The following is a 280295-nucleotide window of genomic DNA, read 5'->3' on the forward strand; positions in this document are numbered from 1 at the left end:
AGACGCTCGGTGCCACGGGGTGGCCAGCGTCTGGGAAGGCCAGTGAGTACTCAGGATGGCCATGAACTCCCTCCAGCTCTCGGTGAGGTCGGGCTTCACCCCTCCGGTGTGGTGAAACCTGAATGACGGTGATCTCCCAGGACGGGTGGAGCAGCGGAACGGGGGTCAGGAGAGCACAGTGCCGGGACCAGTAGAGGTGGCTCAGAGTGGTCAACACCCCCTATGTCCCAGGGTCCTCTCGGACATGCTGGCCCTCCAGACTGGGGATGGTTCCAAAAGGGTCAGAAATTTGGAGGTAGGGATGTGGGCCCCTGGTGCATCGGAGGGTAGAGGTGGACCGGGGATGAGTTCTGAGCCCAGGGCAACCTGAGGGCTACGGATGGAACCTCCGGGAGGAGCGACACAGATTGGTGTGTGGACACACGGAAAAACGGAGCTGGCTGGGGCCACTGACACCATCCAGGACAGGGATGGGTATGGAAACTAAGGCCCAGGAAGGTGGGAGGCCAGGGCACCAGGCCTGTGAGCAGGCAGTGTCGGAGCTTGGGGGGAGGCCTCAGTTCCCGTAGCAAAATCTTTAGCGTCTTGTACCCTCTGTGTCTCACAGACGGGGCTGTTGGCAAGGGGTCCACTGCTCCCTTCTTACTGCTTTCTTGCTCTGTCTCTCAGAGGCAGGTAAACTAAAGGGAGAAAATGCATTTGGGGCATTTCAAAAACTTCTGGAGTCTCTTATCATTGGCCATTTTATCTGATCTATAATTTGGAATTCGCACATGTCATGTGCTCAGTGCCAGGCACGGCACCTTTCTGGATGCGCACCTTCCCGGCCCATCTCGGCAGGCCGTGGTCATGGAGTCCAGAGGAGGCGGGTGGCGGCCGAGTGGGCGGAGCCGGAAGCGGAGCAGCCAGGGTCCCCCGCCCGTCCTGTCTGATGCTGCGTCCATCAGACAGGGAGAGTGTGCTTACTTTTTTAGGACAATAAAAAAAAGACAAGAAAAATAAACGATTTTTTGGCTAGAGTATTTTGCAGTTTGTGAAATTTCTTGCACCGCCTATGCAGCCACTCCAGCCCTCGACCTCCCTGGGGGGTGGTGTGACCAGCCATGTTTCCCAAACGAGGAAATGGGGGGACAAGAGAATCAAGTGTCCTCCGCCCAGGCCCCCTCGGAGCCGGGACCCCAACCGAGGCTTTCTGGGTCTACCCTCGGAGCTTTTCCATCGCACTGGGCTGAACTCAGGGAATGGAAGGCAGGGAAATGCATTTTAAAGTTTAAAATCTTCCATCAGATGCTTTCAGCAAATGTTACGCGAAGGCCATTCAACACTGGATTACAGCTATTCCAAACTACCCAGTTGAGAGAAAGTGAGCATTTGAAGGCAACACATGCATTCTTGTTTTCCTTCCTCTGCTTCAGCAGGCCGGCACTCTCCGGCCTGCTGGGCGTTCTGAGGGCACAGGTGAGCATGCGCCAGCTGCTGGGGCCACTGCCACAGAGGAATGGGGGGGGGGTTCCTGTCCTCAGGACATCTGAACTCTAGAGAGGGGACAGGCCTGGGTGCAAGCAATGTCAACACGACACAGCACAGGCTGTCACAGAGCTGGTCTGAAGAGCTCTGGGAGCAGAGGGGAGAGAGACGGGAAGGCTTCCCGGAGGAAGGGGCATGTGAATTTGGGCAGCGAAGGGAAGTGAGAGTTGGTCATTGCGGGGAGAGACCAGCATGATCAGTGCAGGGGATGAAAGGGCAGGACACACTGTCAGCCAGTCCTGGCTCCGTCCAAAGTCACGGTCCCCTTGGCGATCCCATCAAGCCACAAGCATCTGGTCCGACCGGGCCAACCCCTGGTGAACATCTGGGCCTACAGAGCAAGTTGGAGGAACGTGAACCCTGCCCACGAGGGGCCCATTGTGTGTCCAGGGTTCCCGCCTCACGCACGCTGCAGTGAGCCCCAGTGTGTGCCTCTCCTGTGGACCTATCCGGTGCTTAGCACGGCCCCGGCTGAGCAGACCCTGAGTCCCCGGACTAGACGAGAACTGTGTTTGACGGCAAAGCCCTTGACCTTCACCATTTGTAAACAAGGGTGATGGCATGCTGCGTTTCCCTGACAGAGACCCCTTTCTGTGTCCCGGGGGGACTTTGGACCCCAGCACAGCGTCCCCGCTGTGAGTCACTGGCCAGAGTTTCCCCTCCCTTTCCCTAGCTGATGGCTGCTTACGACTCGCTGATCGGAGGAAAGGGGGTTCTAGAAGCTAAAGAACTTATAAATATGACACATGGACATGAACTAAAGGGGGGAAGTGGGTGGGAGAGGGTGTACAGGGTGGAGGGGAGTGAAGGGGGAAATGGGACAACTGTAATAGCATAATCAATAAAATATATTTTTTAAAAAAGAAGGATAATCCCCCTTATCTTCAGGGCACCTTAGGTTTGGAAAAGCGCCCCCCCCATCCATCACCCCACCCACTCGACTGTCACCCGAGCAGGCAAGCTGCAAGCATCGTTCATGTCCCCATTCTACAGATGAGAAAAAGGAGTCTCGGGGAGGAGGAGAAGCTCAAGGTCACACGGCAGGTACGGCATGGGGTCAGAACTCAAATCCGTGTCTCCGCGTCCCTTCTCCGCACCGTCCCATCTGTGTGATCACAGCCACATCTCCTTATGACGACACAAATCCCAGCTGAGATGCTGGGCAGCGCACATGCCCGCCGGCTACGGCATAAATTAAAGCCCAATTAAAGAACAGGGCCTTTTAACTGGGGCTGATCCCCGTCCCCAGAGGCCGGTGTGCAAAGAGAGAGCCCCAGCTGCCCCTCCTGGAAATCACCTAGAGACCCACTTACCCACAGGCAACAGCCTTGAGACCCAAATTCTTCACCTAACTTGACCTCCCTTCTCCATCATCTTCTGAGGCCCTGGCCCTGCTGGGCTGGGTCTGGGGCCAGCCCTGGGCCCCTGGCTCCCAGCCCGCAGCCCAGGACAACAGCCCGCCCCTCCGCACGGACAGCCCGGGCGCCTCTCAGCGCCGACATGTCTCTTAATGTCAAGAGCAACAGAACCCGATGGAAAGCAAACCTCCCTGGCTCAGCCAGAGAACGGAGGCACGTTCTCCAGCTCTGCAAGTGGAGTAGTGTGCCAGGGGCCAGAGTCCTGGGGGTGGCCAAGGAGACGAAGGGTGTCATCATAGCCCCTGTGGTCTTGTTTCGCTGGCAACGGCATGGGTGGGGGTCGCTGGAAACAAGGTGAGGAGAAAGGGAGGGGGCGTCCTGACAGCTAGTTTATAATGTTATTCCCATTCTCGCCCACCCCCCCCAGCCAATGGCAATAACAGCATCAACCCCAGGGACACCCCTGGGTCCCGAAATGGCAATAGTTCCCCCTTCCCTGGTCTAAACAGCCCTCCAGTTGCCGGTTTGAAGCTGACTGACAGAACCGCGGGCTGCTGTGAGCTCCGGTCCCAGTCCATGTCATAGCTGAGCTGCAGTAACCACCCCCCCACCCTCCCCTTGTTCCCAGCGGAGCCACAGCAAGATGGGTCTCTGGGTCAGCCTGAACCACAGAACCACTACCACCAGCCCGCTCACCCCTGCACCGTCTTCTTGCAAACCCAGAAGCAGGTCCAAAGGCCGGTCCAACCTGCTCGCCAGGGTCTGGACCAGCTCCCTCAGCCTCCAGCTGGGACTTCCGTGGGGACCACCTCATTAACCCCAGATCTCCCCCCTATGGCTTCAGATCCCCCCCTCTGCCCTCTCCGGCCCTGTCCAGATGTGCCCGACACCAAAGGACGGGGAGGTTGGGGGAGATCCAAGGGGATAAACCACATTTCGCGGCGGAATCCCTGTTAAGTAATAGAAAGCCATCCAACGAGCATCCACGCTTCCAGAAACGTCACCGCCACCGAGGAGTTTTGCAGCTGCCGACACGGAGCGCTCTCACCTACCTGTCTCCCACCGCAGGGCTCCCCTCCGTCACCTCCTGGGCCACCACTCCCGGGTCCCTCTTGCTCCTCTCGTCACCTTCGCCAGCCGCCAACACTCGCAGCTGCGGTGGGTGGCCCGCGGAGTCCCGGGCACCTGTGAGCTGGGTCTCAGGTCCCCTGGCGGCGAGGCTGCCTGAAGGGGGAGCGAGAGGATGCTGCCCTCGCCTCGGCCGCCGCCGTGGTGCTGATGCCGTTGCTATGGTTATGGAACTCCGCAGCTGCCCCCTCTCGGCGCAACAGCTGCCCGGCCGCGGCCTCCGGGCAGCCCCGGCCAACCCGCCCGGAGGCAGCCCAGTGGACGCGGGGACCCGGGCAGAGCCGCCGGCACCACTGCCAAAGAGGAACTGCCTGTGTCTGCGCCTGAGCCTGCCTGCGGGCTCTGCTCACCTCGGCGCCCTTGCTCGTCTCCTTCCCCCGCCGGGACGCGCCAGACCCCGGCGCAGCGCGCAGCGCGCAGCGCGCCCTCGCGGCCTGGAGAGCGCGCCCCCGCCGCCGTCGCCCGCCGCCGCCGCCCGGCCCTCAGCTCGCGCGCCGCCCGCGCTTGCGCGTGTGCCCGCAGGCCGCCCCGCGGCCAAACCCACCCGCGCGCCCGTTCGGCCTGTGCGGGGCGCCAGCGGCCCGCCCGACGCCCACGCGCCTCGCTGGCCCACGGGGCCTCGAGCATGCTCAGTCTCTGCGTGGGGGTCGGGAGCTGCCCGCCTGAATTAGGGGACTGGGCGCAGCCAAATGTAAAAGGTCCTTCCAGACCCCTGGGGACGGGGAAGCTAACCCCCACCCCGTGGCTGGGGGAAGGGTGTTCAACTTTGAAGAGGGGCCCAGGGGCAACCCAGCGGAGAAAGGAGCCTCTTGCTCTGCCCCAGCTCAGAAAGGGTGAAAGCCCCCACGGGATCTGTAGGTCCAGCACAGTTTTGAGTGTGGATCAAACCCAGTCCTGCCCCGCGCCGCCCCCACCCCCACCCCGGCCAAATCCTTCGATTCAGCACAGCAGGGCCAGAGTGTGAGGACTGGAGGGTGGCAGCGCTCATCCAGGGCCTCAGAGCCGGGGAGGGGGTTGGAACTTGACCTTGAGTACAACAGAGGGAAGTCTGGGTCAGCCTTACAGGAAGGTCCCCCAGGCTGCAGTTGGGGGCAGGATGCTACTAAGGCTGGGAGTCAGAGAGTCCTGAGGAGGTGCGCTGTAGTGGTGGGGGGCGGGGACGGCGAGGCCAGTGCGCCTGCCTGTCTGCGGGGGCCGGCCCCGCCCACAGCGCCTGCCAGGCCTTGGACAGCGCAGGTGCTGGAAGTTTGCAGAACGGCCGGTGAGTGAGTACTTCGCAGAGAAAACGATGCCCTTCTGTGCCAATGTTAGTCCTTGCACTGCGAGCGAAATCGTAGGACATTTATTTTGCTGTTAACATTGCATTTTCATGCAACCGTACATTTGAAAGTCAGTGCAAGTCCCCCAAATTTTCCTCTGCGTTGGCTAGTCCCCAGCTGCACGGAGACGCGGCCGGAGTGCAGGCTTTTTGTGTATTCGGATATGTTTCAATTGCCCAGATGAGAGGCCTCCAGGATGCACTGCTGAGTCTAGAGCAAAGGGCAGAAGAGTGTCTCTAAGAAGGCAGCCAACTCCGTGGAAGGAGGCGGGGACAGGTGTGCACATGACCTGGCTGGCATCGGCGTCAACAGGCAGTAGTGGGCTGCGTGAGAGACTCGTGGGGTGGGTGCGAGCCGTGGAGACGGGCTGGGCGGGCAGCTGGGTGTGCGAGGTCCGGGGTGGGAGTGCAACTTTTCAACGTACACTTTTAAGAAACTTTTCGATGTTTGAACCAGGACTTTATTGCACGGGTCCATATAGACAATGTGTCGCCACCCATGTCTAGAATGTTAATGAAGCTTGAGGTGACCTCTGACGAAACATGCGACCTGTTCCCCCCAGCCCCGCCAGACCTCGGTGGTGAAGCAGTATCATGACTGACCACTGTGAAGCCTCCCCCTTCGGTCCCTGCTGTGCCCGTGGCCTGGGGGTGACGAGCAAAGGGGGAAGGACAGAGACAGGGACTGAGGGCTCCAGGGTCCAGGAGCACCGATGTCAGCATGAGGGAGCCGTGTGGGTGTGATGTCTGTGTCAGGACCTGGGGGTCTGCACTACAGTGGCAGTCACCAGTCTGTGGTGGCCTGCATGGCACCCATCGGCTGTCCAGCTGGAGGGATGCCCCGTGGGCCCCGAGAGTCCTCAGGGGAGCCATGAGTCCTCCTTTGGAGCAATGCCCCACTCCAAACGGTGCATTCTGGGCCCCCCAGGGTGAGGCTCTGAACAGCCCGTGGCTGCCGGAGGTCTGGAAGGCAAAGGCCCTGCCGCTGCCCAGGGTGCGTGGGTGTGGCCCTCCACTGCCCCTGCCCTCCCAGGAAATGACCCACCAGCCATTGAATCCCCCGAGTGAGAAAGCTGTCATCATCTGAGGCTTTCTGGCCCCTCTGTGTGGGTCTCTCCCCCACCCTCCCCTCCCACTCCTCCAATCACATACCTCCTTCTGCCACTGCCACCTCGCCCATGGCGTCTGCAAAGTCACCTGTCACAGGGGCCCCACGAGAGAGGCAGGGAGTGATGCCGTGGACAGAAACAGGTGTCATCATACCTTTCTTTCTGCTTCAAGGTGAGCCGCCGGGACAGGGTTCTGGTGCCACTGGAAGGGGACACCCCATTTTAAAGAGCTGAGCAACACAGCAAAGCACGGGGTACTTCCGGCCGAGTTTAGCCCTGGCGGCTGAGCCCGCCCCCCTCCGGGGGGCCCCGTGGGTTCGGGGTGGGGATGGGGTCACAGCAGAGCGCGCCAGCGTTTTCCTGCCTCCTGGAGAAGGCAGGTTTTCAATGCTGACATCCTGTGGCAACAAGAAGCAACTGCCAGGAAGGGCTCAGCAGACTCCCGTGACCAGGAGGACCGTGGGAGCCCCCGTGGTTGCAGAACGGCTGGGAGAGGCCACATCCCCAAGAAAGAGAACATCGCTGCCTGAGGACAGAGGAACACACACCGGGCAGCTCGCCTGGCCTTGGGACCTGGCCGGGCTGCCCTCCCCCCGAGCCTCCAGTGCGGTGCCACTTGACCTGCTTGTATCTCAAGTCCCCGTTCTGCGAAACAGGGACGAAGGTAAAATACATCGTGTGGGTTTACGGTGACGTTTACGTGAGTTAAAACTTCTGTGGATTTAAGTGGGTTCACACTTAGGACCATGCCCAGAGGGGAGGGAGGACTCCCTGGGTGAGAGCTGTGGTTGTTTTTAAATGTCAGATGGAGTTGTAGCGATCGGAAAGGTGCTTGGGGTGCGTGCAGTGTTTTTATCAGTTACGCTTTCTTTCTGTCCCGGTTGCTTCTGAAGCTCCTGAGGGTAACCTCCTGACCCGCAGCAGCCAGTGATGGGCAAAAATAAAAATAAAAAGTTCCTACTAATGTCGCTGGATTTCAGAGTTTATCTGATTACATAGCACTGAGTAGCTCGATTCTGACTAAGGCGAGTAGAGACAGACCTAACCCTAACCCTAACCCACACCACCGGATAACCCCCCCAAAACCACAGCCGCACCTCACGTGGCCGCTCCGGGGGTGGTGGCTGCCCCTGTCTGACGGCCCCAGCTGAGGGCACGGACCCCCGGCTCCCAGAACCTCTCCGCACGAGGAAGAGGCAGAGCCCAGATCCCGCACAGGGTGTGCCCACGCGGCTTCCCCTCGGCCGGGTCACAACCTCGGGGGCTTCCTGGGTAAAATCCCACAGTGGCCCCGTACACGGAGGGCAGGGGAAAATCCAACAAAGAGACGCGCTGCTCCAGATCCAGGGTGGGCGGCAGGGTTAGGGAGCAGGGCAATTTGCAAGACTCGTCTTGGGCTGCTGCAAGGTGAACAGATCTCCACGCCCCCGCTCCGAAATCTTGCAGATGTAGAGAGAGGCCTCAGGAGGGCTCAGTCACATCCGCTTGAGGGGCCTCCTATGGCCAGGGTCCAGCTCACAGGCCCCTCGGTGGCCGCAGGCTCTCCAGGACCTCCTCCGACACACTCTGAGAGGCGTCCAGAAAGGTCTGCGTGACCAATGACTGATGAAATTTCGGGCACAGGATTTATGTTTACGTATCACGTGTAATGATGTCCATTACTTTGCTGCTGAAAAAGCTAGATTTACTACCGAAAAAAAAAAGGGGGGGGGGAGTTGGTAACAAATAAATCATTTGTGTCTTTTAGAATGTCAGCAACTTTGAAAAAAAAAAAGAAGACCGTGGAGTGGATTGTACGGTGACAGTAACAAATAACGGCCCTAAGTTGTAAAATAATGATACCATTTTTCAACTGGAGAAAGGTAATATGTATATAAAATTTGTCTCCATCATTTTGAGTTTGTGGATCATTAAATTAAGTGACGACAGTAGTGCTTTGGGGACAAATTCTTCTTTTATAAAGGGCAGTGCCTTGCCTGGGAGTCGGCCAGAGCGTCCTCACTTCTCCTAATTGAAGCATTGGGGACTGCACCACCGCTCCAGGCCCTGCTCCAGGCCCCCCTGCGCCCGCCCCGGCGACGTCCACAGGGAAGGAACGACCTGGACCACAGCCCATGGCCCTCTTCTCAGAGACTCACTTCCTCCTCCCAATGACAGGGTGCGGTCGCTGCGCCCCATGGGACCGGCTGGGGAAGGAAACCACCCTGGAGTGTGCAAGGGTCCCGCGTCCCCCCCAGACCCCCGCAGTCTTGTGCTGTCCCCTTGGACACAAGTCCCTCCTCCCAGCTCCCCTTCATCATTACGTGACATCCTCAGGGGGATGTAAAGGGCTCGGGGACCGGGGGCAGTTGCCCCCCAAGAGTAACAGGTGGCCACACTGGCACTTCGCCTCCAGAACCGAATCTGCCCGCACGGTGCATGGGGACCTGGGGCCGTCACCCTGACCCCGGAGCCTCGCTCCCTCTCCATGGTGGAAAGGATGGTGAGAAGAGTGAGACGTCCCTGCTGATTGTGACCGGTCCTGGGTCCCCGGGCCCGCACTCCATTCCCTGCACCCCCCGGGGCTTGCATGAAAAAGCTCAGGTTCAACACGGAATGGAGCTAAAATGCACACATTTCTCCTACTCGGTGTCAATGCGTGCTCTCTTAATTGAATGTATTTTCGATTGTTTTAAGGGTTTTCTTACGAAGTAGACCAGGCAGATAAAAGCGTATGTCACAAATGCAGAAACAGCACACACACAGAATCAACGTGCACAGTCACAGTCAGTAGTAATAATAATAACAATAACACTCACAATAATAATAATAATAATACAAAGCTGAACTGCAAGTGCCCTGTATACACAGTTTCGGGAAGAGCACGCTGCCCCAACCTTTCAGGGGCCCAGTGTGCCCTTGCTGATCGGGGTCCCCTTGGTCCCCCCGCCACCGGCTGACGTTACTCTGAATTCTGTGTCACGGAGTCCCGGGCTTGCTTACAGTTCAGCACACGCGTGCACCTCGTGAAATGCCTTCGTTCTTTTAGTGATAGCAATCCGACAGCACGCCTCCTTTGGGACCTGTGTCTCTTTTCCCACCACGTGTTTGTGAGTCAGTCACGTCAATGCAGGTAGCTGTACATTCATTCCTTTTCATTGCTGTGCAGTATTTCATTTAAGATTGAAGAGAGGAGGGGGTGGGGGCTGGGTGGGAAAGGCGCAGGGACTAGTACTAGGTAGCACCAATCGGCAGTGGCGGAGCAGCCGGAGACGCAGATGGCAGCACGGGGAACGGAGCCCATGATATCGTGACAGCCGCGGGTCGGGCCCAGGGAGCACGGGGAGCAGCGGGGGACCCCTCTGCAAAGAACCTGATTTTCCAACCACTCTGCTCTGCCTCTGAAACGAATACAGAATGATGGTGAATGTAAACTATAATTGAAAATTTTTAATAAAGTGGGACTCATTTAAGAAATTCTACTTTTGAGGTATACTCGCATGTGGGCCGTTTTATCCGTGTGTGCCTGCCTGCGCACCATTTCCAATAAAGCCACTACGAATATTCATAAACTCGTGAATATTCATGAACACAGGCCTCTCCTGGCACACCTGCGCCAGCTTCTCTCTCTGTGCAGCAGGGCGGTTGCTGACAGAGCACACACGTGCTCAGATGGACTGGGTAGTAGCCTGCGGTTTTTCAAAACGCACCATTTCACACCCACGCCAGCCGAGGGCCCGAGGCCCCCTGGCTGCCTGTCTCTGTCAAGGCCGGCAGGGCCAGACTTGGCTGCCGCCGACCCACTGACCGGAAACGCTCCCCACTCAGGGACCGTCTGAGGCCGCGCCTTTCTGATGACTCAGCACGTCCACCCTCCTGTGCGCGCTCACTGGCCGTTCTCGATTCCTGTTCCCCGAAACGCTCTCGTTGTTTTGCTGATTTTTATTATGGGATCTTTTGCCTCTTCCTTACGGGTTTGTATGCAGTCTTTACATATGGGTAGCATTCCGTAGGTTCTGTGTGTTCAAATACCTTCTCAAAACATGTGGCATTTGTTTATCCACAATTTCTGCAATGTCTTCTTTGTATTAATGCCGAGTTTGCTTAGTTTTTCTTTTTTCCTTTTCAATTATTTTTATTTTTCAATGACAGTGGACATACAATTCCCTTTGCCTTTTTAAATTTTTTATGTTCTCTAGGACACTTCTCTATCTTGAGGGCACTAAGATCCTCTCCTGCGTTGTTTTTCCTTAAGTTGCCTTCGCTTTTTGCCTGTAACTCTTCCATCCTATTCCCTGAGGGTGCTCACCGTCCCGGCCACTCTCCGCAGGGATCGCCCCGCCGGCTCTGCCGTGGACAAGGGGTCGTGCACAGAGGGGCTGGCTCCGCGCTCCCTGCTGGCTGCATTGATGCGGTTTTCCTCCTTCTTCCCAACAATATGCCACCGTGCACGCCACGCCAGGTTCATGGAAAACTTCGCCATCTAGCAGGATAGTGTCGCACACCTGGCTCCTCCTCGGGAGCGTGTCAGCAGTTCTTGACAACAGGGGACAGCAGGCGTCTGCCAGGAACGCGACCCAGATGTCCTTCTGCGTTTAAGTGTTACACTAGGCTTGGTGAGCCCGGGGAGGCTCCTTCCTGGCATCACGTTGCATCCACGGAACACCCTGGAAATAACTGACATGTTTAGGAAAAGGACGACACAGTTATTTCAGTCTTCCAGTATATTAGAATTGCATCATTTTTATCTTTGTAAAGATTTTATTTATTTATTTTTAGAGCGAGGGAAGGGGAGGGAGAAAGAGACAGAGAAAGACATCAACGTGAGAGAGAAACATCGATTGGTTGCCTCTTGTAGGAAAGGGGGGAAGGGAAGGGTGACCAGGGACTGAACCTGGAACCCCGGCACGAGCCCTGACCGGGGATTGCCCAGACGCCCCCTCGCTCGGCGGGGTGACGCCCAGCCAGCCGGGCCACACTGGTCGGGGCAAGTTCATCGTCTTTAAGTTACTTGCAAATGTTATGTTAGGTGTTGACCTAGGTACGATTTATGTATCTGTGCCCAGTTTAAACATACCCTTTTGAAAATAACATTCTCCAACTCTCGGCAGGCAGAAATGCGGCACCGTTATTTTCTGTCGTCCACATGCCTGTAATCGGCTGCTAATTCAAATGTCTCGTCTGCAGAGCCTTGGGGTTTCTCGCACAGAGAGCTGCATCACCTGAAAGTGACAGCCAGTGGAGCGCTTCCTGTACTTTGTGTTTCTTACAAACGACTTGCCCTCCGAATGCCACCGCTCTCTGGCCAAGCCCCCCTGCGGAAGAGCGAAGACAGGAAGTGCGGGCGGGACGAGCCCGGCCTTCCTGTTAGGGAGGCCGCTTTCGAGCCGCTCGCTAACGTAGCAACATTCCACTATTTTATCTGTGCGTGTTCATGGATGACCTGCTTGAGGAAGTTTCCTTTCATGCTCGTATTATTAAAGTTTTAAATAATATATCATTCTTGGAATTCTGTCGAATATCTCCCCGTCTATGGAGACGAGAGACTTTGCTCCTCACGGCGGGTCAAAGGTAAGTCGCATCAGTGCATTATGCAAAGGTGGTGTGCATTTGCATTCCTGGGATAAATGCCCGTCGGCCACAGTGTGCCTTCTTTTCGTATGCACTGTTCTCTTCAGGCTGCCAAGGTTCTACTCACAGTGGTTCCACGATGCTCATCAAAGAGCTGGGTTTGGTCTGTGATGACAAGGTCACTCGCCTCCATCCGACCTGGAGAGGACGGGCTGGGCGTGTGGAGCTGCAGGCTCCCCTCCCGGGACCAGGGGCGGGGCCACACTGGGCGCGCCTGGGAAGGGGAGGCTCGCACGAAACGTGTGTCGTGGCCCATCCTGGCTGTGACGACCTGGGATGCGGTCCCCGCCCCTGGGACACAGGCTCCCTGGACCCGCCCCTCCTTCCCTTGCACCCAGCAGGGCCCAAGCCTCAGCAGGTGGCTGCAACAGACAGGCTGGTGGGGCTGGGGGTGGGGGGGGTTGGTCCAGCGTGCTTCGGCCCCAAGAAGACGGGAGGAGGTGCCACGTCCGCGTGTGTGTGTGTGTGTGTGTGTGTGTGTGTGTTGGTCCCCACGTCGAACAGCGTGCTCTGCGGTGGGCTCAGAGAACACAGGACAGCTCAGTGGCATCTTGGACGACGGGTCATGATCGGGGAACAGGTCGCCGAAGGCTACAGGCGGCCCACCAGAGGACCGCTCACTGGGCCCAGAACAACCGAAGAGGCTTCAGTAGATGGGGCGTCCGCCGCAGCCTGGCTGTGCAGCCCGAGACAAGCCCTTCCCGCAGCTCGGCTGGGAGCCGCGAGGGTGCAGGGGGCTCCCCATAGCTGCGAACTGCTTGACCAATGCTGACCGTCATTAAGAAGGTGATTGCCCGGGACGTGCTCAGGTTCCACCTGTCAGCGCAGCAGCCACGGCGGCCAAGACACCCTGGGCCGGGCCACCAGCTCCTCAGTGCAGCCTGCACGCAGACACACAGGTGTCTGCCAGGCCCGGCTGTCTATCCCCCGCCCGCTGAGGGGCGTCTGTCCGTACCCCACCCGCCGCGCCTCCAGGCCTGCGCTGCGGTCCTGTGGCTCCTTACCTGAATGAAGTTCGTTTTAATACACCTCTCATCAGAACCACCTCCACCGACCAGAGTGAGTTCATCAGGACGAACATTTGACGTCACACCCACGTGCCCACCCACAGACACGGACGAGGCCCCCCGGCTCTTCCCTCCTGGGCAGCGTGGTGGGTCTCGAGACGAGTCCGCCCAGTCCAAACCCATTCCACAACCCTCAGTCACCTTCTCCAGCCGTCCCCCAGTTCCGATCGCCCAGCAGGTGCGAAAGAGCCTTAGCCAAGGTTTTCCGTTCCCTAGTCGACCTGCAAATTCTCGGTCAGCATTTCTTCCGCAACACAGATGCCCACCTGCCCTGCCCCCGGCAGCGGGGACTTCGGGACAACAGCTGCACGCGGAGGCTGGGCGGCCGGCCGGGAGGGCAGGCGACAGGCCATTAATCAGATCAATTACTGCAGTTATGCTCTAAGTGTGTTTCCAAATGGAGAACACTGGTCCTAGTAAATGAAAACATAGCTTTTATGAGAGTTTTATGGTGTGATCCATTTTGGTACAAAATTAATAGAAAAAAATATAGCGCCCCAAAAGGATTCAAAACCGAGATGAGCTCTGGGAGTGGGGAATGCGGATGATTTTAATTCTCTTCACTGTGTTTTGCCACATTCTCTAAATAGCTATAAGAAATCATTCTTTATGTCGTCAGGCAAAAAGAAATGTTATTTAAATTTTTAAAAATCACCTCAATTCAAATGAGCCAAAATTTTGAATTCTAGTCTTCTGTATATCTGAGCAGTCATCCATGCTCCTTCTCCCCTTCCTCCTCCCTCCCTCTCTCCTTCCTTCCTGCCATCTGTCCATCCATCCTTGCATCCATTCCTGTGTCCATCCTTCCATCTGTCTTCCTTCCTTCCTCCCTCCCTCCCTCCCTCCCTCCATCAGGGGGGAGGGGCGGGGACTGTGGTGCGGCCCTCCCTTCACAGCAGCTCTGCTTCTCACTGAGACCTAAATGCACGTCACACAAGGAACAGGGAGCCATGGTGGCTCCGTGGGGTGGCAGCAGCCCCACGAGCAGACCCAGAGCCACGGCAGGCAGGAGCGGTGGGCCCGGGGCCCGGTGGACAATGTCTGAGGTGGCTCCCGCGTCAGACCCTGTGCCGAGAATCAGCAAACTGCGGCATCTATGGAGAGATTGCCGGACGAGGGTCCCGGAAGCCGAGCTGGTGGTGACGGTGATAACCAGCCTGATCCCAGCCCCCCATCCCACCTGTGCTCCCCAGGCCCTGTGCAGCCCCTGGCTGACCCTGAGGAGGCGAGTCACCCCTGGGAACACCGTGCACCTAGCAGGCTGGGGGGCGCAGCCCCGACAAGGAGCCCCCTTCCCGCTTTTCTCCCAGGACCCCACTGACCCCACTGGCTCTGTAGCCTCCAGGCGAGGGCCCCAGCCCTGTCCTCAGTTACAGCATCTGTAAGTAGTGACTGCGACCTCCATTAGCATTGTCGGCCTTTTAGGGCCTTTTTTTTAACATGTATTTATTATCTTACAGCTCTGGATATCTTTTTTTTTAGATTTTATTTATTTATTTTTAGAGAGGGACGGGAGGGAGAAAGGGAAAGAGAAACATCAATGTGCAGTTGCTGGGGGCCGTGGCCTGCAACCCAGGCATGTACCCTGGCTGGGAATCGAACCTGCGACACTTCAGTTCGCAGCCCAAGCTCAATCCACTGAGCTACGCCAGCCAGGGCTCTTTTAGGATCTTTTAAGCAACAAAAGAACCAACAGATGTGGAAACCACTCGAGAGAGCGTCCCTTGTGGGTGACCTGTGACCTTCCTCACCCAGGCAGGCGTCGTGCCCGTGCATGTCACGTTGCAGGAGCCCGAAGCACCCCAGGAGGAACACAACTGTTTTCCCGTACGGGCTGCTTCTCCGGAGCCGCGAGGGCTCCGGGGACGGTTTGATGTCTGAATAAACACGCGCACCGTCTCCGCGGATGTGAAGGCAATTCACTAGCTTCCCACACAGAGGATCCTTCCCGCTGAAGTGGAGAAGAAGTCTTCATAACAGAGGGTTGCTTTGTGAATAGGAAAATGATGTATCTGTTGCACAATCAGCCATTCCCTCGGCACACCATCGCCTCTCCCGGGGAGAGTGTGGACGGATTGGAGGAGCCAGGAGACAGAGCGTTTCAACGCTTCTTTTCAGAAACAACGGGCCTGCTCTTCTGCTGAAGGGACAGGAACTATCCAATTCAAACCCTCCGTGACGTATTAAGCCCCTGCTGTATGCAGAGAGAGTGTTGAAGGGTTTACAAGCTTCAGGGAGATATCGCTCCCCTGGGAAGCTCCCAATTCAGGCGTAGGTATTACCGTGCAACCTGCGTTACAACCTGCAGGAGGAAGGCCGATCCCGGAACGAGAAAAGGGAAAACACACGTTTCAGGCTCCGCAGGGGACAGGGCCGCCAGTGCACGCATTCTCACTGACCTCTCAGCGCAGCGCTGCCAGGGTGTACCGCAGCTCCGTCTCCCAGGTGAGAAGCCGAGGCCCGGCCGGGCGGGCCCACCTGCCCGAGCAGCCCGTAGAGATGCAGGAAGAGACTCACCCGGGTTCCAGCGTCACCTCCTTGCCGCTGTCCTGCCGTCTCTGACCGCACGTGCGGCCAAGAAGAAATGTTCTCTCGGGGTTTCAAGTCGGAGCCGCCGCCCCCGAGGGCCAGAGTGCTGACCGTGGCCCAGGGAGCAGGCGTGGCCCACGGGGGGCAGGGCTCAGGCTGCGGCCAAGGGCGTCCACGAGGCAGAGGGCGTCCTGAACATGAGCAGATGGGGCTGGCCAGGCGCGTGTCTACACCTGACAGGGCGGGTGGGAGCAGACGGCGGGGGGCTATAGGCACCTTTTCCGCAGGGAATGCTGGGCCCCTGGGCGAAATGCTGAGCCCACGCCTGCCTGGGCCTTGTGGGGGGCAGAGCACAGTGGAGGCCCTGCAGCAGGCGGCCCCTCAGCCGGCAGCTTCCGTCTCAGGGACTCAGGGTCCAGATGGGGCCTCTCACCTCGGCGGAACAAGGAGCCGGCGTAGTTGTCTCAGCGGAAGCAGGTGGCAGGGCCAGCAGGTGGCAGGGCCCAGCAGGTGGCAGGGCCCAGCAGGTGGCTGGACGTGGGGGTGGCGTCAAGGCGAGAAGGACTGAGTCGAAGCAATGACTCCGCAGAAGCCCTGGGACCCAGCCTCCTCACCGGGGGGAGGTTGCCGGACACCACGGAGGACAGAACCCCGGGACACTTGCATTTCAGGGACACACGTCCCTTTGGCCCAAGTGTGCCTCGCATAGTGTGCGGAAAACCTTAAACTGAAAAGGCGAGTGAAATCCGGATATAACTGGGCGTCCTGTGTTTTATCTGGTGGTCCCATCGGAAGGGTCACCCCTCTAAGTGTCCCAGTGATTGCTTGAGAGAAGGGACCCTGAGCACTGGGGACCGTGAGCCCATACCCTCTGCAGCTGGCTTCGTCTGCCTGGGGGGGGTGGGCGACAGGGGAGCTGCGGGGCTCCCAAACAGAGCAGCTCGCACCCAGTTTGCCCGCTAAGGAAGGGGCCGCCCCTGCCCCGAGGGGCTGTCCCGGTCCAGGATGAATGCCAACGAGAGGCGGGATTCAAGTGAGGGACACAGATGCCACCGTGTGATCGCTCGACTGGGGTTCAGAGAGGGGCTCGGACCGCGAAGACTCCATCCAGAAAGGGAACTCCACTTCCGGCGAGCCCTGGAGTTCCCCCCTGCCCCTCACCCAGCAGACACACGCTGCCCTCCTGGGATGCGCCGGGCATGGTGACCGGCAGCTGTGCAGGTGAGGGGGGGCTGTGGCCCCCAGGAGGCCTCCTGGTGTGCCGGCTCCCAGAGGCTGGCTGTGCTGCTTACAAGTGGCCTGATCTTTCGCTGACCCTCAGCTTCCTCGCCTGGAAAATGGGGGTGATGGTGCCTCCACACAAACCAGGTTTCAGGGCCCATCTGAACGAGGTGAGCACCCAACGGTGCTCGCAGAAAGCATGTTGTCCTACCTGACCCCCGCTGTGTTTTCTGTTCATGGAGAGAGACAGACGAACTCGAAATCAGCCAGTGCCACGCAGGGCTACGGGGTTTTAGGAGGGAGGAGGGAGGAGGGGCTCTCCACAGAAGAGGGCGTCTAGCTGCGTGATGAAGAAGGAGTACGGTGTCCTCGGCAGGGGCTGGAAAAGGTTACCTGCCCAGGAGACCTACTGCAGCCACCCCTCCACCCTTAGCAATGTTCGTCAGCCCCTGAGGTGGGTTTGCGTCCTCAAAGCCCCCAGGCAGGCACAGGCCCGAGGCGGCCACCCAGAGAAATCACACCTGGGAAGGACGAGGCACACCTGGCGACTCAGCTCCGCCCCCTTGAGCTGTCTCTGAGGCCAGACCCACCCATCCCGTCACTCCACACCGGCTGTTTCTGCTCCAGCGAGTTTGGCTCTGAGCTTCGTCACGGCTAATTACGCAGCTCCCGTGCTAGGTGACATTTGGCATTCATTTCTCCAATGCTCCGTGTGACCCCCTGATAAATAAAAGATACGGTTTGGTGAAACGTATAAATCGATTCCTATTAAAATTTAAGTGACCCTTTCCTCGGGAAGCAGCGGGCGGGCTGGCTGTTGGGACCTGCATCTCGAATGAGGCATTCACATTCGAGTCTGGCTTTGAACGTGGACACTTCAGGAACTGGACAACAATAAAACAGTGAGCACCACTGTTGCCTGATACACAGGTCCTAATACATGAATCTCCTCTGAAACAGTGTTGATACTCCTGCAGACCCTCAACGAGCTCTAGATGGTGGCAAAACCCTGAGGAGACGCCCTCGCCTAACTAAGTGTTTGGAGATTCAAGCTGAGCTCACGTCACAGACGAGCAGGTGACGGCACACAGTCCATCTTCCTGCACCACTGAAACGTCTCTGAGCCAACATCAGTACGGTTGTTTTTCCTTCCAGCACACAGAGAAGGAGTCCGGTTTTCTTATTTCCTGGGCACGTTAGGAATATTTGACATGTGTGCTTTTTCCTCACTAGTTTTACCTTCGCAAACCAAGGAGAACAGAGAGTCTTTAACTTCAGAGACGTTACAGTCTGACTTATCGACAGCCTCTGCCCATAGGGAAGCACCCCCCATGCACACCGGTCACCAGAGGCCTGTCTGGGGCCCGGGCAGGGAGCGCTGGGCTTTCATTTCAGCCTCAGGCCAAGGAATGGAAGGGACAGAGGCGGATTCCCAGCGTCCGTCAGTCCGTCCGTCCTTCCCCGTGGGCACAGAAGCCTTCATCCGACTGAGCCCGAGTAAACAAGCAGGCGTGCGCACGCGCACACACACAGCAAACAGGACAGAAACAGGGTTCTCTGCCACCCCGCACCCCACAGGGGGCGGACCTCTGCTCCCCACCCGATGGCCCACTCCCCACACCGACCGCCTACCGTGCTGCCGTCTCCAGGGCAGCTGACCAGCCGGCCGGCCCCTGGCTCTACAGTGGCCTTTCTCCAGGATTTTGCAGCCCTTCCCTGCCTCCCCTCAATTGGCCCCACTTACCTGAACTCCTTCCACCAGTGTCCACACCCCTTCCCAGGAGTCAGCCTTGCACACTCCTCCTCTTGCACCAAAATGAGCTTATCCACACTCACCTCTGTGACAAAGGGAGAACACCCAGGCGATTCTGCCAACCAGCGAGGATCTGGTTCAGGGTCACCGAGGGCTCGTCTTGCTTCAAAAGCAAAACAATGAAATATCCTGCCGTACTGGGCATCCTCCGTACCAGCCAATGTCGTTGTTACAAGTGCCCAACTTAAAATCATTGAAGAAAACTTAAAAATAATAATGCAAATAATACGCAGGAAGGTATTGGCCCACGTGACCAGGAAGTCCCCCGGGGGAGCCCGGCTCAGATGAGACTCAGCCCTGACCTGGCTCCGCTTCTCCCGACCTCACCACTCTCGTTGGAGAGACTGTCCCCACATGGCTGATGGCAGAACGGTCCCCAGGAAGTCCTGCCTGAAATCAGTCACCCACATGAGCCACCAGGCCAGTCGGTGTTCTACGGGTCAGGCTGCCATAACCTCCAGGGTCATCTTTTCTACTGGACAGAAATTACTTGCGTTATTACTAGAGAAAATTGGCAAGTAGACATAAAATGTCACAGAGAAATGTCAAGTAGCAAAATGAAACAGAGGTAAATTCCCCTCCACAATTCAATAATCCTTGGAGGTGCTTGTCAAACAAGGTCCTGTGGGGACATGTCAGGGTTTGCTGTACTTTCTTGACCTTATTTTCAAGTTGGGGGTATTTTTAAAATCAAATATAATGTTGCAACAGAGAAGTCTAACATTCATGTAACAGTGAAAGGTAATGACAGAGGAAAACTCAGCAGAGAAAAAGATTGTGTACCAACCTGCTCGGGATGTTTATTAACTCCTTACTAATTAGTTCTGATACTAAAAAGAATGTTTTCAAATAATGTTCATATACTCCTGCAAAGGAGCAATTTATAGATGTTAAGTTCTGTTTCATAAGGTCAGCGAGTTTAGGGTGTGGGCGAAATGTCGCAAGGATGAATGGCCAGTGGAACCCGCCTGACAATGACAGCTCACGTAAAATAAATTCTCTACAGGAAAAATTCTACAACTGTGATTTCATAAAATAAGTCCTTATAGTGCAAAAGGTATATTCATAGATCTGAAGATCATTTTTCATTATCTTTTAAATGTTTAAATGTTATTAAATCTTGGAATTATAGAGAGAGGTCTTCATCCTATCAGAATATATGCAGAAATTTGATTTTAGTATGATGAGATGATATTGCAGTACCCAGGTGAGAAAGTGGGGTGGACCAGAGGGTGCGGTGGGGCAGAGGCGGAGGGAGCAGGCCACTGTGAGGACATGACCCCTGAGGGTGCATGTGGACACAAGGCAAGGAGGAGCCTGGGGCAGACACAGTGGGACCAGATGTAACACTGGTGACTCATGGGACCAGCTGGCCAACTGATAGGTTATTTGGGACGGCAAAGGAAATTTCACATAAAAATTCAGATTTCTGTCTTCTCTTAAAAAAGTCAGATGTTAGCGCTGGGATAGCAGTCTCCTTGGCCGCTCTCTGCTGGAGTTGACAGGGGGCCGGGTTTTCCCCTGGAAATGCCCTTTGCCTCGACATCCCCAAACCACTGACCCTCCATTGAGTCGTCCGGCCTGGCTCCGGCCCACTGCCCTGGCCCTGAGCTCTGTCTGGGTCTCACCCGGCTGTCGGATCTGATTTCAAAAATTGAAAAGCGGCTCTTATGCAAATGTAAAATGAACCTGCATCCAAGGTGTATTTAACTCATTGACATGAAACCAGCAAGAGAGTAAGGCTAATTCAAAGGAGAATTCAGGAAGCAGATAAGAAGCGCACACACACGTATACACAGTCTAACGATCTTATTTCATGTGTGTGCGGGTGTGTGGTTTGTGTATGTGTGCAAGAACAACTTATTTCAGGTGAAGGAAAGTTGTTACATTAGAGACCAACTAGTAAATGCCAATAACACTTTAAGCTCTGTGGTTACCTTTCTTGCCAGGAAGCGAGCCTTTACATTTCTTCTGGGCTGAACCCTAAACATTAGCATTCCAGGTCAGAGTCTGGACCCTAATCGATAGTGAATAGAAAGTAAGAGAAAATCCCTGGAAAACTGGTCACTCTGTGCCTATCGGACGCCGTCCCATCCTGCCATCGACAGGACACGCAGTCATTTTTCAGTGATTTCTGGTATTTAAAACAGGTTGTCGTTCTGTCTCTCAGCACTTTTACTCAACACTGTATTAGAAGACTTATCTACAACAATCATACAAGAAAAAGAAGTAAAATGCATCCAAAAGGAAAGGAGGAGGCAAAACTATCACCCTTGGCGGATGACACGATGCTGCGCACAGAAAGCCCTGAAGAGCCCACCGAAAACCTGTCAGAATTAATAAATGAATTTAGGGAAGTTGTAGGATACAAAATTAATTTGTAGAAATTGGTTGCATTTCTATATACTGGCAACAAGCCATCAGAAAAACAAATTAAGAAAAGGATCCCATTTGCACTTGCATTAAAAAGAACCAAGCACCTCGGGCTAAATCTTTGCTTGCTTCTAAGCGTTGGAAAATTGTGTGCTTCCTGCACTCCTGGTTTGGGGGAGCTTCCATCAACAAGGCTGTGTGTGGCCAGGACCCCTTCGGAAACCCGCCCGGGGGGCCGTAGCTGCTGGCTTTACAGGTGCGTTATCCCACCATTAGTCACCTTAATTTTCTGAGAAAATGCACGTAAACCCTGAACGCATGGTTCGGAGACTCAGCTCCCTGCCGTTATTTCCAATCTTGCCCCTACCTATTCCTCCCTCTTTGTCCCGTTGCAAATAATGCTTTTTGATTAAGTTGTTTCACTCTATGAATAAAAACTGGGGCCCTGGGTTTGGCTGGAATGGCATCATTTGCCAGCCAGCACCTTCAGCGTTTCTCTGAATAATGACCAGTCCAGTCTCTGCTCGGCTGGTTGTTGTCCAGTCTCCCTTTGAGAGCCACAGCGCGTCCTGGCTGTGCTTAAACGCAATGACTAGAGGGGAAAATGGACGCAATTATCCCAATAATCTGGGCAAAAAGGAAAACAATAATTGAGTGGAAAACAGGCCTGTGTCGGCAGACTTTACAAGCGAGCTGTCTTCATCACACAAACCCCTCCCGCTGAGGATTCATTTCGTGGATTCTCTCGGGTGGGCTCTCCTCAGAGATGTGACGGTGCAGAGCACTCGAATCCACGGCCATTTGCTCAGGAATGGACTGTGGGGAGAGCTTTGCCCCGTTGGGGGGGACACAGGGGAGAGCGTGGCAAGTCGGGCAGACCCAGCTGCAATCCCAGGTGCCTGCCCCTGCTGTGACACTAGAACAGAGGTCTGTGCCTCCTGTCCCTGCTCGTCAGGTGCAGAACGCCCTGCGGACGTCATCGGGAGGAGGAGATGAAGCTGTCCCTGAGAGCGTGGCACCCTGCATGCGGCGGGCACCCAGCCAAACCATCCCTATGCCCTGTCCCTTCTGCTTCCGGGAGCTTGTGTGATGGGGGAGGGGGTGCCCTCCTGGAGCTGATGGCGCTTGTCAAAGTGCAAGCGAGCGTGCCCTGCCGAGACCCGCCGGGTCAGGTTCCCGGGCGGGCAGGCCTGGGGCTGAGAGGACCCTCAGGGGACAGAGAGCCTGGGGTCCCTGACCTCAGAGCCGAGGGTTCCCCGGATAGCTGACATTGCAAAGCAGCTCATTTGTTCTCTTTGCAGGACTGTGTCTGCCAACAAGGCTACACTGGGAGTGGGATGGGAGAAATAGACTAAGTGGGCCCTGTGGTTTGAGTCAGAGGCTGAGCGGGAGTTTTGGGGGGCACTCATGTTGTGGTAGACACACTAACACCCCCCTCACAACAGACCCACACCCTGATTCCCCAAACCTGTGACTAGGGGACCAGCCGTGTCAGAAGGGACATTGACGCCGTGATCAAATGAAGGGTGGGGGGCGCCTCCAGATGAGCTGGGGGGCCCGATGCAGCCACAGGCGATCCTGCAATGAAAACACCTCTTAACCCGAGCTGGGGGGTTCTGTGAGCTGAGCGACGGAATGTCCCCGGGGGGAGCACTGGCGCACAGGGTCGGTGCAGGGGACAGGCACCGTGAGCACCAGGAGGAGGCCAGCGAGGACCCACCGCCCTTCCTTCTCTGGGGTCTTCAGAGCGGGCATGGGCGAGCCGAGACTTACCGCCAGGGCCTCTGCAGGGCCTGGAGGGGAGCGCTGGCCGCAGTGCGTGTGAGTGTGTGTGGATTGAGCTACATCCCGTGGCAAGTAAAACAAGAATGAGTGGAGTAGTTATACTGAAAACTTTCAGATTTATCTGTGTTGGATTACTCAGTGTCAGAACAGCACTAGCCCGGGGCCCGGGATACCAGCAGAGACATTAAACGTAATTTTTAAAAAAGCTCTCTTGGAACGAGTTTATATTTGAATGCCCTAAAATAGCAGCAGAATTAGAACACAGAGGACTTCTCTCCACTCCCTTTATGGTTTATTACTGTTTCTATTTTAATGCCTCGTCAGGCTTGATTTTTCCCAGGGCGTAGAACCTGCCATGGCCTGTGTCCAGGGCTGCGGTGGGGACAGAGGTCCGTGTGGAGGGCTCTGTGGTCACCTGCCGCATCACTGAGCCCGTGCCTGACAGGGAGGCGAGAACCCCAACGACTAACAGCCGAGGTTCAACGTAAAAGCTTCACACGGAGACCCGCAGTCACCTCCCCTCACGAAGCAGACGAACAAGGGTGACGACGACCACAGCGACAAGCGCAGAGCAGAGAGAGAGAGAGACGGCCCCCAACACGGAGTCAGGGCTGCCTCTCCGAGAGCCCAGCGCAGTGGCATCAGGGAGAGGTCCGTCCTGGGCTGCCCGGACTGACGCTCCGAGCCCTTCGTGGCTTCTCAGTGGTCACGGCACCTCGGAGCAGGTGCGGGGTGGCGGGGGGGGGGGGGGGGTGACGGGTGCGTGCAGTGAGGGGAGGAGCACAGGCTTTGCAGCCAGCGGCGTGGGCTCTGGTACCACGCCTGCCCCTTAGGGTCCATGCAAGCCCGCCCCAGGACCTTGGCCTCCCCCAGCCTGGGTGTCTCATCTGGAACTGGGGGAAGGCGCCTCATCGGCAGGCTGCAGAAATCAGTAGGAGTGGCCGAAAGTGTGGCTCAGTGCCCAAGGCGGGCAAGGGCAGGGCCTGGCTATGGACCGTGTGAGCAGCCAATGAGTGACCCTGGTCCTCCGCTCTGAGGGACATCCAGGATTCCCAAGGGACCCCAACACGGACTCCCGAGATCTCCGAGACTCCCATGATACACTTCCAAAGCCATTCCACCGTGTGATCTTGACATTCACTAAAGGCGCCTTTCAACAGTGAAGGTCTCTAGAGGCAGGGAGCACTCCGCTACTCCCGGAAGGTGGACACTCAGCCCGTGTCCCTACAGGCGTCTGAGCGCAGCCAGCATGACAGGCTCGCACTGTGGCAGGGCCCGCTTCGCCGGGCTCGTCCCTTTGAGTGTGCCGGGCTCATCACAGCTGTCCATGTGCATGCACTCAGCCCCTCAGAACAGAGCAAAAGGCATTAGTTATACAGGGAAAGGCTGGGGAAGCCCATGAAGGAAGGAATGGAAAATTGAAAATGACAAAGTTTAGATTCAAACCCTTGTCCTTCCAGAACTTCGGTCTGTCCGTTGTCCTACATGCAGTCGCCGCAGAAATATTTAGAAATTGTGCTTGGATAGGACCTCGGACATGGGAAAGGCCCCCAAATACATTAGTTACTATGGTGCTAAAAGAAAGCGAACCCCACCAGAACCATGGGACCCCCATGAGGTGATGCGCAGAGCGTGAATTATGCAGAGACAAACGCCGGTGATCAGAACCCTCCCTCTGCCCGGGGAGTCGGTGGCAGGGCGTGGATTGATTTTCCCGGAGGAGGAGGAAGCGCGGGTTTCAATGAGTCAACTCGAGAAAGCCGAGTTAGGGGGCCGCGGAGAAAGCCGCCACCGCCCGCAGCGTCCCGAGGTACACTGCGGGGACTTTAATGGGTTTGTGATGCGCTCCATTCCGAAGTCATACATGCTCATTTGAAAGGACTTGGAAGTGGCAGCGAAGCAGGAAGAAGAAAATGAAATTACTCACCTACCGGCCAGAGACACGCTCTGTTAATATCCTGACATTTCCCTTCCTGCTTCGATTTTCCTCTCCGTGTTGCAGGCTTTGACAGGAAGCTGCAGGATGGTTTGTAACCCGGCGGTGAGAACATGACGTGTAGGACTTAGCGTTTTAGGTTGTGCCCATCTTTTACGGATAAACGTTTTCTCTTTCTTTGCTCAGGTTTGGAGCGTAATCGTTGTCGCCTGCCAAGACCCCCGCCCCCGGTGACACACCTGTTTTATGTCATCGTCGCCATTAGGTTATTCCTACTTTTCATTGGTCTCTGTAATGATGGAGTGAATATCTTTGCGTGAAAAGGTTTTTTTTCCTTCAAAGTTTCGTCAATCCTTGGTCGTAGATCCACATGTTATCGTTTGCAAAGTTGGTTCCGTCTGCCTGCAACAGGGAACTATTTATGGAGCGTCTGGTGCGTGCCGGCCCTGCCCTGCGTCGTGAGGATTCAGCAGAACAGGACAGAGAAGGTCCCCACTCTCCTGGGGGTAGTAAGTTTTAGAAGCTTGTAGGCAGCCTCTCCTGAGCCATCCCAGGCACCGGGGTTGCGGCACTCACGGCCACCACCAGTTCAGGCACGAGGAACTTGGAGGTTCAGGTGACAGAACTTGCCTAAGGCCAAACGACACCGAAACAGAGTATTCCAGACATGGGCCCGTGCACTTCCTGCCCTCCCACCCTGCAGCCCGGACCCAGATGGAGCTGGGGGCTGGCCTCATGCCCCATGCAGGGCCAGGCGCACTGCAGTGGGTCGCCGTGTCCCCAGCTGTCCGCCCCTGGCCTGTGAGCTCATTAAGGGCCGGCACACTCTCCTGACAGCTCCACGTCCCCAGGGCTCAGCTCCCGAGATGGTATTCAACAGAAAAGCCAACGATCTTGTCCCCTTTTCTCCTTCTAGGGCCTGTTAGAGGAAAGCTGCCTCCTTCCCCCTTACTGTCAGCGAACTCCCGTCTCTGCGGCCCAGCCGTGAACCTGTTGCCAAGGGGGTCAAAGCCACCTAAGACTCTGCCGTCACCAAGGGCTAGTGCATGGGGGACAACACCCACCGTGGGCCCCCCACACTTGAGCTGCCTGCCCTGGGTGGGGTCAGCAGTGAGCACCCAGGGGTTGGGGTTGGGGGGGTCCCCATGAGACTGCAAGAGAGAGCAGGGTTCCGTGAGAACAGGGGGACACTCGCCGTCCGGCCATGGACTAGGCTTTTTCTCTGGTGCTAATGACAGCAGCCTGGTTCCAATGTGACTAATGCCTTCCATTAGCACTTGGGCACAGCCCAGCGGGGACAGGCAATCAGGGGCTTTACCGTGATTCCTTCAAAGCCAGAAATCGCATCGTCATTCCAAACTTTCCCTCGATCCTGCCCCGTAAGGCTAAGCCCAGATGGACTGAGACGGGGCTGAAAAACAGCCCACCTGTCCAGTTGCTGGGTAGCTGGAGGCCTGGGGGCGATTCCCCACCTCTCTGAGCATCACGGTATTCTTCTGGAAAATGGGGGTGCTCATAGCTGCCCGGCCGGCTTCCCAAGTTCATCGCGAAGATCAGATTTTGAAACAACACACAGCAAGGAGTGCTATGATGTATGAATGCCCTACTGTGTGCCAGACGCTGTGCAGGGCACACAGTAGGGTACTTGACTGTCCACGTCTCCTGTGGCCCTCGCTGCCATCCTGGGAGATGTAGTAGGTGGAATGCCGGCCCCCAATGTGGGCCACACCCCGCGCCCCGGCACCTGTGACCATGTTAAGATTGCCCCGCCAATGGGGGTGGAAGCTGCCGGTGGAAAGGCGGTTGCTCGGGAGCTGACCTCAGCCCGGGGGGTGACCCAGGTCGGCCACAGGCCTTCTCAAATGCGGGAGAGTCAGAGGTGCGGCCGTGGGAGCGAGGCCGGCGCGACACAGTGTCAGAAGGACCCCACGGAGGCTGCCGGCTCGGGGGATGCTGGGAGGGGCCGTGAGCCAAGGAGTGCTGGCAGGCTGTAAACGCTGGGAAGGGCAAGGGAATTAATTTTCCTCTAGAGCTTCCAGAAAAAAAAAACGCAGCGCACTGACTCCTTGACTTTAACCCCTAGAGCCCCGGGCGTGACCCCTGAGCTGCAGAAATGGACAATAATGACAAACGTGTGTTGTTTTCCGCTGCTGAATCGGAGGCGGTTTGTTAGGGAAGCCACCGAACACGGTGCACCATTATTTTTCCTTTTCTTTCTGTGCGTAAGAGACGAGGAAACGGAGAATCAGAAAAGGGGAATGTCTCACTCGTGGTCGGTCAGCTATCCCTGAACAAAAGTCCGTGCCCTTAAATCAGGCTCCAAGGGCACCGAGTGAGCGCCGGCCGCCAGTGAGCTGAGGGACGCTCTGGGGCCGTGTGAGCACGTGATCCTGGGTCCTCGCTGTAGCAGACGCCCCTCGGGAGACCCCCCAGGCAGCGGGCCTGCGGTGCGGGCTCCAGCCGGCTATGCAGGCGGACCTGCCTCCTTCCAAAACGGCCCCAGGGCACGTTTATAGACCGGCTCCCTGGGTCCGAGCCAAATTCACCAGCCCCGTCACGGGAGGGAGGTCTGTTTCATTTCTCAAGTTAATGAACAAATGGATTTCCTATTCATTATTCATTGGCTTTTGAAGTTTAATGAATAGCTCAGGGACAGCCATTAAACTTTGGTATTTATAGAAAACCAGCAGCAACCAGGCTCATTACGCAGCGAGCACTCAGGTATCGGTTTATTGTATATCATGAATTTCACGCGTTACTTTATCTGGCGTTTATCAACTCTAAATGTTTAATGAAGAAGGAGTGATGGATTCATTCGGAAGGTCCTCCCTCTTTGCTCTCCTTCGGTTTTGTTACTTTGTGACCATCCGATGACAGGTTCCCCGGCCCGCGTTGCCTTTTATCTCTGCCTGCGTTCCACCTGTTTGCTTGCTTGTTTGTTTTGTTTGCTCGTTCCCAGGAGAACTGAGCTCTCTCTTGATCTGCATCAGCTGGTTTCCATCATTCCTCTCTCTGCCGGGAAACCAATGTCTTCCCTCCTCTTCTCCCCAAAAAGGCCATGGCTCTGGGGGGTCACGGTAAGGCACACGAGTGGAAGGAAGGGCTTTCTGACACTAGTCCACTTTGTGTGGACTTCAAACCAACAACAAAACTACAAGGAGAGGAATGCCACTCCGTCTCGAACGCCCGCCCCCACGCCCCGTGTCTGTGACTAGACACATTTCAAGAGAATCAACTTAGGTACACTGGCAAATGGAAGACGTTGAGATTGCCATTACACCACAGCCTCTTGGTATATGTATCATTAGCCTAATAAGCAGTATCGTCTTCATTTACCTCTTGGTTTTAGGGAGGAAACCAAATGCGCCAGGAGGCGGAACCTGCAACATTTTACTTGTGCAGTAACGGTGACCAGCTCTCACCTGCTCGAAGCGCCCTTCCCCCGGAGACTGGTTCTCTTTAGCCTGTAGGTCAGGTTCAGGGGTTTCTTGTGTTTGTTTTTTTGTTTTGCTTTGTTTTATTTTGTTTGTCATTTCAGCTGTTGTAGCCCTCCTGCTTAAGTTCCATGACGCGCCCTGTTCTTCCGCGGCAAGAACTTCTCAGCCCCCCTGTGGGGGCCCTCAGCCAGCTGCGTCCCCGCCCCCCTGCGCCATGGGGCCTTGGCACAGCCAGGGCCGACTTCGGTTACTTTTAGGAAGGGACACGAGGCCAGCGGCCATCTCTCCTTATTCTGCATGATCTCGTCACCAGGCCAACCTCCTCCAAAGCTCTGTTGCCTGCTCCAAGGAGACCAGCGGGTCCACAAGCCCAGTGGGTGAGGGGCACTCAGCTGGAGAGCCACAGAGTCACCCCTCTTCTAGAACCCCCACATTTGTCCTCAGCTTACAGGAGAGGCTGCCTGGGGCCCCCATCTGTGGGGTTAGTTGGGGAGAAGCCCTGCGGGGCCTCCATCCTATAGCCTGCTGCACCCTTGGCAATGAGGCTCTGTGGCCTGCCCTGCCCTCCCACCCCTGGCGCGTGGGCTGGCCTCGCTGCTCGCTTTGGCCAACAGGATGAGGTGGAAGGGACGCGTTTCTTGGGAGCAAAGGTCGTAGACCGTGAGAGGTTGCCGGCTCTCTTGCTCACTCACTCCTGGAATTCTCCCCAGCCCTTAATTAATAGCTTGCCATTATTTTGATATTTATGCAAATGTTATCTTGAGAACAGGAAACCTGCTAGTTTTGTTCTTCACTGGCTACTCAGCTTCTGGCGCATCGGCCAGCCCGCAGCGGTACCCAAACGACCCGCACTGGGGAAGGGGGGCAAAGAGGGGTGTCTGAGGGGGAGGCCCCCTTGGGTGATGATGACACTTCAGAACTGAAAAGCTGGTGTGACTCTTTGTAATACAGTGAGCAGCATCAACCCCTCCCGCCATCCCTGTCAACCTCCCCACCCGAGGTCACGGGTAGAGTCAATGCCTCTGATGAAGTTCATTTGTCTGCATTTTGTGGACTTGTGTTTGCTGGAAGAGACAGAAGGAGGGAGGGGTTGAAGGTACGTGGGAATCAATATGGTAGAGAACCAAAAATGGATGCAAGGAAGACGAGCCCCAGGGGGAGGGGAGACCGAAGCAATGGACACTTTCCACAGACGTGTATGAATATGGGGGGATGTATGGACTCCCGAGGGTGTGGAAGTTCGCACCCAAGCCAGCCCGACCTGGAACTCCGCGGAGGGCCCCATCCAGTATCTGGGTCACATAAGGGAGAAAGAGACGTGATTCCTGACCTCGAGGAAGTTACACTCAGGTCACAACTGACCCCCATGGGCAGGCTGACTTGTCGCGGTCAAGAGTCTCCAAGACGGAGCCCCTCCCAAGGCTATGCTCGTCGCCAGGGGCGGCATGGGTCACAAGAACGTCACAGAATTAGAAGGCAAGGCCCGAACGTGGACCTCTCCTCTGGTCCTGCCTCCCTGAGTGCGCCCAGCCAGGGGTCCCGCTACCCCGGGGGCTCCACTGGGGGGAGGTGAGCAGACCCACCCAGGGGACCCCCTCTGCCTGGGCTGCACGCGAGGCCACCAGCGGGGCAGAGACATTATGGGGTGGAGGGTGGTCTCCTCTGCTTTGCACCCGGTGTCCCAGTCACTGCCCCCTGCACCCACCCAGGGCTGCTCCGTGGCCACCCTAGTGGGCAGACTAATCAGTATAGGAAGGACACGTGTGTCAGAGACGGAAGGGACGCGTTCAGGGAGAACCGTGCCCATCAAGAACGGTCCCTGTGGCAGCCAGCTCCCCTGACGGATGGCGGAAAGAGAGACGGGACCAGGTTGGTGAACCACGAAACTCTCCTCTCCCCTCAGACGGGAGGGACCGTGTGTGACTGCCTGCGTGACATTTGGGGGAGAAAACGGGGATAGACACTTCGGTGGTTGCTAGGCAGCCTGAAGGCTTTGAAAGATACCAGTGTCCTTAATATTAAGGATTTTAAGGCCTGATGGTCAGTCTTCCCTAATACCCTTTCTCTCCACTCAGCAGGGCTCCGGCCCCGGGGCCTTCCCCGGGCAGAGTTCTCAGCAACTGTGCACACACGATGGCGTTTAGAAAAGGTCAACGATGAACAGGCTTTTAAATTGTTTCAAGATGTGCCCCTCATTAACCCACATAAAAACCCCCGCTGGTGCCCCCGTATCCATCCAACACGAGCGCCGGCGGGGAGTGTCCAGTGAGCGCTGACTGCCAGGTGCACGGCTGGACACTTGAACTCGGGTGCGTTTATGTCACGCTCCGCCGTATCCTCTGAGACAGAAGCGCACAGGCCATTCGCAGATGAGGCAGCAAGCGGAGGCCCAGAGAAAGATGCCCCCCGGGACCCGGGCAGAGTCGGGGCTCGGGTCCCGCTGCACCTTTGCCAGAGCCGAGCCGTCTCCCTAATCTGATAAACTGGGTGTGCCAGGATACACCCCAAATTGTGGATTATTTTCTTCGTTTTCATTGCCACAATGCTTCTTCGGTTTGGTTTTGACTCTGGGCGGGGTACCATTCTCCGTGCTTTGTTGCATTACTTCCTTCGATCCTTGTCAGAGTCGGGGGAGGCAGAGACGACTGGAGCAGGTTTTACGGCTGAAGAGCCTGAGACGCTCTGGGAGGTAACGTAAGCTGTCCGGGACCATCCGGCTGGGAAGCGCCAGGATGTCAGTCGAAGGCCCCCGGGCCACCTGCTCCAGGGCCTGCCGCTCAGCCCCACCCCAGGGTCCAGACCCCAAGCCCACCCTCTTCCTGAACCCAGCCAGCCGTGCTAGGTGTCAGACACATGCAGAGACCCTCTGAGGTCGTGACTCCCGCATGTCATGCACACTACCCGCGGCTCCACCCTGCATCTTGTGTCCCCTCGCCGTCCACCAACGCAGCCTGCTGGCTCCGAGACCAGACGTGCCCGGAGCCCCTCCACGCCCACCTCCTCCACGGCTGCCCCCTGGAGAGAGCGAGTGAGCGAGCCCCGCCTTGCACCGGGGCATGACAGTGACCTTCCGGCTGGCCCCCTCCTGGCCTCGCTGGAGTCCGTTTTATTCTCGCACAACCAGACGGATCCCTTTAACTCGCCCCTCGGAACACATCACCCAGGGCTCTCGGGCCTGCTGCGTGTAGGTGGCTTCCTGTCTCCCGCGGGGGCGTTGGGAGGATGAGGTTGGGGCCAGCCCGACACGGGAGGAAGCCCCATCGGCGTCTCTCGGCCCCGCGGTGCGTGAGCAGCAGGCAGCCGCCCGTTCCATGGAAGCTGCAGACACAGAGGAGGTGCCTGGGGACGAGCCGCCGCACAGCCTCCCTAAGCGGTGGCTCTGACCAGCGGGTGCCCTGCCGGGAAGAGCCCGTGCCCAGCGTGCTTCCGAACTCTACAGCAGGGCTGGGCCGGGCCTCGGGGGAAGCCAACGCTGAGCTCCAGGCTGGTGAGGAGTGCAGGGTGCCTCTCGCATCCTGTGCGGTGAGGGCACGGCAGTGCGGCGGGCCAGACGCAAGGCTCCAACACCCACCTGGGCTGCTCCCCAGGACAGGACTCCCGCTCCAGGCTCCAGGGAGGGGTCCTTCTCCTGCTGACTCAGCCCTGCCTCGGGCTGAGGCCCCAGGCACACAGGAGAGACAGTGGGGACTGCAGGTGGCACAGAGTGATGGCAAGGGTGTGGGGAGGGAGCAGGAGCCTGGAGACAGAGGGTGAGAAGCCGGCAGAGAAACAAACAGATGGAGACAGAGGGAGAGAGGGGGGCATGGGGGGAGGGGACAGACAGACAGAGAGAGGCTCACTTCGGTCAAGACGGAGCCCCCGTGGGATCAGTGCTCTCGTGGGAGACCCCGCAGGGCCCCTCCCTCTTCTGGCGCCCGAGGACACAGGGAGAAGCCACCACCTGCAAGAGGGCCCTCCCCTGGCCCTGCTGCCCCGCCTCAGACTTCCCACCTCGGAACCGAGAGAAACACAGTCCCAGTGTTGACAAGCCCCCCCCCACCCCGCTCTGTGGCCCAGATGGACTGAGACGGACCCTCCTGCTGAGTGGAGCCCGGTGCCCCCGCCCGCACCTGAGCCGACAGGGAGCACATGGGCTGTGCCTTGATCCAGGCCACCGCCCACTCTGGGGCCCTGGCTGCCTCGCCTCACCTCCCAAACGAGGACCAAGACGGCACCCATAACTGCCCCCGGGCCGCTCCTGGGGGTGCCGGGCTGATGGCCCACAGAGTCAGGCCCCTCCTCCCCCCACCCCGCCCCCCAACTCAGCCCTAGAAGCCGCTTTCCGGCACCGTCCTGGGACTGTGGTGTGGCGCCTGCCCCCTGCTGCCGTTGTCCCCCAGGAAGGAAGCCCCACTCCTGAACCCCAAAAATGACTCCCCTGAAGCCGGCACCGTGTCCCCAGCCTGACCCCACGCAGGGGCGCGACCTCAGCCCCCACAGCACGCGGGACGTTATCTGCCGCTGCAGGTCTCCCAGCGAAGGGGCCGCCGGGAAAGGCCGGAGCCGCAGGACCGCGGCCTCCCCCACGCAGACCCAGCATGCTGAACATGAAGAGCTGTCTCCCACAGAACCCGGCTCGTCCCCCGCCTGGCAACTGGGGTGATGGGCCGGAAGGAGAAGCCGGGGGACAGAGCCCGCCCTTCCGGGGGGACCTGACTACTCACCGCTGTGCGACCTGGAGAGACGCACCTGTCACCTGTCTGGTCGCCGTGTCCTCGCCTGCAAACGCGAGGCTAACGCTACGGCCCCGAGACGCTGTGAGAGGCGGCGGCAGGACGGCTGGCAGACGCTGCCGTTTTATTGCTATCGCAGCCTCCTCCGCGCCACCCACGGATCTCACCCTCCATGGCACTAATGACCCCAAACTCGGCCTCTGTCCCGCCACCGCGGCTGCCGCCGCCCTCTGCACTGCCCAGAAACAGTGCTTGGAGTTCACGGCATTCCACCCTTCCCGGACTGTGACCTCCCTGTGTCCAGGTCACCGGCCACCCCCGCCCCTGGCGCCACGGCTGCTGGGCTTAAGCGTGTGAGAGCGCCCGTCTGGGGGTGGGCCCGTGTCCCTGCTCAGTGTGTCCCACTGCCCACACTGCAGGATGAGGAGGCTGCTCCCAGGGGCAGCTGGCCCAGCGACACCCGCCCACTCTGCATCCCTCCCTGACCTCAGGGGCACGGCGGGGTGGGGGGAGCCACCGAGACTGGCCCAAGCACCCCACCCACGTCTCCCTGGAAACAGCCCGCCCTGCCACACGGGATCTCAGTTAATTCGGCACTTGGAGGCCAGGTTGTCGGGGACGCCTCCTGGCACGCGCCCCTCCCAGAACCAGGTGGGTCCCCGGCTCCGGGTCATGAGAGGCGGAGACCCTAAGGGACGGCTCCTCAGGAGGAACGGCCGTCGGAGTGGGAAACCGGTCTGACGTGGTCCGCGCAGGTGTGGCTTTGTTTCCTGTTCAGGCCCTTCACCCACGTGCTCCCCCTCCCCCCGTGGACCTGGTAGTGGCAGGGAGACGAGGAAGGAACGGCCACACGGAGCCCAGGAGGAGGACACAGATTTATTGAGCGCCTGCCGGCGCCGGTGTGTCGCAGACACACGCACACTCGGTGCCGTCCAGTGCAGGGCGGACCGGAAGCACGCGTCCCCCAGCCCCGGCCAGGGCCCGGCCGGCCGGCTGCCCGCCCCCCGGAGAGCCCGGGAGTGGCCGCGGGACCCCTTCCTGGACGATGAGAGCGGGCGGCGTCCTCAGTAAGGTGCGCACGGGTCCTACCACGGCTCGGGAGCCCAGTCAACGTGCGGGGGCTGCCCCTCCACTCCGGCCTCCCCGTCAGCGGTCCAGACCCAGGACCCCACGGGCCACAGCCCACCCAGGGGGCACCACTGCAGTTCCACCAACGCTGGGGAGATGGGTCTGCGGCCCCAGGAGGCAGGAGGCGAGGACACTCCTCGTCTCTGCAAACCCCTGCCCCCGCGTCACTGTCTCTCCTGCGGAGGGTGTCCCGGGGGCGTCTGGGCGAGACCAGAAGCAGACGCTCGCCGACTCAGTCTTTTCAAGTTTCCTTCGGAGGAAAGAGGTAAGGCCGGCCAGGGTCTGGTCGGCCTCCGTAGCACCAAGAGTCTCCTCCGCATGGGCCGCACGGCCCGAGGGGCCGCCAGGAGAGCCGAGAAGCAGGCCTCTGCCCCCCAGGGCACGCTGCCCAACTTCAGAGGTGAGGGCAAGACTCGCAAAGCATGAACGGGTGAAATAATAATAATAATTAATAATATTATTAATGATAATCTGACCGACCGCCAGCTAGCACCTGTTGGTCTTAATAACACGGAGGTCTCTCGAGAAAATAAAACAAAAAACAATAAAAGAAAAAAAAACGAAGAAAGAAAACAGGTGGCTGAAATGGGTCAAGACCTCTGACCTCCTCGGGCTCTGAGTTCAAGTTTCAGAAATCCGCCACAGTCTCCTGGCATTCTGGAATCTTCTAGGGGCCCTTCACGTTCCCCGGGCGGGCGGCGAGGCTGGCGAAGTAGGCGCACTGGGAGGGGTCGCACTGGCCGGGGGGGCCGGGCGGGCCGGGGGGGCCGGGGTGTCCCGCGGGGCCGGTCTCCCCTTGCGGGCCGGGCCCCCCGGGGAGCCCGTCTTTGGCATAGCCGGGCTGCCCGGGCTGACCTGGCCAAGGGGCGAGAGACACGGAAAGAGCGTCAGGTTTCCCCCGGAGCAGCCGCGCCCCAGGCTCACAGTGTCCACCCTGGGTGAACCGGGCACCGTGTAGCAGGAGCCCTGCGACCTTCGGGACAAGGGGTGGCCTTAACTGTCCGGACAAGGACAGCAACCGGGCGCCCCTTGAGAGGAGCAAACACAGGTGGATGGTGGCCAGGTGCGGAGCACACGCTCTGAGTTGGCGGGGGGGGGGGGGGGGGGGGAACTGGCCCTCGGTGTCCTCCCATGACCCTCGGAGAGGCCCCTGCACTGGGGGCGGGCACCAGGGCCTCGTCCTTAACCATCAGCCCCAATTCTCGTGTCCTTAGAGTTGCCTGGAGACATGCCATTACCCAGCATCCAACTTGTCCCACAATTTCTCAGCTTTGTCTGTGTGTCGAACTGCAGGCTGGGCCTGCATCAACTACTCTGCACATCGTGGTCAAAGACGATACGAACAGACTGCAAGCAGCTGACAGGTAGACCAGGTGGACCCGGAGAGCATTACGCATACACACACTTCCATGCCCCCATGCATCTAGCATTGTACTATAACATATAATCAACCTGGCTCCCTTTTTGCTTCGGCGACTGGGAAGCTCAGCGCTAAGGGCTGCAGTTCACCCTAGCAATCAGATTCCTTCTGAAGTCTTAATAATCACATTACATAATCGGAGTCCCCCATAAAATAAACTCGAAGTAGATTGTTACCTTAAAAAGGTCTTTAGACATGTCATGAATATTAAAATTCATGAGTGCTTTTGTAGTCATTATGTAAACAACCTATAGGCTTAATATTCAGAAATCACCGCACGTAATCCCATGAACGAAAATTAAATGAAACCAGACACCTCAGGGATGCGGGGTTCCATGGCACACCGTGCAATTCCTTCCACTTCCCACTCTGCACTGCGTCCCGGCACGCGGGCCGGCTACCCTGCCTCAGCCCTGAGGAAGGCCAGCCCCCAGGTCCAGGCTCTCAGAGAGCATGCCCCTGGCTCCAGGAACAGGCCAGCCCAGGGCCAGCCAGGAATGCCGGCCCCCCGCCCCTTGGCCACCACCCCCAAAAATGCACTCTGAGAAAGAGTCATGGGGTGGTAACAAGAGCAGAGAGGAAGAAAAAGGGTTCCACGTTCACGCGAATTTGGGAGAGGGCCAGCTTCAATTAAACGCATGTGGGTTTTCAGGCAAGCGTCCTCGGCACGGGTGACAAGTTCACGCGCACCAGGAGCAACTACCAGGGACACGCGCGGGTCCCGCACAGTCCGGGCTCGCTCGGTCCCGACTCGGCTTTCTCAGGACCCGTGCCTGGGACGTGACCTCACAGGCCGCGCCTCAAGGACTCCTGGGATGTGCCACGGCCGCCCAAGCAGGTCTGGAGGCCGGCAGAGAAACCAACGTGTTCCCGTGTCCTTGCAGTTGAACCTGACCCCCTCTCCCACCCTTCCCTAGGGCTGGTGGCAATGTGAGCGGGCTCTGGACACCATGCCTACCTGGGATTCCGGGGGGGCCCATCTCGCCTCGGAGGCCGACACCTGGTGAACCTGGGTCACCTTTGGCTCCTCGCTCACCTGGGAGAAAAACCACGATAAGGTCAGAGACAGGACCCCCGCCACCGTCACCCCGAGCAGGAGGTGCAGCACCCGCATTGCGCTGCAGCCTCCATTCAGAACCGCCCTTGCTCACATGCACCCACACCTGGGCCCCTGACTCCCGTTCACACACTCACATGCAAGCACACACACACTCACCCAGAAACATACACACGTGCCCTCTGAAATAACCGGACACTCCCTCCTAAACGCACGCTCAAACACACACACATTGACACGGAGACTCCAGCACATAACTGCCGATTACACGCCCATCCGCACATTCATACAGGTGACTGTGTACATACGCTCGTACACACACACACACACAGACGCCCGCACACTCGCCTGCAGACGCACGTGCTCACACACGCCCGCTAAGGTGGGTCTCCGCGCTATTCCCAAAGCCAGGACTGCCCCCCTGAGGAGGGGTGGGCGGCAGACCAACAGAGTGCCCTGCGCCCCATGGCACACGGCACACGGCACACACCCAGCACTCGCTCTGCTCTCGAGAGGCTGGAAACCTCCTCGGACAGACGAAGCAGTGCAAAGACGCGCTCACGGGACAGGACGGCTAAGCGCCACTGCAGGGGTCAAAGCTGACAGATGTGCGGGGGGTGTGGGGGGAGAGGGCCCACCCAGCCTCGAGGGTGCCCGAGGTGACACTGAGTTAAACTGTGCAGATCCGACGGCCCTGCCTCGGTCTCTCTCTCCGTCGCTCGCCTTCCCAGGAGGTTTCCCTAGCGCCTCCTGCCGACAGCGTGCTTTCTCCTGTGACCCCGAGCAAGCCCTTGCTGGTTCCTGGACACGGGGGAGCCTGCTTTGCTGCTGCTTCCACTGCCCTCGGCCCGTCTCTGGTCTTTCTTTGCCTCACGCTCCCTCAGGAACGACTCCTTCGTGCATTTTGTGTTGTGAGTCACGAGAGGTGGGATTTGGACACGAAGGTAACAAAGCCTTTTCTTTTCAGGAGGAGAAACATTGCAGGGAATGAGTGAGTGAACGAATGAATGAATGAGGAAATGGGCCGTGGAGGGGGGCAGATGCTGGCGCACCCACTGCCCTAGCCCAGGTCACGCGGTGGCAGCTGATACGGCACCACCACGCAGGCTGTCCCCACTCCATTTTCCTGCACCAGGGAGGAGGAGCCAGTGATCAGGGTGGCGGGCGAGGCCCCAGGTCCCTCCTGCAGCTCCCGGAGCTGTGAGCCTGCCGGCACTGGGAGCACCCTCGCCTCTGGGCTGAGCGGGTGCAGTGAGGTGCTATGTCTGGGAGCCGGGCGGTCCGCCACCCGCAGACGGGGCAGGCTGCAGCTCCAGCCGCCTGAGCCTGCCGTGAAGCTGGCACCAGTGCCGTTTGTCTGGACGTCACGCGTCTCGTGCCTCAGTCAGCGCTACGCTCAGGGGGGCCTCTGGTGGGGCTCCCTGAGACCTGAGCCGGGGGACGCAGTGGGGACAAGGGAGCGGACGGACGCCGATGCAACCCTCCGGCAGAAGCACAATCTCACAACCCTGTCGAGCCCGAAAGCCGCTTATGCACACGGAACTAGCCCTCGGTGCCAGCGTTCTGGCTGCCACCAAGCTGCAGGGGGAGGACAGAGTAAACCGTCCCCCCCCCCCCAGGCCCTCCTCAGCCCCCGGGGGACAGCAGCGCAGGTCTCCTCCCGCCCTCACTCACCTTTGGGGCCTGCTGGTCCAGCCGGTCCTTCCAGACCGCCCTGCCCCGGCCGCCCCGGCTCCCCTGTGGGACCAGCCTGGCCCGGAAGCCCGTCTTTCCCAGGGGGCCCCGGGGGCCCGGGGCGGCCCTGAGACGCCTTCACGTGGGCCGGGGGCACCTGCGCCAGGAGGTAGGCGAGTCTGACTGTGGAGGAGGGGGAGACAGAGGACATGTCAGGAGGCGGGGTGAGGGACACAGGCCGGGACGGTGCCTCCCTGCAGAGCCTGGGGTCTCGGGCGCCGTAGCCAGCGAAGCATGGTGTCCTGAAACCACACCGAGGGCCGCCGCCTGGCACGTGAGCACGCCCCCTGCTGGCCCGGCTGACCCGGGGCGGGAGCGGCCGGTGCTGCCACGGCCCCTGGGGCCAGGCTGCTGCCATGTGGCCTTGAACAAGCCACCTGACCTCTCTCAGCCCTCGCCGCCTTGTCTGCAGCCCGGGGGCAGGGAGGTCACCCGCTCCCGGAGGGTCGGCGGGAGGAGGCTGGAGTGGGATGAGGCACGAAAACCGGGCCCAGCACGTGGCGACCAGGGTCGAGGCTCGAGCCACAGCCTCGGCGGAAATGTCGTTGGTCCAGTAGCTGCCAGTTGGGGCCACTGAGGCAGGGGCGAGCTCCCAGCGGCCTGTGTGGGCTTCAGCTTCCGCATCTACGAAGGCTGGGCTGGACGGGGGGTCGTGAATGGCTGTGACCGAGGCCAGACACTCACCTTCCAGCTGCTTCCCGAGCTCCTCCTGGATGAGCCGCCGCAGCGTGTCCAGGGAGGCTGGCTCGCCCTGGGGGGAAGGGGGTGGGGTTATCCCTGTCCCAGGAATTCCCACTGCTACCCAGAGCCCTGGCGTTCGGAAAACCGAGAGGGCCTCCTCGTCACGCGTGCAGCACCATCCCATTCTCAATGCGGCCTGGACTCGGGGCTCCCCGGGGCCCATCCATCCCTCCTGTGCCTTCCTGCACAGGCCGCTCCCCAGCCCTGGGCCCAGGGGTCTGGCCCCGAGTGTCCCCGGGCAAAGGCCTGGTGGCCTCCAGGACCAGCTCACAGCCCGCCGCCCGCATGCATTCGTGACAATTCTCTCTGACCGGCGGGCCACTTGTCCTCCCTGGCACCCAGGGTCTGCTGTCCCTGCCCCCATTTCCGCGGCCCCACAGAGGCGTCCCCTGCAGCCCTGGAGCGCGGCTCACAGGAGCTGAGTGTGTGAGTCGGAGGAGCGCCGTGCGGCCTCGAGGCCCCGGCGGCGACGTGTGACTCTCCCAAGACTCTAAGAGAACGGTGCCCATGCCCATCGGGCAGGCTCCTCCTTTGTCGTCTGAGTCCCTCGGGACTCAGTGCTTGCCTCTCTGGGCAGTGTGTGCCTCCGTGAGGAGGGTGTGTAACTCCAGAGATCTGTCCCTGGGGTGAAAAACGGTCAAAGGACAAAGAAGCTGCCCTACACAGGCCTTTCCTTTTCCCTCAGGAAAAGTGAGACCCCCCCCCCCCCCGGGCAGACAGAGGCGGCTGCGTCTCCCCGGCCCCTCTGCACAGGGCGCTGGGGCCGCAGAGCGCTGCAGCCCGCGGAGCGGAGTCTGGGGGTCTCACTCTGAGTCAGAGCGGGGCCAGGGGGCTACACTTGCACTAACAACCTGTCAGGGGAGGGTCTCCCTGTCCCCGAGGTCAGACAGGGGCTGGGGGGCGAGGTCACCTGCCCCAGGTCTCACAGGTGACTGGACCCTGGAACCCACAGGAGGCCACGCCCCTCCCTGGCCTCCCGCAGGCCCCGAGGAGGAGCCTGGAGCGGACGCAGCCGGCGCATCCTTACCCTCAGTCCCGGGAATCCGGGCTGGCCCGGAGGCCCCGGGGGCCCAGCCGGCCCGCTGTCCCCAGGTGGTCCTTGGGGGCCCATCAGGCCCGTGTGGCCTTTGTGGCCTGGGATGCCAGGGTCCCCAGGCTGGCCATTCCCGCCGGGAGCTCCTTTGTCACCTTTGACCCCAGGGTCTCCCTGGAGGGGAAAGAAGGGTGTCAGCGAGCAGAGGACTGGGGGGCGCCATGTGTCGGCTGCAGGGGACCCCCAACCTTCTGCCTCCCGGAGCACTGGAGTGGCGACCTCAGTCCTGGCACAGAGGCGGCCGCGGTCACCCAGGGAGCCTGCAGGGACAAGACAAGTACTCGGACCCAGTCCAGGGCTCCCTCCACCTGCCTGCCGAGAGAGGCCCACCACGGAGTCTGAGTGCCCAGCTGCCAGCCCGCTTCTGGCCCGGGCTGTCCTCCGTCACGGGGGGACAGTGGCACCCTGGACAGGTAACCTCCTGCTCCTGCCTCTCAGCTCTCAGAGGTACCACAGAGTATGATGCTGCCTGGGACCCTTTGCTCCCCAGCGAGGACCCAGAGTCTGTCGTCCTGGACCACAGGTTTGGAAACCCTGGCAACCGGGGGACTCTCCGGTCTGCTGCCCCGAGTGGCTGGCCAGCAGCTCAGTCGTCTGGTGGCGGGTCTGAGAACACGGGGGTCACATGGCAGCCTCAGGGTCAGTGGGGTGCCACGGCTGGGTGGTGGCAGAGAGAGGGAGAAGTGGGGGGAAGAAGGGAAGGAGGCGGTCACTGGGAAGGGGCTGGCGACGGGCGTGCCCCCGTGGCTGGAGCAGGAAGGCACTCGGAACTGTTAGCTGGGGGACCCCATCACTGGGTGTGGGCCCAGGAGGGAGGGGAGACACAAACCAGTGGGTGAGTCTGGCCCATCCCGGGGGGCTGGGCAGGAGGAGCCTGGGAGTGCGCCCCACACAAAGCCACTCACGGGTCCGTCTGCACTGACTGTGCGGTGACGGCCCTGGGGCGGGGCACCTTCTGTGTTGCATTTGCTTTTTTTTTTAATTTGCACTGTTTAACTATGTGTCTGGATGAGTGTTTTCAACAGTAAGAAAAAGGGCAGTGAGCCCTGGCTGGTGTGGCTCAGTGGACTGAGCACCGTCCTGTGAACCAAAGGGTCGCCGGTTCCACTCCCAGTCAGGGCACGTGCCTGGGCTGTGGGCCAGGTCCCCAGTAGGGGGCGCATGAGAGGCAACCACGCATTGATGTTTCTCTACCTTTCTTTCTCCCTCCCCTCTAAAATGACATAAATAAAAAATCTTTTTTTAAAAAAGAAAAAGAGCAGTGAGTTTAAACCCATATTTAGCCAGATCCGAAGAGGTCGCTAAATGTCTCAGGTGTCACCAGGCCACCAAAAGGCTGTCATCTGTCAGGGACCCTAAACTTGGGGCTGTGAGCGTCCTGATGCTCTGCGCACCCGGGTACCCAGGCCGTCTGGGCTCTGCGGTCCGGCATCTCCTATGCACTGGGCGTCTCAATGCCACTTTGGGGCCAAGGACTTGTCCCCGATTTCACGCGTCCCCGGGAGTGCCGGGCCGGGAGCCTGGCCCTCCCTGGCGGTGGGCCACGGAACCACTTAGTGCGGGAGGCCCGTCTCAGCCTATTGATTAGGCGTCGGAGAAGGCTCGCCCTTGCGGTCTGGACTCCCTGGCTCCCGGCCGAACCCCGAGCCACCCCCGCAGCAAGGACTCCCAGAGGCACCTGTGTGACACTGGCCTGGGGGCGGGGGGACCCTCGGCCCCTTCTCAGCCACAGCCCCCTCCCCTGGCTCCACCCCCAGGAGCCCACAGCCACAGGACGGGGGAGAGAAGGGGACAGAGGTCCGTGAGGGCGTAGGAACCGCTGACATGCTGGGTCTCCTTCCCGGCTGCCTCTGGCCTCGGCGGACAGCCGCTCCTCCCCCCCCTCCATGTGGGAAACACAGAGAAATCTCTGCAGGACCCGGGGGCTGTGTCGGGGGGTGGGGAGGCGGGGGTCTGGCGGTGACGTCCAGGTGGCACAACAGTGTGACGGGGGGGTGGGGGTGGGGAGGGGTGGCCGGCCGACCACACGGAGGCCTGCGGGCACAGCAGGTGTCCCGTTCCCCTGCAGCAGGGACAGCTGCCGCAAGTGGGAGGCTGCTCCCCGCCCCCCTCCCCGCTGGCGTCGCTGCAGAAGTAAATGATTTCCCTCTGTTGTTTTTTTTTTTTTTTTTGGAGGAGTGACATGTAAAGAAAGGCTTTCTGAGCGTAACGCCAAAGCGATTCATTATGGAAAAATCTGTTCCCTTGTCGCCCCCCGTGACAAAGCTGGCTGCGGGCAGACTGGCACTGCGGGACCCGGGCCTGGCGCCACGCGGGCGCCGGCACACGGGGGAGGGGGCCGTCAGAGTCTCAGGCCGCCTGCCTTGGCTGCGACCCGCGATGCCACTTCTCCAAATAACAGCCAGTGCGGCGGGGGTGGGGCGGGGGGAGGAGAGAACCAGAAGACCACCACCAGCGTGGAGGGCCTGCTGTCCCGCAGCTCCGGGGTTCCGGGGGTCCCCGCAGGGGCAGTCGGTGGCTCTCTGGGCCGGCCTGTGCACGAAGCATCTCGGGCCGATGCCCTCGCCGCCCTGCAAAGGCCCCACGCCCACGACTGTGCTCCCACTCACCCTCTCTCCTTTGGGTCCTGCTTCTCCGGGCTTCCCGGGGACGCCCTGCAGTAAAACGCAAGGCAGGGCGGTCACCCCCCAGGGCCGTCCCACCGGCGGGGGCGCCTTCGCCTCTCCGTCCTGCCCGAGCCGAGTGCTGAGGCCAGGGCCCTCCTCCGGGGGCTCCCACTCGTCCGGACACTGCAGGCCGGGTGGGGTCCACCCCCTCCACTCTCCCACCCTCCCAAACCCCCGCCCCAGCCCATGCTCGACCCCCTGCCGAGCCCTCCTGCCCCCTTCCCGGGGCAAGCCCCTCTCCTTAGCACCCTGGGGACCCTGCACGAGTTGGTCCTCCATAGCTGTCCCTGCCCTGCCACTCTGGGTGACCCTCTCCCGTCCCACCGCCATGGGTAGCACCTGTGGCTCTCAACACAGGGGGCATGGGGTCCTTTGCCTGTAGCACACTCCCCGTCTGTTACGGACTCACGTCGGTGCCCCCGCCAGGTCACCTGTGATGGTGTGAGGAGGTGGGGAGTCTTTGGGGGCGACTGGGGGTAGGTGAGGTTGTGAGGGTGGGTCCCCCGTAATGGGATTAGGGAGAGTGGGCCTGGAGACTCAGGGGCCAGCTAGTGTCATTATGGGGGGCCGAATCCAATCCACCACCCTCTTCCCAGACCCTAGGACTCTGCAAAATCAATGTCTGTTGTCTCAGCCACCAAGTCTCTGCAATGCTGGGGCAACCAGCAAGGACACTGTCCCTGTATCTGGGAGGTGGGAACAGGGGTCACAGGGTGACCGGGCAGCAGGAGGCAGGGGCTCCCCTGGAAATGGAGTGGGGTCCGGGGAGAGCTGGGTGCCTGCTCAGAGCCTGCACTGCAGCCACAGGGCACGGGGACCCCGAGAAGGCACCTCGGAGGGCAGCCGGGGGGTCGAGGGGGCTGGTGGTGAGCAGGGGGAGCAGGGGCAGGTCAGGGAGGGAGCGGTGTGCCTGTGAGCAGGAAGCAAGGCTGGGGAGGGGCAGACGCCCCCCCCACACATGGGGCCCTCTGACCTGGCCTCAAGGAAGTCGCCGAACCCTTGTCCAGTTAAGAAAGTAGCCCAAACGGGCAGAGCGGCACAGTCTTCCTCACTCCAAGGCCGTGTGCGGGCTGTGGGGCGGCCAGGATGATCTCCCCTGACCTCACAGTCCTGGGTGTCTCCCCAGCACCCACCCACTCTCTCGCTCGCACTCCGTCACAGGTTGTGGACCTGGGCTGTGGCCCACAGAGCACAGTGACCGGGCGCAGCACTGCGGGGGTGTCCGCTCTGCTTGCCGTGGCCAAGTGGGGGGTCGGACAAGGGGCCAGGCAAGGGCTCTCGGAAACGCGTGCCCAGAGCACAGACGCTGCTGGGGAAGAACTCGACGCATTTCAGAACTAAACGGCCGGAGGGACTGGGGCTCCGACCCCGAGGTGGGGCAGGCAGGGCGGGGGCACCCTGGGCTCCGTCTGCCGTCAGCGCCCTGGGGACCGAGCTCAGGGGCCAGCTGGGAGTGACGTGCTCTCCTGCATGTTCCGGAACCAAGAGCCCCTCCGACTGCTGGGTGGAGGGGGACAGTGGAGGGCAGGGCTGGACACAAGGAAGCCAGAGTGGAGGCGCCTGCACTCGTCCCGGTGGGAGAGGGTGACCGACCGGAAGAGGGTCCCCAGGGGTGGAGACGCAGCGAGCTGGGCAGGGCTGAGCTGGGCTGGACCCAGAGGGATGGGTGAGTGAGGTGCCACATCAAGGCGGCGCCCCTGGCCTGCCCGCAGAATCTGGGGGCCCCTTGCAGATTTAAAATGTGGACTTTGTTCAGAAATCACTAAAGCACCTGTGGGGGGAGCTCGGCTATGCCCAGGGCCCCATAGGAATCCACTGTCACCCCCCGCCCACCGCCACGCCACGAAGCTGGCCCTGCCTCTCCCGCAGGATGGGGTCGCCCACGGGAGAAGATACTTGCCTCCTTGCCTGGCGCTCCCTTCTCCCCGGGCTCTCCCTGTGGGACAGAACATGGCACGGTTAGCTCGGCGGCATCGGCACATGGCCGGTGACAAAGGAGAAGTTCCAGGTGGGGCGGGGCCCCCGGGTCGGGGCTGTGGGCCCCTCACAGGGCTCCCGGGGTGCCCGCCGTAGGAACCATCCGGCAGAGGGAGGGAGGAGACCCCTCCGAGGAGGAAGCTCAGTGAGTGAACTAAGACACCAGGAAGACTCTGGGCTCTGGAGTCGGCCTTCCCAAGTTCAAGTCTTGTCTCCTCCCCATACTGGATCTGTGACTTGGACAACCTCCTTACACCACCCTTAAGCCACCTGTGCCTCAGTGTCCTCCTCTGTGAAATGGGAACAGCAGCCGCACCGGCCTCAGAGGGATGCCACGAGATTTGAATGTGTTAACGCTCATAAAGCGCTCAGAACGGACCACGGGCAGTGGAGGGCACGTCCTGAACGGGAACCCACCCCCAGAGCCCCGCACCTCGGCCCCGTCGGGGTTCCCTGCTCACCGGAGGCCCCCGGGGACCCAGGAAGCCAGGGAGTCCGGGGCTGCCGTTCTCTCCTTTGTTCCCCTTCGGGCCCTGCAGAGGGACAACCGGGTTAACCCTCCAAGGTCAGGGCCGGCTCAGGCAGACTCAGGAGGCCTGTGACCCCTCCGCTCTCTGGAGGCTGGAGACGTCAGCAAGACAGAGGACAAGGTGCTTTCCTGGGAGGGAGGGGCAGGGGGCAGGGAGAGACGTGGGGCACAGGGGGTCCCCACGGTGCTGTCACTGGCTGGGGACCCAGATGGGCAGTGTCTCTGTAAACAATGGCCTTTCCATTCAAAGGAACAGAGATAAAATGGGACAAAATACAGGGTCCGGCACAAATAACACCCCTTTTTTTGTTACAAAATCTTCCATTACAAAAGCATAAGCATGCCATTCTGTACCATCACCATAGCACACTCCAGCACACCGTGTGATGTTTTAGGTGAGACGTTCAAATTAAAGCTGCAAATCATCACACCCGTGTCACTGCCCCACCCACCGCCCTCACGCAGGCGTTGCTTCTGCCGGACCCCGAGTTCAGCACAGCGCCCTGATGCATCCGTGTGTGGCCCCAGGCGCCCTGCCGTGAGGCTCCAGGCGTCTTCCCAACAGGACGCTGAGCGCATGCCCCGGAGGCATCACTCCTTGGGAGAAGCTTTTGGGACTCTTCCAGTTCCAACCTTTCCGGGAAGCCACCGTGTGTGAGTCAGCTCTGGCGGGGCCCACTGCCAGGGGCGTGAGCGCCAGCCTCACGACCCAACCCCCACCCCCCCACCCCGCCCGCTGTGTCGCACCAGCAGCAACAAGCCCCGCAGCAGGGCTCCGGGAGGAGGCCACTGCCTTCCCCACAGAGCTAGACCCCTTCAGGGCAGCTGTCCTGGGCCCCCGGGAAGATGGGGCCCCGTGTGCCTGGGAATGATGAGTTCCCAGAGTGCAGGATCTTCAGTGCTAAAGCCAGGGAGCTTCCTGGCAAACCAGGATAGACTGGTCACCCCAACTTCCAGGGGGACAACAGTTAGGGTCTGCGTGTCGCCCAGTGAAAGTGCTGCCTGACTCACCGCCGTACCCTGAGGGTGGGGTTCTGAACGGGGCTGCCCATGTGGGCAAATTCAAGTGCAGGAGGCTGGGCTGGGCGGAGACTCCCAGCTGGGCCCCGAGTGTGCCACGCCCAGAATCCACCCAACACCCGTCTTCCCCAGCACGTCTCCCCTCTGCCAGACCCGAACCCCAAACCCCGAATCCTTATCCAGTGTCCGGGACGTCACTGACCACGCAGTGCACCCTCCTTCTCCTGTGTGTCCTTCTTCCTTGCCCTCCCTGCCCCCACTCCTACCAGCAGGAGGACCCTTCAGCCAAAGCTGTGTGGCAGCCACTCCCACGCTGGGCTGCCCGCGAACCCTGCTGTCTGACCCCACCTGCTCACCTTCTGAAGACCCCCAACACCGGCGGGGCAACCTCATGACTCATTTGTAAACAGCCTCTAACAGGTTTGTCCCTCAGGGTGCGCTGGGCTGCAGCCCACAGAGAGCCACCCGAGTGAGTGCGTTTACCTTGAACTGTAAATGAGGTCCTTCCTGCCTCCTCCCGCCTCCACAGCCCACGTCTGCCCACGGGCCCCTGTTTTCCCATCTCTGCCTCTGGGGAGGGAGACCCGAGCGAGCGAGCATCTGTGACACGGGCCCCATGCCCTGACCTGTCCCGTAGTGGGGGCGGGTACTCACGGGGTTTCCTGGGGGGCCGGGCTCCCCAGCAGATCCGGGCGGTCCACTCTTACCCTGGCGGAAGAGACAGAAGCGGTCACGCTGCAGGGCCCCTGTGCCCGGGTGTCAGGGCGCAGGATGGTGGCAGGGAGAGGCTGCCGGATGGGGGGCGGGGGGGGGCTGACCTCACACCCAGAGCGGTAACCGGCCCCCCAGGGCTCTCAGTAAGCTGCTTCGTTACCCATAGACGCTCGTGCAAGGAGCTCATAACAGGGAATTCGTAACTGAGTTGCTGTGAATCGACTGAGTCAGCCCGTGCACATGTAAAAGCCTCCCCCGCCCCGTGGTGGGCGGCCGGGCAGCACACGCAGGCAGGACTGACCACGCTGGCCCCCTCGTCCTTCCGCGCAGGTGCCACTTCGAGGAGCAGAGCAAGCGACCGGTGCTGACCCCTCTGTCCTAGCCATGCCGGCCCCCGCTGCCCGGGGGGCATGGCTGCACACCGGTCTGGGCCTGCCCCACCCAAGGGTGCCATACGTCCCCACAAAGCAGATACAGATGCTGAGACATGGGGGACGGGGTGGGGGTGTGGCCTGTCCAGGGTCCTGCCACCGCCCAACACAAAACACAAGGCCCGTTCACTCCAGACTCTGGGACCGACCCTTCCACCCCTGGATGCGCTGACTGGGGGGGGGGGGGGGGGAGTCCTGTGAACCTCTGTGATTTGGTACAGACACTTAGCCAGCAAGCTTCCTGGGAGCGCGGAAGCCAGAACACCCGACAAGGCTCTTGGCTCCACCCCCCACCCCCACCTTGAGGATCAGATGAATTCCTTTTAAGTCTGGAAGCTCAGCCTCTCCAGGCCAGGCGGGGTGGATCCTGTCCTCTGCTCCCCAGGCTCTGCCTGGCCCTTGTCCCTGCCGCCACCGGGAGCAGCCCACAGGCACAGCCAGGGCCTCGGCTCCCCCTGCGCCCAGCACGGAGCACAGAGCACAGAGCCAGACCTGCAGGGGGCGCTCTGCCAGGAGTGCTCCCGGGAACACACGGAGCCCGCTCCCCATGGGTCCTTCCACCCAAGGGCGCGGATGCCCTGCAGTCGGAGAGGCGTGCATTCAGACGTGCCAGCTGCCTGGAAACACGTTACGGGGAGAAGATGCCAACCCTGCCCGGGCCCTTCCTGCACGCCAGGCCCACGTGCAGCGGCCCGCCGCACACAGCAGAGGCAAACACCGTCGTGCACAGAAATGCGATGCCACCGCCTGAAAGGGAAGGGGCGCTTCGAACGCAGCCGACACAGCGCCCACCTCTCGCTGCCCCGGCCTCGGTGAGGACGCGGCCTGTCCGTCAGGGGTCATAGAGACGGCCTCACGAGGGCACATGTGATCGGGGGGTGCATCTGCCTCACCTCACCAGATCCCACCAGAACCACATCCTGCTGCTGTCTTCCCCCCCCCCCGCCCCCCCCCCCCCCGTGGCGCAGATGAGGAAACCGAGGCAGCAGGAAGCGCAGGGCCGGCCCGCCTGCGGGGCCGCCCCCACCCACCCCTTCCAGGGACGGCGGCGCGCCCCTCCTCCCCGCCCCTCCCTCCGCCCGCCCACCGACCCATCTGTGCGCCTCTAAAAATACGCGCCTCGGCTCATCCCTGAGCTAATTTTACCTCCCCTCCTCCTCCCCCTGGTCCTCTCTGTCTGCAGGGGGATAAGGGCCAAGACGCACTTGCTCAGGGCCGGCACAGCGGCGCGGACAGGAGGGGCAGCTCTGGGCTGCCGCCTGTCACCTGTGCGCCAGAGTCCGTCTGGCTGGGGCCGAGACCTGGCTCCCTCCTGGGCCTCAGGCCACTTCTCAGAAGCCCAGGCCTCGGGAGCCCCTCAGGATCTGTGGCTGCCAGGACCCGAGGCCACACACAGCACCCCCTCAATGGCTCTGGACTCCAAACTCTGGCCCGGTGACCGTTTCGAGGAGGAGATATCGAAAACACAGGCCCGGGAAGGTGCTGGATGAAGCTGCAGACGTGAGCTGAACAGGCCTGAGCCCAGATCCGGGCTCCGCCCACCCCTCGGCGGCTGCGTGGGCTCGGGCAAGGCCCCCGGCCTCCCCGAGCCCGAGTCTCTCCTCTGTGAGCATGGCAGCAACAGCGCCCGCCACTGCCCGGGGTGTGGGCAGGGCTCGGGCATGAGTGCTAAGCAGCGGCCGTCTGCCTGGTCGGGGAAGCCCGGGTAGCACTCCCACACCAGCTGGTGAGAATGAGGTCGCTGGAGAAAAGCTGGACCCCGCTTTATGGCATTCAAGAAAATTCTTACTCAGTGAACGCCAGCCATTGACTGTTGGTTACAGATTCTCTACGACGTCCCTCCGCGTGGATGGGGACAAGTCAGAAAACCATGAGACTGCCTTCGGGGACCCAGGCCGTTGGGGCCAAGCCCCGCCTCCTGCAGGGGGCCTGGGAGGTCCTTCCCGGCCTCCCCGGGGCCTGGCGCCAGCATCCGGCACCTCGTATACCTGTCCTGGGGCATCCACTGTTCCCAACACAACCCTCCCTCAGCCTCACCTGTGCCCCCAAAAGCACCTGCATGCATTGGGGGCCGTTGAGTGCCACTCCACAGCCCGGGAGGGGAACAGAGCCAGGGGACCACCCTCCTCCGGACCAGATGGCGTGGGGCTCCCGGGCCCTCACTGCAGGCCCTGGCCACTGTCCATTCTCTTCCCTGGATGGACTTGCTGGATTCTGACCACCTTGCCCCATTGACAGGTGAGGAAGCTGAGGCCCCGGAGAGGGGAAGGACCTCACCCAGCCCACATGAGGCGGAAGAGGGGGCAGGCGCTGAGCCCAGACAATGTAACCCCGGACCCTGGATGCAGACCCCGACGCCAGGACAGAAGGGGCGCAGGGGTGCCACTGCGGGCCTGGGGCTGTCTCGGTGCCACCACACCCCTTCCCGAGAGGCCCCTGTGGGGCGCCGACGTCACAGCCACACCTCACGCGTGTCTCAGTCTGGGTGCACGTGTGTTTGATCTACGAAGAGTCTTGGGTACCCCAAGAACCAACGTGTGCCCCTTGGGGGGTGGCACCCCTGGGAATGCATGCCCCAGGGGGCCTAGGCCCCTGCCGCGTGGGTAGATGATTCCAGGAAAGAGCCCAGGGGATGGGGGTGAGAGTGGGGGGCCACTCGGGGGCTTCAGGCAGGGACTGCTGAGTCACACTGACGCTTCTACAACACAGAGGGCCACCAGGACGAGCCGGCCACACGCCACCGTCACCACGGTCACAGGCCCTGCCCAAACAGGGTCTCCAAGCCAAACTCACCGGCAGGCCCCTCAGTCCCTGGGGGCCCTGTGGCCCTGCGGGTCCAGCGTCGCCCTGGAACAGAGACAGAGTCCAGTTATCGCGGGGTCACTGCAGGTAGACCTCGGCGGCTCGGTCCAATGTGGGCCAGAGTTCACCACGTCTCCCCTTAAAGGGGCCACACACTGTGTCCAACACGTTTCCTTGTTGACTGCCACTGCCGCCACGGCCGCCACGGCCAGCCCATCTCGTGCAGCTGAGTGAGCTCGTGAGTGAGTGAACTCACCCATCCGCTCGCCGGCTCACTCAGGGCTCCCTCCGGTCCCCCGGGGGCTACAGGAGCGCCACCCCGACTTGGGGGAGCCCCCAGGGAAGGCAAGCGCTCCTGGGCGTCTGTCTGCTCCCGTCCACTGGGCTGTCACCCGGACCTGTCCCCGCCGCAGTCCCCACAGTGGCAACAATGTCCCCCACGTGTGCAGCGCCTCCTCGGGGACAAAGCAGTGGCGGTTCACCACCGCCACCTCTCGTGGACTTCCCCGGGTGGACAGGGAAGCTCCCACAGAGAGCAGGGTCTGGGGCACTCCAGGGAAGGGATGGCAGGCAGAAAGAGTCGGACGGTGACCAGGAGGGAAGGGCGCGCTGCCCACCACCTGGCGTCCTGGGGTCCTGTCCCAGTGGCACCCTCCCCTGCCCTGCCCTGCTGGCCGGGGGGTGCCTGGCAGCCCCCCTTCTGTAAGCACAAGGGGGTGGGGTGGCCATGCCAGGATTTTCAGACTGCCCATGGGGGTCTGAGGCGCCCTTGGGGGCCCAGGCAGCTGCTCTTAGCTGCGTGCAGGGGACCCCACACAGTATCCAAGTTTAATAAAATGGATCCTGCTGCTGAGGAATGACGTGGCAATGGACGGGATTTCTTCTAAGACGCTTCCCAGGCCCCAGACTTACATCTTTTCCCGGAGACCCCTCCCGGCCGGGGGGTCCCATGGCACCAGGCTCTCCCTAGGTGGGAAAAGCAGAAACAAAATACCTGCGGTTAGAGAGGAAGGCCCGGAACTCCAGCTGCCTCAACCAGCGTCTCTGAGCATCAGAGCAGGGGGAGGACCCAGGAGCAGGCCCGCCAGAAAGCGCCCACGGAGTCCAGGCCCCCCACCAGGGTCTGCGGGGCCCCGAGGCCAGTGTGGGCCTGGTCACGTGCACCTCTCTGAGCTGCTGGGACACCAGCTGCAGGGGCGCACACACCTGCCCGAAGTTCTGCCTCCTCTCCCGCTGACCCATGTGACCTTCCTGCACCCCCCTTCCTCACCTTACCCAGGACATGGCAGGGCTCCGCCCCGGGGACATGGCTGCCTGCCACTCAGGGCATTGGGAAGAGAGGGAGGGAGCTACGGGACAGGAAAGCAGGCCGCTGAGCTCTGGGCCCGGGGAGAGTCGCCCTGTCCTCTGGCCTCGGGTGCACAGCTCAGCCCGTGACCGCACGGGACTCCAGGCTGATGTGGTCCAATCGGTTGTAAGCCAGAGTCTGCCCCCGGCCCCGGGAGAAATGCCCAGGGCCACTGGAGCAGGAGGGCAGTGCCGCTTCCGGCTTCTCTCGGGTGGCCAGGCACCGCACCGGCCTGCAGGGCCCAGCGCCCAGTGTCTGGAAGCTGGGACAACCTCCAGGGCCAGACAGCCACTTACCCGGGGTCCGGGCGCGCCAGAATCGCCCGTGTGTCCCTTGAAGCCCTAGGAGAAGGAGAACACGGTTATTCTACCGCAGAGCAGGCTGGCATGGGGCAGGGGCAGGCGCCTGGCTGGGGGTGGGGGGCTGGTCAGGGGAGGGGGTCCAGCCAGACCCTGACTCCCCCTCACCCAGACGGACAAGCTGCAAGGTGCGGGGCCCTGCTGTGTGCCCAGCACCGGCCGTGTCCCAGAAGTGTCCTTGACGCCTGCTGACCGGGGGCGAGGCCCTTCCCCCCGGCTCAGCCCGCAGCATGGGCGGGGCTGCAGGGGGTGCCCTGGCTATTAAATAAAAGCCAGGTGAGTTATTGGTTGTTTTTTGTTTTTGTTTTTGTTTTGTTTTACAGAAAAAACACACTAAGGAAAGAGAACTAGCATTTTGACCTCCTTGCCGGATAACTGAATTTTAAAAGATTTTAATTTTCATTAAAAATCATATTTCCCCAAAAAACAAATTTAAGAAATTGTGTAAACAATTTTAAAATTATGGAGTAAAGCATTTAGCAAAAAAAAAAAAACCCACAAGAAACTCAACAACCCCAAAATACATAGATTGAGTTCACTTTTATAGAAAAATGCCTTACTTACATCATTAATAGTTTGACAACTAGGTTTGGATATGTAAATGTTGTAACTCATGCACAGAAGAAAAGACCAGAAAAAATACCCTAAAATTTTAATCAAGCTTTTCCTCTGTGTGTGGTAGAATTACAAGTAATGAGATTTTCTCCTCTATCGAATTATTTTTGGTATTTTTCTAAGTATTACCATCATCATCGTTACTGTTTTGCAACAAGAAAAGGGTTACTTTTTCAGCTGGTAAAAAGCTCTCAGCTGTGAAAATGTTCAAAACTAAAGCCGACTCCTGTTTAGGTTCTCTCATCGGAGGAAGCCCATTAAAACGACAACGAATAGGACGAGGCCAAAGGAAAACGCGGGTCAGTGACCTCATCACGGTGGTGGCAATTTGGGAAGTAACTTCCACAGCCGTGGGCTCTGAAAGAACCGAATTTGTCACGTCGGAACCCCGAAGTCTCGAAGGAGAGGAACTCTGGACCCCGGGGTCGGGCAGTGGGGGTCATCTCCACGCACCGTGTCAGCCACATGGTCCATGGCTTTATTCCACCAGGGGTACACATGCATGCACACGCATACACCCATGCACACGCATGCACACATTCACCCACATACACGCATACACACATTCACCCATGCACATGCACACACACATACACCAACACACACATACACACATTCACCCACGCACATGCACACACCCACACACACGCATGCAAACACATACACCCACACACGCGCATAGGGCACTTACGGGGGGGCCTCGGGCACCCTCGGGTCCTGGCAGCCCTGGCTCTCCGGCCTTGCCCTGGGAGTAAGGAGGAAAAGAAGGGCGTGAGGTTGGCATTTCAAGGACCGTCCTGTGTATTCCCGCCTGCCTGGGCCCCCACGTCCCCACAGGCCCGCCACTGTCCCCTGTCGGCCCGTCCCCTGGCTCCATGCTCCGCTGTTACCCACACGAGTCCCCACCCTGGCCCCCGGCGGGCTACATCCCGGTCTCCCTGGGGAGGGCTGGTTACGGAGTGTCATCTCCATGGTGACGAGTCCCCGGACCCCTTTGCCTTCTCAGACGTGCTCTGGGCTGGCTGAGAAATTACGTCCACACCCTCGCTGCAAATGACTCCATTCCTGCCCACGAAACCACTCAAGGCAGCTGGTGACTACCACACCTCACAGACGGGGCCCCGAGGCTCCGAGAGGCTCGGCCGAGGTGACGAAGGGCAGGCCAGCCCGCACCCCGGCTGCATCGGACCCCGGAAGGCCGCTCCGCTCACCCCAGCAGCTCCCGCCTGACCTGGCCCTGCAGTCCCCCAGCTGCCCCCACCCCACCTTCTGGGCACTGCACAGAAGCTGCGGGGACCCCTCTGCTGCTCAGCCTCCTGCGCTGCCAGCAGCTCCGTGCTGCCCTGGGGAGAACCGGCCACGCACAGAAGCCAGGGAGCGACGGGCACTAACGTCCAAACAAAGTGGTCAGAGGGGCTGGGGCGCGGAGGGGCGGGACTGTGGGTGAGCCGCCAGGTCTGCCGGGGGCTGCGCAGTGGCCTGGCCCCGCCCTCCGAGTAGCTGGGGGTGCGCCCGTTTCCCCAGAGTGGCCCCTCCCTGGCACAGCGGGTAACCACGAGGGTCAGAGGGGGCCCACTGGTGCAGGGAGGAGGGAGAAAGAAGCCCAGCTGGACTCGGAGAAAACCTTGCAGAGAGAAGGAGGGTGGGCATCAAGCTCGGCTCCCAGGCCGGTTTTCGGTCGGTGTCGTTCGTCTAAGCCCAGCCGCGTGATCTCAGGGTGGCCTTTCCCTTCGTGGATCTGCCCCTCAGGTGCACACTCAGGACAGTCCTGCCTCTCAGGTGTCTGTGACCATCCGTGGGAAGAGGGGCCCGGCCTGGCCCCTAGTCAGGCAGAGCGGCCACCCTATTTCTGGCCCAAGTTAGCAGCAGAAAAATGCAGCCAGCCAGCCACCGTGGAGGGTTCTCCACACGCCAGGTGCAGGTGAACGCTCGTGTGATCACATCACCGACTCCTCGTCGTAGCGGGTGAGGGAGGGGGGCCGCTCTCCCTCCGACACAGAGAGGGCGGCTGATCTGCTCCTGGTCGGCCGGCCGGCAGGGGCGCTGAGCCAGGCCTCTTGGCTCCGGGGCCTCTGTACCTCATTCTGAATTATAATTATTGTTCCAGTGACTCCTCATGGAGGTGACGCAGCAGGCAAGTCAAAAGGCTGCCACCTAACCGTCTGTCTGTGCATCCACCCATCCAGTTGTCCATCCGTGTATCCATCCATCCATCCACTGTCTACCTATCCATCCGTGTCCCCAAAGTATAGAAACTGAGTAAGTCAAACTACAGAGGGACCACCTGCCGCCTCTATCTGCCGCCCGGCCCCGCCCTTGCTCACACGGGAGGGCGCCTGTCCTCTGTCGGACACACGGCTCCTGCCGGACGGAAGGCCATGCACAGACGGCCCCTGTGTGCAGACTGTGAGGTGTGTAAGCCCAGGGCATGGAACCGAGGCTCCGGGAGAACCCCCGCCCCCGTCAGGACAGGCTGCAGCGCACTGCTGGGCAGTGCGGGCTCCCACGCCCCGGCCGGGGTGTGCACCGGCTGCAGGCCTGTCTCACGGGTCCTCTCGGGCGCCCAGCAGGGCAGAGCCGGCTGCCCGCTGGACAGATTCACCCCCTGGCCTGCAGTCAGGGGCTTTCCCTTCCTCGTTTCCCTTCCTCCCGCCCTCTGTGCTCCCTGGGGTCGCCCCCAGCATGCCGCCAGCCTTCAAACCCTCATCTGCAGTCTGCTCTTAGGGGGTCCCTGAGGTCCCCTGTTCCTGGGCCCAGGCCCTCGCAAGCAGCTCGGAGTGACAAACGTCAGGACGGCCACAGGCTGATGTCCCAGAATGAACTGATCAGTGAACCCAGGAGTGAGAGTCCCTGATTCCCACCCGCCCGGGGCCAGGAGACCAGCCTGCAGCCCCGTGCTCCAGCTCACCCAGAGCAGGCCCGGTCCTAGACCGGTCTGTGCCCCGTGCCTGGCGCGGGCCTTTCTGGAAAAGGCCTTCCATGGAGAGACCCCGCGGACCAACAGCCTCAGGGATGCTGTGCCATCGCACCAGCCCCTCAGGACAGCACACCGCGCTGTGGTTCGCTCCCAGCTCTCTGCACTCCTGAACCCCAGGGCCCCCACTCCCCCGTCACTCGGATCGAGGCTGCCTGGGGCAGTTAAAAACATGCAGAGGAGGGGCAGACGGGGCCAGGGCCCAGGCTGTGATTCTGTCTGGTTCCCGTGGCTCCGGGCCTACCACCTCCTGCCCCGGGACCCAGCATCCTCAGCTGCACAGTGGGGACAGCAGCATCTACCCAGCAGGCTCGCTGGCACAGAAAACACCTCCCCTGGTGCCCGGGGCCGAGCAGCCCCCCGGTGTGGCACGGCTGTTCCCGAGGGGGTGCCACCCTGGCCCAGGAATGGTAGGAATTCAGAGTCTCTCACCGGCTCTCCGGGGGGACCGGGCTTCCCGTCTCGGCCCTCCTTGCCTTCCGCTCCCTGCAAGAGAACCTCGAATGCGTGACGTGTCCGAAGGCCCCACGGGGGAGGGGAGGCCCCACGGGGGAGGGGAGGATACACAAGGCTCCAGTGGCCTGCAGAAGCAGTTCACCCAGCAGAACAAGGTGGGTGCCCTGGTTCCTCCCCAACCCCCAGGTTCCGGCTCGGGTGCCAGCCTGCAGCATCTGGCATGGAATGAAAAAGCAGGGCATTGCAGTGGTTCCTTTATCATCGCTGTCGGTCTAGAAAAGACAGCTCAGGACACGTCCGTGAGGTTGGACGTGGGGTGACAGGGCCTCGTATCTGGGGCCTGGGTTGACCGAGGTGGTAGGAGGGGAGAGGCGGGTGCTGAGGAAGATGAGGAGGAGGCTGCACGGCACACAGGACAGCCCTCTGCACAGGCCCTGGAGCCCACGAGGGGCTGGGAAGGCCCAAGGCCCCCGCTGCTCCCCAGGGGCGACGAGAGGGCTTCCTGGGCAAGCAGAAATGCACTCGCAAAGGCCCTGTGGCACGAGAGGGGGAGATGCCAGGTGTCCTGGGAGCCAGAAGTGAGCCAGTGAGGCTGGAATGTGAGAATGCACCTTGGGGGCAGGCCGAGGTCTGTGGCCAGTGGGGCCCCGGATGCAGGCCCAGGCCAGGCCGGAGCCTTGCATGAGGCCTCGCTCTCAGCAGGGGCCCCCGGCCTCTCTGGACCAGCCTTCTCTTCTCGCTGACACGGAGGAGGGCCCCGCCGCAGGGGGAGGCTGTGGAGGTGACCAGCCCCAGGCAACGCTGGGGGACAGTGACCTCGCAGCTTGTGTGGAGACCCTCAGACGTGACGGAACTGGGATGGGAGAACCACACTTCTGGGGACCGTCACCCAGGAATCAGAAAGGCTCTCTGCGTGCAAGTCAGGCCATCACAGATCTGACAACCAGCCGCAAGGGGTGCGAGGCGACAGGAGCATGGCAGTGCGCACAGGACGGGGCGTTCACTGGACAGAGTGGGGGGAGAACTTCCGACCACGTGACAGCCGTGTGGAAAACAGAAAATGTGCACGGTGTCACAGTTGTCACCTCAACCACGTGTGCACACGCATGCACGTTCTGGCCGTCTCCCTGTGTGGGTGTGCGGGGGCTCTCTATGCACACAGACATATGTGCACATGCACACATGTGTGTGTGGAGAGAGGTCAAGATGCTATTTAAAGGTGAACAACAAATGCACACATAAAAGAACAATGCTGAGATGCCCTGCACCAAAAAGTTAATTCTCTATACTGGCTCTTTTTCCCCTCATCCCCTACAGCACACACACCGCCCCACACCCCCAGGGGCCATGCCTGCCGCCCTGATGGTGACAGGCACTGTAGCCTGCTGATCTGCGCGGCAGCAGAGAACCCAGATTCCCCCCACCTTTGGTGGCACTTACGGGGACTCCGGGGAACCCAGGCGGGCCTGCGGGGCCGGGAGGACCTTCTTTCCCCTAAAAGATCCAAGACACAAAAACGCCGTTACACCTCCCGGGGAGGCTTTCTGCGAGGATGTGATGTCACACGGGAGGGAGGGGTCTCTGGGGAGAAAGGGAGGGGGCTCTGCCCCGACCTCCTGCCTTTCTGGGTGTCACCCCCCCCCCCGGCAGCGAGTGCCCCGGGCAGACAGGGGAGTGGGCCTGGGCTCTCTGTGGCCCTGGTACCCGCGCTCGGGAACTCACAACTGGGAGCCTGCCGGGGCAAAGGACACTGGGGCTGCGGAGCTCACAGACCGGGGTCCAGACCAAACTCTGCCCTTTTCCCCCGAAACTGCCCAAGACCCCGGTCCCTGCCACAGAGCACTGAGCACAGCGCCACTCGGGCTGACACGGAACCACAGCAACAACAACACAGAAACAGCTTGGGGCGAATGTTCGACCGTCGCTCCGGGCTTTGTGATGCTGACAGTGGGGTTCCCGGATCCTCAAACCCATTCCCTTAGAAAGCAGCAAACAGCAGGTGGGCGGGTGTCCTCTTTACAGCGCCGGCGAAGGGCTCCGTGGGGCCAGAACCAAAGCTGGGGCCGGCCTCATGTCACAAGATCGGCAAACGATTTATATTGTTTAACTCGACCTATACCGGGAGGGTTTTACGGCCGTGTGCCTTTTTAACTACGCCCTGTCTTGCTTTTTTTTATTGCTGTTTCTGAACTAACAACACGCATTGTTTGCCCCTTTGCCCCTAGGAAAACGTTCAAATATTTTCTGGTTTGAGGCTCACGGGGAAATATCAGGACCTCGGACAGCTCCCGGCACAGCCCTAAGTTGCCGCTGAGATGGCAACAGAATCGGTGTCTTAGGCAGTGTGGTTTCCTTCCTACAGGCGGAGGGACTTGTCCCTGGGCCTCACGCACAGCCCTCCCTGGGTGACCAGTGTGCCCCTTTGCACGGGTGCGGGGGGGGGTGGCGGGGGGGGGGGCGGCTGCGGCCGCCTGCGGACCAGTGAGCTGCCGCTGGCAGTGCGTGTGCCGTTCACTCACCTGGGACTTCGGGGGTGGAGGGGGGGGCTGTCTCAAACGGCCCGGCCAGACCGTGGTTGTGCAAAGAACCGTGGTGGCTGTTTTCTGTCATGTGGACAGCCCTCCGGCCCCACCCCCGGCCACCCCGCCCCGTGGGTCAGCGTGGAGGGAGTGGTGATTTGACGCAAGACCATCAGCGTGGATATTACTTTGTGTGACCTTGGACAAGTGACCTAACCCCCTCTGGCTTTTAACTCCTCATCTGCCTAGGGGGAGGACTTCTCCTCCTAAGCTCCTGGATGGCTCCTAAGGTGCCCTTGGCACCAGCGTCCAGAGAGACCAGGGCCTTGGCCTGCCTGCGGGCCAGACTTGGACCTTGACCCTGAGCACTCGGAGACGGGGTTTGTGCCTGGCGCTGACCCTCCCTCAGCATGTGACCCTGAGCTGGCGGTTTTGCTTCCATGGGTCCCCACTTTCCTTGTTTATAAAGTGGAGACAGTGATTCTGGACCACCCCGACATGCAGGGCCGTTGGCCGAGGTAAGGGACACCCATCTGCCGTGCTGTCCTCTAGGTGACGGAGCAGGCAGGGGCCGCTGCCCTGGTGCCCGCCACCCTGAGGTTGGCCCTTCACTTAGGGCACGGAAACCAGCAAGGGAGGGCCACGCAGCTCCGGGCCGCGCCTCTGATCTTGGTTTCCGAGCTACACGGCCTGGGTTCCGGGGCAGCTTCAGCAGTGGTGGCGTCACCGCCCTGGCTCATGGCCCCCCCTTTCCACCCTACGCCGGCCTCCGGAACAGCTGGAGACCGGCAGCTGCCTCCCAGCTGGCAGGCTTCCCCAAGAGAGCCGGGGGCGGGCTCAGGATGGGCGTGCTCCCAGCCTCCCCCCTGCAGACATGGGGCTGGGCCTGACGCCTGTCCGTGCCGGCTGGAGCTGCGTGCTGCTGTCCCAGATTCCCAGGCCGTTTCCCCAAGCCTCTGACCCAAACCTCCAACCGCCCCCCTACAGTGGCTGGCTGGTAGACCCTGGGGACATGAGAGCCACGGAGGTGGGAGGGCCAGGGCCTGGTGGGAACAGCGAACACAGACGGAGGGCAGACCCCATCCGCCGAGGAACTTACCGGGGGGCCTTCGATGCCTGGTGGTCCAGCAGCCCCCGCGACTCCATCCGCTCCCTGCAGACGACGAGGCCGAGAGTGAGGCTGGTGCACACCCAGAGGCCCCGGGCCGTTCTCGTGCACGAGCTGCACGCAGCCCCCCATCCCGAGCCCTCCCCGGGGGGCTGGGCCTGGCTCCCAGACACAAGGACGCTGGGAAGACAGCAGCCACACTTCAGGAAGGGACGCAGCTGTGCCAGCCCGTCGTCCCCAAGACGACAGCAGACGGTCTCACTCCACAGGGGACATTTTCAATGCTCTCAGGGGACATTTCCAGAAGGAAGGCAAGAAACAAGCAATTGGATTCATCTTCAGGGAGAGAAGGAGGCATCCCTCGAGTCAGCTCAGGTGGAGGGGTGCACAGACGGACGGAAAACCAGGAGCGATGCAGTGCACAGGGAGGCGGTGGGGGGCAGGCCCCACACGCCTCTGCCTCAGGGCTCTCGCACATGCTATTCCGGCAGAGTTCACGCCCCGCCCCCTCTGCGTCTCACCTCGGGTCTCAGCTTCCCAGGGGGCCCTGTCTGCCCACCACACCCGAAACGGCAGGCCTCTGCCTCCTCACCACCTGTTTTCCTCCGCAGGCCTGGCCACCCTCTGACATCCTAGTGCCTATTGACTTATCTATTGGGGGAATTACAGCTGTGTCTTGTAGGTGGTGAACAGGAAATATTTCTTAAATAAACACACGGTTTAGGGGCGAAGCGGGCTGGGGGATAAAGGCGAAGGCTCTTCAGACTAATCCACACGTCACGTCTTCCCGGCTTGGGCCCAGTGGAGCGAGGTCTCCGAGCTTCCGTGCCTCGTCCGGGAAAGGGCGGAGAGGGGCGTCTCCCACGCCGCCAGGCCGTGAGGATGCAGGAGGCAGCGCTCACGCTGTCCTCAGCCCGGAAACGAGGGTGTCGTTAGGAGCGCCCCACCCAGAGCCACAGTTCCCCGGGCAGGGGTGGGGCGGGGGGCACACCCCGGCTCTCCCGTGACGAGCTGCTCAGTCCCAGGCAGCTGGTTTCGCTCCTCTGCCTCTCAGGCCCGTGTAAAGCGGAGACAAAGATGCCCCGCTCCCTCTGAGCCACGGACAGAACGCAGTCGGTGCCTGTGTCTCAGGGCCCGCACCAGGGCGCACGCCCGGGGCTCCCCACTGCAGGGTCCCGTCGCCGCCGTGCTGAGGACAGAGTGGTCTTGGGTGCGTGGCTGCTGGCCAGCGAGAGGCCAGGAAGGCTGCAGACCAGACCAGCCACGGGACAGCGAGCACGGTCTCACGGGGCGTCGTTGACACTGTCCCAGAGGTCCCGGTTCACGTGACTCACACATGTGCACTGAGTGCCGGCGTTGTGCCAGGTTCTGGAAGAGTTTTAGGGCCACACAGACGGCCACCCCATGGCCTGGGGCCACGGGGGACTGGGCACGGCTCTGGACGATGTGGCTGAGGCCCCGTGTCCAACAGTCCCGGGACAGGGCACAGCCTGACTTGGCCGCGTCTGCCCCCCTGGGGAAGGGCCCAGCCCGTGTTCACGACACGAGGGGTGCCGCTAGTGTTGACAGCCAACCGCCCGCGGTCCAGGCCGCCCTGCGCCCGGGCTGCTGCCGGGGTGGGGACTGCACACCTAGTCCAAGCCTCGCCGGGTGGGGAGCTGCGGCTGCCAACCTGGACCCTGCCACAGTAATCGGCCAAGAGCGTCCTGGACCCCGGGGCCGAGCTGAAGTGGGACTGAGCCCCACCGATGACGCAGAGGAAGAATGTTCATGCCCACCAGGAGGTGAGCTGCAGGGAGGCTGGTCTGCTCGGCGTCCGGATCCCAGGGCACCGGGGACGGGGCGACGAGTTAAATGATAGCAAACTGATGGACCCCCACGAGGCCGCCCGGGAAAGTACAGGCGGCGGCGCTGGGGCAGTTAGGGACTGAGGCGAGGCCCGGGCGGGGACAGTGAGCTGAGCGGCGAAGGTTTCGGGGAGGCGCCCAGGACACTCAGAAAGCTGTCCCACTCAGAAAGCTGGGCGACTCACCTGTCATGAGTTTGCTGTAAAGATGCCCTATCAGACTCATTTATTTTAAAAAAATACATTTAAAACAACTGGATTTAGCCCTAGGTGGTGTAGCTCAGTGGATTGAGCGTGGGCTGTGAACCAAAGTGTCGCAGGTTCGATTCCCAGTCAGGGTACATGCCTGGGTTGCAGGCCACGGCCCCCAGCAACCGCACATTGATGTTTCTCTCTCTCTCTCTTTCTCCCTCCCTTCCCTCTCTAAATAAATAAATAAAATCTTTTAAAAAATGTACTCATAAAAAAACAACTGGATTTATCCTAAGAATTACCACATAGGTAGAACGAGGGTCAACTGGAAGTTGTGGAAAACAAGACAAATCACGCTTAATCTCTCACATGTTTTAACTTCGGGCCCCGAACCCAACCTCTCGTTCACTGTCCACGGCGACAGGTGGGTCCCGATGGGAAGCGGGTCCCCTTTGAGTGGCCTTTCACCCACTTTCGGGAAGGTCTGGGGGACCAGGGCTCCTGGGGACCGCACGGGACTCCCTGGGGACCGGTCCTGGGCTGGGTCAGGAAACTGAGTCCCACCGCCTGTTACCATGGCTACGGTTGGTAACCACCACGGCAGACCTGGGGCAGAGGAGCAGTGAGACTAATCACGCACATGGAAAGCCTAGGCTGCAGGGAGACGGTTTGCTAAGAGGGGCACCCGCCGGTGTCAGAGCCGAGGGTGCTACGGAAGCAGGAGCCTGACGGGGTGGGCCGGCGCACTGTAAGTGCCAGTCGTTATCGTTACTATAACAACAGGTGCCTCGGAATCACCGGGGCGATCGGCTGAAAATAGTGATGATGAACGGCAGTAGCACGTAGTTACTGCAACTGTTGTTGATGGTAGCGAATCCAGGGAAGCCTGGGCTCATGTGATGTGGCACGGCTCCCAGAGCCCCTCGCCGCCGCGGGCCAGGTTCCCACGGGGGGTGGGCGGCCGGCTGCGTCTGCATCCCTTACTCAAGACCCAGCCCTAAGCCCTGGCCTGCGTAGCTCAGTGGATTGAGCTCAGGCTGCGAACCAAAGTGTCGCAGGTTCGATTCCCAGTCAGGGCACATGCCTGGGTTGCAGGGCACAACCCCCAGCAACCGCACATTGATGTTTCTCTCTCTCTCTCTTTCTCCCTCCCTTCCCTCTCTAAAAGTAAATAAATAAAATCTAAAAAAAAAAAAAAAGACCCAGCCCTGAAACTGTCTCAGGCCTCCCACCTCCCGGCTGGATAAAAACCAACCAACCAATCAAGCCTCCCCCTTGCCCACGGCCCCCAGTGCCAACAGCATTCGGATTCCACTGTCCCTCCATGCCCCCCAGGGCCCCTGCTCTTGCCCCCCGAGGGCCCCTGGGACTTGTAAGGTGTCAGCTTATTCCTTAACACAGGAGGTCCATCCAGCACAGCCCCATCTCCACTGAGAATGGGAGTGTGTTCAAACACAAGGTCAAAAGCAGAGAGGATGACAGAGGATGACTTACGGGTGGTCCAGGGTTCCCTGGGGGCCCCATGAAGCCTGGAACGCCGGGGTGACCCTAGGAGACACAGAGGCAGACCTTTAAAGGGGCTCGTGGACGGCTGGGTGCGCCTGCCGCAGGTCAGGCGGCGGCCCAGAGCCTGACCCTGCCTCCAGGGACACGGTGGATGGAGACCCGGGCGGGCGAGCAGGAGCCCCGTTTCTGTGCCCCGCTGGGGCTTCGGTGGGCCGGCAAAGGAGCCGACCGCAGTCACAGAAGCACGCCCATCCTGAAAGGGGACCTGCTTCCAATCGGCGTGAAGAAAGGCGTGCGGGGGAGGGCATGAGGACGCGGGGGAGGGCGTGAGGACACGGGCAAGGAGAGTGGCCCTGACAGATGAAACCGCTGCGCCAGGCGACAGGCTCAGGGCAAGGAGTGCCCGTCACGCAGGCTCGCCAGCAGACAGAGACACACGCAGGAGACACAACGTGAGCCCACGGGGGACTGGCTAGGCTGACAGAAGTATGATCCCCACACCGTGACAATGACACGGTTATTTTAAGAGAGAGGTTCATGTCCCCACGTGGGGAGGGCTCCGGGTGTATCACAGAGAGCGCTAGACAAGTCCCAGTGTAAAGAGCACTGAAAGGGCATTTAACCTCATACAGCAGTTCCCACGAGCCAGCGAACCACCCTGCAATAGAGGACTCCCCTCGCCTCCACCCCCGCCCCGGCCACCGGAGACACCAGCTGGGACGCTCGCGATGGGTCCACCGCCTCCGGCCACCCGTCCTCACGAGACCAACCCAACCACATGCTGGTTTCCAGGGTCATGGTCCGGGGGGGGGGGGGGGTTTCAGCTGAGCCCGCCCGTCACTCGGACCTCGAACCCAGCTGGGCCTCTCTGCCTCGCCCCCTCACGGGGTGAACGCCCTGCAGGGTCAGATCCTCGAACCCCCACCCTGTGTCTCCGAGCCCGTGTGGCACCCGGCACGGAGCTGGTGCACCATGAGCACAGGCTGAGGGGTGCAGCGAACAGCGAGACATGTAGGGAGAGGGCAGGTGGGAGAGAGGAAAGGAAACACCGGCACAAGGAGTCAGCAGCCAAGCAGAGCACAGGGTGGTCAGCGCAAGCGGCAGAGAGGCCGTCCAGGGAGCTGACACAGCTGGGACGGCAGCAGCAGCAGCAGCTGGTGGCTCTGCATACAGGTGAGGGGACTTGCAACGTTCAGACCCGCGGGAAGAGCAGCACGCCATCGCTGGCGCCCCCCTGTGGCGCCTTTGGAGAAGCGGTCCAGCTGGGCTGGGTGCGCGGAGCCCAGCAGGGGCATCTGCCAGGCACTACAACAGCCCCGTGCGTCACGGGATGGGGATGTGAGAAACACCTGGGGCGTCGCAGGAAAGAAAGGGACGCCTTGTGATAAGTGGCCGCCATTCCCGTGGACAAGGAGCCCTGAAAGCAAGAGTCCAAAAGAATTGTTGTTAAAAAGGCAGGCTCCCCAGATCACTGGGGAGGAGGAAGGTGACAGTCAGCCAGAGGATTCAGGTGGGAGCCAGGAAAATGAGGTTTACAAAAAGCCCTCCCTGCGCACACACAGGAGACAAGGGACAACGTCAGAAACGGCGGAAAGGTGCCGAGGACAGACAGCAGCTCTCCTCCAGGCGCGTGACCCACTACGAAGCCCTTACCTGCTCGCCCTTCTGCCCAGCCTCTCCGGTGGCTCCACGCTCCCCTCTGCTCCCCTGGGGAGGACAAGGGAAGCCAGTCAGGGGGCGCTCTGCTGGGGGGGCGGGCGCCCATTCACCTGCCCGTGCACTGCTGCACCCCCTCCCCCGCTCTCCACCGATCTCGTATCGAGTTCACCCCATGGCCTGGCCGGGGTGTCAGCAGACAGAGACCCTGTCTGGTTGAAGGCCTGCTGGTGGGATGGTGTGGCTGGGCTGCAGGCTTCCGGTGGGGGCGGTGGAAACGGGGCTGGTGGGGGGGGCAGGCAGAGCCCACTTCACGGACAGCCATGTGTGTCAACCCTTGAACACGACTCGAGGGCCCCGGAGACCGTCGGAAGGCCGTGCGGTGGCCCTGGACATCAGAAGGGCCCCACTGGCCACAGTGCGGGGCGGCTGGAGGGCCAGCTAGGAGGAAAGTGGGACACTGTGGGTGTGGCAAGGGACGGGGCAGGTCAGTGCGGTGTCCGTGGGCATCACCATGCCAGGGGGGCACGGTGAGGAGGGGTGAGGAGCCGTGGGGGTGGTGGACGGGCAGCACCAGGCCGTGGGCCCAGGAGGGAGACGGTCTCTGGACATGTGCCCCTTGCCCCCTCCCTCAGTGCCCGTGGGACCTCGAGCTGGTCATCTGAACTCTAAGCTGTCGTTTTTACCTACAACATAGAGAGAAGATGAGGACAGTCTAGCCCATGGGGTGTTAGGGGAACGAGATCAGATAGAACATGGGCAACACTCCGTGTGCAGCTCAGCGCCCTCGGAGCTCAGCAAATGCTGGGTCAAAAGGTCATTTTACGTCATTCTGCATGTGAGCCATGGCGCTGTCATTTAGTAATTACGTGTCATGGGCAAGGCACTTCACCTGTCTCCTTCTGAAGTGAGGATAGTAGTAACAGCATCTTTGTCAGGAAGTTGTGAAGATCGAATGACCTAAGGTCTACACTGTGCTTAAGCTAGCGATGAATTCATTGTTAGCCCTCGATAAACATTAGCTATCAATTCTTCTCCTCATTACCACCACCATTACCACCATCATCATCACCACCATCATCACCATCTCCATCACCACCACCATCATCACCACCACTATCATCAGCAACATCATTATAATCACCATCATCATCACCATTGTCACCATCATCATCACCACCATCATCACCACCATCATCACCAGCACCATCATCATCACCACCACCACCACCATCATCACCATCACCATCACCACCAGCACCATCACCATCACCACCACCACCACCATCATCATCATCATTATTGTGGGTATAAGAACATCCATAACATGCAACCTGCCAGGAACATTTTTTGCAGACTAACTCTAAAAGTAACATTCAAAAGTTCCAATCTCTCTTAACTCTCACCTGTTTTGGCTCTGCACTCAACTGTGCTAAAAATGTGTTTCAGTAAAATGCTATTTAAGAAAAACAACACTTCAGTTCCTCTGAAAGGATGCATTATGCAGGGGATTAAGTCTTTGGCGGAGAGTCAGGCCTGGCTCTGGCCCCAGGCCTGTCAGCTCGCATCTTTGCCTCCTTGAGGAGACCACGGCTCCCTCCTCTCTCTTAGCCTGTTCATCCGGCCGGTAAAGGCGGGAGGGAGGGAGGGCCACCTACGAGGGCCCTGCCCGGGCCCGAGCCCCTGGTTCTCTCCCTGGAGCATCAGGCCGAGCTTCCTTCCGTCCACGCTGCCCCACGTCGGCCGGCAGCTCATCAGCGATGAGCCACCCGAGGACACCACCCCGCAGGCTTCCCTGGCATGCTGGGAGAGGTCGGTGAGCTGGTGCCCACCAAGTGCCACCGCCATCGTGCAGAGCAGGAAAGCAGGCTCCGAGGGGAGAGTGTTTGTCCTGACATGTTTGCATGCCATCACTTTTCAGCGGTTTTCACATCTATGAGGCCAGCACGCCGCCCTCAGGCTGCACCGCGGTCCCCACAAAAAGAACTGATGTTGAATGCCACGCTGGTTCTCTGACATTTGGGACAATCGCCTTCAAAAGTAAATGGTTTCCCTTCAAATCCCAGCCTTCATTCAGTCCGGGCATGGGGGGGTTCCACTCCTCATCGCTCAACAATGGAAACACCAGCAGCTCAAGGGCCTCTCACCCTTCTCCCCTGCAGCAGGCATCGGAGCCAGCTCAGCCGCCCCCAGCCCCCTCGCTGTCCGCCGGAAGAGAGGGCCGGCGCTCACCGAGCCCCCGCTCTGCCGGCACTCTCCGAATGAGACCCCATGTCACGCCCCGCGCTGTGGACAGCCTGGGCTGATGCAGAAAAACATGTAATGTGTCTACGTTATTGCATTGAGCCAGGAAGACTGCTCCACCGGGTAGGGTCACTGACAGAGTGTGCAGATAGGACACCTGAGGCCGCCTGTCACCATTCCCGTCACCTCAAACAGCAGCAGCTACGAGGACCGCTCAGGGCTCTGAGTATCCCACATGCCTCTGGGCCCGGACCAGTCCTCATGTTCGGTGACTGTTCCTTCCGTCCTCTTTGAGAGGTAGAGCAGGTGAGAGATGGGAGGTTCGGAGAAGCCCAATAAACTTCCCGAATCCTGTCACTGATAAGCAGATTTCACTCAGCTAGTGAGGGCAGAGCCAGGCTGGAGAACTGATTGGCCTCCAAGGACCAGGCGGTCCCCTCCGCCCTGGGTGGCCCCCAGCCCCAACCTGACCAATCTGAGAGTCGCCGGCCAGTAGGTCTCTGCTCTCCAGCACAGTGTCGGGCCCTGGCAGCCAGGGCCCGTGCCTGACCCGTCTCTGTCTGCACCTCCTGGCTTGGAAGGGGGCCGTTAAGGGGACACTTGGTGAGAATCTTTCAGGACTGAGGCAGCTATGGGTGAAGAGAGACATCCGGTCTTGGAGAGGGCACGCAGGTCACAGCTCCGGGTCACCTCCAGGCATGATGGGATTCCAGGGCCCCTCTGGCAGCTCTGAGAGCAGCACAGGACGGGTTAGCTCTGCCTCCCAGAACCATCCAGAACGTGCACAGAGCCAGGGACTTCTGCTCATACAGTGCCTCTGATCCTCACCATCCCCTCCCCCCGCTGGTGGGTGTGTGGGTGAGCAGGGAACCACATGCTTTCCGTGGGGGATAAAATAACCAGCATTTCCTTCCCCGGGAGAGGTTTGCACATCTGACTCCGAGGAAATCCATGTTCCCAGGGCCGCTGCTCTGATGACCACCTTGCTCCTCCCTCCTCCCCCACCTGAACCACAGTCCTGACAGCTGTCCCTGTCTCTGGACCTCGGCCCGCACTCCGGAGGCCTGGAGGCCTCTGTGACCGACCGCGGCATCAACCTCCCCAGACCCCACCAGCAGCGAGAGCTGCTGCGAATCCTTGAGGCAGGTCCTGGGGAGGCTGGCCCACCGCCGCATGCGGAGTCACCACTGCAGGCAAGCACGCGCAGCCAGCTGTGACCAGGGCACACCCAGGGCCTCCGGCTGCGGAAGAGCATGAGCAACGGTCCCAAGTGCTTCGCCACCAGCAGTGTCTCGGTTCACAGATCCGTGTTCAGGTCCGCACATCTCGCAGAGCTTTGCCTGACACGTGAAGCTCAACAGAGGACAGAACCCACCCCCCGCCCCGTGCTCCCATCTGCCGCCTGGAGGGGCGCGTGGGGTGGGCGAAGAGGGCAGAGGCTGGCTCAGGCCGGAAGTTGCGGAGCAAGGCAGGCCTGTGAGTCCTCAGACTGGCCACTCCACCTCTCCGGGACTCGTCTTCCCGACCAAGGGTGGTGCTGCCCCGGGCCAGCACCGCAGGTGGGATTAGACAGGAGGAGGGGCCCTGGGAGCTGTCCTTGGTGCTGACGCCCAGGCCCCAGGGCGGGTGTGACCGGGTCACACTGGGGATCCCAAGACGCACTGGCAGGGGCTCCCCTGGGCTCCGCCTCCTACAGGTTTGGTGACACGGGCATTGTCACCCTGCTGAGCCTCAGTTTCCCCCTCTGTGAAGTGGGTCAGTGTCTCTACCTCCTGGGACCTTGTTGAACATGGTGGCCGACCACGTTACAATGCAGTCAGCCAGGTCTGTGGCTATAACTGCCCCGGGGCTCCCCGTGTGGGGTGGACCTCAAGCCCCAAGGACACCTCAAGGTCGCCATGAAGTCTCAAGTAGAGAAGTTAGGGCCCTGCCATTCTGAGGCTGCACGGATTCACTTTTGCTCTGTTGCTGGATGGCAGCTTCCTTTGCTTTCTCCATGTGTGTGAAGGAACAAACCCTCTCTCGAACCGAATTATGGAAGAACAAAGGCACCGCCATTGTCCCCAGACAACGGCACTTCGAGCCGTCTTGGGCTGGTGGAGAAAGGGACTCCCGCTCACCGGGAAAACCCCTGAGCCAGGTAACTCATCAGCATTTGTTTCTCTGAGTCACGGCCATTCCTCGGCAGAGGCCACACCCAGCGGCCAGCGAACTGACAGTAAAGGTCACACAGGGATTGGCCGGAGTGACCGGGGGCAGAACTCCCCCCCCGAGAGAAGCTATGCCCCAGTGGGGACCCCAGAAAGGCAGGGCAACCCCCAGGAGAGAGAGCAGACGCTGCTGCACTTTGCTGGCGTCTCTCCACCAACTCGGCCCCAGGCCAAAGCTCCCGTGCCGTCCCGTCCCCACTGAGGCAGGCACTGTGGCTCCTGGAGCGGCAGTCTTGGGCACGCTGAAACCCGAGGGGGCTCCCCCACGCCCACGGGTGACGGCCGCCAGGCATCTCCACCTGCTAGCCAGGGCCTGGGAGACCTGGATGCGTTCCATAACAATGCCCCGCCACTCCGGTGTTTTTGCTTGCTGCCTGCCTGCCTTTCAACAGTGCACGTGACAGCCCCCACCCCGGTCCCCGGGGCTGAGCCTGGGGTGACGAGAGCAGGGCACTGGCCTTGGGCGGAGAGGCTAAGGGGCTGGGGACACCTCAGCACCCCAGATACAGGATATGCCAAGGTTGTGTTTTTAAATGTCAGACTTAATGCAAAATAACTCAAAACGAAGAAAATATCAACATATGACTCAACAGGCCCCCATGGGGCTGCAGTTAGGGGGGCAGGGGGTGTGAGAGGCAAGTCGCCCAAGCGTAGGGTTGGGCTCCACCTTTAAGTTCTCATCTTCCGTTTCTGGTGAACCTATTGCATTAATTTGAACTTTTAAAACTATGGCACCGAGTCTAATCACTCTTGGCTCCTGAGGTGCTGGCTTCCTCCCACACTTCCGCCCAGGTCTTCACCCCACACCTGGCCGTGCATGCAGCTGTGACCCCCAGGCTCAGGGGGCAGCACCCGGGGGCTGGCTGAGGTCTGCAATGTTGCCAGTGGGGTCACCGCTCTTATGGCCCCTCGTGTACCCCGAGGAAGCGGAGGGCGCAGAGGTGAGGCCTGTCCCGGGTCAGGGAGGGGACCCCAGCCCCGCAGGGCTGACTCCTGAGCTCCTTCTCCAAATGCAAACCTGTGTTGCATCTCCCGCCACACGAGGCCGAGGCCCACCGCGTCCCAGGCAGGCAGGCTGCAGGAGGAGCCACGGGGGCACTCTGGGATGTGGGGGTGGCTGCGTGCGGGGCTCCCAGCAGCAGAGGCCACAGGGACCAGGGGGCGCTCCGGGGAGCCCCAGTGCTGGGGGAGGGGTGGGAGGGAGGGAGTTTGGCCTCCACTCCTCCCTGCCCCCACGCCAGCACTCACAGAGCTAACAGGAGCGCCAATGGCCCGGACGCTCACTCTGGCGGCCGCAGCTTCCCACACTGTCCCTGTGAAACCACAGAGCATCCTGTGGCTCTGGACGGGCGCCTGGTCATTCACGGGGCAGTTAGTGACACTCCCCACGTGGCGTGGCTCCTTCCTAGCAGCAACCACCACTTCCTCTTGGCCATTCCTTCGTCCAGCTCTCACCTGGCTCTAAGGGGCTTTCTCTCTCATCAGTGAGAGCGAGCATTGAGTGAGGCCCAGAGAGGGCAAGGGTTGTGCCTAAAGCCACACAGCTCCGGAGGCTCCTGACTTAACCGGTGAGTGCGTACCACACATTCCGGTGCCGTAGCTCATCACACACTTGCACCCTCCGGGGTGCCTGTCCGTGAGCAACCCGACACAGGCCGCAATAGCCCCGCTGCCGAAGGTCACCGAGACTGCCGGTGCCAAGGTGAGACCTTGAACGTGGGCTCTGATCTGAACGCCGTCATTCCTCTACACTGGACACCCGTCCTCCTCACACTTAGATCAACCAGCGGGATGAGCAGAGCAGACGCGCGGCCCTCAAGAAGGCCCACTGACCTGTGCCCCCGCGGTTCCTGGGGGCCCTGGGGGGCCTTGGGGCCCAGCATCTCCCTGTGGCGGGGGAAAGAGAGAGAGAAAACGAGGATGAGTGCCTGGAGCCCGTTCTCGGAGTCACCAGCAGGTGTCGCCCTGACACGCCTGCTCGCCAACCTCCCACTGGGATCCCCCCACCCCTCCCCGCCCCACCTCACCCCACCCCACCCCACCCCAGGGTGCCTGAGCAGAGGGTGTCGGCAATGCACCACCCACAGGCACAGTTAGCAGGACAGCCAGTCACCAGACGGCCCGAGGACCCCTGCCTCCTCCCGGAGGACGATGAAAACTCCGTCTCCCTCTCCTCCTCACCTTTTTCCCTTCCGTGCCGTCTCTCCCTGGCCGTCCCGGGAGACCTTTGTCCCCTTTAAAGCCCGGCAGACCCGGGAGGCCCGGGGGGCCCGGGGGGCAGTCACGGCACACGTCCTGCGGGGGAGGCGACAATGCACACGGTTACTGGTGAAGCGGAGGCGGCCGCAGCCCCGCCCCCTGCAGACCGAGGCGGCCAGCCAGTGACCCTCCCCCCACCCCCGCTGTGGCCTGACCGCACTCCTCTCTGCCTTAACCTCAACTTGGACGGCAGCACCGATACGCGTGAGTTGCTGCCTCGTGTTTCCCTACTTCCGGCCAGCCAGACCGCTGGGAGGCCAGCCCAGGACAATGACCTCAGAGTGACCCTTAGACAGACATCTGTGAGCACCAGAAAACCTGGGGGCACAGATTTAACGCGAATCTGTAGCATTCGGAGTCGCAGGCTCTGCCCCCGAGGTTTCGGACAAAACAGCGTCGGAAGCTGAGGCCTCACCCGCGGGTGTGCTGGCGTGGTTTCCAGAGAAGCGGAGGAAGGGGGGCAAGGCCCCCGGGACCCTCTGGCCGGGCCCTCGGCCCACCCGGACCATGCCCGGCAACGTTCCCTGTCCAGGCGGGCGCTGAGTGACGGTGCCCGGGCATCGCTGGGGCAGTGGAGTGCTGCCCCTCGAGTGAATGTCAGGCCCGGAACATGTTTTCCAGCTCATCTGCGTTGTCGCCGGACCCTCAGGCTTGGGGCACAGCACGTGCCCAGCAATGCCCGCTGGCTGGCTGGCCGGCCCCTCTGCAGCCTGCGGCCCATCTCAGAGTTGCCCTCTCTCCACCCTGCCCGCCCCACCTCCCCTCCCCTCCCCCCCCTCCTGGGACAGGGGTGAAGGGAGAAAACACAACGAGGGCACCAGGAAGAGTGTCGGACAGCTCCCAGTCCAGGCAGCCAGGTGACCGGCTCACGAATTAATTTGCTCGGTGACCCCTCCACGCCTCGTGCAAAGCGGCCACTCGGAGAGCCGGGGCCCTTCTGCTGGGGGACCCCGGGGAGGACGGGTCTTGAGGAGTTCATGGTCACACGGTGTCGGCTGACACAAAGCCGGTGCGTGTACTCCTGCACACTCTGAAGGGGTGCGGGGCTGCCTTCGATCGTGCCCGGGGAGGCGGTGCTCCCGGTGGCTGGGCCTGTATGCAGGTCTCTGACTCAGGGTGGGCGGGCTCTCCCCCACAGGAGCTGCGCTGAAGGGCCCGCCTTCTCTCCGTCTGCGTCACCTGTGCTCGGTCTTTGAAGATTCCTTGGAAGTCTCCCACTCCGAGTAGCCCTCCTCGTGGCTTCGGACCGCGGGCCCTTGTCTCGCTGTGGAAGCCGTCTGCGTGTAGCTCCCCCGCCTCGCCCCCGCGCCGACATCAAGCCCAAAGGAGCGACAGCCTCTCCGAAGACAGGGGCGGGGGAGCTGCTTGATCTCTGTGTGCCCGGCGCACAGCCAGCCCACGGCCTTCCATGGAACATCAGCTCCGTACTCGGACCCGCCGCCTGACCTTTGCTGTGCCATGTCCCTTTAGCGGCTGGTTTGGGAACTTGGGGGAGGGGCAGGTGCCCACTGTTGGGGCGTGTGAAGCAGCGCTGAGGGGCGCAAGCTGGAGGGCGCCGTTTGCAGCTGGTGAGTTCTGGTGGGGAGAGTGGTGGGGCCGGGAGGAAGCTGCCTATTCCTAGACCTCGCCCAGAGTGCTTCGAAGGGAGACACGTCCCTGAAACACTACAGTGGACATGGGGGGGAGCGGGGGACTGGAGCCAGCCTGGCGGAAGCAGGAACCCCGGCCCCTGGGATGGTGCTGGACTCGGAGGGCGCAGTGGTTTCATGGTGAAACACGGCGCAGGCTCGTGAGAGCCAGCACAAACACGGGACCGAATCGACGGATAACGATTCCTCGTCGTGTCCTTGACTGCGGAAAGGGCGCTCCCTCTCATCAATAAAATCAGGATGGACTGTGCTTCCTGCTACTTAATGTTTGATAAAATGTGTGCGTGTCCATCAAGGCGTCCCCACGTGTGCGTGCAGAGAGGCGACACGTCCCAGACCGGAGACGGCGTGTCCCTCCTGGTCCCCCCGAGCCCCGCTCTCGGGCATGAACTAGCTGTTTGCCGGCACCGCCCAAGGGTTGTTGCAGCACAGGGCGGAAGGAAGGGGCTATCACCCCAAATCCAGGGCCCGGCTTCCCCCGAGGTTCCGACGAAGGCTTCCAGCGGAGGCCGAGGGGCGTCCCCCACACTCGCCGTGGCAAGACTGTCCTCTCTGAGACGGGACATCTAGGCCCGTCCCCGTCTCGCTCCAGCCACCCCCAGCTCTCTCCGGTTTGGGGCCTGGGGCACGGGGGCATCCAGCATCCGCCAGCCTGTGTCAGCGGCCCCACTCCCCGAGTCTCGGGCAGCCACGGAGAGAGCGTACAGGTGCCGAGTCTCCACCCAAACCTGGGCTCGCTCCCCCCCGCCTCAGCCCCAGAGCCCAGCAGCTGCCCCCACCTGAACTGCCCCTGGGAGGTGGCCATCCTGGTTAAAGGTCAGTCTCTGGGCTCAGTGAGGAAGGGGGTCGACGCCCAGGGAGCCACTGACCCTCACGGGTTCCTAACGTGCCAACAAGCTCACCAGCCGCGCCAGCCTCACGGACTCACGGGCAGGCGAGTCAGGGACACGGGAGGCGGCGAGCGCAGCCCCACCCTCGAGCCCCTGCTGTGAGGACGGGGACGCCCTCTGCCTGCCCCGTCCCTACGGTAGCCAGCGGCCAGCCACGCGGGGCTGTGGCGTACTTGGACTGTGGCTAGTCCGACCTCTGGCCTGAAGTTTTATTGCGGTTTTATCTAAATTAAACTGACACCAGGCCAGCCACGGCCAGGGTGGACGGCGGGCTGAGCCCGTCACCAGGCACAGTGAGTCCTCAGCACGTGCTGCCACCGTTACAGCTGTAACAGCTGTTCAGACTGTTACAGCTGTAACAGCCACCCGACCGAGACCGCCCACCCCCCCACCACTGCCACAGCGCACGCACGTCCCTTCGTGCTCCTACCTTCACCAGGAGATTGAGGTCCTCCGGGGACAGCGCCGATGGGGGGCCCTGTCGAGGGAAACGTGAGTGAATATGGACACGCGTGCACACGCCCCACGCCACCTCAGATGGTGGGGCCTGCAGGCTGTGCCTCGTAACACACCTGTGCTCACGCCTGTGCCATGCACACAGCCCAGGCTACGCCCCAAACCTGGGATCCACAGGCAGAAGGCTGTCCCGAGGCAGGGATGGCAAAGGCCAGTCCCCGCCGAGTCTGTCTGGCATGGCCTTTCTGGTCCCCAGGGTCCTCCTGCTGGCTTCCCTTCTCCGATGGTCCCTCCTAACCCCGGCCCGCTAGCACCATGCATGTGGGTCATGCAGGTACTGGGGAAGGCGAGGGGTAGACTCGCCTCACGGTTCCCCAGGTGAGGAGAAGCAGCTGCTATCAGTCATTCACAAGCTAGTATGAATTGAAAGCAATCTCTTCAGCTCTCCCTGGTGACATGCCACATCTCCCCGAGGGGCCGGCCACACGTGGAGGATGGACAGGGAACAAACGGGGATGTGTGAGGGGTGCACCCTGCCTGGCCCTCTGTGCCCGTCCGCCAGGTGCCGGAACCCCGCCCGGACACGCCAGGGGGCTCCAGGGCCGGGGGCCGGCGGCTATGGGGGGAAGAGCACTGTCCCTGTCCCCACCCCAGACCTGCCTGTGGGGGGGGCTGAGGCTGGACCCCAGGTAGACCCACAGCTTTGACTGACTTGTCACCTGCCGAGTCCTGCAGGTGTCTCCTGAGGGCACCCCGGCACCCCGGCCCAGCTGAGGCTCTGCCTCCCGGGAACCCACCCGAGGGGGGCATCCTGGTGCAGGAATTCCGAACAGCACCCCAGGCCCCTCTCTCCACCCCCACCCCGCCCCCCGGGATGAGCACAGCTCTGTGGACATGAACTCAGCAGCCCTGCCCAGCCAAGTCCTGCCCGTTCAAAGACAGGTCTGGCCCTGCCAGCTCCCGAGGGGCTGCCTTGAAGCCCCCTCGCCCCCGGTAAGCATCATGTTCACCTGCTCCGGGCCACGTGGGGCGTCTGTGCCAGTGCTGTGACCCCCGGGGGGCCTTGGGCCATGCGTGGGCTCGGCCTGTGGGGAGCTGGAGACCGAGTCACTCAGCTCGGCCATGCCGACGCCCCACACTCCTCGGCCACCCCCGAGGAGACCCTGGGCCCCGGGGCGGGGCTGAGCTTCCTGGGGGGCCGCACCCCCCATGTTCCCTGTCATCGCACAGGCCCCTTGAGGACACACAGCTGGTGGGAGAATGCAGTCCCCAGGGTCCCGGGGAGAGGACACCCGGGGGCCCACTCCTGGTCCCTCCCACACTCGGCCCCGCCCCCACCGCTGCATTGGTTTTCCTCCGTCTCTGTTCGCTGGCACGAACCATGAGTGTTACAGCCTTTCTGAGCTCGGGGGTCCTTCCAGCAACTCGCTGGCCTGAGGCTGGTCTGGGGACCCCTGAAAGGGGACTCAACTGACTGGGGAGATCAGAGACCCCTGAGAGTGTGTTTGGTGAGTTGAAAGGTAGTGAGAACGACTCGTTCCCCGCCCCCTCTCTCTCTCCTGTGCTCTCTCTCTCGTACTCTCTCTCTCTCTCACCGAGTGGCACAGTCCTGGCTGTCCACGCCGTCAGCTGGACTCTGAGGCTCCACCCCCTTTGCACAGAGGACAGAGGGGTCCGGCTGGGTCTAGGGCTGGCGGGGGTCAGCCGAGCCCCTCTGGCCCAAACCTGACGCTCCCTCCCGCTTCCCCTGGGCCTGGCATGTGGGTGGCGGGGCGCACCCCATGGAGGAGGAGCGGGGAGGGAGTTGTATCCCTCGCGCCCAGCAGACCTTTCTCTCAGCCCGCTGGGGGTGCTCCGTGAAAGGTTCTGGGCCCTTCTGGACAGACCCGCGCCTCCCAGGGCCTTGCTGTGCCCAGCAGCCTGGACTGGGGAGGGGCAGCTGCTCCAGACGCCCGGGCCACTGGGCCCCAGGTGCCCGTCTGAGATGCAGCAGCCAGGCTTGGGAAGGGGGCCCGGGGCCTCCGGAGCCATGTGCTGGGGGGGCGGGGGGGGACTTCTGCCCAGGGGGTGCGCACTGGCTCCCGAAACCAGAGTTTCCAGGCTCAGTCCCGAGGCCTGGGACTCCCCAGTCATGGCCGCCCCATCCCGTCCTTCTTAGATAACGCCCTCCCGTGGGCTCGCCTGCCCCGTCCCTGCACGGCCGCCCTCCGGTCCCCACGCCTGCTGGCTCGCAACACTGCCCCTTCTCCACAGCACCTGCCTGAGGCCGGTTGGGGCCCCTCTGGCCCTGGCCCCCAGGTCTGGGGGGGCAGAGAGTGATAGTGCTCCACCTCGGGGAAGCCACGGGAACCCCGGGCCTTTCGCAAGTGTGGCCACCCGCACCTCCAAGGACCACACTCAGGACTGACCGCTCTTGCTCAGGCTGCCGCAGCCTCTCCCGCCCCCACGAAGGGTGGGGGGCACCTGGGTGGCGTGCAGATGACTTCGAAGTTCAGGCAGTGGGCCCGTGAGGAAGCCGCGCACCTACCACACCCGTCTGCTTACCCCCCAGACCCACGTCCTAGCCCCGTCTGGCCTGCCCTGCGCCGGAGGCTGCACCCCGGGACCCTCTCACAGGCCCACCCACCCACTGGCCTCCCTCTGAGGGGCCCCATCAGGAAGCTGGATGGGGACACGCTGCTCCCTTCCTGCCCGGGCCACGCCCCCCTGTCTGGCCTTGGCTTTGAACCCACGACCATAGCTCCTCTCAGCCCCTCCCCCACCACCGTCCCTCCTGCGTGGCTCTGAAAATGGGAGCAACGGGGGCACCAGGTCCCCGCGGGGCTGTATCTCTGGGCATCACGGCTTTATAAAAAGTCCCTTCTCCAAAGTCTCCCGAACCGTCATCAGAGTTGTCTTTCATCTTGCTGGAGCCCCGACCGACCGACCGACCGACCGCCAACATTCATGCAGAACAGAGGGAGGACGTACTGGTTTTCCGGGGGGCCCCCTCTCTCCTGGGCTTCCCGGGACGCCCTGAGAGAGGAAGAAAGAAAACATTAGCCCACGCGCTCTGCTCAGCCCGCACCCTCCCCCACCGCTGCACCTGCCGAGGGAACTCTGTAGGAGAGAACCCCCAGCCGTGGAGTCTGGCCCCAGCACACACCCCTGGTTCCCCCCCGCAGCCGGCCACGGGAGGCTCCCCGGGCGACATTCGAGCGCGGGAAATGTTGAGGACGGAGAGCTACCCTTCCTCTAACTCCCGCCCAAGACAAAGCTGAAGCAAAGCTGAAAACAGTGCACGCACAGTGTGCACACGCGTGTGCTCACAAGCATGCACACACACGCCCATCCTAAACCTCTGCCTCCCTTTCCCAGATGCGGGCGGCAGGCCCAGCTTCAAGGAGGAGGAGGCAGGCCCTTCTGTGGGGCCGGCTGAAGGAGGGCACAGGCGGTGGAGGGGCAATGAGAGAGCCCGAAAGTGTGGGGGGCAGGGACTGGAAGGGCGTCTCTCCTGCAGGGGGGCCCAAGGGGAGGAGCCAGTGGGGGGGTTGCTGCCCCTGCACAGGGAGCGCTGAGACGACAGAGAAAATAGGAGGGGCCGTGTGGGACCCCAGGAGGTTCTGAAAGCGCAACATGGCAGCGAAAGACATCAGACTGAATGACACAGAGTCACGGGCCACGATGCACAGAAGGACAATGACTTAGAACGTCAAGGTGAAGGGCGGGGCCCAGTGCTGGAGACTAGCTCCTTCGGGCCTCCCTGGAGACCTGGGGGAGGGGGGAGCTCCTGGGGGGGGTCTGTAGTCACCTGGCCAAGCCCCTACCACCTCCCTCTACTTACGTCCTGGCCCGCTGGTCCCTGGGGGCCGGGGAATCCAGGTGAGCCTCGAGGTCCCTGTGGAGAAAGGGGAGGAGACGCCCACTGCGGTGGAGGCTGAAGGCGGCCCCTCCCTTGGCCCCAGCGGCCTCTCCCTGGGCCGGCGGCCCGCAGTCACGAGGAGTCCGACCCGGCCTGCTCAGAGTGGGCTCCTGTCCCTACACTCCCGGGTGGACGTGGAAATGCACTCAGAGACCACGCCGGGAGCCTTGAGGGGAAGGGTCAGTGACACGGGGACCCAGGCCTGGGCTCCAGCCCCGGCTGGCCCTCCGTGACCTGGACGGAGAACAGGTCCCGGGGGAAGTTAACCTGGTGACAACCCAGCACAGTGCCGGCACTTGGGTGACAGCTGTGTGCACCTGTCCTCCCGACCTCCCCACGGGCTGAGGCTCCAACCGCGCCCACCCGAGACCCTGGTGAGACCCCGGTGAGACCGCACCCTCTTTCTCGCAGGGCTGTGCGGTAGGGAGTGATGAAGCCAGGATTCTGAAGGAGCACTTCTGGCAATTTGATGCATCCATTAAACCACAGCCGTCCTATGACGCAGAGACCCTCCGGGGAAGCCAGACGCAGCGCGACCCCTGTGGGCCCTGCCTGCCCACAGGTCCATGCTTCCTGGGGACAGCCCGCCCCTCAGCCCCGGCCGCTCCCACATGAAAACTGCTCCGGTCAGAGCAGAGTCCCTCCCACCGGGACCCCGCCCCTGATGGAAGCCATACCGTACCGGCGGTCCTTTGTCTCCGGGGGGTCCCACGAGGCCCTGGGGAACAACAGAGAGTGAGTGGGCGGAGCAGGGCGAGGCGTTCACCGGAGCACGCGCGGCGGCTGTTTCTGAGCCCCGTCCTTCACCGACGAGAGGAGGCGTGACCTTCCTCCCACCTCCCGGCCAGACTGTCGGGTGTCAGGGAAGGGCCACCTGTTCCCCTCCTGCGGGGACTCGGCCCGAGCGCGGGGCGGGCCCAGAGGTCCCGGGAGTCAGCGCCCCCGGGAGCACGCAGCCTCCAACCAAGGACCAGCAGGGGCCGCCCAGCACCCGGTCCTGCGGCCCTCCCACAGGGCAACCCTCTACTGCCCCCCCCCCGTCCCGGGGGTGCGTGGGGGATGAGCCCCCGTGGCCACGGCAGAAATCGCCCATTAACCCCTCCCCCTCCTCAGTGCTGATTCCGGAGGGCACCTCCCACGCGCCCTCCTCGCCCTGGACCTCAGTCCGCGGGGACGCCCATGCAGGGCGCTGGCCTGGACGGAGCGCTCAGGCGGCACACTCACAGTTCCGTGAGGGGGGAGGGGGGAGGTGTGGCCCCGGCAGGACCACGCAGCACAGGGCAGTGCTCCTGCGAAGGAGCAACCGCGTCCCCGGGGGACCCGCACCCCCTCTTCACCACCTGCGCACACCTGCCCCAAACCCCGCTCACAGGTGCCCAGGCCGTCGGGAGCCCAGGCTCGCGGCCTGAGGCAGGAATCGTGAGAACACAGTGCGGGTTCGCCCACCACGGGAGCGCTCCACGGGGGACACGGAGGAGACACACCGGGCGGCTGGTGGACGGGCTCTTGGCTGGGAGCCGCCAGTTATGTTCCGGTGGGGTCACCTAGGGCTGTGCCGCCTGGGGGTGGGGTGGGGCGGGGGCAGTGACTGTGTCCCCTCTGTTGCCATTCTTTCTGACCAAGAGCTTGGTCCCGTGAATACTCTGGGAGCACAATGGGGGGCCGGGGGCCCAGGTTACAGCTCCGCAGGGTCCCTTAGGGTCAGTTTCTGTCCTAAGGGCTGACTCCCAAAGCAGGACCCCCCAGGTGGGAAAGTCTGAACTCCTGCCTTTGTTCCCGGCACATCATTGGTTCCAGGTACCAGAGGACTGGAGAAATGGCCCCGGGCAAAAGAAAACTTTGATGTGACAAAGCAGAGGGTTGTGTTCATCGGGAATTCTGGCTGAGAGTTTCTGCCAAGACAGACGAAAACGACACATCCCCAGGGGATTCCACACGCCCTCTCCCAGGTGGGAGAGTCCAGACCCCGGGCCCTGCCGACCACTTCAAGGGAGCCCCCCTGGCGAGGGCGGGGGCAGGCGGGAGGGAGGGGTCACTGCCAGTGGGGGGTGAGGCATGCCTGGGCACTGGACAAGTCCAGAGAGACAGGAGCCCAAGACCAGTTCTGGGGTCTATGGAGACCACAGGGGGAGAAAAGGGGATTGTTTTTTGTTTCACAAGCGATACTGTGGCTATTCACACGCTGGATTCCCTTTCAGAGTCCCAGAAGGATGGGTGAAGAGTGGCATTGTTTCCATTACTCTGGCCGTGGTCTGCGTGTCTTGAAAGCAAAGCCAGGCCAAGACAGGCCACGAGCTCCGTGTGCCCTGCGGCACTGGGGTCACGTGTACCAGGGGTCAGGCGGACGGTGCGTCTGGGCGAAGGTGGTGGGTGAGGACAGCGACAGTGGGTGGTCTGGATGTGACGCGGCTCAGCAGTGGCATTCGCCAAGGATGGGGTGTTTGAGCCTCTTCTAAGGAGCAGTGGGACAGGGGCCACAGACCCCAAGTTCGTGTCTCCCCCAGAGCCGTCTATTGAGACCGAATCCTCAGGGTGTTTGGAGGTGGGGGCTGGGGGGCGAGGAGGTCCTGAGAGCAGGGTGCTCCCAATGGGGGTCGGTCAGGAGCCCCCTCCCACTCCACGGTGTGAGGACACAGCAGAGACCACCGTCTGGGGACCAGGAAGAGGGCCCCGACACTGAACCTGCCAGGCATGTGACCTTGGCCTCCAGCCCCCAGAAATGTGAGAAACAAGTGCCAGCCCTTTGCAAGAACGGACGGGGGCAACCTGACCGTCAAGGAAAAGTGGATGCAAGCGAAGGTGTGTGAATACGGGGCTGTGTCTCTGTGGAGGAGAGACCCAACAGGAGGAGACAGCCCCAACACCAGGACTGCAGACGGGCCACGACTTTGGAAGGCTATCACCCAGGTCATCGTCCAGTTACTGGGTGGGGAGGGGGCAGGGGTGCGAAGGGAAGAGTCAGAAGCAATGGTGGAAGATACAGGACACCATAATTCTAAATGTCCGCCCTCTAAGCAAAGAATTGTCTACGTGTCGACTCCAGCGGTGCCAGCTTCGAAAGGAGGGTGCTCTGTCTCTAGAGGGACGCGGGCGCAGGCTGGTGGCAGATCCCGCCAGCAGCCTTCAGCGGGGGCGGGGGTCTGCACTGGTCTCTATGACCCCTTATGACTCCAAGGTCCCACCGTCGCGAGAGCCGCCACCTGCAGGGACTGCGAGCTCACACCAGCCGACTGATGAGCATTACTCATCAGAGCACGAGTTTGGGGGCCGTATGCACACCTTTCCCGACTGCACAGCGGTGCTCACCTGTGCACTAGCTAGAGGAGGCGGGGTCATGAAGGCACTTTTGCGGGAGACACGAGAAAGCACGCTTTCTCTCCACGCCCCACCCCCACACCCCTGCCCCAGCCGACTCAGGGCCACGGGCTGCCGCTCCGTTTTTGCAACGTTTGTCCAGAGTCTCTGTCTGAAGTGAGTTTTGTTCTCCCCTCTTTGAAGCAGATGGGCCTTGGTCCCCCCCACCCAAGGCCTAGGCCCTGCTTTAGTCACAGTGGACAGGCCCGAGGACCGGGGCCCCCCGCCCCAGGCTGGCTGGGAAGGCGAGTCCCCGCAGGCGGGCCCAGGGCACACTGGGGGCCAGCAGGGACAGGCCAGGCGGCCCCCCCGGGGCAAGGAAGGGCTGGAGGAACAGGGACTCACAGGAGGGCCGGCGAGCCCGACGCCCGGGTCGCCGCGGCTGCCGGGAGAGCCAGGGATCCCAGGTGCACCTCGGTCCCCCTGGAAAGAGAAAAATAACATCGACGGTTCAGCTCCCCGAGGGCGGAGCCCAGGTTCCAGGGAATTGGGCTCCTCTCGCTGCCCCGACAGTGCCCTCCAGCGGGCCTCTCCCAGCCCCTGGACGACTCGCCCATGCAGCCCACTGTCCCACCCAGGCCAACAGGCCTGGCCTCAGCCACCAAGGGCCATCCTGCACCTTCCAGGCCGACTAACCTCACCCATGGCTCCAAATGCAGTTATGACACTGTGACCCCCACCACGTGACCACAGCGCCCAAGTTTCCCGGCTTCCTCCAGGGCTCACCGTGTCCCCACTCTGCCCACGCCCAAGACGGGACCCCGCACCCCTGCTCAGCTCAGTTCCCGTGTCACCAGTGAATTCGTTCATCAGGTCAGCCATGACCTCCCAGGAACCCGTCTGCTGTGGGTCCCGCCCCCCGGGGGTGGGAGGGGCGAGGTTCATCCGATAGGACCTTTGGCCTCAAGCTCAGTGGTTAATGGAGTGTGGGTCTCAGTTCCGACGTCAACACTCATTCATTGTCACTGTAAGGGTGTGACGAGTCCCTCGAGCGGCAGCTGCTTTATCACGGGAGCGGCCGCGTCAGCAGCTGTCCCGAGCAGTAGGGGAAGCTACACCTGTGGAGGGCCCAGCCCGACACCCGGCCCAGCACCCAGCCGCGGCGGGAGTCAGACCCTGCGCTGGAGGACGTGACCCGCCTCTCGGAACACGGAGGTGCGTGGAGGGGACCACACGGGGCTCACGGTGGGATTCTCCTAACGGGAAAATCCCAACTCCCTGGAAGACGGCAAAGGCACCTGGGACACTCATTTGCTCACAAAGATAAAAGGTTTTCGGGAGGTGGAACCGTGACGTGGCCTGAAAGACGGCAGAAGGTAGTGGAATGACTCGGTGAATACGTTGTCCAATAAGGTCATTGGAGAGCGTGAAAAGTGTGTCTTAGTTCCACTTAGAAACCGAACGAACTTTTTGGTCAACCCAATACAAGGTCTGCCTCCAAGTGCACCCACAGCACCCACCACGGCATGCTGGGATTGCCACGCACCTTGCTTCCAAGAGGCCCGGGCAGTCCAGGTGGTCCGCGGAGCCCCTGGGGGAGTGAAAGACACAAGGGTGGTCACGGAACCCCGAGTGAGTGCTGCCCCACCCACCGCGCATCCGCCGGGTGCGCCCTGTGCTGCAGGGGCTGGGAAAGATGTCCCGGACTCCCCCGTGGCCTTGCCGTGCAAACCACCTGTTGTTGAGCCACAAGGCCCCTGGGTGAGAACCCTGCCTGCCTCCTACTGCCTCTGCGGGTCCTCAGGCAAACCCCTCGGTCTCGCACTTCCCTTCCCCGCCTGCGATCCTTACCCCACGGGCCCCCGCCAGTCCGGGCCCGGCCTGCTCCCGGGGCGGGGCTCCTCTGACCCCAAAGCCGAGCCTCTCCCTGGTTTACTGCGAGGCCCAGGCCGGGGGAACCACACACAAACGCCACTTCACACGTGGACCAGGAAGCCCCTTCCCTGCGTGCACCCCACGCCTGGCTCAGGCTGTGGACAGGTCCGCTCAGCTGTCTCAGGAGCATCTGATCTGGACATCAGAGCCCAGTCCGACTCTGCGTCCCCGGCAGATGGCCCCGAGCCTGACACGGGACAGCTGCCCCCTGGCCTGCAGTGCACCGGAGACCCTGGTGCCCCACCCCTCCCCCACACCCTTTCCCGACCAGCCCGATCGCACCAGCCAGGACTCACTCCCCATAGAGTCCGGCCAGGGCATCTTTTTCCCCCTTTTCCTTTTCTCCGTCTGACCTGGCTGCCCTGGGTACAGCCCCCAGCGCCCAACTCACCGGCTCTCCGTCCTTCCCTGATCCGGGAGGCCCAGGGGGCCCGGGGGCCCCGGGATCCCCGCGGGGCCCAGCTGGCCCTGGGCTCCCTGCTTCCCCAGCCGCTCCCTGGAAAGAAGCAAGGACAGTTTGCAGCACCAATGACATGCAGAAGGCCAGCCTTTCAAGGGCATGCCAGCCCGAAGGGGGAGGATGCACTTCCCCCACCCCCAGTTCATAGGCTGAAGTCCAGCTGAGAAATGGGGTCTAATTCATCAAGTTAGGGCGAGGTTGTAGTGGAGTAGTCGGCCGTAACCCACTATGCACTGGCGTCCTCCTGAGAGGGGGACATCGGGACACACACATGCATGGAGGAAGACACTGTGAGGACACAGGCACAAGGAGAGGAGAGAGGCTGGGAGAGAGCCTGCCCTCCCCGCCCTCCGGGAACCAGCCGCACGGACGCCCTGACCAGGATGCCGGGACACGGGGAGGGCGGCAGGCCGCACGCCTGCGCCTGGAAGGTGGCCGGCGCGCCACCATTCTCTACGGGAGCTGCCTCCGTGCACGCACACAGCCTGGGGCCCAGGGGCGAGGAGGACACTGAGATTTCTAGTCCTGCCTTCCTCCGGTGCAGGACCCCCACGGGGGCGCCTCCTCCTCCAGGCAGCCCTCCACTCCTGCTCGGCCTCCTGCAGGAATAGAAGTCTCACTTCCTCACCCAGCTGTTCGGGTTCTGATGGGGGGAGCTGGGCTTTTTGCTACAGGCAAACGCCCACCCTTCTGACCACAAAGCCTCGTGCTGGAGTGGCAGCTCCGGCTGCGGAACACCGGGCGGACGGGACTGCGGAGCCGGAGCCACGGGCGCTGCTTATCCCTGGCAGGGCCCCCTGGGCCCCAGTGAGGACCCGAAGGCCTCCAGCAGTCCCCGATGGAGGGGGGTGAGGAGGGAGTGAGCCAGCAGGGGCAAAGCCAGGGGCCCAGGGACGGACCTGGACTCCCAGCCTGGGGCGGATCCGCGTCCCCAAGCACCTGCCCCGGGGGGGCCAGGAGAAACACCCGCCCTGGTGGCAGGGATTTGTATGCTCCCCACAGCCACAGCCTGGCCTGGGCCCCCAGCCCGGGCTTCTGCTCAGCCCAGCCCAGGTGTTTGGCTCCCTCTAGAGGTGGGAAGTGCTAACTGCGCATGGATTTCCTCGTCTTGGCTCTCAGCATATCAGTCCTTGAAAAACCTCCATGTTTCGGTCACCCCTTCTCTGGTGTCAGTGCCCAGAATGGAGCGCAACCCCTCACACTCGGGTGGTCTCATCAACCAGAGCAGGTGGCCAGGATTCCCCCCCTCACTTAACCTGGGTGCTGCACTCTCATTACGGCAGCCTAAGATGGTCTTATCTTTCTGCCAAAAATACATGCATGCATGCACACATAAATACATAAGTAAATAGATAAATAAGTGCACCTGCCTCGCTTAAGGGATGTTATGAGCTTATAATCAGCTAACACTCCCAAGTCCCCAGACACTTCCCACGAGATGGCTGATCATCACCTCCACAATTAATCGCCTCCTTCTCTACGTTTTCAGAGTACAGCCTTCTCGCCAGGACACAAATATTTACATCCATCCTCATTACATTTTGTCAAAACAGAAGAGATAAGGTGATCACTCCCGAGCCGAAGGAAAGTGCACGAAGAAGCTCAGGCACCTGTGAGCTCAGGGGGTGGGTTTGGGGGGCTCTGTGGCTGATCCACCGGAAGCTGGGGGGTCCCTGGGATGCCTGTCTGGGAGTGTGAGGCCCACCGACCTGGGAGATGAGGGCAGCGGACCCCCAGCGCCCACCACCCGCCTCACCTGCTCTGCGGAGCCGCAGGGCCGGCGGTCCCCTGGGAGACCCCCGCAGCCCACGCTCAGCAAGTTACTGCCCCACGCGACGGAGGAGACACTGCAAGTGCGTGGGGGGCGCCTGGGGTCCCGGTGTCCCCACACCCGATGGGCCCACTGACACTGAGGGCGGTCTGTGCTCGGGGGAGGGGCCCTGCCCTGGGCTGGCGCGACTTCAGTGGAATCCCTGACCTGTCCCTCCCGCCGCCAGGACAGCCGCAGTCTCAGCGACACTCTTGCAACGGAGCTCAGAGAGACGCAGGAAGTGGGACTACGAAAGCCGTGGGCTCTCCCCTTCGGCCCCTGGGGAGCTGGTGTTTGGGGGACGCTGTGCCTCCCTTCTGTCTAGTAGGTGAAGCCTGTTGTCGAGTGTGGGATGCACTAACTGCTCGCCAGGGTAGCAGGGAAGCAACGGAAGTCCACGGTAGACGGGCCTGGCCGACGGGCTAGGAGCTGGCGGGCCGACCGAGGGACCTCGGGGGCCGGTCCCCACGTCTGTCAGACAGGAGCCCCTGGGGCTCCAGGTCTGGTGTGAGGATGGCAGGAATGGCCGCAGGGCCTGCTCCCGCCGTCCCTGGAGACGGGTCCCAGGTCCCGGGTCCCAGCCAGGCCCAAGCGGAGCGGGCTCACTGTCCACATTTCTCAGAAACAGACCCGCGGCGGGGGCTCGGGGACCCCACCGTGTCTTACCTTCTCGCCTCGCTCCCCATCTCTCCCGGGGGAGCCTCTGATCCCTGGGGGGCCCTGAAGACAGAAAGGTTATCATCGGTGTGGTGGTCGCCGGGGAGGGGTGACCAGGTCCTTCTTCAGCCAATGGCTATGGCTCTGTCCCCTCTGGTCCCCCTCCCTGACTGGACTCCCCCAGAGGCCTGGGGCCCCCCTTCCTGCCACCACCTCCACTGCCGGCCCTGGTCAGTGCACGCCCCGCACACAGCAGAGCTCTCCGCACACTCAGGACCTCCTGACACTGGGCCCGGCTGTGCAAACACTCGCCCAGAAGGTGCCCCCGGGACAAGGCTCAAGGGCACGCATCCCAGGCCGGCACCAGGGACGCAGGGACGGAGCGAGGGGAGGGCAGCAGGAGCCGGGGAGGGACACACGCTCAGAGGGGCCCCGGCGGGCGAGCGGCTGGCATCATCGCCCCTCAGTCGTGGCTGCCCCTGCTGGGGCCAGCGGCCACGTGTCGCGTGGCTGGACAGCGTGGTCTCTAAAACCCAGAGGGAACCCTCAGGCAAGGGACTGCCCCCCCCCAGGAGGCGGTGGGTCTGCTGACACGTGGGGGGGGTGGGGGGACATGACACGGTCCAGCACCACCTACAGCAGCCATGACCCCCCCATGCCTCAGTTTCCTCCTGTGTTTGGGGGCAGCGACAGCAGCCCCTCCCAGGGTGGTGAAGGCCGTAGGAGTCGGCCCGTGAGAAGCGCCCAGAACAGGGCTTGGCCTGTCAAACTCCCGTAAGCAGCCGCGATTACTGTCCGCAAAGGCTGGCGGCCAAACGGGGCCGGCCGCCATCTGCGGTGGGAGCACAGCCCGCCGTGGCCTTGAGACGGCACCACGGGTGTTTTTTTGCTCAGAGGTCGGAATCGACATCCGCGGCCTCAGGCTCATCCTTTAGCAGACACCTCGGGGCCCGCAGGGAGGGGCAGGGCCTCAGTGTGTGTGGGACGCAAACCGGTAACCCGACCACCCGCTCCACTTTGAGGACAAAAAGGCCAAGGCCTCAAGGCGGGGCCCCACCCCCACCCCCACCCCAGCCCCCACTCACTCACCGCACTTCCTGGGGGGCCGCTGGGGCCGGGCAGACCTACAGGCCCAGGAGCGCCCTGTTCAGAAGCAGAAGTTTAGATGGGCCCCATGGACTGAGGACAGGAGGGACCCCCGGTCTCTCGCCAAACCTGCCTCGCACTCGTGTCCCCCGGGGTTTGCTGGGACTGGGTCTGGCCCGACACTGCCCCCGCAGGGGAGAGGAGCCTGCTCCTGAGTGCGCAGCGCCCCGACCGGCCGCGCCTCGAGGAGGAGACCCTGGCCCGAGGCGGGGGGCAGGAGGGACCCCAGAAGGTTCCTCGGGGCACGGAGGTGTGTGCGTGTGTGTGCGCGTGTGTGTCTGTGTGCGTGAGTTGGCTGTGCCTGGCCCATCGGGGCACGGTCCCTGGAGGGAGGGACTTGGACTGGACATTGCGGGCTGGGCGGACTCCCTCGGAGACATGGTGAGCGGCGATGGCGGCGGCAGGAGTGCAGGAGGCCTGTGCGCAAAGGCGTGTCTGTGTGTGTGTGCGTGCTCATGGCTGCGTCTGCGTGTCAGGAGCTTACACATGCTTGTGCATCACAGAACGCGTGTGTGTGATGTGCACGTGAGCACACCCCTGAGTTGCACCTGTGTGTGGAGGGGGGACGTGTGTGTCTGTGTGCATCCCTGGGTGGACAAATGAAGTGGGGCCGTGCAGCCCCGCCCAGCCTGTCTCTCTGGGTCTTTGCTGCCCAGACGCCCCAGGCCTGGCCCGCCCCTCGCCCCCGGGCAGCCTGCACTTCCTCTGGTCCTTCTCCCCAGTTTCCCAGGGCTGTGAGCCCAGGCCCCTCTCTCTGTGTGACCCCCAGCCCCGCCTAGCCCCGAGGAGGCGGGCAGGGCAGGACTCACGGGGCTTCCAGCTGTCCCAGGCACCCCTCGTGGTCCTTCCTGTCCCTTGGCGCCCTGCACAGGAGACAAAACGGGGGGTGTGACATCAGAGGCACCCCTGCAGGGACTCTCGGGGACACCTGTGCATCAGAGCCAGCCACCCACACGGGAGACCCCGGGAGCCGCTTCTCCCGGCCGTCCGCAGGTACACACACTTCCTCCCACCCTCTCCACCCCGGACGGACACAGGCATCCGCAGGACCCCTTGGCTTCATGGGACAGAGCTCAGAGGGACATGTGGCCCGGGAACATGGCCAGCCAGGGGCCCTGGGGCCTGAGTCTAGGCAGGTCGCTCCCAGCAGAGCCGTCCAGGGAACCCAAGTGCGGCCTGAGAGGCAGGCGGCTGGGCCACCAAAGCCGAAAGCAAGGACACAGGACACAAATGCCGATGGAGAAGGGGGTCTCGGGGCTGGGCTCGGGGGGAGGGGTTCCCGGCCTCCGAAAGGCCTGGGGGAGCCAGGAACTTTCGGAGCCCCGGCTGAGCACTTGAGCCTGAGGGCACGGGGTCGGGGAAGGACGGCAGTGTGACCTACGCATTAGTGACAAAGCAAAGACACCAGGGGTCCGGGGCAGGGCCCACTCAGAGGGGCTGGGTGCTGAGGCATTCTGGGTGGGGCTCACCCCCTGAGTGTGGGCTCACGGTCCCAGCAGCACCTGGGCCGGCGCCCACTGGTGGGCGTTCCCAAAATGGCAGACCAGCAGCACCCCCGGGGCCAGGGTCACAGAGGGATGGAAGGGTATGTGGCTGTCCCTACGCCTGGGGCCAGACGGCAGAGCGCGGGCTTTCTTACCGGCAGTCCCACGAGGCCCGGCGGCCCCGGCTCTCCAGGACGGCCCTGGGGTCCCTGCAATGAGACAAGCCATCCATGAGCAAGGTCGTCACCCTTGTCCCGTGTGGACGGGGCCGGGCGTGGACATGCACCGTGGGTAGAAGATAAGATCCAGGGGCAAGGGGTCGAGTCCTTGGGGCCCTGAGGGAGGGGGAAGGGGCCACATTTGGTTCAGCTGGGCTCCTGGGGGGTGGACAGTGCAGCTGAGACCTGCCGCAGCTCAGCCCTGGGGTGTCCAGGCGCATGGCTCGGGGCGCGGGGCACTCACCGGCTCCCCAGGTTCGCCGCTGTCGCCCTTCTCTCCTCTCAGCCCTTGTTCTCCCTGCGGGTGGAGAAGCACCAGGTAGAGCGGACCGGCCCTGCCCGCCCCCAGGCTCGGCCACGGGGCCCCTCCCGCCCTCGGGACGCCCACTGAAGGCGGTTCCCTCCCGCCCCAACCAGACTCAGGTGCATGCTCACTCGCCCCTCAGATCTAAGGTTGGGAGTCGCTGCGTCGGGATCCCTGTGCCCCACACGGGGCTGGGCCCTCCTGCCGCAGACGCCCACAGTGTGCCTTCCTCCTCCGGGGCCCCAGCTGTGGAGCACGTTCGCACGCCCTTGTGTGGCTCATGCCTGTGGAGCACGTTTGCAGGCCCTCGTGTGGCTCGTGCCTGCCCCCTGCAGCCCAGAGCTGGCACACAGGTCATGGGTGAGAAATGGTGCAAAGAGTGCAGAGGGGACCCGGGGGCATCTGGAAGGCAGATCCTAGCATCGGAGTCTGGGAGCCCGGATGTCCGGTCGAGCGTTCGTGGGCGGAGAGGTGGCACAGACGGGCAGGGCCCTGAGCAGCCCCCACGCTGCCTCCTCTCCCCGCGAAAGGGCAGGTCTGGAGACCCCGCCCCAGTCCTCCTGCCAGCATCCTCCCTGAGCTCCTCGCTGGCCCCCAGGGCCGTCGGCAGGGCCCTGGGCCGCTTCCCGCTCTCTGCGTGTCTTCTGGGGAGGGGCATGCTCTTGGGTCGGCCACGCAGAGTGTGACCGGCTCCACGAGACCACGCCTTCCTGCAGGGCACGTCGCAGCGCAGGCACAGGGCAGCGGTTCCGGGTCCGAGCGCAGTCCTTCATCCAGCGACTCCGCTCCCAGCCGGCTCAGAGGATCTCACTGGGGCTCCGGTCCCCCGGGACACAGATACCCTCATCTTCAGCATGTTTCCTCCTAGAAGATCTCCCGTGGCGGGGATCCGTGGAACTCTGTGGTTCTCAAGTCACTCGCAAAACGATCCATAAAGACGAGTGTGCGGGACCCTTTCAGGCGGTGAGCTGAGAAGGGTCTGCAAGGGACCCAGGTGGCAGGAGGACGGGCTTGGGACCCGTGAGAGGCCAGGCCAGAGGCGGGACCCTGGGGACCCACAGGGAGATGCTCGGCCACATCCGTCCTGGGCCTGGAGTCAGGGGCAGGACCATCAGCGCCGGTGACACCCTGTTAGACCGCGGCTGAGTGCCTGAGCGGGCCTGGCTCCCCTCCCCCACCCCCTCCCCGGACACCTGTGGAGTCTAACTCCCTCTCGGGCTCCACATCACACCGCCAGGCTCAGCGTCGGCCTGGGTTCCTGGCGGACACTGGGTAGGTACAGGGGCGGGGGGCGGGGACAGGCTGCCAGAGCCTCCCCAGGTGCTGCTGCCGAACCACTACAGGCCTGCAGGTGACAACGCCCCTCTGGATCCTCAGCTGTGACTTCTGCAAGTCCAAGGCTGAGGGACGGGCTCCTTCATCTCTCTGACATCTCCCGACCTGCTCGCCACCCAGCGGCCCCCACCGGGCTGCCTCCCCAGGCGCGGTCCCCAGCTGTCCCCAGATGTCGCCCCACTCCTCGGCCAGGCGCTCCCGCCCAGCCCTCCTCCCTCTGTCTGTTCCCCAGGTGCACACCTGAGACGAGCAGAGACACACTGACAGAGGGCTTTCCACACCATCAGCACAACCACACAAACACGGTTACCATGGCGACAAGGCGGTCCCAGAGAGATCCAGGCAATAACCCACAGTGAGCCTTCCCCCACCCCCCACCCATACACTCAGGTGCTTTGCATCCGAGAGCGGCTCCCTGGGTCCCTCGAAGCTCAGGCCCTGCAGGAAGCCGTCCCGCCCGGGACTCAGAGGGGGGCCCAGGCAGGCCCCACGCCTCCCGCAGAGACGCCTCGGAAGCCGTCTCCCGCGCAACGACGTCTTTAGGGACGACCGGCCGGGCGTGGAAGCCCACATCTCGAGCTTGGGGGGCTCAGCAGGGGAGCGAGGGAGGGAGACCCAGAGTGAGCAGGACCAGGTGGTGGTGTGGGGGTGCAGGCGGCCCTGGAAGAGGGAGCCGACCGACGGGCAGTGCGAGCCAGCAGCTGCCCCGGGGCGGGGGGGGGGGGGGGGGGGCTGGTCAGCCCTGCGCCTCAGCAACGGGTGGGGATGGCGGGGGCCGTCCGGCTGACAGCTCCGTCCCAGTGTCCATCTGCACGGCAGGCCCTCTGCCGCCATTTGGCTTCCGCGCCACGGGCTCTCCGTGGGTGCCGTGGCCTCCTCCTCGGGGCGGTGTGAGCGACACGGCACTGCACGGCCTTGGTTAGAGACTCTCACCCCGTGTCCAGTGAGTCCTCCTTCCCGGGGGGAGGGGCCCCCAGAGCGGGTCCTTCCCACAGGCACCCCCCCCAGCCCACCCGGCCAGTGGTGCCCCTCCTCTTCACGCCCCACGTTCCACCCGGGAACCAGCTCCGGGTCCCGTGTGCTTCCGCCCTGGCTGCTGCTCCGGCTCCATGGTGCCCGCTCGCCTCTCTTCCTCCGCAGACGGGGTTCTCCCTAGTTTTTCACGTTGCATTTTCTTAATGTTGAAAACGTGGACAAAGCAGCCACGGGAACCGGGTTCTCTGTCCAAGGCACTCAGCGGGGTGCGACCTGGAGCAGCCAGACGTGTCCCCAAGCAGAAGGACTGTGTCCTCCGAGATCACCAAGTGCACACACGGGGGCCACTCAGGGCACCCCCCGCCCCCTCCCCGTCGCAGGGGTGTGAGGAGATCCTGCCTGACGGGCCAGGGCAGCTCCCGGACCATGTCCGCACGGCTTGGGGCTCTGCGGCAGGGACTGGCTGCAGGCCTGGGCTCTTCCCCTTCGCACGCGCACACACACGCGCGTGCACACACAGGACTCAGGGATGGGCTTCCCCCCTCAGTGTCCTCGAGCGCTGGTGTCTCTCTGACGCTCCGCACGCAGCACGCACACACGTGTTTACTTCTATAAAACAGGGTTTCCGCGGCATGGAGAGTGTGTGGCTGACGCAGTCCCCAGCTCCTGGTCACTCGGCCTGCCTGTCGCTTCTCGTCAGGAGCAGCTGCACGGCGCACAACCCCCGTGCGAGCTTCCCGGGTGCACACGGTGCAGAGGAGACCGGGCGGCCCCACCAGCGGGCGGGCACTTCGCCACCCGCCGGTGCTGAGTGACTCCCCAGACAGGCCGCACCGCCCACCGAGTGCTGCGCTGGTCTCCCCCGGCGCCTGGCGGCATCGCTGGCATGAGTCTCAGGCGAGGCTGAGTGGCCAGTCCCAACTGTAGCGTGGACACCCGTGCGGGACAGCCGAGCCTCGCTGAGATGGGCGTGAGTGTGGGGGGAGGGGCCGAGCTGTGGAACGACGCCGCACAAAACCACACAGGGAGGCCCCTGGTCACACGGCGTGCCCAGGGCCCCATCTCCGGAGCTCCACGCGGAGACGGCTCCCCGGTCTCTAGGGCACTGGGCCAGTCCCTGCGTCCCACCCCGTCAGGCCCAGCACTGCTCCACGCGGAGACGGCTCCCCGGTCTCTAGGGCACTGGGCCAGTCCCTGCGTCCCACCCCGTCAGGCCCAGCACTGCAGCCGCGATGCCCCGCGCCCCTGGGGTCGGCTGTCCCCAGAGCAGCACAGCCAGGCCAGGAGGAACGCTAACGTGAGAACAGCCCAAACTGGGTCCCACACTTCTGCTGCTGTTTACGCGTGGTGAGCGCTCAGGTACCAGGGGCGCCCCGTGCCCCGGCCCAGTGTCAGCTCACTCTCACCACCGGTGTGCAAGGCAGCCGGGTGTAGCATGCCTGGTGTTAACAGGAGGAAACCGAGTCCCGCGAGCGAAGGAATGGATCTGAGACCCCAGTGCGGGTGGGGGAGAGAGCTGCGACCCCAGCCCACATCTTCTCTGGCTCCAAAGCCCCCGTTCCCGCTCACAACTCAGCCCCGACTCACACGCCTGCCCCCCGTGCCCGTGCTGGCCGGCAGGGGAGCAGGAGTGGGGATCGGAGCTGGTGGCTGGAGGCCCTCACCGCGGCCCCCCCCGCCCCGGGCCAGCCCCCAACTGCTGGCGGTCTCTGGACCTCGGTTTCCCCAGGTATCGGGGGGCACGTGTTCTCAGGGGCTGGCCAACGTTCGGGCCCACAGCCACGTGCTGGGTGGGCACGCGAAATCGCTAAGCGTGGGCGGTTCCGAGAGAGGCTCCCGGCCTGCAGTTTGGACTCTGACACCCAGGGATCCGGCTGGCTGTTGACCGACTCTGTGACATGCGTGTTGACAACTAAGTGGCTTGGGTAGGAGGGCAGGCCCTGATTCCCGAGGCGCCGGAAGGAGAGAGGGTTCCAAGCAGAGGGACTTACGGCACTGGGCGATCCGGGGGGGCCCGCGGGGCCAGCGTCACCCTGGGTGAGGGAACAAAAAGCATGTCACCGGCGGTCCCAGAGACTCTGCCTGCCTGGGGGGTGGGGGGCCCCCATATCCCTGGGCGGCAGAATCACCCACTCTGCGGCTGCTGGGCCCCTTATAAAGCACGCGGACGTGTAAAAGCCTCGTGCTGGAGAAGTGTCCACGCTGGCGCCATCGCTGCTGATCGCTTGCGTCACCCTCGCCCCCACCCAGCACGGCAGCCGCACCCTGCTTCCCTGGAGGGCCCCTGGGCCCGGCCCCAGCCCCCATGAAGGGGGCGGGCTGTTCTCGGGGGCCTGCGGGGACAACGATGACATTCCCGTAAAGAATGCAGGCCCGCCCCTCCCGAGCTGGAAGCCCAGCTCTGCCGGTCTCCGCATTATTTCACCTCTGCGGCTTGTCTTCCGCTCCGCCGCAGGCTGAACACGGCGCACACGGCCCGCAGCGCCGGCAGCGGGGCTGAGATCTCCATCCCCGGGGCCCAGGGGAGAGGACCCCACCGGCACGCCGGCCCCGAGGAGAGGCGGCCACTGGGCCACTGCGCAAACACGGCCCCCAGACCTGTCATCATTCCACCTGTGTGACGAAGGGGTCGGGACGCAGGTGTCCCCGCCCGGGGGTAGGCCTATGGCGGGCCCTCGCACGCGGGGATGAGTGACCGAGCGAGCGAATCGAGGGGGTGAGGCACGAGGCCGCCCTCGTGCACAGTTCCCAGCAGCGGAGGGGCCACTCCACTAGGTCTTGCCGCTGTCCCTGCTGCCACCACGTGGTCTGTGATTCCCGGCGCTGGCTTCCACGGCCACACGCACCGGCTTAGCTGCTCCCTACCAGAGGCCTGTGGCTCAGGGGCCTCCGTGCCCCCCGGCCCGCAGGTGAGGAACCCCAGGCAGCGACACCCAGCCGCCTGCCCGGGGTCCCACAGCCAGCCAGCGGCCGAGCCTGGCCTGGCTCTCCGGACCCGAGCCCTGGCGCCCACACGGGCACTGCCCTGCACGAGCTTCCAGAAGCTGCAGGAGAAAAGGGCACCCCCACAGTGCCGTCTGCATGGCGGCTGGGGTTCGCCCACCTCTCTCCTCACACCTCGGAGCACGTGCTATGGGCCCAGCTCGTCTAAGCCAGCCGACCCTGCGTTAAAAAGCGCGAACGGTCCCAGCTGAGCGCTTCCTGCCAAACCTGGGGCTGGTGGGCACAGACCACGGGAGGGCCGGAGGAGGGGCGTGTCTCCGGCCCAGAGGCCCTGAGGCTGCCTTTTGGGGCAGAGCAGCCTTCTCCCCAGCGCAGAAGGGTCCAGGCAGGACCAGGGGGTGGGGTGGGGTAGGGTGGGGGCGACCCCGGTGGCTCTGACTTGGAGAAAGAGGCCTGGCTGCGGAAGGGCCTGGGGGGTCTGGAGTTCGTGTGACTGTCTGGGGCTCAGTCCTGGGTCCCCCAGGACCCCCTCCAGGGAGCAGGATCCGACCAGCTCCCCAAGATGCAGGGGGCTTCCCCACGCAGCTGGGCAGCTCCCCGTGCACCTGGGCGGCAGGGACGGCGCTGACGGCATGGTGCCATCACAAGGGGGACAAGGCTGCTTTAGCGCCTTAGTTTGTACACTTCAACCAGAATTGGCCGTGACTGCGTATTTCTCTGGGGGGAAAGAGAAGCGGGCCAGACCCTTCGGAAGCTCAAATGCAATTCTGCTCCGACCTCGGCAATGCCGCCACAGCCATTAAGGGGGTTTCATGGGCTCCCTGAGTCCTTTGCATCCCGGAAATGAGTTTCTCAACTGAAAACTGCGTTTCTGGGAGGTCCATGAGAGCAGGGGGCCTGCGTGGTGTCCAGGCAAACCCTTTCCTTTCCACACTCTCTGTTTGGACAGCAGGCCCCTCAGCCCTAGAGCAAGAAGGGGGATAGGGGGAGGCCCTCCTGGAGCGGAAGAAGACCAGGGCAAAGGAGGGTGGGCAGCTGGAGGGGAGGGGCGCACATGCCTGGGGAGATGGAGGGGACCTGTGTGGGCGCTGTGCCACAGGCGCAGACCCAGGGCCCCTCGGGAGGCATTACTGCCCTGGCTGCCAGCCAAGGCCCGGGGCAGCCAGCGAGCACGCCCAGAGCCCCACGGCGGGCGGAGCCAGGGTCAGGACCCAGGCCGGCACTCTGCATCCAAGAACGGGCCCCAGCCCACTCCACCACCGCACGCACGGGAGGGGTGCATGGACACGACGGTCACTGATGGCAGGATGACGGCTCCTCCTACCTTTTCTCCGCGGTCACCTTTCTGTCCCGGGAGGCCCAGTTCACCTTTCTCTCCCTGCGGCAAAGGGAGAGGGAGAGAGCATTAGAACTCGGCCGAGGGAGACACTACCTGACCCAGGCAGGGCCGCGGGACCCTGGAGACACCCTTCTTTCTCTGCCACCTGCCCTCTCCCCTCTGCATGCGACCCCAGCCAGTGACCCCGGGCCCCCAGGGACCCCCCCCCGTCAGGAAGTGTGAAGCACCTCACTCTCAATGGGCAGCAGACAGACCACGCCCCTCCCCCAACCCCGTTCCATCAATGTCGTCTAAAGAGGCGGCACCCTTTCCCCAGCGGTCTCTTGGTCACCATCCTCTGACCAGCTCACGGGGCAGAGCGGCCTGCTCCTTTCCTTCCCCCCACACACTGGGGAGAACCACCCCCCGATCCCTGCCTGCCACCGCCCGTCCCCCAGGGGACCGAGACTCCCCACCAAGGGGCTGCTTTCTAGGGGCGGTGGGCACGGGCCTGGGGGGACAGAGGCTGCTGACGCTTACCTGTTGTCCTTTCTCTCCCCGCAGGCCCGGGAATCCTGGGTCGCCTGGGAGTCCCGCCGTGCCCTGTGGGGACGACACACCCTGTCCTCAGGCTCCGGGGGTGGGGAGGGGGGGCGGGGGCCAGCTGCACGCCAGCCCCCAGAGGCCTCTGGCTTGGGGGATGACACGGCAGCGCACGGAGAAAGGGGGTTCTGGAGAACTCATTCAAAGGCGTGTCCAAGCACCTTCTCTCCCTGGCCGTTCCCTCTCCTTCCAGGAACCCTGGCCGCTGGCCTCTCTCGGCATCTAACTGCTGGTCCTTCAGACCGCAGACACAGTGCCACTTCCTTGCCACCCGTCCCGACAGTCCCCAGGCCTCAGGGAGGGGTCTCTCCACTCCTCCCCCACCTCCCCCGCCCGCCACCGCTCCCTGCGTGCCTGGTCACCCTCTCTCTGGGTTCACGCACATGGCCCCAGGGCCAACCGTGGCGGACACGTAGGACATGCTGGTAATTGTTCGGTGAGTGAGCAAGTGCGTGGGGTGAAGGCAGCAAGGCCCCAGAAGACGGAGGATACAGGCCTGGTGTGTGTTAATGAGCGGACGGCTCAGGGGAAGAGTGGAGGGGGGAGGGAGGGAGGGAGGGAGGGAGGGAGGGAGGGAGGGAGGGAGGGAGGGAAGGGAGGGAGGGAGGGAGGGAGGGAAGGAAGGGAGGGAGGGAGGGAGGGAGGGAGGGGAGGGAGGGAAGGGAGGGAGGGAGGGGAGGGAGGGAGGGAAGGAGGGAGGAGTGAACACAGACCTTCTCTCCGGGCCGGCCAGCCAGGCCCCGCTCTCCAACCTCGCCCTGCGGGAAGAGGAACAGACGCCCGTTATGCCCCCATCACACTGGCAGAGCTGACTGGCACCCCCTGCTGGCCCCACACCCACAGCTCCCCGGCCACAACCCCACACTCTCAAACACGCCACACTGAGACAGCCTGAGTCACAGGCCACGGAGACCAAGGGTCTCGCATTCCTGGAGGGGCTTCCACATGCCCTGGTGTGGTTTCTGCTGCTCCCCCCCCCAGAGGAAAGGACGTCTGGATGTTCCCTCAGAGTCCGAGCAGGAGGGACTCACTCACTCGGAGCCTAAATGCCAACAACTCAAAATAATGACAAGCAGAACCCTGTGACCTCGTCCATGCCAACTCCGTGACTACCACACGTCTGGGACCCCCAGGTCCCACGCCGGCCGCGGTGATGGGGAAGCTGCTGGTGGGCCGGTCCACGCTGGCCACCGTCCCCAGTGGCTGCGCAGACACGGGCAGCCCGGGGCCAGGCGGGTAAGGGCCTCACGCCCCTCCCCCGAGGTGTGGCCGTGTGTCACAACACAGGCCAGCAGGGGGCGGTGTTCTGCTCGCACCCAAACGGACCTAAGAGGCGAGCCCCGCCACCCCCCCCCCCAAGAGCAGGTGTGTGCTCTGGTTCTGGAAGGCTGGTGGAGTCTCGTCCTCAGCCAGCAGGCTCCTGACAAGCGTTCTGCGGTCAGGCAGGAGTGTGGGACGCAGAGCCCAAGGGACTCCTGTCTGGACCCAGAGCGTCGGGCTGCTGGGCCTCCCAGGTCCCTAGAAATCGCTGGTGCAAAGAGGTGAGTGTGGGGGGAGGGAGGACTGTCATTTCTAACCAGTCACATGTCTTGAGAATCACTAACTCCTTCGATGACAATTTCTGTTTAACATCCATGCCATTTGGTGAAAGCTTTGGTGAAGATTTCCGTAAGGAAATGTGATTCCTGGTGAGTGAATGCGTGCATGAAAAAGTGAGTGAATGAATGAATGGATGAATCAGTGAGTGAATGCATGCATGAAAGAGTAAGTGAATGAGTGAATGCATGAATGCATGCGTGACAGAGTGAGTGCGTGAATGAATGGGTGAGTGAGTGAATGCATGAATGAATAAATGAGTGAGTGAGTGAATGCGTGAATGCAGGCATGAAAGAGTGAATGATTGGGGTGAATGAATGAGTGAGTGAGTGAATGCATGAATGAATGAATGAGTGAGTGAGTGAATGCGTGAGCGAACAAACAGGCGAGCGGCCACTGGTAGCGAGGACCAGAAGCCCCGTCACTCACCAGAGAGGAAGGCAAAGGAAAAAGGAAAAGGAAAAAGGAGCCGGAGCATCCTTTCGGGCCCCTGCAGCTCTGGAGCGAGCACACACAGAAATTCCAGACGCGCCCAAGCCGCCCGTCAGCCCTCCGTGCATGCAGGCACCGCGAGTCCGAACTGCTGTGGCCGGCACTGTGGGGATACTTGCCGTGCAAACTGTTACGTTAGCTCTGCTCGGGTGGTGACGCCCTCGCAGTGCGAACTGCCTCACACGTGCTGCGGGAGGTGTGGAGGGGCAGGGCGTGGGTGGAGAGCAACTTCCGGGACCAAGGGCAGTGCCCCCCGAATCTGTGCTGTGAGCCCCCAGCCAGGGGCACGCTGGCCGCAGCCCTCGACGGCCTGGGGCTCTCACCCTGAGCCCAAGAGGCCGGTGCCTCACCCGCCCCGCTGACCAGCCCCACCCTGCTGACCAGCCCAGCTGAGTTAGAGCCGCCGTCTTCCCAGGAGACTCACACCTTCCGTGGGCATTTTGTCAACATAAAGTAACAAGGTCTCCTCCGAAGCTAGAGCATGTTATAAAAGCTTCGGAGCTGCAGAAATCCACAGCTTTGATTTTTCTAGAGAAACGCTTCACACGGACAGCCCTAGCGATCGCACCCAAGTGGCACTCGAGCTGGAGCACCGGAATTCTCCGTGGGAATCTGCCAGCCGTGAGCGATGGTAAGAAATGAACAGCCCACCGATCGGAAGACTGAAGAAATCCCCAGAACACCTGTAATTCCCTACCGATTCTTCTCCTCATCGACCGCCCGCCTCCACCCGCAGAGCCACGCTCCGGGACCCCGGCGGGGACCCACTGCCGCCGAAGACCACTCACTGCAGTGTCCCCATGACCCTGAACACGGGGCCGGCCAGGGCGTGTCCAGATTCATGAACCCGAGAAAGCCCCCACTGTCAGGAGCGGTGGGCTCCGCACAGCCAACCACGTCAGAGTGGAAAGAACAAAAACCTTCCCGGAAACGACGCATTTCCATCCACGACCCAACACTGCTGGGGGCCGGGCGCTCCTGAGACCGCGAGCTTCCGCCCTGCACAGCCACCCGGGCACACGGGCACAGAACACGGGGAGTTACCCACGAGCCCATGTCAAGGACTTGGGGATCCTGATCAGTATTTTTTGAAAACACGCAGGGTGATTTTAAAACACGAAGGGTCACCGAGCTGGTCCGTGGCACTTGGAGGCTGCGCTGTGCACCAAGGGGAGCCTGCAGGCTGAGTCCTCAGCACCCCAACGGGAGACGGGGTGCCTGGGGCGCTAGCCCCACCTCTGAGCCCACCTGGGCAGGTGTGAGGTGTGACATGACCTGTGCTCTTCTGCTCCGTTTCACCTGGTCCCCTACAGAAGCGTGGCTTCCCGCAGCAGCCCTGAGCCAGCTCGGGGGTCTGAGCCTGCGTCCCTGAGGGCGGGGTCCTCCCAGGGTGGGGGAGTCCAGGCCCTGCCTGTGCTCCCGCTTGGCTGGCATCCGCTCTCCATCCGGGGAACCCTCCCTGGGGACCCAGCAAGGGCCTGGCCCAGTCACCGCCATTACCTAGTTCACAGCCCAGGAGAGTGGGGAGCACTGGCCAGGGGGGCGTGCACCCCATGCAATCTCCTCCCCAGGACAGGCTCCTTGAGAGACACAGCTGCGTGCACACACACACCAGCCCCAATATACACTATACACTATACACACCACACACCACACACCGCCCAGGGTCCCGCCTTCTTTCCCTTCTCGCTGTGTGCTGAGCCCAGGCTGAGCCTGAGACACAGAGCTGAGTGCCTCCAGGCAAAAGGCGGCCCTGCGGCCCCTCAGGAAAGCCCACCGGGAAGCAGAGGGCCCTGGAAGGAGCCAGGACAGCTGCCCGAACCCAGCACTTGGGTCCTCACACCCACAGGGGCACCCTCTCCAAAGGGCGTGCGTGGACACCCCTGGCTCCCCTCCGGGCCACCGCCACACCCCCACCCCCGGGCAGCCCGGAGTCTGAGCCACAGGTACAGCTGCCAGTCCGACCTCAGGCTCCCTACGGGGCTCAGCCCGCCTCCTGGTGGGGGTGGGGCGGGGAGGAGGCAATGGAGGGACAGCAGAGGCCAGGGCCAGGGGCAGGGGTCCAGAGGCAGAGAGGGGCCTTCCCTCCAGCTCCAGGGGTCCCCGTGCCCCTCTGTCCTGCAGGTGCCGCCGCCCTGTCACTACCATTCCTGTGTCACGTGGGTCACTGTCCCAGCTGGGACCTGTTTTCCTGTTTCTGGCCCGACCCCAGCTGATCCTGACGACCCCGCTCCCCAGCAGAGGTTCCCACCCGGCCCCACAGACACCACTGAGGACCACGAAGGGGTCAGGGGGGCAGGACCGCGTCCATACCCGCAGGCCAGGCTTCCCAGGCAGGCCGTCCTCCCCTCTGTCTCCAGGCTGTCCCTGCAAGGAAAGCACAGCCACGGGCATGGTCATGGTCACGGTCACGGGGCCAGCTGGGCAGGCACAGGCTGCTGCCTCTCGGGCTGGTGGGGAGAGAACCTGCACTCCGGGGCGTTCCTGCCCATCATCCTGGGGGGCCACGGGGTGGAGGGGGGGCGGCATTAACCACTCTGACTGCCCCCCCCCGGGGTCCACGTTCCAGGCCCTGCCTTATCCCCTTGTCCTAAAGTGTGAGGGGAAGAGTGCAGCAGGTGCATGCGCCTCCAGGATTAAGTTAAAGCCACACTTCCTTTGTCATTAAAAACTGAGTTTCTGGCCCTGGCTGGCATAGCTCAGTGGATTGAGCTCGGGCTGGGAACCAAAGCTTCACAGGTTCGATTCCCAGTCAGGGCACATGCCTGGGTTGCAGGCCATGACCCCCAGCAACTGCACATTGATCTTTCTCTCTTTCTCTCTTTCTCCCTCCCTTCCCTCTCTAAAAATAAATAAATAAAATCTTTAAATAAAAACTGAGTTTCTGCATCTGCTGATGGAGGAGGATGGTGAGTCTTCTCCTAACATTCAAAAGCTGCCTTTTCGGGACGGCCGACCTGCGTGCTGGGCTTACGTTTACTATTCAAATAATTAAGTTCGTTTCTTTAAGATACGGGTTGTGTTTGCCCACAGTTTGAAAACCATGAATGTGCTTCCCAGTTTTATGATTTTTAACCTCTGACTCCTCTCCTCATGATCCTCCTAGAAGGATTCCCGCCGGGATATTTTTAAAATTGACGTCTCTGATTATGTCAGTAAGGGTCTCTGGAGGTTTTTCCTCCCTGCAGATAACACAGACACAGTTCTAACAACGGTTTTAAAGCCCACGGCTTCCAACCCCTCCCCGGCCAGCTCTGGGGACCTAAGGGACGGCCCACCCCCAACCTCGTAAATCCAGACGCTTCCGAGTCCCGGCCGGGGCTTTGCAACCCACTTATTTTAGAATCCTCCACAATCAAGAATCTCTCTTCTTCTTGCGTGTTGGGCCCCCAAGCCCGCACCACCCCGAGGACACCCACCTTGGGTCCTGGTGGTCCCGGGAGTCCGTTCAGCCCGTCCTTGCCGGGCGGCCCCTGAGCAGGAGGGGAAAGAGCAGACGGAAGTGAGAGGCACATGGGGAAGGCTCATGCCGGGCAGTTTGCAGCCCGGAGCTGCGTGGGTGCTGGTGCCGGAACCACGGCCACCACCGGGGCTCTGCGGTCCTCCACCCAGGGGCCCAACCGCCAGGTGCTGCCTGACCTGACTTGCCCCCTCCGCCCTTTCTCTGGGGTCTGGCCCCTCCAGGGCCCGGGGATGCAGGCGTCCCCCAGCCCGACTCCCACCCGCTGGCCCGCCAGAGAAGCCGTGGTCAGGAAGCCCTTCCCGCCCAGCCAGCCCTCCCCAGGCCACCGTGAGGCCGGGGCTGGTCCACATCAGGGCCTCAGGTGTCTGACCCCCGGCCACACCCACCGTCTGCCCTGGACACCGACGCCGGGGAGGAAAGGGCGCCAGAGTCCCAGCCCCAGAAGCAGCCCTCGGTCCCGGCACGAGGCAACGGGACGTGGGGAGGGAGGGGCAGGGGTGCTCACCGCCTGCCCGGGGTGCCCGGGCTTTCCGGGGAAGCCGATCTCTCCAGGTAGCCCCTGGGAAGGGAAACACGCATGGTGGTCAGTCCCACCACTCCAGAGGCCTGCCCCACCCACCTCCCGGCCAGGCCCAGGCCCCTGGCTGCAGTGAGGATGCCCGGGGAGCGGGGCTGCACCCTGGGGGCGTCTGGTCCTCCCTGGTGTGGGCCTCTGTGGAAAGCAGAGCTGTCACACCGCTGGAGTGGGCCAGCCCAGGGCTCATCTGGCCTCCTGGGGTCGCTGGTGGGACAGGTGGCACCGCCCACAACGACTGCTGGGTCCACCCCCCCAGTTCTCTGCCACCCCCCAACTCCCTGCAGCAGGAAGTTCCCAGCTGCTCCTGAGGTCCCTGCAGCTGCACCTGAGGTCGGGGAGGGCACGCGGTGACCAACACCTACGCTAGCCCTCTTGTCCCGCGCTGTTACCAGACACCCCGGCAGACACACCTGGGGGAACGTGTCTCCTCCAATGAGGCCCAAGGGGCACTTCCCCTCCAAGAGGGTCAAGGGCCAGAGGGCAGGGGGCGGGGTGGCTGCAGGTGGGCCTCCCGTGTGGGGGCGTGGACACACACAAACACGTTGCTCCTGCCACCCGCAGCCCCCAAACCTCCACCCACGTGCCCAGGGAGAGAAGAGCAGAGCCCGTCTTACCGGGGGGCCTCCAGGTCCGGGGGGGCCAGGGACGCCGGGTGGTCCTGGGGGGCCCTGTGAAGAAAGAGCGAGGAGTGGGTTACATGCAGCAGCCCCCTGGGGGCGCTGTCCTCACAGAGAGGAGGAGGAGGGGAGGGGACACCGTGACGGGGTGGAGCTTCAGCGTCATTTGTAATGACTTAATTTTTTAAGCAAAAAAGCAGAAGCAACGAGAAAAGATCTAAAGTTAAGTCTACCGAGTGTTATGGCGTCATCTTGGAGGGAACGGGAATGGACCAGTTGTGATACCTGTTCTGCGCTATATTTTAACTGCGTGAGTGTTTAAAATAGATGCACAGGTGTGAGCACGTGTGTGTGCACACACGCAGCGGGCTGACCCAGCGATCCACAAAGATCCCCCAGCGCGGCGGCTCCCAAACATGGTCAGCGCCGTGTCGCCAGGGTGCAGGGCAGACGGGGACCCTTGATCCCAGGACCCAGGCAGGTCCCAGGAGATGGAGCTCCGGCCTCAGCTGCTCAGGGTCCTCCCAGGTGTGACCTCCTCCTCCCTCACCTCCTGCCCCTGCACCCCGGCCTCTGCAGGGGCCCCCAGTCCCCCCCAGTTTTCCCCCATCCCCCGGGGCGGAACTACACCTCACGCCCTCCTCCATGCTCGAGGCCGGCGAGGTGGCAGCGCTCATCTGACCCGGAGTCCTGGCAGGCGGAGGCCCCTCGGGCTCGCTCTACCTCTCACTCCACACAGCGCCCACCCCGGGGCTCCGCACAGAGCGGGTGAGTGCTCTGTCGGTGTTTGGCCGGCCGGAGGAACCCAACTGCAGGCTGCGGGAGGGCTGTGCCTTCAGAGAGAACGCCATCCCCTCGCCACCAGAGGGCGGTAAACACTTAAAAATGGCAAAGACTGCGGCTTCCACGGACGGTTCCCTTTCTCTCCCTCCGGGGCTCGCGCAGCCCACGACAGGCACTGAGAGGGACCAGAGCTTTCTGGCGGCTCTGGGGCTGTTGCTCTGCAGCCCACCCAGGCCTGGGGGCCTTTGGGGGCAGCATGTACTTTTGTGTGAGCACATCTGCTCTGGGCTGCAGCCCCCGAGGAGCCAGCCAGAGCTGGACGGTGGGTGGCCTGGGCAGGTGCGCGTGCAGAGCCCCCCCCCAGTGGACTGGGGGGCGGAGGGCACCAGAGAAGGCGCCCAGTCCCACCCCCGCTGTCTCTCAGCCGTGCGGCACCCACTCGCTGCTCCGGTGCGGCTCCACTCCCCTCTCCTGGCCAAGCAGCAGCCCGGCCCGGGACACAGGACCCCCCCCTTCCGGAAGGATGTCCCAGACGCTGTCCTTACTGCAGGCTGACCTCTGGGGCTCTCGCAGCCGAGCCTCAGAGCTGATGCGAGGTCCCCGCCCATCACACGGCCTGCCCCCTGGGCCATTCGGGCAGCTAGGTCCGCCCTCCTTATACCCCAGGGAGGCTGCCACCCTGGGATGCTCTGCCCACTCCACAGAGACCCGTCCAGGAGGTGGCCACCCGGGCCGCTCCATGTGCCGGCCTCAGTCCCCTTTCCCTTCCGTCCCCTGCAAACCCCTGCAGCCACCACCGCCGCCACCGGCGGGCTCTGGGGTTCCACAGTCCATTAGGGGCACGCTCTCTGGTCATCATCTCCTGGAAACTAAACCTCTGGGGGGGCCGTGATGGGACCAGTGCCCAGAGAGGGTGAGGGCCCCTCTGGAGGTCACACAGCCACCCTCGGACGCGGGTCCCCAGGGGTCGGGCGCCAGAGGAATCACCTGCAGAGCCCGGCGTAAGCACAGGTGCACGGCCCCTGCCCGGTCTCTGAGGCGTGGGTCGGGGACACGTGTGAGGGGCAGGGACCTGGGAAACACCCCCCAGGGAACTGCGGAGAGCCGCCAGGCCCGGGAGTCACCCAGCTAGACCGACCCCGCGTACCAGCCTCACCGCTGGCCATTCTGCGAGCACAGGGGCGCCAGGAGGGGCCTCTGAAAGAGAGCACAGACCCCGCCCCCACGTAGCGTCTGCTAGGCACTCGGCTCCTGTTAGTGCTCACGCCGAGGCAGAGCTGGAACTGGGGGGACACAAGCTGGCAGGGGACACGCTGCCAGTCAGAGGCGATGGCCTGGTCCCTCCTCCCTCCCTGCCCCCCATCTCCCCCACGTGAAGCGTCTGCACTGAGCAGCCTGGGGACCTGGTCTCACCCCCGCCGGTCACGGCCCACCCCGTCCCTGAACATAGCACTCCCCGAGAAGACTGCCCGCACACAGAGGGGAACGGGCCCCCCGGGGCGAACACGGGCAGGAAGAAGGAGTCCGCCCCCTCCGCCCCCCGCAGACCCCGGCTCCCGGCTGCGCTCTCGGTGGGGCGCTGGTGGCAATCTGCCTGTTGGACGCCGCGAGCTCAGGAACGGGAGCGGACTCCCACACAGTGATCCACCTAACCAGGGCAGTGGCCTTTCACAGAGGGGCGGCCGCTGGCCGCAGGTGCAGACAGCTGTGGGTGGGGAGACCACCCCCCGCGGCCCCGCCCCCCGCCAGGGTCGCAGGGCAGACGGGGCTGCCTGCAGAGCCCTTTGCGAGCAGTGCGGAGCTTCTCGCAAATCCAGGGGCCAACGGAACCAGAACCACGTGGACGGAGAGCAAACAGCAATCAGGATGCGACTGCAGCCAGAGGGTGGTCCCCTGGCACCCTCTGGACCCTGCTCCCAGGGCCACCCACCCGTGCCTTCCGATGGCCACCAACTGTGCCATGCCGGGCGGACCCCAGCCCCCGCCCAGCCCCGGCAGCCCTCAAACGGAGCAGAGCCTGGGGGGCCCCCCGACACATGGGCAAGCTCAGGCTGCTGCAGCTTCCGGGAGGTAGCTGGGAAAGCCAGGCTGGGAGGCACACTCTTCGTTATTTTAAAAAACCCATTTTGGGCAACTAGTTGGAGCATTAAAACACAACAAAAATGGTAGCACCAACCAAACAGAACATATTGGTGGGCCGAAGGAGGGGCTCAGGTCCTGGGTCTGCAAACTAGAGCTTTCGGTCCGTCGCCAAGGTGGACAAACTGCCAACAGGTGCGGGAGACAGGCTGCCCGGAGGGGACACGCACAGGGGTCCTGACCATGGATAAAATGCCCCGTCTGCCGGATCAGCACTCGAATCACAGAAGATACATTAGGAGGCTGTTTTAGACTAGAAGGGCTGGACTATCAGTATCACTCTCAGAGCTAGAGAGGACAGCGTGAGGAGAGAAGTCCGGTGTAAGGAGGTCTGGGTCACATGCCCTGTCACCTCCCAGCGCCTCAGCCCCCCCAAAGGCGGGGGGGCTACCCCCCACCACTGCAGTCGGGATCAGAGAAGGGCCTCCAGCTGACCCAGCACGTGGGCGGCTTTCCCCAGAGTTTGTGACTTCGCTCTCCTATTAACAAACACAGTTAGATAGCCAATTAATCTATTTATTAATGAGAGTGGCAACTTTGCCAATAGACCTAAATGTTAACAACAAAATAATGACTGTTTTAATTATTACTAATGAAAACAGCGAAGCAATGAATGACTCTGCTTATTAATTAGTCGGCCGAATTGCTAATGAAACAATATTTGATCTCCCTAATGCAAGAGTGACCCAGCAGCTATTTAATGTGATTAGGAACCATAATGATGCATAAGTGACCAATTAACCTAATTATCATCAATAAATGAACGGCGCAGAGTGGTTCCTAACAGCCACCTGGTTCTAATTGGAACAGATTGACGAAGCCGGAGAATCTGGAGATGCGTGAAATGACCCCCACAGATTAGCACGGCAGCCACACTCCCTGTGCGGCCGGGAAACGGCTGCTTTTGGGGGGAAGCGGTTCATCACCATGCAAGTTCTCCCCTCACGCTGCGGCCCCCTGGGCGCGCCCCTGACGGCCCCCCGCAGCGGCTGCTCCGTGGAGCCCTGGGCCCGCAAGCCCACCCAGCCCTCCAGGGCTGGCCCCTGGCCAGACTGTGTTCCCGCCCATTCGGGGAGCTTCTGTCTGTCCACGGACGGTCCGTGTGGGAGGGAGGGAGGGGCACAGGGAGCAGGGCAAAGCTCGGGGCCGGAGGAGCTACACGGGAGCGGAGCCTGAAGGAGGGGTGCGAGTTAGGGGAAGGGGGAGGTCTCTGTGAGTGGAGCCCCACCCCCTCATCTGACACACGGGGAAACTGAGGCCTGCTGGGGGCCAGTGTCCAGTGTGGCAGCTGTCAGGCTGACGGCAGAATAGGAGTCCCTCGGCCCTCCTGTAGCGACTGCCCTGTTGCGTGTTCCGGCCCCTGGGCCAAGCCCCTCCCAATTCTGAAACCGTGGTCTCGCTGCACCGCCCCCGCCACCGACCAGTGCTGTAAACTCCCCGTCACTACAGGCCTGTCCAGCCGCACACACGCTGCTGGCCGGCCCTGCCGGGTGCAGCCCCAACCCCTCCTCGGCCTGGCTCGCTGCTCGCGGTGAGTTCCTGGTCCCAGGTCCCGGTGCCCCGCCCACATCCCCACCCTCTCCCTCTCACACCCCTGGTCCCTGCTTGTCTGCCCTCCCCCGGCCCTTCCTCCCTCCAGGAGAGCCGACAGCGGGCCTTCCCCCCACACAGGAGTGGACAGGTGGCGGGCGGGCCTCCAGGACAAGGGGAGGATGCGTGGCCTTCTGAGGAGGCCGACCTGGGGACGCTGCCCGCCCACCCACGGAGACACATAGAGCAGCGCCCCTGCGGGAGGGGCTGGGGGACAGCGGTTACCTGTGGCCCCGGCGATCCCGGCGTTCCGGGCGGGCCCGTGTCGCCCTTCTTGCCCTGCGAGCAGAAAAAGAAGGTAAAGTTAGCAGGCAGGCCGGCGGCGCCCGCGGCCGCGTCGGGACAGGGACCGGGCTCAGCCATGGGGTTGGGAGTCCAGCTCGGCTCCCCAGCCCCGCTCCCTGTGTGACTCTGAGCCCCAAGTTCAAGAGGAGCAGAGAGGGATGCTGGGAAATGTCCTCCGAGTCCCGTGCTCAGCCACGCGGCTCCTCTCCGTGGAGGTGACCGACACTACCAGGTGCTGCATCGTTCGGGGACATCTCACGTGTAGGAGAGCTGCACGCACGCACCCACCTCACACACGTGCACAACACACACATACATGCATATACTTCACACATGTACACACCCCACACACTCGAGTGCCATTACATACACACCCCACACATGCCACATGCCACACACACGTACCCCACATGCATGCACACCCACACACATGTGCACACCAGATACATACACGGCCCACACATCACGCACCACACACACACACACACACACACACACACACAGCGTGCTCCTGAGCCACGGTGACGTGGGGACGGCCGGGAGCGGTTAGAGCGGGACCGGGTGAGGAAGGAATGACGGGCCCTGGCCGCCTGCGGACCCCGCTAGGAGACTGGCGGCCTGCCCCAGAAGCCCCTCGCTCCGCAGCCCCGAGCCGTGTGACACGTCTGCCTGGACGGTGCAGGGGGTCCAGGCCAGAAGGAGTTTCCCGAGTCGCCAGGAAACACTCAAACCGTGGCGTCACAGACACCTTCCGGCGGGGCCCAGCCCTGGAGCATCTGGTCTCTGCCACCCCCCCCCGCCCCCCCGAGCCCGCTGCACAACCCTGGCCTCGGGGACCTGGCCGCAGAGAGCCGAGAGCGCCCGCCCGGCCCCACCCCGCCCCAGCGACGGAAGCCAGAGTGGTCAGTGTCCTGTCCAGACAGACCCCCCCTCCGCGGGCTTCCAGGGCGCTCCGCGGAGCATTGCTGGCCATGTTCGCCATGACCAAACCCTTCTCACTCAAGGTCAGTGGGGCGGGCTGGAGGAGCATCAGGGTCCAAAGCCAGGGCCTCAAGGTCACCGTCAGGGGAAAGGCCGAGGGGAGTGGGTGACTGGGGTGTGGGGAGGGAGGCGGGGAAGGATCCGAGGGAGGAGGAGGGGTGCGAAGGTCAGGGCTGTGATGGAGCAGACCTACTCGTTAAATGCCGCCTGGATTGGGGACGCGTGGGTGTCCCTCTCCCGAGGGATCCAGTTACCTTCTGAGGGTCCTACAGGGTCTCGGCAGCCCCCTGCCCCCCGGGCTGGTGTGGGATCTTACGTAATGACATCACTAACTCTCCGGGAGACCTCCGAGGGTGAGGACATCTGGAGGAGGCACGGGGGTGGGGGTGGGGGCGGGGGCGGCGGCCACGCCAGGGAAGTCAGAAACCTCGTGAGGAAAAGGAGCAACTCGGGCAGGCAGGAGGGGGGTGGGAGGGGAGGGCACATGCCAGCAAGGGCACCTGGAGGGGTGGACACCCCAAGAGTCCGGTTTCCAACCGAAAGGCAGCAGCCGGAGTCCAGAGACAGAAAAGAGCCGGACATCTGTGACTGCAGCAGAGCCGTCCGGCGGCTGCCCCCTAAGCAAGGTGCCGCTCTGCACGGTGTCCCCCAGAGGGACAGCGGGGCAGAACCTCTGGCCGGCCTGGCACCTGGGCCTCGCCTGCCTGCCTGCCGGCTGCAGCCACAGCTGTGGGCCGGGGCCCACTCCCACGCCCCGTCCCCCCCCTCCGGACTTTCCTGGGCCCACCTCCGCTAGCAGGGACCCTTCCGGAAGGACGAGAGAAACCTGGTCCGTGTCACCATCCCCCTCTCTCCCAGAGCCGGGGCTCTCCTGTCTGGGAGACACGCCCTCCGCGAGGTTCTAGCGGGAACCTCCGGGTGCAGCGACTCTGGCTGGCCTTCGGGGCCGGCCCTCACTCTCCTCCCCAAAGCAGCAGCTCCAGCGCGCTGCCTGGACCAGCCCCCCAACTCTGGCCTCCATGGGGAGCCCCTCCCCCCAGCACAGCTTGTCCCAGTCGCACCCCAGCCCAGGGCCACCTCCTCGGGAAGCCCCAGCAGTCAGGGGGAGTAGCAGCACAAGGGGACGGACACGCGCCTGAGACAGAATTTCCCCAGAGCTTCCGAGAGCTACAGAGCCAGACCTGCCAGGGGGCGGGGTGGAGGCTCGCAGCGGGCGGTCACCAGGGCTTGGCCGCTGACCGCTGACCGCCACCGAAGGGGCTCACCTGCTCTCCCCCCAGCCCTGTCCCCTGCAGGTCGGGACCAAGGAAGGAGCCCTAAATCTAAGGCAGGTGGGGAAGGGCGCCACGCAACCGGCTGAGTGTGAGTCTCCTCTTGCGGAAAATCATAATCACTGTAATTATCTGAAAGGAGAGCGGTGGAAGACATAGCTCAGGGTTTGAGGAAGCGATTTATAAAGCACAATAAAGGATCGCGCACACGTAACAGATAATTACGAGGAGGAGGAGGAGGGAGATGGTGGCGGTGACAAGGAAGAAGTGAAACAGCAGGATCCCAGCTCCTCTGCGTGCCCACCGTGGGTGAGACCACGCGTCCGGCAGACCCGCTTTCACAGCGGCTGCCTCCGAGCCGCGCGGCGGGGGCTGCAGAGATGACGACGCTCACCGCGTGCTGAGCCCGGGGCCCGGCGGTGAGGGATGCACGGCAGTAACGGGGGGGGGGGGGGGGCGCGATGGTGGTGGTGATGATGATGGTGGAGAGGAAGGCAGCTCTAGCAGCGCCTGTGGCCGTGTTGTGTAACCTCTGCATCGGGCGTATGGCCGGCTGTGGGGATTCGCGAAGCGCTGGCCAGGGCAAGTCCTGCAGCGGTCGAGACCATTTCACCGACAGTCAGCCTGCCTGTTGGCTTTCGTGCTCCCCGACACCGTGTCCGGGTAAGGGCTCGCCTTTGGCCGTGAGGGCAGACCATCCGAGCCGCTCTGAGTGTCAGGAGGCTGATAAGCCCCACGCGGCCCGGCTGCCACGGAGCAGGGGGCCCACCCATCCAGAACGGAGCCGCCCCCCCCAACAGCCAGGGCGCGTGAACTCGGCCGAGTGAGGCCCCAGCACCGTGACAAGGGCTGCTTGTGCGAGGGGCGCCCACGTGGGCCGCGCCGTCTCCCACTCAGCCCCGGTCTCTGCGCCTCCAAATGTCAAACGTGATCACGTTCCGCCGGTGAGCGCCGGACCCAGGTGCTGTCCTCACACGAACCCTGGCCGCGAGCCACGGAGCGCGTCAAACGGTGGCCTGCGAGCCAGATGACGCCGTTACCATCTGGCGGCGCAGGAAACGGCAGGAAAGGAGGCTTGGAACATTACCGAGGGAAGCCAGTCCAGCCCAGGCTGCCACGGACGGGAGACCGCCCGAGCCCCCTGCCCGAGGGCACTAGAGGGCAGAGCCGAGTCCCCCGGACGCTGTCGGCAGTGGGGGGCCCTCGGCGCCGGGGGGGCCGCGGCCCAAGATAAAAACCGAGGGTCTTCAGTCTGACCCACAGAACAGACTCTGCCGCCCACCGGGGGGTCCTCAAGTTCTCCACAGCATCCGCTGCACCACGGCTCATGTCCAGGTCAGGACTCTGGGGTCACCTGGACACACACACACACACACACACACACACCTTGCAGCAGCGACAGTACAGGTTCGGAGCCAGGCAGGCCTGGGTGTGAACGCTTGCCCATCATTTATACTCCGTGGGACAAGGGTCATTTGACTCCCACCTCTAGGTCTTGGTTTTCTCGTTTGCGGAAGGGGCCTAAACCTGCCACCCCGCCCCCTACGATCCCGGGGAGAACGAAGCGAGAAACGTGAGCAGTGGCAATGTCCCGGCCCAGAGCCTGCTGACCGTCCACGGTCCCCTTCCGGCCTCCTCCTGTGGGCTCGGCACCTCCGCAGGGAGACTCTGCGTCTCCAGGTATGTTCCCACGGCGGCCAGCCCAGGTGGGCAGAGGAGGAGGCACTTGGGGGCCGCCCTATTTTTAGAAAGAAGGGGAGCACCCTGTCTGATGGGGACGACAGTAGTTCCCCCCTGCCGCAGAGAGAGAAGAAAAGCCAGGCGTGGGGAGAAAACGGCCAAAGGGACCACGGGGCATGTCGCCGGCCCGTGGAGAGAGCCGTGACAGGGGCCTGGGCGGCCTTGAGCAGGCGCGTCCGTCGGTCCTTCTGGACGTCCCACGGCTGCTGTCAGGCCAGGAACCCCTTCCATGGTGATGGTCCCACCGCTTAGATAGCCCACATTCTACATGGAGGTTAAACGCCTGACAGCACGGGATTCTCCCAAACAAAAATACCTTTTTTCTTTTTCATCTAAGAACAGGACAGAGGATGCCCCGGCTGACGGAAGTGGGACGCGGCACCGCCGAGCAAGGTCAAGGCGGAACAAAGGCGAAGGCGCGGAAAGGACCGAGCGCTGTCCTCTAAAACTGGACACTGCGTGTGGGAGGCCAGAACCCAGGGGACCGGACGCCCGGCTCTGGGCCCTGAACTTCGCCCCCCACCCGGCTGTGTCGGCCGCCCGGGGAGTGGCCTCATGCACAACTCGCACACGCTTGCACACTAACTGTGCCAGATGCATGTTATTGATGGTGTGGTCACACATAGTTACACTCACATGCTTTATGTTCGTATACTGCATGCATGCATAAAACGTATGTGTGTGGTGAGTGTGAGGCCCCCTTCCACGCTCTCACAGACTCACGGTCGAGGGGAGAAACCAAAAACAGACTGAACCCCTTCCCGGACAGGAAGACGGCCAGGGAAGCCCTCTTCAGGGAGCTGAAACGCTCCTCTACCAGGATGCCTGTTTGTGGGGGGATGACCAGGGCGTCCAGGGATGTGGGGGGAAGAATCAGCCTCCTGGAAGCGGGGGAGGGTCCAAGCGCCCAGTGGCCCTGAGCCAGGCTGGCCCCCCTTTGGAACATGCGGGTTCAGAGGCCCCCATTGTGTCACCCTCGCCTCAGCCGCGCCTACTGCCTGGCTCAGACCAGCAGGAGGAAAGGGGAGCACCTTCCCGAGGACAAAGGCAGCACCCTCCCTACGGTTCGCAGGCGGGGCCCGGCTGGCACCACTGCCTCACATTGTCCAGGAGCCGTGTCTGCTGCCTCTCGTGCTGTGCCCCGGCCCGGCGTGTCCCCCCCCACCTCCCAAGAGCCTGCTCAGCCGTGACTTTCTCAGTGGGGGCGTCCCACACTGTCTGTTCAAACGCTAACTGTGACGTGCACACCTTGCGGGCCAGGTGTACAAGCATCGCCAGGCGGGGTCTTTGTTCTTCTCACCGGAGGACCCCACTTGCCCAGAACAACGATGCCCAGAGCCCGGCAGACGCTGAAGACACAAACACGTGTCGAATGGATGAAATTGTGGAAGGAAGGAAGGGAGGGAGGGAGGGAGGGAGGGAAGGGGAGAAGTGAACAGGCAAAGGAGGGAGAAGAAAAACAGCAAAGACGAGCAAGAGAAGCAGAGAAAAGAGGACAGGGGTCGCCCTGGGCCCCCACGTGAAGTGGGCAGAGCTGCGCCCCAGCCGGGTCTGCATCCTCTGGAACCAGAGGACCGGGAGTGCAGATGGGCGCTGACACTTCCTCTCCGGGCACTTCCTGCATCCCAGCCACTCCCTGCGGCGCCCCCCGGCAACGCCTGCTGACACCTGCTCACTCCCGCAAGGCCGCTTCTGGTGCCACCAGTCCCCAGCCCCCACTCCCTCTCTCAGTGCCGTCCCTCTGCGAGACCCCTGTCCCCTCTGGAGGATGAGCCCTCCCCAGAGACCCCAGCAGCATTCCACCGAGTGCTGGTACACCAGGGGCACAGCTGGGCTTCGTCGACAGACGGACACGTGGAAGGAGGGGGAGAGAGGGGAAGCCGGGCCTCAGAGACAGCCAGTCCCGGGCAGCTCCCCCGGTGACCCGCTGACCCGGTGACCCGGTCCCCTCCGAGGCCCTGCCCCTCCCTGGTGGGAAGGGGCGTAGAAGCACTTTCCTGGGAGCCTGCAGCTCAGCAAACACGGCCCCTCCCCTCCCCATCCTCCCCCTGGCGGCTCCAGGGTCCCCCGCCCAGCAGGTCTGCATCCCCCTGAGCTTCTCCACGGCCCTGGCCAGTGTCAGGGCTGGGCACTGCACGGCGGCTGGCCTCACTCTTAGGAATAAGGGTGTTGCTGGGGATGACAAGTGCCACCCCTGGGGAACCATGGGCACTTCTGGGGGGCCAAGGCGTCATGGGCAAGGAGGCAGGGCCCTGGACAAGCCAGCTCCAGGTAAGACAGGTCTGTCCCCCAATGAGACCTGCTTGGGGAAAGATGCCGACGACCCAGCCCCTCCGGTCGTCCCTGCATCGGGGTCCCGCCCGCCATCCAGCACCCCACAAGGAGAAGTCACGGGGCGGCGGCTCCATGCTGGACGAGGCTCGGTGCCCCTACACACCAGCTGCGCGTGGACAGAACTGCCGCTGAGCATGCTGGGAGAATGGGGGCCATGATGGCCGCCCCATCTCGCTGCCCACCCAGGGCTGAGTCCCACTAGGTGGGGAGCTTCCCCCCACCCCAGTAACAAAGTCAGCAGGCTCACGCCAATGCGGGGACCCCCAGGGTCACACAGCCACCGAGAAGGGGACAGCTGTGTCCCCCTGCCAAGTCTGGGACGCCCCCACAGCACAGAAGAGAGGGCGGCCTGGCCTTGACCCATCTGCCCAGCAGGAAAGGGGAGGCAGCCTCTGCCAGAGGTCACGACCCCCGTTCCCACCCACCAGCCAGCGGTCACCTGGCCTCCTCCGGACCTAACCCTCGGGGGCAGTGCGCTGGCTCCCCCAGGGCTGCGCACGTCCCCCTGCAGGGCGGTGCCCCGGGCTGCGTGACCTGGGGGAAGGTGCTGCACCGAGGGGCTGGGGGCCAGCAAAGGTGGACGTGCGTCACCCCGCCCCGCCCCGGCGCCAGGCTCCCTGCCCAGGGCTGGGACGCAGAGCCCAGGGTCAGTCCTGTCTCCTGCAGGAGAGCACTGCCAAGGAGGGCAGCTCCACACCCCTCTGTCACCTGACCCCTCCACCACAACACCCCTCAGAGCACGGGACCCCGCGTCTGGCGCTGAGCTCCCCACTGGACACGTGAGGCGCATGCCCAGTCTGCACAGGACGGGGGACGAGGTGGGGCTCGGTGGACTGCAGCCAGGCTGTGTGAGGCTCGGTGACCGCGTGGGCGTTGAGAGCCGTTACTGGCCGGCGGGCAGCTCTCCACCCCCCAGTACCCGGGGTCCTCCTGCTCCCTCCTCACGACGCAGCCACAGCGTCACCTCTCCCAGCAGGCCTGGCAGCTCCCAGGTTGGGTCAGTCGGGCAGGTGCCCCCTGTCCGGGTCCTCTCAGCACCGGACCCCCTCCTGCGGGGGCTCCGCTCACACGCAGGCAGGTGACAAGCCCCCTCCCCTCTCCCCGGGGCCTGGCGCAGGGCTGAGCACACGGGAGGCCCGAAGCCCGACGGCGGACTCCGTCTACCCTTCCGTCGGCCCCTCTCCTCCACTCACGCGTGGGCTTCCTCCCCCGGTCTGAGCTGCTGAATGGGGCCAAATGGGTGAGCCGGACCCAGGAGGGAAGTCGGGTTACTTACCCGGAGCCCTTGCAAACCGGGAGGTCCATCCTTGCCTTCGGGACCCGTCAGACCCTTCCGGGAGGAGAGAGAGCAGAAGGAGACACCGGTGAATCCAGGGTTCGGGGCCACGGCAGCTCGGCCCTCGCTCCAGCTGGGCAGGGAGACGCCGGCAGTAGCCCAGGCATCTCGGCTCTGAGCCTTCTGCCCTCGCCGCGCTCAGCGGGAAGGGGTGGGGTTCTCCTACTCTCGGGCACTGGTGGTGTGCCACACGGGAGAGTCGGCCCGAATAAGGGAAACTGTCCGAGAAAGGCCCCTTCCAGGGAGCAAGACCGCCAATCGGGGCAGGAAGAGGGCACACCTAATGCCAGTCCTGTCCCCGGTCCCCACGCCGTGCACCTGCACTGTGACCTTGGACAGGCCCCCCGGCCTCCCTGAGCCTCGGAGAGCCCCTCTCTGAAGTGAGGGGAGATGGTGGTGGTGGTGATGATGATGATGATGAAGGTGATGATGATCTCCAAGCAGGGAGTGAAGTCCAGGAGGACCAGAGAGGTTGCGTCGTGCCACCAAGACTCAAGGCCACGTGGCGGAGGACCCGCAGCCTGGAACCGTGGGTCCTGGCTCCTAAGCCCAGCACCTCCCTCAGCCACGTGGCCCCTCACGAGAGCAGGCTGCAGTTGGCTCCCACCCGAGTCCCTGTTGTGGGCCCCCAGCACACGGCACACTCTGTGTTTGGGGCTGGGAGAGGTCTTGGCCCGGGCCTTAGGCTGACCCTCTCACAGACCTGCTGCCCCCCGTTAACTGGGGCTTGAGGGGGAGCCCTCTGGTTGTTTCTCTGACCCCTTCCCAGGGGTGTTCACCGCCAGCACCACGTGTGGTGCTAAACCCAGTCCAGGGGAGCACCTAGCCCAGAGGCCCCTGCAGGAGCCCAGCCAGCCCCGCGGGGGCCACCAGCTGCAGAGGCTGAAGGCTGGGGCCTCCCTCCTCGCTCTCTGCTCTCTGTGCGCGGGTCTGGAGGAGCCACGCGGGCAGAGGATTCTCGTCCAGCCCCTAAAGACGGCACACCACGCTCGAGAGCCCGTCATCCGTGTCTCCTCCCCACGTCGCCAGCCTTCCTACTTTGCCTGACATGCAGTAGGCGGGCACAAATGCTCGGAGCTTCTTCCTTCTCTCCCGCCCTCGTGTGCCACAGCCACAGGCGCCTGCGGGGGAGGGGCACACCGCTGCAACTGGGATCCTGGAGCAAGGGCGGCGGCCCGATGAGCGAGCTGGCCGTGCACCGCCGGCTCAGCTCATTCCAGCTCCGCGGGCGCCGGGAAGGGAAGGGACTCTCCTCCACACGTCTCAGGAGGGGCCGGGGCCGACAGACGGCACAGGTTCAAGGCTCAGTGCTGCTGCTCGCTGGCCGTGGGCCTCTGTGAGAGCCACTCAGGATCCCTGCACCAGCGTCTTCACTGGCAAGAGCGGAAAACACACCCTCCCCCTCGCAGGTCCCCCCCCACACACACACGTGCCTGCCCGTGAAAGCACACTGCGGTGCAGACGCCGCGCACTGCGGGCCGACCACGAGCCTGCAGATCACACAGGCACACACCTGCTGTACCGTCCCCGACGGCGGTCACGCCGGGAGAGGGACCTGGAGACTGGCCCTGCAGGGGGGGAGCCAGATGTGGACGGTTGTGGCCACAGCAGGTGGCCTGTCCGGCCTGAACTCTCTGACCCGGAGCCGATATGCTTACACGGGGATGAAACAGCTTCTACGTTTCTTCCAGTGTCACCCCGGCGACACGCTCCCCGTCTACCCTAACGAGCACGGGGCCTGGCCGGCGAGATAGAGCAGCGGTGCGTGCACATCTCGGGCGGAGAACTGCCTTACCTCCTGCAGCAAAACCCGTCACCTGAGGCGGACGGCAGCCTCCCGCCCGGGAGCACGGGGCGGCCCCTGACCCGAGGAGGCCCCGTGCGCTTGTTAACTACCCCACGTGCCTGCACGCACGGCCCGGGACGATCGCGGGGGCCCTGCCCGGGGCCTCCTCACCAGTGGTCGTCCACATGTCATTAAGCCCCTAATGGAGGGGAAACCGAGCCAGGGGCGGGGGCCGCTGTGGAGTCCGCCTTGATTGGGACCCGGGAGCAGCCCGCGAGCACTGGACGCGATTCAGCGGGCGGCGTGGCGCCCAACATTTCCGTCCGTTTTGTCAGAACAGACACTGAATCAACAGGCCGAACACCCGAACCCCGGCCGTGGCCTGTTCGAGACCCGGGGGGCGGGGGAGCGGCTCCAAGGGCAGGCGCCCGGGCTTCACACCTGGGGACGGCGCGACCTTTGGCCGCTCTCTTCTCTCTTCCAGGGTTCAGTCACCCTCCCCAACCCGACCCCCCACCATGCAGGATGGTGAGGCCATCACCAGCCACTCGGGTGGTGTCAGGAGCCTCTGACATGGCTCGGGGCTCGGGGCTCAGGCAGGAGAGGCCTGCCTCCCCCCACCTGCAGGTACCCAGAACAGACCCTGGGCCAGAGAGGGGGCACTCACCGGAGCTCCGGGAGGCCCGGGAGGGCCCTGGTGACCCCGCGGTCCTGGGACCCCCTGGGGACACAAGCCAAATACGCATTAGCCACAGCTCCCTCCCACAGCAGACCAGGGCCACCCTCACCCGTGACCCTTTGCTGACCCAGAGTCCACTTCCACAGGTCCCAACAGGGACCCCGAGGTGCCGGGAGGTGCAGGGTGGACCCTGGCATTCCTGGCAGGAAGACCCGCGGACGCCTCTCTTGCTCGCCTGCAGAAGGACACCGGGCTCCTTCTGAGCTCAACTGGCAGTTTCGGCCCCCTGGCCTTGGGCTTTCTGCCTCTGCTCCCGCCTAAAGCCCCCCAGCAGCGGGGGCAGGGGGGCCCACGTTCGCCTTACCTGCTCGCCCTTCAGGCCCTCTCTCTGCACCTGCGGGACAAACCGGCGTCAGCAAAGGGGGCGGCACTTCCTCAGCGGTCAAGCTCGCTCGGCTCCACAAGGGGTGCCCGCACGCGAGCTGTCGTGCGGTCATTTCAGACCGTCCTCTGATTTCTCCCCACTTTTCGTGGGGGGCAGCCTGCGCCCTCCCAGAATTCTGCTGAGACGGGGGTCCTTCCACCACTCAGTGCCACCAGCCTGGGAGCCCAGGGCTCTGGCCGCCGAGGGCAGAACCACTTACCACGGAGCCCGGTACGCCCGGCGGTCCTGCGGGCCCCACGTCACCCTGCGGAGACACGACAACCGTCTCAACAGAGGGCACGTTGTGCCGCCTTCCCCCCGAGGCCCTCCCGCTGCTCTGAGGCCCCTGCGCATTCATGCACATCCACAGGGCCCCTCCTCCTCCGCACGCCGCCGTACACGGCCGTCACGCTGGCCGCACGCCCTCCTGCGGTGCACCCCAGTGTTCTGTGGGAGGAGACTGGTTCTCTCTGTGGTCACACCGGCCCGGGGCCCTGGCGGGTCCTTTCACAACCACGTCCTGCTCGGGAGCAGCCCTCGTGCACGGCTGCACGGGCACCTGCCTGCACCAGGAGCACCGAGAGCAGAGACGACACCTTCCAGTGCATCCCTCCTACCCAGTCCGTGTTCCAGCCTGCGGCCTGTGGCCAGCCTGCAGGACTGTTGGCCGGAGAAAGGACCGGCACGAATGCTGTGCCCGTCCTCCTCCACCTCCACGAGTCACACAAACAAGACCCGCCCAGTCTCCTCCTCCGCTCCCCCCAGGAGGCCAAGCTGGGACGATGGGGGCTGAGCAGACCCACCCCCTGGCTGGGGGCTACCGCCTGGCTCTACTCAGGGCCTGTGTGTCCTCCTGCTGTCACCCCGCTTCCCCCTGGCTGGGACAAGGACACAACCTGCAGCCAATGTCCCCACCTGTGGCCTGGGGACATGGCTGTTCATGTTCTCCCAGGGGCTAGCTCGGGGAGCAAGGGAGCATTCAGAAGCTGCTGTTGATAACATTGGCAAAGAGGGAAGGAGCCGCTGAGTGGATGAGAAAGTGCCCGTCAAACCCTGAGGCTGAGGAGCGGGCATGAGTGACTCTCACGGCCCATCTGTCCCCCTCGGCTGCCCTGTGCCACACGTTCTGTCCTGTGGGCCCCGAACAGGTGTTCTCGGACACCAGAACGGACCGGGTCACCACCCCCTCGGTCCCCACTGCGGCCCGGCACAAGGAAAAGTCACCTCTCTTTCCACAGCGTCAGGTGTGTGTCTAAAACCTCAGCTGACCCCGCTGTTTAAGGCTCTTTTTAACTCTGGACAGGACGCCCCACTGGCCCAGGCTTGTGCCCTCACCCGTACAGCAAGGGGTTCAAGAGCTCAGCCCCGTGGCCCCGGGGACTTTTCCGAGTTGTCAACACCCAGGATGCGTCTCAATGACGACCGCCCCAAATGAGCTGAGGGGCACCGTCGTCCGGGCACCCAGGTTTCCGGGTTATTCCACCAAGCGCTCCAAGTAATTCCAGGGCCCGGCCTTGACCCCCACCTCTGCGGCATTCACCATGGTAACCGACAATAACTCAGCTGCTTCCCAAACGGGAGGGGCCAGGAAAGCTGTCCACACAGTGGCAGCTTAGGGTTTGTAATAATCAAGTCCCTCTCTCTCTCTCCACTCATCTCTCTCTCTCTCTCTTTCTCTCTCTCTCCCCCCTCTCCCTCTCCCCCTCCCCCTCCCTCTCTCTCTCCCCTCCCTCTCTCCCCTCCCTCCTCCCGCCTCCCTCTCTCTCTCCCCCTCTCCCTCTCTCTCCCTCTCTCTCTCCCTCTCTCTCTCCCTCTCTCTCTTCTTCTCTCTCTCCCTCTCCCTCTCTCTCTCTCCCTCCCCGCCCTCTCCCCCAGTAGCAGGAAGTCACGGCCAGGCCCAAACTTCAAAGGTCCCTTCTTCCCAGGGACATGAAATAAACCACCTACTTATTTTGGGATTCAGCATCATGTCAAAGAACCACAAGAGCATTTTAGAGTCCTGACACCAGGATAGGACAACAATGTGAATCTCGGCTCCAAAAATACTCAGGCGGAGAGAACAGCTCACTCAGCCTGCAGGGCAGCCTGAGGGGGGCGGGGGATGCAGTAGACCTGAGCTGGGCAGAGCCAGGCCCCCCACAGAGGCGCTGCAGCCTGCCCGGCCCGCGGACCCGTTTGCTCGTTTGTGACGTCCGCCCGGTCTGCTTCCAGAGTCCGGGCAGCCTCTCCCTCCTCCTGCGTTTCCGGCGTGGGCCAGGAGCGTGTCCCAGGCGGCCAGTGACCCTCCCCTGTGCTCAGAGACATGAGTGGACATGCTGTGCCTCTGGCCACCCCGTCAGAGTGTCCCTGGGTCCCTCCTGCGCTCCCTTCCCTCTTCCCACCTCATCTGAAGTCCCCGCGTCTCATGTCCTTCCCAGGGGCCTGGCCACGAGCCTTGGGCTCTACCCAGTCACCCCTCCTGCTGTGACCCCAAACCCACTGCATGACCCGAACGCCTGGGGAGGTTATTCCCTTCACGGTCATGTTCAAAGCCCCTCACGACCCGCAAGCAAGTTTCACACAGAGCCTGTTTAGCCGGGGGGCGGAGGGGCTGTGTGGCCCCGTTGCCTGAGCCGCGCCTTGTTGGAAAAGGCACCAAGACAGGGGCCAGCGTGACGAGAGACACCCTTGTCATCTGTTCACGAAAGACCCAGCACACGCTCGGACCTGTGACCCTGGTAAAGTCGGAACCCTTTGCAGGCCTCACAGAGGGGGGGAGGGAGAGGGAGGAGGAGGGGCGAGACTTGTGTATTTAAAACTCCCGGCCTACCCTGGTCCACAGGCAACTTAAGTGTTCTAGTGCGCCTGCGTATGACATGGTAGGAGTTGGCTTGTCAAGTCAGTTTTTGTTCCTCAAAGTAAAAACACATTCAAATGCAGTAACGAGAAGTTACGTGCTAGCTGAGTTGCCGGTGCCACCGCACCAGGTTCGTCTGGGCTCCGTTCCCACAGCTCCAGCCTGCCCCCGCCCCTCGCCCCGCCCCTCGCCCCGCCCCTGGCCCCGGCTTACCTTCTCTCCCCGGGGCCCGGCCACGCCGGGAGGGCCAGGGCTTCCCTAGGGGAGAGAGGGGAGGGGCTGTCAGCGTGGGTGAGTGGAGCAGATGGGTGGAGGGGACGCAGCCCAAAGCCCTGATTTGCTCCCCCCCCCCCCCAAGACATAGACCCCTGGACCAGACTTCCAGAAAGTTCTTCCTCAGCTGACATCTGCCCATGGCCCCTCTGCACCCACACTGGCACTGCAGCAGGGAAAACACCCTCTAGGTGAGCCATGCCCTCTCCTGGGGAGCACGAGGGACGAAAGAGCACCTGGCGCTCCAGGGGGCAGGGGGCGGGGGCAGGGTGCTGTGCCTGCCCCAGGCACGGGGCCAGGAGGGCCGAGTCGGCAGTGTAGGCTGGAATCCCGGGGTGCTGAGGGCCGGCAGGGTCTCCGGGACCAGCGACCAGGGCAAGGGCCACCTGAACTCTGCACCTGGATTAGTCAACGCCACAGGGAAAGCCGGGGCCCGGGGGGCTGGTGTAGGAGGTGCTGAAGGCGAGGCCCCCTCCTCCTCCCTGTTGCCAGGAGGAACCTCCTACACTGGCCCGCACCTGCACCAGGGCCCACCTACCTGTGCTCCCTGCTCCCCAGGCTTCCCGGGGAACCCGTCCAGGCCTCGCTCCCCCTGGGGAAAGGAGGAAAGGGAGGAAAAGGAAGAAATGCAGAACAGACGGACATGCCCAGGGCCAACGCCAAGAAGAGGGAAGGCAGGCGAAGGCCCTCAGTGTCCAACTGCCCTCGGCTCCCCTCCCCACCAGGCACCTTCAGGGCCAGGTCGGCCACACACACACACACACACACACACACACACACACACACACCTAGTGTACTGGGGGCCAAGGAGCATAGGTCCAAGGTCAGAGAAACCAGGTCCCTGGCTCTGCTTCTCATTTTCCAAGTCTGTGACCCAGGAAAGGCCACGGGGCCTCTCTGAGGCCCGGTCTCCTCACCTCCCCGGTCTTCGCGGTCGGAGGAAGGCCTGTGAGGTCTGGAAGGCAGCTCGCAAAGCTGCGGGCGCGTCTCACTCCTCACCCGTTCACCCAGTGAGTGGGTGTGACCATCCTCTACCTCACCGGTGCTCGGGGAGGACCTAAGAGTTCATCGCTGGCTAAGGCTGGGCCACCGTACGTCTACACGACCACCCAACACCCCCCATCTGCTGACACCCAGATGGAGCCGGGTGTGAGTGTCTCACTGGCTGTGCGGTCCTGGCCAAGGACTGTGATTCACGGGACGATGATGATCCCGTCCTCGAAGGCACCTGACCGAGGGGGGGTGACAATCTGCCTAACACCCCTGTGGGTGACCCCCCGGCCCCACACTGGCCATCTGAGCCAAAGCCCACAGAGGCCACTGTGTCCCAAGCACAGGAACCCCTCGTGTCTCGTGGTGCCGGCCAGGGTCCCGCTCCCAGGCGGCCCTGCGGACTGCAGCTGAGGGAAGGTGACTCAGCGAGGTGGGCTCAGGCGCAGGGGGGTCGGCAGCCATGGTTGCCCTCGCCGAGGTCCTCAAAGGCAGCGACGCCTTCCTGCTCCCACCTGCCGCTCTCGCTCATCCCTCTGCTGGCTGGTCCCCCCCACCTCGCCCTGCAGGACTCACATCACCGCCACCTCCACACCCTTTTCCTGCGAGGCATCAGCCCTCTCCTCCTCCTTGGGGGCTCATGGAGGCCTCCCCCGCTCTCCATGCAACGCACCTTCATTACCCAGGTTACTCCCCCGCGTCTCACGGGAGGACACGACCCAGGAGCGTGTCCCCGGGGCCCTGTGCAGGCATGCGCAGTGTGGCCCCCAGGTGGCAGGCACTGAATCACTGGAAGGCTGCCTGTGGAAATTATTCTGAACTCTACTTTTATTTTTCCATGACTTCATGGCTTATTTTTATTTGTGGGGTTTTTTTTTCAGGTTGGTGCCTCTCTCTCGGGATGTTGTTTTTCTCCGAATGACGGAGGCTGCTTGGCTTCTGGCTCATTCTGCTGTGTGAGCCTTGGGCTGCCTGCCCGAGGGGGCCGAGGCTGCACCCTCCCCCGGCCCAGCCCGGTGACCGCGGGCATGGCGGGGCTTCCAGGCAGATGGTTGGGAGGCCTCAGTGTTCTCTGCATAGATGCCCTGGGGCGCGGTCCTCTCCATCTGGGGACAGAAAGCAAGGCTGCCGCTGGCCAGGCCAAGCCGAAGTTGGGGGACAGGGTGGGTGGTGGTGAGGAGCCAACTCGGCCGCTCCAAGCGCACGGCCCCAGTGAACCCCAACAGCTGCCCCGGGTCCCCAGGCCCCACCTCCGTTGGCAGAACCTCTCCCGGTTCGGCAGTGTGGTCTGCAGTTTCTCTGCGTCCCGCACCTACGTGAACCTAATCGTCATGTATTTTCCATCCTTCAGGAATTATTTCGACATCCTCAAAGAAGGACAAACACATTCCTATTTGCAAGCACTGTTACATATTGATTCTTTAGAAAGTCTTTTCATTCGGTGAGTCTTGGGGTGAGCGAGAGCTGCCTATTTTCTCTCTCTGCCACCCAATTCCACGTCTGTCCCTTCCCCTGCTCTTCGTCTGAGTGCCAGGAGGTTGGGGGCGGGCTGAGGCCAATGACAGGCGAGGAAACCGAGGCCCAGAGGTAAAGCCACTCACCCCCCGAGAGGCGTGTTTGCACCGGAGCTGAAACCTGGGCCCTTGGCCCTCAGTCCACGTTGCTGCCCTCCACGGGGTCTGGGCAGAGCCCCTGGGGGAGTGGGCGGTCTCTCCCGTGGCTCCCGGAGTGGCCGAGCTGGTGGCGCCCTGGAGCCCACAGCACCCAAGGGCTCACGTGACAGGCGAGGAAACTGACAACCAGAGGGGGTGTCTCTGGTCCAGGGTCCCAGGGACACTCAGTGATGGGGCCAGGAGCAAAGCCAAGGCCGCCCATCTCCCAGGGCAGGGCCCCCCCCGACATGAGGCTCAGCAAAGGGCAGCCTGCTCAACGGGGTCGCAGCCAGCCGCCGCCCCCACTCCACCTGAAGTGGAGGGCCAGCCGGGCACCGAGCGCCGGCATCTCACTTCCCCACCTTGGCATTTCCAGGTCAGCGCAGCCGGAGCCAAGATCCCCCCCGGCTACCGAGAGGCACAGCTGCGGGCGCACGGCGAGGGCCTGGCTGGACGCGGCGTCAGCAGTCTGCGGGGCTGGTCAGCACGGAGCAGGGGGGCCAGAGGGACACGGCTGGGTGCTGGCAGACCTGGGTTTTCGTGAGCGGGGGAAGGGGGAGCAAGAGACGGGCCGGGGAAGGTGGTTGCCCAAGAGAGCGCAGAGACGGAGAGAGAAGAAGGGAGGCAGGGGCCCACACAGCAGGGTCGCTTGCTGGCTGAACCCCCTGGGGGGTGTGGGCGGAGCCGTAAGGAAGAGCCCGGTGAGAGGTCAGAGGAGAGAGAGCATGTTGTCCCCAAAGGCTTGACACCCAGTTTTCCTCCGTTGCTGTTTGTCTGTGTCAGGAGTTGCCGACGCTGCGCTGACCAGTCAAGCATGACAGAGGACAAAGCCTGGACGACTGGCCACCAGCCTGGCTCCTGGCACCGGCCGAGGGGCAGCCGGGGCTCTTGGAGGTGGAGGGGGGCAGGGACCAGCGGTCACCCTCAGCAGACTCAAAGCCTGGCTGTCCCCCCTCCAGCTGTGTGACCAGGGGCCGACGACTCGGTTTCCCGTCTGCAGAGGAGGCTGCTGTGAGGGCGAGCGAGCGGACACGTGGGGAGGCTTAGACAGTGCCCGACAGGTGGAAGGTGCTTATTGAAAACCGACCACGTGGAGCCGAGAGTGGCCAAGAGTGGAACACGGGAAAGGAGCGACATCCATCAGCTGAAAGGGGCCGGCAAGAGGGGAGCGTCGCAGGAGAGGAAGGGTATGAGCCAGGGCACCAGAGGGCCTAGAGCGGAGAGACCGGGCCAGCGGTCCGGAGGCCTGAGCCCGCCTCCGACTCAGTGAGCGCCGGCTGCCGGCTGCAGAGACTGAGACCTCGCAGGTACTGGTTTCCTCGCCGCAGGGCAGTAATAAGACGCAGGACAAGAAAACAGGCGGCTGCCGCACAGGATCGCTAAGACCTCCCCTGCCCGTCACGTGCCCCCGTCGCTGGGAGGTGTGTGTGCAATCCCGGTGAAACGCTCTCCTGGGCCAGAGCACCTTCCGGTACCAGGTGCAGAGAGAGGAGTGATCTTTAAAACTCGCATCAACCCCAGGACAGGTGGCCCCTGGCTTCAGGCGGCAGGTCTCAGAGACCAAGGGCGTCCTCCTCGCGCATTCGCCCTCCGGATCCCTCCGCTCCGGTCCCCGTGCTGCGGCCCCGAGTCCCGACAGCAGAGGGCGCACGCACCCCACTTACAGCCTGTCTTCCATGCTAATTGCCCGGAGAACTCTGAGTGCTGGGTGTTGGTGGGCACATTCCACGTGGGAGGCTGTGCGGCGTGCTGCTTCCACGCCGCTGGCTCCAGAAAGGTTTGCCAGATGAGCGCATGAGCGTACCTCGGTGGGCCCAGCACACGGCGGGGATTCAAACCAATACCGGACCGCAGTCCGGGCTGGTGGGCGGCCCCACCCACCCTTCCAGAACAACGTGCACTGAGGGTGACATTCCTGTGTCTGCCTCCACAGCCGGCTTCATCCGACCCTCAGAGCCTCTTCCGGAGGCAGCCAGCGTCACCCTAAATGTCAGCAAGTCTGGGAGCCTGGGCGCCGCCCGGGAGCTGGGAGAGGCGGGGCCGCGGGGCAGGTCTGCTGCTGCTGCTGCTGCTACGGACGCAGAAGCCGGTGCTCTTGCCGCTTTGCTAGGGCCGCCGGGACGGGACCCCTGGGAAACCGTCCGGGGCCCTCGGGAGCTCTCGGCTGTCACCGCCCCTCCACATGGTCCTGTGAGCGCGTTCTCCGATGGAGTGGGGGCCCGCTGCGCCCAAATCTGGCCCCCCAGCGAGGGGACCCCTCTGTGTGACTTACTAGATCCCCTTACAGTGTGCCGCGGTCCCACGTTCAGTGGCGCCTGCACAGCCCACTCGGGTCCCACTGCCCCTCCATCACCAGGAGGTCCTCCTGCCCGCAGAGCCGGCATATCCCGCTGCGCCCCCAAGGCACCTTCCGGAAAACGCCCAGAGCCAGGGCCGCACCCCTCACAGAGAACGCCGGGCAGCAGGCACTGGCCTGGCTGACGGATGGGGGTGGCTCGCTCTGGCCCGGCTCCACGCCGGCCGAGGCTGGGCAGCTGGACGGGCCAGTCCTGCGGGGGAATGGAAACTTCCTTCCTGCTGATGCAAGAAGTCAGGTGCGTGGTGCAGTCGGCTGTTTCAGGGCCATCAGATGCAAGGACTGGGAAGGAGCCTGAGGTTTCACACAGCCGGGCTCCTCCGACAGATGGGGAGACGGGGGTGCAGAGAAGGGACCAGCTGTCCCAGAGCCGCCCAGAAAGTCAGCGCCGGAGTCAGAAATCGCACCCAGGCTGAGCCCGCGGAGCCCAGGCTCGTGCCTCCCCCTCTCTCTGTCCTCCCACCTCCTGCATGGGTGGCACGTGCTGCTCAGCGCGGTTCAAGGGCTCACAAAGGTGAACTCATCTAATGCCCGTTGTAGCCTCCTGCAGTGGGTACAGCTCCCCCAGCGGTGAGGGCGCCCGGAGGGACACTGGCTGAGCTTCTTTCTGGGACCTCACCTGGGGTCCACACACGTGGGCACACACACTTGCTGTGCACACACTCGAGTACGTACACTGCCTGCACAGGCAGGCATGGGCATACACGCACACATGAGCACAGGTGTGCACACACAAACCAGCACAGGGCGGACAGGCCCGGGCGCCTGCTTCCTGTCTCCAGAAAGCTGACTGTACCTACCTTCTCTCCGCGGGCCCCCCGCTCCCCTCGCTCTCCTTGGAGACCCTGGGGAGAGGGAAGGTCGGAGTCAGCATCTCGGCCAGCCTCTTCATCCTCACTGCGGGCCCCCGGCGGTGGCCCGTGCATAGGCTGCCGGGGACACTGGTGGTGAGGGGCCCCCCAGAAAGCCCCCCTGCACACACTGGGCTGCTGTCCTCCCTCGGGCCTGGCCGCCCAGCTTGGCCCTTGCCAGGGTGCAGGTGAGCTCTCCGGTCTGGTCCCCTGGTCCAGGTGACCCAGGGCCTCCTGGCTAGACAGGAAGACCCCCCCCCCAGCCCCTGAGTTAATTCATCCAGGGACAGGAACGTGGCTTCAGAGTCAGTCCCCGCTGCCGGCCAGAGCCTGCAGTCCGGACACCACCACCCCACTGCCATCGACACGGGCAAGACAGCAGATCCTCTGCGGATGGATGTGCGGGGCGGGGCACCTGTCACACAGAGACTGGGCCCTGCCCCTGGACAAGGGCCCAGGACCCCTCCAGACAGACGCCCATACTCACGGGAGCTCCGACGTGGCCAGGGGGCCCAGGCAGCCCAGGCAGTCCGTGGGGTCCCTGCAGAGCCGCGTTCACAAGGAGGTGGAACGGGGCGGAGAGGTGGGAGCAGAGACGACACTCTGTCAGCACCAGGCGTGAGGCAGCACCCGCTGCCCGTCACCCGCCACGTGCAGCCACACCACTCCACGAGGTTGCCCAGAGAGGCCCCCACCGCCATTGCCGTCTCAGCTGAGACCCATGACATCCCCTGCCTGGTGGAGCCAGGACCCATCCCGGATCTGCTCAACTTCAAGGGCGGGCTAGCAGAGGGCCGGCTCTGAGCTCTGAGGAGGCCAGCGCCACGATTCCATGTCCATGGGTCCCTGCCCTGTGCCCCTTGTCCCCTGACCTACGCCCCTTGTGCTGTGACCTGGCCAGGACAGGCACACAGCTGCCAATCAGCGTGACTCTGCCTGCAGCTCGGGGTTCGCACCCAGCCCCGGGGCCCGAGCCTGGACAGGCCCTGACCACACCCGGCAACCCTCTGAGGAGCCCGGAGGGCCCCTGTGGCCCGAACCATGAACTGCTGCAGCTTTTAAGCAATTCGTTTGGCAGCATCTGTTAAAAGCTATTAAAATTAAAACGTGCATTGCCTCAGCCAAGGGAATGCTAACTTTTTGTTGTCTGTCCTGCTGAAAGGAAAACGCAGTCACACCCACAGAGACACACACTCAGGCACACGCACTCGCTGCTCCGCCCACTTCGGTAAAAAACTAGTGACACTGGACCCCACCTTGGGGCCGGGGGCGGGGGAGCTGCGCAAGTCAGGGAGCAGCCACACCGAGGGACAGCGAGCCTCGATGAGGAGAGCGGGGGGAGGCTCCCCGGGCTAGGTCGAAAGGGGTCCCTGCCCCCTACCACCCCCAGTGCACGAAAAGCACACACACAGAGTGTGGCAGGACTCACTTCTGTTAGAATTTAGGGGAAATTAAACAGACACACACCCGAGCAGCGTGCAGTTAGGACACGAGGAGGCTAGGTAGGGGTGCGTGGGGGCGTCCCCCCTGCTCCTAGAGCAGCCGGCTCTGCTCCCAGACCTGCCCCCTGGGGACGCGAGTGGAACGCAGCTGGAGGCGACACTTACCCGCATGCCCACCTCACCCGGCAGCCCCGGCTCTCCAGGCTCCCCCTGCACACAGAGCAGGACACGGTCACCACCCAAGGGCCAGCACACCCGGCAGCCCGAAGCCAGGGCAGCTGCTCCTGGGCTCGGAGCGCGTCCCCGACGCGGCAGCCCCCAGTGGTCAGAGACCAGCGCCCCCCAGGGCCCCTCTCTGTGAGCAGAGAAGCTGGTCCTCACGGCCGGGGGCGGTGCCGGCTCAGCCGCCCGAGCTCCTGGGCCGAGGCCAGCAGGGCCGGGCGTGGGCAGTGGGGCGGGAAAGCCGGGCCACGGGAGTGGCGGCCAGTGCGGGCCTTGTTCATGGAGAAAGCGTCTGCACATTCGGGGGGAAGGAGAGGGCCTCGGGGCGCCTGGGACCCCCTTTCCCTCCTCGTCTCCCCCCCCAGACCTCCTGTCCTGGCACGCTAAAGGCCGAGGGCTCAGGAGGCGCCCACGAGTCAGGGCCCCCACTGTGAGGCCCGATCACACGTGGCTGAGAGTGGCAGAGGGAGCAGCGGAGCCGGCTGCTGGGGCTTCTCAGTGGAGAAGGAGTGTGGTGGTCCCGTGCAGAGGCGCAGTGGGGGGCCAAGGAGAGGGCAGCGGCTGGCCCTGCAGGGTGCAAGGCGCCCTGTGGGCCCTACCCCGGCTCCTGGAGCAACAAACTGGGGTCGTGGGTGAGTCCTTAGCCTTGGACTGTGACTTGCTCCCAAGTCAGGGCCCTGAGGACGAGGAGACCGCCTGCACTGCACTGCTTGTCACCTGACCGAGACGCAGCTTCCGGGGACACACAGCTGACGCCCGGGGGCACCAGCTGCAGGGGGAGTGATCGTTGTGAGGCCGACCTCCGGGGGCCTGGGAGCTGCCCACATAAACGAGCCCCAGCTTGGCCCAGGCCTGGCCCAGGCTGCCCCTGTGGGGGCCAGCAGGCTCTGGCCGGGCCCCCGGGCCGGCGCTGCCGCGCGGGAAGGGTGGTGGGAGCACACGTACCCGCACGCCTTTGCTGCCGTCTCTCCCGGGGAGGCCGGGCGGGCCCAGGGAACCCTAGGGTGACAAAGAGAGCAGCCATTGGTACAGGAGGAGGACAACGCGGCAAACAGGCCCCCGGCAGGCTGGTGCTGTGGGGACAGGCCAGGCTGGGTGGTGGCCCAGATTCTGCTGCTCAGAGGGGGGCCCAGCCGCCTGGACATGGGCTCCACCCGGACGGTGAGAGGAATGCAGATTCTCAGGCCGCACCAGGGCCAGGTCTCGGGGGCCCGGGAGGTGGGGGGCTCAGCCCCCAGCCGCCCCGCCGGTGTCCAAGGCCCACGTCCACCCCAGCCCCGCCCTGCGCTGACCTGAGCGGATGGCGTGGCAGCGACACCCCCTGCTCACTGCCGCTTCTCCGCCACTGACGCCACATTCGAGCGTTCCCCACAGGGGGGCCATCCTGGAACGAGGACCCCTCGGAGGGAACGCAGCGCTCGCCCTGGGGGCCAGTCACCCAGGTGAGACGGCAGGTCCTCGCACGGCCAGTGTCCCTCCCGCTGCTGTGGGTGGGAACGCCCTGTAGCCACGGGAGCGGGGGGGCGGGGGGGGGGAGGGCCACCTCGGGGCAGGGCCCCAGGACTCCCAGGACGGTCTCATACAGGGACCTAGGCAGGAGTCCCGCTACCGTGCCAGAGGGGGCCCCAGAGAGTTCCGGAACCTTCCCTACGCCCACAGTTGTCACACATCCGGGAGCTGGCAACCCTGCGCTCCCCCTGCCCGCCGTGCCCTGTGCACTCGGTCCCCTCCTGAGCCCTGTGGCTTGTGGGGGGACAACAGGGGGACCCTCCGACAGTAACATGAGCTTTGGGGATATGAACCGCCAGGAACAAAGCCCCAGGAACCCGGGGTCTCTGGAACGCCAGGAGTAGTGGTGTCTGGCCGGCGGGGGGCGGGGGGCGGCTGGGGAGACGCCTTGAGACCGGCTGGAGGAAGCACTCTGCGTGCGGGCAGACTGGACGCCGGCATCGAGTCCTGCCGTTCCTCCCCTGTGGACGGCAAACCACCGGGGCCAGAGGACGACGAGGGTTGATGCACCTGCAACCTGCCACCTGCTACCGACGGAGCCGGGGCTGGAGGAGAGGGCAGCCCCCACTCACACTGGCAGCAGGGACCCCAAGGCTGGGCCCGGATTCCACTCATGGCTCTCACCTTCCTGCCCCCAACCCCGCCGGCTGCCCCCATGACCTCATGGGGGTGGGGGGGGCACCTGGCCCAGGGTCTCAGGCAGGAGGGGCCTGCCCAGGCGCCAGCAGGAGAGGCCCAGGAACCATGGGGTTCCCTCACTGGGCAAAACACGGAGAAAGGAGGGGGCAGGCGTTTCTCCTGTTCCTTCGGTGAATTAACTACGAGGCCTTTGTCTGGGTGTTGACAGAGAGACTGAAGGTGTGACACATTACTGTTCCCCTTCAGCCAGCGGTGGGGGCCGGGGCAGGTCCTCCAGGCGGGGTCTGAGCAGCCCCCTGGGCAGCGGCGGCCCTGGCACCTGCAGCGCCCGCATCACCTGGGCCCCCCAGAAACCAGCCAGCCCCCCAAATCCGACACAGGGCAGGGGGTGTGGCAAGCCGGCCTGACAAACTCTCCAGGTGATTTGGACACTGGGTCCCAGCCTGAGAGCCACACCTGAGCGCTGAGGGATGCCAACGGGGCGTCCGACCACAGCGCCCGGCTCTGGGCTTGGCCACAGAGAGGGCGAACTCACTCGCTCCCGGCCCCACGGCCACCGAGCTTGAACGTGAGGACGACAACAGGTGCCCCCAAAACTGAAGGGCAGGCACTCGAGTCCCGGCAGACAGCCGCACTTGGGGTGCGGGGGGGGCCTCTCTGCTCTCCTCTTTGCTGCTCCGTGGACTGTTTGGGATGAACTGCAGGAAGGACAGGACCCTGCCCCCCCCCCCCCGTAAAGCAGCCCCCTGGGAGCACGCTTTCCAACAACCCCACCCCCCCGCCCCGGCCTCCTGAGGCTTCCGGAGTTAACTTCCTCCTCGGGGGGCAGGGAGCCTGGGCACCTCGCAGCTGGCGGCTGCCCCTGGGGAGATGGCCTCACCGGCGCGGGGGACACAGACGACATCATTGGCTGAATAAAACACGGAGCCCCTGCTGCCGTAATGGTAATTACACTTAACACGTATGAGCGATTTCTACAAACATGACTCATTTGTGTTCATTAGCTCACTCCACCCTGCGAGGCAGCTGCGGTGACGGTGGCCGCTCTGCAGACGAGAGGGGCGAGGGTGACAGGGGTGGCGTGGCTGCACAGTGTCACGCGGCGGGGACGGGGGCGGAGCAGGGTCTGACGCAGCCCGGCTGGGTCTGGGGCCCGTGCCCTGGGCACCCCCAGCCCACCCCCAGCCCTCCCAGTCCGGTGGCCCAGCATGTGCGCCCCCCTCCACGACTGGCAGCCTCCTGGGTGCAGCTCTGGGTCCCGGGTCCGGGCTGGGAGACTGGGTAGACCTCTGAGCGTCAGGCCGCGCTGGGGAAAAGGCCGGCTTTCCTACCCCAGCCCTGCTGGGGGCTGGGGGCTCCAGGACCTCAGAACTTGCCCAGCGTGGCCTTCAGCACCGCGGACAGGGGGTGCGGCACCTCCTCCCACCTCCCACCTCCCAGCACTGGGCCCCCAACTACAAGGTTATTTGAGGGCACGTGGGCAGCGAACTTACTCCCCCGACACCCTTTAATTATTGTAAAAATAGAAGGCCCGCAACCACAGTTACCCGACGCGATAACCGTGAATAATGCGCATTAGCGCACGGGCTAAGAATAGGAGACGGGCCGAGGGGGCCAGAGCGCACAGAGGAAGGGGGCCCAGAGCCGGCGGGCGTGAACAGACCTCGGAAGGTCCGCCCGCACAAACACACACACGGGCGTGTGCTCTATGGCTCCGAGGGCCCTCGGGGGGATGGAACGGGCTGGCCCCCACAGGGAGGTGGTCCCCAGGGCCGAGGGCTCCCGGCGATGAGCGGCGCGGTGGCCCGGCTGGCTGCGAGGGGGCAGAGTCCGACAGGCAGACACGGCCCTTCCTGGCCACTTCCGAGATCCCGGACGTGCCCCGGACTCCCGGAAGGGGCTGCAGCGGCTGACCCTCTGGGCTAAACAGCCTGGCGTGTATCTAAAGGTCAGTCCCAGGCCAACGTCACAGTCCTTTCCTCTGCGGCAAAGTCACTCCACCGTCCTAGGGAAGATCACCCAGGGCTGGCCACTGGAGCCAGGCAGCTGCTGCCGCGAATGCCCCCAGCCTGCCCTTCCAGAGAGGATCGGCGGGGCAGAGGTATGCCCATCACGACTGGCTACGGCACACACACCCACGTCGCTTAGCCCAGAGACCCCAGCGGCAGAAGCCCCTTGCAGGCCCCGGAGACCTTCCATGTCACTGCTCCAGGGGGGATATCTGTCTGTCAGAAGCCCCCTCACCCTCCCCAGCCGCCTCCCTGGTCCCATTCTGATGCCTCCTCGAACTCGCCTCTCCGCACAGTTTCAGCCGGAGCCCCCTGGAGATGACACCAAAGGTCCCCGCTCTGGTGGGCGGGACCAGGTGTGCCTGCCGTGCGGGCCTCAGAGCAGCATCCCCGTAAGAACAGACCAGACTGTCCCCTGCAGCAGGGCCCAGGCATTGCTGTGGCGGCTGTACTGGGGGCGGGGGGCGGGGGGGGCTGCCATGCGCTCAGACAGGGCTGGTCCAGAGCAGGGTTGGGTGGGACCCTCACTTCCAGGTGCCAGCCGCCCTGCCCTGCTAGCTACGCAGCAGCCAGAGGCGCCTCCTCATCCCCTCGCCCCACCTTACGGCCGTGCAGACGGCCCAGTGAATCGTCCTCCACGACCCTCAGCTTGCTGTCCAGAGCCGGCCCTCTAGCACAGCGCCTGGCCCCAGACGGGGAGCAGGCAGCGCCTCCTGCCTGCACACCTGGGAGGGACACCTGAGACGACACCCTCAGAACCACCCGCTCCATGCACAGCCCCCCGAAGGTTGGAAGGCGCAAAGCACCCCTGGGGTTTCAACAGGCTGAGAGATGGTGGACGTGCGAGGTGGGGAAGCCACCAACAGGGACGCAGGAACACCCAGAATCCTGCGGGGAAAGGGAAACCCAGAATCCTCAGGGGACATCCCAGGGCAGGGCCCCTGGGGCCCCCTCATGGCAGATGGGAAGGGCTGCACGCTGAGCAACCCCAAGTTCATGGGCCCACGGACACCAAGGGGCTGAGTGGTGGTGGGGAGAAAATGGCGTGGCGGGAGCAGCATTTCAAAGGAACACAAAATTCACATGTTTCCAGCCAGGTGCTCAGACCTAGTGCTGGGCGTCACTCTTGGCTGGTGGGTCCCCAGGGCCCCTCAAGCCGGCTGCCTGGCCCACAGCGCTGTGAGGACCCTGCTCAGTCCAGCTCCGAGTCAGAAAACGAAGCGCCGGCCTCCTCGGGGGCTTGGAACGAATAGGGGGCCGAGTCCACTCTTCTCAGACGGGGGCCTGGCCCCTTAACCACCTCCCTGACGCCATCACGGCGGCCCTGGCCTCTCTTTCCTCAGTGTCCCAACGGGCCCCTGATCGCTTCCGCTTCTTGGAGAGCCGACCACAGGCCCCTCCTGCGTGAGGACTTGGTAACTCTTGGGCGCCTGCTGGAGGCTTGGGCAGCCTCTCCAGGACACCCAGGGAAGTTTCCAGAAGGCAACAGCCTGGGCTACGTGCCCGGTTCAGACTTCACTGTCACCAGCTCGTCCCCCGCCAGCTTTATGGTTTCGGTAAAAATTGGAGAAAACCGTGAACGACAAGGAAGCAATGGCTGGGTGACCTAAAATTCCATCCGCAGCTGAGTGGACGACCAGCCCGGAAAATTCAGCTGAGTTTCTTGTTTGCTGGCATATTTTTGCTGGGGCACCTCGCTGTGAAATCTGAGCGCGGAATCCACGGGAAGCTTTAGTTTTTGCCATACGGGTTTCTGGGAAAGTGCTTGGGAAAGGACTTTTCGGTGGCTGTTGTGCTGGGGGTTTTCCCCTCCGGCCAGTGCTGAGTGAGGAGCTGCTGACCCAGCACGGCTCTAGGGGACACCGTGCCCCCATTTCGTCCCGCGGGCCTCGAGGGCCTGCAGCGTCTGTGGGGTGTGCACAGACTTGGGGGGGGGGGGGGGACGGGGTGGAGAGCCCTCTGCCGACCCCGTGCTCTGTTCCTTCCCACTCCAGGGAAACTGAGTCTCCTCCGCACTCGGCCCTGCCCCCCTCCGTGCCCTGGTCTCAGCCAGTCCCGACCTGAAGGCCTCCTTCTCCATCCTGACCCAGATGTCACATGAATCCTCACTGCTTTCTTAAAGAAGACCAAGAGGGCTGGGGCACGCTGCCTTCCTGTGGCTGAGCTGCTGGAGGTGCTGGCCTGGGTGAGCCACGACGCCACCCAGCCACGACGCCACCCAGCCACAGCGCCACCCAGCCACGTCACTCACCAGGACCCTGCCGGAACCGCCTCACTTCACGGCAGCGCAGAGCAGAGCTTTCCGGCACGGCCCCGCCCAGCCTCGGGCCCGGGGCTCCAGACTTCCAGGCGGAAGCACCCCGTTTGCTGGGTGGGAGCTGGCTTAGAAGACGTGCTTGAGTCAGGGCACGCGGGACCCAGCACCCAGAGGGCTCAGAGCGGGCGCTCGCCGGCACTTTCTGGCGTCACTGTGTACCGGGGCCCTGCTCATTCTCCCACAGACACACCCGTGCCCCCTGGCGCAGCCCCACGAGAGCGCACTGTCGTTTCTGTCGTCTTCAGTTCCCGGTGAGGAGACGGGGCCCCGGGAATCGACCGGACCTCTCCAGGGATCCACGGCAGGACGGGCCCTCAGCCACTGCCGTGCTCTGCCCCTGGACCCCCCAGCCATCACCCCATCCGTACTGGGAGAGGGGGCTCCTCCCTCCAAAGCATGCCGCTTCGGGATGTCTCCATGAACAATGACGGATACACTACATGTAAAAGGGTTTTCATTACATCAACAGTAAGACCCATTCTCTGGTTAAATGTCTGAGATGTCCCGATACTGCAGCACCACGCAGAACAATTACCTATGCACAGAAACGTCCCCAATCCCGTAGCCTGACATGCAGGGTGTCCTCACAGCACCAGTGCCCTTTTCCGCGTGAGGACTTGTGGCTTCCTGGTCCACGGCTCCACCCGCATGACGCTGCGTGCGCATGTCCATAGTACGAGGTCTCTCCGGTCCCCGCCCGTGTCCGTCTGCTGGGTGCAGCGCCCTCTTCCGCTGGGTCAGCCCATCCTCCCTGCGCCGTGTGTGCTAAGGGGACGCACGCCGGCTGCAGGCTGCTGTGGCCGCTCTGCTCCTGCTTTTCCCTCATCTGAGCTGTGCCCCAGACACATCTGGGGTTCACCTTCTCAGCACCTCCCACGGTTAACTCGGGGGGTCCTAGAAACCCCTCGAAGTGCTCTGCTAACGTCACCACCGTCGGCTCCTCTGTCCCCGACACCCTGCAGCCAGGGCAGGGTCTCCTGACAGCTGCCACCCCCTAGATGTGTGACAGTGCAGGGGACAGAGGCGGCATAAGCTGGCTCGCTGGAGGACTAGCGAGAAGAATCACACTCTTAAGAGATGACCACACGACCAGAATTTGCACGCCCGCCTCCCCCTCTGAATTGGCGAGTAAGCCTGGAGGGGCCCACCCAGGCTCCAGAGCCCCGAGAGACCGCCGCTCTCTGCCGTGTACTAAGCGGGTAAATGCTGTGTATCGAGGGAGCACACGTCACCCTTGCAGCTTTTAGCTTCTAGCCGGGAAAGGAGAGGAACAAAGACGAGGGAGAGGTGTCTGCGTGCACCCACCCCGCGCCAGGGACAGGTGCTGTCACGCGCGTCATCCGCCCCCTGTACTCCCCACCACGGCCCGGGCGGGCAGACCTCATGGCCCCACTCCACAGATGAGGGCGCTGAGGCCCAGAGAGACGTAACCAAGGCTTGCCCGGCCACTGAGGAGCAGTGATCCAAACCAGGTCCGCCCCACTCCCCAAACCTGCTTTCTCCCATCACCAGAGCCCCGTCTGAGCCCAAAACCAAAGCTGCCTTTTCCTCCTCCCACCCCGAGGCCAGGAAAGGGGGCCCACCCCCGACAGAACGGAGGGCAGAGGTCTCCCCAGGCCCACGTCACAGGGCAGCAGGCCTGCCCAGCAGAACGGGATCCGGCACTCTGGCTTCCCAGCACCAGAGGGCGCTGTGGGTCCAGTGGCTGCAAGCTTCCCCCCCTCCCCCCACCCCACCCCCATGAAGGCCTGGGGCCACCCAGAACAGGAGCCTTAGGATGCACCGGCACACCTTGACCTTGTTTTCATTGTTTCTAAACCTTTTTCTACCCGTGGGCCTCGTGGACCACGTGTCCACAGAGTACCACAGACCCAGCGCCCACCCACAGAACCTCCGCCTACGTCCTCACAGCAGGCGTGAATCTTCTGATCAGGGAAGAGCCAAGGGCGGGAGGGCCATGGAGGTCATCCATCCCCCTGCCCACCCCTCCGCAGGGCTCCAAGCCCCCCAGGACAGAGAGCCCGAGGCAGCCCGAGCCAGGACAGCTGGGAGGCAGAGCTCCCTGTCCCAGGACCCCATTTGCTGGGACGGGCTTGGAGTCATGCCCTTTCTCCTGTGTTACCACGGAGGTCAAGAAGGGACAGCACCCGTATCCGGGGAGGGCAGTCACAGGCCTCCCTCCGAGTCCCCTCTCCCCACTGTCTGGTCCTGCCACCACCGCAGCTCTGTCCTGCGTCACCACCCCTTGAACTCCTGCGCCCGCCGGTCTCTGACTATCCCCCAAACCCCTCGGGGCTCCCCTCCCCCTCCCCCACTCTTATTCACGCGGCACCTGCTATTCCAACCGTCTCCCTGTGTCTGACCACGCACGGCCCCTTCCGTGCTTCCCGCCACTGCGCACGGGGCCTAGGCGTGTTTCCACACAAATGCTTTCCGCACCGGCCCCTCCCCTTTCTGTGGCTCTGCATCCAGTGTCCTAGGAGCGCCACCCAGCGCCCTCGGGAGGGAGCCCTCCCTCTGCCTGCCCCTCCCCCCACTGCCCTGCACCCAGCTCTGCACTCTGCAGGGGGCCCTGACCACCATGGTGCCCGCCTCACCCCGGTGGCTGCAACCAAGGACAAACATGAGGCCTCGCTGAGACCGGAAGACCCCTCCCCTCCAAAATTCTTAGTGCCACGCAAGGGGGCACACCTCCCCCGCACCTGAGACCTCCACCCCACTCTGGGAGGGGCTTACCTTCTCTCCCTTCTCTCCGTGGACGAAAGGTCCTCGGCCCTGGAAGGGAGAGCAGAAGCATGGGCTGACGGGGCCACCCCAGCCGGCACGACAGCATGTCGGCCGCACCCCAGGAGGGGTGACAGGGTGGGTGCCTTCTCCCCGGCTCTGCCCCAGAGCCCCCAAACCATGAGAGCCATTGTGCACGCACTGCAGGTGGACTGTCTGCAGGGAAGGGGGTCAGCGGATGCCGGGACCGAGGAAGTGGGGGCACTGTGGGAGCACGGAGGTGGGGGGCGGCCCAGACCCGGGAGCCACCCTGGCTCCCCAGGACGGGGGCCGCACATGGCTGACTCGAGAGATGAGGAAACGGGAGCCAGACAGGAGTGAGCGGGGAGGGCGACAGCGGGCGGGTGGGTGCAGGGCAGACGCCCCTGGGAGAGGGTGGGGTGGGGCAGGACGCGGGCAGAGCAGCGGGCCGGGGCCACACTCGCCCATGGAGCGCAGCCTGCACCGCACCGTATGGGGCTGGGTGCCGGCACCCACCAGCCATCCAGAGGGGGCCCTTCGCTCACCGAGTCGCCTTTCTCTCCCTTGGGTCCAGGAGCTCCAGCAGGCCCAGTGGCTCCCGTGTCTCCCTGGGGAGTTGAAACCAGAGATGGACGTCACACAGCTGCTCCGACAGGCTCCCGGTCCAGACTGCCGGCCACCCGCCACACCCGGGTCCCCAGGGGCAGCCAGTCACCGAGGCCACCCCTCCCCTCCCCTGGGGAGCACAGACTCAAAGAGTCTCCCGACCTCCTCAGGCAGGAATTGAAGGTGTGAGGCCTCCCAAAGAAAGGACCCCGGGCCCTCCCCAGGGACCTGTGGGCTTCTCCCCTCTGCCCGGGGCTCCCCATGTGGCACCCCACTCCTGTCTCACGTGCCCCCCTGCCTGTGAGTCCTGGGGGCAGGGCTCTTGCATTCACAGCTATGTTCCCACGTCCAGAAGGGGCCTTGGCACCCAGGAAAACACCAGGCAGGCCAGGGCTGGTGACTCGGCCCCAGCGGTATCTGGGTGCACGGGGCCCCTGGGACCACAGCTGTGCCCTCGGAGTCTGCACCGCAGCGGCTGGGACGATTTAATGGGCGTGAAAGGGCTGGACTGTGAATCAGTGACGTGGGGGCGGGCCTGTCTGCAAGGGGCTCCAGCAGTGAGTGTCCCTCCCGCCCTGTCCTCCCCGCCCCCCCTCCCCGGGGTCAGGGGTCGGGCCCCACGCCCGCACAGCCCTGGGCCCAGCCAACCACAGCACGACAGTCGTTCCGCTGACCGCTGCCTCGGACGTGCGTGCTGGACTCACAGGCCCACGGGCCCCTAACCCTAACCCTTGCGTCTGACGGCCGGACGCCGGGGGCCGAGCCCGCAGCAAACCGGCTGCAGGCGGGGGCTGCGTCCGCTGACCCCTCCTCGCTCACGTTGGCAGACTGAGAAATGCAGGTTCTGAGCGAAGCGAGTCAGAGCTGCTGACTTTTATGCCGCTTGCTCTGTCCTCTGCCCCTACAAGCTGGGGAGCCAAACCCCACAGGGCGGGCGGTCCCCTAACACGCTCCGTCTTCTCTCCCACAAACAGAGAGCAAAGCAGCAGAGGGCCGCTCGGGCCCCGCGTCCACCGCGGCAGCCCCCGCACTGACCTTCGGGCCGGGGAATCCCAGCAGGCCGCTGGAGCCCTTCTCTCCCTGGAGGGAAAAGACAAAGGAGCCGGTGAGCTGCCGTCCCCTGCGCCCATCCCCCTTCGCACCAGTTCCGCCCCCACGTGCCCTCGGCGGGTCTCTCTGTGACAGCGAGTGCGGGCTGACAAGCTGGCCGGGTTTCTCGGGGTGACAGACCCTTGACCTTGAACTGAAGACCTGCCCGGGGAACTCGGGCTTCGCCTCCAAGTACAGACACCAGCAGGACCAAGTCGGAGACAAACCAGGGGGTGCCCTGGGGGAGACTTCTACCCGAATACGCCGCCGCCATTTGATCACATAAAAACCTGTGGCCACCTGGCTGGCGTAGCTCAGTGGATGGAGTGCAGGCTGCGAACCAAAGTGTCGCAGGTTCGGTTCCCAGTCAGGGCACATGCCTGGGTTGCAGGCCATGACCCCCAGCAACCGCACATTGATGTTTCTCTCTCTCTCTCTCTTTCTCCCTCCCTTCCCTCTCTAAAAATAAATAAATAAAATCTAAAAAAACAAACAAACATGTGGCCTGTGGAAGGTTCAAATAACCATTATTCACTGAAACACAGGCGTGTGGTGGGGCTGCAGCTGACTGCACACACCGTTCACTTGTTGAAATGTGAGCTACGCGTGTGAGAGGCCTCATGGCTGGACGTACGTGTGACTAAGACACACGTGTAGCCCGGTTCACACCTCTGTGTCCGCGCAAATGCCACCCCGTCCGTGAGAAGAGAACGGTGGCACTGTGGCACTGACACGTGTGCACCACCGTCACTGAAAGACGTCTGCACTCCCGTCACCGTCGTGCCCTTGGCTGCCTCGGGAACCGGCCACACGTGTGTTCACAGATGCCATTCACAGGTGCAAACGGAGACGCGTGGCGTGGCGTGCTCAGCCCTGGGAAAAGCCAGCCGGAGGACCTGTGTGCAGTCCACACTCGCCGTGACAGCCGGTTCAGAGACAGGAACAGGGGACCCAGAGGCGGCACGGGGGCTTCGGCGAGTGAGGGGGACATATTGCCCGCCGAGGGGAAGGCTTATGCCCCCCGGAACCAAGCCCGCCGGGGCCAGCCTCCTGCCTCCCGGGAGAGGGCGCCCGGACTCCCGCCCCTCCTGCTGCGCTCTCTACGGAGGTGGGGGTGGAGGCGCGAGGGAGCCTCCGTGCACTGAGGCAGCTGGTGGGCCCTTCCATGGGGCCTCTTCTTGGGGGAGGGAGAGCAGACCCCTCCCCACGGGCCTGTGCTTGGGAAGCTCTTCCGCACACCAGGTGGTGAGCGCCCCGTGGCTGGGCCACAGGCAGAGAGGACACTGGAGGGCTTTGGAGGCCCACGTCCTGTGTGTTTTAAGACCTCAGTGTTTGGCACGCAGCGGGTGCTTGGTGCGTGCTGTCAGAACAGCGTGCTGTGAACTGAATGCCGGGACAGCCGGTTGGGCAGCCGGGGCTCGGGATTTGTGGCCTGGCAGGGAGTCCTAAGGAGCCAGGCCTTGTCCTGCCAGCCAGAGAGAGAGAGGCTGTGTTTCTTCATCCCCCCTGTTCACCCATCCGTCCGTCCATCCGTCCATACCCATCCATCTGTCCGTCCGCCCACCCATCCTCCCTGCTCCGGTGCACGTGTCCAGCGACTCAGCCACGGTGTAACGGCAGCTCTCTCTCGATAGCTACAAGCACAGACTCGCCAATATTCAGCGCCTGCCATCTGGAACTCGTCTGCGGAAGCAGAGACAGGCAGGCGCTGGAACGCGACATGATAATTGCCGCGATGGATGGAAGTGCAGGCGGGGACAGGGGCCACGGGGTCCGGGAAACAGCAGGTGCTTCGTAAGGAGCTCCCAAGCGGGTGAGCGGTGAACGATTGGGCGGGAGGGGGCGCGGGCAGGAGGGAAATCACACGGGGGGGGGGGGGGGGGGGGCAGGTGCTGGGGAGGAATTCCTCGGGGACCTCTCCAAGATGAGCAGCATTAGCCGGACAAAGGGGGGCACAGCAGGACCCGGAGCCCCAGACAGAAGCTGTGAATGCAAGTGCCAGAAGGCGAGGAAGGGCGTGACCCTCCAGGAACCGGAAGTCCCTGCCTGGCACAGCACAGGGAGGGGACTCAGGTGCAGCGAGGCTGGAAAGGCAGCTGGGGACTCACTGTGTTGGGGGGCCACTCAGGGTGGAGGGAGTGCAGGGAGGGGTCTGTCAGCTGCACCCAGGAGGGAGCGGGAGCCAGGAGAGCCGGAGGGCTGGGAGTGGGGAGGTGGGTGGGACGGGGAGGGTGGAGGTCTGCTCGAGCCCAGACTTCCCCGCCAGGGTCCAAGTCGGGAACCCACAGGGGCCTCAGCAGGACACACGCAGGCCACAGGCCTGGTGCTGGGACAGCCCTGCACTGGACGGAGCTGGGACAGGCTACCCTCCCCAGCTCAGGCCGCCTGTGCGTGCAGCAGCACCCAAATGTCACAACGCTGTCGGCCTGCTCCTCCGGCTTCTTAGTGCAAATGAGGGTGCCACAGGGTTGGGGTTCACACAGCTGCTTTGGTTACTTCATTGACAGGCAAGAGCCACATCTGCAGACTGTCCGTGGCCACCCCGAGCCATGGGGCCACTGCCCCGCACTGAGCATGCACCCTGGTCCCTCTCTGCTGTCCGTCCATCATTCCCCGCCCACCTGTCACCAGCGGCACCGGGACCCAGGCTCCTCCGCTTCCCCCGCTGCCCCGAGAAAGCCTCGGCTGGCAGCAGGCCTCCCAGGGCCGGGCCAGCGTTCCCCAAGCCCCGCTTACTCCCCCAGGGAGTCCCTGGGGGCTCCCTTGTCTGGGATCGGGCTCTCTGGGTGGAAAAAAGTGTGTGGGGGAGGGGGGGGAGGCAGCTATGGCCAGGTCAGGCTCACTGAAAGAAGGCTGTTGCTGAAACCCCGCAGGCGGGTGCATGCCCGTGCACCTCACCCGAGATTCCCCATTTGTGTCTGTGTCCCCCGAATCCCTCACAAAGCCACTGAGCCCCAGCTGCATGCTGGCCCGGAGTTGAGCAGTGCAGGCACGGCCGTAGCCTTGACCGCAGGCTGGAGGTCAAGGCCCTGGACTGTGGGTCCAGTGCCCTTCGTGGAGACGCTGTCCAACACCAGCCTGCTTCTGTCGCCCTTGTGAGCCTGTCCGTGTCTGTTCTGCTTGAACAGTGGACAGTTTTTCTCCTTATCCGAGGCCCGCCAGCCCACAGGGGGAGAGAAGGGACAGAGGCCCCAGCACTCGGCGCTGCACTTCCTCTGCGTAACGGGTGGGGGCGCTGTTCACAGAAACACACTTGTTCTTAAACTCAGAACAAGACGCACAGAAATCTGCTCGTGCCGGCACTGAGGTTGCGGGGCACGACTCGTTATAGGAAACCCCAAGAAGAAAGGGGAGAGGGCGTGTTCCCCAGAGCGTGTCTGAACCCCCACCCAGAGCCACTCTGAGCCTTATCCTCCAGCCGCACCCTTTCTGAGTTGGTCCCACATGAGTTGGGGATGCAGGCAGGGGCCAGGAGAGCCTCGGGCACGCCCCACTATCTCGGGGAGAGGTGCCACGGAGCCCGGTCTGAGAAACTCCCGCCCCAGCCTGCACAGAACCCAGAAGTGAGAGGCCCGAGCAGCAAGAACGCTTCCCTGCCTGAGAGTCCTGTGAAGGGCACGTGCATGATGGGAAATTCCCGCCTCCACTGTTAGTCCTGCTGGCCGGCCGGCTGGCCCCGCTCAGCTCTGGGGCTCAGAGTAGGCTGGCACTGGGCTGCAGGAGGTACCTTTTCTCCAGCCGGGCAGGAGCAGTTGATGGTCTTCAAAAACCCGATGTGCTCGCTGCCGGAGGTGGGCGGCGGCGGGGGCGGGGGCTCCGTCAGCACGGTCACCTGGCACTGGAAGGGAAGTCCCGAGCGAGGGTCAGCACCTGGACCTCTCCCAGCACCGCTCCCCGCCGGTCAGGGGGCTCCGCCTGCAGGTCCCTCAGAGCCGACAAGGCCAAGGGGAGGGGGGATCCCTGGGACCCCTGAGCATGAGCTGGGTGGGTGAGACATGTCTGTCCACAGGTCATTCCGGGGCCCTGGAGACCAACAGGCCTGAGCATCAGCCACCTCCGTAGCCTCTAGGCACCCACAGGGGCCACTGCACCCCACTGAGCCCAGTGTTGACCTCTGCAGGAGCGGGGCAGGGCAGCGGGGTGTCTCACGCCCACTAGGTGCTCGCTCACTGAGGACATGTGTCTTTACCCTCCCCCTGCCCCTCCCCCTCCCTCTCCGGACACTCCGGCCGTCTGCTCCAAGCCCCGGCCTGGCAGTCCTCACGCTGCATGCTGGGTCCTGTAATCGTGCCGAGACGGGCACACTGGCCCAGCGCTCACTGCGTCCTGGGGACGGGGCCACAGAGCAGGGCATGGGGTTTCACCCTGCGGCCCTGGGGAGCAGGCTCCACTGTTCCCACCTTCTGAGCAGCCTTGGCGCTGGGATTTGGTAACGCAGTGGGAGAGGGAGAGACCCGCAGAGGGGCGGAGGGGACGTGCCCCACGGGGAGGGCCTGAGCCACACAGAGGGTCCAGGGCCCTCCCTGGTCTGTCCCGCCCGTGACCCGCCCCACTCCTGTTTAGCCGCCCAGCCCAGGGCACTGCAGCCTGCCCCGCCTCGGAGCACCCAGGGCAAGAGCAGTCACCCCTCCTGAGGACACGCTGCCAGCTCTGCCCCCCGCCCCCCAGAGCTGGGCCTCCTTGCAGGCCTACGGCCTGCGTGTGCTGAGGACCGACACCAGGACCCGGGGCACCTGCGGGACCCTCTCACCTTCAGGACCAGAAACGGATCCCTAGCAATGATCATGGGGCTCCCTCCCGGGTGCCATCAAGGTGGCAGCCATCCCGAGCCCCAGCTGCCCCTTCCAGGCCCGGGACACCCCTGTCCTCCCGGAGGCCAACGGCCTCTTTCCTCCCAACCTCTCTGCTCGCGAGACTTTGCTCACTGGGCCCGTGGGGATGTCACAGCAGGTCTCCAGCTCTGCGTGGCGGGCGTCACAGTAAATCACAATCCGCTGTAGGTCGAACTGCAAAGAGAAGCAGGTCTGTGGGTGAGACTCTGGGGCCCAGGGCCCTCCACAGTTCCGGGGGGCCCAGCATCTGGGTGTGACCCCGCCACGGCCGTCGCCGAGCTGAACTTGAACCCCTGTAACCGTGGGGCCCAGCTGCAGGAGGCGAGCTGGCCCAGCGCTGATTGGAGGCCGCAGCCGTGGTGCCGCGCAGCAGTCCCTGGGAGTCGGGGCACCCCACGCGGCTGCTCAGAGGAATGTCTTAAAATGAAGAGTTGCTTCTATCTCCTCCTTTAACACCACAACCCCTTAACATTATTCAAAGGAGCCGTGGTGTTAAACACACACACACGCCGAGCCCCCAGGCCCCACAGGGAGTTGGAAGGGCTCCCTGAGGGGCTCGTCATGACCCCCGAACCTGAGAGTCAGGGTGTAACGTGCAGAATTGGCCATGGAGCAGGCCGCGGAGCCTGCACTCCCCGCACAGGTCCCTCCGTCTTCCTGGGCCCACGTTTCCTCCCCGGGTGGGGCGGGTCGGTGAGTGAGCTCACGGGGCCGGAATGGGAAGCAGTGACTAGCAGTATGGACCCCGGAGCCAGTGAGCAGCGAACAGTAGATGCAGTCAGGTGGCCGCTGTGCCTGTGCCGGGGCTCAGCGTGCAGTCCCCTGGGTGCGCACCTGCCCCACAAAGCTAATGGGGGAGGGAGACTCAGCAGTGCTGAGTCACCAGGAGCCGCACTGACCCCCAGGGCATCCCCCAGCCCCTTCCCCCAGCACACTGGCCTTGTCCCCGCCCACCAGGCGGGGAGCCCCTCTCACTAATCCCCTCCTCCTCCTTCCATCAGCCCTTCAGCCCCAGGGCACCTCCTCAGGTAGGGTCCTGACTCTCCCTGCCCTGCCTCAACGCTTCCCCCCACATGCCCCACAGGCAGATGCCCAGGCCTGTGGGCGCACAGGCCTGCCCCTGCCATCCACCCAGCCTCACCCCACTGCGCCCAGCTGCACCCCCAGCTCCTGCCGCCTCTCCAGGCTTCGCACACATTGCTGAGGGGGGTCAGGCTCCTCTGCTCAGACAAAATGCACTCATCCTTCAGTCACCTCCTCCAGGAAGCCACCCCTGCCGACCCCTCCTCCCTTCCCCACCCTGCTGACCCGAGGTGGGTGCCTGTCCCCAGGTCCTGTAAGAGCCAATGCTTAGTGCCATCGTGGCCCTTGTTCCACAGACCGAAACGACCTCAGTGAGAGCCCCTCTGCTCTCCGAGACATCAGTGTCTCAAAGTCAGAGAGAGCCTGCGTCTGTGTGTCAAAGTGACGGGCAGGCCAGAGACAGCGGCCACCGCCACAGGCTGCTGTCCTCCTGAGGCAGACGACAGGGGCTGTGTCGTCACACAACCTCCCCCCCCCCCCCGCCGACCTGCACCCAAGGGACCCGGCTGGGGTGCGGAGCACGCAGGTCTGGGGTGCCTTGGTGGGCCGACAGCCCCTCCCCGACCCCCCCCACCTACTGGGTGCTTTCAGGCAACTTTAGAAGTTAGGTGTGCGCCTGTGTGCACTGGGCTGCACGGGCGTGTGCACGGCACGGAACCCACCAGAGTGCACATTTTACTTATCTGATTGCCCCTCAACAAAGAAAAATCAAAACATGCATTAACCGTGTGCATTAACTTAGCCAAGCAAGACAAAGCTTCTTTACTGAAAACACAGAAACGGTCTAGAAATTTCAAAGGCGTTGTGAGCATCAAATTAGATTACAGTTCTGGCACCTGAACCGAAGCAGGCGGGCGTAGGCTCAGCAAAACGAGCAGCGGTGCGCTTGTGTGCCACGGGAGGCTGCGTCAGCGTACCTGAACCACAGTAACGCTGCCCGCCAGCACGGCCCGCTCAGCGTGCACGGGGCTCCGTGCACGGACAGGTGGCCCGGGCGACACAGCCCCCTGTGCTCATCACCGGCTATGTGGAGATGTAAACACAGACACAGGCACAGACGGAGATGTGCAAGCACGGATACACCGGGTGCCCAGTGCTGGGCCCAGTGCCTGGCACGTAACAGGTGCTCAGTACATAGGTGGTAATGACCGACTGGGTGGCTGAGGAATTGAACGAGTGAGTGAGCGAGTGAGTGGATGGATGAGTGAATGGGTGAATGGGTGAGTGAATGGATGAGTGCGTGACTGAGTGAATGGATGAGTAAATGGGTGAATGAGTGAGTGAATGGGTGAGTGGAGTGTGTGACTGAGTGAATGAATGAGTGAATGGGTGAGTGAGTGAATGGGTGAGTGAATGCGTGAGTGAGTGAGTGAGTGAGTGGGTGAGTGACTGAGTGAATGAATGAGTGAATGGGTGAGTGAGTGGGTGAGTGAGTGAGTGAGTGGGTGAGTGACTGAGTGAATGAATGAGTGACTGGGTAAGTGAGTGAGTGAATGGGTGAGTGAATGGATGAGTGCGTGACTGAGTGAATGGATGAGTAAATGGGTGAATGAGTGAGTGAATGGGTGAGTGGAGTGTGTGACTGAGTGAATGGATGAGGGAATGGGTGAGGGAATGTGTGAGTGAGTGAATGGATGAATGAGTGAGTGACTGGGTGAGTGAGTGAGTGAATGGGTGAGTGAGTGAATGGGTGAGTGAATGGGTGAGTGAGTGAATGAATGGGTGAGTGAGTGTGTGAGTGTGTGAGTGAATGGGTGAGTGAGTGAATGAATGGGTGAGTGTGTGAGTGAATGGGTGAGTGAATGGGTGAGTGAGTGAGTGAATGGGTGAGTGAATGGGTGAGTGAGTGAATGAATGGGTGAGTGAGTGTGTGAGTGTGTGAGTGAATGGGTGAGTGAATGAGTGAGTGAGTGAATGAGTGAGTGACTGGGTGAATGAGTGAGTGAATGGGTGAGTGAGTGAATGGGTGAGTGACTGGGTGAATGAGTGAGTGAATGGATGAGTGAGTGAGTGAGTGAGTGAATGGGTGAGTGAATGGGTGAGTGAGTGAATGAATGGGTGAGTGAGTGAGTGAATGGGTGAGTGAATGGGTGAGTGAGTGAATGAATGGGTGAGTGAGTGTGTGAGTGTGTGAGTGAATGGGTGAGTGAATGAGTGAGTGAGTGAATGAGTGAGTGACTGGGTGAATGAGTGAGTGAATGGGTGAGTGAGTGAATGGGTAAGTGGAAGGGTGGGTGAGTAGGTGTCTGAGAGGGGGTGACTCTGGGCTCCAACACGGCAGTCCCCTGAGTCGGGGTCCTCGCTTCGAAGGCAGCCCGAGGTGACGATGTGACACACGATGCAGGCGGGGCCGGGGGCTGGGGGCCGGGGGCCGGGGGCCCTGCCTGGGGAGACGGGGCGGCGCACTCACGTCGATGGGCACGCTGTCGTACAGGCGCTTGCCGACCACGGTCTTGCCCTGGATGTCGATGTTCTCCCGCTCCCCGATGGGCAGCGTCTGCACCAGCGCGCAGTCCACGTACAGGGAGACGTTCCGGGCCTGGACGCTCAGGGCGATCTTGTGCCAGTCGCGGTCGAAGAGGTCGTGGACGTGGGCACCACGGAAGACCACCCTGACGGCGTCCTCCACGGCCCCCACGGCGTTGTACTCCACCACCTTGTTCTCGCCGTCCAGCCGGATGGAGACCTGGGGGGGACGGGACCAGGGCTGCTTGAGCCGCCTGGGGCCGAGGGGCGGGGGGGTCCTGGCTGTGGCCCTCACCAGCCGTCTGGCTGCGGGCAGGCCACTCCGTGCGTAAGCTGCGCTCCCTCCCCCGAGCGACGGCCCCGATAGCGCCCCCTGGCAGGCCCTTCTGAGCCCCGCATCACTCGGACGGACTGCACGCTCATCCTGGGCCCCATCCGGGCTCCCTGGAGGGACTCACAGGCAATAGCACTTTCTTCTCTTTTCTTTCATTAAAAAAAATATTTTTAGCCCTGGTTGGCATAGCTCAGTGGATTGAGCAGGGGCTGCGAACCAAAATGTCTCAGGTTCGATTCCCAGCCAGGGTACATGCCTGGGTTGCAGGCCATAACCCCCAGCAACCTCGCATTGATGTTTCTCTCTCTCTCTCTCTCTCTCTCTCTCTCTTTCTCTCTCTCTCTCTTTCTCCTTCCCTTCCCTCTCTAAAAATAAATAAATAAAATCTAAAAAAAAAATTTTTATCCTCACTCAAGGACATTTTTTTTTTCATTGCTTTTAGAGAGCCAGGAAGGAGAGAGAGAGAGAAACATCCATGAGAGACAGAGGAGTGGATTGGTGCCTCCTGTAGGCACCCAGGCTGGGGATCGAACCTGCACCCTCCCACCAACGGAGCCCCCCCTCCCCCCCCCCCGCCGCCACCCCGCCGGAGCAGGCAAGAGCACGTTCGTGAGACTGCGAGACGGCGGGTGCAGAGGGGCTCGGGTCGTGAGACCCGCCGGACACCCTGACTGGCTTCAGTGTCACTTCAAACCCCCGCTGGCAAAACAGGACCTCTCTGGCCAGAGGCCAAGTACGAGTCTGAACACCTGCCCCCCCTCCGCCCTCAGGGTGCGGGCCTTTGTCCTCAAGCCCCAGACCTACAGGGACAGGGCTCCCACCCTGAGGACACAGCGGAAGGCTCAGCAGATTCAACTCCCTCAGCAGCAGGGACCTTGCCTGCTTTGCTCCCTGGCGCCCCCTGGCCTTTGCAAAACGCTTGGAAACTGGGAGCGAGATTTACTTTTGCTTTGCTTACAAATGAACAATGCCCTCATTCGCCATCCCCTGCACAACATTCACCGAGCATCCTCTGTGACACGCCAGCAACGTGCCAGGCGTCAGGAACGTGACCGAGGGCAAGATGGGCGAGCAGTGACAGTGCGTGTGTGCGGGCGGGCGTGAAGCACACGGGAAATCAGACTCCCTGAGTGAATGGGCAGAGGAGTGCACAGCGCCCCATCTCCGTGGGCGAGCCTCCGCTTGCCCCAACACCCACGCCCCACCTTCCTCGGCCGGCCTCTGGCTCCCAGAGCCTGACCTTCAACAAGGGCTCCCGTGCCCTTGGGCTCCTGGTCCGTTTGGGCCACGGGAAGCCCCCCGTGGGGGAGACCAGAGAGCCAGGAGAGAGTGGGCTCGGGTCCTGATTCCTCCTGCGCTCCGGCTCGCTGGGCTTCCCGACGGCCGTGCTGCTCCTGTGCCATCCGCCCCCTGTGACTCCAGCGTCACCGTCTCTCCTCACCGCCCACCTCCCCCGCCCAGGCCTCCCCTGCTCCCAGAGTCACCTCTCGAGGTCCTGAACCTGGACCCTCCGCCCATTGGCTCCCCTAACCACAGCCCCTTTATGAAAACGGTCTCCACAAACTCCGGCTATCGCCTGGCGGTGCGGCCCCGGGCGGGCTGCTGAACCTGCGTCCCAGTTCCTCACTTTGTGAAACCCAGGCACAGCAGCGCCCACGCCTCGGAGTGGTTATTACGGGGTTAAATGAATCCACATGCAGCAGCTTTTGTCCCCAAAGAGTCGGATCGCGTTGCCACGGCTGCTCACGCTGCCTCGTCATCTGCTGCGGGGGTGACCGTCGGTCTCCCCATCGTAGGCTGCCCCACCCCCAGGGCCTGCTCTCAGACAGGGTCCCTCCCTGTGCCCACCAGGCCACAAAACCTGGCCCCCCAGCACCCACGCCTCACCTCTAACGACCCTCAGACGCTGCCCCGGCCACACCAACCTCCTTCCCATCCCTTTATCTTGTCGGGAATCAGCGAATGCCCCTCCGTTTCCCCAGGCGACAATGAGAAACAAGCCCAAGTTCAAGGGTGGATGTAGACACTAGATGAGGTCATGCATTGGAAACCCTCAGCGGACAGATCCCCAGGGACTGGGGGCAGGGACAGCTGCTAACACCATCCTGCTCCACTTCGTGTCTAGCCGGGATGTCCCCAGGGCCTGGAGGTCAACTCCCCACCAGCACTGCCCGGGAAGGGCACTCCGCCAGGCCTGTGTCGTGGCGCTGAACTGCCAGGCGCCTGTTTGAAATCGAGCCCGAGGTCCCCGAAGGCCGGTGAGCCTCTGGGTGGCTCAGCAGCATCGCAGCCCATGGCCGGTTCCGCAGACGGAGGGGCAGGGGCGGCGGCCATGGGGGACGGGTGCACACACAGCCGAGCCAGCATTGTGGAGGAAGAGGAGCCAGACGGAGGGGGCGGCACGGGCTGGCCCCCCGAGAACGCCATGGCAGGCGCCCAGTCCCGGGGCCGCACGCAGACCTGGGAGACGGGAGCCGCCAGGCCTGCCCACGGAGGGGGCGAGGGTCGCTCCAGCTGCCCGCTCTCCAGAAACACCTCTGGGGAAGGGTCGCCTGTCCTCCAGGCAGCCTCCCACACAGCAAAAGTCCGGTCACTCGGCCTGACCGGGGCTGCGACCAAAGACACGGCCCGGAGGACCGACAGACAGGAGCCAGCTGCCCGTGGTGGGTAGAAGGCAGACTTGGGCCTTGACTGCCTGGGCTCCAAACCCCCCACCTCCCCCTCTTCGCAGCTAGGACAACGCGGGCCCGGGCTGGACCTCGCTTTGGCTCCGCTTCCTCCTCCGTGAGGTGAGAGCAGCAGGCCCACTCACAGGGCGGTGAGGGGGCTGAGGTATGTGAAGCACTCAGGACCGTCCCGAGGTCCTACTAAGTGCACGTGCATGCGCATGTGGACAAGCCTGTGCTCACCACGTCAGAGTCCAGCTCTAACCAGCTGCGGGGACCCCGTTCTCCCGGTGAGCAGCTGCAGAGGGGCTGAGCACGCTTCCACTTTATTTAAGTCCCCCAGCCGAGGGGACTCGTGTCTTCACACGGTCCGTCTCTCCAGAAAGAACAGGGGAGACCAGGGACAGAGAAGCGATCGGTCCAGGAACGCTGAGGCCGGGCACCGGGGTTTGGCAGACACGAGAGGGAGAGCAGGGCCGCCGGTGTCTCCACCCAACGCCCGTGCCCACGGCGGCTCAGACGCCGAGGCGGGCCTGCGCTCCCCCGGCCCCACGCCGGCCAGGTCAGGGCTTCTGAGCTCGCTCGGGGCCAGGCCGGGAGTCCCAGGGTGTGACCCGCCTGCGCCAGCTCTCGGGCCCTGTTCTAGATGCTTCCGCCAACCACTCCTGGCAGAACCTGTGCTCCAGCTGCCCGCTGAGAACGCCGAGACTCGGGGCCCAGACCCTGAAAGGGGTGGACACGCGATGTGAACCCCGGTTTTGGGGGCCATGGCTGCCTTCTTCTACCTACCGCTCCAGGAAGCTCGGTCACGCTGCTGGCACAGTGCGTGCCGCAGACCAGCAGAGCGGGCAGGAGGGCAGGAGGGCTGCCACCCCGTTAGGCGGAGCGGCCCCAGACAGGCCCCGGTCTCTGTCCCCACCGGAGTGCCCGCACCTGCCCTGCCCGGGAGAAGCTGTGCCTGTCTGCTTGTGCGACGGTCCCCGCAGGCTCCCTGGCCCAGGCTCCTACGTTCCCAGCCCCTGGACCCAGGACTGAGGCCCGGGACAGGGGCTGGTGGGTGTGGCCAGCCCCTGAGGAAGGCACAGGGAGCAGCAGCCCCCCAGAGGCCCCCCCCCCCCAGAGGCCCGTGCGCGGCTCATACCTGCGGGATGCCGTACGGGTCGATGACCTGCCAGATGTACCAGTCCTCCTTCCGAGAGCCCTTCCGGAAGCGGAAGGTTGTGACGAAGGCATACTCGTCGGGCAGACCCTGGGGGAACACATCCCTGGGGGGGGGACAGAGGCAGAGGCCACCAGGCTCAGTGAGGCCAGCGGAGCTGCGGCAGCGGGAACCCATGTACCCGGGCCCCCAAGTCCCGCCCTCGGTGCCTCCCGAACGTCTCCACATCCCACCTGCCTGCACTGCCTCTCCTTCCCTCCAGGCGGCCCCGGGCAGACCCCCCTGTGGCCCCTCCCCTGGCCCCTGGTCCCACCCTCGGCCCCTTCCAGTCCACCAGCAGACGCTTCCATCTCTCCAGCACCTCGACCCTGACAGGACCCACGAGAAACGCCACACTGCCACTCCCCATGGTCAAAGACAGCAGAGTGCCCCAGCCTCCACCTCTCCCTGCTGCTCCTCGGTGGCCAGGCCCACCTGTGGCATCCTGTGCCACCTGGTCCCCTGTCCCTGCACCCGGACATCCTCCCTCCAGCTCCACAGAGCCTGGGGTTCCGGTGAGCATGGCGCCAGCCCCCGATCTGGGGCAGGTCCCCAGCTCCCTGCGGCTCCACTCCAAATTCAGAAGGGACGTTGTCCCTCTTAAGAAGCCAGGAAGAAGGGGTTCTGATCTCTCTCTCTTTTTTAAGATCTTATTTATTTATTTTTAAAGAGGAAAGGGAGGGAGGGAACGAGAGAGAGAGAGAGACATCAATGTGCAGTTGCTGGGGGTCATGGCCTGCAACCCAGGCATGTACCCTGACTGGGAATCAAACCTGCGACACTTTGGTTCACAGCCCATGCTCAATCCACTGAGCTAGGCCAGCCAGGGCTTGCGTTCTGATCTCTTCGTAGCTGAGGGCCTGGCCCCCATTGCTGTCCTGATCCGCCAGCCCTGCACCTCCCGGGGAGGCCAGGGAGCTGCCAGAATGCACGTGGCTTTGGCTTCCACCAGCTGTCTGGCCAGAGCGCCAGGAGGGGAAGTGCGGAGGCGGCTGGGTTCCTGATTCTCAGACTCTCGGACCCGCAGGGACCCTGCCTTTGGCGAAGTCTGGTCCTCCGTCCCTGAGTCTCGGTCCATGGGCCTCAGCTGGGAGTCGGCCTGCTCGTTCCAAGTCCCAGGCCACCGCCGGGGCTGGATGTCACCGTGGGGGCCACACCCAGGCACCGGGAGCAGAGCCGTCCCTCGCTCGGTGCTGGGACCACCTCAGGCTTCCAGGGAGGGGCCGAGGCCAGCACCCCAGGACCTGCCCCCCCCCCCGTCTGAGCAGACACGGGCTGTACAGCCACAGAGAGACCTCACATCACGTTGCTCGTCTCCTCTTTCATTCAGGGTCCAGCTGTTCTATGGCTTCTAAACACACTTTCTCCTTGCACGCTTGAAGTAACACACACGTGAGCATGTAGATATATATATATGGAGACATGCACATAGAGACACATGCTACATATTATCATATCTACATGTCTACACCTACACTATGTCTACGTGTCTGCGCCTGTGTTCTTATTTATCTGCATGTAGAGAGAGAAGGACTAAGACTTTTCTCAGGCCACACACAGAAGCACGCAGAAGAAAAAGATATTGCAGTCGGGACGGGGGGGAAGGTCATCAACAGAGACTATCTCCCGGAGACAGCACGGCCCAATCTAACCCTTTCCCCAAGGAATGCAGCCGATTATGAGGTTACAGCGAAGGAGGTGAGGGGTCTGGGGTTGAAGGACCCGAGTTCGGGGCCGACGCCTGCGTCCTATGGCCTGAATGGCGGAACGAGTTACTGTCCGTTGCAAGTCTCGAAATGTCGCACCAGACAAACAAGAGGAACACCGCCCGCCTCACTCGCCTCACTCCATTGCGCTGGGAAGTGGACCAGACTGGGGAGCAGAGCGCCCCCTGCAGCTCAGACCAGTGGGGAAACATAAACACTGACGGCGACACCCCTGCGCATGGGAACAGGATGGACCTGAAACCAGAACCGCACCTGTGCCTGCACCTGTGCGCACGTTTCAAAGCGTTAGGTGTTAAAGGGACACGGCTCCTCCCTGAGATGTCAGAGCTGTGCTGGGCTGAGTTTGGTCCTGGTGTGTGGCCACTAAAACACTTGAAACCTCGTAGACATCCTCAGAAGGACGCAGGAGAACAGCCAAAACCCTCCACCCAGGAACACGCCGCCCCGTGTGCGTGTGCAGCCAACGGGAGGGCCAGCCCCACCGCGGTGGGCATGGGGACACGGGGTGGGCTGTGAGGGGGGCAGGGAGCAAGAGCAGCCCACGGGGAAGGCGTGTGGGAGAGCTGCAGGGTCGAGCCGCTCCCTGGAGCACACACAGGTGTTCCCGGTGGGGGAGTGCAGGAACAAAGGAGGGAGGAGGGTGGTGTCGGGCTCGAGGGCTCAGAGGAGCCAGACAAGGGCGGGCTGGGGGGCGGGCTGGGGGTGGGCTGGGGGGCAGGCTGGGGGGCAAAGCGGCAGGTCAGGGCCACACAGGTTTTTCCAGCCCTTTGGCTGGAGTACGGGGCGGGCCAAAGCAGGTGTACAGTTCTTCATCCGGAAGATGACACGATGCGCAACAGCACAAGAACACACTCTGTCACAACTGCGAGCCCACCTCTGCCCAGCCCTGCATGCTGGGGGGGTCTGGGGGCTCCAACATGGAGAAGGGCAAGCAGACCCAGCCCCTGTTCTGGCAGCGCCAGGGGCCCCCGGGGAGACCCCGGACGATCTCTCCATCACAGCCCTCCCCACAGCGCGGCCAGGCAGGGGCGCTCAGCGCAGGGGAACAATGCAACATCACGGGAGCACAGGGCCACCTGGGAACCTGGGTGGGCCAGTCAGTGTTGCAAGTGGGTCCTCACTGGCCAACGCGCCCACGTGGCGCTGGGTGGCGCTGGGTGGCGCTCTGCCCACCCCGTCACCCAGGTTAGGACCTGTAACCTCAAAAGTCTGCTGTTCAAGCCCTGGCTGGCGTAGCTCAGTGGATTGAGTGCGGGCTGTGAACCAAAGCGTCGCAGGTTCGATTCCCAGTCAGGGCACATGCCTGGGTTGCAGGCCATGGCCCCCAGCAACTGCACATTGATGTTTCTCTCTCTCTCTTTCTCCCTCCCTTCCCTCTCTAAAAATAAATAAATAAAATCTTTTTTTAAAAAGTCTGCTGTTGAGCGTGCTGACAGAGAACCGCACGCGTGGAGGAGGGACTTTTTGGAGGGATTTGCGGGAGGGCCGGGGAGCCAATAAAGTCCATGGCAACGGGTCTGCTCCAAGACAGGCTGAGTTTCCAGGCCAGGGGCTGGGCGGTGTCACCCCCGGGGGGCTTTCCGGGGCACGGAAGAGGGGAGAGACCTGCCAGGTGCTCAGGGTGCGGCCGCAGGCGCGGCCGAGCTCCCCGGCGCCCCGGCGGGTCCGGAGGGCGGGCGGCCCCACTCACCCGGTCCTCTGCACCACCGGGGAGGAGCCCAGGCGGACGTAGGTGCTCTGCAGCCCGTTCTCCCGCCTGCCCGAGAGCTCCCTCACGCGGAACAGGTCCATCAGGTCGAAACCTGCGTGAAGACGAGAGCCGGGGTGAGGGGGGGAGAGCAGTGGCAAGGTGAAGGAGGAGTCCACCCCTCTCCGCACAGGCGGCCCGCCCACCCGCCCCAGGGGCACCGCTCAAACGCATATTCGGGAGCTCGCGTGAGCCTCAGGAAGCAGGGAGAGGGTCAGCTTCCCTGTCCCAGTCCTCTCCCAGGAAAAAGGTGCCGGGAAGGGCAGGCGCTGGGCCTCCCCCCACAAAGTGAGCACTTCGAAGGTCCAGGGTGGCAGCCACCTGGAAGGCGTCCTGGCTGCGGCCCCGGGGCTGGGACCCCGGGGTGGGAAGCCCACTGGGGACCCTTCCCTCACACAGACTGCTCTTCAAGCATCGTCTGGGGGCAGAGGGCACAAGGCGCCCCTGGGCACCTCACAGAGCCCGGCAGCCCCAGCCGGGTCCAGCTGGTGGCACCGATGGGGTCCCCCACACTGGAGAAGATCGAAGGGCTACTGAGTGCCCCAGGGCTGGGAACGGGGTAACCATCCAAGTACACATTCCAGGTTCCACGGTAGGGACCCCACGCAGGAAAGGGCGTCCGAGCTGCATAGGGTGCGGGTGCTGCTCCAGAGTCGGCATAGTCGGCAGGAGCCGGCAGGGGAGCCAATCTGTCCCGGGTCCAGAGGCTGGTCAGCACTGGGAGGGGCGTGATTGGCACCTGTGAGCCTTCCTCATCCAGGAGCGGGGGCGGGGACACTCCCCACAGGCCTGCCATGCACGTCGAGGACTCGGCGCCTCCTACAGGCAGGGCTGCGAGTTACAGGTGCCTGCACCTGTCATTGCTACCAGCCTGGTGCAGGTGGGCAGCACTCCGGGGCGGCCGCCACCTGGGAGCGCTGCGGAGGAGGCCAGAGGTGCCGGTCGAGAGACGCCGGCAGCTTTGTCAGGGAGCGAAGGTCAAGAAGAGAGCGTGTGTCACCCAGACACACCCGGGGCCCTGTCCTGCCCCTCTCTGTAGGCCCTGCCACCCTGTGACGCTGGCACGAGGACTCAGGCCCTGACACGCCGCCTCTCGTCTGCACGGGATGGGTAACAGCCACACGAGGCTGCCGAGGCCCCGAGTGGGGGCCCGGCCCCTGGGGGCTCCCCTGAAGTGTTGGCTCAAGTTCAGAATCTGGTGGGGGTGCCCCGAACGCCGCCCCACACGAATCAGGGGCGAGAGCAGCAGGTCTGTCCCCCGGCCACACAGCTCCATCAACGGTCCCTGGAAATGGCCTCATCTGCTGGGTGATTTCCCCCCCGGGGCAGGTATAGACGGGAGGACCGAACACAAAAGAGTTTTATAAAAGCAAACACGTGCTCTAGTTCCTGGTTCCACTTTTCTTGGTTTCAACAGACGAAAACAAAGACTTAAACATCAGAAGCGCTGAACAACAGGCAATTAGCTAGGTGGCAGCCAAGGGCACCCGGAGAAAAGAAGAATTGCCTGGGATAAACGAGGGGAGTGAAAAATGGTCCCGAGGTGCATGGACCACAGTACGAGGCACCGCGTGAGACAGAAGCAATCGTTCAATGTCAGATCTGCGGGGTGCAGCTCCCCGAGGTCAGAGTCAGCCGGTGCTGGCGGCCTCAGGGACGCCGTGAACCCAGAGTCGGCCGGCGGCACCGGCTCCCTGCTCGCCCTCCCAGTCCGCCCCGGGCGAGGCTGTGTGGGGCGTGGACGCCCCCAGGCACGACGGTGCCCCGGGTCTTGGGGGCCCTGGCTGACGTGCACGCAGCTGACCTGTCCCCGAGTGGTGGCCAGCAGTGTGGGGGATGGGACCTGGTCTGATTCAGGGCTCCAGCCTAGAACAGCCAGGAGCCTTGGCGGCCATCCTGGTCTGTGGCACCGTTTGTCGGAGACAGACAGGGAGAGAAGGGAGGGGTCCACAGAGCCCACTGGCTCCTGCACAGTCAGTGCCCCACTGGCAGCTGGGATCCCGATGATGAAGGGGACAAAATCCCAGCCCCCGAAGTTCGGTGTCTGATGGGCAACAGACACGCGAATGAGCAGCGTTACTACATGACAAGGAGGGGGAACGGCTGGGCTTGTATAGGAGCACAGGGAATATTCTCCCTGCCCACCTGAGGGGCAGTCACGGAGGGCTTCCTGGGGGAGGCAAGTGCAGAGGTCACTGGACCCGGGTCAGCCGGGCTCCTTCTGGGAACCCCGGCCGAGTCGGATGTCAGGAGACGCGGTGAGGGGCCACCGGCTCGAATGAGGTCGGGCTGGGTTCCTCCGGCCACATGGGCGAGCTTGAATGGATTTCCGCAGGCACCGGGGAGCCGAGGAAGGGCCTGACAGCGAGGGCGAAACACAGTCTGGTTTCCATTCTCGAAGGTGACCCTAACAGCCAGATCTGGAGGAGCCGGGAGGCCGTGAGGACAAGGCATGGAAAGATGGGGCTGGGGGACGCGGGGGGGGGAGGGAGGGGAGAAGCCGTGGGCCTGCTGACTATTTGGGATTGCAGGTTATCTGGATACCGTAGCCTGCGAGGAAGGAGAGAGAAACCCAGGACATATTTCGTGCCTACACCGCCCCTGGCCCGTCCTGAAGCATTAAACAGCTAACTTCCCAGGAGGGGTATAGGACACCCTCCGTCTCTCGAATTTGCTGTCAGCGCCAAGACGGACCTTCAGAGACCCCAGGCCAGCCCCACTGTTACACGCTCAGGGAGGCGGAGCCTCAGGGATGTCGGGGGATGGACCCTGGGCCCCAGATGGCGAGCTGAAGGCCAGTCCGCGGTCTCTACCTGCAAGCTGCCTCCTCTGCTCTCCACACCCGCACTGCTCCAGGCCGGAGGAGACCTAAAAATAGCCGGAGTCCTCCAGGGAAAACCTGGAGGTGAGGCTTTGGGGAACCGCGTTTTCCCAGAGCAGAAAAGCTTCCCCTCCAGTTACCCCGTCACAGTGCAATGGGCACGTCCGAGGCTCCGCCTCTCCGTGACCCCCCCTTCAGCTCCTCCAGGCTGCCGCCCTCCTCTGGGCCGGGGGGGGCAGGGGGTGAGCAGAGGAGACTTGGGGTGCCTCGGGCTCTCGGTGCCCTCAGGGCTGCACACACAGCGGGCGTGCCTGCGCGGTGTCTTCCCGGGGACCTCGGAGCCCCCTGAGGGGAGGGGACACCGCGGGGCTCCCGATGGACACCGTGGATTCCGTGGAAGGACATGTCCCTGAGCTCGGGCAGCAGAGTGCTTTGCAGGACGCCAGGCCACAGCGAGGCATGAACAGATGCTCATCCTTTTATCACGAGGACAATGACGATGGTGAGGCCACCCTGGCCACGCCCCACCTGTCCCCGGCACGTCCCGTCGCAGACAGAGACAGCCACAGAGGAGCGGCTGCGGTCACGCATCCCTTCGTTCTCTCAGCCATTGATTCACCGGAGTATTTATAACTCTGACTCACCCTCTCCCTCGCTCCCGACGCCTCTGTTTACTCACCCTCTCGCTCCTCCCGCCAGTCACCTGCTGCCTGCTCACCAGCTGCTCGCCCACCCCTCCTGCCACGCAGTCCTTAGTGGGTCCTGCAGGGCCACCCCCAAGCCCCAAAGGGAACCCCTGCATGTCCTGACCATTGGGCAGCGTGTGGGCGGCAGCTGCTACCCGCGCCGTTCGGACCATCCTGCGAGGTCTTCGGTTAAAGGCAGGAGGCGGAGGCAGCGGGTCGGCCGGGCCAGCCCTGCACCCAGGGGCCTCGGCTCAGGCCCAGCAAGCGCCGCAGCAAGGCCGGTGGCGGCGGCTGCACCTCTCACCTGTGATCTCCCGGGTCCCACCATTGGTGTGTCTGAAGCGGTCCCCTTCCACGCGGACGCTGGGGCACAGCACGTCTGAGGGGGGCAAGAGGAAAGAGAGAGGCCAGTGAGCTAATGTGATTGTGGGTCACGCTGCGGGGCGTGACCTCCCACGGACCCCCACCACCCCCACCCCCGACCTCACGGCATGTCGGGGGTCCAGTGCCCAGAGCAAAGGAAATATGGACAAGGCCTGGTCCCTACCAGGAGGGGCGCAGAGTGTCCTCGGTGACAGGGGGCCAGACACCAAACCCATGGGATGACCATCAGGTGACAAGTGACAGACAAGGGCGGGCGCGGGTCACTGGGGGATTCAGGGCACGGGTGGCGGGGGGTCGGGGGAGCAGCAACAGTGACGCCTGGGCTCCCTTTGAAAGGAGCAGTCGGGCTCAGCCCGGCCGAGACACAGGGACACAGGGACACAGAGACGCAGGCGGAGGATCTCTGAGCAAAAGCCCGAAGTTATACGAGCAAGTTCTAAGTCGGCGGGCCGTCCATGGACGGGTCGTGCCTGTGTGGGGGCAGCCGGGAAGGTGCCCCGGAGCATCGGGTACAGTTCCGGAAGGACGCAAACCCTGCTCGGCCACACACGGGCCCCAGTGAGTCGCCCGTGCGGTAAAGATCATTGACTTCATCAGAGGCCCTGGCGTAAACCTCCACCTGGCCGTCCTGGTCACTCCCCACATAAAAGAACAACATTGGAAGGAAAGAGGACTCTGTTAGTTGCCCCAAACACCCCAGTTTCGAACGTGGGGGTCCTGGGTCCCGTTCGGCCCCGCTGCCAGCCCCCCTCATCTCCAGGTCTGCGGTGAGCGTCTGGGGTAAGGGCAGCTTTCCAAAGTGCACAGCAGCGGGTCCCAGGGCCGCTGGGCGCGCTGGGCACAGCCACGCCCACAGCCGGGCTGGGACAGGACAGTGGGACCAGACAGCAGGCCCCTCTCAGCGCCCGAGGCAGCCTGACGGGGGCCCTCCCGCCCACGAAGCAACTCGGTCACACCCAGGTTGTGTCACAGCCACACAGCTGCAGGCACAGCACCCTCCCACCAGCTCCCGTGCCGTGGCCTCCTGTGATAATCTGGGGCGTGCACGCTCAAGTTCGGGGAAGGTGTAAGGCTCCTTGGCCCGTCAGCAGTGAGGGCGATCGGGCGAGGTCCCTCCTGATTCGGGAGGAGCTATTCTCGGTGTTTATCCTCAAAGGCACCAGGAGGTCTGACGAGCCCCGTGGAAGAGGCTATTTTGGAGCGAGCGCCGCCGAGCCACCTGTCCCGGACCAGACGCTGCAGAGGATGCAAGCTCGGCACAATATTTAGACGGCGGCACCCGGGACAGCAGCAGCTGCAGGGCGACCATCCATCACTTTCACTGTGGCAGCCGGCCAGGGCGACTGGCTGGGGATCCTGCGTCATTTAAGAGGACTTGACTCAGAGGTTCTAGCCTTGATCGTGAGAGAGCCCCTGGAGGCCAGCAGCTGGAGATCCAAGCAGGCAGAGCCACTGAGCTTGTCTCTGCAGACATCCCCGGGGAGCCGCCTGATTCCCGAGCCTGGTAGGCGAGGACGGTCTGAAGACCCTGGGCCCGGAAGAGGCAGAGGCTCTTCTCAAAGATGCCAGAGCTCGCCCACACCGGCTGCCAGCCAGCCCCCTGATGGGGGCACCACTAAGACTCACAGAGGTTTAAGGGGCAATTTATAGCCGGCTTAGTTAAGTCAGGACAAACGGCTCCTGAAATACCCCACCCAGCCGGCTCCCCAGGGGTGTGGCGGCCCCGGGGTCGCCCTGCTAGGCAGGGAGGTAGCTTAGCGACCGAAGTCCCTCTCGGCCTGTAAGTATATCCTCGGGCCCAGATATCTCCACGTCCGGGTAATGGTCTATTTATTTCTGCATTAGCACATTTATTCAAAGTAAAATATTCGTAGAGCTCCCACGATGCTCCAGGCACGGAGCTAGTGAGTTCTGGGGACACACAAAAGGGATTGTCGGGGAGTCACTGTCCCTGCCTCCAGGGCACTGGCAGGCGACCGTGGTGGCGGACGCAGAACACGTGAACACGAGGAAGTGTCAGAGCTGCAGGACACCCTCGTGTCCCCTCACTCCACGGGCTTTTTCTTCTCAACCTTCGAGAGTCTCCTCGGCCTCGGGCCCCCACCAGGGAGGGCCTTGCTCTCCATCAACCCCCCACCCTGGTGAGGAGGCCTCTTCCCGGCCCCAAGCGCTAGAGCTGAGGTGCCACTCTGAAGGCACGGGTGCCCTGTGCACCTCCCCGGTGAGTGGGGGTCTGCAGACCTGGCAGGATCTCAGCCCCGCCCTACAGCTACGCTGCCCTCACGCGCCCCCCACGGACAGGTCTCGAGGTCGTGCAGAGGAGAAATGACGGGGGCACCTGCACTGAGAAGCAGACGCTGAGCGGTGGACAGGACTCCCTTCCAGGCGCCGGCTGATCGTGACCTTGATAAGCCAGCGAGAGAGCTCACTGGCACCTGGACGCCTGCCGTGGCGCGGTGGCAGACGCCTTTCATTGTCAACCCAACGCCATTTCCCCCACGCCTTCCTGGCTAAAAGAACATCACTTTTAGCCCTGGCTGGCGTAGCTCAGTGGATTGAGCGTGGGCTGCAAACCAAAGTGTCGCAGGTTCGATTCCCAGCCAGGGCACATGCCTGGGTTGCAGGCCATGGCCCCCAGCAACCACACATGGATGTTTCTCTCTCTTTCTCCTTCCCTTCTCTCTCTAATAAATAAATAAATAAATTAAAATAAGTAAATAAAAAATCTTAAAAAAAAAAAAAAAAGAACATCACTTTTGCTCGGAATGGCAGCGTTTCCTGCCCCAGGAGAAAAGCTGGGGCTGGCTGGTCTAAGCCAGTTACGATCACTCTGGCCCCGTCTTCCCAGCCTCCCTTGCAGCTAGGGATGAGCATGTGACCCAGCTCTGAACAAAGAAACCAGCAACAGAAGTTTGCTTTGGTTGGGAGAGGGGTGATCGCTTAAGAAGTGTTTGTTTGCTTTTCCCAGTGTAAGAGGATGGATAGGTAGATGGTTTGGGCGAGTTTACTTTCCCTTTAACTTCCTTCAAATGCTGTCTGGTGGGGGAGGGGGCGGCTAGCTAGAAGAACGGCGGCGAGAAGGCCTCCGACCCCTGGCCGAGGTGTAAAGCACAGAACGAGTGAGCGCCTGCGTGCCCAAGCCACTGCAGTGAGGTTTCCTTCACTCGTGGCTGAGTGTGCTCAGACTCCCAGACACTTCCTTCCCGAGCGGCGGGGACGAGCCAGGCGGAAGGATCTGACGGCCGGCTTCTCCTTCCTTCCCACGCCCGAGGACGATTGATGAGGGTGGTGAGAACAGGCCCGCTATTTTTCTGGGGACAGGGCTACTGGCAGACTGCATTACCTTCACTGCCCCATACATATGGATGCGTCAGGCAGTCACAGAGGACCCACAGAAGGGGCAGCTGTGCAGCGAAGGACAGGGGCGAGTTCTCGGAATCGGAAAGTGCGTGCCGTTAGTCCCTGCCCGGTTGATGGATTTTCCTCCTCGACAGCACGGGGAGGACCCCAAGGACACGGCTGATTACACAGGCCCTGCTGTCTCGGAGTTCAGGGACCGCCACCCGCCGATGCCCGTCTTCCCCTGGGTCTCTGGGCAAGTAGAACATCCTAGACTTTTTCCGGAGAGAAAAAACAGTCTCTCCTCCTCCCGCAGGACGGGCTCTGTTCCACCAGAAGCCTTGCCCAGAGGCCAGACCCCGGCTGGCCAAACCTGCCGCCCCAGGGGACACCCCAGGAATCCACTGCGGTTTCCCTGGAAAAACACTTCAGTGCGTCCTCGGTTTACCAAACGGCAGAGGGGAGGGTGCGCCTGCGCATCCCGGGCGCAGGGCGGCACGGGCGGTCGCTGGTGTCCCTCTGCTTTGCGCGGACATGCCCTCGGTTCTATCTGGAGAACAGGCAGCCAGGCTGTCACGGGCTCTCAGCCAGGGGGTCTCTCCAGGTGGGAGAAGAGGGTTCTGGCCACTGCTGAGCCCCTCCTGTGCGGCCACCACCCCGATCGGGACGTTACCCACAACAGCCATCCGAGGACATCTATTGGTTCCCATTACATGGATGTAAAAACTGAGGCTAAGACGCTCAGGAGATGGGAGTGTCTGAATTTAAACCCCGTTTCCCTGCCCCCAGAATCTAGGGGTAGACATGGGGGCCCCCCGTCTAGGAGCTTGGCAGGGCCAGAGGAAGTGGGTGCAGAGCTTGGCCGGCCGGTAAGCAGGGAGAGGAAGCAATCCCTGCCCATCCATCACCTCCCTCCGGGCAGCAGCCGCTGTGAGGACAGCTACCCACAGGCGAGGTGATGACATTCCGAGTGGGCAGGGAGGGGCGGGGCGGTGGGGGATGAGTCAGACGGCAGCCGGCGCTGGGCCCAGCTCCGCTGCGGCTCCCGGGCCAGCCGGGAGATGGTCCGCACATCCCCACTCCGTGCAGCCAGCAGGCTCCGAGCCGGGCCGCTGGGACACTGTGAGTGACGATCACACCCTCCCGGCTCGCTCCCGGGGACCGAGCGCCGCAGGTCCAGGCGCTGTGGGGGACCGTGTCCTCCCTGCTGTGGGACGACGGAGTCACCGCTGTGACCAGCAGACAGGCAGGCTGGCTCTGCCCCGGATGTCGAATACATGACCACGTTGAACCAGACCCTCCTCGGGCAGGTGCTCCTGGCTCCAGAAGGGGAAGAAAGGCTCAGAAAAGTCAGGGAACGGAGTGCCCCAGGCCGCAGACTAGGAAATGGCTCAGTCAGCCTGCTGGCTCTGGCAGAGGCTCTCGACCACGACCCCAGGCAGTGTCTCCAAGGTCACCCGCCCAAGGTCATCCAGCCCACTGGGACTCAAAGTGGGTGTGTCCCCAAAGCCTGCGTGGACAGCCAGCCTGCTGTCGCCTGGGGAGCCCCTCTGCCTCTGCACAGCCCCCACTTGTAGAGGGGGTTGCTCGCTCTGGGCCCACAGAACTCCGGTGCATTCTGAGCCTGGGCCGCTGGTGCCCACTTACATGCCGCAGGGACTGTGAATCAGGGTGGGCACGCTGCAAACACACCAGCCTGCCCTCCGCCGGCCCCAGCCCAAAACGGGTCCCCACTCTCTCTCACAAAAGCCAGCGGTGGGAAGTGACAAAATACTGCCGGAAAGAACCACCCCCGGACCCGCCGACAGCCGGGAGCCCCGGGCCCACGAGAGCAGGGCCACACGTCCCCTGTCCCTGTCCCAGCAGGAGCCGGCACGCAGGCAGGAGGCGTGTGGGCACAGACGTGGGGTGGAAAGTGTGCTGATCTGTTTGAAGCCTCCGGAGGCGAAGGACACAGTGACGGGTGAGGCCCCAGCATGCGCCCGCGCCCCCTCCCTGGTGTAAGGGAGGCGGAAGCTGCCTGAGGGGGGCGCCCTCTCCCAGGTGGGAGGAGCAGGTCTGGAGTCTGCGACCTCACCTAGACCACGTCAGCGTCTCCTCCTGCGTCTGCGCGTCCTGGCCAGGAAACAGGTGTAAAAGCCTGTGGGGTTTTTATTCCCATCCAAGGTCGTCCTGGAGATTCCATGGCACAGTGGGTGGGACGTTGCTGATAGGACACTGGTGTGTAATACATGCCCCTTCGGCCCTGGCTGGCGTAGCTCAGTGGATTGAGCTCGGGCTTCGAACCAAAGTGTCTCAGGTTCGATTCCCAGTCAGGGCACGTGCCTGGGTTGCAGGCCACGGCCCCCAGCAACCGCACATTGATGTTTCTCTCTCTCTCTCTCTCTCTCTTCCTCCCTTCCCTCTCTATAAATAAATAAATAAATAAAAGCTAAAAAAAATACTCGCCCCTTCATTCATTCCTACATCCTGGCAGGCGTGGGGAAACAGCATGCAAACGCACAGGAGTGGGGACCCTGCCCCCCGGGTATCCATGTGCAGAAGACAGAGACAGGGAGCAAATGAAGAGACGGAGAGAGATTCTGCAAGCTGGCTGCCACGTGACCAGTGCAGTGGGTGAAATCCGTGGGCGATGGGATGGGGCCATGGGGCTGGGGGCCAGGACGCAGCTCAGGTACGCTGCTCTGGACAAGCCTCTCGGCTGAGCGACACTGGAACTGAGAGCCAATGGGGATGTGAGCCAGCCAGGGGAAGAGCAGCAGGAAGCAGGTCCCAGCCGGCACCGGGCCCTGGGGACGGAGGGGCTGGTTTGCCCTGGGGGGATGGGAGGGAAGCTCCCCGGGGAATGGGTGGGGAGAGGGACAGGCAGGGAGACACTGGGTCAGGGTCTGGAATTCGGGGTGACGAGGAGAAGGCACGCCAGGCAGAAGGCAGTGGTCGTGACCGTGTGACTTCAAATGCCCGGGATCCCTCGGACCTCCCCTCCGGCCAGGGCAGTGTCCACGGAGCAGGCACCGGTAGGTGTCACCAGAGACTGCAGGACCTCCTGCAGGAGGAGCTCCGGGCTGTTCTGACCAGAGGGCAGGGCACAGACAGGGGGCAAAGCCTTGGGAGCAGAGAGGATGGCTCAGAAACACACAGAGAGAGGGCGGAGTCTCCAAACTAGGTCCCAGGCCTCTGGCATTAAAATGCAGGGGAGATGAAGAGGAAATGGCAAAGCAGGGGAGGCTGTGAGACAGGCGAGGAAGGAGAAGGGTCCAGAGGTCACGTGGAGGGAGCACTTCAGGGAGCCCTGCAGAATAGGGCGGCACGCACCAAGTGAGGGGACGCTGGGGCACGGATCCCGGGGGCTCTGAGCGGTGGGGTGGCGGCCCGAGTGGAGGGGCCAGCCCCCTCTTTCCCTGCCGCCCCACTCAGGGAGCTTGGGTCACCCATCCACGCCACCTCCAGCAGGGATTCACAAGGGTTCTCCGGGGAAACACACCTGCCCCGCCACTCCCAAAGCATGTCTCTCTTCCGCACTAAAGTCTTCCTCTCCAGCGATTTTTAAAATTATTTTCACCAAGAAAACTAGAACGATGCTAATCACTCTATCTCCAGGTTGGGGCCCCATGAGCAGCTTTGTGCTCTGACCGCCGCCTGGCCCCTCCTGAAACCAGCAAGCCCATCAGTGCAAGGGGCTCGGCCGTGCTGCAAAGTCTGTGTTTTCAAGCCCCCTGGAGGCCGGTGGGCCCAGTTCTGCACCCAAACCCACCCGTGCATCCACCCTTCGGGCCCCAGCAGGGGCCGGTCAGGAGAAAGGGCATGAGGAGCTAGACTCAGGCCCAAGGCCACCCCGACTGCACAGGGGTCCTTTCTCTCCCACCCACTCTCGCCGCGGGACCTGGGGTGCTGAGGGCAACGTCACCTGAACCCAGTGTGCCAACCGTCACCCACGAACCCTGAGCTTCAGAGGACTGGCGGGGCGGGGGCACCCCAGGGGCTTCCGCGTGAGGGGCAGGGTCCCAGCTGAGAGGACCTCGGGGCCAACCCACAGGCCAGGGACTGAACCGCCCTCCTCCCGTGTGGACCCGGTGACAATGCAGGGGCGGAGTGCGGTGTGTCCTGGGAGTCCAGGGGAGGGCTGCCGAGACCCCCACTCTGGCCCCCGGGAGGGGCACGCTCTGGAGCCAAGGAGGGGAGAGAAGGGAAGAACTGGCATGAAGAAGGCCCGGGTTCTGGGGTAGCGCTGACCCCAAGTCACACCGTGCCCCTGCCAAACCTTCTCCTCCTCAGCCTCCGAAAAACAGCAGGCTGGCCGAAAAAGCCCCGGATGCCTCCCTCAGGGGTCTGTCGGCCTCCTCCCCGGTCCGTCTGCGGCTCTTGGGGAGATGGGCAAACCAGATCCGGCACTACTTACATTCACCAGGCGGCCACGTGCTCTCCATTAGTGTGCGGCCTGGGATCAGCCCCGTCTGTGTCCAGGCTCAGGGTCATGTCCCCAGAATCCAAACGCCAGGGACAAAGGCAGGCCCAGGGGACAGCACAGCCAGAGCCCCCGGGAGAGGGCAGGGTCAGGCTCGGCCCTCTGATGCCCCATAGGGGCAGACGGCCGGGTCCCAGGCGCCGGGCAGAGCGGGGGACCTGGCCAGGCCCGTCCCCGAGGGTGAGTGGAGGTGGGCTCCCGGATTGGCCCCTGGCTGCATTCCTGCGGGCACGCTGGCAGGGCCACCGGGAACCTCAGCCAGATGTGAATGAGGAACAGCTGAGCCCCTCCCCCTTCCCTAGGCCAGCAGCTGGCAAAGGCCAGGCTGGAGCTGGAGAAGGGCTGAGGGCTGGGGGCTGAGGGCTGGGGGCTAGGGGGCGGGGGGGAGGGTGCACACACTCGGGAGGGGGCCGTGTGCCCAGGGGCGCTGCCTCCATCCAGAGCATCATCATCCACCTGGCCTGCCCCCAAAACTGCCATCTGCCACCTCCTCCAAGGGTCTGCAGCCAAAGGGGACGGCCCAGGCTGGGTACGAGGCGGGGGGGGGGGGGGGGGGGGGCCTTGGCACTGGGCCCCTCTGCAGCTTCGGACTTCCTCCTTGTGGCCTGGCTCCCGGCACTGACTGGCCCCCCCACCTGGAGAGTGAGCCGCTGGGGGCAGGCCGCCCCTTCGGCTGCAGGTGGCTCCCCTCCCTCTCCTTCTAGCTGACCGAGAACCAGCTGCCCCCGCTCTCCAGCCTCAGTGAGCTCGCCAGGACACGCCCGTGTGCGGGCCTCTGCCCACGTCTCCTGACCTCCGGCCGGCCCCTCCCTGCACCCACCCCCCGCTCCAGCTCGCCGCACCCCGACTTGGTCTCCCAGCTGCTTCCGTCCAGTCGTGTGGTATGAGGCACCCCATTTATGTCCCCCTGCGGCAGGGCCGGGGGAGGCCACCGAGGGTCCAGGGCGCCTCGTCTAAGAGCCCTCACTGCCATTGCCTACCATGATATCACAGGACCCCAAGACTGAGCATCTCCTAAATTCGGGTGCCTCGTGGCCTCGCCCCCGTCCCACCCTGCTTCTCTGGGTCTCCGGTACCTTCTTTGAATTTTCTACACCCATGACCTCGAAGCCACTTAAAACACACTGAGTTCAGAACAAGGACACACTTTCTCCTGCCACCCACTGTCCCCTCAGTCCCCCCACTCCGAGGTGTCACTCTCGAATGTGCCCAGGAATGAGCTTCGAACCCCTTCCCTTTGGCCTGCACCCCCTGTTCTCTCTCCAAACTCGGCCCCGTGGGGACTTCCCCCACCGCCACGCCTCGCCCTGGGCACCGCCCCGCGTCCCTCTTTTCATACCTTCACGCACTTAACCTTCACGGGGCGGGAGGCGCTGGCCCACCCATTTTACAGACGAGGAAACCGAGCACAGAGGCCAAGTAATGAGAGAGGGTCGACGGCAAAGACAGGACTTCAAACCCGGGCCCGGCAGCCTAGCCCCCCAGGCCGTGAACCGGGGTACACACGGCTGGGGCCCAGGGGTTAGGACGGAAGGAAGAGAGGCAGAGCCCTCTGCAGCCCAGGATGTTGGCCCGCCCGTCCTCCCCACAGCTGTGCCGGCTGGGAGGGCAGCTGGCTGGGGATCTCGGATGGGGCTTAACCTTGTAACTCGGTCTCAGGGTGTCCTCATGCATCCCTAAGGCCCCCCTGGTGCAAGACCCGTGGAATGGGGGTGCGAAGAGGAGGGGGGAGGCAGTGGCTCTCTGGGCACTGCGTCCCTGCGTGCCACGGAAAGGGCCCAAGGGTTCCGAGCACGGGCCTGCCTCCCAGGCTAGGGCCACGAGCATCCTCTCTGGGGCGCCTTCTAATCTTCGCCTGCAAACTCAGAGCGGGGAGCAGGCAGGCCCCTCTCGTTCTGCTGCCCGGGCCTCTCGAGGGTCAGGGCTGCTCAGTATCTCGCTCACATCCCTGCTCCGGCCTATGAGCACCTCCCAGCCGCCTGACCCAAGCACAAGGTGGGAGCTGGGGTTGCGAGGCAGAAGGTGGCTGCAGGAGAAGACCCACATGCCGAGCAGACTCCGAGGGCTTCCAGAACTTTCCCTGCCAGGGAGCACTGCCTCCTGCCTGCTGGGCCCCCTCAGGGTGGCCCCAGGGCACTGCTCTCGAGCAATCACCCTGGCCCCCTCCTCCTCACACCCACTTGTTAAACGGACGTAAATAAAAACCTCTGTTAAAAACCAACAAACAGAACGCTCTGCCTGTGTGTCTGTTACAGCAGCAGCCCAAACCGGCCGGTCAGGAGTCCAGGGAATGCACGCAGGGGTTTCACAAGCGCAGACCGGCACTGGGAACGCACTGATTTCTATGAAGCCGTGTTTCTCTAGGCAGCAGCTGCGTGCAGGCTGCTCCAGGTGAGGGGCTGAAGGCAGGGGTCTGAGCACCCCCGTCTCGGATCCTAAGTGCGTGTGTGCCTGTGTGCGGACGTGCATGCACCAGAGTGTGTGCACGAGTGGCGCGTGTGTGCGCCCCTGTGTGTTTGAGCGTGTACACGTCTGTTTGTGGGAGCGTCACTGTGTGTGTGCGTGTGTTTGGGTGCGGGCACACTCAGAGAGGCCGGAGTCTCCAACCAAGAGGGCAGAGGCTGACGCAGCTCACAGCTAGGCAAGCCGCCTGGAGCACAGCGCCGCTCCGGCAGCTGCGCTCCTGCGGCCTTCCAGGCAGCGTGAGGCCGAGGCTGTGTGGGAAGCCCGTCGCCACTCAGCCGCATTTCTTGGAAAGCCCCTGCATGCTATGCAGCCGCCGCCTGCCACTTGCCCCGAAGAGTGTGAGACCGGCTCAGTCAGGACGTGAGAGGCTCGCAGACATGTGGAACTCCTCCGTGGGTTTGATTTAATTACAAGGATGCGTCCCTGTACAGAGGCATCCATTTACACAAGGTCGTCTGTGTGTGTGTGTGTGTGTGTGTGTGTGTGTATAGATACATACATGCTTTCTGCAAGCACCAATTTGTGGTGGCCACTATATGCTGCCCCTTCACCAACCCGGAACTGAAGCCACCGTGTGAAAGGCACAATCAAACCTCTGTGAGCCAGGGCACCTGGCCTGGCGGCGTCCCAGCGGCAAAAGGGGCGGCAGAGGGTCGGTGTGGGGAGGGCTGAGGAAACAAGGGTGCCCGTTCCTACAGTTATGTGGGGCACGCTCGTCACGGAGGGTGAGACGGGCCACCTTCCCCGGCCCCGCAGAATGACGGGCGGACCCTCGGGGCTCTGACACGTGGGCTGTGGCATCTCGGGCACCGCCAGGGGCCAGGCGGGGCCACGCACCACAGCGCTCCCCGGGGTCAGCTCCCGCTTGGGCCTGGCTGACCACAGCCATCTGTGGTGTAAACAAATTAAAAATAATTTGGGTGGTTTTCGGTGTTCGTCAGTTCCAGTCATTTTTTTCTAATAAAATTTCTCAACACATCGTCAGAATTAAGTAGCCCAATTACTATTTCTAGGGTGACCTCGACCGGGACAGGCTTTGCCAAGGAGGGACTCCCAGTGACCTGCAGGGGCGGGGTGGGGTGCTGGCCTGAACTGCTTCTGGAGGCCGGCACAGCCCCAGGGGCCAAGCCACAGGCATCCACGTGGCGGCTCCACCGCCACAGCTGGTGCTGCCACCAGCTCCTCCGGGCCCAGACCCACCCGGGCTCCTGCTGGGCGGGGCACCTCGGGGGCACATACGTGTTCCCAGATGTGTGTGCGCATGTGTGGTGTATGTATGTGGTGTGTGTGTGTGTGGTGTGTGTGGTGTGTGCATGTGTGTTTGGGGGGGCATGTGTGTGTGTGCTGTGTGTGTGTGCTGTGTGTGTGTGGTGGGTGTGCATGTGTGTGTGTTCTGGGTTTACTCAGGGCCAGGCAGAGGGGCCTGAGGACAGAGGCAGGCGTGTGCTCGGGAGGACCCGGTGCTCCCACTGGGGATGGGGACAAGGACACAGCAGAGCTATGCTCTCTCCAATGACCACGACAGTCTGACTTACAGGGACCCTGGGCCCAGAGCAATTCCCGGGCTGGACGTGCCATGCGGACCTGCTGACAGCTGGCCCTGCTGCCCTTCCCTTGGGAGTGACCGCTGGGCCTTCCAGGGAGGGGGCAGCGGAGCACAGGGCGCCGAGGCGGACCCCGCTTCTGTCCGAGGACCATGGCGGCCGACCCCGGGACCGGCCTCCTTCAGGCGTGGGAACTCAGGGAAGCCGAGCCACAGAGCTGGGGCGCAACCTCTGCCCCCTGAAATGAGGGTCAGTTCTGCCTTCTCCTGGGGGCACCAGCTGCTGCCCCCTGCCCCCAGGTCTATCCTCTGCCCTGCCCTCCCGCAGGCGGCTCCACGCCAGCCCCAGGCCCTTGCTCTCACTGCCTCCTCTGCGGACACTCTGGGCCCCCGAGTCTCCCCGTGGACACCCGTGCTGGGTCATCCCGAGCCCAACGCACGTTCTTCCTCTCTCAGAGGCCCTCCCGAGTGGTGGCCTGACACGCCCCGTCACGTGGCCCTGCTCTCCTGTCCTCAGAGCACCGACCACTGGCGGGAAGCTCCTCGCCCACCGATGTTCGTCATCCGCCTCCCTTCCTCTCCGGGCGAGGGCGCCCTAGGACGGGCCCCTCCAACGCCCGCTGTTGGGAGATGACACCTGCCAGGCCCTTGCCATCCGCGCCCAGACGCGTAAATAAGTTCCATTTCTCCCGAACATGTTCTACCTGACCCAAAGAAGCAACGGACAAACCTCCACGCGAACCTGACAATGGCCTCATTCAGCAGGGGACGCGCGCTGTCCCCGGCCACAGTGAGGAGCAAGGCTGACCCTCTCTCCACGGATACCCCTGCCCACCCCCAGGCCAGTGACCCTCCCCCTTCCGAGGGAGTCTGTGAGGAGGGGCCGAGCCCCCTGCAGGGAGGGAGCTGAGGCCGAGGCTGGCACTAGCCCAAACGCAGAGCTGGGGTGCAGGCACCCACAGTTTTCCAGTCACAACCACACCCACAAGACAGCCCCGAGGGGAGGCGACCACGTGCCGTGAAATGAGGCACCAGAAGCGTGGGAGAGGCCACGCTCCCATCTCAGCCCAACTGTCCGAGAGCTGAAAGACCGGATCCGGGAAGGTGCCCCTTGCCCATGGGAGAGCGGAGAAAGGACCACGGTGGTGCCCTCGAAATAGCAGGAGGCGGTGGCTCTCGGCAGCGGCCGGCATTCCGCAGGCTGGCTCCCGGCGAGCCGATAAGCTATATAAAGTTGTTCTGCGGCCACAACAGAGCCCGGGGTGGAGGACGCTCTTAATTACAGCCAGTGTTCTGGGGCGGGGCCCATCTGCGGCATCCGCCCCACACACGGCAGGAAACCAGGCCGAGATTGTGTCCCCTGGGGACCTTGTCAGGCCTCGGGGCGGCAGGACTGGATGCCGTGTGACCCCGAGCGGCTTCCCGGGGTGAGCCCAAGGTCAGGGGGACAGCGCTCCATGCCCTGCAGCAGACCACAGGGGGGCCACTGGGAGGGGCCCCGGGCACATGACACCGGAAATCCGTCTCTAATAGCACCAGCTGCTCATTGCCGTTGGCTGATGTTACTGTACTCATAAGTTTGCAGATTTTTTTTCTTTGTAACACGGGGATAATGGTCCCTTCGAGTACCACGAGTGCCTGTGGGAGGCACTGGCAGGTCCCCCGCCTGGACTGCGGCCGGGGTTACTATGGAGGGGCCGCTGGGAAGGGCTCACGCCCAGGCGGCAGACTCTGAGCTGAAGGAGGGCTGAACGCCTGGTGCCCGGGGACCCCGGACGGGCCATTTAGGCCCTGTGCCTCATCACCGACAACGCCAGAACAGGGACCCCTGGCTGACACTCAGGGCACTGCAGTGAGACACCCGTGGCATGGTGGGTGGAGACGCTCCCTACTATCAGAACTCACGGACAGGCGCTCACGCAGGACCTGGGGCCAACAGATGGGGAGGCCCCGGCTGCTCCTCGCCCGCGGGGCCGCCCTGGGGGGCTGACGGTGATCCCCTCCCTGATCGATCGCTGGCTGATGATCGCAGTGCACGCTCCAGTGCAGGTGCACTCGTGGGCTCTGCTGACGCTGAAGCACAGGGCGGTGCCTCCCGCCCTGCCAGGGAGAGGTGGTAGAAAGCCCCAGCGAGCAGAACCGCCTGGCCGTCCGCAGCTCGGACTGAACTTGAACGGAGCCGTCAGCAGAGTGTGCCGGGAGGTGCCGGGAGGCCCTGAGGGGCGGAAGGACAGGTCCAGTCCACGGGGGACCCAGCGTATTTGCATAAAGAGAGCCTCCTGCAGCGGCCACCCCAACAGGTCCAGCCCAGCCCCAGCCCCGTCCTGTCCTCTGCCCACAGGGTCACTCTCAGCTGGGCTTCCTGAATGGAGGGGCCACTGCTCACAGAGCTCAACCCGGGCTCCCTGGGGCTGAGGCCGCTGTGCCCACCGCAGACGCCAGCCCCTTACACGCTGGGCCCTGACCTGGGACCGAGCTTCACCCTGGAGGGCAGCCCGGGAGCCTGCTGTCCCTCAGAGCCGCCCTTCCGCCCTTCTGTAGCCAGCGGGTGGAGGGCACGGGCCCTGGGAGCAGTGGGGCCTCAGGTCACGATGCCCGTGTCAGCACCATAGAGAGAGGGGGGAGAGGGGAGAGGGGGAGGAGGCCGGGGAGGAGGAGGCCCCTCCTATGTGAAATGAAGTGTTAGATTCCCTAGTAGCCATGTTTAAAAAAGGAAAAAGCATCAGGTGAGATTAATGTTACGCATATACTGCATTTAACCCTAAATTTCCAAAAAGCATCATGTAAATATATAACCAATATAAAAATATTCATGAGAGGCTTTACTCCCTTTTTCCTACTAAATCTACAAAATTTAGTGTATATATATTTCCCCAGGCACTTCTCTGCCTGGAGTGGGCCCCGGACGGTCAGTGGCCACGCCTGTTGGCAGCCCAGGTCCCAGCACTGGTCGCCCCGCGTGGGAGCCCCAGTGCCGACAACCGGGGCCGGGACAGAGTGCCACGCGATGCCACGCCCAGTGCCGGCTGGGTGTGGTGCCCCGAGAATGGCTGACCCTCAGTTCCAGCCGCCTCCAAGGGAGCCAGCCGGGGCCCTCCGCCGCCGTGTCTGTCCCAGCCCGGGAAGCAGGGAGGCGTCTCCCGTGCCCCCTGCCTCCCCCAGAACTCCGCTGACCCTCGAAACCCAGCCGTTCGTCTGCTCCCAGAATACGCACGGGTTAAAAAGTGCCGTTATCCTTGGCTACGATGCCGGACCCGCTGACCACCCCTGTCCTCTGCACCTGGGGGGCGGGGGCTCCTTGCCTGTGTCCCCCAACGAGCAGCGAGGACAGCAGCTGCAGACCTGGTCGCCAGGCCCCTGCCCTGGACCCCCTTGAAACAACAATGAGGCAGCTGCTCCTGCACACCCAGCTCTGTCCCGGGCCCCCGGGCCCCCGGGCACCACGGGGGGCAGACTGGGCCCTGGAGACGCTTCCACTCTGGAGTGGAAGACAGGCCCAGGGCGGATAACGCGCAGGAAGCCGGGCCGAGAGGAGCTCCAGTTCAGGCGGCAGAGTCGCCCGCAGGTCTCTCCCAGGCGCCCAGGGATCCCGGGTTGTCTGGGGTCTCGGGAGGCTCCCTGATCCTGGCCTACTGCGTGCATGTCGGAGGGTTGCTTGCGGTCAGCTGTTTTATTCCGTTGTGCTGTGCGTCTCACCGCAGCGGTGGTGAGGGGGTCTTGCTTCCTCTGCCAGCAGCCTAGAGCCGGCCCTGGTCAGCGGACAGCCGTGCTCACCACAGCGGACCCCCCGGACGGCAGAGTGTGACTTAAACCTTATGTCTCTTCAGGCAGTGGGCGGGGCCGGCTGGGGCGGGGCGTTAGTGGACAGATCGGTGGGCACCACTGAGCTGGGCTGGGCCAGTTCAAGGCTGTTGCCCCTTCTGTGGGTTCCAGATTGAACCCCTTTCCTTGAGGGAGTGGGGTGCTATCCAACTCAACTCCCAAATGCTAGGCAGGGTCCTGTGCTTCGGGCCCCACACGGAGCACCGGTCTCCGCTCCTGGGCTGCGGTGCCAGCCCGCAGGGCCCACGCGCATGTCAGGCTAAATCCCGGCGGCTGCTCGCGGTCCCCTGTCCCAGGTCTGCAGGCTCACACAGCTCTGAGATGCGCCGAGAGCTGTCTCGTGTGTGGGCAGCCCCATCTTGCTCCCCCCGGTGTCCCTTCTCTCCACCCCCCCACCCGCTCTGAGCCTGGGGATGTTGACTGTGGGGGGGGACTTTGTGGGCTGATATTTCATGGGGTGAGGCCAACGGGGGGTACCCAGCAGCCAGAGAGAAGGGGAGAGAAAGCAGGGGTGTCTTCCTGTTCCCTGCAGGGCGGCCCCCTCCCCACTCCACAGGGCTCCAGCTACCCCCCGTCTCAGCTGGCTTCCCCCCACCCCATGCCGCCCCCTGTGACCTTGCCCCCTCAGTGAGGACTGCTTCCTGGCAGCTTCCCACCCCTCTGTGCGTCTTCCCCTTAACCGTCTGGACATGACCGCCCTGAGGGTGGGGGCTGCATCTTATCTTCCACTACAGGCACCAGTCAGTGCACAGGCACACGCAAGCAGACCCCCAGGGAGTGTGTGTGAATGGCTGGAGCCTAGGCGAGCCGCCCCAGGGGACAGAGTCGCAGAGTGGCCAAGAAACCACGGACGTCCAGTCTCAGGCTGCAGCGGGATGCAAGCCAGGCCCATCCCTGAGACCAGGGGTCACGCCCAGCGGCTTCCACCACCGGCCCCTCCTCCACTGCCCCTGCTGAGATGGGACCCTCTGGGCTTCCCCCACCGGAGGGTCTCCGTCCAGGGAGGAAGTCATTGGAGGGAAGCTGAGGCTGCTCCCGGCCCCACCTGCTGGCCCTAGATGGGGAATCACCCAGCATTGGCCTGGTCGTGGGTGACTTCCACGGTGGACGTGTCACCCTAATGAAGACACAGAGGCAGGCCTGGAAGAATCCCACGTCAATCTCCCCGTCCTAGGGAAGGGCTGCCCTCAGGATGACCCTGCCAGAGGTCAGCGCCCCGCGGCCACGGGCTCACTGCGGCCGCCACTCCCTCTCCCTCTGCCCCACACCCAGCCACAGTCCCTTCCCAGAGAGACAGCTGGAAGACCGGGGTTATCTCAGAGGGTGTGGGTCAGCAGCCGTGGCCTCTGGGACAGCAGCACCCTTGACGTGGTCAAGGGGCTGACTCAGGGTCTCCGGGCCAGTCCCCAAGCCTGTCCGTGCCCATGTTCTCACAGGACCGCTCGCCAGCAAAGGGGGCCCCGCCTTCGCCCACTGGGTGCAGAGGTCTGACGGCAACATCTCCACCGGGTGGGTGGGGCCGGACCCCTGCCCTCCCTGAGTGCCTTGCTGCTGCTACTACAGCCCGGGCAGTGAGAGGACAGGACAGGACCCTGGTGACAGGCACCTGCTGTGTGCAGGTGTAACCGGGTTTCTTACATTACGGAGCCTGGGCAACGGTGGCCTCGGGCCACTGCCGTCACCCGCGGTCGTGCACAGAGGACTGTCTCCACCTGGCTCCATGGCCCGTCCCCGCTCAAGACGCCCAGCCTTGGACTGCTGGCCCCACTCAGGCCCCGGTCTCGCCGTCCCACCATCCCCGGCCCCACCCCCAGCCCGCCGCGAGCAGACTCACTTTCACAGAGGCGGCGCCGCAGCTTGCCGCGGATCCTGTCGATGGCGTCGAAGTCGGACACGTGGAAGACGTGGGCGGACTTGGGCTCCGAGGCGATCTCCTCCAGCTCCTCCCTCAGCGCCTCCCCGACGCCCACCGCGAAGATGCGGATGCCCGCCCGGTGGGCCGCGGCCGCCGCCTCCAGCACCAGGTCCTGGCTGCGGCCGTCGGTCAGCAGGATGGCCACCTGCTTGAAGGCGCGGTCCCCCGGGCGGCCGCCGGCCAGCGGGGAGAAGCTGTGGCGGGTGATGTAGCGCAGGGCGTCCCCCGTGTTGGTGTGGCCGCCCTGGTAGGCCAGGGACTGTGCAGCCGCCTTGACCGCCTCCCCGGAGTCGAAGTGGCCCAGCTCGAAGGCCGTGGTGGGCTGGTCGCTGTAGTGCACCACCCCCACGCGGGTGTGCTCGGGGCCCACCTCGAAGGTGTCCACCAGGTTGGCCACCCACTGCTGCACCTTCTCGAAGTCCTCCTTGCCCACACTGGAGGACGTGTCCAGCAGGAACACGAGATCGTAATGGACAGTCTTGCAGCCTGCAAGGGCGAGAGGGAGGGTGAGCTGGGGTCAGCGGGTGGTGGAAAGAGCGCTGCCCCTGGGGGCCCTGGCAGTGTGGCCCCTGGGCCACCCCACCTGCCTCCAACGCCCACCCACTCTGGCTCCCCGTGGCTGGCGGCCTCGTCCAGCTGCCTGGGAGCTCACGCCTTCCTTTCCTAACTGTCACATGATGATGAGTGTCCCCACGGTTGCGGAGAGGCCCACCTGACAACACACAATCTTACATGAAAGTGATTAACATTCATGGGCCGACACTGTGTCAGTTTGTTTGACTGCGTGGTTACAAGTGAGTTCATTATTTTTTAAACCTGCCACGAAAAGAAGAAAATGTGTGCCCATTTCGGAAGAGTCAGGAAAGGCAATCAAAGAATATTTGAAATGCTCATATTCCCATCTACACAGAGAAAACCATTGTTAACCGTGGTGCATAGACTTGATCATTTTCCATTTATTTCCACGTCGTTATTGATGGGAGTGGGATTGTCCCAGACCCGCTGATGGATAAGCTGTTCTCCCTGCAATGTGCTGGGAACCTGCTTTCAGTGTGATAATGCCGGTTTCCATGGCTACAGAGAGCCCACTGCGAGGATGCACATAATTTATTTAGCCAGAGCTCCCCTGTTGGATATTAAAACAGTTTACTGTACTTCACTATTAGAAATCATGTGAAATATAGTGCCTTCGTGTATTTTAAATACAAACTTGAAGAATTCTATAATGCTTCGTAAAAATGTTTATCTTTTATAATAACTATACAAACACAAATTTTAGATTACCTACACAATGCTTTTGATTAAACAAGAAATGGCATCATTAGTTTATCTCGGGCCCTCGAGGCAGCAAGGGCTGAGTTTGCTCGTCCTCGTTTTATAATTACAGGGCGAGGAGCAGCGTTTTCTAAATGCCCAAGTGCCGCACACACACGCAAGGGTCCCACCAAGAAGCCCCTCTCCGGACTCTTCCAGAATCCGGGGCTTGGTCCTGCCAAGAGCAGCAGCTGACCAGGCCTCTGGGAGCCCCGGGCACATATATTTGGCTGGTGAAAACAAAATAAAAACCAACACACACACACACACACACAAAACCCATTCGGCCCAGCCATCAGATCGGCCGAAGTCTCAAAGAGCAAGCCAGCAGTGAGAAGGTGAAGGGAATCCATCTGTGTCCTGGGCGAGTGGCTGTGGGGTTTGTAACACTGCTTCCTGGGGCCTCAAAATCCTCGTGAAGCTTTTGATCCACCAATTCCAAGTCTAGTGATTTACCCGAAGAAAGTAACCAGATACACAGGAGGGGAGGGAACCAGATATATGGGAGTTCAGGGCAGTATCACCCAGCAACGGCCTGGGGACAAGCCGCACGCCCACCGTGAGGTGCCGCTCAGGAACCATTGCCTGCATTCACCCGGGGCACGCCGGGCGGTCCCAACAGGGGGGGCTGTGAGGGGACCCTTGTCGGGTACACGTGCCCAGTGCACCGTCAGAGGTGAGAAGCTGTGTGTGTGTGTCTATGTGTGGGAACGTGTACACACACCTAAGAGACCCTGCACAAAGAAACATTGCCCACCTCTGGCCAGCAGAACCACGAGTGACTCTCGTTATTTTGTATGGCTGAGTTTCTATTTATAAACAACAAATCAGGTTCAGAAAGCAGAATGAAGCCACACACACACACACACACACACACACAGATACTTCCCTGCCCCAGCCTGAATGGGCGCCGCCCTGGACCGGCCCGCCTCTACCCTTCCCTCTCGTTCTGTGGTCCAAGTTACAATCTGCCTGCAGGGAGCGGAGGTTAATCCCTGGCTTCCCAGGCCTGATCCCTAACAGAATTAGAGCTTCTGGAGCGTGCTTGCCCAGATGTGCGGACTCAGGGACGATTCCTGGGGAGTCTTTCTCCTCCACACGAGCGGCCGTCCTTCTGTCTTCGGGACAATCACGTCCCAGCCCGGTCACGGTAAGTGCCGCTGCGGGCCAGGCAGGGCCCGGCCTGCGGGCTGTACTCCTCGAGCAAATTGGTTTTAATGCTGCAGAAAGTTCATTTGTTCAAGAGGCCTCCCCAAGGGGCCCCTGGGAGCTCCGAGTGCATTTCCTCCTGGCACCCGAGCAGCAGGCTAGGTTGGAGGCACACGAGAGCCAAGTGTGAGGCCTGAGGAAGCACCCGGACCCCGGGGCAGGTGCCCTGGCTCCCGGCCTCTGCTGGGCCACGGGTAAGGGCCATGTGACCCCACCAGATGACGTTTTCCTGGAGCCTCATTTCCTCCCCGTGACATGAGAACTTGGAAAAGCCGGCCCTCAGCCTCCCCGCTGCTGAAACGGGTCATCCTGTGTGTCCACTGTGCGGTACAGCTCGTCTCGGTGGACACAAATCCACAGGACGCGTCCATAAGCGGATGTCCATGGTCGTCCAGCCAGCCCAGCTTTGAGAGTCTCTCTTGGGCAAAGGGAAATACTCAGCAGACTTTGTGACAACGATGCAGAAACACAAGCCTTTGGGGGTTTTGTTTTTTGCCATCTTGCAGGCTCAGGGAAACAGCAGGGGGCTAGCTCAGACTGTGTGCCCCCGCCTCACCTTCATGGGGCTCTGGCCCATGAGAAACCTGGGTCCTCATCTGCCAAGTGGGCTTGGAGCTTTACGTGGGGCGGGGCTTTACGTGGGGGTAGAGCTTTACACGGGGACAGGATTTATGTGGGGCGGAGCTTTATGTGGGGCGGAGCTTTATGTGGGGCAGAGCTTTATGTGGGGTGGAGCTTTACATGGGGCAGAGCTCTACAGGGGGTGGAGCTTTAGTGCAGTGGCGCTTTAAGTTGGGTTGCGCTTTACCTGCAGGTGGCGCTCTACATAGGCCGGCACCTTAATCCAGCCATCTAGTGACAAGTGCCCAGTGCTTCCACGGGTCCTGCGTGCCTCCGCACCAGTGGTGACTTCCTCCAGGAGGCCCTTGGACAGGTGAGCAGAGCCACCTTGTCAGCTCAGGGCTCCCCACCAACCCCAGGCTCCCTCTTCTCCAGGGAATTTTCCCGCTTCCCGCGTCAACAGCACACCTGCCCTGGCCACCTCTTCCGGCCGGCCCCAGTATGTCCATTTCCCCTGGAATGGCCCCAGAGCCTTTACAGGACACGGCAACAAGATATGACCCCACGACAGTGCCCTAACCCCTGCCCACTGCCCCCAAACCCGACAGGCACTTGAGAGGGACGGGCTCACGACACATTCTGGGGTTCACTCAGGACGGGATCAGACAGCTTGCTTTTCTCAGACGCACACTCACACACTCACACACTCACACACACAGACGCGTGCCCTGGCTGGGCAGCTGACGCACACAGTCTCCGGTGCACACACAGGCATGCCCGTGCACCGCAGGCTCCCACACGTGCAGACAAGCGCCCTGCCCAGCCGGACACGGACTGGCGGCCCCACCTGCCCTCTGGGCCCGGCAGCCGCGGGGCCCGCTCCACAGCAGCAGCAGCAGCAGCAGCACCCACAGGAGGCAGGGCGCGGCGTGGCCTCGCAGACCGGCCATGGCTCTCTGGTGCCCGGGGAGATGCCGTGAGGTTCTACGGGAGCATTTCCTGTGTGAAGAAAGACACGCTTTCAGAGGAGGTGCTGACCCCCTCAGGGGCTAGCAGTGCAACCCTGCACGGACTCCATGGGTCCCCCCCACCTGCCGGCGGATGTGGCTGGGGGCCTGCCAGGCCCCATCGTGGCTGACTGCCTGAGGCTGCACCCGTGGCACCAGCACCGTGGTCTTCATCACAGTTTCTATTTACAGCGTTTCGGACACTCAATGGGCTATTTTGTTAGTTTACTGTGTCCCAGGAGGACAGCTTTGCACCTGCCTTTGCATGTGCTGAGTTATTGTCTGAGGGCAGGTTTGTGGAAGACGCTTAGGATGGCACGTGAGTTTTGAAAGGGCCCTGGCTGATATGAACCGTCAAACCGCTTTACCAATGGTTCCGCCCCTCCAGCTGTGGAGGAGGTGAGGGTGTGGGGGGTGTGGGGGGGCCCCCACACTGGCAGCAGCGAGTTGTATCACTCCCTCACACTTTGCCAGGGCTGCAGGAGCAACCTTGGTTCCTGCTTCCCATGCAGCTCTTTGATTCATGAGGTTTATCAGCTAAGCGTATTTTCTCTTCTCTGTGTTTCACTTTGATGTCCATCTCAAAAAGCACTTGTCGTTATCAATGCAAGATCCAGGAAAGAAAAACCAGTTTATGGGTTTCACAATTGATGTGTTCACTTAACAGGTACTTACCAGTCACCCTCCTGCGCCAGGTGCTGAGGGCAGGCTGATGAATGTCACCCAGCCCACCCTCGAGGGCACGCTCGGACCCTGGGAGACAGGCAAGACTTGGGCCACAGGAAGGTAGGATAAAACGAGTGAGTGAGGCAGGTGGAGGGCAGCGCAAGGGCTCATGGGAGCACTGAGGGTATGTTGGGGAGGGGTCACGTGATCGTGTCAGGAGACAGTCTGGCTTCCTGGACTAGCTCCAGCCACGCCGAGTTCGGAAGGTGCTCCCTAGTCCGTGGCCCCTTCCTCTGTCTGCAAAGCCAGCCGTGGCCAAACATGCCTTTCTCAGGTTGCCGTCTCTCTGGCTCTGACTTGCAGGGACCCTCGTGGTCACATGAGCCCCCCCAGGTACTCCAGGGTAATGTCCACAGTTTAAAGTCGGACTGGTAGCCGCCTCAATTCCACCCATAACCTGAATCCTGCCTTGCCACGTGACATAACACATTCACAGAGACTGGGGTAGGAACGCCTCGTTCTGTGTGTGATGACATGCACATCACGTGAATGTCGCCATTGTAACCGTTTTAAGTGTGCAATTCAGTGGCATTAATGGGATTCACATGTTGTGCAACCAGCGTCGCTATCTACATCCAGGACTTCTTGATCACCCCAGACGGAAGCTCCGAAACCACTAGGCGATGACAGGAACTATCTTTTGGTTTATTCGGGGTCTCTTTAGTTTCTTTCGAAGACGATTCATAGTTTTCAGTGTGTGAGTCTTGTACCTCCTTAGTTAAATGTATGCCTGTGTGTTTCAGGCCAGTCTTTGATGCTATTATGAATAGTCTTATGTGTTTCATTTCTCTCAGTTGATGATTTGCTGCTAGTGTACAGAGATGCTACAGACTTTTGAGTATTGACTTTGTGTCATGGAACTTTGCTGCTTCTGTTCATTGTAATAGTTTTTTGTAAGTCCTTCGGGGTTTTTACATACAGGATCGTGTCATGCGTAGGGATCATTGTACCTCCTCCTTTCCCCATGAGAGGCCTTAACTTCTTTTCTTACCTAATTGCTCTGGCTACGATCTCTAGGTCATGGCTCGTCATTCTTTTTCTATATTATAATGCTTGTTTGGTTAACATTCTTTGAGCATTTTTGCATCTGTGTTCCTGAGAGATTTTGGTCTGTCATTTTCTTTTTCTTGGAACGTCTTTCTGTGGTTTGGGGATCATGGACTGGGTTTGGAAATGTTCCCCGTGCTTCTCTATCCTGGAAAAGGTGGTAAAGCAGAGAACGGCCTTCAGCCCAGGGGGAAAGGAGCGACCACAGGGCAGGCCCCCTGGGTGGGGCAGGCCCGGCGTGGGGACCCGTGTGCTCCTCAGTGTTGTCAGTGAGCGTGTGCTCTCCATGACATGAGCATGACCTCTACTCCATCAGGGGTGCAGTGAGGTGTACAAAAAATAATTTTTGCAAGGCATGCAGGGCAGATCCTGGCACAGAGCAGATGCACAGGAAATGTGGGATTTTTGGCAGCTTCTCTGCCCCCCCCCACCCCACCACAGCGGGCACCACGATGCCCTCTCTCTCTCACCAGCCCTGAGCTCTTTCCGGGGCGTGGCTGCCCAGCTGGCGTGATGTGAGCCGCACCCCGTCCCTGAGGGGCAGAGTTCTGCCATTTAGTCTCCAAAAGTCCAGCAATTAATGTGCTCAGCTGAGTTCCCTCCACAAGCCGGCCCATCACCATGGTAACCAGCATTCCCAGTTCAGGGGCCCAGAGGTGGGGGAGGAAAGACACCAAGCGGACAGCAACTTAGAGGGAGAAGATGAGATCTGGCACACTGCCTGGGCAGCCTGGGCGGAGGGCGAGCTCAGTCTGATCCAGACAGCCCGCCGCTGCCCACCAGGGGCGGGGGTTGGGGCAAATGAGGCGTCACTGATGTGCTGCTGGGGGTGACGGGAGACGCTCAGGGCAGGGGTCTGGCCAAGCCTGGGAAGCATGGGGTGACTGTATGCGGACTGCTCAGCCAGGTCCTTCTCCTCCAGGCCAAGCGCCGGGCCTCGGCTGCGTGTCTGCTGAGCTGTGTGTGTGTGTGCGGGGGCCAACCACAGCTGCCGGCCGGGGATGGGGTGAGGGAGCACGGTGCCTCCTGTCGGTGCGGGGCTGCCTGAGAGCCAACTTCCCCGGGAAGAGCTGGAGGGCTGAGCCCGGACTCCACACTCCTCTCTGTGTGACCTCAGTCACCAAACACGTGCCGGGCTCCCTCTGCGTCCCGGGTGCCGTCCTAGGCACTGACCCCTCCAGGGACAGCGGGCGTCACGGTGAGGCTTGCCGATCGGAATCCCTGTGCCCACATCCCAGTCCTGCCTCTTACGGGCGTGCGCACCGGGGGCCGTCCCTCATCCTGTCCGGCCCTCTGCCCTGGTGCCTACGCAGTGCGGACAGCGGCACCTGCGTCACGGGCCACGGGAGACCCGGGAGAGCCGCTTCAGGTAGGAAGCTTGGAACCGCGCCCGACCGCGGAGAGCGCGCAGGGCGTACCGCCGCTGTCACTGTCCGGTTCTTCGCTTCCTCGCCGGTAAAACGGGAACAACACCCGCTGCTACGCAGACCCACAGAGGAGCCCACACGAGTGAATGCATGTGCTGACTCTTGGTACAGTAAAATGTGACCATTAGTGCCGTAAGGGACGTGAAAGGGAGGCCAGCCAGCCTGACCTGCAGAGAGAGGTCAGCTGCACAGGGGCCTGGGAACGTCCTTGCTCCAGTCTCCGGTTCAGTCACGCCCTAAATGCACGGTAAACCCTTACTGAGCACCAGGCACTGTCCAGGGGGCTCGCATCCTAGTGGTAGGGACAGACAAGCAAGCAGACGCCTGCTTTTCTTTGTCGCCAGTGCTCTGGGAGAGGGAAGGACAAGCACCTACTGCTGGCCTAGGAGGTCAGGGAAGGCTTCCTGGAGGAGGTGATGCCTGAGCTGAGTCTGGAAAGAGGGGTGGGGAGCAGGTAGGAAGGCCAGGGCGGCCTGCACCAGGAGCAGCCCGCCTCCCTTCCAGGGTCGACCATGCGCAGGAGGCACGGTGCTTTGGGGGAGGGGAGGGAAGGGGCAGCAAAGGTTCGGGCTGGAGCAGGTGGTAGGAGTTTGGGAGAGGGAGCCATTCAAGTCTGAGGAAAAGGTGTGGAAAGAGGCAGTCCGGGGTCATGTGCGTGGACCCAGAGACAGGGGCCGACTGTGGTCCTGGCACCAGTGGCTGTCCTCAGGCATCTACTGCTGTGATGTAGGGAGCCCTCCTGAGGAGGGTGGATTGACTGGGGTGCGGTGGGGGGGCAATGAGGACATCGGCGCAACATCTAAAGAGAGATGCTGACGACCTTTCCCAGCAGGCCGAGGGGTCCCCTGCTGCAGACCCTGCAACACCAGGTGGCCGGCGGAGAGCAGAGGGAAGCCCAGAGGGACAGGGTGAGCATCCGGGAGCCGGTCACGGGGGAGGCCAAACAGGACAAGTTGGGGCGGAACAGAGCGGGTTTGAGGCCCTCGGAACACCGCCCAGTAGCAAGGTCAAAGACAGGTGGGCGCTGGAGTCTAGAGCCCGGGAGAGACCCCGGGGAAGTGCAGAGGGGACAGGGGACAGGAGACGGGCCTCGGGGGACCACTGCGCAGGAAGGAAAGAACAGAGCTGAGGCCTCGGGAGCCTTTGGTCCTGCTGACGAGCAAGGACACCCACCCGTCCCGTGTCCTGTCCGCTCACACACCCGGGGTTTCCCCTGCATCGGCGGAAGCCATAGGCTGCCGACACGCAGGATTAGCTTGATGGAAGGAGATGGAAACCGGGTGAGAAATGTGATTTCCCGCCCTCCTCCTCCATGCTGCGGAATTCAAAAATATTGCCTGTCGCTTATTTTTTCCCCTAGGAGGAGGCCAGATGCCAGCTGGGTCCCGCAGTTGCTAAAACCGTGAATGATACTCAAGCCATGCCTGTCTATTCTTGAAGCGACGGAGATTCCTCAACGGAGGCCCAAAGCACTTGAGAGGCATGTCTTATGCTGAAGCCGTGACCCACTTCTTTCCTATTCTGCACCATCTTTTGGAGGCATCGATTAGCTAATTAAGTAAACACTTCTCAAGTCCCGGGCGAGGTGCCGGGCACCATTTTAATCACTGGGAATGGCAGCATCCTGCCTCCCGCTGACGTTCTGGGGGGAGAAGACAGAAACAGAAGAAGGAAACAATGGCGTGATTTCCGGGAGAAATCACTGATTCCAACTCACCAGGGTCATGTGATAGGCGGTGGCTGGGGCAGGTCCGTTTTTACCCCGCCGTCCCCACACCCTCACAAGGACCCACTGAGGCTCCTTGCACACACACGGGACCTTGGGACTCACGTAGGGACCCTGCAGGGACCCCTCACTGCCTCCGGGTGCAGCTCGGAGCCCTGCCCTCAGAGACCTCCATGGGCCGGCGTGTACCTGCCACCCTCCAGCCTCAGCTCTGTCACCGCAATGCAGGTGTGTGCGTGTCCGTGTGAACAAAGGAGGGGAGACGGGGGCGTGGGCCACGCAGGGCAGGGGCAGCCCACACTCCCAGGATGCCACGTGAGCACGTTGCCCGCACCGCAGACGGAAGCTCGGCATGGTCGCTGCGTCGGTGCCCGACCGAGAGAGCCGCGGCTGTAAGAAGCCACGGAGGGGAGCTCGCTTCGGAGATGCCCAAGGCCAGGGGCGCCCGAGATTTTGTGTTGCGTGAGGCAACCATCTCCCGCCCTGTTTTTACTTGTTTGTTTGTTCCGTTTTGTTTGCTTGCTTTAAGAACCAAAGTAAACATCTACTTAGGATGAACAAAGCAAGGACGACAAATTACAAAATTGAAAAAGCTGACAGAGACCACAAACATCGAAAAAAATCCAGAGAAATTTCTCTTTTGACGGCCTGACTCCTGCTGTATTTTCCCTGTGTTTGTAGCTCCGAACGCTAAGAGCCACTTCATTTGCAACAATTTTGTAACCCATTTCCTCTGGTGAGAACAGAGAACCACGCCCAGTTTCTAAACTTCAGATGGACGGTGTGAGCGGCAGCTCTTCCCCTGCCAACTGCAGCGCAGGCCAGGCGGGGCAGGTGGGGCCTCCCGCCCTCGCCCCTGGGGCTCCCCGCCCTCACCCCCAGGGTGAGTTGGGCCCCCTGAGACCCCTTCCTCCCTCTGAGTCCGGTCTCCCCCTCCCACCCTTGACTGACAGCTCAGTGGAGACGGGCTTTCCCTGCACGGCCCTGTTCCAGCTCCCCTGCGAGGCCTGACCTCCAAGCCCACGCAGGCGCCCCTCCAGCACCCTTCCCAGCCACGGCCCCCCTCGGCCGGCCCCACCCGGGGCACCAGAAACCCACACGCCCCTCCTGGTGTTGCCGGTCCAGTCACACATCTGAGAGTGGTCACAGCCCGTTCTGAGTCCGTTCCCGTTCTCAGGACCGACTCCTTCCCCATCATCTTCTTTCTTTCCCCCCCTCCCGACTACCCTGCTCTCCGTGCATGTCACAAGAGACCGTCTCAGATTTCAGGGTCCTGAGGACACAGACACATTTCTGTTTCACTTATTTTGAGCAGCGTCTGGTCCGATGAAACGGTGCGCGTAAATAGTGCTGTGGCACCCACCCCGGCTCTGGAGCTGCTGCCCAGCAGACCCCCCCTTTCCTGGGGGAGCAGGAGAGGCACCCACAGGCAGCGTCCTGCCCCCACAACCGTGAGACAGGAGGCAGCGTCTCCCGGCCACGGCCCCCGGCCCCCGGGCCCCACACGGGCTGCACCAGGGGTCCTGTCTGCTGCACGCCCCGGCTGCAGTCTCAGCCAGCCCCCCCTCTCCAAACCGCAGCTGCCTCACGGCCCGGGAGGGATCCCAGTCCCCAGCACCGTGCCCTGTTGCCCGGCAGTGGCCGTCATAAAAGATAAAAAAACGCTGCACACACTCAATTAGAGGAAGCTGTTATTAGCAGAGAATGCTTCTCAGCATGCCTTCCGTCCCGGCAGTCCTCCCGCGCCCGCGTGTAACTCAGCTCGGAGACTTCTGTGGGGGGCACGCACTCACACGGCTGCGGGGGGGGGGGGGGCGGTGGGGCTGGCAGGGGGGGACCGCTTCCCTCCTCGGAGCCGGAGCCGGCCGGCCGCATCTGTGCCAGCTGCCAAGCCCCTCCACAAGTCCCTGTTTGTTATCCTCCGAGAGTCCGCAAAGGGCCTCGCTTGCCCAAAGCCGGGGCTCCGTGGCACGAAACAGGCCTGTTCCCTGTAAGGCCTTTCTCAGTCTGACCCCGACCTCCTTCCCCAGGAGCCCACCCACCCCACCTCCCCCTCGGTCGGGACCGCCCTCTCCAGCCTCAGCCACGCCCCTCTCCCCCTCCAGCGCCCCAGCGTTTTCCTGACTCTCCCACGTTTGCGTCTGCGCTCTCACCTCCGGGCCGGGGGCTCCGCCCTGCCAGGCGGGCCCCTTCTCGCCCCTCAGCACCCAGCCCTTGCACCTTCCCTCCAGGAAGCCCTCCCGGGTTTCCCGGGTTTCCCGGGCGGGGCGTGGGTCCCTGTCCTCTTCAGGCGCCCTCAGACCCCTGGTGTCCATCACCCCGGGAGTGGCCTTAAGATCGTCCCCCGTATTGGTCTGTGTTTCCCACGGGGCTCCTGAGACGCAGGGGTCACGTCTCGGGGTTCTTGCTCCGTGCCCGGACAGTGCGGGGCTCGGAGCAGGCACACACCCCCACGTCAGAGCAACAGGGAGAAGTGAATCGACGTAACTCTCCTTACTGTTGGTAATATAGTAACTTCACAGTAACAGGGAGTTCTCTTTCATTTTTCAAAAAAAAAATCCATCATTAAACAATCTCGCAGCATCTACATCCCGAGAACAGAGCGAGCCTGTGGATTACAGCACAGAGGTCACTGTGTTGGCCTCGCCACCAAGGGTGTTCCTTTCTTCCAAGAAATCAGCTCCGTTGCTCCCCAAGCCCCGTGGTTCTGCAGACCTGAGCGCGCAGCAGGGGTCGGCGTGCGCCAGGGAGGGGTCGGCATGCGCCGGGGAGGGGCAGGGGAGGCAGGTTCTGCGGGACGAGCTTCCTTCCCAGGGAGGCAGTTCCTCAATACACGCAGCACAGGGGGACAGGCAGGCTCCGAGCCACCACAACGCTCTCGGGGCTCCCAGCTCATCTCTGAAGGGAGCCCTCGGCTTCAGCACCACTGCTCCGGACCAGGGACTGAGGGGGAGGTCCTGGCACCTGTCCGTCTGTCCATCTGTCCGTCACAGGGAGGCTGTGGGAGGAGCTCTGCTCACGACCAGGTACACCGCTGCGCCTGGCACAGGCAGCTTCTTAAATGCAGTGTGAGCACCCACTGATGGGGGAATCCGGCAGGAGAGACAGAAGAGCCTCTGGGAAGGTTTTGTCCGAGCAGAGGAGCTGCATCCCATGCTGGCGCCTCTCCACCTGAACACCGCTCCCTCCGGGCCCACCACCACCCGGCGAGGTCAGGGAGCTCGCTCCCCCGCTCACTCACCCTCCTGTTCCCGCACTCGCTTCCTGGTTCACTGTTCCCGAGTCTGCTCGGCCCCCGTCCACCCACCCACACGGTCACGCATGTCTGCATTTCCTCCCTCTCACCCTCACCACTCACCCCCCATCCCCCCGCACAAACGCACACTCCCGCCACCGACGCTGTGCCCGCCGCCTCCCCTCCCAGGCTGCGCCGCAGCCGCGGAGATGGAGCCTGACGAGGAAGAGTTTCTGCCTCTGGGACCACGTGGGCGGGGTGTGGGGGGCCGTCCAAAGGAAGAACAGAGACGTTGAAAACAGGGTGGCGGATTCTCCTCATCCCCCCGGGACTCCGGGAGTCCTCCTGTGAAAGCCCAGCCCGGCCAGGTCCCCCTGACGCGGAGCAGGGGACGAGCCAGAGGAGAGGGGCGGGGGGGCGGGGGGGGGGCGGGGGGACAGGAGAGCAGCGGAGAGAAGCGCAGGGCAGAGAGGCTCTTCTCCTCCGGCCGCGTGTCCTCGGGCGGGTCATACACACAACCTCTGCGGGTCTCTCCTCGTGCCTGAAGCCACCACTGAGTGCCTCTAAGGTGCTGCACAGTTCCGTGGGGGGAGGGGCGGGGGGCAGCGGGTGTGAACACCCAGTGCCAGGGTCTGCAATCTGACGTGAACGTGATGCGTGCAGAGTGGTCGGTCGGGGGTGCGGCGCTCTCTTCTGTAGCACGTGGGGCGCCGGAGCTCCCCGAGGGCCCCTCGGCGCAGGGCTGTGCTTCCCCTTCTGTCCCTGCGCACACCCGGCACGCGGCAGCGTGTGCTGGTGCACAGCTGGGCCCCAGAGGGAGAGCTCCTGCGAGGTGACCAACCCCCGCGCCAGGGGTTACTGAAACCTCCAGGTACACACAACACGTGGAGGGCAGCCACTGAGTCGCCGGAGGAGGGAGCGACCCAGCCAGCGGGCTGCCGCACTTTCCTTCTCACTGCGGGGGCAGGCGGGTGTGGCTGAGGGGGTGCTGGGGCCCGTGCAGCCTTGGGGCGGTCATAGAAAAGGGCCTACCAGGAGCTGAGGACACTGGGCCTCCCAGACACCGTGCTGGACAGACCTGGTTCAGCCTGCGTCCTTCTCTTCCCTCAGTGGTCCGCAGGCTGGGTTTGGTGCGTGTGTGCATGTGTGTGCATGTGTGCGTGTGCATGTGCGTGTGTGTGCACGTGTACGAAGCTGTGAAAGGGTGTTTGCCAGACCGCACCTGCTGGCTGAGTGGTGGGCATGACAGCCCAGGGGGACACCCATGTCGTCACATGTGCCAATGTGCTTTTGTTACTCGGACCATTTAAAACATCCTAATGAGAAATACTTTTTTAACAAAAAGATATTCTGAATGGTGCATGTGCCTTTCTGTATGAATTCTATTCATTTACCTTAAGCACACACTTAAGGAAGCTGGGAATTTTGGTTTCAGCCATGGCCTTGGCCTTAGACAGGGGTTCAAACCCCGGCGGTGGGACTGCATATCTGTAAGCCTCCGTTTGCCCATCTGTGGCGGGGTGGGGGGGGGGGTCAAGGGGCAGCACGGCCAGCTCACAGCAGAGAATGGCATGTGTGGGAGGGTCTGGCACACAGCCCTCGCCAACCAGTGCCACGGAGTGGTGCGGCCCCTCATCCGTGCCGTGGGGCATCCCTCAGTTCCAGCTCACCAGAGCGTGGGCTTGCTCGACTCGGTAGTTACAGGTGCCGGGCAGCCTGGCACGTCTCCCGTTCCTGAGCCAGGGATTGGCTGCAAAACTCTCAGGGACCCGCCCACCCTGAACCATCCCGGTGTGCCGTTCTCCTGTTCCGGTTGTCATTGGCAGGCCTGCAATCGGTAATGACGCCCTCTTTTGAGGAAACTTTCCCCAGCTTGAAGGAAATGGCCTTTGCCAACGTGGGCTTTGGTCCCCCAGGGGTGACGTGGAACCCTCCCTCTGTGTGTCCCCTGCCCCTGTCCTCAGGTAACGCATCCACGCTCCGATTTTCCCTCCTCGTTTCTGTGGCAGAGGTGTGGGCAGCACCTCGCTCACAGCCCCGGCCACAGCGGCCCCACAGGCTGGGCTGGCCTTCCTGAGCACCGGCCGCCGCCGCGGCAGCGCCGGAGGAGCAGAAGGAGCGGGCGAGGCCAGTGGAACCGGGAGGCCGCGGCGGAAGCACTTCCCAGGGCAGGGTCCCAAGCGGAGAAAGGGCCCTCCGTGCACCCCTGGCCCAAGCAGCCAGGGCTCGGACCAGCCCTCCGCCAGCCCGGGAAAGGACCGGCCGAGCCCCGCCGGGGGGGAGGCCCTGGCACTGGACTGGACTCCCGTGCCCAGTGGCATTTCCCCCATCAGTTCGCCTGCTTCCACCGCCCGGGGACCGGAGGACGGATCAGCTGCCTCTTGGGCACGGACGCCCTCCAGGCCCCCGTGGCCGCACGTCTTCCTCCCTCCCCGCCCGAGGACCCCTGTGACGGTGGCCCGGATCTCTCTCTCCCCGGAGGCCACAGCTTCCCCCTCTGCAGCCGTCCTACGGGGGACCCGGAGGCAGGAAGGGGACCCGGGTCACCCAGTCCCGGGCCGGCGAACACCCGTGTCTGGGGAGGCCCTGCGCTTCACGTGGATGACCCTGGATGACCGAGGGCACACGCCAGGCTAAAGCGGGCGGCTGCTCTGACGGCCTTCCAGGAAACCAAGCCACACGCTTCCCACCTGCTCATTTTCCCGAGAAGCAGGGGCGGAGATTTGCACGGGAACCTCCCGCACGCTCTGCGTCCGCGAGCCATTAACGCGGAGTCAAAGTCACCGACGAAGCTTCACACCTGCCCGCGGCTGGGCCGGCATGCCGGCACCCACTGGATGGTGTCATGGGCGTGGGAACACTGTTGAGAGTCTGACGGAACTCTGAAGATGCCCCAGGAAAACCAGTGACGAGTGAATCCCTTCCCCAAACACGTCCAAAGGCCCGCGGGTCCCCTGGGGCCGTTCCTGGACCCCCGTTAAAGGCTGCCCTTGTCTCTCCCAGTCTCCTGCCTTGCGTGAAGGCCCAGCAGCAAGGTGACAGTTTCCCAAAGTCGCACAGGAGGCCCCTGAGCAGCAGAGCGACAAACAGACCCAGGACGGCGGGGGCGGAGGGGGGGTGCTTCCTCCCGCAGAGACTCAGACGCCGCCCCCTCCCCAGGTCTGGGGAGCGGAAGCAAGCCAAGGCCGGCCACACACCGGCCTTGTGCCAGGTGCTCCCGGGTTACCTTACTGTGTCCCTTCTAGCACGTCCCTTGGCAGAGGAGGAAGCTGGGGCTCACCGGACACGGACTTCTAGCTCCGGGCATCCAGACAGAGTGACAGAGTTAGGGCAGGACAGTGAGACAAATGGCGGTCTCCGCCCTTCACCTGCCCTCTGGCACCGCTGGGCAGCGCACCTGTCGGCCAGCCTCTCGCCACACGCAAGCCTGGGAATTCTGAACAGCCGGCCCAGATTTCTGACTGGAACAGCTCAGTGAACTCCCTAGGAGGGGCCGGGAGGCGTGGCTCTCACAGGCGGCGGTCTGGCTCTGCAGGGGTCTGCCAGGTGGACATGGTCGAGGGGGGACGGACAGACGGGGGGCTGGACTGAGCTGTGTAGAGACAGAGGCGCTGGCCCGAGGTTCTGGAGGGGACAGGTGTGACGTTCTGGGGAGGGGACCCCAGCAGAGAGCTCCAGGACAGGGCGAGGGGCCGCATCCTGCAGGGGATGCCCGGTTGGGAGTCCCTGTGATGGCCGAGCCTCAGTCGGCTGCAGCGGGGACAAGGGAGGGCGTGTTTCCCAGCCGCACGTTGTCACCTGGACGTGAGCGTGAGCTCCGGCCTGCAGCTACAGGGGACGGTGGGCAGAGGAAGGGGCCAGAGCACGGGAAGTCCCCGGGCTGGAGAAAATGAAAGTGGGAGCACGGTGCCGGTGCCGGACGGGAAAGGGTCTAAATTTAGACCCAAATGGTGGGGTTCCTTTGGAGGATACATGCAACGCTGAAGAGAGAAGGTCCCTCCTGCCCCCCACCCCTGCACTCCCTGGGCTCCCATTTTTCTAGCTCTCCAAATCTCTTAGCGGAAGGTGGAAGGAGACTGGGCCATCTCAGCAACTTGAAAGCAGCAACTCAGAGGAAGCCGGCCCCTAACACCTCGCAGCCTCCCCGGCACCCCGCCTGCCTCCGGACGCGTGGCGGGCACCAGACAGGCGGTTCTCAGGACTGGCTGCACTTGACTCTGAAGTCTGGGCAGATCACAGAGCCCTCCGCTCCCTGACAAGCTCGGGCTCCAGAAGGGAACAGCTCGGTTTGCAGAGGGGACACTCCCTCCCTCGTGCACCCCCGGCTCTGCCCTCCTGTTCCCGGAGAGGGCAGGAGCTGGAGACCCCCCGCTGGCTGCCAGCAGCCCCAGCACAGAGAAACAGCCTTACCTGGCAGGGAGCGCCGGCTGGGGCTCCAGTCCGGGAGGGTCCTCTGGAAGCAGGGAGTCCCGGAGACGATGCAGCCCCGAGGCCCCCTCCTGGGGTCACCTGCCAGCAGCCACACCTGCCCTGCCCCCGAGTCTGGCAAACTCACTCTCTAGACCAGACTGGTAATAAGTCTGGGGGTTTCCCCCAGGTCAGGGGTCAGGAGACAGAACTAGTTTTAAAGCAAATAACTAAATAAATACAGCAAAAAAAGTTAAGGCTTAGAACTTAGACAATAAAGTAGAAAGTGTGGGAGAAACAGAAAGTGTGGGGAAAGGGGGGCACTTTCTCGGGGAGAAAGGCAGCAGAGGCAGCTGCTAGATCCCCCCCAGGGACAAAGTGGCCAGAGCGGTGGGATCCCCGGCCCAGAGCCCTGGAGGGAGGAGCCAGTGGTGGGCGGGCTCGGAGGAGGTCGGGGGTGGGGCCGGGCCAGCCAGGGAGTGGCGGCGGATTCCCGAGGGAGATTGGGGCCCGAGGGGCCGGGGGCGGAGAGCAGGGGGCAGGGGAGGTCCCCAGAAGAAAGCCCAGGGTGGCGGGGACTGCGCTGGATTCCCGGCAGCCGAGAGCCGTCCCTAGGAAGCCCAGGACACAGACTGACAACTCTTCCCAATTATAGACTTCCCGGGATATTTTGGTGCCTTCTACCACTGGGTCTGAAATAGCCCCGTCCCAGGCAGCAACTGCGGCCAGTCTGGACAGCTTAGCGGGCAGGGGAGGAGGGCAGGGGCACCACCTCTGCCCTCCCTGTCCTGCTGCACAGAGCGGCCCCCTCCAGACCCAGCCCCTACCTGCCTCTCTGCTCCCGCCCCACCCAGGGGACGGTGGGTTGGGCACCTCCGATTTAGTGAGCCCCGGGAGGGCTCAGAGAGAGAGAGCAGGGGTGGCGAGGAGGGCCCTTTCCTTCCTAAAGGGCTGCTCCGCCCCCCGGTGAACAGCGGGTGAGCAGCTGCCAGCCCAGGGGGCTCCTCCACCTTCTCTTCTGACCTGGGGTCCCCAGCGTGACCCTGGCAGGGGGACTCTGAAGGAGGTGAGGACATGGCTTCTTCCTGTGACCTCACCCGCCCTCACACCCTCCCCCAGGTGGCCCCAAACTCTGGGTCACCTTTCCACGGCTGTCTGCAGGGGGGCAGAGTTGAATAAACAGGCAGCGTGGGGCTCGTCTGGGGCCCAGGGAGTTCCCAACCATCTGCCCATGCCTTCCCCTCCGCCCTGTTTCCCAGCCCGTGCCAGTCCATTCGGTCACGTTGTCCAGGAAGTGCCCGCTGGGGCCACACAGCGTGGGGAGCCAGCAACGGGGAGCAGAGGTGGTGCTGTGAGGACAGGATGGCGCTGTGCTTAGCAGAGGAACGGGGAGGGTGGAGGCAGCGGGGACTGAGGTGGCACGTGCGTGAGAAGGCTGCGTGGCTGGCTCGCTTACTCAGCAAGCAATGACGGTCAGGAGCCCAGGGTGCACCTGGGGGCTGGGCTGGGGGCTGGGCCTGGGTCTGCCTCCAGGCATCCTGGATGGGGTGGGGGTGGGGGTGGGAGAGACAGAAACCACGGGAGCAGACCCCACGGCCAAGGGCTGGTTGTCCCAGGTGCCCGGACAGACAGTGAAGAAGTGAAGGAAGGGGACACGGGAGACCAGGACAGAGCGAGTGGGGCAGGGGAACAGCAGGTGGGGAGGCCCACAGTGGACGCGAGCACGGTGCAGCCAGGTCGCCCGCAGAGGTCCCCAGAACAGCCAATCCCTGCGCTGACCCTTGAGGTCCGATGTGGAGGCCTGGCTCGGAGGACGGAGTCCCCCGCCGGCACCAGGAACCCCCTGAGGAACTCCCTCTGGAACCCTGTCGCCCAGCGGGCCCCCATTGCAGACCAGTGGCCCCCCGGACTCCCCTGTCACCGGAGTGCCCCCAGGCCCGGAGGAGAGGCTGGATGCCCGCACACCCAGCCCTGCCCCCAGCGCCTCCCCCCCGCCCCCCCCCCCCCGGCTTTTGCGGACCAAACGCCTCCGTGCACGTGGGTCGTGCTCCGCCCCAGAGCAGAGCAGCCCGGAGGCCCCTCGGTTCTCCCAAGGCTGAGGCCAGGGTTCCAGGGTTGGGGGGGGGGGGGGGCAGTGGGCGGGCAGGCGGCAGCAGAGGGCTCTGCAAAGATGATTCCGGTGTGCTCTCTGGCTCGCCGCCGGCCCCTCCCGGGCTGCTTCCCCGCCAGGATGACGCACGGTTGCACTGTTCGGATGTGTTAAACAGACAACGTGGGCAAACGGCCCCCTACACCGGAAAAACTTGTGGCTCTGCACTGACCGACGAGGACGAAAACGCCCCCCACAACCTCGTTTCCCCCCATTTCTGTCGCCCACTCCACCACTGATAACAGTGCGTGCCACGGGTCCTGCGAGGGATGACCTCACGACAACTCTGCGTGGGCATGAGGTCTGTCTTCTCCATCACGGGCCGTCTGTCTGCTCAGGGTTCCCCGAGCCGATAGTGGGGCTGGCGGGGCTGCTTCCGTCGGAAGTCTCCGGGGAAGAGTCCGCTCCAGGCTCCTCTGGGGGGCTGGCCAGCGTCACTCATTCCTGTGGCCGCGGGCCTGGGAGCCCCGCCTCTCCCGACCTGCAGGCATCCGAGAAGGCTCGCAGCCTCCAGAGGGCGCCCTCTCCCCCGGCGGTGGCTTCCTCCTCGTCCGGGCCAGCGGACGATGCCTCCCTCACTGGATCTTTTCTGCCGCCTGGGGCCACCAGAGAGGAAGCTCTCTGGTTTCTGCGGCTCCTGTGACTAGAGTAGGCTCGGCCAGATAACCTCCCTCCATGGAGGTCAATGGGGCCACGTCACACGACACAGCTACGGGGGCGGCAGCTTCCCATTCTGGCATTCTGGGGGTCAGGGCGGGACGTGTTCCCGAGGGTCCTATGCTGACACACCACACCCGCCTTTTGTAAATGCTGCCCTTACTGAAATTTGTAATTGCTTTTCTTTAAAAAACAAAGCGTTTATTTCTTGCATTTCTGTTGGACTTCCACCTCAGTGAGGACAGTAAATGTGTGTTCTCTTGTCGTTGGCCACCGCGTCCCCGAGTGTGGTGCTTGGCATGTAGCAGGCGCCAACCATGCCTCTGACATGCAGGACGTAAGCGTCAGTGGCGGGAAGGTGAGTGCAGGGAGGAGGCCCCGCCGTGAGTGGCCGGCACGTGGCCAGCGGTAAGTGTTAGATCCCATCGGCTCGTTGGGAGAGGTTAAAACATGGAAGTCACAGAAATGGGAGGGGACGAGGCTGGCGAGGTTGGAAGGGCGTGGGGTGGGGGAGGGACCGGAATGGATGACCCACTCAGAGATTCTGGTCTGTCCCCTCCCCCCTCTCTCCCGGGCTGTTCTCCCACCAGCCACCTGAGGGGGCCTTTGAGAAGTCAACCACACTCCACTCCCCCCACCCCGGACACCCCCAAGGGCTTCCCCTCCTGCTGAGAATTTGATCGGGACCCCGGGCCCCATCTTCCCCTGCAGGCTGCCCCTAGGCCTGCCCAGCCCACCCGCGACCACGGGGGACCCTCCCCCGGACCCCAGCTGCGGCGGCCTCGCTGCACTTCCTCCAACCTGGAGCCCCACTTGGGGTCCAGGACTTGCCCCGGTGGCCAGCGCTGCGACCAGAGCCCCCTCGGTGTGTGCTCTGCCCCTCACCACCTCCCCACCTGCGTCCATGGCAGCGTCCCGCACAACAGCCAAGAGGGGGATCGGCATAATGTCCCCGGGTGGGTGCGCCAGCGAAGGAGATGCGGTCTGCGCCTCCAGGGGGCGCCGCGCCGCCTGCAACACGAAGGAAGTGCCGCAGCGTGGAAACTCGGACGAGGCTGGGGCACCTGGTGCGGAGCAAACAGGCCAGCTGCGGAAGGACAAACCCCGGGCGGTCCCACCTACGGGGCGGGGCTGGGGGAGCCTGGAACTCAGACCCCTAGAAGCAGAGACTCAGAACGGCGGTCGGCGAGACCTGGGGGGGGAGGGGGGCCGCTGTTCAACGGGAATAAAGGCTCTGCAACAGGAGCTGAGAGAGCTCCAGCCGTCTGCTGCGTGACCGCGCGCCCCAGGTCAGCCGTGGGGAGTTGCGCCCTGGAACACCGGTTAAGGGGGTCAACCTCCCGTTACATGTTCTCACCACAATGAAATAAAACCGGTAAAAATCGCCCTGTGGAAACCAGCCCCACGTCTCCCCGCCTCCTGCCAGGTGACTGCTACCCGGCCGTGCATTTCATACTGGTGTGTTGACTCTCTGTCCCCTCAGCCAGGAGCCAGATCCAGGTGGGCGTTGGTTAAGCGCCTGTGTGCTGGACACCCCGCCGGACGCTTGGGCGTCTCCCAGCTGGCGGTGGCGGCCACACCCTCCCCCCACAGATACAGACACAGAGGCGTGGGGCTGTGAAAGAACCTGCCGGCCTTGCTCTCGGACCTCACATCCATCGCTGTCTTCTTCTAGAAGCTCGAGTATTCTTCTGTATGACTTTAAAAGTGTCCTCCTGCCCCTGGCTGGTGTAGCTCAGTGGATTGAGCTCCGGCTGCAAACCAAAGCATCGCAGGTTCGATTCCCAGTCAGGGCACATGCCTGGGTTGCAAACCACGGCCCCATGCAACCACACATTGATGTCTCTCTCTCTTTCTCTCTCTCTCTCCCTCCCTTCCCTCTCTAAAAATAAATAAAGTCTTTTAAAAATTAATAAAAAAAGAATTCTTATTAAAAAATAAATAAAAGTGACCTCCTTATCACCAAGATTCCCTGATTTCTGAAAACTTAGGTGCAATTGTCAGCTGAGAAATCAAATTCCCGTTTCCTGGCAACCCAGAATCCCCTTCCTCCTCAGCCTTGCCCATAGTCCAATCAGAATCATTCAACCGTGCAGACTGTGTCACCAGCTGGCGGACTATGTGGCCCTGCGGAAGCCACTCAGCCCGCTCCCGGCCAGTCTCTTGCCCTGGGTTCAAAGCCCACGCCCCGGGTGTCCTGCATTAGAAGTCAGATCAGTGACGCCTTCTCTCTAGGGAGTCCTGTCCTAAGACCCTGGGTGTCCCTGGGACATGCGACTGGCCCCCTCCTGGGAACTTCCCTGTCGGCCCATCTCTTCCCAGCAGCCCCTGGGGTCACACACTTCCCTTTCCAGGTGAGGACAGCGAGCTTCAGAGCTCGATTCACTCTGTCTCCGAGGGCATGAGAGGCTGTGCTGGGCCCTGATTTAGAAACCACTCTGACGGGCACGGAGGTCAAAGACAACAGAATCAGCATCAGTGACAAGGTTAGCAATTATGCTTCCAGGAGCGTGCAGTTCCTCAGCAAAGATGGTCCCCTGAGGATGTCCGAGTAAGTGTTGCCGATGAGCGTGAGAAGCGGGCGGTGGCCTGAATGTCCGCCCCTGGGGATCACGTCTATTCCCCTGCAGATCTGTCCATGCTAGAGCGCTCAGCGGGGGCCAATAGTAAAACGGGTTCGTAGAGCGGGGTTCTCCACGTCCCTTTCCAAAAACAGTCACTGGAGCGACCCTTCCGTAGCCGTCTCAGTGTGTTCTGGCCCTCGGAGACTCCGTGTCCGGCGCAGACCCAGGCCCACCCTGTTCTGGGCGCTGCCAGCGGCCCCTCCAGTAGTTTCACTTCCCACCCCGCAACGCACGCCGGGCACCTCCCGAAGTCAGCTCGTTCTGCTGTGCCCGACCCCGAAAAACGCTGCCTCTCGCCTTCGCTCTGCTTCTGCTCTCATTCCGCTGGTGCTGGCTGCACACGGAGAGCTGCCCAGGTGTGGCATGTGGCAGGCGGCAAGCTCCTCCCTGATCCCTCGGCTGATGGACGGGGATTTCCATTTCTTTCCTCAATTACAACGTGCTGCGGGGCATGCCTCCGCGTGCACGGCTCACTCTGCTCTGTGCCTGTGTTTACAGACAGGGGAAGGTCCTGGGAGTGGCCCCCTGGAAGTAGGGGGTCCGAGGATGTGCACCATTTAAATCGTAATAGACACAGTTTGGGGGGTATCTTCACCCTTAGAGCCGTGGAAGAAGAAGTGTGGACTTGAACCTGTGCCGGTCAGAAGCCCCAGGAGACGTGAGCTGATCTGTGAGGAGTCCCAGGGGAGACGGGCAGAAGGGCTCACAGGCAGGGAGCAGCCCTGCTCCGGCACTTTCCCGGGCGCCCGGACGCAGCTCATGGGCGGCTCTGCCGTCCCTCAGAGGGCAGGTGACCACTGTGCCAACACGCTGGCTGTGAGTGAGTGGCGGCTGGACGGAGGGCACCGTTGTCCCCATGGTGCAGGTGAGAAAGGGGAAGGCTTGCTGGACAGCCGGGCAGTGCGCACTGCGGCCCAGAGATCAGTGTGTGTCTGCACGCAGGCAGCTCGGGGGGCGAGGAGACAGCCAGGGGCCAGCAAGGCTGCCGTCCCCATGCTGGGCACCAGGGAGCCAGCAAGAGAGAGGTGGGGCCGAGGACAGTGTAATGAGCGTCTGAACTTTCCGGAGACAGTCCTGACGACACAGAGCACTCTCCAACCCTGTTGTTCCCCAAACACAGAACCACTCTTCTAAATTACATGCCTCCGTGTGGATTACAGGGATCACGGTCCTCCCCAGCTGCTCGGGGAGCGCCCACGGTCCCGGCCCTGCGGCTCAGCAGCGCCTGTTCCGGCGACACGCCCAGCCCGGCGGCGCCCTCACCCGCCTCGTGGAAGTCTCCCGAAATGCTTCAGAGCGAGAGTCAGCTGGGGTGGGAGGCGGCACACCACAGGCTAGCACCGACCTCAGGCTCCCTAACTGAGGACGGGAGGGGAGGGGCCCCACTCCTCATCCCGGAGCGAAGCCTGGAAGTCAGAGCATCCTGTCTGCGGGGCGCAGGGCAGAGAGGTGCAACTTAGCTTTGAACCCCTGCCCAGCCTCTTCCGTCGCTGCACAACCAGGGACCCTCTGCCACCATCATCCCCGTCCTGCATCATCCACCCCGTAACCCGAGCTCAAGGATGGGTCGCCCCCCCGGTCCCAGGGGGACGACACCGCTGTCTCCCAAAGTCAGTGACGTCCCTCACGTGAAATGAGCCACAGGGTTGGAGCTTCCTGGGTGCTCGGGAAAGCCTGTCGTGGTCTCTTCTGGAGCCGTGGGCTGAGACGAGTGGTCTGCACATGCCTGGGGCGCGTGCAGTGCTGGGAGCAAGCGAGAAAACACGCATGGACACAGGAGAAAATACGGGGCAGCCCCTGCCAACCAGACACACATGGGGGGACGCGACGTGAGTGGCAGCTGTCACTCCGGGCACAGCCCTGCACCCAGGCAGGCCCCGTGGCTCTTGCCTTCTTTGGGGCGGGCCTGAGTCGTGCACCCCGAAATCACTTTTGCTCATTCCGTTGCAAATCATTTAGGTTTCACTTTCCTGTTTTACTTGACTTCAGACCACATGAAACACTGCTTTCCTTTAAGTTTGCTTTTATAGGAGCCCACGTTTTATGTGATCTAATTTTTGGAGCCCTTCCTTATTTTGTATTGCTGGGTTTTTATTTGTATCTGATTTCTGTTTATTTTTTAAAGTCTTTTTTTTCTTTAGAGCAGTCGTAGGCTCACAGCAAAGCTGAGAGGGTGCACAGACACGTCCCCCTCACCCCACCTCCGCACGCGTGCACGGCCTCTCGTGATTGACACCCCACCTGCATGGTGTATGCGTTATAGGTGACAGGCCCGCACGGCACCTCGCAGCCCCCAGAGTCCAGAGTCAGCCTCAGGGTTCTCACCTCTTGTACATTCCTTGGGGTCGAGCAAATGTATGGTGCCGTGTGCCCGCCGTCCCAGTGCCACACACGGTGTGTTCCCCGCCCCAGACAGCCCCTGTGCTCCGCCCCTTCAGCCCTCCACCCCTGCCCCCACTCCCCCAGCTCCTGATAACCGCCGACCCAGCTGCCATCTCCACAGTGTGGTCTTTTCCAGAATGTCCCAGAGTTGCAATCACACGGTATGCAGCCTTTTGAGGTTGGTTCGTTCACCGAGTCCTGTGCAGCCGAGGTCCCTCCCTGTCTGCGCGGCGCCGGAGCTCATTTCCCTTCGGGCCTGGAGAACGTCCGGTCATTGGGCGGGACCCGGTCTGTTTGCCCGTCACCTGCGGACAGGGCATCTCAGCCGCCTCCAGGGGTCAGCGACTCCGCTCACGGCTGCTGTGAAGACCTGCCTGCAGGTTTCCGTGGGGACACAGTGTGGGCTCCTTCGGGTGAACACCACCAAGGAGCACGCTGCTGGACCGTGTGCCGAGGGCGTGTTTAGTTTTGTTCGAAACCGCCGACCCGTCCTCCCGGGCGGCCGCCCATCTGCACCCCACCAGCAGGGGGTGCGTGGCTGCGGCCCCTACGCCTCACCGCCACTGGGCGTGGTCAGGGTTCTGGGGTCGGGCGGCTCTGATAGGTGTGCGGCGCTGGGGCTGCACGTCCCTGGTGACGGGGACATCCCTGGTGACGGGGACGCGGAGCATCCCTGCACACGCCTTGTCTGCCACCTGCTCATCTTCTTCGGTGAGGTGTCTATTAAGATCTTTGGCCCTTTTCTAGCTGGGCCGTTGGTCTTCTCACTGTGTAGTGGTATTTCATTGTTGTTTTAAAAGTCCTTTGTGTATTTTAGACACCCTGTTAAATCACATGCGTCCCTTGTAAATGTTTTCTCCCTGTCCGTGGTGGGTCTTCTCATTCTCTTGACCCTGTCTTTTGCAGTATAGAAGGGTTTTTTTATTTTATTTTAATGGAGTCCAGCTTATCAATTACTTCTTTCATGGACTGCGTCTCTGGTTTCATATCTAAAGCGGCCTCACCGCACCCCAGGTCATCTAGATTGTCGCCTGTGTCATCCTGTGGAGTTTTCGTTCACAGTTCACGTGTGGGTCTGTGATCCATTCTGAGTCACTTCTCAGGAAGGATGTATGGTCTGTGTCTAGATTCTTTTTTTTTTTTTTTTTTGCATGCGGCTGTCCAGCTGTTCCAGCACCATTTGTTGAAACGTCTATCTTTGCTCTGATGTGTGGCCTTTGTGCCTTTGTCGGAGCCCAGCGGAGTATACTTATGCGGGCCTATTTCTGGGCTCTGCGCTCTGTCCCGCTGATGCGTGTGTCTGTTCCCTGGCCAGCACCGCCCCGTCCCGGTCACGGAACCTTTATAGTCAGTCCCGGAGCCCGGGGGTGTCCGTCCTCCCACTGCGCTCTGCTCCTTCGAGGCTGTCCTGGCCGTGCTGGACCTTCTGCCTCCCGCTATAAACTTTGCCTCTGTTTATTTTTATAGCGGCTGTAAGGTTTTTATTTGTGGGTATGTCTTATAACACATTAGTCAAGAGAGGCACAGCCAAATGCACTTTGTAAAGTCAAATACATCCATGGAGCGGGGTGTTCTGGCTTTGTTCTCCGTGACAGGGGCGCCATTCCGAAAGCACTGTTCTGTAGCGCCGGAGCCGAGGGAGGCCTTGGCAACTCCAGGCAACGCGCCTTCCAACTTCGGGGGGTCTCAGACTTGGCCAAGGCCCACGGGGGAGGGTGGCGAGGGGGCCTGCGAGGGGGCGCCCAGTCGTCTGCTCCTGGACAAAGGCCCTGCGTGGTTTCCAGCAGGAGTCTGTGGACCGCACGTGGAGGAGCACGCACATCCATCCTTCGCCTTCACGGTCGCAGAAGCTGGAAGCCAGGACTCCCAGTGTGCAAAGAGACGCGCCAGGGCCCTCCCCCCCTCTCTTAGCTCGGTGGCCCTGGAACCCCCTGCAGGCTGCCTCCGCACCCCACCTCAGTGCCATTTGCCCTCTAGGGTGTCCTCTTTACTCACATTACTAGTGCCTCACAGAGGACCTGCTGGCTTTCCCTCCTGTGTGCTGTCGTTTCTGTAAAAGGAGCCTCTGAGAACCAAAGACGGAACGGTGAGGAATCACCCCCACCCGACTCTCCCTCCAGCTCCCTGGCTGGCTGGCTGTGTGTCTGTTTGATGAGGTGTTCCGGAGCTCCTGGACCTTCGGAATCGCCGGGGGAAGCTGAGAGGGGTTGTAAAGCCTCCAGCCCCCACAACTTCAGTCCGGAAGGTCTAATTCACTTCGTCCTCGCAGCAACCCTCAGAGTTATGAGTGACTGGAGGCCCGGAGAGGTTAGGTCCAGAGCTCGAACCTGGACCTGGGTTCTCTTACCCATCAGGAGGCCAGCACATACATCGAGGAAGGCGTTTCACTTGGTGAAAAAAGAAAAAAAAAAACAAGTGTCCACAAGACACCTATTAGTGGTAAGGCCAGATGTCAGCACAGGACTAGCCATTAAGACCAGCAGGGGGCGCTCGAGAGGCAACCACACATTGATGTTTCTCTCCCCCTCTTCTCCCTTCCCCTCTTTCTAAAAATAAATTAATTAAATTTAAAAAAGAAAAAGGACCCAGTCAGAGCTGCATGTGGAGGTCGGGCACCAGGAGAGTGGAGAGCTGTGGGGGCCGGAGCCAGGCCCGGGGGTGGCCGCTCTTCCTTGCTGTCCCCACACTGCCAGGAGCAGGAGGGGGGTCAGATGGGGAGAAGGAAGGAGGAGGGGGGATTTGAAGGCGTGAACAGGGCTGATTGAATTAGGGTTCGAACAGACAGGACTTCAATCTGGGGGGAAAAGAACCGTTAAGAAAGACCTTTCTGGAGGAAGCCAGCCGCACTTCTGCCAACCTGGGCCATTGGGACTGTGGCCCAGGCCTGCGGCCCCCTGGCCCCCAGGGCCCTCCCCTGGAGCCCAGCCCAGCCCGGCTCTCCAGACCCCCAGCCCTGTCCCCTCCAAATACAGAAGTACCTTTCATCAAACATGCCCCAAACAGATCAACCTTGGAAATGACCTCCAGACTTGAAGCCAATAGGATGCGACCAAACCTGAAGGGAGGGGCCGTGGGAAAGTGAGGGCCCCCCGACCCACGGGGTGGACCCCGTCTTCCACGCTCAGGGCAACACATGCCCCTTCTTTTCTCCACAGCTAAAGGCACCCTTCTTTCTTGGAGTACAATGCAGTGAATGAGGCCAGGATTCCAGGCAGGGCGGGACACTCCTGCATTGTGTCAGCCGTTGTGAGGGGGGCTGGGGGGTTCGGGGGGCCTCACAGCATGGGCGTGCATGTGACTAAAGCCACTTTCTTGGGCTGGGGCAGGGCTGGCTGGGGCTTTCTCAGACAACAGCGAAGTGGGCAGCGTCTGCACTTGGGACGGGCCCTCAGAGGATGCCAGGCAGGCTGGGGTCCTGGGCCCACGGCCGCTTCTGAGAAAAGGCCCCTGGGGGCTGCGAGCCCTGTGGAACCCGGGGTGGGCCGAGCACAGCCCGGGCGGGGCCAGCCGCCGGGGACGGGCGAGCAGGAGGCGTGAGCCGCGTCCTGCTCTCACACCTGTTTCCACGTCTGAGAGACGAGAGAGTTCAAATGCAGTCCTCCGGGTTGCCTCTCAGCTTTAAAATATTCCGTTCGGGGCTGGCCACGTACATAATCTTCAAGGTCTCGTACAAAATGAAAATGCAAAGCACCTGTGTTCAAAAAGCAAGGGGAAAGGCTGTCAAAGATGCTGGAATGTGAAGTTTTCCCCTTCGGTCTACAGTCACTCTCTCAAGTGGTCGCTGGGGGTTCTTTGCTAGCTAATGCCATTCTAAGGGGAGAAAAATGAAAATTTACATTGCTAACATGAGTTTTACCAGCCCTCTTTATGTTGCTTTCAGTGCAAATGTAGGAGCCCTTGGCCAGCGTGCAGGACGACCCGCATCACAGGACTTGTATTTTGAAGCCTGTCCCCTGCCTACGTGTTTCGCTGTGACCAGAGGATGAGCTGCACAGAAGTGCCTCGGCTGCTTTCATTTCACATGTGGATGCGTCTCCCAGCGCCCTCCCTCTGCTGCCTGGGGAAGGGGGGAGGCCCGGGAGGAGAAGGACCCACGCAGTCTCTGTCCTCCGTGCCACCACTTGGGCATCAGTGGCCGGCTCCAACGGGGCAGGGAGTGACAGGACCAAGAAAGAGCAGACACGATGCCACAGCGGGTTGCGTTTCTGGAATGCCAGTGGCTGCCTCTGTATTTGGGGCGAACTCTGTGTCTCCCCTAACCCGGGTGTAGATGGGGCACACCTCCCCCTGCTCTCTGGGGGACCCCCCTGGGCACCTTGGGCTCTGGGTCCGGGGCACCCCTGTCTCCGGGGGTGTCGGAGAGTGGGGTGCAAAGGGTACAGCAGAGGTGGCACGCAGCACGTGCCTCCTGCACCCACACACGCTCCGCGGTGCCAGCAGACGTCCCCCACAAATCACAGGTTCAAGCGCACAATGCTGAGAACGCCCAGGCGGTGACAGCAGCATGAGAGGCTTTGCTGGTCTGGGTTCTCCAGAGGAAGAGGACCAGTGAGACCACCCCTCGAGCTCTCAGGCCATCGATCAATCCACGTATCTGTGTATCTATTGAAGAAGCAGCCCCCCCACATTCTGCAGGCTGGGGACTCTCAGGGTCTGCTGTGTGACGTGCAGACCCACCCGGGAGGCTGATCCCAGTCAGGTTCCGGGGCTCCGGGGCTGCGCGGCCTGTGACCACTCACCCAGCTGTCGGCTGCGGGTCCCGGTCTGTACACTGAAGACCGCAGTCAGTTACAGAGCCCCTGGCCCGCCCGTCACCCCCTGTCACCGACCCAGAGCACCCGCCCTGCCATCACATCACACATCAGTGCCACGAGGGCTGAAGCTGGTGAGAGGCCAAGGGCCCACTACGAAGCGGTCGGCGCCCAGCAAAAGCCCACTTCTGTTCATGTTGCTTTTCAGCGAAGGAGCCGCCCCTGCCTACGCAGAGCAGCCCGAAAAGCTGGAGGAGCGCTGAGAAAGGGTGGGAGGGAAGTGACTCCTGGTCCCCGGGAACTCGAGGCCAGTTTGGGACTGTGACCCCAGCCTGGCAGCCCAGAGTGCAGCTCCCAGGGGTAGACTCACGCCGGAAGCCAAGCAGGGCAGAGGGGACGGCGGGCGGAGAGAGGAGGCTGCGGGAGAAAGATCCGACAGACAGTCGGAGAGGCAGCTGCACACTGGCTGGTGCAGGAAGAGGGGCCACACTCCAGCCAGTTCCTCCGCGGCTGATTCCCGACAAGAGTGGGCCCTCTGGTGGGCCGCGGGGGTAATGACCCCTGCCTGGGGCTGTGGCCCCTGTCTGAGCCAGGCTGGTCCCAGCTGGCGGGGACTGCCTGGTGTGTGCGCACTGAATCCCCGAGGCGCATGCATGGTCAGGGACACTGGGAAAAAGCACATGCAGCTGGAATTAACTGGGGGGGGGGGGGGGGGCATTTGCTATATTTGGAAGACCCCCCCGGGGCGGGGGGCGTTTGAGCTGACTCTCCCTAGAAACCCGCCCTCTGCTGCTGGGCCCCGGCTCCCCTCTCTGGGGCCCAGGTGGAGGCCCTGCTCTCTCCCACACTGGGCTCTGGTTCTGAGGCTGAAGAGAGCCTCCTGCCAGGACTCGGGGCGCAACAGGCCACGGGGCGGCAGGCCTGGGGGAGCACCCACGACCGACTCTCTCGCTTGTGCGCAAGCGCGGGCACCGCAGTCCAGACACCGGACACGCGCCGTTTTAGTAGGACGCGGTGAGGGGGCGGCCTGAGCCGGCCGCGGTCATTTCCTTCTGAGCGTTCCCGCCGCAACCTGGTCTCTTATTCCTGCACCTGCCCCTTCGGGGTGATTTCTGCTCCAGGTCCCTGCCAGAGGGGGAGTACCCGCCACCACCAGCACCCCGACCACAGCCGCCTGGGCGGGGTGTGGCCGCCCCAGCCGCGTCGGCAGCTTAGGGTTTGCGCGTATTCACCCTTGAAGACGTGCGTGCGTGCACACCTACAGACGCACCCACATACGCACACGATATAACTGCGTACGCATTCGGGCCTGTGACTGACGTACACCAGCGCCTGCGCACAACCGTCTCAGTCTCCCGCCCCCACCTGCGGGGCCTCCCTCAAGGTCATTACTCTCTCTGGGCCCGTTTCCTCCCCCAGTAACTGTGGGATAACTGTCTCTTCCTGCCAGGAGCTGGGCGACCACGAGAGAATGACGGGGACCCGGGGTGCGGAGGGGACACTTGTGGCACTAGATGTTCGGAATCGCTGTCTTGCAGACGAGGAAGGGGGCTCCTCGTTCCCCTCGGAACTTGCTTGCTGTGTTTCTTGGGGCCGAGCGGGGGCAGCACCCCGTGGGGGCTTGGCCTTCCTCCTCTCTGCAGTGACGGTGCCGGCAGAACCGGCTGCAAGGCCCTGCTTAGTCCTTTGAAGCCAAGTGACTGCAAATTGGATAATGTCACCTGACGCGTCCCACCTCGGGGCCCGGATTCCCGACAATGCCCTTTAAATGTCACTTCGTCCCAATTTCCTCGGTCATTATTATAATCGTTCCTTTCTCGCTCAATAAAAAATGGGCATTAAATCAGACCTCAAACCCTCAAGGTGACTCATCTGTTAAGCAAATGCGGGAGGACAGCTCAGCTGCACACGGAAATCTGAAACCCCTGATGGCCCCGGATCCCTCACGCCGCTCCAGACCCCTAGCGATGTGAGTCCGGTGCGTGCTGACCCCTGCCATGTGTTGGGTGCCAAGCTCGGCACTCAGGGCACACACACGAACAGACACGGTCCCTGTCACGAAAGAGCTTACCATCCCAGGAGACAGCTAAAGATGTACAATGTCAAGGTATCCGTCAGGAGAAGAAGCATCAGGAGATGCGGGCATGCCCTGAACTTGCTCTTTCTCCAGCTGGGAGCGAGCACACCCTGGGGGAGACGCGGCCGAACCTTCCCGTGAAGAGGCAGCCAAGAGGATACGGGAGAGGGAGTGGCACGTGCCAGGGTCTGCAGCAACCCACTGCGGCCACAGCTCCCCCTGGCCCGGCATCCTCCCTGCCGCAACGCACGGCAGCAGGACCGGAGAGCCGAGACACATCCCTCTGTGGCTCACAAGTCTCCCCAGGGGGCACTGCAGAGGCCCTCTGAAGGCTGAAGCTGGCACAGTGGACCCCAAAGAATGCAGGCAACTCCTAGAGACCCTGGAAGGTGAGGCCTGGATTGAGAGAGAGAGAGACCCAGCACAGTCAAAAGCCGGCAGCCGGGCTGGAACACACAAAGAGATCCCAGTGTGGTCTCGGCGTTTGGATGCCTGGGAACGCTCCTCTTACCCCTTTCCCGACGGCCCAGCTGTGCACCAGATCCGGGGGCAAGTGGGAAGCGCTCCCTGTTTAAATACCGATGGAACTGACTTCATCCGTCAAACAATGCAACATTGTTGTCAACAGTAGTTCTTGGCATTCCCCCTGCCGTCTTCTGGAGGTAAGTACCCTTTAGTCCCGCCTCCACTACGGACGTACACGCCCTGTCTGACGTGGAAGCAAATGAGATAAAACAAAGGACCAGGCACCGGGATCCAAGAGAGGAAACTGCCCACAGAAACAGAGCAGAGGGCTCAGATGCTGGGCTTCTACCATTACAGACACTGAAAAACAAACATAAAAAATGTGCCACAGAGTCCCACGTGGTGAACATGGTATGAATGGCTGGGAAATTTCTGTGAAGAGATTGAAACTATAAAAAAAGACCCAAGTAGAAATATTAGAAATGAAAAATACAGTATCCGAAGCAAAAAGATCACCCAGCGCACAGGAGCCGGGGCCCCGAGTTGAGGCACAGGGGCAGCGGCAGTCAAGCCTGCCGTCCCCCGCAGCTACTTCAGCAGCCTGTCCCCCCGCTGTCAGCCCACTGGACGCTCAGGCCACTCGGCGCAAGAAGGCAGGCGTGAGGGTGTGGAGGGCACAGTGCTGCGACCGCACCCTCCCTGCACCCATGGAGGACACGGCATCTCCCAGCACAAAGCTCGGGGGTGCCAGGCCCTGCCTGGGTGTCCTAGGCAGGTTGCTTGGGGTGCCCTGCAGGGCGGGTGACATTTGGGTTTTGAACCAACCTGATGCCTGTGTCCTCAGCCGTCTTCCTTCTGGTGGCACCAACCAACAGCGATGGGTTTCACATTTTATTGTCCTGGTGAAGGGCACGCCCCTGCCCCACCCCAACCCCGCACCCATCCTGGGCGAGCGGTTCCTTTATTAGCACAGACGGGGCTCGTCCGTATTTCCGTTTAGAGCAGTGTCACCGTTCGCTGTAACCATTCGTTTACGTCTCGGCCTTTGTCAACCCAGAGGTCAGAAGATGACCCGTTATCCACGCTCTGTGACAATGTGTGCAGCTGGTGACCGGAGGAGGTGCCCTAGCAGGGAGCAGTCACAGGATAGATGAACGAAGGAATCTTTAGGGAAGGCCTGTGTAGGGTACGACTCTTTCCAGGGTTGGAGGGCTGGGAGAGGAAGGGAGGGGCAGGCCGACCGGTGCCGGGATGCCAGGCCAGGAGGCGAGACCAGGTCCCGCTCGCCCCGGGGAGAGAGGAAGGGACTTCATCACCTCCATGAAACTGTGCCCCGAAACTGTCCTAAAAGCTCTGGCACGGAATTTGATATACAACTCCCACTCCACAGACTGAGAAATTTAGGTTCAAAAAGGCTAATACATGTCACCCTGGTAAGAAATGGCCAAGCTAAGTATAATTAATTTAATTATAAACGCCAGGTCCCTCTGTGTCAAAATCTCTTGAATTTTCCGTGACAGTGTTTTGCCTCTAAAGCAGCACTTCAAGAAATCCAGGCTTGAGTTCCCATACACCTGCGTCACCGGCGCTGACGGATGACACTCCCCAAATGCTTTATGCGCAACTGGGGGGGTGGAAGGGTGGGTGGGTGCACAGGAACACGGATTAGAGACCAGACCAGCAAGTGCAAGGACAGGTGGGTGGATTAGAGGTTATAGGGCTCCGTGAATGAAGGGAAGGATATCTGGATGAATGTAGGAATTAATGGCTGAACAGTTGGGTAGATTATTGTGTAACTGAGTAAGTGAGTACATACATGAGTTATGAATCGTTGAGCGAATCAAGAATAAGTACATGAATGACTGTGTATGTGGATGGCCTAGTTTATCATGCACAGGACAAATACACTAAAGGACATGTGAGTACACACATAAAGAATACATGGATGAGTAAATGAGTGGATATGTCATGGAAATAATTACTACAGGTGTGTATGGGTGGATGTGACAGTGAATGAATGACTGACGGAGCAAATAAGAGGACATTTCAGGGCCTTAATAGATACATGGACGCGTTCCCGTCTGTTTGGATGAAATCAGATGAACGGGTTATGGGAATGAATGAGGGACTGCCTGGGCAGATTGATCCCTGCGGGGCTGACCCAGGGACTGTGAGGGGTCAAAGGACAGGGGGCTGAGCTTCGGAGTCCAGCCCCTCCGGGGACAGGGGGCTCCGCCCCTCTCCAGGGGCTTCATCAGCCTTGATTGGTTGATGGGCCTTTCCCTCGCGGGTCTCCTGGGCGGGGGTGAACTGGGGCCACGGGGGTGCTCCAGGGCCTTCCACCGCTCGTCCTTGGGGTGACTGTGCCCCAGAACAACCACGGGCAAACAGCCCTGCTGCTCGGGGCGGGGGGGGGGGGGGGGGGGGGGGGTACGTGCCCGCCCGCACCTCCTTCGTGCCTTCACTTGCCCGGAGGGGCAGGTTTTGCGGCAGCGCACGTGGGCTGGGGTCTGGCGATCTCAGCGAGCACAGCCCATCCTCGAGCACGCACTGCGCGCCATCGCTCGGCGTCTGCGCACGTCCGCTCTCTCCTTCCGCTCTCACAGCTCCCGAGGTGGTTGCTACGGTGACCCCAGCTTTCGGAGGAGTGGCCGGACACCTCGTTCAACGTGGCAGAGTTAGGAGGGGCCTGACTTCAAGTTCAAATCTGTCAGATGCTTGGCCGTTACGCCTTCCTCATATACCGTAGAGTGAGTCACATGGAATAGGATGTATCTATGGGCATAGCGTATGCCCATGTCTATTCTACGTTATAAATCAGTGTTATTTGTACATCCACATGTCCTATGCATATCTATGCACGGCATATATAATGTCATATAAATATAGGTAGTGCTAAACAGTACATTAATTATTAAAAGTATAAATTAAGTCATCAATAGCCTATTTAAATGTTAAATACTTATCTGTAAGGAGAGAGTGTGTCAGTATGCATATGCAGCTGTTCTGATTTTATAATTATTTCCCTAACCATATTTTTTAAGCGATTTTAAGCCACTTGCCTGGCGAGACACCAAGCCTGGCGAATTTTAACCGCCTTTCAACTGCACCGTGTTCCCTCTGGCCGGCTGGCCTCACAGCCCCGATTTCAGGACCCAGACCCAGCCGGAGAGCCCGCCGGCCCTGCTCCTCTACCTAGCGAGGGTCTGTTCCCCGTCCGGTGTGGCTGCTCCCGGCGGCAGGGGGCACTGGAAGAAGTAACTTACTTTGGACCTGCTCTGTGACGGGTGGGCTGGGAATGGCTCGAGGAAGCTGGGCGTGAGGCAGCGGACAAGCAGGCGGCCACACCCATAGCGTGCCTGCAGGACTGGGGTCGGAAGGCGGGTGTTGGGTCTCAGCCCCGTCCTTACCAACCCTGTTGCCCGGGGCTAGTTAATCACTCAACCCCACGGAGCCTTGAATTTTCTCCCTGTTCAGAAGTTGGCAACGACGAGACCCATGTGTGAAGCCGTGGAGAACTCACGGCTGTGTCCGGTCACAGAAACACACCGCTGTTCACAATACGAACGCACGTTCAGTTCTTTTGCACAAGATGCGTGGTTTTGCACCTCTGTGCTGTGAATATGAATGAAGGGCATCGAAGTAAGCACCTCACAGCTCTCTGTTCTGCCCCGGCTCTAGGGCAGAGGGAGTCGGCCACTGGTGCGAGCATGTGGCGGCCATGCCTGGCAGGTGGCAGTGGGGGGACCTTTCGAGGGGAAGGGGAAGGCTGCAGGGGCGTCTGGCTGCTCACTGTTGGCTTGGAGGAGCTGGAGGCAGGCCAGCTACAGGCAGGACACCCTAGGTGATTGTTTAGGGGGAAGATCGGGCTTCCTCTGGCGGGTCCTAAATCTGGAAGTGGGGACAAAACTGGGGACGCTGCCAGTTATTCACGCAGATCCGGCCGCCCGGGGCTGACTGTCCCGGGGTGGCTGTCTGGCTGCCCGGGTTGGTTGCTACAGACAGGGGTGCGGCTTCCTGCACTACTGCCGCCGGCCGCGGGGCGGCGCTCTGCTTCCATCCATGGCCCGGCCTCGGTCCCCGCGTTCGTTCATTCAGTCCACCGCTTTAGCCTGGGGGGTTCTCCCCACCCACAGACCCACCCCTCCTCTTTATCCAGCTGCCAAACTGGTATTCGAACTTCTGGACGTGACGTAGGTGTAACTTCGTCGGAGGGGCCTGCTGCGATCACTCCGCCCCCGTGATCTCTTCGGCAGCGCGCCCCTCTCAGTACTGAAGGCCGCGTGCCGCGCTGTGCCATTGGCCCGTGCTTATCTCAGTGTCTCCAGTGTCTAGCCCGTGGCCGGGCAGCTAGATGCTCCGTAAATGCCTGCTGGACAGATGTCCGGTAGTCACGGCCAGCGACAAACCAAACCCTCCCTCATTCCCCATCCCTCCCGGTGGTTTTGCTCCCAGTCCCGCCCCGGTGAGGCTGGAGCGAGGGAGTCAGGCCGGCTCGGAACTGGAGACATGGAGCGCACCTCGGCCCCCTGCCGGCACCGACCAGCAGGATGGCAGCCTTGCCCCAGTGTCTGCAGGGGGGACAAGTCCGGATAAGAGCCCAAGGCAAGATCCCCCTGGGGCCTGGGTTCTTTCTGGTGCTCCAAGGAACCTGGAGACCTTGGGCCACCCTCCAGATGGGCCGAGAGCCAGTGTGCTGTAGCCTGGGGCCCCTGGCACAGTGAGTGAAACAAGCGCCCGCACAGAGAGGCTGTTGTTTGCATAGGAGGATGCACTCATGAATAATGGAGACTCGCCCATCACCTAGCAACCGCGATGAATCAAACTTTCTCAGGAATTCATAGCAGGGAGGCAGAGGGAGGAAGCGCTGGCTGGCACCGAAGACTTCTGTGCATTCACCACTTTCCCCGTCCACGCTCTCGCTAGCCAGCCCCACGTGCAGGAAACACAGACAGTCACAGACATGCAGATTGGCACGCACCAATCTGCTGTGGTCCGGGGAACTCGGTACAAAGTGGGAGCCCGTGGCTACATTTCTTTCACTTCTTTTATCGCTAACCCAGGAAGTGGGCATGTTCGAGGATCTCTCTCTCCTTGTGAATCACTTCAAGTCCCCGTCTGGTTAATTAAGTGTGAGGGCATCAGCTCTGCTGCGACAACGGCGGAACAGTCCCATCTCAACAATCCATCATGCTAATTAGCGGCGGGGGGGGGGGGGGGGGGGGCGGCGGGGAGGAAGCTATCTATTTGCAAACCCTCTGTTCCAAAATTCAGAGACGTGCCAAGCAAAATCCACACGCAGAATGTTGTTTGGGAAGAATGATGCCTTATGAATTTTTAACTGCAGCTTGGATCTGTTCAGACTGGGGCCTCTTGTCTGATGATCGTTGCTGCAAAATCATAATAATAACCCAATGATGCTTGTTAGCAATAACAATAATAACTCTGGTGTCCGAGAGCATTATTGCAGAATGTCCGTCACCCTACGTCACCGTACCTCTGAGGGTGTTCACGCAGCCCCGCCCTGCACCGTGGACAGAGTTCCCGAGGGTCAGAGGTGCAGCAGAACACGGAATATTCTAGCCCCTCCTTGGAGGTGCATAGTGTCTGTTGCACTGAAGTTAAAAAATTAATTTCTATCCAGAGCCATTGAATCATACTTGATAATGCTGTCGTTTCTATTTTAAATGTCTATTAGCATTATGGGAATTAATGTTTCCTGGAAGAGATTTGGATATTTTCATCATTAAAAACAAACTACTAAGTGGTTATCCCATCACAGAAAAGAAAAGAGAGACCCAGAGGGACATGGCGATTTGTCTAGAGCCCGCCAGCAAATCCCACCCGGGAATGCGGATGCCCGTCTGTCCGACCCCACAGCCCAGCCCCTAGGGGAGTGGGGCTTGTTTGGCCACGGGACTTGGTCTGTTGAAACCAACGCTCCACAACTCAGATTTAGTCTTTCATCCTTGCGGTTTGGAGGGGTTCCTTTCCAATATTTGCAAAAGGAAGCGCTATCGGGAGCCAGCAGACCTCCACTCACGTCTTCATGTGAGGCGTGGTGGTCCTGTGGTCGCTTTGCTAGTGCAGGGGCCTGTGGTGCCAGTATGACACAGCTAGAGACCCTTGGGCGGGGGAAGGGAGAGGACAGGGAGAAAGCAAGCCTTTCCTTTTAAAAAAAAAAAAACAATATTTTATTTATTTATTTTTAGAGAGGGGGGAAGAAGGGAGAAAGAGAAGGAGAGAAACACCAATGTGTGGTGCCTCGTACGCACCCCCTACTGGGGACATGGCCCGCAACCCAGGCCTGTGTCCTGACTGGGAATCGAACCAGTGACCCTTTGGTTCACAGGCTGACACTCGATCCACTGAGCCACACCAGCCAGGACTAATGGGCACAGTTTTCTAGTTTTAGTAAGTTCTCTTTTATTTTTTTATGTGTAGTGGTTTATAGTTATTTAAAACATCTTTTCTTAAAACAAGATCATGAAGCTGTTATACTGTTTTATTCTGAATCTTGATTATTTTAACTTCCAGGCATATGTGTATGATTTTCCCCAAATGAAATTGTGAACTAAGGAGGAAAGCTCATTTTTCCCCATGCACATATTGGAATGTGGGGGCCAAATTTACTGAAAATACATTTCCCCGTGAAAATCAAGGGCTGTCTATAGAGGGGTCTCTCTCCGGACCCTCTGCCCTGACTGAGTGGCTCTATTTATCCATCTTTGGGTTAATGCCCGCACCGACTTACTTGTCCCAGCTTCATTCTAAGTCTCGGAGTCTGCAAATCCTCTAATTTTTTCTCTTTAAATACTGTCTTGGCTATTATTCTCTGACCATGGCAAACTTTTGAATTTGTGCATCAATACCTACAACACTAACATAAAAAAGGATGATCTTCTGAGATTCTGACTGGAACTGCATGGAGTCTGTAAATGAATTTGTAGAGAATTGAAATCTTAATGACATCAAGTATCTCCACCCCTGAACATGGACTCTCTGAGCATTTGTATAAATATTCCTTAGTTTTTCTCAGCAATTTTGTGTACTGTGTGGAATTCTTACACACCGTGCCTTTGAGATATTGCCACTTATTTGATACTTTAAATAGCACACATATTTCCGTGGATTCGTTTCTATGTTCTTGAGGATTCTCCTATGCAGCTGCAAACAGTGGTCTTTTCCGCCGCGTTTCCCTACCCTTTGCTGCTGGAACGTGTGAACACCGTGGACTCCAGGCAGATCTGCTGTTTCCTTGCTCCCAGCGCCCCTGATACCTTGACTTGTTAATTCTAACTGTAGGTCTGAGCCAGTTCTACATTCGTAATCACGCCGTTTATGAAGACAGATAGCTTTTAGAATCCCATTTCCAATCTGTATTGTTTTTACCTATTCTGTGTGCATAATTGCCCTGGCGAACGTCCCCAGCACCGAGCTGATGAAAGGGACGGCAGGAGACGTCCTTTCGCTGCTCCTGCTCTCAGGGGCGGAGCATCGAACGTTCGGCCGTAGGGTAGAAGTGAGCACAAGGTTTTCAGCCGCTGCCTTTTCTCAGATCAAAGGAGTTCCCTGTAACTCAGTGTGTTGATTGTTTCTGTCACCAACAGGTGGCCAATGCTGCCAAGTGCCTCTTGCACATCTATTGGGGGCATCATCGACTTTCCCTCCTGTATTGTTGGTACGTAAATTAAAGCGATTACAGTTTCAATATTAAACCAAACTTTCATTCCTGGAACAAATCATACTTGGCTGAATTGTACTGCTTTTTTATATCAGGCTGGGGCATAAGAGGCATTCAGTGGATACTTCCTTTAACATCCCTCACCCTCCTTCTAATAGAATCAAGAAGATTTTATGTGTGTGTGTGTGAGTGTGTGTGTATGCACACATATGTCACATACATACAGAGTGGAAGCCATTAGGGTCCATATATATGTAAATATATATATGAGATTCCATCATATATGCATATAATCTCTAATGGGGACTGCCGATTCTGTCTAAGGAGTTTAGAAAAGACAGCAAGAAGGATAAGAAAGCTTGAAGAATAAATGCGAACTCCAACAAGCAGAAGAAAGTGGGTAACACACAAGCGGTCTCCTGGTGCTCTGAGTGCACCCGTGCTTCTCTGGAGCAGCCCTGGGTGGGAGGGCGGGGGTGCCGCGGATATCGGAGTGTAAATAGCGATTAGGACTTAATGGGGTGAAACAGCCACAGTCCCAGCTTCCATTAGACAACAGGGGAGCGATGAAATTACAAAACAGACAGTAACAGACAAGCGGCAGTGATTTGTGAAACGGAGAGTCGTTTGTCAAAGGGGGTTGGAACGTGTTCCCCAAATGTCTGAAAGAATTGGTGCAGTGCCAGGTGCTCTCCGAAGGGGTTTCCGCTCCGTCCACCGGGAACAACGCTTGCAGGGCGACAGATAAAGGCCGGCTCTCACTCACTCGTCCTAATCAAGGCGCTCGGCGTTGCTGAGGCAGCTGCTGTGTATGGGACACGACGGCAGGTCCTGGACATACAACGATGGCAGAACACAGAAACTCAGAGGGACCTCAGTCACCACAGTTCCAAACCACAGTGAGCTCTTGGGATTCTGCGGAATACGAGGGAGCAGGGTGAGTGGGCTGGCTGGCATTCTTAACTTCTGATTGTGAGAGCTGCTGATGCTCTTGTGTGTGATTATTCCAGCTACTATAGCTGCAAAACAGGTCGTCCCAAGGCTCAGTCCCGCAGCGCAGCCGTGGAGAGCAGCTCTGGACTTCGGGCTCCAGACAGCACCCAGAGTGGCAGGCCGGTCTACTCCCCATGGCCTTCTGCCATCTCGGGTCTGGCGGTCGATCCTGCTCCCAGACGAGGTGCTGGCTCCTGCCTGCGGGGGCCTCTGGGCTGGACTTCCTCATGATTTGGCGTCTGGGTTTCAAAACCGAGTGTGCAGAACCGAGTTCGAAAGGAGGAGCTGGGGCCCCTCTGACTGCCTAGCTTCCAAGGGGGGTCACACAGTAGCACCTCCACTGCCTTCTGCAGGTCAAGGCCGCCACCAGGTCTGGCAGGTTCAAGGGGAGGAAATAGAGCAACCTCCCCTTCCAATGGAGGGGTGTCAACATCTCAGAAAACCACGTGGATAGAATCTATGTTGGTGATTCCTGATGTGCATCTGAGTTGCTTCTACCTTCAGCTTCATCAGTAAAGCTACATAAAACATTCTCGTACACATTGCTGACACACACATGCACTTACTTCCACCGAGGGGGGTACGTCGGGTGGAACTGCCTGGTCACGGGGTGGGGTAAACCACCGTCAGCGGTCAGTGCTGGACTTTTCCGTCGCCTGGTGACAAGTGCGCGTGTCTACGGCAGATGTAAGCGATGCAGCTGCTCCGCACCCTTACCCACGGGTGAGCAAGTTGGGGAGAGACGTCAGGAGACCTGCTCTTGTGCCTTCCCGTCATGGGGCCCTGACCGTGTCCTCCAAGCCCAGTGTCTGAAGCTGAGGCCCCCCCGCCAAGCCTGTGAGAACCGTGCTGTCTTTGTTGCTGGCGTTGTTGTAGCTTTTAGCTGATTTGGAAGGGTGGGATGTAGCTCATCCTTGAGAGTTCCAGACCAGGCGCAGGAGGCGAAGATGCCGGCGTGATGGGCTGCCGTTACCTCCAAGAGGGCCAGGCGCGCCGTCCTCAGGCTCTGAGTTTTGGGAAGCACCACAGGCACCAGGGGGTGTAGTGGGAGGGTGTTTGCCCCGCACGTGTACCAGATACTGAAACGAGAGCTCCCTGGCCTTAACCTCTGATAGCCTCAGCCTACGGTTGTGGGTCAGGGTCTCAGAACTGATGCAAGAGGAGAAAAGAACCTGCTCCCGAAGGTTCTGACATTCAGATTGAACCCGTGTGAGCCAGTGGGGTCCCCTGAGGGATTTTAGGCAGGAGGACCACAGAACTGGGTTTCATGTCCAAAATAATTATTGTCATAATCGTTCTATTTTAGTATGGTGCTTGCTAATCTCGCACTGTGCCTCATGTAGAAATTAAACTTCATCATAGGTATATGTGTGTAGGAAAACAGTGATAGCAAATGTGGGGTTCGGGGGTGCCCGCGGTGCCCGGCATCCAGCCGGGGTCTTGGCGCGCGCCCCGCCCCCATGGAGAAGGTGGGCCTACTGAACGTGCAGCTGCGCGCTCCTGATTCTCCCGCGGAGCGATGGGTCCGGACTTGGGCTACGGGGCTCACACTTGGGGAGAACGCAGCCTCCCCAGCGCGGGCACTGCAGTCGGAGCAGCTCCCAGGATGTGTTAGGGATGTGGGATGTGGCCGGCCACTAGAACAAGCAGGTCGTCTTTACCACGGTGGGGCTGATCTTGCCCCCCACACCCCAGGGGAGGAGACACCCTTTTTCTGGCAGAGGGTGCGCTTCCTTCCTTGGCGAGCAGCAAGGCACCGGCGGATGACCACGAGGTGGCGCTGCTGAGAACCAGCAAATGAGCAAGTGGGAGTCGGACCACGCTGCCTCCACGTTACTTTGAATCTGTGACTACGGGATTCTGTAATCACACCCCTTATTTCGTGGAAGATACCCGCTCTGACATCAGTATTTCTCATCACATTCATTGTTTCAATATCGTCTGCTGGGAAAAAGACTTGGCGGCATTCCAGGGCCCAGGAGCGGTCAAAGCAGGATCCCCCACCACCACCCCCAAGAATGTTGCTTCGTGAATTTTTTTTCTTAAAGTCACAGGATGTGGCTTTTCCCATCCTTGGCACCACCTCATAAATGTTTCATCGGAGTACATTTACATGTGGAGATGAAAAAAATATACGAAACTGTTGCATTTGGGGCTTTACTTCTTTTTTCACAAGGAGCGTATTTTCTCCCGGGAATCGTGATCTAGATGTGGTCTGACAAACCTTTAAGTGAAAATAAAACGGTCCCCCTCGGAGTCCTACAGATCGCGCCGCGGATGTCCTTGAAGCGTTAGCAGGCAGGACGGAGAAGGGAGAAAATAGAACCGTGTGGCTGGAAGGGAACCGCCACTTGTCTCATCCAAGTCCCTTATTTTGCTAATGAGGGGACAGGGACTTCAAAGGTGCAGAGATAAACGCTTGTCAGTCGGAGTTCTGGCTCTGCAACTACCGTACTCTCCCTGGCCAGTCTGCAGTACTCTGAGCTATGATTGCTGGGGGGTGGGGCGTGGGGGCTACTGACTTCTAAGAACCTGTTCCGTTCTACCTGCCCACGTTCCGATTGGTGGTGACTCACCGTAACCAGTCCTGCAGGGCAAATCCACTCTCTCCGTTTCAAACTATCTAAAAGGGTAACGGAGATGGTGGGGATATTTTTTTTTTTTTTGAGTTATGGGTTAGATTCGGGGGCGCCACTCCTGGATAGAAGGGAAACGGAAAAGGGAAGGGAAGGACGCGACCGTTTAAGCACATGCTCTCCCGGTGAGGGTGCAGACAGTCTTAGGGGGCTGTGCCCACCGCCCTAAAACACAAGAACAACGGAATGAACTAAGTAATAATATATGTTTGAAAATCAGATATCTACACACGCAGAATGGAATGAATGCGAGAAAGGGGTGAGTGAGTCTTGCTGGGAAAGGGGAGCCCCACGCCGGCCCGCATCCCCGGGGGCCGGGCGGAAGGAGGAGGAAGGGAGCCTGCCAGGGGGATTCCAGTGCACCCGTGACAGCCGCGTGTCAGCTGACGCGGAGGGCTGGACCTCCTAGGCGACCCCATCCCAACACTCGTTGTGTCCACGGGCCGGCCTCGCTCCGTGGACTCCCCCACTCCTGCCGCAGAAGCGCTCACCTTAGTCTGGCCCTGCGAAAAGCGCCCCTGGCCTCAGATGCGCGGAAACAGACAAAGACAACCCTCCTGGGAACCCACAGGGGCTGTCCCCGCAGGACAGGATGCACCAGAGCAAGAGGTTCGGCCACCGCTCTCCCCGCTGTGGGCCAGAGTCGGGGGCAGGCGGAGGAGCGGCCGAGCCTCCCGCGCCCCAGCTGTCGGCGCCGGGAAGCTGGCTGGCGAGCTGCAAACAGGCATTCCGTGAGCTTGTGTAAGTGCCTCTCTGGCCTTTTGCAGCCGGGCCTGGGTTAGCAGTGGGGCAGGAAGGAGCACAGCGGGCCATCGCTGGCCGAGCCTGGCCGTTGTGGACGGATCGCCGACAGGGTGGTGCAGCTCCCTCGCTGGGTGCTGCGGAGGTTTGGGGGGACAGTGTTCTGTTGTCCTCTGGGGTCTGGCCATTGTTGGTATATTCGGTCTTTCCAGTGGAAAAAAAATCTTGTTCTTTCAGCTAATTATCACTGAAAGGTTCAAAACCAAGGTTCAGAAAACTTTCTTGCTGGAAGCCGTAGGGCCTCGGACCTTGCCCTGTTGTTTCCGTGGGTGGGCCTCTGCCCAACGGGGGTGGGGAGGGCACGGGAACGAGAGGGAGCCTCGTGCTGCGCCCACCCTGCTGTGGAGAACCATGGGCTCGGGGCAGTGGCTCGCCTCTGGTCCCCCGTTTCCTCATCTGTAAAATGGGACAAAACTCGCAGCAGCTCCGACCCTACAAAACAAGGCCACGTTTTCATCTGTAGGCCTGGACGTTTCCGGTTATTGCACATCAGAGGGAATGAATGACACGTGGGCTGTTTCCAGGGGTTCTGAAGCCTGGAGGTGAACCAGACTTGGAACACAGCGGACGACCGTGGAGATGTCGGTCTCGGTGATGGCGATGGAGGCGCTGCTGCTGATGATGCTGATGATGATGTTGATGTTGATTATAGAGATGACGACGATGATGATGATGGAGATGATAATGATGATGATGATGATTATGGAGCACGTGAGAATAGTGATGAGGGTGGTGATGAGGATGATGATGAGGATGATGATGAGGATGATAATTAGGAATAAGAAGATGATAGTGATGTTGATGGGATGCTGCTCTGGCAGGGCTGGGGATGACGACGGGATAACAAGGATGCTGACAGTGATGATGATGATGATGGGGGTGTTGGTGAGGAATGACAGGGGCGAGGATGGGGTGACGGTGCTGACAGTGACGGGGATGCTGGGGAAGATAATGGTGTTGACAGTGATGATGCTGATGGTGATGATGCTGATGGTGATGATGGTGATGAGATACCTTGATGACGACGGTGGTATTGGCGATCACAGTGGACAGGAAAGGAGCGTAGCCCCAAACCAGGTGCTGCGCTTAGACAGCTACGTGTTCTGCCGCATTTGACCTTTACGACCCTTAGAGCAGCCGCTGTGATTATCATCACGCTCAGGGAGGGGACACAGAGTGGCAGAGAGTAAATGAACTGCTCAACGGCACATCCCTAGCCAGTTGTGGGATCCAGATGTTGCTCCAGAGGGGGCTCTCGGAACCGCTGGGCTCCCCCGGCTCGGGCTGTTGTCCAAACTGCAACGTGCTCTCCCAGGAGAGTGTGAGTGTGGGTGTGGGTGTGAGAGTGTGGGGTGTACGGACAGAAGGGGGCGTGTCATTCTGCAGGGCGGGGCGGGGCTGAGAAACTTCACAGGGATGTGCGTGTATGTCACCCTTTGACTGACCGAGAGAAATAGAAATGGGGGGGATGGTCACTCCCAGCGGGGTAGGCACCACAGCGAGGGTCGGGGCCCCGGCGGGGGCAATTTGAAAGGCGGGAAATGAAGCTGGAAAGCTCCTTTGGGGCCAGGCAGTGAGGAGCGCTGAGCTGTCTGTTAAGAGACCCACAGCCAACTGTGGAGTCAGGCGTGCTGCGTGACTGAACACGGAAAACGCCTGACTTACGACCGGAAGGGGCACCGCACAGATTCGCCACGTTGCTCCGCCTACACTTCCCCAGGCAGCCGGGGGTCTTAGGTGATATGACTGGGTGGGCGAGGGCTCAGGCTCTCGCCTCTCCTCACAGCAGCTATCGCGAGAGGCCGGGCAACCCCCCGGGGACGGGAAGTGAGGGCCGCGGGTGGCCAGCTCCGTGCAGAGAACCGCCGCGCCCCCAGCAGAAGCAGCAAAGCCTGCAGAAGCTCTGCCACACCCGACCGGCTCCCGTAACTACACAGGAGCGACGTCCTTTCCCACCTCGCCCCAGAGAGCTCCCTGGGGCTGCTTTTCTGAATTAAAACATTTCCCCCAACACACAGGCGAGACCTTCTTCACGTGCGCACGACCACACGGCAGCCTTCCCGGGGTCAAGTTCAGTCTGCCGGAAGAGCAGTCAATGGACCCTGCTCTAAGGGTACAGAATTCATGGCCACCTTCTAGAGGACAGTCCCCTCTCTTCCAAGGGGTGTGATGCAGTATAATACACTGGGGCACCTTGTTCCATGAATAACCTAAAACATGGTTTGGGGGGAAAAATCAAGCTTTGCATCATATGCGTGGGTGCTATGTTCTGGCGGTCTGGGTCTGACTCAGGGCGTGGGGGGAGACTGTCACCTGAGGAACCGTCTGTGACTCACGGGGGCCGGGCCACCTCCAGGAGTGACCACACGCGGTGACCCTCCGTGGTTATTTCCCTCCGTGCCTCTCCAACGTGAGGGGACAGGACGGCTCTCGCCGGGAGGCCCTGCCTCACCTGGCCTCATTCTATCTGTCCTGCTGGCATTCCATGGAAGGGGACAGAAGGGGAAGGGAGGGCGGAGGGGACAGAGAGGAGAGGGGAGGAAAGGAAAGCGAGAGAATGGAGGCAAGGGGAGAAGGGAGGCGAGGGTGGTGGGGGGCACACGGGGAGTCGGGGGGCGTGGCCTACGTCGTCCAGCAGGTGTCTCGGAGACCTGCCACCGTCCCGTTTCATAGGTCCCCGCAGACCGCCTGTTTCCCTCTGTGATGGTGCGAGTCCAGCCCCCACCACCAGCTAAGCCCTACTTACTGTTGTCCTTGGTTCCCACAATTCAGGGCTTCGGGCCAGCGGGACGGCCAGCAGGGGGCAGCAAAGAGCTTCCGTGGGCTGTCACCACCGCTTAGTGTGGCTGCAGCTGGAGCAGGACCGAGGCCGGTTGGTAGGCAGGGCGCAGAGGCTGACGGGTGGAGGACGCTGCTGGAATCTTCCGAAGGTGGGAGGTCCTTCGCACCTCGTGGCTCTCCGGGTGACTACCTCGGAGAGCCACCTCCCTCCGTTTCAGGGAGGGAGGGACTAGCTCCGAGTGTTTCCGGCGGCGCCACCTAGGCGGCGGCGCAGGTCCTAGGCGGCGGCACAGGTGTGGAGGGGGCCGGTTGCGTGCTGTGCGAGGGTCTCCCCTGTCACTGCGCACGCGTGCCGTGCCGGGTTAGCAGGCACCCCGCCCGCGGGCTGCGGTGTCCTGGGTGGGGAAGGGCAGCACCCCTTCAGGCGGTTGTTACAAAGGGAGTCGACTAACCCGCCCAAGGGGCTGAGTGTGACATCTGCCAAACGCTGGCCTGTGCTCAGGGTTCCGTGTTAGTGACGCCTTCATCCTGATCACGGAGACGCTCGGGGTCTGGTTAGCAGGACGCGCTGAGAGGCCGGGCGTAAGGGGAGGCGGGGGTGGGGCCGTTCTCGGAGACCAGGCGGGGAGGGGGAAGGGGAGGGTCTGGGGGCAGAGGACTTACCTGCACCCGGGGCTCCCCTCTGGGTGACGATGGAGAAGTTGGGGATTCGAGGTCTGACCCTGAACAGGGAGGGAGCTGGCTCTCCGAGGTGTCTTACGTCAGGGCGAAAATGTGCAGCTGGGGGAGTTTTTCCTTTTTCTCTGAATCCTCACCCGGGGATATGTTTATTGATTTGGGGAGAGAGGAAGGAGGAGGGGGAGAGAAAGAGAGAAATATTGATCGGTTTCCTCCCACACACGCGCCCTGACCAGGGATTGAACCCCCAACCTAGGCAGGTGCCCTGACCGGGAATCAAACCTGCGACCTTTCTGGTGGGCAGGGACGACGCTCCAACCCACGGAGCCGCCCAGCCAGGGCCAGCCGGGTGAGTTTTCACACAGCAGCAATTGCCTGAGTGCCCACCACTCCGGTCCCAGGAAAACCGAAAACAGTGAGCGCCCCCTCAGGGCCCCTACGGGTTCCCTTCCAGTCCCAACGCCGCTTGCAGGATAAACAGAGCCCTGCTCTGTCACCAGCGATGACCTTCCTGTGTCTGAAACACACGTGTGCACACACACTCACACCCACTGCAGTGAGCACCGGTGTGGCCGGTCTGTTCCCTCCGGAGACCGCCCTGGGCGGCCGTGCGTGGTGGGGGTTAGCTCTGTTCCTGCTGCTCCGCCCTGTGAACCCTCGGCATGGCACGTTCGTCCATTTCACCGCTGGCTGCGCTGTTTCCAGCTTGGCTACTAGCGGGGCTGCTGGGGCTGCTGGTGCTGCTGTGAGCGTCAGGACAGGCCTTGGTAACCCAGTGCTCGCCACCGCCTGGGAAGGGGGTTTCCGGGCACCACAGCGTCCCCCTGGTCACTTTGTGGGGACTGCCAACCGGGCTTAGGGAACGCTTGTAGCGACTGGTGCTGGGGACCAGGTTGGAGCGGGCGTCGCGGCTGACAGTCCCCACCCACACCTGGGACGGTCGTCATTTCCTTTGAGCTTTTGGGGAACCTGGGGGCCTTTACTGGGACCTCCTCCTGGTTCACCTTTGCGTTTGAAAAAGAGGTTGAATGCTTTGTGTACATGTTGGCCTCCTGGAGGAGAATGTTGCAGAGTGCTCGCTCCATCTCCTGCCCATGTCTCTGCTGAGTTTCTTTGTTTTTCTTACTGATGTAAACGATTTCTTTATTCTGGATGAGTCCTTCTTCACATAGAACCCTCTCCTCCTACCTGCGGCTCGCACAAGCCCTCTCTCCACAGCATGTTTTGATGAATAGAAAGTCTTAATTATATCCTGGACAAATTATCTCTTTTAAAATATTCTGTGTGGTGAGTGCGTGTTTTTCCTGTTGGAAAAATATTTGCCTGCACCGTGGCATTATGCCATTCTCCATGCTCCCTTTCAGAATCTATAACGGTTTCCCTTTTACACTTGGATCTGTAATCTACCCGGAATGCGAGAAGCCATCGATATTCATATTTTAAAAAATACGGATATCCAGCTGATCCAGAATAACTCACTTATTGATCGCATGTATGTGTTCCTGTGTGTATTCAGCAGGAATTTGACTCTATTCTACTTCTCCACTTGCTGGTTTTTGCACCTGCTCTCGCCCCGTCTTCATTAGGCAACGTGACAACCGTCTTACTGTCTGCCAACAGCCATCCTCCGCGTTTGCTCGGCTCCTTCAAGGTTTTCCTGGCTGTTCCCGGTCATCCGTGTACACGTAAGGAAGCCTCGGGTGAAAGAAGCAGGACCTGCTCCACTTTTGGAGTCACTTAATTCTGTCCTCACTTCCGCTAAGATTCTTCTCCCCGGAGTCTGACCCCCTTGCCAGGTGTTCTGTGCTTGTCAATACACGCGCCCGCACACGCCCTGAACCGAGTGCTCTCTGGCACGCGTGCACGTCTGCGGTCTGAGTTCGCAGTGACCCCTGGGTCGGGCTGGCCACGTGACTGACTTTTGCCTCACGACCGCGCATCACGGGCCCCAAGGCAAGACCTCCGGGAACACCGGCTTTTGCGAAGCTTCCTCTTGGGACCTGGATGCCTCACGGTGAGAAGGCCGCCGGCCCCCAGAGAGGCCGCGAGGAGAACTGCAGCCCAGGCTGAGGCCCAGATGGTGGGCAGCACCGACCAGCCGGGCACATGAGCAAGCCTTCCCAGGAGAGGGTCTTCAGCCCCACGGGAGGCTCCCGGGCTAGAGCCAGGTGCCTAACCGCAGGATCTTGAAAAACAAGTTATTCTGGCTCGACTAAGCCTCAGATTTGGGGGTGGTTCTTTACACGTCATGGGATGCATGTATATGTGTGCATGTGCATGTATTGGGGTGGCGTATTACACGGCCATAGGACTATCATGTGAAACAAGATCACACAGAGATCACATGTTCCAGTCCCAGGGCCTCTCTGGCATCCCTGCCCCGCACGGCGAGGGGGCTTCCGCGCCCCTCCAGGCACGGACAGACGCGCCAGTCATTCGAGACTGACCGCCATAAAAATGCTGAAGCCTGCAAAGCACACACTTCCTAAGTAGCTCAGAGCAACTCCAGGTGATCTCTACAACCGTCTACTTCACTGCCTCTCGGCGTCTCCGTAAGATTCCTCGTGGCAAAACCCAGAAATTCCGAGCGTCCTCCCTGGCGAGCCACTCCACGCTCGCCTGGTCTCACACCTGCTTCCTTCCTGCGGGAGACTGTGGTGCAGAGAGCGGGGGTCCCCTTCCCGGTGTGACAGGCAGCTCGCGTGGCCCCGAGTGTCCCGGCAGGGGACTGAGGCTGCGGCGTGAACGGAGAAACCTGTGAGCTGAAGTCTCCGTTTGGTTTCCACGGATTCGCGCAACGGCGAACACCAGGCAGCACGCCGGCGCCACGCCCTGAGTGGGGTGGGCTCGCTTCCGGCCCTCACGCGGCTTCCTTCCCTCCCTGGGGGGAGGACAGAAGGTCGAAAGGTGACCACGTGTTGTGATTTGCCATCACTGCAGCGAAGGAGACTCGTAAGTACAATAGCAACAGGGAGAGGGTGGGGGGGCTGGGCTCGGTGCAGAGGTCACATTCAGGCACACACCCCACCGCTCGTCAGTGCCACGCCTCACGTGGCTTTGCAGCGTGCCAACAGTGCACCGTGCCCGGTGCCGCGTGCTGGGACTTCCCGACGGGGGGGGCCTGACCCTGTCCGGGACACAGACAAGTGAAACGGCGGGGGCCACGGTGGCGGCAGACACGGTGTGCTGAGCGCCCCGGGAGGCGTGTTCAGCACGGTGGGAGAGGTCGGGGCAGGCTTCCCCGAGGAAGCAACGCTGGCAGCTGCAAGGAACGGGGTTCCGGGAGCATCGCAGGACCCCGAACAAAGCAAAGCCACGTGCACAGGAGCGCCAAGGTCTCCCCAGCGGCCCTCGGGCCAAGGGCTTGCAGACCCAGGATGCAGTGGGGGAGGGGAACCGGATGCAAGACGAGGCTGCAGAGGGGGACCCGGCAACTCAGAACCTCCCGGGTTGTGTTAAGGACTTCTGTTATCCCGATAGCGCCGTGTGTGTGTGTGTGTGTGTGTGTGCGCGCACACACGTGTGCCCAGAGATAGAGATCCCTCCGCCCCAGCGGGGCTGACCGAGGCTAATCGTGGGAAGAATCAGCCCACGGGAGGGGGGCTGGCCGGACGATCAGAACAGCCTGTGCAAAGGCCCCGAGACCAGAAGAGCTTTGCGCAGTTCGTGGAGGAGACGGAAGACGTGTGTGCGGGGGCCTCACCCGTGAGGTGGGGACAGTTTCCGGAGGGGGTCAGGGGTCAGGCAGGGCTGGTCCGAGCTGACCTGAGTGCTGCCAGGGGCCCTTCCAGGAGCCCCCAGGATGTGCTGACGCAACCTCACACTCACCCCAGACTGGCTGTGTGGCTGGCCAAGCCCCTGGTCCCCTCAGACCCTCAGGATCCTCATCTGTGAAACCAGCGCAGCCTCCGCTGCCGGAAGGTGAGCGGAGGGACACCCTGGGTGGGCGCGGCTCCTCCTCTCAGCCTCCCCCGTCTCAGAAGGGCAGCGGCGACCCAGGTCAGTGACCCCTGGACTGCGGGCGCCTCAGAGCCAGCGGGAGCTTGTTTAAAGCGCAGCTCCCTGCCCTCGCTCCTGGGCCTCGCTCTGGACCCAGAGTTTGCAGGGGCTGGGCCAGGGACCTGGATTTTCAAACAATACGCCCAGTGACGGAGGTCTGGAAGCCGCCTGAGCCCTCAGAGGGCGCCTGGTCGTGGAGCACACTGCAGCCACACACCCCTCGCTCCAGCTCTGGCCAGCACTGGCCGTGACCCTCTCCGGGGGCCCGGGCCCTGGTGTCCTCCTCCCGCTCCTGTGCTTGGGACACCTTCTCTCCCTCCCCCAGTGTCTGTAAACTCACAACACCGGTGTGACAGCCCCTCCCAGAGCCACGTAAGCATCTCAGAGGGCGCCAGGCGGGACCCAGGCCTTCAAGGGGTGGCCCGGCCAGCCTCGGGCTGGGGAGCGCTGAACAGTTCTCCTGCCCACGCCATCCGACTCCACAGCCGTGGCCGTCACAGTTGAGTCTCTCTGTCCACAGCGCATGGGGCCCCACTGGCCGGTCCCCAGAGTACAGCGACCCCTCCCGACCACAGCCCCGTCTGCGGACACGCCTGTGCCTCTGTGCCCGCCCCCGTGTCGTGGGAAATGTGACGGACATGAGGGAGTCTCCCCCAGGAGTGAGGCGCCCCTGTGCAGACCGGCGCGCCCGCTCACCCGGGCTGGTGGCCCCTGCGGTCCCCTGGCGGCCGCTGTCCCCTGCGCCTACGGTGGCTGGCGTGAGCCGCCACACGCAACAGGCACAGCTTCCTCCGTTTTCTCCGGACTTTTCCTGTGGAGTGCTCCTCCTTGTAGACACGGGGTGGAGGGGGGACATGGTTCCGAATGCATGGATGCATTCGGGGAGAGAGCCCAGGACTCGAGACAGAAGATCTGAGTCCAGCTTTGCTTACAAGGATCCAAACTGGGAAACGTTGCTCTGTGAGATGCAGGACTCCCCTCCGGCGGCATCGCATCATCGCCGGGGAAACGGGCGACACACCAGCGAGCCTTCCCCCTCGCCCCCCGCCTCAGGGGCGGCGAGTCTGCCGGGAGCCCTCCACGGCGGTGCGGGGCTGGCGCCTGCGGGGACCCCGCCGGCGGTGCCGGCAGCTGACAGGCACCGAGTGCGCGCTGCATCCCAGACGCTGCGGGACCGGCTCGAAACGCGTTAATTAAGACGATCCCAAAATAACTCTGGGAAGCGGCTAGAAACCCAGAGATTTTGCACATCACGTGGAAGAAAAACCTGGCTAGAGACGTCACGGCATCATTTATGGTTTTCATTTACTTCGCTCTCACAGATATTCGTGCCTCCTTGCAAAACCAGGCATGCCTTTTACTAGAGCGCACTCCTTGGCCCTCCCTGGGCATCCCGCACCGTTAGAAACACGCATGGTGTCACATTACACTTCTCAGGTACTAAAACATTCTGACATCTGACCCACCACTCGGCCCAGCAGTTTCCGGTGAGGAACCAGGACCTGCGTGCATCACACTCACATGTCCGTAAAGCCCAGACCAGGATGGCGTGAGAGCTGCCCCGAGTCAGCAGACGCGGCTGTGGTCTGGACGCTTCTGTGCCCCCCAGACCACCCAAAAACAGTGAGCCGGGATCTGGGAGCCTGAAGGGAGACCTGGACAGGGGGCCCCGCGCCTTTCTAACTGGGACCCGTGGACCTCGGGCTGAAGCGACTCTCGCTTGTCTTCGCCTTCTCCAGCGCAGCGGGGCAGCGGGGCAGCGGGGCAGCGGGGCAGCGGGGCGGCCGCAGTGCGGGTTAGTGGCGCCCGGGGAGCAGGCTGACGGCGCCCCCAGACTCCAGGAGCGGACCGGCGTGACACCGATCTCGTGGGCTCCGGGCAGGGCGGCGTTCCGTGAGAGGCTGACTGGCCCTGAGCTGATCTGACGGAAAGGCCAGCGGTGGGTGGGCGGGCGAGTCCCAGGCAAACGCTCTCCTCGGAGGGCTCACGGTGACCACCCTGATGCTGCTTGGATGCCAGAGGTGACGGAGAGCTCATTACTTCTCGAGGAGCTGATCTAATGTTTAAAACTCCATGGGGTAAAAAAATATCTATACCCCACAAAATAAAAAGAAGTATCACTTTCAGTGTTTGAATCTCTTCGCCCTAACTCAAGATGTTGAGGTGGCATTAAAGAAGTATTTCCCCCAGGTTACGGGACAGTCTCCCCGACTCCCAGAGGGGGTGCCCCAGCTGTGAGGGCCCTTCGCTCCTCCAGGCCGGGCAGCCACGATGCTGAGACCGAGTGCTCACACGACAAGAATCCCATGTTCCTTCTGCAGGTGTCGCCCAGTCCAGCTAGGGACCGGCCTTGGAGAACGGATAGCATTGCTCGATATGAGTACGTTTTCTGAGCCAGTCTACATGCGCAGGGCACTAAGCACCCGCTAGCGGCCTTCCGCTGAGCCAGGCGTGTCCGGAGAGGCCTGGGAAGGAGCCACGGGGCGAACCGCCACCGGCTGAGTGGGCCCGGGAGCCCCCGAGGGGCTCCTGGAGAAAGCGCCCCTCCACGCAGAGCCCCAGGGCGTCTGGTCCCCCGAGGCCACGGGGAAGCACCTCAAGCAGGAGAGTCTGTCCCCCGGGAGGAAGTGGGCGCCGTGGGAAGACGGTCATGTGCGGGGTAGTGTTGGGGTTCCGGGAGATGTGGCCATTGCTCGGCAGGTCCAGCCAGGGAGGGATGACCAGGGGCACCATGGGCGCCTTGTTCGTTTCCCGGCTGCCAAGGCCCAGGCCACACGACATCCTCGTCCAAGTGCTGCCGGTCCTCCTGCCAATGAGTGTTAAGGACAGGCCACGGCCAAGGACCCAGGGGGAGTCAGGAGAAGGACCAGTGACAAATGGCCGGAGGAGGGTTCGTCGGAAGAGCCGAAGGCACGGCCTGGACTCGGGTCCCCTGGGAATGGCTCAAGGCTCCCAACAGGGACCAGGAGACCCTGGTCACTGAAACGTGGGTATTAGGGCCGGTGGGGCTGGTTCTAGCGACTGGGTTCCGGGCCAGGCGACCATTTGGATTTATGGATTTCCCAATGAACTCTGCGTCTGTCGTTGGCAACGACGGTGTGCGCGAGCCCGGTACCTCGCCGCCCAGACCGTGGCCACGCGCCCGCTGGACACCAAGAGCGGAGCCCCGCCCCCCCCCTCCCCCAGAGAGAGCAGAGCAGAGCGCTGACGGCCTCAGAGGTTTCCTGGGAGGACGGTTTGTCCCCATGAACCTAGTCTCCCGCGGCAGGGCGGCGGTGCTCGGGGCGGGGAGACAGCGGGGCGGAGGGGGGGCGGGGAGCGATCCATCTCCACTTGGGCAAAGTTATGGGCGCTTTACTGCGCGGCCCATCTGTTCCGCGTTAAGAACATATTCCGAATGACAACCGCCAGGTACTGCCCGGCTGTGTTTTCTGGGATAATCGCCTGTGGGCGAGCACAGAGAAGGGTTTTCTGGAAACACGGACTGGAGCCTGCAGCTCAGCAGTGGTCCCGGGCGCCCCGGTCTCCGGGAGCTGTATCCCTCCGCGGGCGCTCGCTCGTGCTCGTGCGGGCCACCTCTGCCTCCCGCCGCGCGGGCCGAGCCTCGTGTCCTGGGCGCCCAGCGGCGCCAGGACAACGGGATCCGAGCAAGGGACCTCTGACCCCAGGGCCCAGGAAGGGCGTGTCTAAGTACGGGGCCAGCAGGAAGACCGAGGAGACCTGGTAAGTTTTATTTTTGCAGAGTGGCCCGGAGGACAGAATTGCTGGACACGCGCCTGTCCAGTCCCCTAAGACTCCCCTACAGCCCCGCTCCTGCCCGGAAGACTGGCATCCCTCTCCGGGCGCGTTGCTTCTCCGCCGCCCTGTGCCCCGTGCACACGCACCCGGGGCTGCCTCAGGGCGTCATTTCTTGACATTTCACTTTCCCTACGTTGTTCTTGGTCTTGCTCTTGGGAAAAGGAAGAACCTGAGTTAGACCAGCGGTGTTCACCTTGACCCCACACGGCCTTCGCCAGCAGCGACCCGGGGTGAGTCACCTCCTCTGTATACACTGCGAGTGCTTGTGTCTGGAAAATGATGGGGGGTAAAAAAAAACAAACCCAGCAATTTCTCTGCAGGGAGGTTGGATAAATAACATTGACGAAAGTAACATTTCTCAAGTGGAACGAGTGAAGTGTGATTTGTAACAACAGTCCTGAAGGCCTGAGGAGCAGCATTAACGGCCCGGAGCCAGTCCCGACCCGCAGAGATGCAGGGCGGTCCGCCCGGGAACCGGGAAAGGGCTCTGTGCCTGCTAACACGGCCCCATCTGGCTCTCCTCTGAGGACGCGGCCCTCCCCCGGGCCTCTGCAGGGGAGGACTGATCGCTGCGGAGGGGAGAGATGCGGGCCTTTCAGGAGAGGAGAATGTACGACTGCTAGGCAAGACACACTTCCAATGTCAACTGATGCCAGCGCCATCCTCCCTTGTTCACGCGTGCAGACTCAAGTTGGAGACGACACACGGGAGTTTGAAGGTCAAGGCTGCTTCACCCTCTATTTTTTTAATAGGGAAATCTTGATTAAACAAACCCTTGAATAATGCAAAGCTGCAGTTTGTCGATGGTCCTCAGAGCAATGAGAAATGCTGACTTTCGGATTATTGAACTTACAAGACTTAACACAATGAGTGGAAAATCGGAGATGAAAAATGTGTCCTTCTTTACCCTAAACGAGTCCAGATATTTGTTCTCAGCTCCGAGTTACAAGCATTTTGTGTTTCCATGATCATTCTTACCGCCCCATTAGGAGGCTCCCATTCAGCACAGGAAATCGGAGGGTGGGGAATCTGGGCAGGCACACCCGTGTCTCCCAGTCCCCCGAGTCTTTGATGAGCTCACTTCCTGAAGCCACCTGTACATGGCTTGCCTGTCCCCTTGACTATGACCTTGGGGTTTCCTGGAAGCTCTCTGAGGGGTTCTGATGCCCGAGGCGAGTGAGTCACGCCCTCCGAATGCTTGTCCTGGTGGCCGTGGCGAGAGGGGGGTGAGAGGGGACTGGAATGCTGGTCGAGGAGTGAGGACAGGTGCGGGGACGGAGGGACAAGTGCCCACGGCATGCTCAGGGGACAAGGCCTTGACTGAATTCCTTTTTCAGCGGCACACTGGTCTTTTCACGGATTGGTTCAGGATGAAGTCGAACTCAGAGACTCGGCGAAGGCCACTTCCAACCTGCACGAAGCCCTGAGGTCCCCACCAGACTACACGGACGGAGACCTCCACAGTTAAACCGCTAGAAGGGCCTGTTCCCCGGGACACCGCGTGCACAAAGATGGCGCCGAGGCCTGGCCCCGTCCCTGTGGAGTGGGGACACTAGTGGGGGCCACAGGAAGGGTGCTCACGCAAATGTCATTCAAGGGAGATGCACTCAGTTCATGAGGTCCCAGGTCAGAACCAGCTCGCCCCGGGCAAGGCGGGGACTCTGGGGCAGGGCCCATTTCCTTGCCTGTTCTGGGCTCTGAAGACCACCGCGTCCCCAGGCTCACGGCCCTCCCTGCATCTTCAGAGCCAGCAGCGTGGCGCCCTCACATCTCTCTCCACCCCTCTGCCTCCCAGTCTCACTCGTAAGAACCCCGTGGTTACTGTGGACCCACGGTGATAACCCAGGTGCCCCCCCGTCGGAGGTCTGTCACTGCATCATGCCTGCAGGTCTTTTTCCCACGGGCTCCGCGGGTCAGACAGGGCAGCACTGGGAGGCGGTGGCTACCCGCTCTCCGGCAGTGGGCACCGACGGCTCCGGCCTCCGCGGGAGGTCCCAGACGGGGGACAGTGTGTTTGCACCTGCAATCAGCGAGGACACGCCGAGGTCACTCGGCAGTGTCAACGTCAGCCTGTCCTCCAACTGGCGCTGTCCCGGCCTCGGTGATAAGAAGGTGAGAAACACAGGCAGGGGGCCCACCCACGCTGAGCTTGCGATGCAGAGGGGGGCAGTATCGGAGGGCCGCCGGAGCCGCGTAGACTCAGCCACCCTGTGCTGGTCCCAGGGGGCAGGGACCCGGGGTGCTGTGAGGGTGAACGGTGGGGTGTAGGAGAAAAACGCTCCAGGGTGTTGCATGGAGAAACAAACACGACATAGAAAACGCTGGTGGTAAACTCCATGGAGTGGGTGGTAGGTTGGGGGACCTCAGAACGGAGAGAGAGAGCTGTTACCACCGAAGCCGCGGGACTGCGGAAAGTCTCCCTGGGCTGAGCCTCGAAGGTCAGGTCAGATCTGAGTAGACAAGGGTTCCCTTTCTCCTTCCGTCTTCTCTGCCTCCGACCTTCCCTCCCTCCCTGCCTCCTTCTCTTCCTCTCTTCCTCAGTCCAAAGTCATTAAGACCGACGAGAATCAGCAACGATAGCCCATAGGGCGATATCGGAGCTAGCCTGCGGACCAGGCCAGTGCGGACCGAAACGGTCATCTCCGGGACCCAGGACCCCCGGCAGGCCCAGAGCACTCTCCACGGGCATGGGGGCACACGGTGCCTGTGCTGGGAACAGGAGCCAGCTCCTTAACAACGAGGAGGGAGGGAGGGAGGGAGGGAGGGAGGAAAACGGAAAGGGACCCTGGGGTGCTGAGATGGTGTTTTGGTGCAAAGATGGACGAGCCGATAGAGAGAGAGGTAAGAACGAGAGAGGCGAAGGGGTGGGTGTGCAGACCCACGCCCCACCCAGGGGCAGCGGGGACGATAACCACAGGGCAGCGGTTACCGTACAGGACTCTGAGGTCTCGCCTTCTAAACACCATAAAGGCGGAACGCTCTACTCAAGAGCCATGAGATGGTCAAAAAAGAGAGAGGAGCGTTGCGGTGCCGGAGACAGCACCCTGGGCAGCGCCGGGAGCGTCTGGGACATCTCCTTCAGCCCTGGGCATGCGGGGCAGGCGCCGCACCCCGCACCCCCACCGCTGACTGGTGGGCACGGTCTGGAAAAAGAACCGCATCCTTCAAGGACGACTAAAGAGAACATTCCTTCACCTATGAAATATAATTGCATGTCTATGGGAATTAATCTGCTTGGCTTTTCCGAACACGCAGGAAGACAGAGTGTCTACAAAGCGGAGCAGAAAAGCACAAGGTAAGCAAAATCTAGGACGGGCAAGCCGGAGGGAGGAGACGGGGAGGAATCGGGGGCGGGGGGGGGGGGGGGGGGTCACGTGGCAGGGGGCGGGGCTAAAGGACAGAGCAGGCTGATAGCAGAGACCCAGGTAATGAAAATGCAGACACGCCCGGCGGCCTCGGATGAAAACAGCTGAGGTTAAACGCATTGAGGCGAATGAGTAAAGAGAGGGCATAATAATGACTCAGAGATTGAAATGTGCCCATTTTTGAACCGTGGAGAATCACAGTTTCAAACTTTTCTACGAAATTAAAAATCGCTGAAAACAATGATTATAGGGATCCCAGTGTACTGCCGGTTCAACGACCCTCCTCAAGGGGGCGGGGGCAGGCTTGCCGCCCTCTACCCCTCCACGGAGGGGCCACGGTGCCGTGCGGGTCTCTGTGGGTCGGGGCGGCTGCCTCGTGCCCCACCTGGGAATACGGCCCAAAGCCATGCACTGGGTAAGCCAGAGGCTGCACGTTTTCAAACGGGCCCCGCACACAAGGGGGCTCAGCCTCAGGTCTCCACCGAGCTCGGGCGGCGGCTGGGTCTCCCGCAGCAGCTAAGGGGAAAGAAGGGCGGTGCCCGGCCAACGCAGGAAGAAGACCCGGTAGGCGCGGAAGGCACCGCCGCGTGCGTCCTGGTGTTTGAAGGAAGGCCATGCTGTCCTGTGCGCCTGGGGTATCTGTCGCCTACACTCTTTTCCTCTCTTGTTTGCTTTTCTGCAGGGTTCTGTTTTATACAGGCAGCAAGGGAGGGCGCTGTGCGAGTCTTTCTGTTAGCACCCTTCGGCATGGAGTAGGGATTCTGTGGCATCAACAACAAAGAACCACCTACAATTTTAATTACTATTTTTTTAAGATTTTATTTATTTATTTATTTTTAGAGAGGGAAGGGAGAGAGAGGGAGAGAGAAACATCAATGTGTGGTCGCTGGGGGTCATGGCCTACAACCCAGGCATGTACCCTGACTGGGAATCGAACCTGCGATGCTTTGGTTCGCAGCCTGTGCTCAATTGACTGAGCTATGCCAGCCAGGGCTAATTACTATTTTAATATTTTCCAATTCTTAATACCTGTTAGAGCATGTGGGCGTCCTGATAGCCCCACGGGGTGTGTTATCATCACCTTCATTCCGTTCACAGATGGGCAGCCAAGGCTCAGAGAAGCCGGTGTGTCCTGGGCACAGTAGCTGGGTCCCTCGGTGTCCCCGGGGTGACTGCATGGCCCATGATCTAGGCATGATCCTGAGGGACCGTCCACAGACGGGTCAGGCTCTCCTTGAGCTCCACCTGCATCCCAACTCGGCCTCAGCTTGAGATTGGAACAAGGTTTTTGAGAGTGAGGAGTCCAGAGAATGCCCATGGAGTCCCACCCCCACCCGAAAGCAAAGATGTCGGCACCCCCAGGGCTTTGGGTGTGAGGTGGCGGGGAGACACGCGGTAGATTCATTCACAAAACCTGTGTTGTGGTCGCTGCTTCCCTAGCTGGGCGAAGGGGTAACTCACTAAGCTGTCCCCCCTACACCTGTGCCACCTTCCTCAGTTCCCGCCCCCCACCCCCGCCTATCATGACAGCTTCTCCGCTCACTGGGACTTGGACCAGATGCTAAATCACAAATAAACCTCAACAAGGTTGAAATAACTGAAATGTAGCCCACAGGATCTGACCACAATGAAAGGGAATCATACATATTTATATAAAAGAGCAAAGCAGCCTATAACCCACCCAGAGATACAATGAAAGCAAAACCACCCACTTGAGATAGCATATGGTCATTCCACCTAATTTATGAATCCTTACAAGTGACAGTTTTTTCATTGTGTTGCATGTATGAGAAGGTTTGGGTCATCTCAGAAGCTTTCCATTGGATTTCTTGGGGGCTCTGGGGTCCTTCACAGGTGCCCTGGGGCCAACATGGGGGACGGTGGCCCTCCGGAAGATGACCAGGGGTCCGTACTGGTAAATTCCTTGGTCAACCCGACATGGGCACGAACTGCTTGGCCTTACGGAGAGTCTGCCCCAACAGTTCCGTGGCTCAGCTCCAAACACGGGGCCCAGGGGAAGAAGGTGTAACAGGGTGCAGCCAAGAGGGGAGCCCCAAATAGGGATTGGTAATAGGGTCCTGAAGAGCTTGGAGATCATTGGCTCCACACCACAGGGCCATGCCTCCCCAGAATGCGGGCAGCTGTGGCCACTTGTGAGAGGATCCGGAAATGGGGCTGCAGGGGAAGGTTGGCTCTGGGATTTAGACGGAGGCACAGCAGCCGTTGGGGGCCTCTCTTTTTGGGACCATGTGTCTGTTTAGGACCACGCGGCTTTGGTGTCTTGGCTGGGACCATGAGGCTTGGGTGAGAGTCAGGACCACGAGGTTTTGGAAGTGCTTCCTTTTGCCACATGGAGGGTGCTGGGAGGACTGTGTGCATTTGTGGGGAACTGTAGTTTGTGTTATTTCAAACTAAATAATAAACTAAGGAATAATAAATTCCTTTCCTTGTCACGGATCTCTGGTATTAAGAGACGTCTTTCCTCAGGCAGTGGGCAAAACGAACCCAGAAGGTGGGAGGAGCCCCCTGGAGACTGTAACAAGGGACAGGGCCTCAGGTGAGGCCTTCCTGCTGGGAGGAACGAAGCTTTTCCCAGAGGCCTCTCTGTCCGCCTTCCCCACGTGAGCTGGTCGAGAACACCTGAGTCAGCTCAGGGTCCGCTCCCACCGGGGCCTTCGCCGGGAGCGCAGAGGGGGTGACTGCTGGGGGGCGGCCTGCCAATCAAACCCAAGTAGGCGTGTCAATGAGGCTGTGGGCAGGCGGGCCCCCAGAGGGCCTCACTGACCGCTGGCTGTAACCCTCTCAAAGGTCGTTCTCGGGTGTCAGCCTGCGCGCGGGCCTGTGCAGACACCCAGGGCTGCGTGAGACGCTCTATTTAAAGCTCCGTCCGAGGGACGGCACGACACACACAGTGATGAATTCTCTCTCCACGTCCAGGGCCCTGCTGGCTGCCGTTGGAACCTTGGCCAGCCCCTGCGAGGTTCTGGGCCGAAGAGAGCATTTCCCTCTCCACTCGGAGACGCCGCGAGCCGGTGGGGCGCAGGGCGTAACTGCGGGGGTGGAGCGTCGGGGACCCAGAGGGCAGGTTGACCCAGATGGCCGGAGGAAGGCAAGGTGGCCGTCCCAGCGAGAGTCGGGGTGGGGGAGGGGCCGGGGTGGCCCGCGTCCAAGGCCAGGTGGCACTCTGTCACATTTGGGGCTCTTGAGTCAGCGTGGCTATAAATAACGTCCAGGCCTCGAGCAAGCTGCCCCTGTAGGAGGGTTTCTGACCTTCCCCTTTTAAAAATAAACGTACAATTTATCTAAAGCCCACGGCGCGCCGCCAGCACCCAAGGGGGCTCTTCGTCCGTCCTTTTCCAAACCAGGTTAACCTCCACACCTTAATAAAAGCAAACAAAAAAAATAAAATGGACACTAAGCTTTTACACCAAGCACCACACGTAACACCAACCCACGTTCTCCAGGGAGATGGTTAAAATTGGATTCCCTGGGTATTATTTCTTTGTAAACATGACATGCCTTGGAAGGGGTCAGGCTTCACTCGTCTTTCTGAGGAACGGTGGCACATTTGAAGGGACTTCTCCAGGGGCGACAGACACTTCGGGGACGCTCATGAAAGTTTAATCCATGCAGAGCGCGGCCAAGCGACACCGTCAAATGCCACCCGCTCGGGGAGGTCACGCCTCAGGTCTTTCTTCTGAAATTGAGGCGATACAGTCTTTGTCCTTTTGCCCCCAACCGGCACTCCCAGGAGGAGTCGTTCTTTGCTGGCTCTCTGAACGTGCCCCAGGTTTCCCAGGTGAACGGCGTTCTTACTGAGAGGAGCCGCTCAGCCGCGGAGACCCGTGCCTGGCCGGCTCGTCGCACCACGTGGCCGCGTGGCCGCGTGCTGACAGCAACAGCCCTCGCCTGAGCCCCAGCTGGCCCCGTCCCCGTGGGGGTGGGCGTGGTTGCTGTTGATCGTGGGGGGCGGGGGGGGGGGGGGGTGCACGAGAGGTATATAAGGAGGCTGCGCTCTTATTTCAGTTGGTCACACTTTGAGGGCGGGGTGGAGGGGCTGAGTCCGTGCTGCAGGAATTGGCCAGCCTGGGGGGGAATCAGTGGGGGGCTTCCAGGGAGATGGGGACTGGGGGGCCTGCCTGGTTTCATTTTCCATCAGGGCAAAGTTGCTGCTCTTTCTTCCTAAAGCTCTTTTCCTGGCTTTCTCCTTCCTCAGCCCGCTTTACCTAGAAGACTCTGTCTCTCTGACCACAAAGGGGCAAGACGCTCAGAAGGGCGGTCTGTCTGCAGGGCCTGCTTGCTTCCTTCACAAAGGAAACCTTTCTCTCCCTAAAGCGCCCCTGAGAACTGCTGGTCTTCAACTCAGCAGGCCTGGAGGGAGTCTGGGTCACCTCGTTGGAAAGAGGGATGCAGAGAGCTCACCTCACTCCTCCTAGAGAGCGGCAGACGGGGCTCTGGGGGGCCTCAACTTGCTGTGGAAACAGAGGCCGGGATGGGCGAGGGCCGCCCAAGCCTGTGGGGGAAAGGACGCTGGACAGGAGAGCCAGGGCGGGGAGCTCCGGCAGCAAGGCCGTCCCTCCAGGCCCGGTGGTCCCTCCCGGCCTTCCCCTAGGTCTGGGGAGGCAGCAGGAAGGCCCGGCTGCCTCGGAAACCTGCGGCTCCAGCAGGAAGGCCATAGTAGCATTAGGAGGACAGTGCTGTAGGCGAGGGCTGTTCAGCCGAAAAACTCAGCTACAATTCGTGCTCTCCTTGTCTCTGCAGCGTGGGGGCAGGGGAGCTTCCATCCCCATCACCCCAAGAGCACCAGGAGTCTCCTGACCGTCCCACGCCTATAGTCGTTGGGCAGTAAGCGGCAGGGCGGGGCAGGCTCTGGAGCCCCCCGTCAGGCTAGCCCTTCACTGGGCTTCGCAGTGATGGGGTCCGGGGAGCTCAGCTGGGCCGGCAGGGCGGCGGCCAGTCCGCTGTGAAAACCACGCGGCCCTGACGCGGAGCTGCAGGCTTATGGGGAGCTCTGGGCCCTACTCAACCCTGCGGAGGTCAAGGCTCAAAGTCACAACACAGGTCGCAGGCATCTGAGAGACACGTTCACTGCTCGTGTGTGCTGCAATGCTGACGCTCAACAGGCACCGTGAGAGTTTGCACTCACGTAACAACACACAGGGTGACTTGGTTGTAGCCTGGGGGTGACTAAGGAGCCAGGGTGGGAGTCCTCTCAGAAACGAGCGCCCGTGCGCCACGAGGCAGGGGCTCCACGGGACACCTGGGGGGTGTGGGTGGGCTTGGCTACGCCCTCAAACTCGCACAGCTAACAGCCTCCACAAATCACTAAGTCAGGGGGCAAACGGCCTGCCGCTGAGGACCCACCGGGGCCCGAAGTGCTGCTGTCCCGCCGCCTCATGCCACCCGAACGTGGGGCTCGGCCAGCGTGTCTTCACTCGACCTCCCCAACGCTCCCGAGCCCAGGGAGACAGTGTGGGGCAAGCTGCTGAGCCCAGCGAACTCTGCGGGCTGGGCAGCCCCCCCTCGGGTGAGAGCTGTGGTCTCTCTGGGTGTGAGGGCTGTTGCTGCCGCTGCTTCCCGATACCCGGCTTCCCTCGGTGGGTGGGGAGGCTCCGACCCCCGAGGCCCCGGGGTGCTGGGAGGCCTGCTGCGGACAGGGGGAAGGTTCGGGGCAGGGAGAGGCCAGCAGGGGCTGGTGGGAAGCAGAGCTCAGCTCTGGGCCCGAGAGGGAGCCGTCACATGGTGACAATGGGGGACCTGACGAGAGGACTGACGAACCCTGTCCCCGGGATGACCACGGCGGGGGGGGGGGGGGGGGGGGGGTGGGTGGCCAGAGTACGCACTGAGGCTCCCCTGGGCCAGCAGTTGAAAACGCCCCTGATCCCAGTAATGTTGTAATAACTATGTATGGTGCTAGACGGGTTCTAGAACTACCCGGGACCACTCGGCAAAACACACAAGCCTGTGAGACCCCTACATTGTGTACCTGACCCCACCACCTTCCAGCCATGACCACCTGACGTCCCAGGGAGCTGTGGGCCTCGGGGCGTGGGGGGGTGACCAGGGCTGGCTGGGGGGCTCCCAGAACCACGGGAGCCTGAGGAAAGCCAGGGGGGTAGAGGGAGGGCAGGGAGTGGGCAGCCCCCAGCCCTCCTGCGGGCCCTGCAGGGGGGAGCTGTGGGAGCACCCCCTTCCCAGGAGCACCAGAAGCTCCCCCGACCCCTGACGGGAGGTTCGCTCCCCTCTGATGGCCGGTGCCCAGTGCGAGCAGCTGTAGAGCTGGTCCCCGTGAGAGACCAGGGACAGTGAGACTGTGGAGGGAGAGCCTCCCCAAAACTTCCCCGCATGGACCTGCTCACTGTGCCTGGCCTCCCGCCGAGAATCCCAGCTCTTCTGGGGGCCGGTGTGTTGTAGAGGGAACTGCTGGCAGGAAGGGGGGGGGACGGGGGTCTCTGCTCAGAAGCCCAGCTCCACCTCCTGAAACAAGCTGAGCCCCAGTGAGAAGGCAAAGCCCCCCACCCCAGGCCGCCCACACTCCAGGCCACAGGCCGCTGCCTGCAGGCCGCGCTGCTTCTTCCCATCCAGGCCAGGTCTGTCGCCTTAAACACGGCTCTCGGCCCCAGGGGCAGAGCCGTAGGCGAGTCTCAGGTTCCCCTATCCTCGGCCCGCCGTGAGGAAGGTTTCACGGTGGTAAACAGACCGGGGGGGTGGGGGTGGGGGTGGGGGGGCTGCTTCTTACTCGTGATACTTGCTTTCCTCCTCTGAGTACTCAGCTCTCTTCCTGGGTGTTTCCGCTAAACCCGGGTCCTCTCTGTCCCTCATGACCACAGTCCCCGGCCCTGTGTAAGGCCCTCTCTCCGGCAGCTCCTCCTCCCCAAACCTCCGCTGCAGAGCTGGTGGCCGGTGGCTGTCACCACGCTCGGGAAGGTTGTTTCTCTGCACGCTGCCCCCCCACGCAGAGCGTGGCTTCCGGAGCAGCAGCCGCCAGGGAGGACTGCCATTCACTGTGGTGTAGTGACTCACCCGCCGACCACGGCTCGTGACAACCCTCTTTCTCTCCACCCCGCGTTGCCCTCGAGACCGAGGAGCAGATAGCCATGGGGGGCAGACAGGACGCAGCTCCTGTGCTCAGGGCTGCTGGGCAGTGTGTAGACCTGCCTGCCAGCCTTCTCCCCCGAAGACTTCCCAGAGCTCCCCTGGGGCGGGGGGACCCTGGTTCCCAGGGGACCAGCCCAGGCCACACCGGTGTCTTCATGTGCGGCTCTGCTGGTAGGGGATCAGGGCCCCCGGCACAACCCTCCCCGGCGGCTGGCCCACCCCTGCACCCGTGAACTCAGGAGTTCTGTTTCTCAGCCGGACAAGTCTGCCAGCCTGTGGCTCAGCTGTGACCGGGGCTGGGGTGGTGTGCAGTGGTCCCCGAGGCCATGGGACCCCCGGGCCCGAAGCTCTCCAGACTCTCCTGTCTTCAGCGCTGCTGGAGATGCCGGTGCAGGGACTCGCGGGTGGGACAAGCCAGGGCGACAGCTGGCTGGTGCAGGAAGAGCTCAGGGGAGCCCGGCGTGGCTCCGAGGGTGGGGTCCCCTCACCAGTGCCTTCATGGGGTGTCGGCTGTCTCCACACAGACCCTTCCCTACGTGTGGGGCTGTGGCAGCTAACGCCACCTAAACTTCCATTCCAAAGACCTGACGGTTTCCTACTCAAGATTTTTTACCACTTTTCCCAGGGACTTACCCACTTTCTCCACTTTGGTGGCAGGTAGCGGCTCTGTGTCCTGCCGCTCCGAGCCCCCAGGGTCGGGGGTCTTCTGACTCTAACACAGGCAGCGCCTTTGGGGCCTCAGAGGCCTGAACACTCCCCTTCTGGGTTTCCCGGGCTCACCCTCATCCTCCTGGGACCCAGACCCAAGACCCACCCCTGCAGCGCCCTGTGCTGCCCTCAGCGGGGCCTCCTTCCTTCTCCGGCACCTGCTCTCTGACCCTCCACCCAACCTGAGGAAAACTCGGTGTCCGGACAGTGACGAGATTAGTCTGAGGCCCCCCACTCAGCAGGGGTAACGGTGATGCCCCTCTGGACACCGTTGCTGGGGAAACACCACAGCAGCATGGCTGTGGGGGTGGCCCCTGTGTTCCGGGGCGCATGTGGCTGTCTGGCGGTGGGGGGGGGGGGTCCTGTGGCTTGTGGTTGGATTTGGGGGTTTTAAGCTGCATGATTTAAGGAAACGTGGCCCTCGCCTGCTCCGCTCCAGACCAACATGGGCCCTGGAGCTCCCCTGCATGGGGAGGAGCCGAGAGCTGGGGGCTCGCACATGTCCCCTAGTGTGTCCAGACACGGGTCGCACTCTGGTCACAGAAAGGGCCACAGGCCTCACAGCAGAAGCTGCCGTCTTGGGCCCTCTGACTTGCATGGGGACAGAATGGGGTCCTTGCAGATGCAGGGGTGGGGGGTGATGGCTGCTAGCTGAGGTACAGGTGGCCGCTATAAAGCATGGCACGCACGAGGCTGTCCCCCTCCCAGGAGGCCGGGGGGCAGGGGATCGATCTCAGACACAAGTGAACACATTGCATACCGCGTAGAAATCTGGAACACATACACCAGGGACCACACGTTTTTGGGCAAGCTGCACGCTATTTAAATCATAACTACAGATCATAATGCACTTTAGGTATTTTTCAATAACTATAACATTTTTATTTACAAAAACAAACTAATTAAACAAAGTTCCTAGTATTCTTTTAACGTATGGTGCTGCATAAAACACTTTCCTCTATGAAGGGGGACCCAACGAAATTTGACATAAGGATCTAGATTCGCTCCTTTTTCCATGGGTGGCACCAGCTCTGCAGGCTCTCGTAGGAAATTTTCTTTCCACTCGCTGCAATACACGTAGGTTCCTGCTGCTTCGTGTCACCTGACCACCTGGTGGAGGGTGGGGGGTGAGGCTGTAGAGTTGGTCCCCAGCCTCAGTGGGCTGATGGCATGGCAGGGCAGCAGGGACCATAACCAGCTTCGAGATCAAGGCTCACCTAAGGCCATGCTAGACAGCACAAGCTCAGGGGCGACCGGGGCCATGGTTCAAGGCCATCCCACAAACTACAGAGTTCCTGAGGGCAAGAGGCACAGGGAGCTGACAAGGGAACTATGCACATGTTACATGAGGTAGCTAAGTGGCTGATAACTGAAGATACATACGAATGCACATGTACATGTTACATACAGAACAGGCTGGGGGGGCACCCAAGGATACACTCCCAAACAGCCCCGCCCTTGTGCTCCGGGGTCCCCCACCCTGTACTGGGTTCGCCCTGACCACTGCCAGGGAAAGACGTCTCTCAATGCCAGAGACTGGTGAAAAGGAAAGGGATTAAAGAGTCATACAAACCTAAGTATAATGACTTAATGTCTTGAGACCCTAAAGTCCTTTAGCATACCCACAATCCTTCCTCCCTCCCCTGCCCAGTCCAGGTGTGTCTCAGAAAGAGGAGTCCGTGGTTCTCTGCCCAAGCCGCGTGGCCCCCCAAAAGCCACGTGGCCCCAAGATGCCGCATGGCTGCCACACCTGGGTTTAATCCCATTTCTGATTCCTCCGATTGGCCACAGCTGCCAGCATTGCCGTGTTTTTCCAGTGTTACTCGGCTGCCACAGTGAGTCCGGGCAGGTGTGGCTCTGTGGCGTGGAGCCAATCATCTCCAAGCCCTCACGCAGGTGGAGCCAATCATCTCCAAGCCCTTACGCAGGTGCTGTCACCAGGGGTCCTGTCCTGCCCCCCAGTTACATCACGGGTGGAAGTCACTCCCCCCACCCCCCTGGCTCAAAGCAGGGCCACAGCTGTTTAACATACCCATGAAACCAGTGAAAGGTTATACATGTTAAAAGGACCATTCTAGAGGTTTCTGCAAAACTGCTTAGATCACTAGCTACAGGTGTTACAACACTCGCAGGTGGATGTACTTCCCTCCCAGTAAATCCGAGCTCAGGCTGAGCTGGCTCAGGGCTGAGAACCGAGGGAGGGAGCAGCACTCCCCTTCGCCCCCTGCTCAGTCTCCCTCTCTCTCAACGCATGTGAGTGACAGGTGCAGCCAAGGGGGGCCCCAAACAGGGAGTTGGAATAGCGTCCAGAATGCGGTGTCCAGGAAGTGTTTAGGAAAAAAATACATAGGATGTCCTCACCCCCACCAGTCTGAGCTGGGGGATGGGATGCATGGAGCAGGGCCAGTGAGAGCTGTTTTGAACAGCAATGCAACCTGAACAAATCACCTGTCGTAGCGGCTCTCTCGTTCTTTTCCTCGAAGGATCTTAGTTATTTCCTCGCGTCCCTGGCAAGTGGGGGGAGAACACCTACTTCTGGGGGTGGTGTGGGTGTGCAGGCGTGAGCTGACACGAGTCCAGGGCACCCCGCCCCGCAGTGAGAGCAAGGCCTGACGGCGGGAGGGTGCTGAACGGGGCTCCGGCGCCCCGTCTGCTGGTCACTGCCCGAGTTACCTCATTGGGACAGGAACTGTGAGCAGGCAGCTGAACTCGCACTGGTGCTCTGACCCGATGGACGGTCAGACGCCTGTCAGGACAGGCACTACTACCGGCCTAGGAAAGGCCCAGAGGAGCGTGTGGCCCAGCCCCAGGAGTCAACATCAGCCCTCGTGGACTGGGAGAGCTGCGTGCCCACCGGAGCCCCAGGCCGAGCCCCGTGGAGGTCAGGTGGGTCTCTGCGGGCTCGCACAGCAAACGCCCCCGGCCGCTGGGGCTGCCCGACTCACACGGGGGGCTGAGGGCACCTGGCACCTTATGTCCCCCTCAGGTGGCCACAGCCAAAGACTGACAAGTGCTGTCAGGACAATGTCTCGTCCCCCTGGCCCCATGTGGCGTTCAGCTCCACGCAGGAGGGACCTGCCAGCCCATCGCCCCAGCTGCCGCGGGCATCCCTCGTGCGGCATGGGCTCTTCCGCTCCGGGTGAGCGGGAGAAGGGTCCACCCCACACAGACACGCTCACTCGCTCCCGCAATGTCCCTGTGGCTCCCCTTCGGACACGAGGAAACTGAGGTGCAGAAAAGCTGAGTGACTTCCTTGGAAGTCACATCACGGGTAAGTTTTGAGGTCAGAATTTTCCCTTGAGCACTTTTGTTTCTCCATTCCACAGGAGATGTTTTCACGTCCCCACCGTTGGCTGGATGCTGCACAGAACTGTGGGCAGCCTGTGTGTGGGTCCGTGTGCCCGCCCACCCACCCACCCACCCACGCAGGGCAACCCGAGCCCTCGGCGGGGAAGTCACCCCGGTGGCCTCGGGGAAGTCAGCTGGGCCTGGGCTCGGTCTTCTCCCCTGCGAGCCCGAGAGCAGTGAGAACAGACGGAGCTGTAAGGTACCTGTTATTCTTTCTCTATGTGGTGGCCTCCATCTCCGTCTCATAAGCTGCCAGGAATATTTCTAGTATTTGAATGATTATCCGAGAAAAATAAGTCAAACCCCCTCCTACTGCCACCTCTACCCCCGATTCCTGGTGCATCTGTGCATCTGGTTCCCGAGTGGCAGGAGCAACATGAGTCAAAGGAGGGAAAATGGATACGGGCTATACTTGCACACCCATGTGCAACACACACGCCCACACACCCATGTGCAATACACACGCACACACACCCAGCAGCGTACAGAAACCAGGGCTCTCGGCTGTACGGACGGGGGTCGAGCACATTAAAACCCTCACAGGAGTCTGCAGACATATAGGTCTCCGGGTTTAAGGGCTGTTTTTAGAGGAGTAACGCCACACGCAGCCCTGGGAAAACAGACCCCGGAACGGGGGAGAACCGGGTCCCCGGGGGTGAGCCAGGAGCGAGGCCGTGCGGAAGGGTGCGAGCACGCTCGGTCCCCATGCCCGGGGGTGGGGGGGGGTTTCCGGCAGGCGTGGGAACTGGCCTGTGTGCACTTGCACTGTGTTCGGGTCCAGATGGTGGCAGACACTGCTGCTCCTCTCCCTTGATCGTCGGCACGCGGTGGGAAGGAGTCTGAGCCAGCCTGTGACCCCGCCCTGAACTCTGCCGAGGGATGCTGAGTAGAGATGAGTACCCTCCCCGCCCCCCACACACACCCCCGCCCCGGCTCACCCATCCTGGTCCAGCTGGGTTCCTCCTGCCCTCAGCTCGTCCCGTCTTCTAAACTATACCCCCAGGCTGGGGCGCTCCGTCTCTCCTGAAAGGGGGGGGGGGGGGCCCAGTGGTGAACCGGGGCAGAGCCCCTTGGTCCTGAACCACGGGGCCGCGCCCCTTGGTCCTGAACCACGGGGCCGCATCTCACCACCCACCCCCATGCACGACACCCTCTGTGTCTCCCCCAGCATGGCTGTGAAAACAGCGGCCTCCGGACTCCAGCTCAGGTGGGACTGTCCCTAGGCTTCCGTTGCTGCCAGTGCTCGCACACGGCCTCCCAGGGTGCAGACAAGTGCTCGCGCAGCTTTCTCAGTGGGGCCTTGGGATCTCCGAGCAGCTGACTCGCTCATTCATCTCTCAGAGAGCTGGGCTACCATGTGCGAACGGTGTGGTGAGAAATAATGGAGTAAAGGGGTTTATAGTTACTGGGATCAATCCCTTTGCAAACGCGAGGGCCAGTGGGAGGGAGAGGAAGAACTGACGGGGGTGGGGAGTGCTGGGGGCCGGCCGAGGGGTCCCCGTTTGGAACTGTGCACTACGACGGAGACATGAAAGCCGGGTGCCGCCTCACTGGATTGCTGTACGAATCAAAGACAGGAACTCGTGAGTGGGATTTACGGCCTGTAACACTCCACACACAGTGAAAGGTCTATTATTAGCTAACAGCGGCTCATTTTTCCGCTCACTCATGCAAAAAGAAAAACGTTTCTTTCGTTACTTCCCAATAACTCTGATTTTCACTGGCAACTCCCACTAACTGGGCAAGGTCCTGCAGCTCTGAGCTCCGTTCCCTCAGACTGGAGGGCGGGGAGCAGCGTGCCTGCCTCAGTCTCAAGAGTTAATGGGGAGAACAGCTGTAACCCCCTTAAACCACCCCGAGTCCCTGAAACACGGCCGTACGCTGCAGCAGTGACCGCACGATGACAGTGCGCACTCTGGGGACGTCCGAGAACGGCTTTCCGCTGGGTTCTCTGGGGACACGGGCGCGGGGAGAGCTCGGGGGTGGAGCTTCCGTGAGGACGGGCTCCGAGGACGGGCACCTGCAGGAAGGAGAAGGCGAGCAGGGACTGAGTGCACCTGGACCCTCGGCCAGTCTTGTCCAGACTCGCCCTCCCAGACTCGCCCAGAAGGAGCACCTAAGCCGATGTCTGGGCGCTCCAGGGCCCGGACGAGGAGACACAACATTACTCATCACGGCTCTAACAGTTTCTTCAGTGAATACAATCAGAGTCACACTACCTGGTCTGACTTTTACTTCACTGTGGAAACGCTCCATCTCCCCAGTTCCACGACCAGCCACCGCACTTGCGTATGCTGGCTGCATCGTCCCCCTCGCTTTTTGTCCTTATTTCTTTGCTGAAACATTTTCAAACAAATTCCATACGTGACTTTCCCCCCATGTCAGGGCATAACTAAAACAGACAGACATTACCTTTTACAGTCACTGTGACGTACAATGAGCTACAAGATGAGAACTCACAACGGGAGTCTCGGGAAGGGAAATAAAGACCCGAGGGAAGCTGTCAGTCCCCAGAACGTGTGGTCCGCACACGCTGAGCAGTAAACTGGGGGTGGGGGGTGTTCCGCCCCAGCGCAGTCCGTGGGATGGCGAGCAGGAGATACTTGCAGGAAAGGCAGCAGGAAGGTACAGGAGGTTTTAGCAGGCTGCTTTGCCCAGACCCGCGTGGGCTTTCCTCCTGTTGTGTCAGAGTTGCTCACAAAGCCGGACGGACACAGCGAGCTGAGGAGAACGGGGTTTCTCAGCAGGTGTAAGAGGGAAGGTGGAGCCAACGAGGGAGTCTGGGGCCCACTCAGTTGTTCTGAGATCAGGGTTTTTAAACGCAAACACCTGCGGTTGGGGCATCAGAGCCTGATGGGCTGGAGCTGGTGACGAGGTGGAAGCTGCACCCTGTTATGCTGGATAGGCCAGTCCCAGACCTTAATCTTCCTGGGCAGGGTCTGCAGGCAGCTCCCCTCGGCGCCCTCTTCTCGCCTGCTGCCGTGCGTTCCCCCAGGCCTGCCCAGGCCTGACGCCTCCCAGCCTCCTGCTGCAGGGGGCAGTATTCAGGGGACACTGGTGGCCTGCTTTGGGGCAGAAGGGGAGGTCAGGAGCCCTTCACCTCGAAACAGTCAACGTGCCCAAGCAGCACGGTGGGGGCAGCAGGTTCTGACCGCTTCTCCAGCGATCGGCTGCCCTTACCCGCGCTACCTCAGGCCCCCTGGCGCAGGAAAGCATGTCTATCCTCCTGCTGCTCCTCTTCAGGCCTCGAGGTCCCCCTTGGATCACTTCTGCAGCCCCTGACAAGTCTCCCGGCCTCCATGAGACACACTCTCACCCGGTCCCGGCCACTCCTCTCCCACAAGCTGCTGTGGCTCCCCGCTGCCTGCAGGCCCAGCAGGTACCTGCGGCCTCTCCCTCTCCATCAACCACTCGAGTCTCTCCCGCCTCCCTGGCTGGCCATGCCCACATTTCATCTATCAGCCAATCCCCCAGCCATCTCCCATCCCCCTGTCCCCCCCAGATACAATCTCCGAAGACAGAGTATCTGTCCTCCTGCACACCTCCTTCCCCCCCACCCTGCACCTGGCACACCTGCCTTGCCTTCTCCCAGCAGACCAAGTGTGTCTGCTCCATCCCGTGCCCGCCGACGTCTCCGCGGACCGGAGAGCCTCGACAACCACTCAGCGGCCCACGTGCTCGTGCACAGCTCCTGTGCTGACCCCTCCCTGGCGGGGGCTGCCATTCCTCGTGGTGCCTGAGGAACGGCTCTGCTCCCAGTGTCACAGAATCTTCTGGGTTTGCACAGCAACAACCTCAGGCGCAGGGTCAGCACAAGCCCACCCCCCACCCCCCACCCCCCACCCCCCACCCCCCACCCCCCACATGCATTATGGGAAACCAGCCTCTGCTCCCCCCAGGGCAGCCTGCGGAGCAATCCAGTGAGTCTTTCAAAGAAGTCAGCGCTTTACCTCCGGCTCCCTTGGCTGGCCACACTCTCCAGCTGTCACCGATCAAACCATGTCCGCGACCAGCACATTCCGAGTCATGCTGGGGTGTCATAAAAAAGCCTTGTTAGTCTTTGTGGAAACTGCACGGTGGACCAGTTGCAAAAGCAACTCTTCCTGCAAGTACAGCCAGCATTTCACGGGTCCACCTCGGCCACCTCACGTCGTTAAAGCGTCCTTAGCTCTCACCTGTGAGTGCCCTGGTGGAGCGGGTGCTGACCCCTCCGCCTTGACCCCAGCACTTTGGGCAGGAGGCGCTGGGGTTTGCAGTGTTCCCACACTCTGTCTGCTCAACCTGCTGCAGCCAGAAAGGGGGCCTGGGAGAGGGCGCTCCCTGCAGGCTGGCCAGAGAGGGAGACTGAGGCATGTCACAGGCACTTCAGGCAGAGCTTGAGGGGGGGTGTCCGGGCCGAGTGCAGCCAGAGCCCCTGCCCTGCACTGCTGCGGTGCGTCCCTGCCCCCAGGGTATAGACGGGGACGTTCCCGTCACCTGGGCATGCCCACCTGCAGTCCGGGCCCCGAGCCTTACCCGTCAGCAGAGCGAGAAGGCGCCCGTCTGATGTTCTGCTCACGTCTCCCGGCTCCTCCGCCCCAGGAGGGGGGGAGCCTCTGCTGCCCGAGGACCCCCGTGGGGTCTGGCGCCGCGTGCAGGCGACACAATCAACCACCGAAGCGCACTCGGGGCTCGGTGCAGGCGTGCAGGGAAGCAAGTGTGATGAGGGGAGAGGTGACCGGTAGGGTCAGCCTAGCACTTCATGCTCTGACGGGCCACCGAAGGTCAAGTCCAGGGCCGGAGCCCAGCGACCGGGGATGCACGAGCCTGGTTTTCTCTGTAACTCCCGGTGTGACATGGGGGGCAGCAGAGTGTCCTGGGCCTTGGTTTCCCCACTTCTAAAACCCGGGGTTTGACTGGATTGTCTTTCCCACGCCTACCAGCTCTGTCACACTCAGGCTTTACAGCTTCACGGTGGTGTCCCAGCTCTGCCGGTGGGGTGCATGTTCACAGACGGGTTCCCGCTGAGGGACGCGAGGGGTGTGAGACCGTTTGCTGGGCCGTCCCTGTGGCCCTAGACGCCAGCAGGTGCCACCCAGCCCTTCGCTCAGTGAAGAACTTGTGGGTCCGGCTGCGGGGTGGTCTGCCGGCAGCGGTGGTCTGCCGTGGCGTCCTTCCGGGCTTTCCTGAGGGGGCTGGTCCTGCCCACCCACCCGCCCTGTCACGTCACGTCACGTCACGTCACGTCACGTCACGTCATGTCACATCATGGGCCAGGACCGCCTACCTAGTCCCAGCGGTTCCTCCTTGTCCTTCCCACGGGGGTCTGACTCCGGGGTGTCAGCCACCCAGCTATCTTGCCCACCCGCTACTTCCTCTGACAGATACTCAGGGTGCGCCCTGTGACAGGTGTGTGGAAGCTCTGGGACTTCAGGCATGCGTGACGTTTCCTCTGGGCATGTTAGTCGGGCCCACGGAGCCGCTGGGTCCCAGGGGCCAGGCCTGGGTCTCAGCATCAGCGGTGGCATCCACAGCCCGGGGGTTGGCGGGGACCGCTGGGCCCGGGGCCTCCGCAGACACATCCAGGCTGAGTGAGTCACTCGGCCCATCACACGCTCTGGGTCAGACGAGCTCCACCTCTGGGCAGTGGCCACTGTCCACCTCTTCCTTCCTGGGCTCTCCTTGCTATTCGGGAATTGAATCACAACCAGACACACTGCACCCTGTGGGCTCTGGGTCTCCCCTCTCCCCTCTCCCCTCTCCCTCTCCCCTCTCCCCTCTCCCCTCTCCCCTCTCCCCTCTCCCCTCTCCCCTCTCCCCTCTCCCCTCTCCCCTCTCCCCTCTCCCCTCTGCGGCAGGTCAGTCCCCCCACCCGCTCTCCACAGAGCCTGAAGCCCGAATCTTCCCTGCTGTCCCCACTACACGGCCCCGTGTCTCTGCAGCCGGCCCTGCCTGCCTCGCACCTGAACCGGCAGGGACACCAAATGCCCCTGAGGGGCCTCACTTTACAAAGAAAAACACAGGATTTATAGAAAGTATAACTAGGGAGCCAGTATTATAGAGGTAACGATGGCCAACCTCACTTACAAACAAAAAGACCTCCTAATTCAAACAACGAGGTTTTGCTTGTGAAAATATCCGTGGTTCAAGAAGAAAAGCATTACTACTGGTGGACTTGGTAAAGTTCTCCCCGCCTCTTCATTGTAATGACTATTTTGGAAAGCGATTTGGCAACATACTTTCCAAAGCCACAGAAATATTTATATTCTTTGACCCAATAATTCACTTCTGGGAACGGAGCCTAAGGAGCATAACTTTGTGTCTGAGAAACACAAGCGCAACCTCTACGTCTACATAATGTTCCCTGAAGCACTGCTCTTCGTGGGGGGACTAGAAAGAGCCTTAAACAATCAACAACAGGGAAAAGGGTTTGTAAATTGCGGTGCGCACACACACGCTCTGCGGACTGGCAGCGCGTTTCATGGGTTACGGAAGCGCTCGCCCCGCGGAGCGAGCGGGGACCAACGGGGCAGGCTCAGCAAAGCTGAGAGGTTCGCCCACGTCCAGGGTGGCTTTCCTCGTGCCCCAGCCCGGGCACACTTGGAGTCTGGCTCTGACGTCTAGAAAGCGGTGTCCTCCGCACTCTCGGAGTTCCTAGGGGTCAGTGTGGACCCCCCAGGACCCTCTCTCAATGCTCCTTCACACCAGTGTCTGCTCAGCAGGCCCCTGACCCCCTGCTCCCCCAAACATAGCCCGGAGCTGCCCCAGGTGCCCCTCCTCACCTGGGATGCCACAGGCAACAGGACAGCTCTTCTAAGCAGCCAGCCAGCCTCGGCCCACGGACTCACGGCTCGTCCCGGGTGGGCGCCCATGGGTCGGGCCGCCCACCAGCACCGACCTTCAGGGAGCTCCCTGGACCCACGCCTGCCCGGGCCTGCTTGTTGGCTCTGGGAGACGATGCTCGTGTTGCTCCCAGGTTCAAGCCCTCCTGCCGCTTTCCTGGGCAGCTCTGCTGCGGACACACCTACCTGTTTAAACAGCCAGGGGCGGCACAGGGCCCGGAGGTGAAGACCGTGTGCTGTGTACTCGACACCGAACAGTGTCCTCTACTCAGGGTCCCGCAGCGCAGGCACCACTGCCCCATCCCTTAACATGGGACGAGGGATCTCAGAATAAACGAGTAATCTGGTGCAAGATGGCTCACCCAGCCATCTGTAGTAGGAGAGCTCCGTCCAGCAGAGCTCTCCCGGCGGCCGGATGAGAATAAATCTACCGAGACATGATCTGCTTGGGGAGAAGAGGCTGATGGATCTTTCGGAGAAGGGCCTCGAGCACCTCTTTGCCTGGGCTTTTATTGGGTCTGGCTTGCACAGGGATGCATGTCAAAGAAAGGAGGTATGGTTCACAGATAACACTGCTGGGGTCACCAGGGTCCTTCTGAGTCAGGGTCTGGTAGACAGGGTGACACCAATGGGCTGCAAAACCTTGGGAAACAAACTCAGTTGGTGTTTGCCTCCAATTTAAATGTGAAGGGTCCATTCTTAGCAAAGCAGGTTTCACAGGATTTAATGCATTCTTAGGTCTCATTGCTCACGGAAACCGCCGTCCCCGCGCAGGGCTGTACCTCCCTTTGGTGTTGTTTCAGGCCTGAATCGGGTGGGGGAAGCAAGGCAGCCCAAGGGAGGAGGAGACATTTTACAGACAGAATTGCAGACTCAGGCTATGACAAAGCCAAGGGCTGAGGGTCTTTCTTCCTTCCTCCATAATCTAAGTCCTTCCTTGCTGGCCCTTCAAGACCGTGCCTGTCTTAGGTTGTCCCTTCCTTGAGGAATCTTACTCATTATTGACTATCCAGCCATCCTCCAGGGGCCAAGCAGGGTGAAGTAAAGGGGGCAGAGTCTGCACCCCTGCCAGGAGGATAAGTTTTGTCTCCTTAGTGGCCAATGGCCCCCTCGCTGTGGGCTCTTCTGACCTGTCGGCGAGGTCACAGCTCCTGAAACCAGGCAGACGGTTCCCAGCAGCCATTCACTCAGCCATTCAGTGAACAGGGTGTGTGCTGAGCTCTGCTGGGTATTGTCACCTGGAGCAGTTGAGCTCAAAAACATTGGACGTTGGAATCAGATCCACCTGCGTTCAAGCCCAGGGTCAGCTCATCTCTCCTTAGCCGGGACGCCTCATGGAAATTCTTTCCTTCCCAGACCTTAGTTGTCACACCTGTTGGCCGTTGGGGCTACTGATACCTGTCTTCTTGATCCCTGAGGTTCGAGGACAAGACAGCTCAGAACAGACCCACGGGAGTGGCACCGTGAGCTCCAGGAGTTGTTGGGGAGGATGAAGGACAACATTCTCCCCGAGCAGCTGCAGGGAGAGGCAGCTGAGAGGGGAGGGAGAACATTCCGGAGAGCAGTACACCACGGTGTGGTGTGTGGTGGGTTTGTGTGGAAGAGGAAACGGTGCGGAGAGCGTTTCCTGACACCGAGTGTGCGTGAAGACTCCGGGGAACTGCGGAAAACAGACCCCATGCCCCACCCATGCCCCACCCATGCCCCACCCCGCCGGAAGAGGCCTGATTCACTGTCATCTTGCACGAACCAGGGCATCGAGAGTTGAATACGCACTGGAAACCATCCTTCACAGGTGATTAGTTTGTGGACTCTCCTTTGGGAGACCCCGGCGGAGACACGTGGATTCAGAACCACTGTGCTCCGGCTGGGGCTGTGACCTACCTTTGTGCCCTTGCCCGAGTCACCTGCTCGCTCTCTGGGTTTCAGTCACAAAACGTGGCTTACCATCGACTTCCAGTGATCATGGGTGTGGGCCTCACTGGGGTGGTGACGCATTGTAAAACCACGTTAGCTCTTCCCCACAGATGATGAGTCATGGCTCAGTCTCCCGGTTGGAATCCAGTCTGAACAGACCTCCTTCTGCAGTCAGTGGACAGCACAGGGTGGGGCCTGTCGGGGCCACAGGACCTAGTCGGCCACTGCTAGTGACAAGGACTGTGTGTGGCTCAGACCGACAGAGACCACAACAACTGCTCACCTTTCAGGGAAGGTGCCGTCCACCGGACTCCTGTGTGGCTAACCAGAGAAGTACGTAACCTCTCTGAATCCAAAGGGACATCGGCAGGCGGCGTGTGTCACTGGACCTCCCACATCTCAGGTCCCCACCCGAGACAAGGGAGTCAGTGCCACTCTCCGACTGTGCCAGTGAAGGAGTTTGGAGACTGACATGGCAATGACATCGGGCAGTGTTGCTCAGAGGATGACGTCTAAGCTCCTACTTCCTCTCCTGTAAAACAGTATTGTAGCTGGTCTTCCCTGTGAGGTTATGTGAGGACAACTGTTCCAGGCACCCCCTGGTTCTCAGATCCCATCTAGGTGTCCTGCCCCCCTTTCTCCTCCCTGTGGAGGGCTCCCATCAAGAGAGAGACTTATACCCACCCGCAGTCCCCACCCCACTCTCCCCACCCCAGGGTCCAGGGACTGTCTGTACCCACAGCGGCCTCGGGGGACAGCACCTGGGAAAAACAGCAGGGTGTGAAGTCTCCTCCCTCTTGCAGCTCGGTGTCAGCTCTTGCCGTTGTGAATGTCCAGAGAAACTGCTTACTCGTTAGGATGCGGCATTACCTAGCATTTGTTCCATCTGTCGGGAAGAAGATACCAAGTAAGCCATCTTGGTGGCGGCTTGTCCGGATGACAAAGGTCCTCCCCGGGGAACTGCTGGGCAGAGAAGCACTAAAACACATGCCTGACAGCAGGAAAGGTCTGGGGATGGGCCCTGGGCCTGCCGCGTGGGGGGAGGGAACTCGACTCGCCGGAGGTTACATGGTTACTCACTCACTCACTCCCGCTCGCTGGCCTGCAGAAGGGGATCTGGGCCCTACAGCGTTGCTGCGGGGACGAAAATCCTGAAGGATATACGTACCCCCTGACTGTACGTGCTGGCAAGCAGGAGTGTTAGATGCCAAGTGGATGAAGGTGGAGGAAACAATGAGACGGAGAGCGGGCCAAGGAGCGGGGTGCCCCTGCCACAGCCTGCCGCCGCATGTCTTCCCGCGGCGTTCTCTGAGTTGGGACCCTGCAGCCCTGAGTGCATTCGCCCCCCCCCAGGGGAGCTGGGGAAAGGGCGGAGTCCCACGTGACAGGTCTGGAGTGGGTCCCGGGAGGACCCCACCGTTCTAACAATCTCCCCGGTGACGCCAGGGCTCCCAGTCCCCAGACTACTCATGTTTTTGGACTTCACAGATGTTGCATTTTTTATGGACTGAAGGCAGGGCCCCCCCGACACACACCCCCAGAAAAGGGTGTGACTGCCCTAGCAGTGGCCTGGGCCTGAACCGCCGCGGTTCCGAGGCTACCCGCACTCTGAGCGGTGACATTTAACAAGGCGCCCACGTGATCTGTGCGCACGTTAAGGTTTCAGGGGCTCTGCGAGGCATCTCGGGAGGCGCTGGCAGTGAGCAGGGGTCTCTGGTTCACACCAGCCACCTTGAGACGATTGTTGTAACTGTCAGTTTGCAGAGGAGAGGAATGCAAGGCGGGGGAGGCGGGGGCAGTGCTGTGTCTGAACTGGCCACCGCATTCAGAGTTCGCTCAGCACCATGGACAGAGCCTGTGGCCCCCTTCAACGACCAGCACCTGGCCCACAACCTACAAGGCTATTCGAGGGCACATGGGCACGTGGGCAGCTAAATTTACTCCCCCCCGACACCCTTTAATTATCATAAAAATAGAAGGCCCTCAACCACAGTTACCCGATGCGATAACCGTGAATAATGCGTACAAGCACACAGGCTAAGAATAGGAGATGGGGCGGATGAAGACAGCCGTGATCGGGGCGCACTGCGTGTGGGGGGAACTTCTAGGATGCGCCTCAGGGACAGGTGCCAGTGCCTCAGGCAGGTGCGGACTCCCTGGACCCAGGGTGGCGGCTGCGGCAGCACCTCCACCAGAGCTCTGGGGGCAGGACCCAGCCGCCGGCCTTGACACGTCCCACAGAGGGTTCCGCTGTTTTATCTGAGTGGCACAGCTTCATTTTATTTCAAGATAACTTTAAATGTCTAATTCTGCCGGCCCTTAAAAATGTCTCAGGGGTTAAGAGTACAGGCATCTAGTGTCAGCACCACCCACGTCACCTGCTAGCCATGTGACCCTGGACGGGCTGTGTCTTAGATCAACAATTGTCGGGAGCTTGCGAAAAGCGGCCTGCTACTCCGCACAGGGTGGAACGACACAGTGACTGCTCGGTGAGAGGCAGGCGTGCCCTGTAAAAAGGAAATCACTCTTCGACACCCATAACGTCAAAACTCGGGCCAGCCGACTGCCCACAGCCCACAGACCCCTGCCCGCTCCTGCCAGCGCGTCTGCTGTGGTCCGTGGGAGAGAGCACGTGTCGGGCATCTGTCCCACGCCTCGTACTTCACCTGCACCACCACCTCGGGGAAGTGAGTCCTCTGTGGGGGGCGGAGCCCACACCCAGTCCCTGCTCTGAGGGACGGAGGACTCCCGAGCCCCTCCCTCCTCTCCGCAGCCCGCCCGCCCGCCCGCCCGCCCGCCCGCCCGCCCGCCCGCGTAGTGACAGACCTGCTGGCCCTCCGCGCTCTCCCTTCGGCCCCCAGACGCCTTTGAATCTCGACTCCAGACAGAGCCTCGCTTTGTAGAAACATCAGAGAAAGAAGGAGGTTCTGTTTCAAAGCCCCTTCTCTCCTGTGCGGCTCACACGGGAAGGGGGAGCCCACGCCGCTGGGAGACTGGAGACCAGGGCCCGGCCCGAGGTCTCTCCTCCCATTAGAAGCTGAGTGCAGGGGGTGTACCGCCCCCTGCGACAGCCACTGCTCAGGAGCCACCTGGCAAAAGGATGGCCTCTTAGGACACAGCCTTTTTCTGCTAAGAGCGTCACGAGAACTCCCTACTACGTACAAACACAGCCGAAGTCCCTTTGCTTTCCACATGCTTCATGCACTCCCCCTGTCCCCCGTCCCCCATCCCCATCTCCATCTCCTATGGCTCTGTCCGTGGCCCTCAAACGTGAGGGGTCTCTGCCCGCCCTCCGCAGGGACATCAGGAAGCACCCGGGAAGGCTTCCCGGTTTTCCGGCGTGGCTAGAATGCCGGACGCCGCCAAACCTCCCCCAGCGTGCGGGCAGACCGCACCACAAAGATTTGTCCAGCCAAAAAAACACAAAATGCCAGTCATGTTAAAATTGAGAAACTGAGCTAAAGTCTACTAAGCTGAAATGTCTCTTCCAAGCAGCTTTCTGGAAGTTTCTTTCCCAGGGGGATGCAGGCGCCCTGGATCTCAGAGCTCGCACTCAGACACTCAGGGGGCTGCCGGAGCACCCACACTGCGATGTGCTGAGGCAGCTGTCCCTTGGACTCCACCTGTCCCCTGCTTCAGTGGGAGGTCCTTCCAGGAAAGAGGCGGGATCTGTCCCCTTTTGCTTTAAAACAAAACCCTGAGACGCAGTGCTGAGTTCTCCACACCAACTAATGAGCACAGTGCCCCTTACTGGATCTACACCCCATGCGACGCAGCTGCGGCCCGTGGCAGGCCCCCGTAAACAGTGGTCCAGTCCGTGGCCCATTGGATGACTATATCTCACTTTCCCCACCCCTACCCCTGCTACAACCACTTAGTGTGAAAAATAAAATGTTCAAGGGCGTCCGGTGCCGCACCCGGAGCAGGGCTCTCGGCGGGGCCCAGCCAGGCGGGCGGCAGTGCCTCTCGGCCACTGTCTCCTGTTTGCACCCGTGTCCGGGCTGGGGTCCCTTGACCTCTGAGAGGTCGCCCACCTCACCGTCCACAGCAGAGGGGGAAGGACCCCGCTTGGCTTCTGACGACTGGAAGACCTTGGAGCAACCTTGAGCTGGACAGAGATGTTCCAGGGGTCTCGGGTCTGGGTCCAGGAGAGACGGGCCCAGAACCTGGCTGAGGGTCTGGTGGCAGCAGGGTGTCACAGCCCCAACGGATAGACACGGGAGCCTGCCTTGCAGGTGGCCTTCTGGGTCAGAGTGCTGGGTTTTTGTCCCCCACCATCTACGCAGCCCCTCCCCAGCATGGGGGACCCTGGCGTTGGGCCTCGACCCCCTGCTGCACGACACTCACACGCCACCCAGAACAGCCGTCACAGCCGGGTGGCACCCCTGCGACACGGGAACAGCTGTGACTGTCACTTCAGCTCAGAGTCCTCTCTCTCCACGCTTGTCCCCTGTCAGGTTTACGGCCCCAATGAAAATGAAATAAAACCGCAAAAGACAATGAACGTGTGGTTATTCAATCCAAAATTCGGTCTGCTGCTGAGTCAACTCACTCAATAAAATTCAGCTGAATTTCATTTATTGGCTCGCTGAACTTTTTCCAGGGTCACAAGCGTGAAATTGGGGCATAAAATCCGCGTGAGGCTTTATTTATTGCCACCCACCCGTCTGTGAAGACGCAGAGGAAACGGCCTCCTGGTCGCGCCGGCGACACCAAACCTGAGCTTGTTGTTGACAGAGGCTCGTCTCGAGGGCCGTGAAGCCTGATTGTCTTGTCTTCCCCTGATTGGCTGGTCTCCCAGGACCCTACGGGACAAAATCCAGAGTCGCTCGGGCCCTTAAACCCGCATCACACGTGACGCTCTGCCCCTAGGAAGTCGGGCCTGCTCAGCAGTGGCTCTTCCCCACCCCCACGCCACCTCCAGTCTCTGGTGCAAGGCTCGCCTCCTCTCGCCAGACCCTAACAGGAGGACGGCGGTGAGGACCGTGGCAACCGTGAGACACAAAGACACGCTAACGCGATGCACCGGTCTGACCTCTTCCCAAGCATCCCCTGCTGTGACCTCCGCAAGGACCCGGAAAGCCCGGTCCCATCAGCATCTCCCTGGACCAACGAGGACCCTGTGCCACCAAGGATGTAAGCCACTTGCCGGAGGCCACACGGCGAGACAAGTGCAGCTTCAGAGCCAGGCGCGTTGGCACCCACATCGGAGCCCCGCCCCCCGCGTCGTCTGTCCCCCGTGACTCCCGCACTCGGCCAGGACGCCGCCAGCTCTGCGGCGTGGGCGCAGGCCCCCCGGCCCCCCTGAGACAGTATCGCTCGCCTCCCAGAAACACATCACGCCTCGTCCTCACTCTCACGACTGAGAGAGCAAACCGAATTATGTGTTTTGTATCAGGATTACGATTGTTCACCTAAAACCTGTATGCACCGTCATGTCAAAGTCTGTCTTCATCCTCTAACTCGAGACAGTCCCCTCCCACCTCACACACTCCTAACCCTCCAGCGTGCTCCCTGGTGCGTGCAGGCTCTTCGGGCGGGAACAGGTGCAGCCTCGTGAGCCGCTGTTACGTCTGCGTCACGACTGCACACACATCGCCGCCTTCTAGCGCCTTCCTCGTTTAATCTCACACGGCCGCATGAGAGTGCCTCTGACTGATATAATCCCATTAACTGTTGGACTATTTCCTTTCTCGTGTGGTCTTCCCGAAGGCCTGCTAACAGCAATATTCTCTGCATAGGATATTAATTTTTTAAAATGTTTATGTAAATTATTTGCTTAGAATAATTCCTTGGGAGTATCGTACTGGGTCAAGGGCTGCGGCGTGCTCGGTTCCATTTCTAATTGTTCTCCTGGCAGCGAAGTAGACTTCCAAGGATCCCAGTTAACCCTGAAGGTGCTTGGCTCTGTGTCCGAGGCCACCGCCCTCCTTGTTGTACCCCATGGACCGGGGATGGTCACTGGAGCCATCAGCCCCTTCCCTGTCTGGGACAATGGTGAGGACACAGCCTAGCTAGCTTAGAGGGACGCGAAGAAGATGAGCTCTCGGGAACCATCTGAAAAACAAAGTTCCTGCCCTGGCTGGTGTGGCTCAGTGGATTGAGCACTGGCCTGTGAACCAAAGGGTCACAGGTTTGATTCCCAGTCAGGGCACATGCCTGGGTTATGGGCTGGGTCCTCAGTGGGGGGGCCACGTGAGAGGCAACCACATACTGTTTCTCTCCCTCTCTCTCCCTTCCCCCGCCCCTCTCTCTCTCTCTCTCTCTCTCAAAATAAATAAAACCTTAAACAAACTCACTCCTTGCCTAGCTCCTTCTCTCTAGCGGGTTTGTCACCTTCCTGGGGGTGCGGGGGGGCACAGGTTTCAGGGACCTGTGGACCCACCACTCTTCACGCTCAGTGAGCTTCTCTGGGAAGAACAAACACCCCCGTTGTCTGAATGTCAGCAGTGTCGTCTAGCCAGAGGCAGGAGAGTATTGAGGCCGAGGTAACAAATGTGTCGCCATGTGAACCGACCGGGTGTCAGGAAATGTCCGGGGTGCTTCTGCCTCCCAACACAACGGGGAGGAGACTGAAGCAGACTCGGAGAGCCCCAGCAAACGGGCGGCTCCCCCAGCAAGTTTGGGGTACAGCCGAGACCTGTTACAGGAGCCGTGTCTGAACGTGATGGGAGGGAGGGCTACCCGCCTGTCTTCCCTCCCTCCCTCCCTGCCCCCCCCCCCCCCCAGAGCTCCAGGTTCCCAGGGGCAGCCCTCCATCCCTTCAGCAAGAACACCTGAGCCGAGGAGACGCAGAGGGGACCAGCCACTAGAGGGCGCCGCGGGCCCAGGAAGAGGGGAAGGTGCCGCGTTTCCTCCCCCAGTCTGGCTCCGTCTCCAGGCAGAGAGGGTTTCTCGCGGTCACTGCGAGAGAGCTCAGTGGAAACCGCACAGTTTAGCAAACAGAACCAGCCCACATCTTTTTCTGGATTGCTTATCCCCGTGGAATCCACCCGCCCCGTCCGTCTACACCGGAATGACTCAGCTGCTGCCCCCAGCAGGCAGCCTCCACCAACACCCACCGTGGGCTGCTGCTCTCACATTTCCGAATGTCAAGGACTGCGTGTCTGGACTAAAGACTCCAGCCCCCAGCCCGTCCCCTGCCCTCTGCCCCCTGCCCCCTGCCCCCTGCCCCCGGGGCCACGCTTCACTGTTGTCATCGTCCCCCTCCCATGGAGAACTATAAAGACAGGAGAGTGGCATCAACCCCGGCGAACACCTTTCCTCCCAGCCAGCACGCCGAGCCGTGGGGGAGACGAGGAGACGGGCCCCAAAGCCTGAAGCCGCGGATGAGCCGGAGCCGCCCTGGAAGTCCAGTCCGTCTGGTGCCAGCGTCGGTGGCGCCGAAGCCAGTCTGCTCACCCCGAGATCTCCCAGTCTGGACGCGGGGGAGTTGGGACCGCCGTTCGTGTCTGCAGCAGCAACACGCTGACGCGCTTGCTGAGGTCTGCGTGATGGACAGGAGTGCACGCGTCCGCTGCACAACACGCCCGACGGGTCCGGACGCGGCACGCACCCGCCAGGGCATCGCCCCAGCCAGGGCACCACACGCACCCACCGCCTCCCAGAGTCGCCTCGGCTGCTTCTCGTGGCTCCGTGTTGGCGGGAACACGTCCCGTGTGAGGCCCGTCCTCCTCGCGTGTTTCAAAGCACACAACACCGTCTTCAAGGTCAGGTACCGGCTGTACCGCGGAGCTCTGGGCTTCCTCATCTCGCCCACCAGAGACTGGACACCCAGGGGGTCTCCCAGGCCCCCTCCTCCCAGGCCCCCTCCTCCCAGGCCCCCTCCCCCCCCCGCTTCACCCTCACGGCCGCCTCCTGAGTCTGTGGGTGTCTGTGGCGTCACCGGTCACGGCTCCTCTTTCATCTCGAGTCGTCTGTCTGTCTGTCTGTCTGGAGCCAGCGGTTTGTCAGTTTCACTTCCAAAGCACAGCTACTAAATGCATCGACCCTTTCTAGCCTTTGTTTCTCTACTATTTCCTTCCTTCTGCAAACGTTGGGCTTCGTTTATTTTTCGAGTTCCTCGGGGGGATGATGTACAGTTAGACGGTCTGAGATCTCCTTTCTCGATGGGGGCAATTATCGCTGTACAACTTCCTTGGCCCTGCTCTTCCTAAGCACCTGCCGCACACCATTGGCCCTGGACCCACAGACAACGCAGTTGCTGACCTAAATAAAGTCCAGCAGCTCTCCGGCCAGAGCTGTTCCCAGCGCTCAGGAACCGAGAAGGCAGAGCGACGCCCAAAGACAGGCGACAAGGGGACGGGAGTGATCAAAACTAACAGACAAAAACCTGGATCTGGCTTTGCAGCACTCAGAAAGGAAGGCTCCCTCCCCCCTCCCCCCTCCCCCCTCCCCCCTCCCCCCTCCCTCCTCCCTCCTCTCTTCTACCCCCTCCCCCTCCCCCCACGGCCCAGCTCTGGCTGCAGGAGTCTCCTTCCGGCCCTTCCTGACCTTGCCATTGAGGGAGAGCCCTGGACGTGTGGGCAGGTCTGCAAGACACCCTGAGGGCAGGAGAGGATCTGGTTTCCCGAGTGAGGGGCAGAGGCAGCCCAGGGACACAGGCGTCTTGGAGCAAATGCTGAGGGGACGGTCAAGGAAGGGCAGCAGGAGGTCTGGGCCCGGGAACTACTGTTCGGCCATCACTAAACCTCGGTTTCCTTGCTTTCGAAAGGGGGAAAATGCGCCCTGGCCAGGGTGGCTTAGTCGGTGGGAGGGCCGTCCCCATGACTGAAAGGTTTGGGTTCCGCCCCCGGTCTGAGGGCATGCAGGAGACGACCAATCCGTGCTCCTGTCTCCCGTCGTTTCTCTCTCTCCATTTCTCAAAGCCACAAAAAAACTGTCCTTGAGTGAGGATTTTTAAAAAAATGTAAAGGGAAAAAATGAGAAGCTTTCCACCTTATTTTAATAATAGTCACCGTTGCATTTTATAGCCACTAGCGTGACGGCTGGCTGGCCCGGAATCTCTGAACCTTAATCTCCAAACTCCAGCGGCCTCATCCTTGAAATGAGGGTAACGTGCATGTCCCCGGAGCCCCGAATAAGAATTAGGTGTCGAGAGTGAGCCTGCCCTGCATGCAGCACAGAGCAGGGAACCGAAACACCCGAGTCCAGCCTGAAACTGGCAAAAGAAATGTTGCCAGCGGAAAGCTCCACTCAGAGAAACATAGCTCATCAGGCACCGGACCCCCTGCTGGTGAACTTCCTCTGCGTGTGGAAACTCAGGGGCCGTTCAGCCAAGGAGCACCACCCCCACCCCACACTGAGTCACCAGCCGCCTCTGGCCTGGGACGCCCCAGCCTTCCCTGTTCGGGGGGGGGGGGGGGCGAGAGTGGGCAGGGGGGGATGATCCGTGGGGCTGCAGAGTGATTGGGCTGGAGGCGGAGGGACTGCTCATCTGACAGAACGAGGAGCGTGGACGGGATGATGCATCGAGGCCTTCCCAGGTGGGGAGGTCTGGGAGCTGGCCCGGGCCCAGCAGGAGGAAGTGACTCAGCCCGAATCACAGGACCATGCTGGGGACGAGCTGGGGTTTAGCTGCTGCTTAAAGCGGGGCCTGACTGCAGGTGCGCAGGGGAGGCCCGGGCGGGGGTCAGAGCCCGGCCGGCCCCTGAAACGGTGTCCTTCCGGGGCAGAGGGCCTCAGAGGTGGCGTCACGTGCAAGTGCCTATGCACGGAATAGGGTGATAAAGTCACATCCGAGGCCACCGGGGAGTGGCCCCAAGAAGGAAGAGAGAGAGAAGGGATGGAGCAGAGACCTGCCCGTTGGGCCGTCTGGGCCCTGGCCGCTCACGAACACGCCCAGCCCGGGTCCAGCAGGGCGGGCAGGAGGCAAACCGGGGTCGGGAGGCTGACTCGCCCTGAGGCCAGGCCGTGCGATCCGTGCTCAGCCCCCTTGGCCCGGCCACAAAATCCCCCCGTGGGGTGGGGGGTCTGTGCCTGGGAGAACCCAGGGAGAGATCTCCCGTGTGATGAAAACAGCTCCCTCCCTCGAGCACCAGCGATGCACTGGGTGCTTTGTGGGCTCTCTCTCAAAGCCCGGGAGTGGAACCCCCACCTGGGAGTGGAACCCCCACCTGGGAGTGGAACCCCCAGGGAAACTGCTTTCTTAGACCTGAGACCCGGGGGGCTAGCGATCCGCAATCTCGGTTTAAACAAGGTCTGCCTAGCTGAAAAAGTTTTTTTCTAGGATATTCTGCTGTCTCAAACTCTTTTACCACCCTTATGTCGTGTTTTCAAAAACAATGTGTCAACATCCGTATTATAAAGTATCAGCAGCTAACTGTACTTCCCGTGAGCGAAACCTAACGTATGCTCTCCGTAGAGCGAGCAGGAAATGCAAACGAATACAAGAGCCGTCACGCAGAGATAAGGAACAGAAAGTTTTCTCCAGGCTCTCCCTCCCCTCCCCTCCCCTCCCCTCCCCTCCCCTCCCCTCCCCTCCCCTCCCCTCCCCTCCCCTCCCCTCCCCTCCCCTTCCCTCCCCTCCCCTCCCCTTCCCTCCCCTCCCCTCCCCTTCCCTTCCACCTGTGCACGCCACCCTGCACACACCCCACGTGTGGGCACACACACACATGAAACACACAGCCCTGCACACACAGGCACACAGACATTTGCACACGCACACACTTAGTGATCCACGCTTTTCTGGTCTGCTCTGTGAAAGGGCTATGGTGTCTGCATGTCGCATACCATTGCTCACGTCTCCACGTGCAAACAGAATCGCCGCACGCCCATTTATGAGTTACATCCCGGCGGACGGAAGCCGCTGTCCCACTGCAAGGCTTCCCGAGTGTTTCTGGCCGAGTGGGAGATGTGCGTGTACACATGCAAGCCCCCGTGTGCTTGTCTCTGGTTACCTTCTTCGCCGTGGGACGCCACCACCGTGGCTCTATTCACATGCGCGAGGTGTTGTGTGGCTTCCGGTGGGCCTGCCTGCCTGCCCAGAGGGAGAGCGTGGGACCACCACACCAACAGGGCTCTGCCGGTGGGACGGGACCACCTCCCACTAGCGTTCAATCAGGTGGCGTTTGGTTCACGTACCCGCTCCTGAGTGATGAGCTAGCGTGAGCGCCCTCGGAGCAAAACTGCACACCCCCCCCCCCCGCAGGCTGTGGAAATTATTTTTGTGAACCCGCAGGTCCCCCGGTGCCGGAGAATTAATCAAGGTGAAGGCCTCTGCGAGGCTGCCTGCCTGCTCGCCTGCCCGTGAACTTGGCTCCGCCGAGAAAGCCACACAATCACCGGGTGACGGCCTGCCAGCTGGAACCGCTGCCCGCAGGAAAGCCAGCGCCGCCCAGCCGGCGTGGGCGAGTGGCAGCAGCATCCTAACTGGTCTCTGCCTTCTGCAGGTGCTCAAGGCCACACGCCCGGCTGTCGGCCCCTCTCAGAGGAGGTACAGACACCCCAAGATTTACACGACTCGGGAATGGTCTGCTGAGTCCAAGGAGGCTGCAGTGTGAAGCTCGGGAACCTTGAAGGATCCCCCCAAATTTCCACTTCTGTCTTCCCGCCGGGTCCTGCTGTGCCCCCTGAAAACACATAGCTCCCACGTTCACCTCCTGACTGCCCCCCACACTCCTCCGGGCTCCCCCACCTTGGGCCCACTGGAGGAGGTTCGGCCTCAGAACCCGCTGTGAAAGAACCTGGCCTAGAGATCCCCGTTTCAGTCAAACTCCGCCCAGCGTGGGGGAGACCGAGCCCCCACTCTGCTCTGTCATTCAGGCCCTTCCGTGGTTTGTTTCCCGCTGCCTGGAGCGCCTTCCCCTCCCACGGTTCTGAGCTGTTCATTTCCCCGCTGGGCTCTCGCCGCTTCCCTCTCCTCACCTTGTTCTCTCCCCCTCCCCCTCCCCTGCAGCCCCCCTCCCCCTCCCCTGCAGCCCCCCTCCTGGAGCTGCTGCAGGACCTTCATTCCCTTCCTGGGGCGCATCCGGAGCCCCGCCCCCTGCCTGGAAGTGCCCCCCAGGAGCCAGGCTCGCTCCAGGAGCTGAGGGAAGAGTCACAAGGGAACCGCCGAATGCTCCGGTGGAAGGTGTGGGCGCTCCGGGCAGCACTCAGGTCTTGGAGAGCAAGACCCCTGAGAGGGAAATGCAGGGAAAAGCCCACCCTACCTGCTTTTCCCTCGAGTGGCTGCTGCTTCTCGCCACCGGGAGCGTGGGAGAATGCCACGGGAAGGCGCTGGCAGAGGAGCAGGCAGGAGGGCGGGAAGTCCCCCGGGGCGGGAGAGACGAGGGAGATAAGGGGCTGCGGATGCAGCCAGGACTCGGGCGGGACCCCAGAGCCCGTGCGGAGCTGGGCACGGAGCAGCGGGCCTGGCACACAGCTGGCTTCTCACAGTGCACGGGGCAACGGCCCACAGGGCGCAGCCGAAAGCCCCTGATGCGGCCCGGGGGACACCAAGGTGCCCGAGAGGACAGAAGCTGAAGCCCACAGCCCACAAAGGAGGGTGGGTCTGAGCCACATCCCCAGGTTACCAGTAGAAAGGCGTGCGCTGGGATGAACACAAGGTCAAACTGGCCTCAGACGCCTGGGGGGAGATCTCAGGCCCCGACCGGGTTAGGGTGCGCTGCCCACCTCGCGGGGGGGACACCCTCCGAGGTTCCACAACAGCCCACACACCACATCCGACGGGCACATGGAAACATCACCAGCTATGCTAAGAAACATCAAAAGGAAAGAGATAGACAGAAACCGACTCGGGTGACTCAGTGTTTCGGAACCCCCAGACGGCGTCCTTAAAGGAGGCGTCGTTGCTCTGTGGGAACGGACAGGATGGGGCGGAGAAGCCCCCCAGACGGGACTGGACAGAGCTGGCGAACCTGGAATGTGGCTCCGCCTCCTTCTCGCTTATTCACACACACGAGAGTCTCAACCTTCATTTTCAGGAAGGCAGCCTTGGAAAAGAAGGCAGCCTGCCTTTGTGAGAACACAGGTGGCCCCAAAGCCCATTCTGCAACAGGAAAGAGCCGGCACGGAAGGAGGGGTGGCAGCAGGGCCCCTCGTAGGAGGGGTCTAGAATAGCCACGGAAGCAGAGAGAGGACACGTGGGGTGCGGCCAGTGGCAGGGCAGCACGCAGCCGGGGAGTCGTTTGGGGCGGCGGTGTGGGGGTATGACGTCCAGTCATGCTGCCCCCTGCGCTTCAGCATGAAGGGTGGGGAGTGTCTGAAGTGTGCTCTCTCTCACACACACACACACACACGCACACAGGTGTCACGAGGGCACCCTGGAGCTGATGGGAGTCTGTGTCCTCGATCGTCGTGACCCTATCCTGGGTGTCGGCCCCTGTCCAGACCCACCCGGTTGTACACGCCAAGGGCGTGCGGTCCGGCGGGTGTGGACCACCTCCCGGCCGGGCTGTGAAAGAAACGGGGAACAGAACAGACACGCGCGCAGAAGCACATTCGCCGTGGAAGGCGAGCGACGCGGTGGGGAGACAACCTCCCTGTCTCTGCGGGAGACGAGGCGGGGGAGACGCGGCCGCCGCGCTTCCTGACCGAGTCCGGGCGGCAGTTGGAAGCCCTGGGTCGGGGTCAAGGCCGAGCCACGCTGGCGGCCGGGCGTCCCGTGTGCACAGCCCACAGGGGAGGCAGCCTCGGAGCCCCGAGACCGACCGTGCCTGGGTCTCCTTTCTGCCACCGCGCTCCTTTTATTTCTCCTTCAATTCACTTGGATCTTCCTCTGATGGCTCAGCAGCATTTAAGGTCACTACGTTGTATGAAGCGGGAGAACGGGAGAAACGAGGGGGCTCGCTCAGCTCCGCACACGGCGAGAAAGAGCATCCTTAAACGCGGTGACAGAGGCGGTGAGGTGCCTCGGAAGAGCGGAGCAACTGAAGCGGCCGGCCCGGGCCAGGCCGGCAGGGAGCGGAACGTGGGCAGTGCCTCCCACGAGCTGGGCAGCCGGCGCTCCTTGCACAACCTCCCAGAGCCCGGGCACCGCTCAGAGGCGGGGCCGAGAAAGCTGCCTGGGGGCGCGGGGGGGGGCGGTGCTGTCGGGAGAGTGCACACAGAAAGCTCTGCACAGTCTTGGACAAGTCTGAGCCGCGTCACTGTCACTACTACTGCACCCGACGGCCACCACGATGCCTCCCCTTTAACGTGAGCGTGCCAGGACACTTGCCAAGCCAGCTCTGACCACTCAGGCCAGCAGCGGCAGGCTGCCCCTCCTGAGATCGGGGTCCCTTTGGCTTCGGCCCCTGAGAGCTGCTTCCCCATGAACCCCCTCCTGAGGTGCTTTGCGTTTTGGAGGGCGCTCGACAGACCGTTCAGGCAGATTATTCAGATGGTGAAATGCATGCTGTGCCGTGGGCAGTTCCAAGAGGTCTGACCTTGGACTTGTGGGGGTTGTCCTCAGGCGCAGAGCTCCGGGGCCCCTGATGTGTAAGAAACGACAGGCAGGGAGCCGCTGGGGTCAGCACTGGGGTGAAGGGTGGCGCCACGACCCCCGTTCCACCCCGTGTTAACTTGGGCGAGTTCCCAGGCTTCTCGGGGCCTCAGTTCCCCCGTCTGTGAAATGGGAACAACAGGGACAGGAAGCTCACAGGGTTGTTGTGACGCTTAAATCATTTGATACACAAGAGTCCCTTTATCTAAATACCTAAGACTTCTTTCATAGCCAATAAGCCCATTTGCTGAAGGGTTATTTTATCAATAACATTCTGATTTTGGCATAAAGAAGCGTGATGCCTGAGACATCACACTTTCACATTTTTATCCGCTAGACGTTTCTGAGTGCCCGCCACGGAGACACCGTGGGCAGCAAGGCCAAGCCCCTGCTTCCGTGGGATTTATGGGATGTATTGGGGGGAGGGGTACCAGAAAAAAGTATGGTAATGAGGACATAGGTAGCCTTTCGGGCAGGGGCAGGAGCTACAGTGCCCCTCTGAGCCAGGTGAGGGCTTTGAGACGGACCCAGGAGAGGATGCTCAGGGCGGGCGGCCCTGGGGAGGAGTCGGGGGCCGCAGCCCGACCCTCGGAGGATCCGGTCCAGGATGGCGAGACCGGGGGCTCCAGGCAGAGGGGCCCTGGAGCTGCTAGTCAGAGGGTGGACCGGTGTTCGCAGGGCACCCCCCCCCACCCGTCTCCCATCATGCAGTTCCCTGAAAATGACTGCAGTGCATCCTGTCAAACAGGCTTTCCTCCGGAGCGCCCCATCTCAAACGGAACTTGTTAAACAATGGGGGAACTCCAAAGACCCACAACAACACAGAGCCTGGGTTTATTTCCCTCCCGAGTGGGGTGTGGGCACGGGGACCGCCCTTCACCACACAGTAAAACGGCCAAAGACCGCGCCTTACGCCACACTTCCCTTACGCCACACTTCCCTTCAGCAGGTCCCTGAGCAGGGGGAGGAAAGGTAAGAAAGGCGGCAGTGTTCCCAGCATGTCTTACCACAATTAAAAAAAACTCTGCTTCTGGGGAACTGCATGAAAAGAAAAACTCTGAGCAGCAAGCAGTTAACTAGGTGGCAGCCGAGGGCGCCCGGAGAGAAGACGAATTGCCTGAAATAAACAAGGGCCTCGAAGGGGAGTGAGAAGCGCCCCGAGGTGCGGCAGCCACTGGGCAAGGCGCAGCGCGAGAGGGAAGCGACCTTTTCACGCGAGAAGACAGCGCCTCGTGGAGCCGGCCGCTTGCCGCCTCCAGAGCTGTGCCTGGGGGGTCCTGGCCGCTTGGTGAAGGGCCGAGATGATTACCACCGCCCCGCCCCGGTTACCACCTGTGGGGGGGGGGGGTCTCTGTGCATGCTTGGGGTGGTCTGTGCAGGGAAAAACCTGCGTTTCCCGGCTCCACCCACCCCGCCCCGCCCACCATGCCACGCCCCCGCCACGCCCATATCCCTCCCTCACTACCCGGGAGCCCTGAAAGGGGGAGGGGGGCAGGCACAGTGTGTTCATTCGTCCCTAAGGGGCCTGGATGCGTTTGGTCACCCCTCTAACGACCCTATTTCCAAATACGGTCACATTCTGAGATGCTGGGGTTAGCACAGCAACCCTATCTTTTCTGGCGGGGGGGGGGGGGGGGGAAGGTCACAATTCAACCCTTTGCCGTAGGGACCAGCAAAGTCCATCGGGGACAAGGGCACCCACGTCCATGGGCTCCGAGGACACATCCAGAGTGTGGGCAGGGACACAGAGGAAGCCCTGGTCCTGCCTGGGGGGTAAAGCAGGGGGCGCTCCCTGGAGGAGGTGACATTGGAGGTTCGTTTTCAAGGAAGCATAGCATTGGCTACAAGAGAAAGAAGACAGTATTTCAGGAGATGGACAGAGCATTCCCGCTGATGTGAAAGTTACTGGTGTGATGGAAGTGACCGGCAAAGTGCAGGTTGTGGCGTTCTCGGGCCCCCGAGGAGCGCTGTTGCAGTTCTGACACGGGCGAACGAAGCCACCCCTGTGACTCGTGCGCGTGATGAGGACCGAGCCGAGAGCCTTGGACGGGGCGCAGAGGCCCCGCCGCTCCGGCGCTCGGCGTTGTTACTCCTGGGTGGACGGGATTCCTGTGTGTGGCCTCGGCCTTCCTGAGACAAAGCTCCATCCACGGGGATTTCTCCTCCGGTGACGTGTTCCCGCGGCAGGTCAGGCTCTGGTTCGAGAGCTAACGACCCGTGTGACCGACCGCCAACTTATCGTAGGCCCACCGATAAAACCCCGGCCCACCAGAACTCCGGTCCTCATGTGGACACGGCGCACACGTGTGTGCGGGGCGTGGAGACCAGCGGGCAGGGCGAACCGTCGCCAGGCGCGCTGAGTTCCTGCGACCGGAGCCCGGCCCCCTCGTGGGTCCCGGTTCAGAACACAAACGGAAGTCACGGAACCCGCTTCGTGTGGCCCACGGAACTCTGGGACCGTGTCCTGAGTTCGAGTTCTAGTCCCTCCCACCGATAAGCTTCCAGGACAAGGCCCCTAATCCCTCGGTCTCGGTGCCCGTGACCTAATACTAAGTTAAAAACCAGAACCCCACGAAAGGGGAGTTTGTTTCATGTTGAGAACTGGGCAAAGTGGCGGCCCTGCCTGCTCGCTTCCCCCGAGGGAGGCAGGCCCCCCGGAAAACCTGCCTCCTCAGGGCCCCTGGCCCCAGCTAGGTGTCGGGGGCAGAGGCGGCGCATGGGAGACGCCCGTCTGGAGCAGAGAGGAAAGACTGAGCAATGAGCACATTAACCCGAGAGCAGCGTGAGATGTGAACCAGCTCCAGGAGGGGGTTCTCCGGGGCCCGCAGAGCTGCTCGGGGCACAGCGGCAGGCAGGAGACCCGGGCTCAGGCGCTGCCCGGGCCGCCGGTGACCTCGGCAGCGGGCTAACACCTCGGAGCCTCTGCTCCCTCCTGCACCGTCCCGCCAGGGCTGCCGTGGGGAGCGCTCCGAGGTCCAGTCCCGGGCAGCCGTTGTGTGGCCACGGTGGTTTCATCACCTCTGCCCCTCCCGCCCACCCCGGTGTGGGCCGGCTGGCCCGGGAGCCCCGGCGGAGCCGGGCCCTGCACCGGCTGCTGTCTGACTCATCTCCCCCCTCCGCCCCCTCCGCCCCCTCCCTGCCCACTCGGAATGTCATCACCTCGCCTGTGGGTAGCTGTCCTCACAGCGGCTGCTGCTGCTTGCGGGCGGGAGGTGATGGATGGGCCGTGATTGCTTCCTGCCTGCTCCCGGGCCCCTCCCCTCCCCTCCCCTCCCCTCCCCTCCCCTCCCCTCCCCTCCCCTCCCCTCCCCTCCCGCTGGCCCCGGGGAGGCCCTGCCTGACTCTCCATCCTGGGCTGCGAAGGCATCTGAATTTTAAAACACGGCTCCCCCCTCGGGGAGACTTTGCTGAAAACGGGTCCTTGAACTACCTGAGCCCCAAACCTGTTTTTCTCACTGGCACAGCGAGAAAGCCCCCTGCTGCGGTGCTGCTGTCCGGGCAGCGCCCTCCCAGCGCCCACAGCACTGGCTCCTGTCTGTGTGGGCGCTCTTTCCCAGCCGTCTGACTCTGGGGCGGGGGGGCCTGGGTGGGTGGGCGGGCGGTGCAGAAATGAGGACAAAGGAGGAGCCGGGGGCTGGGTATGGCCGTGAGCTTGGCACAAAGACCGTCTGACTGAATGCAGCCTTCAGGGCCACCCCGTGCGGTTCCGTGCCTCCCGCTCTGCTCACCTGCGTGACAACACCCCCGCCCCCGCCCCCGCACTGCCCCGGACCACTGGGGAAAATGAGTTCCGGTTGGGTAAGGTGGCTCGTCACAGGCCACAGCGTTGATGCTGGGCGCCGTGGGACAGCCAGGCCATGGCAGAAGTTTCCTCAGAGCGGCAGCTGGGAACGACAGGCCTCCAGCAGGGGCTTGGTTGCCTGTGGGAACGGGGAGCTCCCTCCTGTGGGGAGGCATCTCTTTTCATCTCTCGGGTTCCGGGCGGGGGTGGAGTCGGGGGGCTTTAGTCACACGAAGCCGGAGGGGAGTGACAAGTACGGCTCCAGGAAAAGACGCGACCTGGTGGCCGGGCTCCCTGTAAGGAGACACTCCCTTCTCTCTGTCGCACACAGTGGAGAGGGCCAACCCGCCGAGACCGTACTCGGCACGATCCTGCACCCTGAGGACTCGCCCTTCCCCGGGTGGAAGGGCCACTATTTAGCTCCCTGACCCGGAAGGCCAGCACGTGACCCCCGGCCAGGGAGTGGCCAGAGCGTTCTCATCAGCCCATTCCCTCGCTCCTTCCTCAGGACGCACGGCCTTCTCCTCGGCAGACTCTCGCTGGTCGGACTCAGGAAGCCAGGAGGAGGCCCGGTGCCCAGACCCCGTCCAGGGCCTTGGAGGGGAAGGGAGCGACCCGGGACCGTCAGGATCAGATGCTCCATTTGATCAGAGCGGAACCCACGCCAGCATGGCCACGGGGGCCGGCTCCTACGGGAGGTCACATGCACAGGGGGTGACCCTGAGTAAGCCACCGCCTCACCGGCGAGCGGGAGCTGACGTCTGCTGGGGGCCCTTGGCCACAAAGCGCTCAGCGAGTGTCCACTGCGAGCAGCCCTCCCCCGGGTGCTGACCCGGCTCTGTCTTCCTCCACGCCCCCCCCACAGGTAGACTCCCCACCACTATACAGGTGGGCAAACCCATGCTGAGCAGCCGACTGGCTCACCCAGGATGCACCACCAGGACACAGCAGCCCGAGGCCCCACACACGGGCCTGGCTGACTCCCACCCTCAGTCACGGTGTCTCCCTGGGGCACGTGGGGCCAGTCTGGGGGTGCAGGGCCCCGGGGGGCACACAGGCCGTCCTCTTGAGCTGACGGCTGTCACCCGCCCCTGTGGACTGTGACAGGCGCTTCCTGTGCCTGTCCGTGTCCAGCCTTGACCACGGCCGGAGTTAAAGCCTCCTTCTCCCAGAGAAGACGCTCAGAGGACGAGCCCCGCGCCATGGCGGTGCAAGTCAGCATGGTGCAGCACCCTCTGTTGGAGCCCCAGGGACGCAGCGGATGCAGGCGCCGTGCTGAGTGTCTCCGTGCCGGGCACGCGTGGGGCTTGTCCAGGAAAGCGTGGGATGCAGCCCGCCCGGGCTCTGAGCTCATGGCCACCACCGGGCAGCTCCTACCCAGGACACCAAATCGCAGCTTCTCCAGAAGCTGAAGTAGCCCAGCTCCCAGGTTGGGAGGGGCAGTCCCTGCGGCGTCCTGTCCATGCAGCTGTGACCCCCCCACACACTTTGGTCTTCCCGTCCCCGGGGTGCCACAGGGGCTATCCTCGATGAGGTCCACCTGCTGGAAGAAACAGGTGTAAGGTAGCATCCAGGTGGTAGAAGAACTTCACCGCCAGAGAGCAAAGGAAAAGGAAAGTTCAGGACACTTGGACAGTGCAATGACAAAGGAAGCCAGAGTCAGAACTGGTTAAAATGCCCGCGCTGGCCCCCACGAGCCAGGTGGCCGGCACTCTCCGGGCCCTGGGGACCGACCCCCTGTGGCCCAGGAAGAAAACAGCGGCGTGCGCTCAGAGATGCCGAAAGCGTCAAGGCCATCACGCATTTGTGGGTGCCTGTCAGGCACTCGAAATGATTTGGGTGCCAGCTGCTCGTGTAACACGGCCTTTCTCTTGTCACACGCAGTGCCCTGCAATCACAGAAGAATCCGAAGGGACGCACAAGGTAGAAAGCTCACCTACCGGTCCGGAAACACGCAGGGTGAGCGCAAACACAAGTGTGAGTTCAGAACTTTCAAACCCCGTCTTGGGGATCCTGGAGACCCTCTTACCCGAACCTCCTTCCCACAGCAGAGAACTCGAGTCCCGGAGGGGCGTGGCCGGTCGCCCTAAGCCACATGTCCCTCAGACTCAGCCCAGGGGCCAGGGCGCCCACGGCTTCTGTCCCTGCCACGCCACGCTGCATTCTGACTTGCTCCCTCTCGGTCCCTCCCTGGGCCTCTGGGACGCAACGTGTACAAGCTCCAACGGGCTGTGCGGGCGAGGCTCCCGCGCTCGTGAACCCTGTGTGGCCTGAGAGCGAGTTTGCTGCGGGGCTGAAGCCCCCAGACTGAGCCCTGCCTGGCTCCCAGCCCCAGTTATCCTGAAAGCTCTGGGACGTTCCTGTCCCCAGGACAAAAGGACAGGCTTTGGTGTCCAGGAGAAAGGCTCCCAGGAGCCATCTCTCAGGCCGACGATAGGGCAAACACTCCCACCCTGTTGGGGGCTGGCTCTGCTTCACGCAGCTCGGCAGCGCGGAGATCTCGAGACAGATCGGAAAAAATACAGGACGCTTTCACTTATGACCAGGGGACAGGAAGAAGGAACAAAACTCACCTTCCACCTTAAACAACTAGAAAATTTTATTTAAACATGCAGAAGACGTCTGTCCGGGAAAAGTGCAGCCATTGTTAATATAATGAGAACAGTTTGCACGACATCAATGTCGCCTGGCAGCCAAGGAGCGTGAGCTGGAATGTGCATGTGTGAACTATGAGGACTTCACTGCACTAGTCAGTAGGGGGCAGTAGATGCCGCTGAGTGAGCGTGTGTACTGTGTGGTCGTCGTAGTCAAAATGACTGAGTGAGTAGAGCAACGAATCTGCATCCGATTCTGTGTGAAGCGTGGACATTCTTCCCCAGAAACTAATCCGGATGACTCAGAAGGCCGCAGCTGTGGGCAGCTGGTGACGGCCAGCTTCATCACAACAACACACCTGCTCACGCATCGCGTCTGGTGCAGGGTTTTTTTGGCTAAATATCAAATCACCCAGGTGAGTCAGCACCTCCTATAGCCCAGATTTGGTGCCCTGCGACTTGTGGCTTTTCCCAAAAGTAAAATCACCTTCGAAAGGGAAGAGATTTCAGACTATTGATGAGAGTCAAGAAAGTACAACGGGGCAGCTGATGGTGACTGGGAGAACTGTGTGAGGTCCCAAGGTGCCTACTATGAAGGGGACTGAGGCATCATTTCTCTGTGTACAAGGTTTCTTGAACCTTGTATCTTCTTCAATGAATGACTTTTTCACATTACATGGCTGGACTCCTTCCTTCTGGACAGACCTCGTATTGTCTATGATTGTTCTGCACACACAACAAACTTTAGATGCTGGAAACCAGCAGGACTGAGCGGCCCGAAATCCTGAGAAAAGGGGACAAGAGGTCCCCGGCCCAGTGCGGGCTGCCGAGCAGGGGGCCCTGGCTGCCCAGCTCCACCCCCCACGTTTGCCGGGCTCCGAGGCGCGGCCCACTCCCCTGAACAAAGCACGTCTGGTCGGGGCTCTGTTCCGCTGGGTTCAGCGCCCTCTCCCAAATCCACACCCACACCACTGGCTGGAGGTGCCGCCAGCATCTGACAGACAGAAGCTCACGGGCTCTGTGACCCGACGGTGACCCCCACCCCCAGCTGGACAGCAGCTCTGGACGGCAGCCGCCTGGATTCGGCCCATGCACACAGAACCCTTTCTCTTTCCCCGCGTCCTCAGTAGCTTCCGTGGGGTCGGTGCCGCATGCTTCTGGGCTTGACAGTAAACACTGCAGCTCCCTCAGGGAGGGTTTATTCTTTTTTTTTTATTATTGACATTTTTTTTAGAGAGGGAAAGAGATGTCAACTTGTTCCACTTATTGATCCATTCATTGGTTGCTTCCTATATGTGCCCTGACCAGGGGTCAAACCCACGACCTTGGCAAATCGGGACGACACGCTAACCCGCTGAGCTACCTGGCCGGGGCCAGGAGGGCCCATTCTCAGTGTCCCCCTAAAGACGATGACCGAATCCGGGGCCAACGGCCGTCTCAGATTCAGAGTCCTGGCATCTGCGCCTGGTGGGGACCTCGGCTGGAGCTCTCGGTGGCCGTGACACACTCACGCTTCTGTCGCCCCTGCCAGCCTCCGCTCCCCTCAAGGGCACAGAGGGCGCCCCACTTGTATGTTGCACACAGCCGGTGCTCGGCTAGCCCGTGGTGATGGGAGGGAGGGAAACAGGGAGGGAGGGAGGGGGACGGGTGGAAAGCTGGACGCCCAGAGAAGTGCAGGGGGAGAACTGGGGCGGTCCCGGGCGTTGGATCGTCGGCCCCCAGGCTCACTGTGCCGCACTGCTAACCGTTCTCCTCTCAGTAAAAACGGTTAATATGTATGCGTTGCCTTGCCAGAGGCTGCAATATCTATTTTACTTTGTTTGATTGACACGTGTCGCCTGAGATCATCCTCAGATCCCTCCCTGGGAGAAGGAAGCTGCCGTGCTCCCTGGGGACAGCTGAGGAGCAGGGGGCGGCGAGGTCCAACAATCGGGCCCGGGAAAGACAGCAAGGAGGGGCGGTGCCTACGTCAGCCCAGGGAGTTCAAAGTCGAAGCCCGGGGCTTTCATCAGGCGGCTACATCATGGGGCAATTGGGCTGGAAGCAGGGCCGGGTGGACGGCTGCGCTCCCCTCCTGACCCACCGCTGTGCAGCCCGCACACCGGGCTGCTTTGATCAGCTCGCATTCCGGGGAGAGGGGAGGGCGTGTTTTTCCCTCTGCCTCTCTCTCGGAACCACCGAGAGCCCTGAGCGTTGTAAATAAAACAACAGAGGCAAGCTGGCTGGGGATGCTGGGACCCGAGGAACAACTGGTTTCCTTTGTGCTCCAAGCATCCTAGACTGGATCCTAGGGAAACAATGGCAACCTGGAAATGCCGGTGAGCAGAGGAAGCCACCAGGAGCCTGGTGTGGCCGCTCTCTCTGGCCGCAGCACCAGACGAGCACAGCCGGGCCGAGAGGGAGGCTTTCAGGCAACACCTGCTCTGTCCTGGGGGGAAAAAGAGTGGCCTTCGCCTCCACCCCACGAGCAAAGGCCAAACGGGGAGCCCAGACCCCCACTCTTGCCAGGCTATAAGAAAGCCTCCCATCTTCCTCCCTCCCCCGCTCCCGCTCCCTGCCGGGGGGTCAGAGGTCAAGTGGAAGCCAGGGCCTTGGCCCCCATTGGGCAGTAAGGAGTCCCCCTGCTGTCTGTGGGGACCTCACCGGGACCCTGGACTTCCTCTATGCTCAGCGGTGAGGCGTCCCTCCTCTGGGGGACTGAGCTAGTGACGAGTGTTTCGATACGGCACCAAAGACAGCATCTACAAAAGGAAAAAAATGCTACATGACAAAATTAAACACTTCTCTGTGAAAGACCACCTTGAAAGAAGACAAACTAGAGACCGGGAGAAACTATTTGCCAACCACAGATCGGACCAAAGATTTGTGTCCAGCGTGTATAGAGAATTCTCAGAACCCAACGGGAAAAACAAACGGACAATTCAATTAGAAAATGAGCCAAAGACACGAAGAGACGTGTCACCGAAGAGGACACACGGATGGCGAACGAGCCCATGAAAAGGTGTTCTGTGTCACTAGCGACGAGGGAGAGCGTGGTGGGAGCGTGTCCCTCTGCGTTTCCAGGGGGACGTTCGCTGGG

General features: G+C 61.8%; 2 protein-coding genes across 2 annotated transcripts in view; both read right to left on the reverse strand.

The window, feature by feature from the left end:
• LOC114514439 (collagen alpha-1(XXII) chain-like) overlaps window positions 1-10902 on the reverse strand; it is a 63611-nt gene extending 52709 nt beyond the window's left edge. The window contains exons 1-3 of the mRNA XM_036031681.1: window positions 10729-10902; window positions 4364-4649; window positions 3938-4109 (exon numbers count right to left, since the gene is read on the reverse strand). Coding sequence (XP_035887574.1) covers window positions 3938-4109; window positions 4364-4649; window positions 10729-10902 — 632 coding nt within the window. The remainder of the gene's footprint in view (window positions 1-3937; window positions 4110-4363; window positions 4650-10728) is intronic.
• A 23335-nt stretch (window positions 10903-34237) lies between these two features.
• LOC114514440 (collagen alpha-1(XXII) chain-like) lies at window positions 34238-182085 on the reverse strand. Its single transcript, XM_036031682.1, has 62 exons — window positions 181960-182085; window positions 177948-178514; window positions 160399-160473; window positions 156531-156642; window positions 153057-153180; window positions 148860-149135; window positions 145460-145540; window positions 144262-144372; window positions 140481-140525; window positions 139385-139447; window positions 138831-138869; window positions 130566-130619; window positions 129564-129608; window positions 128444-128497; window positions 127906-127950; window positions 122646-122699; window positions 122048-122092; window positions 119219-119263; window positions 118939-118968; window positions 118563-118616; window positions 116050-116103; window positions 108388-108441; window positions 103648-103701; window positions 102962-103015; window positions 102413-102466; window positions 101307-101360; window positions 97619-97663; window positions 96843-96905; window positions 96309-96362; window positions 94033-94074; window positions 89672-89725; window positions 89365-89418; window positions 88535-88588; window positions 87669-87722; window positions 86589-86642; window positions 84044-84148; window positions 83264-83308; window positions 82123-82200; window positions 79106-79141; window positions 78346-78399; window positions 77493-77537; window positions 74497-74544; window positions 71450-71563; window positions 71102-71155; window positions 64812-64865; window positions 63147-63200; window positions 59606-59659; window positions 57428-57481; window positions 55964-56017; window positions 53249-53302; window positions 51880-51924; window positions 51148-51201; window positions 50227-50280; window positions 46943-46996; window positions 45201-45272; window positions 44663-44698; window positions 42706-42750; window positions 40031-40210; window positions 38947-39013; window positions 38203-38385; window positions 36430-36507; window positions 34238-34906 (listed from the first exon to the last, which is right to left on the reverse strand). The coding sequence occupies exons 1-62, from the start codon at window positions 182060-182062 to the stop codon at window positions 34719-34721; spliced, it is 4779 nt and encodes a 1592-aa protein (XP_035887575.1). The 5' UTR covers window positions 182063-182085; the 3' UTR covers window positions 34238-34718.
• Window positions 182086-280295: the final 98210 nt, after the last annotated feature.

This window comes from Phyllostomus discolor, chromosome 7 (assembly GCF_004126475.2).
Source record: "Phyllostomus discolor isolate MPI-MPIP mPhyDis1 chromosome 7, mPhyDis1.pri.v3, whole genome shotgun sequence".
NCBI classification, from domain to species: Eukaryota; Metazoa; Chordata; class Mammalia; order Chiroptera; family Phyllostomidae; genus Phyllostomus; species Phyllostomus discolor.

Excerpts from the sequence above, each read along its gene's own strand:
- LOC114514440 (XM_036031682.1), bottom strand. The coding sequence starts at position 182,062 with ATGGCCGGTCTGCGAGGCCACGCCGCGCCCTGCCTCCTGTGGGTGCTG. Across the intron at positions 122,093-122,645 it reads CTGGGGAGCAGGGAGCACAG|GGAAGCCCTGGCCCTCCCGG; the intron begins GTAGGTGGGCCC and ends TCTCTCCCCTAG. Across the intron at positions 94,075-96,308 it reads AAGGTGACCGCGGAGAAAAG|GGTGACGCTGGCCCCGCGGG; the intron begins GTAGGAGGAGCC and ends TCCCTCACCCAG.